This window comes from Schistocerca americana, chromosome 9, assembly GCF_021461395.2.
Source record: "Schistocerca americana isolate TAMUIC-IGC-003095 chromosome 9, iqSchAmer2.1, whole genome shotgun sequence".
In the NCBI taxonomy this organism is placed as follows: Eukaryota; Metazoa; Arthropoda; class Insecta; order Orthoptera; family Acrididae; genus Schistocerca; species Schistocerca americana.
The window spans coordinates 162,784,371-163,072,728 of NC_060127.1; the positions used below are offsets into that span (position 1 = coordinate 162,784,371).

Here is a 288,358-nt window from a genome sequence, read left to right on the forward strand (position 1 = left end):
AGACCGTAGCGAGTTATAGGAGGACCAGAGGACGATCTGTTATTCCTGGATGGACTGCTAGATAACCGTGAACATAAGCAAATTAACCCTATTCCACGTAAATAGATCAAGAGATCTATTAGTGCTTGATTACGCTTTTGGCATGAAATCACTGACAGTGGAAGGGACCTTAAATTACCCCGCAGTAACGGTAAACCTAGGAAAAACGGAGGAGAAATCAGTGGGAGAATCTTAAGGAAATGTGGTTTATCCACGAAATAAGTGCCTTACGGAAACCTTGTAAGACCGATTCTTCAGAACTGATCATCGGCCTGGGATATTTATCAAATTAGATTTCTAAAAGAATTAGAGAAACCCAATGAAAAGCTACGTGCTTCACCACAGGGCTCAGTTCAACGCACCACACAACCAAACCTACTCAGCTCAGTTTGGTGCAGTCAGTGATACGGATGTTGTTGTTGTTGTGGTCTTCAGTCCTGAGACTGGTTTGATGCGGCTCTCCATGCTACTCTATCCTGTGCAAGCTTCTTCATCTCCCAGTACTTACTGCAACCTACATCCTTCTGAATCTGCTTAGTGTATTCATCTCTTGGCCTCCCTCTACGATTTTTATCCTCCACACTGCCCTACAATGCTAAATTTGTGATCCTTTGATGCCTCAGAACATGTCCTAACAACCGATCCCTTCGTCTTGTCAAGTTGTGCCGCAAACACCTCTTATCCTCAATTCTATTCAATACCTCCTCATTAGTTATGTGATCTACCAATCTGATCATCAGCATTCTTCCAAACTAATTATCGTCCATGTTTCACTTCCATATATGGCTACACTCCATACAAATACTTTCAGAAACGACTTCCTGACACTTAAATCTATACTCGACGTTAACAAATTTCTCTTCTTCAGAAACGCTCTCCTTGCCATTGCCAGTCTACATTTTATATCCTCTCTACTTCGACCATCATCAGTTATTTTACTCCTTTACTACTTTAAGTGTGTCATTCCTAATCTAATTCCCTTAGCTTCACCCGAGTTAACACGACTACATTCCATTATCCTCGTTTTGCTTTTGTTGATGTTCATCTTATATCCTCCTTTCAAGACCCTGTCCATTCCGTTCAACTGCTCTTCAAAGTCCTTTGCTGTCTGTGAGAGAATTTCAATCTCATCGGCGAACCTCAAAGTTTTTATTTCTCCTGCACGGATGTTAATTCGTACTCCGAATTTTTCCTTTGTTTCCTTTACTGCTTGCTCAATATACAGATTGAATAACATCGGGGACAGGCTACAACCCTGTCTCAATCCCTTCCCAACCACTGATTCCCTTTCATGCCCCTCGACTCTTACAGCTACCATCTGGTTTCTGTACAAATTGTAAATAGCCTTTCGCTCCCTGCATTTTACCCCTGCACCTTTAGAATTTGAAAGAGAATATTCCAGTTAACATTGTGAAAAGCTTCCTCTAAGTCTACAAATGCTAGAAACGTAGGTTTGCCTTTCCTTAATCTTTCATCTAAGATAAGTCGTAAGGTCAGTATTGCCTCACGTGTTCCAACATTTCTACGGAATCCAAACTGATCTTCCCCGAGGCCAACTTGTACCAGTTTTTCCATTCGTCTGTAAAGAATTCGTGTTAGTACTTTGCAGCAGTGACTTATTAAACTGATAGTTCGGTAATCTTCACATCTGTCAACACCTGCTTTCTTTGGGATTGGTGATACGGATAAGAGACTGAAAATAGCAGTTTGCAGTTGTGTTCAAAATTCGATGCCTGGAATGTTCGGAAATTGTATGAAACTTGAGAATGTTTGTCTCAATATAAATGATTATATTTCTTTTCTAATCCAGATAAAGCAAATGAGTAGAATATGATATCTGTGTACAACATGGCGGGTTTCCAAGAATTTCCTCAGGTGAGGTGTTACTGCACTGGTAGATTACGGGAACTGATAAATATTGAGGACTCAGTCGTCAGTTGAAATCAGTTGGTTCCTAACCGACCACCAGATGACGAGTGCGCAACCTCGACTCTGCGAGTGCCTCGTTTGTTAACTTAGGGGTTTGGTTATGCCTTACTCACTGAGCATTTACTCTTGTTGAAGCATGGAGTAATCATAATGAAATAGTTTAAAAAGCACGTAACCAAATGGAAACATCCATACATGTAATAAAAATGGGTGTACATCGTGTGAGTATCTATATATGCATCTATGTATGTGGAAGTATGTATGTAAGCTCGTCAGCAAGAAATCAGTCACACCTAGAGAAATCATTACAAGCATCATTTAATACCGTGTAGTTCCGCCCCTGGACTTGCTAACTGCCTGGATTCGGTTAGGAATTGAGTCCACAAGGTTGTGCAGGTACATCGAATCCAAATTAGGCCACTCTCCCAAGATCTGACAGCTCAGTTTGATCAATTTAAGTGGATGGCGATGCCTGCCATTACCTTCCGTTCGAAAACGCCGCACAGATTTCCTGTGGGGTTCAAATCACATGATTTTGCAGCCCAGTCGAGAAGTAACTGGTGGAGGAGTGTTCAGAAAATCACTCGCGTACTCTCTATAAGTCCGTGTTTGCACGGGATCGTGAGGGACTTCGGCTGTTCAATATAAAATGTAAAATCTAAAATCAAAAAGAAATTCATCTGTATCTATTTCGACTGCACTTTAATATGCAACCAGTTTCAGTGTTTCACTACTCCATTTCCTGGACAGCTGAGCAACGTGTAGGAAGAGTCCAACTTTATGTGCAATCGAAATAGGTGCCAGCATTCAGTAACTGGTTTCCATAGACTTCGTTTTTTACAACGTTATCCCATCGTCCATCAGTTGCACAGGTGATGTCAAAACGTATTAGTAATTTGTGAGTTCACTAAATAATGTTGTGAAAGTAATATATCAGAGTCTCAACGTGACCATATGAAGACCTAATTTCCACTTCTCGCTGTGTAATGGTTAACACCCAAACAATACACCTATACACCTTTGATTTTTTAAATATTTCCCAATTTTTTAAAACTCTTTCATGTAAAGTAGGCATTAATAAATTTTAATGACTGATTCCTATTCGGTTCTAGGCGCTACAGTCTGGAACCGCGCCACCGTTACGTTCGCAGGTTCGAATCCTGCCTCGGGCATGGATGTATGTGATGTCTTTAGGTTAGTTAGGTTTAAGTAGTTTTAACAAGGGAACTTCCCCATCGCACCCCCCTCAGATTTAGTTATAAGTTGGCACAGTGAATAGGCCTTGAAGAACTGAACACAGATCAATCGAGAAAACAGGAAGAAGTTGTGTGGAACTATGAAAAAAATAAGCAAAATATACAAACTGAGTAGTCCATGCGTAAGACAGGCAACATCAAGGATACTGTGAGCTCAGGAGCGCCGTCGTCCCGTGGTTAGCGTGAGCAGCTGCCAAACGAGAGGTGCTTGGTTCAAGTATTGCCTCGAATGAATAGTTTGATTTTTTATATAATCAACTTCGCTCTCCAGAATTCCAGGACATGTTCAGCTTTGCTTGGACGTATGCAGGATTTGACGGTCTACATTCGGAAAAATTTGAAAACGTTAAAAACATATGTTTGAACAGAGCACAAGGAAAACTGTGCGACTGTGAAACTGTTGCATTCATTTGTTGCAGTTTATGTGACAAACTCTTATGTTTTCATCACTTTTTTGGGTGTGATTATCACGTCCACAAGAAAACCTAAATCGGGCAAGGTAGAAGAATCTTTTTACCCATTCGCCAAGTGTACAAGTTAGATGGGTCGACATCATATTCCTGTCATGTGACGCACATGCCGTCACCAGTGTCGTATAGAATATATCAGATGTGTTTTACTATGGAGGAATCGGTTGACCTATGACCTTGCGATCGAATGTTTCGGTTCCCATTGGAGAGGCACGTCCTTCTGTCTACTAATCGCACGGTTTGGCGGTGCGGTCACAAAGCACAGACACTAAACTTATTACAGTGAACAGAGACGTCAATGAACGAACGGACAGATCATAACTTTGCGAAAATAAAGAAAATAAACTTTTCAGTCGAAGGAAGACTTGAACCAAGGACCTCTCTTTCCGCAGCTGCTCACGCTAACCACGGGACCACGGTGCTCCTGCGCAGACACTGTCCTTGATGTTTCCTATCTTTCGCATAGACTACTCAGTTTGTATATTTTGCTTATTTTTTTTATAGTTCCACACAACTTCTTTCTGTTTTCTCGATTGATCGGTGTTCAGTTTTTCAAGGCCTAACCACTGTTCCAACTTATAACTAAATCTGAGGCGGGTGCGATGGGGAGGTTCCCTTGTAAGTTCTAGGGGACTGATGACCTCAGAAGTTAAGTCCCATAGTGCTCATAGCCATTTGAACCATTTGAACCCTATTTTGTAGTCTTCTTATAGCCTTACAGATTGATAACATTCCTTCCTCACCTGTTCATGTATAGTATTTGATATTCTTTATCTTCCATTTCCTCGTTATATTCATCCCCAGAATAAGGGAAATGCGATATTCGTTTCCGTCCCTTTGACATATTTCATAATTAAGGAACATGGCCCATCTGATGAGCCTGCCATTCAACAGTTTTCATTCTTGGAGGTAGCTTAATGCTTCGGGATCAGTGAAAAACGCTACCTTTCTGCCCTGCAGATATATTCTAGACTTCCGAAAACGAAGTACTACTGCAGTAACTCTTTCTCAGAGATGCTTTACATTAATTAATGTTCGCTCAGCAACCTGCTTGTAGATGTAATATATCGTTGTTCTACATCTGCATTTAGTATTTTCTCCAGAAACAAAACTTCCCTGACTCCGTTATATGAACTATCAGATGCAATACAAAAGCTAGAGACATTCTGGATGGTATAATATGCTGCAGTTGCATAAGCTTTTTTCATGGATTTACACTCCCTCTTATATTAACCAGTCGTGTTCCATGTCACACTCATTCTCAATAACCTACAAAGAATTGACCTAAACTATAACCACTAATACATTTTCTGTAAAAACAACATAATCCAACAAAAACTTTATTGCTCTCTGTTCTTAACTGCCGATACTTCACATTCGGCAATAGCTCTGAACTTCCCTTTACTTAAGAAAATGCCCTCAGCAGTCAGCAGGACCCCTAAGAATGTTAACCCTGATTGTAGAAGTTTACATTTGCTGAACTTGGCAGTCATTGGTTCTTCATGAATTTCTTTGTACACGTCCTCCAACTACTGATATTCTTGATACCATGTCCTTCTTGTGATAAAGAGGTCAAGCCATGACCGATACGCCTGATGAGACTGAAACATCCAGAAGCTCTTCCCTGATCGTAATAGATATCTTCCCTTCTATTGAAAAACTATAACTTTACTGGAGGTAAAGATAAAAGTAGAGGGAGTTACTTATACTGGGAGAAGGTAATGCCGGAAGTCCGGGGGTGGGGCAGTCAGCCGTCTTGCTCAGACCAAGACAATGGTCAGCAGTAAAATGACACATTTTAGTCATAAATTTCCTTTACTTTATGTCTATGGCCACAAATTATTCGTCATGAAACTACCCGTTTCGGTCTATAATGCCGATCTTCAGATCTCCAGCAAGATATGGGAAACATAAATACACTAGCAGATTGTATACAGCTTAAAACAATAAAATAGACCATAATGAAAAGTACACTGACATACATGTACATTTGTGCGCTTTATGTATGAAGAGGCACACCTGTTCTGTAGAAACATGTCCAAATGTACTGCAGCCGTAGTGGCATCGTGTAAAGTTAAACACACAATTAGCACCAGCATCGTCAAAAATACAGGGTAATTATAATTAAAGTCAAACTTTCGAAACGCTGTAGGAATAATATCACCCTCGTCAGAATCACGTCAAATTGCAAAGGAATATTATAGGAGAAGGGGGAAAACGCATGGCAGAAGAAAAAAAATCGTGTGAAAATTCATCAATAGATGGCGCTGTATGTGTCAGAGTATGTCAATGAAAACACTTGTCATGCCCTCGCCCCACTGAAGTTGGTACAACCACGCCGGGGACACGACTTTTCCTCCTTTCCGCGTCTGCGACGTTCGCTGTGACTCCCAATGCAGGAACGCCCTCTGCTTGTAAAGCTGTATTACAAAAATGATGACTGTGCACACGTCGCTCTGCAGAAGTTCCGGAAACTGAAGGGTTTGAAAAAAGGCGTTGGTTCGATGACTGCCGTAGGTCTTGACAAAATGGTTCGGAAATTCGAAAAGACGATCGAATTGATTCGACGTCAGTGGAAGCAGTGGCCACAGCAATGCAGGAGGAGACGAGTGGTGGTGTGCAAACGTGTAGCGCACGGAGAACTGCCCGAACACTGGACATACTCGTGAGCACAGTGCGTAAAATCCTACGAAACATTCTTCTCTGCTACCCGTACGAAATCACCCGTGTGCATGAGTTGCTTCCTGTTGACCTGCCGGCAAGAGAGACCTTTCCTTTAGAATTTCTTGCTCGCATGGAAGTGGAGAATGATTGGCTGTGGAAGATTTTGTGGACAGACGAAGCCCACTTCCATCTGACAGGCTATGTGAATACGCAGAATTGTCGAATATGGGCAACGGAAAACCCACACGCAAATCAACCAGTACCGCTTCATCCTCAAAAAGGCATCATTTGTCATAGGGCCATATTTTTTCGAAGAAACAAGTGCTTCCGGTCCTGTTAGCTGTACCGTCAACGTTAAGCGCTATGAGTGTCTTTTGCGCAACCACACCATTCCAGCTCTCCAGCAGCGTGGGTGTGCGGATGGGATCGTTTCTATGCAAGATTTCGCACCTCCGCACATTGAAAATCAAGTTAAGCAGCTGCTGAAGCGCCATTTTTGAAATGCTAGAATAATCAGCCGCTGTTTCCCTACAGTCTGGCCGTCCCGATCACCCGATCTTAATCCGTGTGACTTCTGGCTATGGGGCTATCTGAAAGATGTTGTGCTCAGTATTCCGATTGCAAACTTAACTGCATTGAAGTCACGCATAGTGCAACACCTTCTGATCGTGACCCCGGAAACACTTCGATCAGTTGTGGAACATGTTGCTTCGCGATTTCAACTTGTTGCAGAAAACGGTGGACAGCATGTTGAACATGTTTTGTGCCAGTAACACGGGCTTACGTAACTAACAGTATCACACCTGTACACCCATGCACACTGAGTAATACAGTTTGTTTAACTTCAGACCTACACTTTAGGCGTTGTTGTATGATTCATTTGTCATTCGTAGTCGACCACTACGAAATTATGATGCTTACAGCGCCATCTATTGCTACATTTTGAAACTATTTATTTTTCTTGTGCCGTACGTTTTCCTCCTTCTCCGATAACACTCCGTTGAAATTTGACAACATTCTGACCAGTGGTGTTATTTCTACAATGGTTTGAAAGTTTAACTTTAATTAGAATCACCGTGTGTTCAAATAACAGCATATGCAATAGTCCTCTTGTGAGCAGTACTACTGTTCAAGATAAACTGCCGTACAAGAGCCAGGAGATGTTTGTGTTGCAAGTACACCAAATGTCGCTACTGCAGGCATGCACATACACTCCTGGAAATGGAAAAAAGAACACATTGACACCGGTGCGTCAGACCCACCATACTTGCTCCGGACACTGCGAGAGGGCTGTACAAGCAATGATCACACGCACGGCACAGCGGACACACCAGGAACCGCGGTGTTGGCCGTCGAATGGCGCTAGCTGCGCAGCATTTGTGCACCGCCGCCGTCAGTGTCAGCCAGTTTGCCGTGGCATACGGAGCTCCATCGCAGTCTTTAACACTGGTAGCATGCCGCGACAGCGTGGACGTGAACCGTATGTGCAGTTGACGAACTTTGAGCGAGGGCGTATAGTGGGCATGCGGGAGGCCGGGTGGACATACCGCCGAATTGCTCAACACGTGGGGCGTGAGGTCTCCACAGTACATCGATGTTGTCCCCAGTGGTCGGCGGAAGGTGCATGTGCCCGTCGACCAGGGACCGGACCGCAGCGACGCACGGATGCACGCCAAGACCGTAGGATCCTACGCAGTGCCGTAGGGGACCGCACCGCCACTTCCCAGCAAATTAGGGACACTGTTGCTCCTGGGGTATCGGCGAGGACCATTCGCAACCGTCTCCATGAAGCTGGGCTACGGTCCCACACACCGTTAGGCCGTCTTCTGCTCACGCCCCAACATCGTGCAGCCCGCCTCCAGTGGTGTCGCGACAGGCGTGAATGGAGGGACGAATGGAGACGTGTCGTCTTCAGCGATGAGAGTCGCTTCTGCCTTGGTGCCAATGATGGTCGTATGCGTGTTTGGCGCCGTGCAGGTGAGCGCCACAATCAGGACTGCATACGACCGAGGCACACAGGGCCAACACCCGGCATGATGGTGTGGGGAGCGATCTCCTACACTGGCCGTACACACACTGAATAGTGCGCGGTACATCCAAACCGTCATCGAACCCATCGTTCTACCATTCCTAGACCGGCAAGGGAACTTGCTGTTCCAACAGGACAATGCACGTCCGCATGTATCCCGTGCCACCCAACGTGCTCTAGAAGGTGTAAGTCAACTACCCTGGCCAGCAAGATCTCCGGATCTGTCCCCCATTGAGCATGTTTGGGACTGGATGAAGCGTCGTCTCACGCGGTCTGCACGTCCAGCACGAACGCTGGTCCAACTGAGGCGCCAGGTGGAAATGGCATGGCAAGCCGTTCCACAGGACTGCATCCAGCATCTCTACGATCGTCTCCATGGGAGAATGGCAGCCTGCATTGCTGCGAAAGGTGGATATACACTGTACTAGTGCCGACATTGTGCATGCTCTGTTGCCTGTGTCTATGTGCCTGTGGTTCTGTCAGTGTGATCATGTGATGTATCTGACCCCAGGAATGTGTCAATAAAGTTTCCCCTTCCTGGGACAATGAATTCACGGTGTTCTTATTTCAATTTCCAGGAGTGTATTTGCAAAAATTAATTGAAAAACTTAAAATAAGGGGGGATACAATCAGTAAAGACTGTAATGAGCTCATAAGTTATAAGAGGCAACACAGTAATAAAAAGCGATGAAATAAAACACAACAAAAGTTAGATAGTTAAAAAGTGGAAGAGTTAAGTGACAGTAAGTGATATATGCTCCAGTAGCAATATTATAGGTAATGACATATGTAATAAACAGCGATTCACAGTGCACAGAATAATATAAAAAATTGTAAAAAGTAGCTAAAGAAGTCACAGCGAAAGAAAAAGACTGCCACACATAATCAGCGCCCTGAGTTAATGCTAATTATTGAAGAACACGTGTATGCCTACAGTAGCGACGTCTGGTGCTCTTGCAACACAAACATCTTGTGGCTACTGTACAGCAGTTTGTTTTGAACTGTAGTGCTGCTCTCAATATGAATATTGTATATGCTGTTATTTATGTACATCTAACGATACTGGTTCTAATTTTGTGTTTAACTTGTGACGATGTCACTACAGCTGAAGTACATTAGGACATGTTTTTATAGAACAGGTATGCCTCTTCATACTTAAAAAGCAAAAATGTACATGAATGTCAAAGTACTTTTCATTATGGTCTATTTTATCGTTTTAAGCTGTAGACAATCTGCTAGTATATGTTTCCCATATTTTGCTGGAGATCTGAAGATGGTCATCATAGGTCGAAACCGGTAGTTTCATGACCAATAATTTGTGACCATAGATGTAACGTGAAGGAATTGTATTCTGTATTCGGGTCACTGCTTTATTCGCAACCATGTAGCAGCTTGTGAAACGTTTTAGTCAGATGCAGGCGTATACGATAATATTGAATGAAAATTACTGACTAAGCTTAGTTGCAATCAAGAGTTACTAGTATGAAAAATATTGACTGAGCTTAGTTGCAATCAAGAGTTACTCAAATGGTTCAAATGGCTCTGAGCACTATGGGACTTAACTTCTGAGATCATCAGTCCCCTTGAACTTGGAACTACTTAAACCTAAGTAACCTAAGGACATCACACACATCCATGCCCGAGGTAGGATTCGAACCTGCGCCCGTAGTGGTCGCGCGGTTCCAGACTGAAGCGCCTAGAACCGCTCGGCCACCCCGGCCGGCAAGAGTTACTACTAAAACCATAAACGTACACTAAACGTCAGGTAAAGCCTAACTTTGTATCACACATTTTGTCCCTTTTGAGATGTGTAGGTCTTTCTACACACAATCAATTTTGTTTCACAGTTTTTCAAAAGCGACAATATCTATATTTCAGTCATGATTTTAACTTACCATTATAATCAGTAATCCACTTATATTCAATTATGATGCCTGTAAATTGTAATTACTTCAAACGGCTTATGCACTTAATTGATCATTTTACATTCAACGAACAAATACTCCAGTACTTTGTGCAATTAAATCTTTATCTCACTTTCACAAACAAAACAGTCTTACAACTTATTTAGCCAGTGTACTTTACCATTAATCTAGTTCAATGTCCTTTAAAGATAATTAGAGTACTGTGTCTGCATTCACTTTTGTTACTGTGGGAGAAACTCTTTCAGCCTTCTCATTGTCTGAGGCATACTAGGCTATAATAAGAACTGATTATCAAGTGATGGTAGGTTCTCATGTAAGCCCCGACGTTCGGAAGTTAAGTATTGTTTAAACAGTTAATTATAACCTCACTATCCATTGTATCTTTGAATTCCGTGGACATACATAATGCATCACTTGCAAAACCAGGTGCCTTACCCTGATACCACATATTGTTCGAGGACGTCGTCGCGACAACTCTTCATTTAGGCTACACTGGATGTACGGTTGCACTCGGTATAGGTTTGATTCAGCAAGGCCTTGGGGGACACTTTGCTGCGTGGTAAGTCTGATTTATTTCGTGTTTTGCGTATTTTCTTCAAATACTGTACAATTTCCTCTTGATATGGCCAACAATGCCATGACGTGGTTTGTTTGGATAGAGGAGAACGCCTTTTGGCGACACTAGAAAACAGATGGGTAACATTAGCATTATTACTTTCTGCAGTAGCTGTTCCAAAACAAACAAAACATTTCATACGTAACAACTAGCACAGGGCAGAGTAATCGTATATACAAACCCATAAAAACAATCACTCAGTTAAAAAGTTTAAATGCAAACTTGTTGCCCAGTCAAAACATTCACTAGCTGGATTATCTCGAACGTAAACATATGAGTAAAATATTCAATGCATAGACAGATGCTCTTACACCACGTGTCAAACGCAAATGAAAACAAGTCTAGCATCAAAGAAATACATATTGTACATCTTGCTTGTGATATCTAGAAGTAAATTTAAGTAAATCGATATCACTGTGAATGATTTTTCTGCTAACATTAGTTTTTATGGAAGTAGCTACAATCGTAAAACTACACAGCGTCCTACTTATACTTAAGACCTATTAAATTATGGAACTGTTAACCGCTAAAATGAGTATATGATCTCAGAACATTAATATTGAAAAAATAAATCATTCATTACTTCTCGATTATATCGTGCACATATATTTAATGCACACCATGAAATTGGGATCTAATATTTAAGCTACATTTTGGAAGTATTTTGCGTAAGTAGCAAAATGGAGCAGCATTTTCCGTAAGATGAACTGTTGGAAGCTACGTTGGGTCGATATCCTCTTCCTGAAAATGCTGGCAACATAAAATGGTCCTGTGTAGACGTTCGCCATTTCTTTCTTCTCATGGTATTCTCCCATAGAGCTTTCTGATATTGTTATTTCGAAAATCTGAAATCGTACAAGCGAAAAATGCGCTACAGAACGCTTAAAGAAGTAGGACAAATTTGTTTGTAATAAAAGTGGAAAAATAACAGGCTACCGAGACAGTTTATGCATGAAATATTCAGCTTTCTTTCCATCAAGAACGGCGTGCTCCATGACTGTATTAATGAAGCCCAAGACAGGAGAAAGAGCAGCATCCGTCATAAATTTCTTATCTGTTTATTGCAGATCGATTTCAGCTACTGTTAGCTGTCTTCAGTGCATTATATCCAAGTCATGATGACACATCGTAAATATATTAGGACATGGTACCATTTCACATTACAAATAAGAAACAAATCGGTAGCGTCTAGTGGTACCATGTGCTACTATTTTTACAATGAGTCATCGCAAGTTGGATGTAATGCAGTGAAAATAGCTAAACGGTAGCTGAAATCGATTTGCAATAAAGAGGTCAAAAATGTATGACAAATGTTGCGATTCCTCTATATTACAAACGAAGTAACATTCCTATACATTTCGGGTCGCAATCTGAGCGATTTGTGCACCCAAGGACCACGCATGTCTACATTGTAGTTCAAAGTACTTCCGAAAGCTAGACAATCCTGTGCATGCAAGCTAAGAACAAAGGTATTTTCGCTTCACAGTTGTGACGTCACGGCTTTAGGTAATGGCACCTGCCAAAACCCAGACGTTAAATCTACACTAGACATAAACTTCACACTATATAAATTCTCTAACAGTTCATTTATATTTTCAGGCTAATGATTCTCCTTAATTATTAACCTCTTCGGCTTTCTTGCACCTAACACTGTCCTCACTGACCCATCCTTCTTTTTATAGAGCTACATTGGAATTACATTTTTCATTTCTGCCTAACTCTATTACATTCCAATCCAACTTCATTTTTACTCTAGCCATCACTACCACTTGATCTGCCATAACAATAAAAAAATGACTTGACCATAATTATTTCATGTGGTATCACTCTCAAAGTGTATTCTAGTTAACAACTCCGTAGGCCGATCTGAAAACAACTGTTTGTATCTACACTATAGGAAGTAAGTTGCATTTTCTCTTCTTCAGATAAATGAACCATCTCAACCATCATATATATTTGTTCTGCAGTGCACATCTCCTCGCTTTCCTCATATTCCTGTAGCAAGTGAGCCATTTATTCGCTCATTTTTAATTCCCTTTCAAATCAGATCCTTTCTGGCACCCTCCAGTATCTAATTCTACCATTATAACCTTTATTATTATGTTACAATCACAGTTAGACAAAAATAATTCGTGATATAATATTCATAGAGATTAAAATATGAATTGTATCAAAAAGATGGTAACTGATTTTGAAATCTAATAAAATTTCCTTCACAGTTGTACTGCTACAGGCCCCAGTTAGCGCTACTACGTCCGTATCCTTACACCTAATTTGTTACCAAAATGATACCTAATAACCAAAATCCAATATTGCCTCATTTTACACCACTATTCCCATAATAATATCAATGTTTGGTAGGACTTTTCCAATAGTTACCCTGTTTATTTCTTTTCCCAATAAATCAGCTTCTATTTCCTCCCTATTCTCTTCCGCCACTGTATAAACACTCTAATGTGTTTCCCCACATACATTTCTATATCATCTTTAAGTAATTCAATGAATATACTTTCAGTTTCTTGTTCCTCACACTCCTCTCGAACTTCAATTGACAAACTGATCTGGTGCCAAACTTTTATTAACTTCAGCATAGGATACTTAGGCACAAAGACTATAATCAGCCTTCTCATCTCCCATCCAGTAACAATTCATACCTTCATCTGAGGTCACATGTTCATTATTGAGGAAAACATGTGTTTCATTATAACATCAGGGCAACCTCCAAGAGCAATATCCATACTACCATACATCCATACTTTAATAATCACTTCATCACCAGTATAATAAAATTATCATTTACATTAATTGACACTTGCATATCAACAAAAAATATATTTTACAGCATCATTACTACAAGTATCATCAACACTAGTATCTACTTCGCTTTGTAGAAGGTCTCCCTCACGATTCATTCCTTTATTTGAAGTCACTTGTTCATCATTGAGGAAAACACGTGTTTCATTATAACATCAGGGCAACGTCGAAGAGCAATATTCTTACTACCATACATCCATACTTTAATAACCACTTCATCACCAGTATAATAAAATTATCATTTACATTAATTGACGCTTGCATATGAACAAAAAATATATTTTACAGCATCGTTACTACAAGCATCATCAATACTAGTCTCTACTTCACTTTGTATAAGTTCTCCCTCACTGTTTACACAATTCCTCTCATTACTTATCAATGCATGTAGACCTACGTCACAATTGCTTTAACTGCTATAAATTATTTTGACCCTTGAGTTCATATGTACTTCTGCTTTTCCATGTGATAAAACAAAAGTGTCTGTTTCAGATGTTTCAGTAATTTTAGCTGAAACAAAACCTGAACAGTTTTCAGTATCCTCTAGCTTAGCCACTCCAATTCTCTCAAATACTGCTCCAATATGAACATTATCTTGGTCACGATTTACTCCATTTATTACAGCGACTTCTCCTCCAAAATGCCTCATGTGAATCTTAATTGAGGTACCAGCTAGTTTCCTGACCACTCTGTTCTATTGCGCCAAGTAAAATTCTTACCATCGTAATTTATCCTGCCCCAATTCATACTTTCTGTTTCTGTTCCATTAACCTTGATCTGTAACATAGAACCTGTTGTAGCTGTGGGTGGATGATGTTACAACACACACTTCACAAATTAGTGTGTGATTACAATATGAACGAGTTTATTTGCATATTTACAAAATGATCAGAAAACTGAGAATACTTCATATATTTGTTATTCTCAAATGCATCTTTCCCAAACACTGTCAGTTCAGTAGTACTGTGCATCAGTGGCTGAAGTACAGTGTTAAATCACAGGCTGAGTGTATTTGGATTAGTTGCATCGTATTATGCTCTTCTATCCTCATTGCAAATCTTGTGCAGTCTGGTAGGCACTAGTCAGAGGACAACCTGAGGCAGAGCTCTGAGTGCAGCGGTTTAAATAGGTCCTTGGACCAGCCACACTTGCAGGCAGTGAGTTGGCACGAATTTGACACCCTCTGGTGTTGTGTGTAGCGCCACATGGCGGTGTACGGCGAGCCTTCTCGCGCTCACGGCAGCCAGTTTTAATGTCTAGTCTGCAGAGATGTGAGTGTGACACAGTGCACTGTGTGTAGTCAATAATGACACCGACGTTACCGCATTCCCCCTCACCCACCCACCACCTCAAAAGTTGAGCACTATTAATTCTTAGCGTGGGGTACCCGACGGCGTGGGAGAGATCTGCGCCGTTTTGCTGCTGATGGCTAAACGCAGCGTGATGGAAAATGGTGTCGGGCAAGCCGCATCCCAACATTTGTTTTGCAGATACCCTAGGAATATCTGGCACAAAACCAGAGGTCTGTCCAGCGCCACCGGCGTGTCCAGCACAGGCACTGCTGAGGATGTCGAAGACTGTATGGGTGATGCTCTACTGATGTCAGTGACTGATGTCACTCAGAATGTTGGCGGGTACTGCAGCTGTGGCATCGATGGTGTGGGCAAGTAAGGGCAGAGTCGTGTCCGCAGCTAGTGGTCGAGTGGCTAGCATTGCTACCTCTGGATCACAGGGTCACGGGTTCGATTCCCAGGCGGGTTGGGGATTTTCTCTGCCTGGGGACTGGGCGTTTGTGTTGTTCTCATCATTCACAAAAGTGGCTGGATTGTACTGTGTACATAATGGGAATGTGTACAGGTGCTGATGACCACGCAGGTGAGCGCCCCACAAACGAAACATCGTCATCATCATCATCATCATCATCATCTGCAGAGTCGTCTGATCACCCATGCCACTCAAACGTCAGGGGCCGGAAGAGGCTGCTTGGGGGGAGTAGTCTGTGTTGGAACTAGCATTTCTGGAACGTGAAAATTTATGACAAGGTCACAACAGTCACACAAACGAAGTAGGTTTTGATGTCGTCGACATGTGTCCAATTTGCCACGAACGGTATAATGAACTTAGACAGTTGCCTGAGTGACAACATCGGCCTCATTTCTGGGGGTTGGTGAGGAACATTGTCCTTCATTGCAAAGTCAACATCTGAAGCAGAGTGTAGATGTTGATATAGTGGCAACAGGGTGCAGGGTCGACGCCCATGTAATAATTACGCCGGCGAAGCGATTAGAAACGGCAAAGTATAACAGGTGCTCAGAAACAGTCACAAAGTATTTTCCCCACGAGTGTAAAACACGGTGTTTGGATATCTACGCCTTGAAAGTGTGAGTGAAACATTCGGCTTCAACCTTTCATTGAGGGTAGAACTGTGGTGTTCAGTTATGTTGAATTCAATTTTGTAGGCAAAACTGTTGAAATTCCAACGTAGAAAATTGTGGACCCCTGTCCAAAACGACAGACTGTGGCGAACTTTCTAAACACTGTGGTTTGGTGTTACTGGCGCTGTACTGTTGCGGAAACGACTTAGATCCATGAGACATACCAATGCTCGCCGTAAGGGGACCTACCGTACGTCACAGTCAGACAAACCAATGCGTCGCAATGGTAACATAGTAAATGCATACCAAGAATCGAAGACAAAAAGACTACAGAAGGACAAAAGTGTGGAATACAGGAAACATAATGGTCAAAGACATAAGAACTTGAGTTAAAAAGGAAGTAAAAAATACAGGTAAACCAAGATAACACCTGCATCACCCTGGATCTCACTTTATAATGCTTATACTATTGGTACGCATCACTTTCGTGTTATTGATCTTGTTTTGGTCTTTTGTAAGCTTATATGCATCTATGATGCGATTTTCCTTATGATAGTGATGTCTTCTTGATACTTAGGACGGTGAGGTTGTTGCTATTCCTTACGGTTTTATTTGTTGAAATTAACTCGTTAGCATACCATTTTTAGCAGGTTTTTAGACTCACTGACATATTCCCATATATACGTATTTTATGAATTTCATTGATTTAGGATTGATGTCAACCTGACGGTAGCAGTGGGTTTTGAGTCTGTTATAAGCTACTGTTGTGTATCACAAGTTTTACTATATGGTTTGGGGACTTCTAGGGTATGTAAGCTTGTGCTAATATATTAATTGTTTTATAGCCTTGGTTTTCCTCGTAATTTGGTGGGTGTCGATTTAGTATTGTTCCATTCCATGACTGGTTTATAGTATGAGGACATTTAACAACTGCTTTTCGCTCGCAGTTGTTTCCCCTTTTTTCGGCAGTGTGTTGCTTAATTAGTGGGCTTATACTTTGGTGTCTGGTTTGTTTTCTCACAGCTCCCTTACTTTTAACTTGCCTATTGCGATACAGTTTGCTTTGTGTCAGTTCCTATTTGTATGGTGGACGTGTCATTTTATAAATAGGTCGATAGTATGACGCCTTATATTCAAAAGAAAATAGTAATTACATAGTCAATTGAAATTTTGGAGGACTCCCCTTAGTGAATATGGATTGAGTCATTGTTCATTTCACTCTAATATTTTCCCACCTCTTAACTGATGTAAGGGACACCAAGTCATCTCTTATTTCTTTTTTTTTTTTGTATTTGATATGTAAGCGTTCGGTTTTATGTCTGGCTACATTTTTGATGTTGTTTAATTAATTTTGTCATCAGTAGACAACACTAGGGCGATTTCTTTGTGCCCTATTGTGTACTTCGTAGTTACATCAAACGTTTTATTTTGAATAAGGATATGTTTTTTGTAGGACCTATTCTCTTTCTCGCCTATAAGAATTATGTAGGTTTTTGTATTTAAAAAATACATAAAATAGTAAATAAATAAATAAATAGTGAAAAAAATGGAGAAGTGTGTATCTTATGTACCAAGGAATGAAAGCTTTATTGCAGTAAAGGCTGTGTTAATAAATCTAATACCGAGAGAGAAGGTTCAGCAGCATTCATCAATGGAACTCTGTTTTCTGACCAACCAATTAATGGGTCATAAAGCTTTTAACCGAGCGTCCGTTTCGTGTCGTAGTACTCTAAGGCTACTGCTGAACAATTGCATCCGTTCATCTTTCATGTTTTTCCTGATGGCGAAGACGTCTTGCAACAAGGCCATAACCGTGCTTCATTGGTTCGAGGAGCATGACAGTGAAGTTATGTTGATGTCTTGGGCACCAGATTCGCCTGCTCTAAGCCCGATGGAACTCCTCTCCGACACTATCAGACCTTCGCGCACACAGACCACTGGGCCATAACTGCGTCACCTACCAGTGGCGTATCGCTCCACCGGAAACCTACCAAAGATATGTCCATGCTACTGACTGAAGGTCGGTGGGACATCCACTGTTCACTTATGTAATGCAATGAAACACCTGTAGCCGTCATTTCGATGTTATTTATTACACAGGTTAAGGCAAAAGTCTGGATGTACCCTACCAAAGTCGAAGGGTGCGGGGTGTCTGCAGCTACGAGCCCAACTCTATAGGAGCGGTGGCGACAGCGGCGGCCATCCTGAAATCCGCCATCTTGAATTTGGAGTACGCGTTTCAGATGGGAAGGAGCTCAAGTAGCACATTATTCTGAAGTGATTCTTTCTCAGAAATACACCTATGAACTTGTCGAGAAGTTGTTGTTGTGGTCTTCAGTCCTAAGACTGCTTTCATGCAGCTCTCCATGCTACTCTAAAAATCGTAGAGAGAGACCAAGAGATGAATACACTGAACGGATTCAGAAGGATGTAGGTTGCAGTAAGTACTGGGAGATGAAGAAGCTTGCACAGGATAGAGTAAAAATCGTAGAGGGAGACCAAGAGATGAATACACTGAACGGATTCAGAAGGATGTAGGTTGCAGTAAGTACTGGGAGATGAAGAAGTTTGCACAGGATACCCTCCACGGTGCCCTCCCATACTAAATAGGTGATCCCTTGATGCCTCAGAATATGCCCTACCAACCGAACCCTTCTTCTAGTCAAGCTGTGCCATAAATTTCTCTTCTCTCCAATTCTATTCAATACCTCCTCATTAGTTATGTTATCTAACCATCTAATCTTCAGCATTCTTCTGCAGCACCACATTTCGAAAGCTTCTATTCTCTTCTTGTCCAAACTATTCATCGTCCACGTTTCACTTCCATACATGGCTACACTCCATGCAAATAGTTTCAAAAACAATTTCCTGACACTTAAATCCATACTCGATGTTAACAAATTTCTCTTAATCAGAAACGCTTTCCTTGCCATTGTCAGTCTACATTTTATGTCCTCTCTACTTCGATCATCGTCAGTTATTTTGCTCCCCAAATAGCAAAACTCATTTACTACTCTAAGCGGCTCATTTCCTAATCTAATTCCCGCAGTATCACCCGATTTAATTCGACTACATTCCATTACCTTCGTTTTGCTTTTGTGGATGTTTATCTTATATCCTCCTCTCAAGACACTGTTCACTCCGTTCAGCTGCTCTTCCAGGTCCTTTGCTGTCTCTGACAGAACTACAATGTCATCGGCGAACCTCGAAGTTTTTATTTCTTCTCTCTGTCTAACTCCCTTCCCAACCACTGCTTCCCTTTCATGCCCCTCGGCCTTTACAACTGCCATCTGGTTTCTGTACAAATTGTAAATAGCCTTTCGCTCCCTGTATTTTACCCCTGCCACCTTCGTAATTTGGAAGAGTGTATTCCAGTCAACATTGTCAAAAGCTTTCTCCAAGACTACAAATGATAGAAGCGTAGGTTTGCCTTTCCATAACCTATCTTCTAAGATAAGTCGTAGGGTCAGTATGGCCTGGCGTGTTCCAACATTCCTACGGAATCCGAAATGATCTTCCCCGAGATCGGCTTCTTCCAGTTTTTCCATTCGTTGGTAAATAATTCGTGTTAGGACCTGTTAAATTTTAGAACACCTGTCAGAATTGACGTTACAGAGTATCCCGATGCGACCTCTAGTGCGCCGGACACAAAATCGGAGCCATTTTTGCCAGTCCTGCCGCACATGCCGCAGTATCTGTGGGTCAACAGAGACGCACGCCTCCTCAATGGATCGCTAAAGATGGCCTACACTATTGATTTTTACTTCATACACAGCTGATTTCAGATGTTGCCGCAAATAAAAGTCAAGAGATGTAAGATCATGGGAGAATTCGACAGAACCCATCCTACCAATTCAGTGACCTTCTGTTCATCCAGAAACAGTCATCATTAGCATAGTGGGGAGGTGTACCATCTTGTTGAAGAGGGCTGGGAACTCACCCTGCCATTAACAACATTGGAAGCACATAATCACGGAGCATGTTACACAACTGGCCATTAAAATTGCTACACCACGAAGCTGACATGCTACAGACGCCAAATTTAACCGATAGGAAGAAGATGCTGTGATATGCAAATGATTAGCTTTTCAGAGCATTTACACAAGGTTGCCGCCGGTGGCGCCACCTACAACGTGCTGAAATGAGGGAAGTTTCCAACCGATTTCTCATACACAAACAGCAGTTGATGGGCGTTGCCTGGTGAAACGTTGTTGTGATACCTCGTGTAAGGAGGACAAATGCGTACCATCACATTTCCGACTTTGATAAAGGTAGCCTATCGTGATTGTGGTTTACCGGATCGCGACATTGCTCCCTTCGTCGGTCGAGATCCAATGACTGCTAGCAGAATATAGGATCGGTGGGTTCAGGAGTGTAATACGGAACGCCGTGCTGGATCCCAACGGCTTCGTATCACTAGCAGTCGAGATGACAGGCGTCTTATCCGCATGGCTGTACGGATCGTTTCGATCGTTTCGATCCCTGAGTCAACAGATGGGGACGTTTGTAAGACAACAACTATTTGCACGGATAGTTTGACGACGTTTGCAGCAGCATGGACTATCAGCTCGGAGACCACGGCTGCGGTTACCCTTGACGCTCCATCACAGAGAGGAGCGCTTGCGATAGTGTACTCAACGACGAACCTAGGTGCACGAATGGCAAAACGTCATTTTTTCGGATGAATCCAGGTTCTGTTTAGAGCATCATGATGGTCGCATCCGTGTTTGGCAACATCGCCGTGAACGCACATTGGAAGCGTGTATTCTTCATCGCCATACTGGCGTATCACCCGGCGTGATGGTATGGGGTGCCATCGGTTACACTTCTCGGTCACCTCTTGTTCGCATTGACGGCACTTTGAACAGTGGACATTTCAGATGTGTTACGACCCGTGGCTCTACCCTTCGTTCGATCCCTGCGAAACCCTACATTTCAGCAGGATAATGCACGACCGCATGTTGTAGGTCCTGTATGGGCCTTTCTGGATAGAGAAAATGCCCTGGCCAGCACATTCTCCAGATCTCTCACCAATTGAAAATGTCTGGTCAGTGCTGGCCGAGCTACTGGCTCGTCACAATACGCCAGTCACTACTCTTGATGAACTGTGGTATCGTGATGAAGCTACATGGGCAGCTGTACCTATACACACCATCCAAGCTTTGTTTGACTCAATGCGCAGGCGTATCAAGACCGTTATTACGGCCAGAGGTGGTTGTTCTGGATATTGATTTCTCAGGATCTGTTGTTGTTGTTGTTGTTGTGGTCTTCAGTCCTGAGACTGGTTTGATGCAGCTCTCCATGCTACTCTATGCTGTGCAAGCTTCTTCATCTCCCAGTACCTACTGCAACCTACATCCTTCTGAATCTGCTTAGTGTATTCATCTCTTGGTCTCCCCCTATGATTTTTACCCTCCACGCTGCCCTCCAATACTAAATTGGTGATCCCTTGATGCCTCAGAACATGTCCTACCAACCGATCCCTTCTTCTGGTCAAGTTGTGCCACAGGATCTATGGATCCAAATTGCTTGAAAATGTAATCACATGTCAGTTCTAGTATAATATATTTGTCCGATGAAGACCCGTTTATGATCTGCATTTCTTCTTCGTGTAGCAATTTTAATAGGCAGTAGTGTAATATTCCTCTCCCAATTCGATGTTGCACCAATAAACACCGGATCCACGAATCTTAGTTCCAAAATCCCACACTAAACCATCACTTTTCACCACCAAAACATTTACAGGGAGCCACTCACAAGTGGCTTGCAGCCAACCAGTAATGATGATTCTGTTGGTTTACTTCTTCTTGCTCATAAAAACTAGCTTCGTCACTGAACGACACCGGTCGTATGAAGTTGGTTTACTTTTACACTGATCCAAAGCCCATTCTGCTAACAGCACGCATCGATCAGAGTCATTTTCCGAGAGACGATGTTGCGCATGTAATTTTATGGGTGCCAGTGGTGTGTGTACAACACACGCAGGATTAAATGGTGACTGACACCAGATATTGCTGACAACCGGTGGGTACTGGGATGTGGACTTTTCACAAATGATGCCAGAATTGCTGTTGCAATCTCCTAGTCAGTGGCTGTTCCTGGGCGTCCATTGCTTAGTTTGTCCACCACAGAACCTGTTGCACGAAATTTGTACAGTAACTTGGATACTGTCATATGAAAAGATGCCGGGCACTGAAGTCAGGGGAAGTCACTCTGGTACTTCGTCCACCACTCATTAACACAATTTCATTGCATCCCTGCTGTGTAAGTGCTACTGTGGATCACCTGCAACAATAAAAACAATTGATCACTTCCTTGCTATTTCAAAGTTTAACAGATCATAACTAAATGGTTCAAATGGCTCTGAGCACTATGGGACTTAACATCTATGGTCATCAGTCCCCTCGAACTTAGAACTACTTAAACCTAACTAACCTAAGGACATCACACAACACCCAGTCATCACGAGGCAGAGAAAATCCCTGACCCCGAGATCGTAACTCCTACACAAGCAAAGATATCCTAAAACAGATTTCACACGTGTGTTCCTGAGAAAGAGGCAGTTTAAAATGGTGTGCCATATGACCCCCTTCCCATTTGAAACACGTAACCCAAATCCAAGATGGCGGAGTTCAAGGTGGTCGCCACTTTCACCATAGCTCCTATAAGTCGCGCCCTGCAGACACCCCATACCAGAGGCCATAATGATTCCTCAACACTCGTGTATCCAGACTTTCGCCTCACCCTGTGTAGCAACCAGGTTTGTTGACACAGTGGATCATCTCCAGGCCTTAACTGACGCTGAGAGGGTGAACCCCAGTCATATACACTATCCCATCAGTGGCCAACATCTATGAACTGGCTTCCATAGGCTACTGTAACAGCGATTTTGTGTCTCAAACACCAGCCACCAGTCACCAAAACTGATTGCTATGTGATAAATAACATCAAAGGGACACCTGCAGGTGTGTCATTACCAGGGTAAACCCAAAAGTAAGGTCTCCTATTTTCTTATGAGTACACAGACCTGTTTATTTCTGCAATGGTTTACATCAGTTGACAGCTTGAACATTTAGCTATTATTCGACATAATCACTATTTCTGTCGATGCATTTTTGTAGACACTGAAGCAGTTTTTGTATGCCCATGTCATACCAGCTTGCCGCCACGCTGTTCAGAAAGTTATGAACCTCTTCTTTCACCTTGTCGTTGGAGCTGAATCACTTTCCAGCCAAATGTTCTTTTAACCTATGGAACAGGTGATAGTCACTGGATGCCAAGTCAGGACTATAGGGTAGGTGGATGGGTGATCATGTTCCACTGAAACTGTTGCAGGAGATTAACGGTTTGCCGAGCGATGTGTGGACGAGCGTTGTCATGGAGTATGTGTACGCCCTTGCTAAACATTCCTCTTCTCCGGTTCTGAACTGCACGATTGAGTTTTTTCAGAGTCCCACAGTACCTGTCAAAGTTAACTGTGGTCCCATCGATTCAGCTCCGACGACGAGGTGGAAGAAAAGGTTCATAACTTTCTAAACAGCATGGCGGTGAGCTGGTATGACATGGGTGTACAAAAACTGACACAGCGTTTACAAAAATGCATCGACAGAAATGGTGATTATGTCGAAAAACAACTAAATGTTCAAGATGTAAACTGATGTAAACCATTGCAGAAATAAACAGGTCTACCCCATGAATCATTGACCTTGCCGTTGGTGGGGAGGCTTGCGTGCCTCAGCGATACAGATGGCCGTACCGTAGGTGCAACCACAACGGAGGGGTATCTGTTGAGAGGGCAACAGTCTGGATGATTGACTGATCTGGCCTTGCAACACTAACCAAAACGGCCTTGCTGTGCTGGTACTGCGAACGGGTGAAAGCAAGGGGAAACTACAGCCGTAATTTTTCCCGAGGGCATGCTGCTTTATTGTATGGTTAAATGATGATGGCGTCCTCTTGGGTAAAATATTTCGGAGGTAAAATAGTCCCCCATTCGGATCTCCGGGCGGGGACTACTCAAGAGGACATCGTTATCAGGAGAAAGAAAACTGGCGTTCTACGGATCGGAGCGTGGAATGTCAGATCCCTTAATCGGGCAGGTAGTTTAGAAAATTCAAAAAGAGAAATGGATGGGTTGAAGTTAGATATAGTGGGAATTAGTGAAGTTCGGTGGCAGGAGGAACAAGACTTTTGGTCAGGTGAATGCAGGGTTATAAATACACTCCTGGAAATTGAAATAAGAACACCGTGAATTCATTGTCCCAGGAAGGGGAAACTTTATTGACACATTCCTGGGGTCAGATACATCACATGATCACACTGACAGAACCACAGGCACATAGACACAGGCAACAGAGCATGCACAATGTCGGCACTAGTACAGTGTATATCCACCTTTCGCAGCAATGCAGACTGCTATTCTCCCATGGAGACGATCGTAGAGATGCTGGATGTAGTCCTGTGGAACGGCTTGCCATGCCATTTCCACCTGGCGCCTCAGTTGGACCAGCGTTCGTGCTGGACGTGCAGACCGCGTGAGACGACGCTTCATCCAGTCCCAAACATGCTCAATGGGGGACAGATCCGGAGATCTTGCTGGCCAGGGTAGTTGACTTACACCTTCTAGAGCACGTTGGGTGGCACGGGATACATGCGGACGTGCATTGTCCTGTTGGAACAGCAAGTTCCCTTGCCGGTCTAGGAATGGTAGAACGATGGGTTCGATGACGGTTTGGATGTACCGTGCACTATTCAGTGTCCCCTCGACGATCACCAGTGGTGTACGGCCAGTGTAGGAGATCGCTCCCCACACCATGATGCCGGGTGTTGTCCCTGTGTGCCTCGGTCGTATGCAGTCCTGATTGTGGCGTTCACCTGCACGGCGCCAAACACGCATACGACCATCATTCGCACCAAGGCAGAAGCGACTCTCATCGCTGAAGACGACACGTCTCCATTCGTCCCTCCATTCACGCCTGTCGCGACACCACTGGAGGCGGGCTGCACGATGTTGGGGCGTGAGCGGAAGACGGCCTAACGGTGTGCAGGACCGTAGCCCAGCTTCATGGAGACGGTTGCGAATGGTCCTCGCCGATACCCCAGGAGCAACAGTGTCCCTAATTTGCTGGGAAGTGGCGGTGCGGTCCCCTACGGCACTGCGTAGGATCCTACAGTCTTGGCGTGCATCTGTGCGTCGCTGCGGTCCGGTCCCAGGTCGACGGGCACGTGCACCTTCCGCCGACCACTGGCGACAACATCGATGTACTGTGGAGACCTCACGCCCCACGTGTTGAGCAATTCGGCGGTACGTCCACCCGGCCTCCCGCATGCCCACTATACGCCCTCGCTCAAAGTCCGTCAACTGCACATACGGTTCACGTCCACGCTGTCGCGGCATGCTACCAGTGTTAAAGACTGCGATGGAGCTCCGTATGCCACGGCAAACTGGCTGACACTGACGGCGGCGGTGCACAAATGCTGCGCAGCTAGCGCCATTTGACGGCCAACGCCGCGGTTCTTGGTGTGTCCGCTGTGCCGTGCGTGTGGTCATTGCTTGTACAGCCCTCTCGCAGTGTCCGGAGCAAGTATGGTGGGTCTGACACACCGGTGTCAATGTGTTCTTTTTTCCATTTCCAGGAGTGTACAAAATCAAATAGGGGTAATGCAGGAGTAGGTTTAATAATGAATAAAAAAATAGGAGCGCAGGTAAGCTATTACCAACAGCATAGTGAACGCATTATTGTGGGCAAAATAGACACGAAGCCCATGCCTACTACAGTAGTACAAGTTTATATGCCAACTAGCTATGCAGATGATGAAGAAATTGATGAAATGTGTGATGAGATAAAAGAAATTATTCAGGGAGTGAAGGGAGACGAAAAGTTAATAGTCATGGGTGACTGGAATTCGAGAGTAGCAAAAGGGAGAGAAGGAAACATAGTGGGTGAATGTGGATTGGGGGAGAGAAATGAAAGAGGAAGCCGTCTGGTAGAATTTTGCACAAAGCATAACTTAATCATAGCTAACACTTGGTTCAAGAATCATAAAAGAAGGTTGTATACATGGAAGAGTCCTGGAGATACTAGAAGGTATCAGATAGATTATATAATGGTAAGACAGAAATTTAGGAACCAGGTTTTAAATTGTAAGACATTTCCAGGGGCAGATGTGGACTCTTACCACAATCTATTGGTTATGAACTGTAGATTAAAACTGAAGAAACTGCAAAAAGGTGGGAATTTAAGGAGATGGGACCTGGATAAACTGATTACACCAGAGGTTGTAGAGAGTTTCGGGGAGAGCATACAGGAACAATTGACATGAATGGGGGAAAGAAATACAGTAGAAGAAGAATGGGTAGCTCTGAGGGAGGCAGCAGAGGATCAAGTAGGTAAAAAGACGAGGGCTAGTAGAAATCCTTGGGTAATAGAAGAAATATTGAATTGATGAAAGGAGAAAATATAAAAATGCAATAAATGAAGCAGGCAAAAATGAATACAAACGTCTCAAAAATGAGATCGACAGGAAGTGTAAAATGGCTAAGCAGGGATGGCTAGAGGACAAATGTAAGGATGTAGAGGCTTATCTCACTAGGGGTAAGATAGGTACTGCCTACAGGAAAATGAAAGTGACCTTTGGAGAAAAGAGAGCCACTTGTATGAATATCAAGAGCTCAGATGGAAACCCAGTTCTAAGCAAAGAAGGGAAAGAAGAAAGGTGGAAGAAGTATATAGAGGGTCTATACAAGGAGGATGTACTTGAGGACAATATTATGGAAATGGAGGAGGATGTAGATGAAGATGAAATTGGAGGTATGATACTGCATGAAGAGTTTCACAGAGCACTGAAAGCTCTGAGTCGAAACAAGGCCCCGGGAGTAGACAACATTCCATTAGAACTACTAACGGCCTTGGGAGAGCCAGTCCTGACAAAACTCTACCATCTGGTGAGCAATATGTGTGAGACAGGGGAAATACGCTCGGGCTTCAAGAAGAATATTATAATTCCAATCCCAAAGAAAGCAGGTGTTGACAGATGTGAAAATTACCGAGCTATCAGTTTAATAAGTCACAGCTGCAAAATATTAACGCGAATTCTTTACAGACGAATGGAAAAACTGGTAGAAGCCGACCTCGGGGAAGATCAGTTTGGATTCCGCAGAAATGTTGGAACACGTGAGGCAATACTGATCCTACGACTTATCTTAGAAAATAGATTAAAGAAAGGCAAAACTACATTTCTGGCATTTGTAGACGTAGAGAAAGCTTTTGACAATGTTGACTGGAATACTCTCTTTCAAATTCTAAAGGTTCAGGGGTAAAATACAGGGAGCGAAAAGCTATTTACATTTTGTACAGAAAACAGATGGCAGTTATAAGGGTCGAGGGGCATGAAAGGGAAGCAGCGATTAGGAGGGGAGTGACACAGGGTTGTAGCCTCTTCCCGATGTTATTCAATCTGTATATTGAGCAAGCAGTAAAGGAAACAAAAGAAAAATTCGGAATAGGTATTAAAATCCATGGGGAAGAAATAAAAACTTTGAGGTTCGCCGATGACATTGTAATTCTGTCAGACACAGCAAAGGACTTGGAAGAGCTGTTGAACGGAATGGACAGTGTCTTGAAAGGAGGATATAAGATGAACATCAACAAAAGCAAAACGAGGATAATGGAATGTAGTCGAATTAAGTCGGGTGATGCTGAGAGAATTAGATTAGGAAATGAGTCACTGAAAGTCGTAAAGGGGTTTTGCTATTTGGGTAGCAAATTAACTGATGATGGTCGAAGTAGAGAGGATATAAAATGTAGACTGGCAATGGCAAGGAAAGCGTTTCTGAAGAAGAGAAATTTGTTAACATCGGGTATAGATTTAAGTGTGAGGAAGTCGTTTCTGAAAGTATTTGTATGGAGTGTAGCCATGTATGGAAGTGAAACATGGACGATAAATAGTTTGGACAAGAAGAGAATAGACGCTTTCGAAATGTGGTGCTACAGAAGAATGCTGAAAATAAGGTGGGTAGATCACATAACTAATGAGGAGTTATTGAATAGAATTGGGGAGAAGAGGAGTTTGTGGCACAACTTGACAAGAAGAAAGGACCGGTTGGTAGAACATGTTCTGAGGCATCAAGGGAATACAAATTTAGCATTGGAGGGCAGCGTGGAGGGTAAAAATTGTAGAGGGAGACCAAGAGATGAATACACTAAGCAGATTCAGAAGGATGTACGTTGCAGTAAGTACAGGGAGATAAAGAAGGTTGCACAGGATGGAGTAGCATGGAGAGCTGCATCAAACCAGTCTCAGTACTGAAGACAACAACAACAACAACAACAGATATGTCGAACCCAGGTCACATAGAACAGCCACTGTACAGCGATCCACAAGTGGACTAGCCCACTATAAATCAGCTGGTCATTATGTTTTCGCCAACAAGTGTGTCGTGTGACCCATACGGCTTTATTCACAAAAATATTTTCCACATCGTGTAATACTTACGAACGCAGCAGCTTCATAACCCCAATATTGTTGCTTGAAACATGTAGTATTTACCATTCTTTCTGAATGTCAAGGGACGAATTTGCTAGTACTAGTCCTGTTAATCCACCAATTGTGAACAAGAAAATGAATCCTAGAGCTACCCTGTGCACAGTATTGACAACTACGAAATGTGTGACCAGCTGTGCTTCTGACTTCAGGTCGATTATCGACAACCGTCGATAGCTGCTGGGCCATGGCGTGGTGGCTGTGGCTGTTGGTGCTCGTGGTGGTGTGGTGCTGCGCCGGCGTGGTGGCGGTGCTGTGGAGGCTGTGGGCCACCAGGCCGCTCATAGACGCTCCGGGGCCACCCACACTGCCCATCATCGGGAACATCCTGCAATTCCGTGAGCTACCACTGACGGTCCGCATGCTACGAGACCTCTACGACCAATACGGAGACTTGACTAGGTGAGCTGGGAGAGTGGTTAGCTGTAACATAACACACACAGAGAAATGATGCTGCCTGGTCTCCGAAAATAAATAGCATAATTGTGGACGATGTCTAGTTTTGCACAAGTTGAAGCGTTAGGGAACTAGGGGCAAATCAGCATGGTTTCAGAATCAGCATGGTTTCAGCATGGTTTCAGAAAACATCGTTCTTCTGTAACGCAGCTAGCACTTTATTCGCACGAAGTAATGGCCGCTATCGACAGGGGATCTCAAGTTGATTCCGTATTTCTAGATTTGCGGAAAGCTTTTGACACCTTTCCTCACAAGCGACTTCTAATCAAGCTGCGGGCCTATGGGGTATCGTCTGAGTTGTGCGACTGAATTCGTGATTTCGTGTCAGGAAGGCCGCAGTTCGTAGTAATAGACGGCAAATAATCGTGTAAAACTGAAGTGATATCAGGTGTTCCCCAGGGAAGCGTCCTGGGACCTCTGCTGTTCCTGATCTATATAAATGACCTGGGTGACAATCTGAGCAATTCTCTTAGGTTGTTCGCAGATGATGCTGTAATTTAGCGTCCAGTAAGGTCATCCGAAGACCAGTATCAATTGGAAAGCGATTTAGAAAAGATTGCTGTATGGTGTGGCAGGTGGCAGTTGACGCTAAATAACGAAAATTGTGAGGCGATCCACATGAGTTCCAAGAGAAATCCGTTGGAATTCGATTACTCGATAAATAGTACAATTCTCAAGGCTGTCAATTCAACTACGTACCTGGGTGTTAAAATTACGAACAACTTCAGTTGGAAAGACCACATAGATAATACTGTGGGGAAGGCGAGCCAAAGGTTGCGTTTCATTGGCAGGACACTTAGAAGATGCAACAAGTCCACTAAAGAGACAGCTTACACTACACTCGTTCGTCCTCTGTTAGAATATTGCTGCTCGGTGTGGGATCCTCACCAGGTGGGATTGACGGAGGACATCGAAAGGGTGCAAAAAAGGGCAGCTCGTTTTGTATTATCACGTAATAGTGGAGAGAGTTGGCAGATATGATACGCGAGTTGGGATGGAAGTCATTAAAGCAAAGACGTTTTTCGTCGCGGCGAGATCTATTTACGAAATTTTAGTCACCAACTTTCTCTTCCGAATGCGAAAATATTTTCTTGAGCCCAACCTACATAGGTAGGAATGATCATCAAAATAAAATAAGAGAAATCAGAGCTCGAACAGAAAGGTTTAGGTGTTCGTTTTTCCCGCGCGCTGTTCGGGAGTGTAATGGTAGAGAGACAGTATGATTGTGGTTCGATGAAGCCTCTGCCAAGCACTTAAATGTGAATTGCAGAGTAATCATGTAGATGTAGATGTAGATGATCAACGATTCTTTTAGTACTAAATACGATGGGTGTCCGTAAAATAAGATTGCCAAGTACCTGCAGTCGCGAGGAACGCTATTACACTGCATCCGGCAACAATGGCGTTTAGCTTCGTTCTCCCTCACCCATTTTCCGCCCCGGTGAGCTGTTTGCGACGATCAGTCTTGGCTTGGCAGCCTTCAGAGACGGGACGCCGATCCGCATCTCACCCCAGAAGAGAATTACGCTCTGTGATTTGTTTCCTGTGTGCAAAGAAGACTATGCCGGTAGACATTCATTCCCAACTGTGTGAGGTCTATGGAGAAAGGCGTATGAGCGGAGAACATGCGTGAAAATGGTGGAGGGAACTCAAAGACTGACGTACAGACGCCCATGACGAACAGTGTTCTGGACGGCCATCGGTTTCGCACGAGACGACTGCGAAAGTGGATGCAGCAGTGGTGAAAGATCGAAGGCTGACAATTCACGAGCTCTGTGAGATGACCCCTGATGTCACCAGGATCAGCACTGAAAAAATTTTGACAACCATTTAAGGTACGCCAAGGTTTGTGCAATGTTGGTCCTGGGAATGCTTACGGAAGACCACAAACGGAAACGCATGGCAATGGACCTCGAATTTCTTCAGGCCTTCGCAACTGATGGTGAGGAGTTCTTAGACTCTATTGAGAATGAGGGCGAGACCTGGGTCCACTAATAACACCTAAAGCGAAAGAACAATCCGGTCGGTGGAAAGACACAGCGCCGAAGTAGCTGCGGGAATTTAAACAAACAATGTCCGCCGGGAAAATTGATGGCGAGCATGGTTTGGAACAGGAAGGGGTTCTTATTGCGCGAATTTTTGCCGGCCGGTACAACAATCGACGGCTACTGTGAGACGCTGAAGAACCTTCACCATGTGATCCAAAACAAGAGCACAATCACACGAAGGGAGTGCTTTTTCATCAGAACAACGCTCGTTCACGTATCACCCGTGTCACAACAAATCTCATGAAAAAAATTTGAATGGGATGCTGTCACACACCGGCCGTGCAACCCATAAATACTTCCAAGTGATTTCCATCTCTTCACGGAATTGAGGAAATACCTGAGTGGGACGCACTTCATAGCCACAGAGTGGCTGAAAGAAGATATTTTAAGCTACCTTTGTGGCACTGTCGGAGAGTTCTACAGTGCGGTCATAAAGAAGATGGTACACCACAAGCAAAAATGCATTGATCTCAACTGTGATTATGTCGACAAGTAGGTTTGAGTCTAAGCTTCCAAATATATTTCATTCAATGCCAATGAACATGCTTTTCGTTGTGGAAAATAATTGGGACGTTGTTTTATGGACAACCCTCTTAAAATTGGAAATTATCGTCCAGGAATTAGTGAGGTAACCGTCACGTGTCTGTTCTGGGTCCACTGCTTTTCTTAACAATCTAAGGACAATCATAAATTTTTATCATCATCTCGAAAAATAAATTTCGTGATTATTTTTTTGCTTGTTTGCAGAAGTATGTACACAGTACTTAAACATTTCGAAATCCCCACATCTCAGTAATCCAGCACGCCATATCGTGGCTACGCTCACCTGTATTTGGACTTGCGTAACATTTCCCCATCCGTCAAATCCACTCTAGTTAGCCGTACCTATCTGTCACTTCAAAATGTGCAGCAGTGGTACTCACTGATGATTAGATCCTGTAGAGCCATCACATTCTGAGAATGTTAATTGTGGCGTTTCAGCCAATGTTGCAAACAGTCTCTTATATTTTGTACCTGGTTAAGATTGAGCCAGTTGAAGAGAGACAGAGTGTCTGGGTGCTCTTGAGGGTTGTGTGTGTGGAGCCCTGTCAACACTGCTGTTCTAATCTTCGAAGACAAGTGTCTCCTCAACATACGCACCACGAAGATGTAGAAGGGAAATGCCAACATTTGGACGCCGAAATGGCTCAAATAATCATCCTAATTCATGTTCACGGTAAGCTGATGTGCGGGACCAGGTCATAGCAGGGAAAAAGCCCCTAAAACATCACAGAACCACTACCGGCCTGAACTACATCGTCCATGGACTGTGGGTTAATCACCTCATTGGAACGTCTGTGCAGTCGTCTCGTTTCATCATCTGGTACGAGGGAAAATTTTCCCTGTGCAAATAAAGAGATGTCGAACGCCAGAACAGAAATTTGATGAGGTGAGCTTATGGCGTCTCCTGGGAGACTGATTACAATATGGGCAGCATTTGACAACAATGGGCCGGCCGCGGTGGTCGAGCGGTTCTAGGCGCTTCACTCATGAACCGCGCGACTGCTATGGTCGCAGGTTCGAATCCTGCCTCGGGCATGGATGTGTGTGATGTCCTTAGGTTTGTTAGGTTTATGTAGTTCTAAGTTCTAGCGGACTGATGACCTCAGCTGTTAAGTCCCATAGTGCTCAGAGCCATTTGAAACATTTTTTTGACAAAGTGCAACAGATCAAATGTCACAAAAAAGGTTAATCAGCATAAAGGGGAGGAGCTTCATGTGTTGAGAAAGTATGTTATGTCATTTCAGTGATTACCCTATGGAGTAAAATTTACAAAGAACTTGGCGGTGTTAGCCCCTTATCAGTGCTTATCAGTATGAAGTCGTTTCCTGTTTTTAGGCAGGCTCGTCCCCCTACATCTGTAATGTGTCCTCGACATCCCGAATATTAGAACTGCTACAGAGCTAATGTCCGAGGTGGTCCCGCAGATTACCTATCAGGAACAGACCTGAGGATTTTGCTGACAATGGGGACACCTCAACATCGTCAGATAGTTGATAGGGACACATGCGATCTGTAAATGAGCATTAGCCTGTTGAAGAAGTCAGCAGAGTGCTGCCACATGGCAGCTAACACACTGTTACGTCACCGTTCCTTGAGTGACTGCCAGCCATGACCTGAAGTTATTATCTATCGCTGCCCACCCCATGACGCTAGAAGTAACTCAGCTGTGGCTGTCCAAGACACTGGAAGAATCGAACCTCTCCCAAGTCGTCGCCATACGGGACGACAATAATCGTTTGCGGTAATGAGTTGCTATGATCCATTGCTGATGTGATGCAGTTTGTCAACAGTTCGTGATTCTACTTCATTTCACCTTTGCAAAACGCAGCCATTTGTGTCGTGGAGTCAATGGCAGCCCACGCGTGGGACAGCAATTCCGTAGTCCACCTGCTGCCAGTCTCCCACCAGTGGCACAAAATGTCGCTGGGAGTCCATCACCTGTTCTCAGCTGGCACGCACGAGCCTGAAGGGTTTGATGCAAGACGATCCTCCCTTTTGTCAACAGGCATGGACGAAAGGTGCGTTAACGGCATGTGTGCCTCCATTCATATTCCCATGCGGTCCAACATCGGGCCACTGTCACATCCAAATGATACAGAAATCTGACTACTGCGCAATTCATCCAGCTGAAACCCCAACGAAAACCCACATTGAGGCCTCTTTCAAGCCACTTCAGGTGCTGTTAATGCTTGAAAGTTGTGTGTGTGTGAGATTAAAAGTGCAGACTAATCCCATAAGCAGTACTGATCAAGCCCTGATATTTTCAACATGTGCAACGTGTACAATTCTAATGCCAAAAAAAAAAAAAAAAAAAAAAAAAAAAGTGTAAACGCGATCTGTCTCGTAAATTGAATGATAAATAGTCTTACACGCACTGTCATAAACTAAGTGTGACATACAGAATGAAATCACAATGAAATGTACACCCTTAGCTGCTTACAGGTGTTGACATACGTCAACGGGGACAGATGAAAATGTGTGCCCCGACCGGGACTCGAACCTGGGATCTCCTGCTTACATGGCAGACGCTCTATCCATTTTATTTTATTTTTTTACTTTTTTTTAAATCTCATTTTGTTCCCTTTCGTTCGTTGTATCTGCTCGGGGCGGACGTCGTAAGACACCTGTTTAAGTTCGTTGTTCGTCGATGAACTCAGTTTTTGGTAGGGAGATAGTATGATTGTGGTTCAATGAACCCTCTGCCAAGCACTTAAATGTGAATTGCAGAGTATTCATGTAGACGTAGACATAGACCTGACCACAGGTGCCTACCTTCCAGAACAGGGGCAGTTCTGTCCTGTTCAAGATGCTGACAAGAGACCCCCTCAGTCCTCTGAAGAAATTAATAGTAAATTCAAGCCATGGGTTTTATCCAATCGCATGTGTGGGAGGGAAAGTCACGTGTATGGGCGCAGGAGTGTCTTGCAGAGCAGAACACAGTTGCTCCTCTCCTGTGATCCACACCTGGAATAGAGCAGTAGTCTTCCTTGGTAGGCTCTGGAACCCATGACCGACCACCACAGTACTTATGGTCAGCCGGCTCCCCCCCCGGTTGTACCATTTATTTAGGTTGTTCGTCCTTCTCTTCGATCATAAATATAATAGACTGGCCCTGACGTCATTTTCGTGGCTCCAACATCTCTGGGCTGAAGTCACCTGAATGTTGGCAAAACATGGTTGTTTCGTGTTGCGCTTATGGCTGTACTCAGCGTTTTGTCGGGGGAAATGGCATTACATTTCACGTGTAAGTGTTTCTATGATAGTGCAGATGCGTTTATTGAAATCTGCTGACGTGACTTTAATGTTTTTTTTTTTTTTTTTTACACTTGAAATAGGGTATCACGCAAATTAAAGTGTTGAAAGTGATGCCTGTAACGTCAGACTCATATTACATTTTGGAAAGTATCTGCGATAATTCGGTTACAGAAGTAAGTATAACTGTTCCTCGTTCCTACTCATAGGTTCCCTAAGGATGAAAACCGAAGGCAGCTTTGGATACAGGCCCTGAAACGGAAAAACTTTAAGCCATCTGCACATACGCGCCTTTTTGTATATACAAGTGAGATTATAATAAGGTAAGAACACCTATAGTCGACACATGAAGAGGATGTTTTTCTACCTTCTAATACTATTAAATAGCTGTAGGCTCCAAAATTATTTTCTGAAACTTCAAAGCCTCACCTTTTATCCAAAAAAAATTTTTTTTTTTAGACTGATAGTTTAAACTTTTGTAAAAATAGTGGGAACTGAACCTTTGAAGTGCACCTAAAATTGATACTCTAAAATGGACCTGCTCCTAAAGTCGACAATTTTGGCACCTATAGTTGACATAATTCCCATATCCCATTTTCTTTTATAAGTGACTAGAGCTGAAAACGCGGCGAATCCAATGTTTAAAGTTTTGACACGAGCCCACTCTTACTGTTTAAAACAATTTTAACGACATTTTACTTTAATTGATAATTTATAGTAATTTCGTCCCGCTGCCCACCAGAGTGGCGTTCGATGTATTTGTTAGATTTTATAAATGGTACTGTGAACAAATCCAGGTCAAATGTAGTTCTGACATAATTTTTCGCACATAAAAAAGTAATTTTTGTTGGAAGCGTTTGGCAGTCAATTGAGAAATGTGGGCAAAGTACGATACAAACATAGGATGGGAACAGCTGATTTGAAATCCCGCCACGTTTTGCCAACAGTCACGTGGTTTATGTTGGAGCCACACCAGCCCTATAGCTTCTGCACAGCAAGGCCAGTCTACTAGTATCTATGGACGAAGGTCCTTCTAGACTGGTCTACACCTGGTAACTTCCTCCCTAACTGTGCCCTTTGTACCACGTACATTGAAATAACTTCTGTTTATTTGACCTAACTTTCTGTTTTATTGTTTAACGCCAGCCCTGGACGTCCACTTGGTGAGTGCCATCCACTCGACCTCCTGTACATTGTTCTCATAAGCGGCATGCAGCAATCACTTTCTGCCCCCGCATTGTTTTCAGGAGCCAGAGGCAACAACCTCGCTCCCTAGCCCCGTTTGTGTACAGGATAACATTGTTGTCCATCTATCTGTCCAGCTGTTAACAAACTCTTTTCTCAAGGACGGGTAGAAACATAAATTTCGAATTTCCACATACTAAGGTCCACGAGTCCCTGGCGGTATACAAAATTTAGGTTTCTAAGTCAGTGCTATCCCAACCTTCCGCCATATGTGTCGTATATACGCACACTCGCCAAGTCACTCATCCAAAGCTATAGGGTATATCCCGTGGACCTAGAATGATCATATTTGGAAAGAAGAAAAATTTCACAGTACGAATAAAGCAAAAATCTTAAAAATTCTTAGTTTGTAATTACATCCCAGGGAAAAATATTTTTTCCTCATTTGTTGTTCGACTGTCTGTCTGTATGTGTATTAAGACCCCTTGTTTTAAGGATGGTTCAAATGGCTCTGAGCACTATCGGACTTAACTTCTGACGTCATCAGTCCCCTAGAACTTAGAACTACTTAAACCTAACTAACCTAAGGACATCACACACATCCATGACCGAGGCAGGATTCGAACCTGCGACCGTAGCGGTCGTGCGGTTCCAGACTGTAGCGCCCAGAACCGCTCGGCCACTCCGGCAGGCTGTTTTAAGGGGCTGGTAGACCTACCAAGATGAAATTTATGTTAAGTACGAAGGTTTGCGATTCCTTGGAGAGGGAAAAAGTTTAAAATTCTACGTCAATGTAATAAAAAGATGCGGCCATTTATGTTACATATTTTGCTACAAGCAAACTCATGCTTCAAAATCTGTTGGGTACTACACGTTCACCTAGATTCATCACATTTTGCAACAAGCAATGTTTCACACTACGGAGCACATGCCTGGATTACGGAAGGATGGAGAAGAAAATTTGCCGTGCCCTTTCAAAGGAACCACCCCGAAAATTGTCTCAAACGACTTAGCGAACTCACGGAAAACATAAATAAGGCTGGCCGGACGCGCATTTGAACCACCGTCCTCCCGAGTGCAAGTTCAGTGTGCTAACCATAGAGTTACCTCGGTCGACTTTATTCAGATAAGGAGCACTGTAAAGGATACAGACAGGAGTGACTACAAGGTCGCTGTAGAGAGGCTAAATAGCGTGACATCCAAATCCACACAAAAAGACACAAAATACATCCACTGAAAAAAAGATAAAAATTGGCTTCATTGCTTCCTAAGACAGGGTCCCAGTCGATCCACTATATGTAAGTGTAGACTAGACGTGGTTTAGATTCAAAGACAAAGTACGGACGGCAGTTGAAACATATGTAGCAAATAAATAATAAGAAATGTTACTGTACCACCGTGGTACACAGACCAAGTCAGAACACTGTTGCAGCAGGAACGGAAAAAGCGCGCCAAATTTAAAAGTACGTAAAATCTCCTAGACAGGCCATGTTTTATTGAAGATCGGAACTTAGCGCTGACTACAGTGCGAGACGGTTCTCGTAGTTCCCATAAAGAACCTCTGTCTCGAAATCTGGCAGAAAATTCGAAGAGGTTCTGGTCGTACGTAAAGCATGCCAGCGGCCAGAGACAATGAATACCTTCACTGAGCGACAGCGATGCTAGTGTTACTGACGAATAACGTGAGAAGCTTCGAAGTAAATATTCTCGGTGTAACTAAGCAGCTTAAATCACTTAACAAAGCAAGGCCTCCGATCCAAGCTGTTTACTAGTTAAGTTCCTTTCAGACTATGCTGGTACAATAGCTCCGTACCGAGAAATCATATAGACCCCGCTAGTTCGAGAAAAGACCCGTACTTAAAGACTGAAATGTCGCAAGATCACACCAGTACTCAAGAGAGAAAATAGCAGTGATCGACTGAATTACAGAGGCGTATCAATAACCTCGATTTGTAGTAGGCTTTCCGAACATGTGCTGTATTACCTGGCAGATAATCATTTGTGACAAATAGCCAACATGGAGGCAGAAAATACCGTTTTTGCTAATCACATCTAGCTCTTTATTGACATGAAGTCATGAGTGCTATCAAAAGGGATCTCAATCTCATTACGTGTTTCTAGATTTCCAGATCGCATTTGACGCGATAGGAAGTTCTGAAATATCTAGTGAGGGTTGGAACATGTATCGGAAAGACAGATTAGACACCGTAGGAGGTGTTGACAAAAATATTGTGTCTACTGAAGTCGAAGTAGAGTGTGATTGTGAAGTTATCTGGACACGTTTAACAGGGCTAGGGGAAAGAAAGTTAATTGTGGGGTGCTATTACCGGCCACCAGGTTCCACCGTGACAGTTCTACAATCATTCAAAGGGAGTCTACATTCTGTAACGCAGAAGTACACGGATCGTGCTATATTAGTCGGAGGCGACTTCAACCTACCTAATACAGACTGGGATGTCTATGGATTCATTACAGGTGGTACAGACAAGCCGTCATGTGAATTACTTTTGAACACATTATCCGAAAACTGTCTTAAGCAGCTAAATCGACAGCCAACGCTTAATGGAAATATTTTAGATCTGGTAGCCACGAACAGACCAGACCTCATCGACGGTGTCACTGTTGAGACAGGAATTAGTGATCATGATGTTGTCATTACGACTATAGTTACGAAAGTTAAAAAGTTGGTCAAGAAGGACAGGAGAGTATTCTTACTAGAAAGAGCAGATAAGCAGTTGTTAGCATCCCATTTAGTAAATGAATCGACTTCATTTACATCCGGTACGATGGACGTGGAAGAATTATGGGCAAATTTTAAACACATTGTAAATCACGCATTGGACAAGTATGTGCCGAAAAAGTGGGTTACGGACAGAAAAGACCCACCGTGGTTTAACAGCGCAATTCGGAGAATGCTCAGGAAGCAAAGGCAGATGCACTCGCGGTACAAGAAAGATCGGCAGAATGAGGACAGGCAAAAGTTAGTAGAGATTCGTGCTGCTGTAAAAAGAGCGATGCGCGAAGCATTCAACCACTACCACCGTCATACCTTAGCAAAAGATCTTGCTGAAAACCCAAGGAAATTCTGGCCTTACGTAAAATCGGTAAGCGGGTCGAAGGCTTCCATCCAGTCACTCACTGATCAGTCTGGCCTGGCAACGGAAGACAGCAAAACGGAAGCTGAAATTTTAAAAATTTAGCATTTGAGAAATTTTTCATGCAGGAGGATCGTACAAACACACCGCCGTGTGAGTCTCGTACAGAGCCGGCCGGTGTGGCCGTGCGGTTAAAGGCGCTTCAGTCTGGAACCGCGTGACCGCTACGGTCGCAGGTTCGAATCCTGCCTCGGGCATGGATGTCTGTGATGTCCTTAGGTTAGTTAGGTTTAATTAGTTCTAAGTTCTAGGCGACTGATGACCTCCGAAGTTAAGTCGCATAGTGCTCAGAGCCAAGTCTCGTACATATTCCCGTATGGAGGACATAGTGATAGACATCCCTGGGGTTGTGAAGCAGCTGAATGGGTTGAAAATAAATAAATCGACAGGTCCTCATGGGATTCCAATTCGGTTTTACAGAGAGTAATCTACTGCATTGGCTCCTTACTTCGCTTGAATTTATCGCGAATCTCATGCCCAACGTAAAGTCCCAAGCAACTGGAAAAAACCGCAGGTCACGCCTGTATATAAGAAGGGTAGAAGGACGGATCCTCAAAATTACAGACCAATATCCTTAACATCGGTTTGTTGCAGGATTCTCGAACATATTCTCAGTTCGAATATGATGAATTTCCTTGAGACAGAGAAGTTGCTGTCCATGCATCAGCACGGCTTTAGAAAGCATCGCTCCTGCGAAACGCAACTCATCCTTTTTTCATATGATATCTTGCGAATCATGGATGAAGGGTATCAGACGGATGCCATATTCCTTGATTTCCAGAAAGCGTTTGACTCGGTGCCCCACTGCAGACTCCTAACTAAGGTACAAGCATATGGGATTGGTTCCCAAGTATGTGAGTGGCTCGAAGACTTCTTAAGTAATAGAACCCAGTACGTTATCCTCGATGGTGAGTGTTCATCTGAGGTTAGGGTATCATCTAGAGTGCCCCAGGGAAGTGTGGTAGGTCCGCTGTTGTTTTCTATCTACATAAATGATCTTTTGGATAGGGTGGATAGCAATGTGCGGCTGTTTGCTGATGATGCTGTGGTGTACGGGAAGGTGTCGTCGTCGAGTGACTGTAGGAGGATACAAGATGACGTGGACAGGATTCGTGACTGGTGTAAAGAATGGCAGCTAACTCTAAATATAGATAAATGTATACTAATGCAAATGAATAGGAAAAAGAATTCTGTAATGTTTGAATACTCCATTAGTAGTGTAGCGCTTGACACAGTCGTCGATTAAATATTTGGGCGTAACATTGCAGAGCGATATGAAGTGGGACAAGCATGTAATGGCAGTTGTGGGGAAGGCGGGTAGTCGTCTTCGGTTCATTGGTAGAATTTTGGGAAGATGTGGTTCATCTGTAAAGGAGACCGCTTATAGAACGCTGGTGCGACCTATTCTTGAGTACTGCTCGAGCGTTTGGGATCCCTATCAGGTCGGATTGAGGGAGGACATAGAAGCAATTCAGAGGCGGGCTGCTAGATTTGTTACTGGTAGGTTTGATCATCACGCGAGTGTTACGGAAATGCTTCAGGACCTCGGGTGGGAGTCTCTGGAGGAAAGGAGGCGTTCTTTTCGTGAATCGCTACTGAGGAAATTTAGAGAACCAGCATTTGAGGCTGACTGCAGGACAATTTTACTGCCGCCAACTTACATTTCGCGGAAAGACAACAAAGATAAGATAAGAGAGATTAGGGCTCGTACAGAGGCATATAGGCAGTCAGTTTTCCCTCGTTCTGTTTGGGAGTGGAACAGGGAGAGAATATGCTAGTTGTGGTACGAGGTACCCTACGGCACGCACCGTATGGTGGATTGCGGAGTATGTATGTAGATGTAGATGTAGATGACGCCGTTCCTCACAAGCCACCTGTAATCAAATTGCATGCCTGCTTAGTATCGTCTCAGTTGGGCGACTGGCTTCGTGATTTCCTTTCATAAAGATTGCAGGTACTAGTAACTGAGTGAAAACCATCTGACGTTCGCCAAGGACGTGTGCATGCCCTCTGTTGTTGCTGACTTACATAAACGATTTAGGGGACAATCTGAGTGGCACACATATTGTTTGCACATGATGCTGTGATTTACTGTCTTATAAAGTCGTCAGATGATAAAAAGAAATTGCAGAATGATTTAGACAAGATACCTGTGAGAATCGCTGCTAAACCCACATGACAATACAGATAGTATAAATTGTGGAAAGGGGCCATAATAAGGGGCTGTCAGCTACACTCGAATATACAACTTTATTATTTGATCAAACATTACAAAAGCCCAAAAAAATTTTTTTTAAACACACAGCTTTAATTTTTGGGACAATTACTGGCTAAAAGCCACTTTTATTTAGAAACGGCTGAAGGCCGATAACCGCCTTGGAATGACCCTCAAGACGCTTGCCGTCGCTCACCATGCCTTTAACATCTACCATCCTAAAAACTAACTTACCTAGAAGAGACTAGGGTACGTTAAAGCTAGAAACTAAGACTAAGACCCCATGTCCAGCCTGCTAAACTATTTACGATACACAATAGAGAGGTAACTGATTTTGTGCTTGGCACAAAGTTGCTAATGAAAGGGTACTTGTGGTAATAGTAATAAGGTAATGACGCTAACGGTTTGTGTTGAGCCTACAAGGCTCCTAGTAGAGTACATCAGGCGCAAGCACCTCCCGGCCCCGCCGACAACACGACCTGAACGGTGGTTTTCCCCGATCTACCATAGGTATCAGTCGGGTTGGGTTCAAAAGAGAGGAACCACAATTAAGATCCTTCCATCCAGGACGTGCGCCGCCTCTTAGCAGGGGGCATAGGTCCCTTGAAGAGGTGCCGAACTTTAAGCTTCAGATCAGAAGCTGTTAGTGTAGTGGAGGTTGAGGTATAGGCTGTGAATGAGACTTACAATGATACGTGGTGTGGCAGTTAGCACCTTCCGGCCCCGCCAGCAACACAGCCTGAACGGTGGTTTTCCCCGATCTACCATAGGTATCCGTCGGGTTGGGCTCAAAAGAGAGGGACCACAATTAAGATCCTTCCATCCAGACTGTGCGCTGCCTCTTAACGGAAGGCGTAGGTCCCTTGAAGAGATATCTAGCTTTAAGCTCTTATTAGACATGGAGATGCTGTTAACTATTTACATATAAGGTGCAATCTGTTTTTAGGATTGTGTGTGACTTGTGAACCACTTGTCGGTTGTTCCACTTTGTTCTTTGAATTTGACTTGGTTGACACTATGGATCATCCGCGCCGGACGCTTCAATATCTGTGTTGGTGCCCTGGTCTGTGTCTGTTTCTTCTTCATCACTCGTGGTGCTAATCATATCTGTGTCCCCCTAGGCATCGTGACGTCTGTTTGGACCGACTTGCCTTCGACAGGGTCTGTTGCGCAAGTATTCTATTTGTTGGATCTTCGAGATTTCATCCGTTAGTTTGTTGAGTCCAGTCCACCTTTCCGGGTCGCGTATTATGGCATGTAGTTCGTTCTGTGTGTTCAGGCGATTTATGTGTACTGTGTGTCTTATGTTCGTGCGTTGTCCGCAGAAGAAGACAGTATGTTGAGGGGCACCTTCTTCCCCGCATGTGCATCTATTAGTCTGCTGCAGACTCACGCGGTACAGGTGCGTGGGATAAGGGCCATGTCCTGTGATGAAATGTACCATACCGCGGCTGGGATCAAAATGTTTTAGTTTTAGTCTTTCCCGGATGTCAGAGAACAAGTTGTATACACGGCGGCCCTTATCGCTGTTGGCCCACTCGCTCTGCCAGGTATCCACTCGCCATGCTCTGAGTTGGCGTGTTGTCTCAATCGGTACATCAGTGATCTGCCGAACCTGGTCTATTCTCCCCATCCTAAGCCAGTACATTGCTGCGCGGTACCTGATGGTGATATCTATGGGTAAGATTCCCATGACGAAACATAGTGCGTCATTTGGTGTTGTGTTGAATGCCCCTGTTAGTCGAAGTAGAACACTTCTTTGGCCTCGACGTACAATGGTTCTGTTGGTTGAGAGATTTAATCTGTGGGCCCACATACTGGCAGCAAAGTATAGTACTGATTCAAAGAGAGCGCAATGGTATGTTCGTGTCACTGACAGGGGTAGTCTGAATTGTTCCGAATTTAGCCTAGCCAGTTTGTGTAGTATCTTTTCTGCTTTGTTTGCGCATATTCGCGTGTGTTCGTGGAAGTTCAATCGTTCATCAATGTATACTCCTACATAGCGTGTGACTGCTAGTTTTTTTTATGTTTTTGTCCCCGATTTTGACTATTGGGTTCCTGCGCAGGATACCCTTTAGCAATGTATAAGTTGTTTTGTTTCCTGCTATCTTTAATTTATTATCTGTGCACCATTGCGTTATTGTCCTAAGTGTTACATTGGCTCTTTCTTCTAGCCGGGCGCGGTTGTTTGCTGAAACTACGACGAGTAGATCATCAGCATAAGCGACAACTCCATCTGTCAAGATGTACTCCTCCAGTAACTGTAGGAGCGGTTCTATAACTATGTCCCAGAAGATGAGGCCGCAGATCGACCCTTGTAGACAGCCTTTTGTAATTCGTTTAATCACTTTCTGGTTGTCCATTTGCCACACGAACGTTCTGTCTCTGCAGTAGTCCATGAAACTATTAGACAGAGACTCCGGTACCTGCAGGTGTCTGAGCCTCTTGAACAAGGCCGGCCACCAGAGGTTGTCGAAGGCACCGGAGATGTCTATCATAATTGCAAGTGTGTATTTGGAGGGTGTGTCGTGTACTATTTGGAGTGCTCTGTTAATTGCGTCGTCTATAGATTTCCCTTCCCTGAAGCCGTATTGGTGTGGTGTCAGTCCCCGCAGTGTTCGGTGTGCTTGTAGTCTATTGCAGAGTAGTTTTTCTTGTACTTTACCGAGTGTATTGATAAGGCAAGTTGGTCTGTATGACTTGGGGTCTGATGGGTCTTTGTCTGGAGCCTTTTTGATGACAACTGCCTTCGAGGTCTTCCACACTGCAGGCACACGGCCCAGCCTTAATGCATCGTTTAACAACGTTGTGAGAAACGGGGTGATCTGCGGTGAAATTTGTTTCAGTACCTCAGAGTGGATACCATCCGGTCCAGGCGCCTTTTTGTTTTTGAGTTCTGAGATCGCTGTCGCCACTTCTTCCTGCGGAAATGGACAGGTGACGGTTGGTGTGGTGTATACTGTGTCTACTTCGCGTCTCAGTGCTGCATGTTGTGGTGTGTCTGTGTCTACGATGTCGTCAGGCAGCAGTTTGCTCAGCAGGAACTCCGCTGTGCGTCTCCAGCCCTTAGTCATCGCACCGTCCTCTTGTCGCAGCGTTCCCAGAACCAGTGGGCTCTTAGTTTTCTCTGTCACGATTTTGTATGGTTCCCCCCAAATGTTTAGCTGTGTTTGTGCTGCTACATGGCTGTTCCAATGGTCTTTCCTCGTCTGATTCAGCTCAGGTTTATATTTGTCCTTGGCAAGCCGGTGGTCGTGTAGTCGTAATTGTCTTTCTCTATCTGAAATTGCTCGTTGGTAAAGCTCACGTTTACGTTTTGAGTCTTGTTTGAGTCGTGTTAATTGTGTAGTCCAGGGAATACTTTGGTGTTTTGTCATTCTTTGTGTGGGTATGCAGGTGTTCTGCGTGTGTGTGATGATATCTGTCAACATGTGTGCTCTGTAATCAACACTGCCGGTGATGTCTTGCGGTATGTGCTCATGTATTTTTTGTCTGACCCTGTCCCAGTCTGTTTTGTCAAATAATAGTCTTTTTGGTAGTGTTTCTGTGTTGACGTTTGGTGTGCCACTTGAGGTTAGTGTGATGATGTTGTGGTCGCTAGCAGTGATCTGGTCATGTACGGTCCAGTCTCGTACGTGGCTGATGGCGGCATTATTAACGAGGGTGATGTCTATGTTTGATGAATGACCGTTGTGTCCGATGTGAGTCGGGTGATGTCCTTCCTTGTTGAGTACGTGTAGTCTGTTTTCTTGGATGATGTCATTTATTATTGTACGTCTGTCGTCAGTTCTGTCTGAATGCCAGAGGGTTGATCTGGCATTTATGTCTGCACAGATGAGAAGTTTTTTGTTGCCAGCGTATTGCGCAACATCTCTGATGAGGTCTGCGTATGGTTTGATGCAGTGACAGAATTGGGCGTAGAGCGATGCGATGATCCAAGTGTCCCCCTTGTGTGTGACTTCAACTGTAACTAGGTGCTCGGAACAGAGTTCTGTAATTTTGACTGGATGTATTTCTTTGTTTAGGATTGTCACAGATGCCATGCAGCCTGTACCCTCCGCAACTGTCATCGCACTTGGAGGAAAGTTGGGTATATGCCCTCGTCTAGTGTAGGGCTCCTGTATGCACAGAATGTCACTTTTTAGTTCACGTAGGACCCGTGGGAGCTCCGAATTTACAAGTATACTCCGCATAGCATTAAGCTGTGCTATTAGCGGTTTGGGTGTTTAACGGTGGCGTAGCACTTGTTGCCAGTTTGACTGTAATCGAAGTATGTTCTCCCATGAGCCCTTACATGATCCTTGTAAAGCTTGTCCATGTCGAATGGTTCCTCCCTCGGGCGCACACCTGCATGAGCAGGTCTAGTAGGCTGTCTGGATCTGTTGGAATATTCTCCGTTTTGAGAATCAGTCTGTCGGTTTGCTCTGATGTAGGGAAACAAACAGATTGGCCGTACGGGTGTAGGGTGCGGATGAGCATCCGCTCTGCCGTCTCTAAGATGTCTCTTTTTTCTAGCCTACTTAATTTTACATTTATATCTAGCTTGTCGTAACTAAAACCATCGGTGTCGATGGCGTGTGTTGGCGTCTCTGCAGCCGTGACGTGTCGTGATGGTGTAGTGGTGTTGCTGTGCGCCTCTGCGGGGGGCGCTGGATTGGCTCCCTCGTCGGTTGTTGCGGGGGTTTCCTTGGGCGTCGGCATTGAGGTTGTTGGTTGGAGGGGCTGCGAAGGTGTTGGTATCATCAGGGGTATGCACTTTCGTATCACTAGGTTTTGAGGCAGCCTGCGACTGCCGCGATTGGTCGTCACACGCTTTCACTTTCTTGACTCTCTTAGGCTGTTTGCGTTTTCTATGCGGTTTTAGTTTCCTAAAGGCTGTGATGATTCGTTTGTTTCTTGTGTGTGTTTCGTTTGTGCAGTCTTGATGTGTATCAGATGTGTTGGTTGTTTGTGCCTCCATTCTGCATTGCTTTGACGTGATTTGGTTCCCACTTGACTGCTCGTCTACGCTATCTGTGACAGACATAACAGCTTTTGTTATGTTATGCGCACTGTCGCCTCCGTTGCCAGACCCTCCGCAGACTTTTGTTGCGGTTGTTGCTGCGGCTTTCTGTGTGGCATTCGTGGTGTCTGGCGGCGCTGTGGCCTGTTCAAGGTCGGTATTACGGTTTCGAATATCATTGTTATGAACACTACAATCTCTGGCGTAAGGGCAGTAATAGACGTCGTCTTCTTCCTCTGTCAGTGAGTCAGAGAGAGTTATTTTGCGTTTGATTTGATTACAGTCTGAGGTGTCTGATTTTTCCGTGTTTTTTGTTTGGGCTCCAGTAGTGCTGGCTTGCGTTACGGTTGTGTTTAGCACCGTTGGGTTCAAGGTCTCACCTTGTATGAATTTGATTGGTTTGATGCGTCCTTCGCATTTTGTAGTGTCGTATGTGCGTCGTTGTGCTGGAGTGGATGGGTGATCTTGAGTGGTTAGCAACGCTGTTTTGTGCAGTTGCTTTGGTTGATCATGTGTGGAATGGTTTTCTGGTCTGTCGGTATCAGGATTTGGGGTTATCGTGTCTACTCTCAGTAGTTCGTCTTCGAGTTCGTCTATCCTGTTCATAAGGGGCGTCTGGAATGTCATCCAGTACATTATTTGTCTTTTGATTAGTTTGGCGGCTTCTGGTGACATTTGTCCTGTGAGTGTTAGGTCGTCTATGTATTCAGTGATTGCATGATGGCTGTCCTGCAGGTTTGTATTGTGTATCAATCCTGGAATGTGACCATTGTTGGGGTAGTCGTCAGGTAATAGTTTTTGCCTCTTACGCCAGAGTATTGCACGTAGATGGTTTCTGTGCCTGGTGGATGGTGACTTGTATGATCTTGTTTTTTCAGGGGTTGATTTATGGAGCATGTTGGTTGACTCAGGGGGGTGTTCAGTTGCCATAGTCAGTACTGTCAATTAGTCTATCAAGCAGGTGTTTGTAGGTCTGGCAGACGCCACCCCTGCTCTTATTGCAAATTCGGTTTCTGTTCCTGCACGGAATGCAATCGATGGGCTCTGATGCTCGACAGTCCGCGCGTTTGTGGCCCTTTTTACCACACCTTGAACAGGTCGTACCTGTGTCCGTGCGGGCTTTGGTTGTACAGCCAAGGTCGCAACAGTTGTAACACTGGCTTTGACAGATAGGGATTGGAAGTCTATGTACACCCTTCCATTTTGGTGAGGTACCAATAAATTCTGGGTGTGACTTCCAACACTTGATGGTTGTATCCCTTTCCTTTGGGCCCTGTGCGGAATCTGATTTTCACGTCTTTGTCGAATTCGTCTTTTGTGAAATCATCACTGAGATTTTGGTCGTATAGACACTCAAGAAATTCTCTATCCGAGATAGTGTCTGTCACTGGATAGACTATCACCAAAGGTCGCCGCTTACTGGGCCCCTCACACGCGATATTCTCAATATCTTTCGTCTTTTCTATTATTTTCTTACAGTCCTCCTGTGTTGCTGCTTGGACAATTACAGCTGTCTTCGTGTTTCTTATTGACTTAATGTGTAGGTTGTGTCGTCTTGGGTTGATGTTTTTTGTCAACGTTTGTTTTATTGTTTTCGTGTCTTGGTTGTTGGTAGACTTTATGAAGAGAGTGGTTGCCTGCTTGGCTTTTGCCACCCTAACCGGGGCACAACAGGGAGTTGAGGGGAACAACGTAAAAGATATTGGCACCCACTACCAACCGTATATGGAATTTCATGGCAGGTTAAAAGTGTGTGCCGGGCCGAGACTCGAACTCGGGACCTCTGCCTTTCGCGGGCAAGTGCTCTGCCGACTGAGCGACCCAAGCACGACTCACGCCCCGTCCCCAAAGCTTTCATTCGGCCAGTACCTCGTCTCCTACCTTCCAAAGGGTCCCGAGTTCGAGTCTCGGCCCGGCACACAGTTTTAATCTGCGAGGAAGTTTCATATCAGCGCACACTCCTCTGTAGAGTCAAAATTTCATTCTAGAAACATCTGCAGGCTGTGGCTAAGCCATGTCTCCGAAATATCTTTTCTTCCAGAAGTGCTAGTTCTGCAAGGTTCGCAGAAGAGCTTCTGTGAAGTTTGGAAGGTGGGAGACGAGGTACTGGCGGAATTAAAGCTGTGAGGACCGGGCGTGAGTCGTGCGTGGGTAGCTCAGTAGGAAGAGCACTTGCCCCCGAAAGACAAAGATCCCGAGTTCGAGTCTCGGCCCGGCACACAGTTTTAATCTGCCAGGAAGTTTCGTATCGGCGCACACTCCGCTGTAAAGTGAAAATTTCATTCTAGAAATCATACATGGAGCTGTCAAACTACACACCATACTGGACAGCAACAACACGATGAGGAAACTACACTGCCTGAAATTACGTCAACAGCCAGGACACGTAACCGGAACGTTAACGGCCACAAGGCAGAAGATTCCACTGGTGCACTTCAGTTCAAATAACCAAATACAGTGAAACTCCACCGGAGGGTGGCCAGAATTTTCCAACTTGAAAACCACGTTGTTGCTCGTGGGAATATCCCAACAGCCGACAACGAACTCCAAACGCCACAATGTGAACAGTCTTGACTTGCTGGTATGTTAAATCAAAACTCCACTTTCGTGTCTAGGGTCAGTGAGCCATGGACCTCGTAGCAATGGCAACAGCGCCACACACTCCGACACTGCGTAGAGACCGCCAGCGGGCCCCGGCCAAACTACGCACTGCCGAGAATTCCTCGCTGCTCCACGCCAACCGACCGACTGAGAGCCAGTATGCCGACAACATTTAAAATTACTTTCAGTCAAAATCACACAAACTATACACAGTTTCACTAACACTTGCCCGAAGAACTAGACAACGCTAACGGCAGTGACTGTACAATAACAAGGACGAATCAAGAGTCAGCACACACAGCCAACCTATACCCCCCAGGGGGTCCACAACTCTTTTGTGGATAAGTGCGGAGCGAACACGGGACCCCGAGCTAGTGTAGCCCTCCTTCCTTTCCAGGCTGCATACCTTCCTTTTCCGCATCCTTCCCCATCCCCCATCTCCCCCCCCCCTCTCCTCCGCCTCTTCCATTCCCTTTCTCCTCCTTTGGGAGTGTGTTTAATGTCTACATCCGGAGACAGACGCTCGAAACTCTAAAACAGTCTCTCTTCTTCGCTTCTCTGCTGACAAGTCTTTGTCCTTCCTTTGTCCTCTTTTCCTTACCTCTTCTCTTTACCGTTATCTCCGCTGTGGAATTTGAGACCTCTCTTCTTTCCTTTCCTTTCCTTTTCTTCGTTCCTCCCTTCTTCTTTTTTCCTCCCTGTGCGTGTCTGAAGGCAAATCCACGCATTCCCCTGCGTAGCCAATGACGGGGTAACGTGTAATTTCCCGCCCCGGGTAGACAGGTAGGACACGTACGTACCCCCTGGTAACGGCCAGGCCCAGGGAGGGGTGATTACCCGATCTGATACCTTCCGAAAGCGCCGATTGGTCCCTCCGTCCGTTTGTCCGGAGGTGTGACCTGAGGAGTGCCCTCTGAGAGGGTCTCCACAAGGAAGGAGCGCGCCATCAGAGACGCTGGTAATCATGGGGGATACTTCCACAATGGTTTCCTCATCATCTACTATGTCTGATCACAAGCGAAAGTTCAATGAGTCTCAGCCACGGACAATTTTTCCATAGTTGCCACAGTTCCTTGTTGTTTCTCGGTTGGACTAAGGTCAAGACTTCTCCACAGTCAACCCTTTCATTATTCAGGAAGGTGTCGACCCTATTGCAGGTCCTGTAAAGTCTTGTTCCTGATTACGAAATGGCACCTTGTTGTTAGAAACAGTCAGTGCCCTCCAGGCACAAAATTTGCTGCATAAGTCACTGCTCCACACCTTCCCTATGCGAGTGGAAGCGCACTGCGCTTTAAATTCATCACGTGGGGTCGTTTATACACGCTCCCTCGACGGATTGTCTGACGAGGAAATTCACAACTATCTGTCTGACCAGGGCGTAACGGCTGTTCATAGACATGAAAAGAGTTGATACGAACATCGTTACAACCCGTACTGTTTTCTTGACATTTGACAGAGTTCATCTTCCATCGACCATAAAAGCAGTCTATGAGATAATTTCCGTTCGCCCTTAGATCCCAAACCCTACGCGTTGCTATCGGTGTCAGCGGTTCAATCATACCAGCCAGTCCTGTTCCAATCCCGCCAAATGCATTACGTTTGGCAAGGATGCCCATGAGGGTGCTTGTTCTCCTCCATCGCCCCATTGCATCAACTGTATGGGTGACCACGCTGCTTCCTCTAGAGATTGCCCCATTTTTAAAGACGAACGGCTCATTCAGGAAATCAGAGTGGAGGAAAAGGTGTCGACCTTTGCTTCTCGAAAGTTATTCGCCAGTCGAAAGCCCACTGTGCCTCACGCAGGTAAATACAGCACTGTCCTTGCCTCTCCTCGGCCAACAAAGGAGGCAGCCACGCAGACTTGTGATCTCACCTTTAGTGCCACGGTCGTCAGATCGGCCAGCGCAGAGATCGCCCGTTCAACCTCCCCACTCTCACCTGCTCACTCTATGGCTCACCCTTCATCGGGTTCTGCTAAATCCCGAGCCCCAAAATCAAACACTCCCAAAAAAGAAGCTACTGGTGAAGAATTTTTAAGTACCCCGACTTCGCAACCATCGATTCCTCCTTCCTCTCAACGTCCTGTTTCCAAGAAGGCTAATAAGAAACCCAATTCCTCTCCTTCTCCGCCACGGCGTGTCTCATCTACAGCACCACCTTTTGGTAGCCGCCCTCGGCTGTCTTCTGTGTCGCCGAGGCGCACTGCTGGCGGCCGATCAACTGGCCGGTCGCTGGTGGCAGGAGCTGTTCCTGAACAACCTATGGATCAGGATCTTCTGCCTTCGGCTGGATGCCGTTCCACGCTGTCGGTCGCCGGCTCTGAGCAGTTATTGAGTTGAGGACAACCTTGGTCACATTCTTCCCTTTTCTGTCCACCCTATGTCCATTATCCATTGGAGTATCCGCGGCATTCGAGCCAATCGGGATGAATTGTCGATCCTCTTACGATCCTACTCGCCGGTCCTCTTCTGTCTTCAGGAAACAAAGCTGCATCCCCACCATCGCTTTGTTTTCCCCCATTTTCAGTCAGTCCGATTTGATCTCCCCTCTGTTGAAGGCACTCCAGCACTCCAGCACATGATTCTTCTCCATAATACTCTCCATTATAACCCACCCCCTTAAACAGTTCCTTCCAAGCTGTCGCTGTCCGTCTTTCCCTTTCTGGATACATCTTTTCTCTTTGTACTGTATAAATTCCATCTTCCACTTGGTCAGCTTCCGCCCCCCTATTTGGGGACTTCAATGACCACCACACGCTTTGGGGATCTCTGTGTCCTTGTCCGCGCGGCTCACTATTGATAGACGTCTTCCACCAAGCGGATCTTGTTTGCCTCAACACAGGGACCCTACATTTTACTCTGCCTCTACGACAAATTTCTCTCATTTGGACCTTTCGGTCGGTACTGTTCCGCTAGATCGGCGCTTCGAATGGTTCGCTCTTGCTGATACACACTCAAGTGACCACTTTCCATGTGTCCTTAGACTGGAGCCACAACTGCCGAATGTGCGCCCGAGACGCTGGAAGTTTGCCGAAGCCGATTGGACACTTTTTTCGTCTCTAGCGACATTCGATGACCGTCACTTTCCTAGCGTCGACGATGAGGTCACTCATATTACAGAAGTTATTCTTAAGGCTGCGGAACGTTCAATACCTCGCACCTCCCCCAGTTCCTTGGTGGAATGAGGCATGCAGTCACGCAATACGTGAGCGGCGGCGTGCTCTTCGCGTTTTCAAACACCATCCTACTTTGGCCAACTGTATCCGCTATAAGCAGTTCCGTGCGCGATGCCGTCGCGTCATTCGCGATAGCAAGAAGGCTCATTTAACACCTTCACTCCCTCCTAGGATGTTTGGAGTCGGATTCGACGGTTATCTGGTAAGCCTAGTTTCTCCCCGGACTCTGGGCTCACTGTCGCGCATGATTCATTAGTGGATCCTGTCGCAATTTCTAACGCATTGGGTCAACACTTTGCTGAGATTTCGAGCTCTTCAAATTACCCGCCAGCTTTTCTCCTTAACAAACGTGCAGCGGAAGTGCGATCTCTTGCTTTCTCCTTTCAAAATCGCGAAAGCTGTAATACTGTTTTCTCCATGCGGGAACTCCAACACGCACTTTCTTCTTCTCGCTCTTCAACCCCAGGACCGGATGGTATCCACATCCAAATGTTGCTGCATTTATCAAAACATCGTCTGTGTTACCTCCTTCGTCTCTATAATTGAATTTGGACCGACGGTACTTTTCCCAGAAGATGGCGGGAAGCTATCGTCGTTCCTGTTCCGAAACCTGGAAACGACAAACATCTCCCCTATAGCAATCGCCCCATTTCTCTCACGAGTAGTGTATGTAACGTTTTGGATCGTATGGTGAATTGCCGTTTAGCCTGGTGGCTGGAGTCCCGAAGTCTTTTAACACCTGCCCAATGCGGTTTCCGAAAGCATCGTTCTGCCGTTGACCATCTTGTTGCTCTCTCCCCTTACATCATGAACAATTTTCTCAGGAAACGCCAAAAAGTAGCAATATTTTTTGATCTGGAGAGAGCACACGATACCTGTTGGAGGACAGGCATCCTCCGCACGCTGTTCTCTTGGAGCTTTCGAGGTCGGCTGCCCCTTTTTCTTCCTGAATTTATGGCAGAGCGCACATTTAAAGTGCGGGTGAACACTACTTTCTCCCGTACTTTCTCCCAAGAAAACGGGGTACCCCATGGCTCCGTGCTGAGTGTTGTACTGTTTGCCATTGCCATAAATCCAATTTTGGATTGTCTCCTTCCTGATGTCTCGGGCTCCCTCTTTGTGGACGATTTTGCCACTCTTGGAGCATCGAAACCGGTTTCCGCATTTCTCCCAGTAAGACCGTTTGTGTCAATTTTTGGCGTCGTACGGAGTTATTTCCGCCTTCCTTACATCTAGGCCCTGTCAGCCTTCCTTTCACGGGCGTCGCTAAATTCTGGGGTCTTATGTTTGACAGAAAACTGTGCTGGTCCTCCTACGTTTCCAATCTTTCGGCTCGCTGCCTGCGATCCCTCAGCACCCTCCGTGTCCTGAATGGTACCTCCTCGGGAGCGGACCGAGTGGTCCTTCTCCGCCTCTGTCGCGCCTCAGTGCGCTCGAAATTGAACTATGGAAGCATAGTTTACTCTTCTGCTCGGCCGTCTATTCTTCGGCGTCTCGACTCTGTCCACCACCGTGGATTACGTTTAGTGTATGGAGCTTTTTACACTAGCCCTGTTTGTTTATGCTGAGACTGCTGAACCTCCGCTGTCCAACCGGCGAGCTGTCCTTCTGAGTCGTTATGCTAGCCATATGTCTTCGATGCCTGCTAATCCGGCCCATAACATTTTTTCGACGCCTGCTTGGATTTAGGTTACGCAGGCCGCCCTTCCTCCCTACTACCACCGGGAGTCATCTTCCGTCAACTGCCACATTCTCTTTCCTTGCACTTTCCTAGGCCGGCCGAAGTGGCCGTGCGGTTCTAGGCGCTGCAGTCTGTAACCGCGAGACCGCTACGGTCGCAGGTCCGAATCCTGCCTCGGGGATGGATGTGTGTGATGTCCTTAGGTTAGTTAGTTTTAAGTAGTTCTAAGTTCTAGGGGACTAATGACCTCAGAAGTTGAGTCCCATAGTGCTCAGAGCCATTTGAACCATTTGAACCACTTTCCTAAGACTTTCTTGACAACTTGGGGTACAGCACCTCCTTGGCTCCGGCCCCAGACCTGCCTGCTCCGTGACCTTCGTCAGTTTCCCAAGGATGGTACCCTTTCTCTTGTTTATCGTTGGGCTTTTGCTGCTCTATGTGCACAAATGAAGGATACCACATTTATTTACACTGATGGCTCAAAAACATCGTTTGGTGTTGGGAGTGCCTATATTGTTGGCGACACCCCCAATCGATTTCGGCTTCCCGATCAGTGTTCGGTTTTTACTGCGGAGCTTTACGCTGTTCTCCAGGCTGTCCAATACATCCATCGCCATCAGCGCATACAGTACGTTACCTGCTCAGACTCTCTCAGCTCTCTCCTTAGTCTCCAAGCTCTCTACCCTGTCCACCCTCTGGTCCACCGGATTCAGGACTGCCTCCACTTCCTCCACTTGGGGGGGGCGTCTCTGTGGCGTTGCTCTGGATCCCAGGACATGTGATATCTTTCGAAATGAGGCGGCCGATATAACGGCCAAGGCTGCAGTCTCTCTTCTTCAGCCTGCTATTCGCATGATTCCCTTCACCGATCTACGGAGCGTTTTATGTCGTCGTGCTGATCTGCTATGGCGCGCACATTGGTCGACACTTCCCAATACAGCTGTCGCCTGATACATCTTCCGTTTTAGCAGATGACACGCGCTCAGCTGATCGCGTTCTCGAGTATATTAGCGCCAGTGTGATGACGTCAGTCATTTGAAGCTCTTTTTGGGGACAAACAATCCCCCTTCCATAGTGGTTTTTTAAAGCTTTCCTTCTGTTTTTAGTTTCCCCACTTGTTTGAGTTTCGCTCCCATTGCTGCTGGTTTCCAGTTTTGTTTTTTTACCTTTTCCTGAGTCATAGACCGGCCGCTAATGACCGTAGCAGTTCTGCGCCCTAAAACCATAACAAAAAACAGTCAACCCATAAGTGATCGCCGGCCAAACACACGTCGACGGACAAGACGACCGACCGACGGCCAACCCGAGTCGTCCCCACTCAAATCATGTTGTGTCGGCAACCGTCGGGCGAGTCATGGCGGTCCTGACCTCACTGCTGCCATACACCGACTGAACGTCTGCCGCGTGCCAACCCAACACTGCCAGGACCGAGCTCCACTGCTGGCGCGTTCCAGCTGAGTGGATGACACACGATGACCGGGAAGTAATAGCAGTCCAGCAAAGATAACACGGCAGGGCCTATATCGACAAGCGCTGCTGCTGCCGCTCACGGGCAGGCAAGGTAGCAACTCAGTGACACCAGTAATTGAAAATTACCATAACGAGGTGGCTATACGGTAAAAAAAAACAAGATTTTAAATAAGAGATGGCACGAACACGAGCCACACACGGCTCAACCTGTATGGTGCAAAAAGTGACAACTGACTCTAAATATTGAAAAGTATGAAGCTATCCACACGAGAACGACAAGGGCTCCACAAAATTTCGGTTACGTGATAAATTATTCAAATATAAAGGCTGTACATTCAGTTAAATCCTTAGGGATTACTATTAAGAATCACTTAAACTGGAATGGTCACATGGGTAATGTTGTGGGATTAGTGAATCAAAGACTGCTCAATATCTCCACTTCCTTCAAACGAACACTGAAGTTAGTGGTTACCCTACGGCACATGTCGTCCGTAATTTCACTGCAAGCTTGAAGAATAAGTCTTCTGAGCTCCATTAAATCACGTGGACGTGTGGGGAAAATTTTTCCTTTAGGTACCCCCAAAGAAAAAAGTCACATGGATTGAGGTCTGGTCTATTGGGGGGCCAATTTTGTCCGTCATTGAAGCGAACTGGGAACCTGAGTTAAATGATCCGCATGTCGAAATGCTCGTCTAAAAACTCCAACACAGTGTTTGCAGTATTTGGCCTTCTTCCATCTTGCACGAACCACTGCGTGTTGAAGGGCACGGCAGTAGCAAGAAGCTGTGGAATGAAGCTATTGCGAAGTATGCTCAAATGACGCTCGCTGTTCACAGTTTCATCAAAGAAAAAGAGTCCAATAAGTCCGTGACTGGAAATTGCTGCCCACACTGTAATCCTCGGAGCATAATGTTGTCGTTCATGAAGCACTTGTGGGTTTTGAGTGGCCCAAAAGCATACATTTTGTTTGTTAACCACACCGTCTAAATGAAAATGCGCCTCATCTGAAAACTAAAAGTTGTTGCGAGTTTCTTCCCTATCCTCCGCCTACTGAGCAAATAGTAGTCTCTGCTGCTTGTGTTCTTCAGTGAGGTTCTGTGCACAGGTCATCTTGTATGGGTAGTTATGGAGGTCACTTTTAAGAATGCGTTGAACGGAGCGTCTGGATATTCCCAGTTGCACTGCTGCCTTTCTAGACAATTTCCCGGGACTTCTCTGTACAGCAATTCGTACCGCTTCAATATTCTCCGGCGAACAAACAGGCTTAGGCCGAGGTAGTTTCGCTTCCAATACTGTTCCTTCCTGTACAAAATTATCGTACAACCTGTGGATGGTCTTCTTGCAAGGGACCCATCGTGTGTCAAACTGTTGTCGAAAACGCCTCTGAGTCACAACATGGCTTTCCGTTTCATGAAAAAGTAACACAATTGCCGATCGTTGCTGTGTCGTCTGTCTTCCATTGTCAGCTTTTGCTGCTTACAAGCCTCCTAGCGGCAGTATCGTGAATTACACGTCATTTCGTAACTCATTTGTTTTTCCAAGCTCTGCTGGTACTGCCTTAGAGACCCCAGCGGGATATCTAATGTGCGTCGTAAATTGTGAAAGAAACAATTGGTAACACATTTCGTGCACCACCCTGTAAATATTTCGTAGCAAACTACCTTGACTCTCAAGAATTGGGCAATCACATCTATGGAAACGACGCCTTTACCATCTACCGGTGATTGGCGGAACTCTTTGGACCCAGAGCTCTCTGGACAGCGCAGTTTTCCATTCATGTACCTACAACTGGCGCATCCTTTCCGATTCAGCGCTCTCAGCGTGTACACACCTTAACATATTCAAATATTATACACGTGGTGTCTATTCTTGCAGACATGTCCGGCAGGAGAGACAGTACGCATATAACGCATGTGATGAAGGCCAGCGATCCCTTCAGTGCAAATGTGTACCAAGCTCGAAGTCTTACGGGACTATAGTGCGCGTCATTTACGACGGCGGCCGAGTTTATGTTCGTTCTGAGCGTCTGACGTCACAAAACACCATCAGCCAATGAACAGAGAATGACGTTGCCAGAGCTCGACTGCAGTGCAGAGCACAGACGAGTGTCTTCAGTTTTAGAAACGTTCAGTCACAAATAAAGTAATTGAACAAAAGCAATGTCTTGATAGCAGACTTTGTTTTATAGAAAGTTTGGAAGAAGCATTCTTTATAGCAATTGCTTCATATTCTATTACTTAATTAAATCAAACAAGCAATAAGCCTCCTAATTCAGGCGATAGCAAGGAAAGGTTTTTGTATCATTCTCATGAACCGCTTTTTTGCAATAAAGAACAGTGGTAATTGTTTATTTCCTATTGTATTTCGACGAAACATGAGTAATTCCTAGTCTCACCAACAGTGTTTGTCGGTTTTTTGCGTTAGTGTTTAGAGTCCTCCAGGAATTCTGTTAAATGACGAGCCACGTTGCCATAACGGTTAAGGTGTGTAGTTGCAAAGTGGAAGGTTCTGAGTCCAAACCTAGTTTAGTGCTTAGTATTTTCTTTATCTAAAAACAATATCGAAGTGTCTTACTTCATGAATTTTCTTCGTTTGAATGTAATTTCTTGAAATTTCTAGTGCTTTGTCTCTTCATTATAATCATAATAAGTTTTCGGTTTTTCTAATTTTGTCCTCCAATATTTCTTTTCACAGCAATTAAAAACAATGAAAAGGCACATGTACAATATTCATGTATATCGCTGTTTTACTATTCATATTGAGATATATTCTTTTGCGACAGTACTAAAAGTATTATTTAGAGCAGAATTTCGGCTCGTATGTTGCAGAGCTATTTGATTGTCTGACGCAATTCTTTGCTTCGCTGCTTTGGCAACATCATCATATTCAATGTTTTCGTCTACTGATCTATGTTTTGGCAAGTATTTGCTGTCCGTTGTGACAAACAGAAATTGTTTGCACACTGCGCCTCACTGACAATATATTTTAGTTTCTATGTTTTATTACGTCCACAATTCAGTTTTGTGTACTTCACCAACTTTGTTTTAATCAGAACATTTTAGAAAAAAGCGAAATGACTCTGGTATAAATAAAACTTTTATTACAGTCGCGAAAGACGGAATATTTCTCAATATTACATACGATACCTATCTGGTACTTAAATGAGATATTTTTATACAGTAAATTTTATATGGAATTTAGGTATCTTGTCCACATTTCATTCTCATCATTGTGGCAACTAAAATCGACCATATGGAAAGTATACGCTATGGACCTTTACCTCTGCCAACTCTTCAAACTTTTGTGCAGTGGTTTACTACATTTAATGCTGCACAATAACTGCGTTGAACATCGAAATAAAATTAAGTCATTTATGGGGGGGGGGGGGGGGGACGGTATCAGTCAAGAAGATGTGTAAAAAAAATTTTTGGGCCAAATAGTTTTTGTGAAATCGAATGATAAGTGTGTCAAAGCAGTCGGAACACCATGTGTCTGCACAGGCGAGCAGTGCAGTGATGACAAAATCGCGTACAGCGCGGAATGCGGGGGTTAATGCGGCCGTGGTGACTTTACTTCATAAACTGCGCGCTCCCCCTTAAACGTAAGTTTGCGAACTACACTCCTGGAAATGGAAAAAAGAACACATTGACACCGGTGTGTCAGACCCACCATACTTGCTCCGGACACTGCGAGAGGGCTGTACAAGCAATGATCACACGCACGGCACAGCGGACACACCAGGAACCGCGGTGTTGGCCGTCGAATGGCGCTAGCTGCGCAGCATTTGTGCACCGCCGCCGTCAGTGTCAGCCAGTTTGCCGTGGCATACGGAGCTCCATCGCAGTCTTTAACACTGGTAGCATTCCGCGACAGTGTGGACGTGAACCGTATGTGCAGTTGACGGACTTTGAGCGAGGGCGTATAGTGGGCATGCGGGAGGCCGGGTGGACGTACCGCCGAATTGCTCAACACGTGAGGCGTGAGGTCTCCACAGTACATCGATGTTGTCGCCAGTGGTCGGCGGAAGGTGCACGTGCCCGTCGACCTGGGACCGGACCGCAGCGACGCACGGATGCACGCCAAGACCGTAGGATCCTACGCAGTGCCGTAGGGGACCGCACCGCCACTTCCCAGCAAATTAGGGACACAGTTGCTCCTGGGTTATCGGCGAGGACCATTCGCAACCGTCTCCATGAAGCTGGGCTACGGTCCCGCACACCGTTAGGCCGTCTTCCGCTCACGCCCCAACATCGTGCAGCCCGCCTCCAGTGGTGTCGCGACAGGCGTGAATGGAGGGACGAATGGAGACGTGTCGTCTTCAGCGATGAGAGTCGCTTCTGCCTTGGTGCCAATGATGGTCGTATGCGTGTTTGGCGCCGTGCAGGTGAGCGCCACAATCAGGACTGCATACGACCGAGGCACACAGGGCCAACACCCGGCATCATGGTGTGGGGAGCGATCTCCTACACTGGCCGTACACCACTGGTGATCGTCGAGGGAACACTGAATAGTGCACGGTACATCCAAACCGTCATCGAACCCATCGTTCTACCATTCCTTGACCGGCAAGGGAACTTGCTGTTCCAACAGGACAATGCACGTCCGCATGTATCCCGTGCCACCCAACGTGCTCTAGAAGGTGTAAGTCAACTACCCTGGCCAGCAAGATCTCCGGATCTGTCCCCCATTGAGCATGTTTGGGACTGGATGAAGCGTCGTCTCACGCGGTCTGCACGTCCAGCACGAACGCTGGTCCAACTGAGGCGCCAGGTGGAAATGGCATGGCAAGCCGTTCCACAGGACTACATCCAGCATCTCTACGATCGTCTCCATGGGAGAATAGCAGCCTGCATTGCTGCGAAAGGTGGATATACACTGTACTAGTGCCGACATTGTGCATGCTCTGTTGCCTGTGTCTATGTGCCTGTGGTTCTGTCAGTGTGATCATGTGATGTATCTGACCCCAGGAATGTGTCAATAAAGTTTCCCCTTCCTGGGACAATGAATTCACGGTGTTCTTATTTCAATTTTCAGGAGTGTATGTTATACTATGGCGCTGCTTCTATTGGCGCGTGCGTCGTTTGCATCTGGCAACGCAGCAATCTCCCGCGTCTGGGCGGGCATTCGCGAGCCGCCAAGATAAAAGAATTGGACTATAATGAGTAATGGGGTAATGAGCGGGCCCACTACACTGAAACGACAAAAGCCGTGGGATAACTCCTATCAGCGGGTCAGACCTCCTTCTGCACGTCGTAATTCAGCACCTCAAAGTGACATGGACTCAACAAGTTGTCGGGAGCGCGTGCAGAATTATTGAGCCATGCTGACTCTAAGGCCGCCAATAATTACGAAAGTGTTGTCAGTGCAGGATTTTGATCTCTCTATTGTGTCCATAAATGGTCGATGGGTGGCCAGATCATTCGTTTGAATTGTCCACACTGCCTCAGACAAATCGCGTACGATTGTGGCCCCGTGACATGGCCACTGTCATCCTTAAAAACTCTTTCATCGATTGGGAACATGATATCCGCGAATGACTGCTAATGGTCTCCAAGTAGCTGAACATCACCATTTCCATAATGAGATTTTCACTCTTCAGCGGAGTGTGCACTGATATGAAACTTCCTGCCAGATTAAAACTGTGTGCCGGACCGGGACTCGAACTCGGGAGCTTTATCTTTCGCGGGCAAGTGCTCTACCGACTGAGCTACCCAAGCTGTGAGGACGGGGCGTGAGTCGTGCTTGGGTGGCTCAGTTGGTAGAGCACTTGCCCGCGAAAGGAAAAGGTCCCGAGTTCGAGTCTCGCTCCGGCACACAGTTTTAATCTTGCAGGAAGTTTCATCACCATTTCCGTTCAATGACTGGTTCAGTTGGACAAGAGGACTGAGTCCATTCTATGTAAACACAGCCTCGCAACATTACGGGGCCACCAACAGCTTGCACAGTGCCTTGTTGACAACTTGCATCAAATGGTTCAAATGGCTCTGAGCACTATGGGACTTAACAGCTGTGGTCATCAGTCCCCTAGAACTTAGAACTACTTAAACCTAACTAACCTAAGGACATCACACACATCCATGCCCGAGGCAGGATTCGAAGCTGCGGCCGTAGCAGTCGCACGGTTCCGGACTGCGCGCCTAGAACCGCGAGACCACCGCGGCCGGCTGACAACTTGCATCCACGGCTTCTTGTGATCTGCGCCACACTCCAACCCTGCCATCCAACGAACACCAAATCGAATCGGGGCTCGACTGAGCAAGTCACGGTTCGCCAGTCGTCTACGATCCAGGATGTGGTCACGATTCCAAGGGAGGCGCTGCAGGTGATGCTGTCCTGTTGGCAAAGGCACTCGCGTTGCTCGTTTGCTGCCGTAGGCCATTAACGCCAAATTTCACCATAGTGTCTGAGAAGCCCTGATAATCCCGCAGGGCAGGACAGATAGTATAAATTGTAGAAAGGGGCCAAAATAATGGGCTGTCAGTTACACTCAAACATAAAACTTCATTGTTTGATCAAACATTACAAGAGCCGAAAAAAATTTTTTTTAAACAAACAGCTTTAGTCTGTGGGACTTAACTACCGGCTAAAAGCCACTTTAATTTAAAACGGCTGAAGGCCAATAACTTAAAACGCAAGCATCATCAGAAATTTTAAAGGCAAGCCTTATCTTAAAACAGTTATTTAGTCAGGCTGAAGTAACAAGTTAAATTCAGATCGGCTGAGGGCCTATCACTTAAAACTCCATAACATTAATTTTTCGTAAATACCAAAGGTCTTACGTGAAACAGTTCTTTAATTTAGGTTGAAGGCCTTAGGAACAACTCGAACTAAAAATCGGCTGAAGGCCCAAGACTTAAAATTCAACAACACTAAATTTTTTTTAAATGCCAAAGGCCTTACTTGACACCGTTCTTTAAACTAGGCTGAAGGCCTTAAGATCACAACAACTCATAATCGGCTGAAGCCCAACACTTAAGATTGAACAACATTAGAAACCTTTAAAAAATTAAGGTCTTACATAAAACAGTTCTTTAAACTAGGCTGAAGGCCCCAAGAGCAAAACAACGCTAATTTAAAAAAAAATAGGCTAGAAGCGCTACAAGTACAAACAACGAGAAAAAGTTTTAAAAAGTGGGGCCAATACACCCAAGGGCGTTCAGATGTTCGAGGGTCGGCCTGGAATTCAAACACTAACGCTCGCTTAGCTGAGACAGGCAGTCGGGCCACCCATTGACTATCTGACGAGAACCCAACCGACCGATTCAGAGCCAGTGCGCCGACAACATTTAAATTGTCAGTCAAACTCACACAAACTGCCCAGAGTTCCACAACCACTTGCACGACGAACTAGACGATTCTAACAGCAGTGACAGTGTAATAACAAGGACGAACCATGAGTCGAAAATGGTTCAAATGGTTCTGAGCAGTATGGGACTCAACATCTAAGGTCATTAGTCCCCTAGAACTTAGAACTACTTAAACCTAACTAACCTAAGGACATCACACCCATCCATTCACGAGGCAGGATTCGAACCTGCGACCGTAGCGGTCGCGCGGAAACAATAAATGGGATAAAAGCGAGCCGTGCACGGTTCATTGTCCTAACAGATACGTTCGACGTACGTCCCACATTGATACCTACATCTACATCTACATCCATACTCCGGAAGCCAACTGACGGTGTGTGGCGGACGGTACCTTGAGTACCTCTATCGGTTCTCCCTTCTATTCCAGTCTCGTATTGTTCGTGGAAAGAAGGATTGTCGGTATGGCTCCGTGTGGGCTCTAATCTCTCTGATTTTATCCTCATTGTCTCTTAGCGAGATATACCTAGGAGGGAGCAATATACTGCTTGACTCCTCGGTCTAGGTATGTTCTCGAAACTTCAACAAAAGCCCGTACCGAGCTACTGAGCGTCTCTCCTGCAGAGTCTTCCACTGGAGTTTATCTATCATCTCCGTAACGCTTTCGCGATTACTAAATGATCCTGTAACGAAGCGCGCTGCTCTCCGTTGGATCTTCTCTACCTCTTCTACCAACCCTACCTGGTACGGATCCCATACTGCTGAGCAGTATTCAAGCAGTGGGCGAACAAGCGTACTGTAACCTACTTCCTTTGTTTTCGGATTGCATTTCCTGAGGATTCTTTCAATGAATCTGTCTGGCATCTGCTTTACCGACGATCAACTTTATATGGTCATTCCATTTTAAATCACTCCTAACGCGTACTCCGAGATAATGTATGGAATTAACTGCTTCCAGTTGCTGACCTGCTACATTGCAACTAAATGATAAGGGATCTTTCTTTCTATGTATTCGCAGCACATTACACTTGTCTACATTGAGATTCAATTGCCGTTCCGTGCACCATGCGTCAATTCGCTGCAGACCCTCCTGCATTTCAGTACAATTTTCCATTGTTACAACCTCTCGATATACCACAGCATCGTCCGCAAAAAGCCTCAGTGAACTTCCGATGTCATCTACAAGGTCATTTATGTATATTGTGAATAGCAACGGTCCTACGACACTCCCCTGCGGCACACCTGAAATCACTCTTACTTCTGAAGACTTCTCTCCATTGAGAATGACATGCTGCGTTCTGTTATCTAGGAACTCTTCAATCCAATCACACAATTGGTCTGATAGTCCATATGCTCTTACTTTGTTCATTAAACGACAGTGGGTAACTCTATCGAACGCCTTGCGGAAGTCAAGAAACACAGCATCTACCTGGGAACCCGTGTCTATGGCCGTCTGAGTGTCGTGGACGAATAGCGCGAGCTGGGTTTCACACGATCGTCTTTTTCGAAACCCATGCTGATTCCTACAGAGTAGATTTCCAGTTTCCAGAAAAGTCATTATAGCTGTGGTTATTTGAAGCAGGTTGCTTGCCTGTTAGCACTGAAATCTGTACACAAGCAAACACTGCTGCTCTCAATCAAATGGCTCTGAGCACTATGGGACTTAACATCTATGGTCATCAGTCCCCTAGAACTTAGAACTACTTAAGCCTAACTAACCTAAGGACATCACACACATCCATGCCCGAGGCAGAATTCGAACCTGCGACCGTAGCAGTCGCGCGGCTCCGGACTGAGCACCTAGAACCGCTAGACCACCGCGGCCGGTTTATCTCAATCGATAAGTAAAGACTGCATTGTCTGTGATAAGAGGTAATACCTGAAATTTGGCATTCTCGGCACACTCCTGACACTGTGGGTCTCGGAATACTGAATTGCTTAAGGATTTCCCAAATGGAATGTTTCAAGCATCTAGCTCTAACTACCATTCTTCTTTAAAAATCTTTTAATTCCCGTTCTGTGACGGTAATCATGTCGGAAAACTGTCCAAATTTTTTCTCTTATTTTACACGTCTAGTTCCATAGGATCAAACTGAGCAGCACATTTCTAAGGCAATGAAACGTGACACTACAAACATCAAAGTAATAACAGATACACTGAAGAGCCAAAGAAACTGGCGCACCAGCCTAATATCGTGTAGGAACCCCCTGAAAATTGAAATGGGCGTTTGGCGTCATTGGCCGGGAGGTCCTTTACGGGGCAGGTTGGTTGGTTGGTTGGTTTGGGGAAGGAGACCAGACAGCGTGGTTATCGGTCTCATCGGATTAGGGAAGGATTGGGAAGGAAGTCGGCCGCGCCCTTTCAGAGGAACCATCCCGGCATTTGCCTGGAGCGATTTAGGGAAATCACGGAAAACCTAAATCAGGATGGCCGGACGCGGGATTGAACCGTCGTCCTCCCGAATGCGAGTCCAGTGTCTAACCACTGCGCCACCCCGCTCGGCTACGGGGCAGGTCTGGGCGCCTTGGTGCAGGTCTTCTTACATTTGACGCCACATTGGGCGCCCTGCGCGCCGGATGGGGATGAAATGATGATGAAGACAACACAACACCCCGTCTCTGAGAGGAGAAAAGCCCCGACCCAGCCGGGAATCGAACCCGGGCCCCTTAGGACGGCAGTCCGTCATGCTGACCATTCAGCTATCGGGGCGAACTAGGAACCCCCTGAGCAAATAGAAGTGCCGGAACACGACTTGGCATGGACTCGGCTAATGTCTGAAGTAGTGCTGGAGGGAACTGAATCCTGTTGGGTTGTCTATAAACCTGTAAGAGTAATAAGGGATGGATTTCTCTTCTGAGCAGAACGTCGCAAGGCATCCCAGATATGCTCAATAATATTCCTGTCTGGGGAGTCTGGTGGCCAGCGGATGTGTTTAAACTCAGAAGAGTGTTCCTGGAGTCACTCTGTAGCAATACTGGACGTGTGAGGCGCCGGATTGTCCTGGATGAATTGCCAAAATTCATTGGACTGCACAATGGACATGAATGGATTCAGGTGATCAAACAGGATACTTGCGTTCATGTCACCTGTCAGAGTCTATCTAGACGCATCAGAGGCCCCATGTCAATCCAATTGCACACTCCCCACACCATTACAGAGCCTCTACCTGCTTCAACAGTCCCCTGCTGACATTCAGGATCCAACGATTCATGAGCTTGTTGGTCCAAATGGCTCTGAGCACTATGGGACTTAACTTCTGAAGTCATCAGTCCATTAGAACTTATAACTACTTAAACCTAACTAACCTAAGGACAATACACACATACATGCCCGAGGCAGGATTCGAACCTGCAGCCGTAGCGGTCGCGCGGTTCCAGACTGAAGCGCCTAGAACCGCTCGGCCACACCGGCCGGCATGAGTTTGTCTCCATACCAATACACGCACATTCGCTCAATACAATTTGAAACGAGACTCGGCCGACGATGCAACATGTTTCCAGTCATCAACAGTCCAATGTCGGTGTTCAAGGGCCTGGGCGAGGCGTAAAGCTTTGTGTCGTGCAGTCATCAAAGATACAGGAGTGAGCCTTCGGCTTCGAATGTCCATATCGATAATGTTTCGCTGAATGGCTGGCACGCTGACACTTGTTGATGGCCCAGCACTGAAACCTGCGGCCATTTGCGGAAGGTTTGCACTTCTGTCACGTTGAAGCATTCTCTTCAGTCGTCGTTTGTTCCGTTCCTGCAGCATCTTTTTCTGGCCGCAGTGACGTCGGAGATTTGATGTTTCACCGCATTCGTGATATTCACGGTACACTCATGAAATGGTCCTATGGGAACATCCCCAGTTTATCGTCTATCTCAGATATGCTGTGTGCAATTGCTCTTGCACCGACTATAACACCACATTCAAACTCACTTAAATCTTGATAATCTGCCATTGTAGGCGCAGATCTAACACCTGCACCAGACACTTGTTGTCTTATATAAGCGCTGCCAACCGCAGCGCCGGTTTCTGCCTGTTTACATATATCTGTATTTGAATACGCTGCCTATACCAGCTTCTCTGGCGGTTCAGTGTAAAATAAAATGTGTATGAATCCAAAAAGAAATAAGCCATAATTTTATGTAAATGCAATAATCAGAATAAAATAGGAATCAGCTTAATTTTTCAAGAAACTCCTCAACACAATAGAAGGAGTGACCCACGCGGAAATTCTTCAATTTGGAAGCGATTGGATTATTGCTAATACTTTTTGGATTCTTGTTGTAGTTTATTGAAAATGTATGCAGCAGTATACGAGTACTACACACCTTTCTGCACAAGAGTCACGGAAGTGCGATCAAAATGTAGACTGGATTTCTGCCTAGTACTCCATATACGCATCCGGTGACACCTGTGGGCTGAGGATGACAATATATATATATATATATATATATATATATATATATATATATATATATATATATATATATATATAATTATTATTATGTGCGATTGGACCCATTCGGATCACGCAAAGCTTTTCCGATTCAATTTTTTAATTCTCCAAATTTCTCTCATTCTTTCCCCATGAATTCTCTTTATTTCCTCTGTCCATTTAGTCCCCTGTCTCTTGCAAACTTCATTCTGGGGTTGTACTTTCCAACTATTGATTTTTTGCCTGTATACATTTCTGTTTATAACTTCTGAAGAATTTATTTGTGCATTTGCTAGATCTGTTTTGGTTTCTTGTATCCAGGGTATGGTTTTCAATTTTTCAACGTATATTAAAATTTTGTGGGAGAGTCTGGGTGTTGGGAGTCTGTGGATATGACCGTAAAATTTTAGTCTTCTTTTCCGGATGTCTGCGGCGAGGTTAGATAATTTTTCTGTAGTTTTCCGAGACTGTAACCTGTATCCATCTTCCGTTCTTTTTGCGCCAAGAATCTTTCTGATAATTTTGCGTTCCTCTTTCAGGATGCCTTCCAGGTCGCCTTTTCTATGGAGTGTGAGTGTTTCGCTGGCATATAGTGCTTCGGGCTTGATTACTGTATTGTAGTGTCGTATTTTTGAGTGAATGGAGAGACACTTTTTATTGTAGATGTTGTGGGTTTTCCAGTATGCCCTTTTAAGTTTTTGCAGTCGAACTTTTTGTGCAGTTTTCTCTCCCCCTGTGGGTTCTAGGACCTCGCCTAAGTATTTAAAGAATGGAACTCTCTCAATTTGTCCATATTTTGTAGTCAGTTTTTGAGTTTCAAATTTTGAGCAGATGAATTTGGTTTTTTGGAAGGAAATTTGTAGCCCAACTTTTTCGGCGCATTCTTTGAGAATGTCTATCTGTTTAATTGCTGTGGTCTCGTTTTCTGCTAGAATGGCCACGTCATCTGCAAATGCCAAGCATGAAATTTTAATACCATCTTTAGATCTTCCTGGTTGTATAGGCTTCCAGTAATTTTGATTCTTCAGTTCTTTTTCCCATTCTCGGATGACTTTGTCTAAGACAAGGTTGAAGAGGAGTGGAGACAAGCCGTCACCTTGTCTGACGCCGGTTTTGATCAGGAAGGGCTCTGATATTTCACCCAGGAATTTTATCTTAGAAGTTGTGTTTGTGAGCGTTTCTTTGATAAGGTTTAGGGTTTTCGGATCGAGTCCTAGCTCCTCAAAGATAATAAAGAGAGATTGCCTATCGATTGAATCATAAGCCTTTGCGAAATCAACAAAGGAACAAATGATCGGACTGTTTCTGACTGCTTTGTATTTTAGTGTTGTCTTCAAATTGAAAATTTGTTCTGCACAGGATCGGTGAGGGCGAAAGCCAGCTTGGTATTCACCAATACTGTGTTCGAGTTGTTCTTGTGTTCGTTGACGAAGACAAGCTGAGAGGATTTTATAAGTGACTTGGAGAAGGGAGATTCCTCGATAGTTGTTTATATCTGCCATGTCTCCCTTTTTATGCAGTGGATGAATTAGGGCGCATTTCCAATCTCTCTCTCTCTCTCCCTCTCTCTCTCTCTCTCTCTCTCTCTCTCTCTCTCTATATATATATATATATATATATATATATATATATATATATATATATATATATATATATTGAAAAGCCAATGTCACAATATCCAGAATAATAAACTCCGGTCGACAAGTAGTTTGCGAACTTACACCATTCATTGCCGACCCGCCCGTTTCTGGACCAAAAATATTCTTTTAGAATAGGAAAGTTACCCCAAAATATGCACTACTGGCCATTAAAATTGCTACACCAAGAAGAAATGCAGATGATAAACGGATATTCATTGGACAAATATATTATACTAGAACTGACAAGTGATTACATTCTCACGCACTTTGGGTGCATAGATCCTGAGAAATCAGTACCCAGAACAACCACCTCTGGCCGTAATAACCACCTTGATACACCTGGACATAGAGTCAAAGAGAGGTTGGATGGCGTGTACAGGTACAGCTGACCATGCAGCTTCAACACGATGCCACAGTTCATCAAGAGTAGTGACTAGCGTATTGTGACGAGCCAGTTGCTCGGCCACCATTGACCAGACGTTTTCAATTGGTGAGAGATTCGCAGAATGTGCTGGCCAGTGCAACAGTCGAACATTTTCTGTATCCAGAAAGGCCCGTACAGGAACTGCAACATTCGGTCATCCGTTACCCTCCGGAAATGTAGGGTATCGCAGGGATCGAACGAAGGGTAGACCCACGGGTCGTAACATATCTGAAATGTAACGACCACTGTTCAAAATGTCGTCAATGCGAACAAGATGTGACAAAGACGTGTAACCAGTGGCACCCCATACCATTACGCCGGGTGATACGTCAGTATGGCGATGACGAATACACGCTTCCAACGTGCGTTCACCGTGATGTCGCCAAACACGGATGCGACCGTCGTGATGCTGTAAACAGAACCTGGATTCATCCGAAAAAATGACGTTTTGCCATTCGTGCACCCAGGTTCGTTGTTGAGTACACCATCGCAGGCTCTCCTGTCTGTGATGCAGCGTCAAGAGTAACCGTAGCCATGGTCTCCGAGCTGATAGTTCATGCTGCTGCAAACGTCGTCGAACTGTTCGTGCAGATGGTTGTTATCTTGCAAATGTCCCCATCTGTTGACTCAGGGATCGAGACGTGGCGGCACGATGCGTTACAGCCATGCAGATAAGATGCCTGTCATCACGACTGCTAGTGATACGAGGACGTTGGGATCCAGCACGGCGTTCCGTATTACTCTCCTAAACCCACCGATTCCATATTCTGCTAACAGTCATTGGATCTCGACCAACGCGAGCAGTAATGTCTTTATACGATAAACCGCAACTGCGATAGGCTACACTCCGACCTTTATCAAGGTCGGAAACGTGATTGTACGCATTTGTCCTCCTTACACGAGACATCACAACAACGTTTCACCAGGCAACGCCGGTCAACTACTGTTTGTGTATGAGAAATCGGTTGGAAAATTTCCTGATGTCAGCACGTTGTAGGTGTCGCCACCGTTGCCAACCTTGTGTGAATGCTCTGAAAAGCTAATCATTTGCATATCACAACATCTTCTGCCTGTCGGTTAAATTTCGCGGCTGTGGCAAGTCATCTTCGTAGTGTAGCAATTTTAATGGCCAGTACTGTAATACTATACGTGATAAATGAATAAAAATAAGCAAAGTACACTACTTTTTGTGTCGGACTATCACTTACTTCAGATACCGCTCGAATAGTAAAAATGGCACTGTTATGTCTTTCAACAACATCCGGGACGTGAACTTTCCGTGACAGTGTACAATCTATCTGAAAACCTAGAAATTTGTACTGCTGAGTTCCACTAATCATATGCTCATTCTGTGAAATTAAAATGTCGGGTTCAGTTGAATTGTGTGTTAGAAACTGTAAAAACTGAGTCTTACTATGATAAAGCGTTAGTTTATTTTCTACAAGCCATGAACGTGTGCCACGAACTGTACAATTTGAAACAGTGCCAATGTTGCACACAGCATCATTTACTACTAAGTTAGTGGCATTGATCCGTGGGGCACCCCCATTTGCCTTTGCCTCACTCATGCCCCACATCGCAGTTATTCTCAACACTGTGCATAATGTCTGTTGTTAAAGTAAGAGGTGAATCAATTGTGAGCTGCTGCCCATATTTCATAATGCTCCCACCTCTGGAGCAATATTTTGTGATAAACACCATCAGACGCACTAGTTAAATCAAAAAAAGATGTCTAGCGTTCGAACCATTTTGTTTAATCCATCCAGTACTTCACAGAGGAAGGAGAGTATAGCATTTGTAGTTTTCAAACCACTCCTAAAACCGAACTGACAGCAAATCATGTGAAATGAAATAATCAATTGTTCTTACATAGACAGTCTTTTCAAGAACTTTAGCAAACACTGATGGCCTAGAAACAGGTCTAAAATTGTCTATATTACCCCTTTCTCCCCTTTTATACGGTGGCTTTACTATTGAGTACTTCAATTGTTGAGCAAACTGGCGATTCTTAAAGGAAAAATTACAAATTGTGCAGCACAATACTTTATAATTCTGCTAAGCACTTCATTATATCCATGAGAGTCCTTAGTCTTCAGAGCTTTAATTATTGACTCAGTGTCCCCCTTGTTAGTATCACAGAGGAGTATTTCAGACATCAACCTCGGAAAGGCATTTTCCAAGAGTGTTATATAATTCCCCATAGGAACTAAGTTTTTATGTAATTTACCAGCAGTGCTCAGAAAGTGATTGTTAAATACTGTAGATATATCTGACTTATCAGTAACAGAAATATTTTTGCTGTGAACTGACATTGTATTGTAGATCTTGTGCTGCTGACCAGCCACTTCCTTCACGGCTGGTCATGCGATTTCAATTTTCTCCTGCGGATTAGCTATACTATTTGCGTATCACGTACTCTTTGCCTTCCTAATAACATTTTAAGCCCCGTACAGTACTGTTTGTAATGGGAACATGTAGTTTCATTGTGACTACTTCTAACATTTTGGTGTGATTGCCACTTTGTTCTACATGATATCCACTAGTCAGCCAGCCAGGCTGCCTTTTACTGCTAGTATCCTGTTTAGAACGTTCGAATGGAAAGCAACTTTCATAGAACATGAGAAATGTGATGAGGAAAGCATATATTTGTCATATCACAAATCACCTGCGTACAAATGACAGCTCTACCGATCCACTGCCCTCTTATACCCTGTGTAGGTAATACTACCGCCATCAGGATATGCGCTTATTGCTTGCCCACGACTTTCAGGAAACATTCCTCACACGCAAATAAAGAAAAGATGGCATGTGGACATGTGTCCGGAAACGCTTACTTTCCATGTTAGAGCTCATTATAGTTTCGTCAGTATGTACTGTACTTCCTCGATTCACCGCCAGTTGGCCCAATTGAACGAAGGTAATGTTGACTTCGGTGCTTGTGTTGACATGCGACTCATTGCTCTACAGTACTAGCATCAAGCACACCAGTACGTAGCATCGACAGGTTAGTGTTCATCACTAACGTGGTTTTGCAGTCAGTGCAACGTTTACAAATGCGGAGTTGGCAGATGCCCACTTGATGTATGGATTAGCACGGGGCAGTAGCCGTGGCGCGGTACGTTTGTATCGAGACAGATTTCCAGAACGAAGGTGTCCCGACAGGAAGACGTTCGAAGCAATTGATCGGCGTCTTAGGGAGCACGGATCATTCCAGCCTATGACTCGCAACTGGGGAAGACCTAGAACGACGAGGACACCTGCAATGGACGAGGCAATTCTTCGTGCAGTTGACGATATCCCTAATGTCAGCGTCAGAGAAGTTGCTGCTGTACAAGGTAACGTTGACCACGTCACTGTATGGAGAGTGCTACGGGAGAACCAGTTGTTTCCGTACCATGTACAGCGTGTGCAGGCACTATCAGCAGCTGATTGGCCTCCACGGGTACACTTCTGCGAGTGGTTCATCCAACAATGTGTCAATCCTCATTTCAGTGCAAATGTTCTCTTTACGGATGAGGCTTCATTCCAACGAGATCAAATTGTAAATTTTCACTATCAACATGTGTGGACTGACGAGAATCCGCACGCAATTGTGCAATCACGTCATCAACACAGATTTTCTGTGAACGTTTGGGCAGGCATTGTTGGTGATGTCTTGATTGGGCCCCATGTTCTTCCACCTACGCTCAGTGGAGCACGTTATCATGATTTCATACGGGATACTCTACCTGTGCTGCTAGAACATGTGACTTTACAAGTACGACACAACATGTGGTTCACGCACGGTGGAGGTCCTGCACATTTCAGTCGAAGAGTTCGTACGCTTCTCAACAACAGATTCGATGACCGATGGATTGGTAGAGGCGGACCAATTCCATGGCCTCCACGCTCTCCTGACCTCAACCCTCTTGACTTTCATTTATGGGGGCATTTGAAAGCTCTTGTCTACGCAACCCCGGTACCAAATGTAGAGACTCTTCGTGCTCGTATTGTGGACGGCTGTGATACAATATGCTATTCTCCAGTGCTGCGTCAGCGCAACAGGGATTCCATGTGGCGGAGGGTGGATGCTTGCATCCTCGCTAACGGAGGACATTTTGAACATTTCCTGTAACAAAGTGTTTGAAGTCACGCTGGTACGTTCTGTTGCTGTGTGTTTCCATTCCATGATTAATGTGATTTGAAGAGAAGTAATAAAATGAGCTCTAACATGGAAAGCAGGCGTTTCCGGACACATGTCCACATAACATATTTTCTTAGTTTGTGTGTGAGGAATGTTTCCTGAAAGTTTGGCCGTACCTTTTTGTAACACCCTGTATATTGAGAATTTGAGAGGAGGCATGCTTGGGTATACTGTGTGGTTGTGCTGATCACTGTGTTTGGATAGGTTAGTGATCAGCGCACCTGAACACTACGCAGGATACGTGGGTTCAAACCCCAGTGTGGCAAAATTTTTTAACTTGTTACTCTGTGCCCACTGGAAGCCAATGTCTTTAATTCCTCTGCGTCTCTATTCAAATACTATTCGTTTGGAAATCTGAGGTTGTAAGTGCTACGGAACCAAACTGCTGAGGTCATCAGTCCCTAATCTTACACACTACTTAATCTAACTGACGCTAAGGACAACACACCTCCGACGAGGGGCAAGGCGCCTGGACGACGCGGCTACCACGCGCGCCTATTTGTTTGGACGAAGTTATACAGAAGACTGGTGTACGGGTCCCCACTAGCGGAACAGCGCAAGTGGGAAGAGAGGCCGTGGCAATAGGGTGTATTGTAAATACAGAAGACAGTGTAAATTAGAGACAGGAGATGGAGGCAGTGGGAAAGAAAGGCAATAGGGGTCACTGAAACAGAGAGAGGAGAATGCATTAGTGAAAGAGAAAGAAACAAATGCGGAGAGTGGCAGCGAAAGACAGGCGAAAGAGATGGAAACAGTGAGAGGGGCAGAGACAGAAAGGATAAAATGCTAATGGGAGGAAGAGGACACATTTAGACAGTGTCTGTGAGAGGGAGATGCCGGGTACAAATGCTGAACTACCAAGAGAGACTGGGTAAACGGATTTAAAATGTTCTGTCTTCAAAGAGCGCTCATAAGTTTGCAATCCAAAAGTTTTGGTGAGGAGTCACAATGAGGACTGAGGCAACTGGCTCCCCACTTTTCCTTCAGTCGTTCAAGAAGCGCATATTCATCTTTTTTGTGCTGCACCTTGTGATATTCGCTATTTTTGGCTTCATTAAAACAGAAAATATTTAATACTTTCAGCCAGAAGGCAAATACTTGTTTATAAAGAATGATTAATATATAATAAGGCGTCGCATAGCGATGGCGGAATTTCCTAAATAATGTAATTCGTCGTCTTTGGGCGGCAGCAGAAACAGAAGAATACGGATAGGTATGCGATCCTTCACTATTTTGTTCGCTGGAGGACAAATGAAGCCTTGAGCGCAAAAGACTTGTACTGTGTTTCTTAAGTAAGACGGACGCAGATTTGTGGCAGTCTCATCTAATTTTTTACTAAATGTATAAAAACGTGTTACGTCTAAGTTTGAGTGAAGTGTAAAAAGAAGAACTGTTATAACTTATCGTGACGACGCACGAGCGACTCAAAAGGACAATGGCTATATGAAAGAACGCTCAATGGACATAAAACGGACATAAAAATCTACCGTCATTGTAGTACTAAGCTTCAGGTACAATACATGTTTTACTTATAAATGTTCTGGAAATATTGAATCAGTTAGCAGTGCTCATTCCTGTCATCTCCTCAGTGTTATTTTCATTTCAATTATGCATTTTGCTAAGATTATATGATGATGATGATGATGTTTGGTTTGTGGGGCGCTCAACTGCGTGGTTATCAGCGCCCGTACAATTACCCAATCTTTGCTCAGTCCAATTTCGCCACTTTCCTGGATGATGATGAAATGATGAGGACAACACAAACACCCAGTCATCTCGAGGCAGGTGAAAATCCCTGACCCCGCCGGGAATCGAACCCGGGACCCCGTGCTCGGGAAGCGAGAACGCTACCGCGAGACCACGAGCGGCGGACTCTAAGATTATAGACACCAAGATCAGCAGTCCAATGTTCATGTTGCATTGACAAAAAGAAAACTGTTTTATCGTCTACTTGCATCAGCTTTAATACTGACTTTCCCTTTTGTGTGATCTCGCTTCCCACGCCCGGGTTCCCGGGTTCGATTCCCGGGGGGCTCAGGGATTTTCTCTACCTCGTGATGGCTGGGTGTTGTGTGCTGTCCTTAGATTAGTTAGGTTTAAGTAGTTCTAAGTTCTAGGGGACTGATGACCACAGCAGTTGAGTCCCATAGTGCTCAGAGCCATTTGAGCCATTTGAGCCCTTTTGTGTGATGTTACAGTTGTTTTTGCGCCCTTAAGAACTCTCCGATCTCTTAGGAAATTGTTTTCTCATAAAAATAACTTCACGATCGGGTATGATCGTATCTACGATCATGACGTAATTAGAAAGACGATAATGCAATTTCTTTATCAATATCACGCTAGCTGTAAGTGCTTCAAGCCACGCGAAACTGCAAGTAAAGACTATTCACATTTCATAATGCAATATTTTATGACAATGGTCAATCCATGATTCTTACGCCAATTGTGATTGATAAAACAGTAAGCGAAATCCCAATTTCCAACTTTTCCATTGAATAACAACATCACTTTTATTTTGTTGCATCACAAACTGGAGGAGTTTCCTGCTATCATCAGTTTCCATTCTGCGAAATACCCTCTTCCTGCAAGCACTCCGTCTTCAGGCTACAAGTGAGCCCAACGGGACCATCCGACCGCCGTGTCATCCTCAGGGGAGGATGCGGAAAGGAGGGGCATGTGGACAGCACACAGCTCTCCTGGTCGTTATGATGGTTTTCTGTGACCGGAGCCGCTACTATTCTGTCGAGTAGCTCCTCAATTGGCATCACGAGGCTGAGTGCACCCCGAAAAATGGCAACAGCGCATGGCGGCCCGGATGGTCACCCATCCAAGTGCCGGCCACGCCCGACAGCGCGCAACTTCGGTGATCTGACGGTGTATCCACTGCTGCAAGGCAGTTGCCCCTGCTTCCTATAAGGTGTTTCAAAAATAATGACCTGATTTCAGAACTTCATATTTATTAATAAAAAAACATACTACTGAACCATGATTTACTTTCAACAAATATTATTAAGAATTTATTTTATTTACTAGCGATTCATCAAGAAGATTAACACATTTAATCACATTATCTAAGCATGAAAGTAGTTGACAAGGAGTAATTGATGAAATCATAACATAATTACTTTTAACGAATGGGAATTTTATTCACTTTAATAGTGCCTAAAACATTTTTTAGAAGAAACAGATTTAAAATTATAATCAGAAAGCACCCTCTAAATATCAATGTTATAATTTATTCAGAGGCAGAAAGAAACAAGTTTCGACTGTATGAGCTTTCGGGCAGAGAACCTTGCCGCTCCCTTTTGACATGGCCGTGGTTACGACCGCTCACAACAGCCTATGAAAGACTAGCCTGGTGCAAATATGCAACACACCAGATTACTTTAAACTAAGAGTTTTAACAATTTACACAAGCACACAAACTATCCACCCCCCGTAGGAGGGATGGAAATGGTACAAAACACTAACAATCAAAATATTAACCTTGCCACCGGAGGTGCAACTTGATTTTAACTTCTAAGAGAAGTCTTACAGTGAAAGGGTGGCAACTTCTATATTAAAATGATCATTAAAATAAAAGCCCATGAAATGCAATCTTATATAAAATTCTACAAGGTTGGCCAAGTAATAGTTAAGATAGTCTTCAGTATGCAGATACCGCCTCTCAAGATCGTAGGCAATAATATCAAACTTTCCAAAGATCAAAAGATATTTCAGGAATTAGGCCGTTACACTCCAAGCAATAAATTCGTTAACACACCAAATCCGACAACATGACAGAGGCAGCTACTAACGTATGGTAGATTGACAGGGAAATTACCGAACAACCCGAACCGCAGGTTACTCTAACCCGCCTCTACTCCACAAGGGTAAAACGGACCACCCAATTTATAAACAACCACCTTCCCGCGGGTGGGCAAACGGAGAAGAATGGTGGGACGACCTCAAAGCAAAACGGCTGGTGGCCTCACCAAGTAGAATTTAACAAGAGTAAATCAAACAACATATCACCAATCACTTAACTTCTAATAAACAGCGATTTCTCGAGAAGATCTGGCGCAGTAACCCCCAAATCGCTGCCAGCCGCTTCAACTGACGCAGGAAGGCGCGCCGATCTCCCGTCTCACGGCGTCGCAGCTCGCACCGGCCAGACTGATGTCGTGGGTTGACTCCTGTTGCTCTCGTGTCAACCGCGAAGTCACTACCCCTCACTATACGCCGCGGCCCACTGGACTCACGTGGCGACCTCACATGAGCCGACGCTCAAGACGGGCAAGTCATCTCGTGTCTCACTGCTCGACCGACCAACCGATCGATCCAATCGCCAATGACCATTGCCTGAGCAAACTCGAGCAGACTGGCGGCCTAACGCGCAGACTCAGATGCAGGAACTAAGCCCCGACCGGACTACCACTCGCTGTTCTATTACTGGCGGAGTCGAAAGATTCTCATTTTGCCGGCTTTAAAGGTTGATCCGAACGACAGACATACTAACACTCCGAACGACAGACAGACTCTGACTGCCTAACAAATGCCGACGAGAGGCAGACTAGCAAGCTGCGGACGAGAGACTGGCCCAGACTGAGCGGCTGGCGAGCTCCTAGCGCCTCTTAAATGCACGTGAACAGGCAACCTTTCCCCTTTCCCACCAGAGGGAGACACCAAAGCTGCGATTGCCACAGCGGCGCCACCGCCAGAAACGGTGGGATAATTCTCTGCTTCACACTACGCGCTGCGGCGCGCTCTTCAAAACAGCAGTTTCTACCACGGCTCAACTACAAATCTGGAATGGATTGCAAAATACTAACAAAATCTTAAACTTTTAGTTATGCTATTACAAATGCTCTGTGTCCACCAGCTGCAGCACGAACACTATCTAGACAAAAGGTAAACTGGTCATAAACTTTGCACAATGCGTCCGCTTTTACAGAAGTTATAGTTGGGAAGGGATTGAGACAGGGTGCTAGCCTATCCCCGATGTTATTCAATCTGTACATTAAACAAGCAGTAAAGGAAACAAAAGAAAAATTCGGAGTAGGTATTAAAATCCATGGGGAAGAAATAATAACTTTGAGGTTCGCCGATGACACTGTAATTCTGTCAGAGACAGCAAAGGACTTGGAAGAGCAGTTGAACGGAATGGATAGTGTCTTGAAAGGAGGATATAAGATGAACATCAACAAAAGCAAAACGAGGATAATGGAATGTAGTCGAGTTAACTCAGGTGAGGCTGAGGGAATTAGATTAGGAAATGAGACACTTAAAGTAGTTAAGGAGTTTTGCTATTTGGGGAGCAAAACAAGTGATGATGGTCGAAGTAGAGAGGATATAAAATGTAGACTAGCAATGGCAAGGAAAGCGTTTCTGAATCGAGTATAGATTTAAGTGTCAGGAAGTCGTTTCTGAAAGTATTTGTATGGAGTGTAGCCATGTATGGAAGTGAAACATGGACGATAAATAGTTTGGACAAGAAGAGAACAGAAGCTTTCGAAATGTGGTGCTACAGAATGCTGAAGATTAGATGGGTAGATCACGTAACTAATGAGGAGGTATTGAATAGAACAGGGGAGAAGAGGAGTTTGTGGCACAACTTGACAAGAAGAAGGGACTGGGTGGTAGGGAATGTTCTGAGGCATCAAGGGATCACAAATTTAGCATTGCAGGGCAGTGTGGAGGGTAAAAATCGTAGAGGGAGATCAAGAGATGAATACACTAAACAGATTCGGAAGGATGTAGGTTGCAGTAAGTATTGGGAGATGAAGAAGCTTGCACAGGATAGAATAGCATGGAGAGCTGCATCAAACCAATCTCAGGACTAAAGACCACAACAACAACAACAACATGGTGGCTATTATTCTTTTCTTCACTTCTTCTACGTGAAGAGGTAAAGGGGAGATGAACACACTTTCCTTCACATATTACCACAAGAAAAAGTCACATGGGCCAAGAATGCAGGGCAGTGTCTCGATGTCCCTTGCGCCCTATCCAGCGTTGATGTAGAGAAACTGACGTCCATTGTTGTGCCAGTGTGGTGGAGCTCCATACGGTTGGAAAATGAAGTCATCGGAGTCCTCATGAAGTTGTGGAAAGAGCTATTTCTGCAGCATTTGAAGACGGCTCATTCCAGCCAGTGTGTTATCCTGAAAAAAAGAAGGGACTCCACACTTTTTCACGAGAAATGGCACAAGAAACGTTCTCTTCAGGTGAGTCTGTTTTGTACTCAGTAATGTCATAAGGGATTCTGAAGTCCCCATATGAGCATTTTACGTTTACTTTACCGCTAAGGCCGGCCGGAGTGGCCGAGCGGTTCTAGGCGGTACAGTCTGGAACCGCGCGACCACTACGGTCGCAGGTTCGAATCCTGCCTCGGGCATGGGTGTGTGTGATGTCCTTAGGTTAGTTAGGTTTAATTAGTTTTAAGTTCTAGATGACTCATGACCTCAGAAGTTAAGTCCCATAGTGCTCAGAGCCATTTGGACCATTTACCGCTAATATGAAATGTTGTACGTAAATGAAAATGAACAGTGGTAAAACTATACCTTCCATGTCCTTTAGCAGAGCACTGCTAAAGTCAACCCATTTACTTTTCTCGCAAATCGAAGAGCATGCACTAATTGTAGCCTGTGTGGTTTATATAGTCTATACGACGCCTTAACACTCGCCAGACAATCGTATGGGGCATTGTCAGTTTTCTGATTGCGCGGCGAGAAGACTTTTGTGGACGCGGTTCAAACGTCTTGCCAAATGCTCTCGACCACGTCATCAGTAGTGCGAGGTCGACCTGGACTATTGCATTTGCACAGGCAACCTGTCTCTTCAGATTGGCGATACCGACGATGAATGTTTTTGAGTGCAAGCGGATCGTTGTCAAAACACCGACGAAAAGCACGTTGGACCGGAATCACTGACTCATTCTTTGCAAACTGCAGCGCGCAAAACGCCGTCTGTTAATCGAGCGCCATCTTACTTGTGACTGACTGAAAACTGAGAATACGCATTTAGTGACAGCTAACGACACTTTTCGGAATATCTAGGTCACGCCCCATTCAAACAACACACATTTCCTTGCTAGCAAGTCCCATGTTGAGTATTTAACACCGTCCAAAATCAGGTTTGGTTTGGGCTATTCTTTCTTTTGGAAACATCCTGTATTTGCTGCGCGTAAGTACAGTGCCCCACGTCTGTTCACAGGACAACTGAAGATAAGAAATGCCAGTCTAACTTCACCTCTCGCAGCGAGTTTCACCACAGTAAACAAGTAGAAATAGTCTTACTCTGTTGTTTATCCTTTGTGGTACACACATAACAACAATGCAGAGCAGACAAAAAAAAAGTCATCCTGTGCAACGCTGGCAGGCGTAATATGCAAAAAATTGATTTGTGTGATTACATTTTCATTCGTGAGTAGCTACCAAGATTTTCCTAAGCTGCAGCAGGCCCTGGGCTGGGTGACACCGGATATTAGCCGAATGCCAGCCACTTCTCCCTCTGTCCACGTGATGGGAATGTGGACTTGTGCTGAGAAGGTAGCTTCACAACTAAGTATCGCTGACGCTGTCAGAGAACGAACTGTACAGGACGAAGCCAACCACAGGAATCAAGTCGGTCACGTGGGGTCCTGGGGGAGCTGAGGAGGGTGGACGTCTGAAATTCGGCCGGTCTCTTCTCAGGCAACTGTCGGACCGCTCAGATCTTCTATCCCCTCCTCTCCGGTCTGGAGGACCCCATCTTGCACGACAGATTTCAGAGTTCATTTCTCTGTTCCGTAAGGATAGACAATAACGCCATGATTCAGGTCCATTAGTAGACTCAGCCTTTTCTAATTTAATACCCGGCAGCCATCTCCTAGACGCTGGATACCTACCTACTCCTGACGTACATCCTATCGGCAAAACCTTTACGCACTTGCATGCATACTTTCTACAGCAGGAAACAAGCCGTAATAGTCGACCTTAGAACACAGAACAGACTGGAATTAGTGTCTAGAGTAGAGTGGCGAAATCTCTCACAAATGAGGCGAGCCACACGGTTCGACACCTACGAATTAATACTATTGCTCGGAAAACAAGCTGATCCGACAAATACACTAGTGTCCAAAATCAAAGCACCAAACAGCGATATCCACTTCCTAAGTCACGGTATAATCATACAAACTGTCAACAGATGCCCGTATGATCGCGATCAGTACGGAAGACGTCATTCCGGACAGCGGACAACCACACCAACGATGACGTCACGGCACCTATCAGACGGGCTAGCGTTTGCCGTGTAGTCCCACATCCACAGTCACTGTGTACAGTCACAGACGCTGCAATATGGCACAAAGAAGATGCTTACCAGACCCCCTGCAATGGATTGCCATAGGAAGAATAGAAGCAGGACAGTCGCAAATTGTTGTGGCCTTATAGCTTAATGTGAATGGTTCTGTTGTACCTCTGATGTGGAGACCGAAACTTTATCCCGAAGATAATGGCAGGACCGACCACGTGTGACACCAGAAAAAGCGCCGGCCGCTGTGACCGAGCGGTTCATGGCGCTACAGTCTGGAACCGCGCTGCTGCTACGGTCGCAGGTTCGATTCCTGCCTCGGGCATGGATGTGTGTTGTGTCATTCGGTTAGTTAGGTTTAAGTCGCTCTAAGATCTAGGGGACTGATGACCTCAGATGTTAAGTCCCATAGTGCTCAGAGCCATTTGAACCATAGTGATAATATTTCTGTTACTGATGAGTCAGATATAGCTACAGTATTTAACAACCACTTTCTAAGCAATGCTGGTGAATTATATAAAAATTTAGTTTCTATGGGGAATTATGTAACACTCTTGGAAAATGCCTTTCCAAGGTTGATGTCTGAAATACTCCTCTGTGATACTAACAAGGGGGACACAGAATCAATAATTAAATCACTGAAGACTAAGGACTCTCATGGATATAATGAAGTGCTTAGCAGAATTATAAAGTATTGTGCTGCACATGAAGCCCTGTACTTAGCCATGTTTGTAATTTTTCCTTTAAGAATCGCCGGTTTGCTCAACAATTAAAGTACTCAATAGTAAAGCCGCTGTATAAAAAGGGAGAAAGGGGTAATATAGACAATTTTTAGACCTGTTTCTAGGCCGTCAGTGTTTGCTAAAATTCTTGAAAAGACTGTCTATGTAAGAACAATTGATTATTTCATTTCACATGATTTGCTATCAGTTCGGTTTTAGGAGTGGTTTGGAAACTACAAATGCTATACTCTCCTTACTCTGTGAAGTACTGGATTGATTAAAGAAAAGGGTTCGAACGCCAGACATCTTTTTTTGATGTAACTAGTGCGTTTGATTGTGTTTATCACAAAATATTGCTCCAGAGGTGGGAGCATTATGAAATATGGGCAGCAGCTCACAATTGATTCACCTCTTAGTGTAACAACAGGCAGCAAAAGGTCATTATACACAGTGTTGAGAATGGCTGTGTTGTAGGGTCTGAGTGAGGCAAAACCAAATGGGGGTGCCCCAGGGATCAGTGCTGCGGCCACTCCTGTTCCTTATTTATATAAATGGTATACCCTCTAGTATTAATGTGATTCTAAAATATTTCTGTTTGCTGATGACATTAGCTTAGTAGTAAATGATGCTGTGTGCAACATTGGCACTGTTTCAAATTGTGCAGTTTATGACATAAGTTCACGGCTTGTAGAAAATAAACTAACGCTAAACCATAGTAAGACTCAGTTTTTACAGTTTCTAACACAGCCGGCCGAGGTGGCCGAGTGGTTCTAGGCGCTACACTCTGGAACTGCGAGACTGCTACCGTCGCAGGTTCGAATCTTGCCTCGAGCATGGATGTGTGTGACGTGATTAGGTTAGATAGGTTTAAGTCGTTCTAAGTCCAGGGGACTGATGAACTCAGATGTTAACTCCCATAGTGCTCAGAGCCATTTGAACCATTTTTGAACCAGAAAAAGACGAGTGTTATTTGGCTGTGAGGGCAGGACGATACCGCGTTACTACTGCACGGAAGCCGGCACCTGGCCTCCCACCATCCACTGTATCGAGGTGAACGGTGTACAGAAGGCTTCGGCACAATGGCCTTTATTCTCGGAGACGTGCTGTGTGTGTACAAAGAAGGGAACGTCTGGAGTCCAGTCGTTCACATCCCACCTGGACGGTCGAACACGGGCCTACGTTCTTTTCACAGATGAGTCACGATTTGGTCTGGAGAGTGACTCCCGACGGATTCACATCTGGAAGGAACAGGGAACACGGTTTCGGGACCCAAATATTGTCGAAAGATACCGATATCGAGGAAAATCGCCAATGGTGTCAGCAGGGATTATGTCGAACACTGGAACACATCGTCATGAAATTGTACAGGCGAATCGGCAAGGTGTAATTGCTCTCAGGGGACTGATGGCCACAGATGTTAAGCCCTCTCAGGTATCGAGACGAGATCTTGAGACTTCATGTGCGGTTGTTGCCAGGTCCTGCGGGCCAGACTTCGTTTTAACGGACGATAATGCTCGACCTCATAGGGCACAGTGAAACGCCCGCTAAATCACGCAGGGCTAAAAGGTAATTAGGATTGTAGAAACTGCCAAGGGAGTTGCGGTCCGGATTCATTTCACAATTGTAATTTATCATCATTTAGTTCACAAATACACTTTTGAGAGAATTAAATTTGATTCGCGGCTGAAGGCCTCCAAACAGATGCTTTAGAATAAGTTCAGTTTTTAAAAGACATGACACATAGTTAAATTTACAAATAAGGTAAATCGTATACATATATGCGAAGGCCGCCGGATTAAATCTTCAAAATTCCAAATATACTATGATGATTACTGAAGGTAGAAGGCCACAATGGTTTCAGATGCTAACAGGGATGATAGTCCAAATATCTCTCCAAATAGTTCATGATTCGACTGTACAAAACCCCGATCCAGCCTGTTGTTCTATATGGCTGTGAGACATGGAGTATCCGGAAACAGGACTTCCATAAGCTCTTTGTTTTTGAGAGAATCGGAAGATCTTCGGTCCAGTTCTGGTTGTAGATGCAGGGGAATGGAGGATCAGATACAACCAAGAGCTTGAGGAACTGCAGCCCAACATAGCAGGAACTGTCAAAGCCCAACGAATGCAGTGGGCCGGCCATGTGGCCCGGATGGATGATCACAGATGGCCTCGGAAGCTCCTGGATTTCACACCTGCAGGAAAGAAACCGCCAGGGAGACCCAAGAAGTGTTGGAGGGATGGACTCCATGAAGATTTAAACCAAGTGTCAATAGATGTGAACAGATGGCGGATAGCAGCAATGGACAGAATACAGTGGAGGAGGAAACTTGTATGTGCGTGCTGTCCTCTGGGCCTGATCACGTAGTAGTAGCAGTAGTAGTAGTAACAGGGTTGATGGACCACAAGGTGCACAGAAAGAGACAAACAAACACAATAAGATGGCTGAAGGCCACACTGTTAAATTCTGCAAATTAAGGTAATATATACTGCAAAAATCGGTAAAACAATACATTAAGTTTAAAAATTTCCTTTTAACAACACCAACGGTGCAAGGTGCACAATAACTTGTAAAATCTTTCAGAGGAAATTACAACAACCTTTCAAGAGCAGAAGGCGGTAATGTTTGGACTTAAAGGAAACTCTGAGGACATGTTTCCAGGGCTGAAGTCCCATAACTACCCTTGCCAATTTAAAAATATAAAAAACAATTAAATTACAACAACATTAACACTAACAAAAGAATAATTAAGAGAACGACATTCAGGAGTCTCTAGTGGATTGGTCTGCCCTCGTTCACTTAGGCGAGACAGGTGGTGAGTCCAACTACGCTTAATTCGTGCGAACCCTACCAAGGGACAGTCACGGACCGACCAACCTACCCCTTGCTTGCCACGACGAAGTACATGACAATTCAAGGCCCCTCCCAAAAAATTACAAGTATAACTATCCCCAAACAAACGCGTGTGTAAATTGAGCTGCCAAAACTACACACCATGTTGGGCAACAACAACAGGTGAGGAAAAGACACTGCCTAAAAACTACGTTAGCAGCTAGGACAGGTAACCAGAACACTAACGGCCACAAGGCAGAAAATTCCACTGGTTCACTTAACTATGAAACAAGACAATACGGTTAACTTCACCCAAAAGGAACACTGCCTGAATTTACGTTAGCGGTCAGGGCAGGTAACCAGACCACTGATGGCCACAAGGCAGAAAATTGCGCTGGTGCACTTGCCTATGGATAAATTAATTTGATCAATTCCACATGACGGCGGCTATCTCGAACACGTCACTCGTTGTTGCTCACAGGAAAACCTCCACAACAGCAACGCCGGAACCAAGAAGGTAATGCTCAACAAAACCACTCAACCTTCACGTCCTGAGTCGGCGAGTGACGATGCTCGTACCGATCGGACAGCTCCAGACAGACTCCGACACTGCGCAGAGACCGCCAGGTTGGTCCGAGGACATTTCCGCGCGGCGTAGGGGACTGGGCCAGTCCACTACGCCGCGCGGAGATGTCCTCAGACCAACCAACAGACCAAGAATCCACCAATAGTCAGTCCCAGCTTAAGTGATGCGTGGCGGCAACGGTCGGGCGGGCGATGTCCACACAGGGCTCGCTCTTGCTCCAAACTGGCGACTGGCTGGCCCGGCCTGCGCTCCAGACGCGATGCAACTGACTGCCAGGGCCCGACTCAGGGACCGAACTGCCGCCGTGAACTCTCCTCCTCGCACGTTCCGACTGACTGGCAGACCCGAACTCGCCACCCGAACTGCCAAACGACAGACAACGACCAGGAAGTACGAGGTGCATTCAAGTTCTAAGGCCTCAGATTTTTTTTCTCCGGACTGGAAAGAGATAGAAACATGCGCATTGTTTTAAAATGAGGCCGCGTTCGTTGTCAATACGTCCCAGAGATGGCAGCACAGTACGGCAGATGGAATTTTACCGCAAGCGGTGAGAATGAGAACTGTTTTAAATACTTAAAATGGCGACGTTTTCCTTACTTGAACAGCGTGCAATCATTCGTTTTCTGAATTTGCGTGGTGTGAAACCAATTGAAATTCATCGACAGATGAAGGAGACATGTGGTGATGGAATTATGGATGTGTCGAAAGTGCGTTCGTGGGTGCGACAGTTTAATGAAGGCAGACCATCGTGTGACAACAAACCGAAACAACCTCGGGCTCGCACAAGCCGGTTTGACGACATGATCGAGAAAGTGGAGAGAATTGTTTTGGGGGATCGCTGAAAGACTGTTGAACAGGTCGCCTCCAGAGTTGGCATTTCTGTGGGTTCTGTGCACACAATCCTGCATGACGACCTGAAAATGCGAAAAGTGTCATCCAGGTGGGTGCCACGAATGCTGACGGACGACCACATGGCTGCCCGTGTGGCATGTTGCCAAGCAATGTTGACGCACAACGACAGCATGAATGGGACTTTCTTTTCGTCGGTTGCGACAATGGATGCCATTTTCCAATCCAGAAACAAAGCACCTGTCAGCTCAATGGAAGCACACAGATTCACTGCCACCAAAAAAATTTCGGGTAACCGCCAGTGCTGAAAAAATGATGGTGTCTATGTTCTGGGACAGCGAGGGCGTAATCCTTACCCATTGCGTTCCAAATGGCACTACGGTAACAGGTGCATCCTACGAAAATGTTTCGAAGAACAAATTCCTTCCTGCACTGCAACAAAAACGTCCGGGAAGGGCTGCGCGTGTGCTGTTTCACCAAGACAATGCACCCCCACATCGAGCTAACGTTACGCAACAGTTTCTTAGTGATAACAACTTTGAAGTGATTCCTCATGCTCCTTACTCACCTGACCTGGCTCCTAGTGACTTTTGGCTTTTTCCAACGATGAAAGACACTCTCCGTGGCCGCACATTCACCAGCCGTGCTGCTACTGCCTAAGCGATTTTCCAGTGGTCAAAACAGACTCCTAAAGAAGCCTTTGCCGCTACCATGGAATCATGGCGTCAGCGTTGTGAAAAATGTGTACGTCTGCAGGGCGATTACGTCGAGAAGTAACGCCAATTTCATAGATTTCGAGTGAGTAGTTAATTAGAAAAAAAATCGGAGGCCTTAGAACATGAATGCACCTCGTAATAGCAGCAGAGCAAAGATACTACGAGAGGGGATATATCTTCGACCATAGATACTAGTAGACTGGCCTTGCTGTGCAGAAGCTATAGGCCTGGTGTGGCTCCAACATAAACCACGTGACTGTTGGCAAAACGTGGCGGGATTTCAAATCAGCGGTTGCCATCCTATGTTTGTATCGTATTTTCCCCACATTTCTCAATTTACTGCCAAACGCTTCCAACAAAAATTACTTTCTTATGTGCGAAAAATTATGCCAGAACTACATTTGACCTGGATTTGTTCACAGTACAATTTATAAAATCTAGCAAATACATCGAACGCCGCCCTGGTGGGCAGCGGGACGAAATTACTATAAACTATCAATTAAAGTAAAATGTCGTTAAAATTCTTTTAAACAGTAAGAGTGTGCTCGTGTCAAAACTTTAAACATTGGATTCGCCGCGTTTTGAGCTCTAGTCACTTATAAGAGAAAATGGGATATGGGAATTATGTTAACTATAGGTGCCAAAATTGTCGACTTCAGGAGCAGGTCCATTTTAGAGTATCAATTTTAGGTGCACTTCAAAGGTTCAGTTCCCACTATTTTTACAAGAGTTTAAACTATCAGTTTTAAAAACAATGATATTTTAGATGAAAGGTGAGACTTTTAAGTTTCAGAAAATAATTTTGGAGCCTACATTTATTTAATAGTATTAGAAGGTAGAAAAAAATGCTCTTCATGTGTCGACTGTAGGTGCTCTTACCTTATTATAATCTCACTTGTATATACAAAAAGGCGCGTATATGCAGATGGCTTAAAGCTTTTTCCGTTTCAGGGCCTGTATCCAAAGCTGCCTTCGGTTTTCATCCTTAGGGAACCTATGAGTAGGAACAAGAAACAATTATATTTACTTCTGTAACCGAATTATCACAGACACTTTCCAAAATGTAATATGAGTCTGACTTTACAGGCATCACTTTCAACACTTTAATTTACGTGATACTCTATTTCAAGTGTAAAAAACATATGAAACTCACTTCAGCAGATTTAAATAAACGCATGTGCAAATGTAATGCCATTTCCCCCGACAAAACGCTGAGTACAGCCGTAAGCGCAACACGAAACAACCGTTTTGCCAACATTCACGTGACTTCAGCCCAGAGATGTTGGAGCCACGAAAATGACTTCAGGGCCAGTCTATTGTATTTATGGTCGAAGGGATATATCGAAACGCGCTGCTAACACCGCTCGCGGTCAGGCAAAGCAGCAACTTAGTGGCAGTAGTAATTTAAATTAACGTAGTGAGGTGGAAGTACGTTAAAAAAAGGGAGTAAAACACATGATGGCGGGAAGACGAACCACGCACGGCTCACACGAGTGCCTGACATTTTCTTGGCAACGAAGATATTGCACGCATAGCGTGGCCGGCTCACTCTCCCAGGTTGAATGCCATAGAGCACGTCTGGGGTGCATCATGTCACCATCCAGCAACTATCTAAGACCTGCGAGCAGCTCTGAGGGAATAATTGGCGTTATGGCCTCAACATGGGATTGATGACATCATTCGCAGCATGCCCTATCGTGGTCGGGCCTATATTACTCTCAGAGGTGGTCAAACCCCAAACTGAGCACATTAACCCTTTCGTGGGCAAAATATTTTTAAATGAATGGAGAGCAGATAGTAGTTAACAGGTAGGTATATTTATCATACAGAATATCAAATTTGCTCCAACTGTGAAAGTGAGGTCACACAATTAAGTATTCTTCCCACTGCCCTTCCTTGGAGTTAAATGACAAAAATAACTTTTTCAATATATGTCATATTTATTTGATAAATTTACCTCTCTTGTTACAATGATTGTTCACAACTGCTTGCCATGAAATTTTCTGAAACATGGGTCTATGCAAAGTGGTATTTGACAATATGTACAAACACAGCGAGTGCTCTTTTCCGCAGCTTTCGTACTACAATGACGGCACGTCCAGTAGGTTTCTCCTAAAATGGGTTGATGCTCCCCTACAGCCACATGACGAAAATCTTCGGGTACTTTACCCCTTTTTGCCAGAAAGACAGGTTTTGTCCACGCCTTTTTTGGGATGAGAAGCCAGCGATCAATTGTCTGGCTAGATGGATCCTGTATGTGAGCTGATGATGCTGTCCACTTTCTCTTTTACTTATTTTCCACAGGATAAAACTGTTCACTGCAGCAACGTGCAGCAGGAAATAAAATATTCTGTGCCACCATTTTACAGAACGTCTGCCAATAGCATACCTTTCTCGTAATTGATCAAACTTATCGACACCGCCCATTATTTTGTTGTATTCTGCCACAACGTCAGGACAAGAAACATCTGTACTAGTACCATCCTTGTTTTTCCTTTTCACCGTGGCTGTTTCTCATGGGTCATGAATTGAGGACAGGAAAGTGACTGGACGGTTATCCATCCATTTTACTGCAGAAATGGCTCCTTTTGTTTCAAACTGGAATTCTCCTCGTTCCAATTTTTCGTTTTCCTTCATAAATTTGGGCAAATCAAAAGTATTTACCTTATACTATAGCTTTGACGAAAAAATCACAAAATGTCACGCAAACAGCACTGAAAGGCTCACCGAGCGAGGTGGCGCAGCGGTTAGTACACTGGACTCGCATTCGGGAGGACGACGGTTCAATCCCGCGTCCGGCCATCCTGATTTAGGTTTTCCGTGATTTCCCCAAATCTCTCCAGGCAAATGCCGGGATGGTTCCTCTGAAAGGGCACGGCCGACTTCCTTCTCCGTCCTTCCCTAATCCGATGAGACCGATGACCTCGCTGTCAGGTTTCCTTCCCCAAACAACCCAACCCAACTGAAAGGCTCCTCTACAGAGCAACACTCAGCTATACAATGCCTCTGCGCGAAGGTGCAGCAAAAAACGGCGGGAACTTCCGATTGGAAGTAGTACCCTATACTGTTCACTAGGTGGTAGCACCGTACAGAGGTGGGAAGTGTGAATCCCACGGGACTAGGAGCGAATTCATTGTAGTGGGAAGCATGTTTCCCATGGCTCACGAAAGGGTTAACCAGCTGTGTGCAAATCCGCTATGTTGGAAAAAAAGGAATACAATTGCTGTCTTTCATTACGCAAGTTGCAGGTGTCTATGTTTTCTATTCTTTACATCGATTTTAGTTTACTATCAAATGGTTCAAATGGCTCTGAGCACTATGGGACTTAACGTCTGTGGTCATCAGTCCCCTAGAACTTAGAACTACTTAAACCTAACTAACCTAAGGACATCACACACATCCATGCCCGAGGCAGGATTCGAACCTGCGACCGTAGCAGTCGCACGGTTCCGGACTGAGCGCCTAGAACCGCGAGACCACCGCGGCCGGCTTAGTTTACTATCACCTATTTATGCTGTTCTGTGGCAAAACAAACGCAACCTTACCAAATTTCCGTTTGTTACATTAGTTTTCAGACAAGTGTACGTAGAATCACTGAAGTGACGATAGAAAGAGGCAGCCACAGTGCTCATATCGATTAATCGAAAATGATTATAACAGGCTCACACAAAATAGAGAAAAAGTATTCTCTTTGTCATAAAATTTCCAGGAAAGTTTTTCTTTTTAAATCGAAAATTGTACGTATTTACCAAGCAATGACGCTAGCCGCTGTCAAAATAACTGCCTTGGCTATCTATACAAAGTTGCCAACGTTTCGGGAGGTCTTGGAAGCAAGCAGGGAAATTATCAGCTGTGGTGCTTGCAAGCTCTTTGGTCACAGCCTGTTGCACGTCTGCGATATCTTAATAAAGCTTGCAGAAACAAGAAAGAATAGCAAGGGTACAGGTTAGGACAATATGGCGGATACAGAAGGCAATAACAGAATGTCTGGCCAGTTAATCGGTAGCAAATAAAGCGCATGGGGTATTGCAATGGCGTCCAGTAAGAATCAGTCCTGAGAATGCCATAATCATAACGGCGACGTCTAATCGGTTGTCTCAAACGCTTCAAGACTGCGATGTAATGAGTTTGGTTCACTGTTTCACTCGCCGATTACTCATTTCGTAATTTCACAGGGATCCCACAAGCGAAGGTTACTCGAACTTTGGTTTGGAGTGGACCTATTAGGCACAAAAGGCAATAAATTTAATAATGCAATGTACGAGTAAGAGAATATAGAGTGAAAGCGTTTATTAGTATACAGACTTGAGAAATATTTTTACTTATCGAATCTCAATGTATGTAGACTCATAGAAATATGTAAAACAGATATGTGCCTCACACAGCAAATTGATATAACTAAATAAAATACCTACAGACTCCCACAGTATCAACATGCACAGTATTAACATGTAATAGCAGTACACAGTTTTTATTTTAATTTAGTTATGAACAGTCAGTTTCCATGTTATCTCACACGAGTACTTGCTTCCCTGGGTCGTTCACAGTGACAACATCTGACACTGTTGACAGTAGGCTGGTTTTGGGCATAAGAACCCAGACTGCATTACTGGCAGATATCTTGTCCTTCCCTCACACCCTACCATACCTAATCCCTACCCCTTCCCTTTTACCAGGCTTATTCTAATGGTGGAACCAGAGATGGGCAGTTTATTCTATTTGTTGACATTCCTTGCCCAGCTGGCATAGTTTCCATATTCCCGCCACCTTCCTTTTCGTAAGGCGCCATTTACATTCTACAATTCTTGTTTACATCCATGCGTTTGGAAATTGGTGAGGTACCTTCCAATAGCCTGAAGCAATTGTTAAAATGATGGTCTAATACCTTAAGTATTTACTAAATATGACATGTCAGTGACAAGAGCATAGGACCATGCAGCATAACAGAACAGTGTTTACAAATATAATGGATGACTTAAAACTACAAAAGTCAGAGGTTACAACAAGCAAAGGATGTTTTTAATTGGGCACCATCAGCAAAAAAACTAATTTACATTATCAACTTGTCCATTCAAACATATAGTTATTACGAAAAGGTACCTATATATTTTGTATACTTCAAATGTTTCATAATTGCCCATAGAGCCCATAGTGTTTAAATTGTGATTTTGATTAGCTTGTAGAATACAGATTAACATATATCAGAATCAGAAAAAATCTAAACGACAGAACAGGTGTCACTTACTCACAATAATTGAGAGTGTAAATTCCACAAAACGTGTGGGTGCATGCATACCTGGAAGCCGATTGCATACAACTAAACTCTCGAAGCTTATTCATGACTTGCTTTCGGTGAATACTTCATCAGTGTTGCAATAAAACATTCAAATTAATGTGAAACTATTTTACCATTTAAGTAGAAAACTTGTATTGTAAACTTTTTATTTTTATTTTATTCTATTTTAATTTTTAGTCTTCTGACTGCTTGATGCAGCCTGCAATGAAATTCTATGCTGTGGCAACCTCTTCATCTCAGAGTAACTTTGGCGCACTATATCCTCAAATAATTGCAGAATGTAATCTTGTCTCTGTCTTCATCTACAGCTTTTACCCTCTACAGCTCTCTCTAGTACCGTGGAAGTCGTTCACTGGTGCCTTAAGCGATGTCCTATCATTCTGGCCCTATATCTTGTCAGTGTTTTGTATATGTTCCTCTCTTCACCGATTCTTGAAGAGCCTTGTCATTCCTTACCGTATCGGCCCATCTTATTTCCAGCTTTCTTCTGTAGCTCCGCATGTCAAATGCTTCGCTTCGCCGGCCGCGGTGGCCGAGCGGTTCTAGGCGCTACAGTCTCGAACCGCGCGACCGCTACGGTCGCAGATTCGAATCCTGCCTCGGGCATGGATGTGTGTGATGTCCTTAGGTGAGTTAGGTTTAAGTAGTTCTAAGTTCTAGGGGACTGATGACCTCAGAAGTTAAGTGCCATAGTGCTCAGAGCCATTTGAACCATATTTTTGCTTCGCTTCTCTTCTGTTTCGACATTCTCACAGTCCATGATTCCCAACAAAAAATTCTGTACTCCACATGTACATTCCCAGAAATTTCTCCCTCAGCTTGAGTCCTATGTTTGGTACTAGTAGACTTCTCTTGACCAGGAATGCTCTCTTTGCCAGTGATAGTATGCATTTTATGTCCTTCTTGATTCGTCCATCGTGGGTTACTTTCCTTCCAAGGTAGGCGAATTACTTTACTTCGTCTACTATATGATAACCAGTTTTGATGTTTAGTTTCTCAGTATTCTCATTCTGCTACTTCTTATTAGTTCTGTATTGTTGCAGTTTATCCTCAATCTATATTCTTCACTTATGGGAATACAGAATGGCATTAACAAAGAAGGTCATGCTTCAATAGAAAAGATAATGGTAGACAGAATAGACCAGGGCGCGAAAACGAAACCGAGAAAATGCAACAATATGTAGTCGCTAACCCACGACTCCTAAGTTACTAGGCCTTGGAGGAACTGTCAAATCTCTAAAAACATCGAAATCCTGCCATGTCCCATTTCAGTTTTTCAAATGTTCAAATGTGTCTAGGGACCAAATGCTTAGGTCATCGGTCCCTAGATTTACACACTACTTAAATTAATTTAAACTAACTTATGTTAATAACAACACACACACACACACACACCCCTGCCCGAGGGAGGACTCGAACCTCCAGAGGGAAGGGCTGCGCAGCCACTCTGCGAGGCGTCAGTTTTTCCCATGGGTGGCGGCAAGTGGTACTTCAGTGGCCAATTTCTTACAGTAAGGGCAGAAAGGAGCCCACGACCCATCAGTGATGTGAAACGCTAATTCACATCGCCTACGAATTGTTACCACATGAAGACATCTCAACAAAAGTGCAGCCACCTCTGTCCACAGAGTAAGATGAGCCACTTCATGAAAAGACAAGGACCACTCACACTTTACTTTGTACCCAACACGTGGAGTTATTCACCATTGGATAAATCTGTTGCTCTCGTCTCTGACATACCATTTCTCACTTGGCCCAACTGCATTCCTATGGCACAAAACTGTGCATATTCTATCAGAAAAAATTTCCAAATGCTCTCCTACCCACTGATTACGAAAGACATCTTGTCTTTGTGGTAACTCAAACGTCTTTTGCCTCAGCACTTGTCTATTAACTCTTCAACTATTACCTGAAACCTGTTGGCTTTATTTTAAGTTTCTACTGATTTCACATATGTTCAGGCATTTATGACAGTTACAAATGTCAAATGGCTATGAAGACATTCGGCTGGCACCATTCTCAGAGGGTTTTCCCAACAAAGAGCATATAAAAATGAACAGAGGGAAATTGCCTGCCACGTCAGTTTTTCACACAAGAGTGGCCTGATTTTACGTAGCTTGTATACTTCGGTTAACTTTTTAAGCAGAAGGCGACTCTTGTCTTGTTGTAACTACTCTTCTAATACCAGATTTCATAACGTAAGTGTAGCTATCTCATCTTGCAGGTCTCAGCCAGTCAACTCTGCTCGAGCTTGCGGTAGGCACAATGTGTACTCGAAACCAATAGACAAAATACACTCCTGGAAATGGAAAAAAGAACACATTGACACCGGTGTGTCAGACCCACCATACTTGCTCCGGACACTGCGAGAGGGCTGTACAAGCAATGGTCACACGCACGGCACAGCGGACACACCAAGAACCGCGGTGTTGGCCGTCGAATGGCGCTAGCTGCGCAGCATTTGTGCACCGCCGCCGTCAGTGTCAGCCAGTTTGCCGTGGCATACGGAGCTCCATCGCAGTCTTTAACACTGGTAGCATGCCGCGACAGCGTGGACGTGAACCGTATGTGCAGTTGACGGACTTTGAGCGAGGGCGTATAGTGGGCATGCGGGAGGCCGGGTGGACGTACCGCCGAATTGCTCAACACGTGGGGCGTGAGGTCTCCACAGTACGTCGATGTTGTCGCCAGTGGTCGGCGGAAGGTGCACGTGCCCGTCGACCTGGGACCGGACCGCAGCGACGCACGGATGCACGTTTGACCGTAGGATCCCACGCAGTACCGTAGGGGACCGCACCGCCACTTCCCAGCAAATTAGGGACACTGTAGCTCCTGGGGTATCGGCGAGGACCATTCGCAACCGTCTCCATGAAGCTGGGCTACGGTCCCGCACACCGTTAGGCCGTCTTCCGCTCACGCCCCAACATCGTGCAGCCCGCCTCCAGTGGTGTCGCGACAGGCGTGAATGGAGGGACGAATGGAGACGTGTCGTCTTCAGCGATGAGAGTCGCTTCTGCCTTGGTGCCAATGATGGTCGTATGCGTGTTTGGCGCCGTGCAGGTGAGCGCCACAATCAGGACTGCATACGACCGAGGCACACAGGGCCAACACCCGGCATCATGGTGTGGGGAGCGATCTCCTACACTTGCCATACACCACTGGTGATCGTCGAGGGGACACTGAATAGTGCACGGTACATCCAAACCGTCATCGAACCCATCGTTCTACCATTCCTAGACCGGCAAGGGAACTTGCTGTTCCAACAGGACAATGCACGTCCGCATGTATCCCGTGCCACCCAACGTGCTCTACAAGGTGTAAGTCAACTACCCCGGCCAGCAAGATCTCCGGATCTGTCCCCCATTGAGCATGTTTGGGACTGGATGAAGCGTCGTCTCACGCGGTCTGCACGTCCAGTACGAACGCTGGTCCAACTGAGTCGCCAGGTGGAAATGGCATGGCAAGCCGTTCCACAGGACTACATCCAGCATCTCTACGATCGTCTCCATGGGAGAATAGCAGCCTGCATTGCTGCGAAAGGTGGATATACACTGTACTAGTGCCGACATTGTGCATGCTCTGTTGCCTGTGTCTATGTGCCTGTGGTTCTGTCAGTGTGATCATGTGATGTATCTGACCCCAGGAATGTGTCAATAAAGTTTCCCCTTCCTGGGACAATGAATTCACGGTGTTCTTATTTCAATTTCCAGGAGTGTAGTTTAACTGCACTTATACGAACAGGTTGGACGATCAACTCAGGATTGTGTGTCTGAAAACAGGAGTGTGGCGCCTCGCTCTTTCGAAGACTCGCATTCGCATTAACAGCTGGATGGCTGTAAACAGTCTTTCATGTGACGAGCCGTCAATGATGCAGTGTGAGGCATGGAGGGTGGCTTCAGCAGGGGCGCATGTTAGTGGCTGGAGCCTCAGGCACGTGGAACCAGTGTGGAGGTGCTGGGACGATGGTGGCGCATATATCCAACACGTGGCTGCTACGCTGCTCTCCTGATATTTATCCAGAGATGAATGCGGGACACTCCGTCAGGGCAGCTACAGAGGGATGTACAGTGGCGGGCTAAAGGTACTGATGTGATAGCACTGCCCTGGTAAGGGCTGTGGAAACACACCCATGCAGGACCATCTGGCTGGTCACAACCTACAGCATGCCGGAATCTGCCTGTGTTGCAGTGGTGGAATACGCTAATTGAGCGCTTGAGAGGCTACTGCAGCCAGACTCATGGCACGGCAAAAGCGGTGACGTTTACTCATCTGACAAGAGGCGTTACACATGAACCGAAATATTAATGGCCTCATTTAGGACTTAAGGGTGGGGAATCCCACTTCTGACAGCAATTTGTACTGTCATAGAAGCGGCACCTGCGTAAGACGGATGAGGATCTGGACGTTTGATGGGTGTTTTGAAATGACAGATGATACATGACAAGTAAAAAATCAATACATTCAGACAATTCAGTTACACTACTGGCCATTAAAATTGCTACACCAAGAAGAAATGCAGATGATAAACGGGTATTCATTTTACAAATATATTATACTAGAACTGACATGTGATTACATTTTCACGCAATTTGGGTGCATAGATTCTGAGAAATCAGTACCCAGAACAACCACCTCTCGCCGTAATAACGGCCTTGATACGCCTGGGCATTGAGTCAAACAGAACTTGGATGGCGTGTACAGGTACAGCTCCCCATGCAGCTTCAACACGACACCTCAGTTCGTCAAGAGCAGTCACTGGCGTATTGTGACGAGCCAGTTGCTCGGCCACCATTGACCAGACGTTTTCAGATGGTGAGAGATCTGCAGAAAATGCTGGCCAGGGCAGCAGTCGAACATTTTCTGTATCCAGGAAGGCACGTACAGGACCTGCAACATGCGGTCGTGAATTATCCTGCTGAAATGCAGGGTTTCGCAGGGATCGAATGAAGGGTAGAGCCACGGATCGTAACACATCTGAAATATAACGTCCACTGTTCAATGTGCCGTCAATGCGAACAAGATGTGACCGAGACGTGTAACAAATGGCACCCCATACCATCACGCCGGGTGATGCGCCACTATAGCGATGACGAATACACCCTTCCAATGTGCGTTCACCGCGATCTCGCCAAACATGGATGCGACCATCATGATGCTGTAAACAGAACCTGGATTCATCCGAAAAAGTTACGTTTTGCCATTAATTCATCCAGGTTCGTCATTCAGTACACCATCGCAGGCGCTCCTGTCTGTGATACAGTGTCAAGGGTAACCGCAGCCATGGTCTCCGAGCTGATAGTCCATGCTGCTACAAACGTCGTCGAACTGTTTGTGCAGATGGTTGTTGTCTTGCAAACGTCCCCATCTATTGACTCAGGGATCGCGACGTGGCTGCACGATCCGTTACAGCCATGCGGATGTCTGTCATCTCGACTGTTAGAGGTACGAGGCCGTTGGGATCCAGCACGGCGTTCCGTATTACCCTCCTGAACCCACCGTTTCCATATTCTGCTGTCATTGGATTCCGACCAACGCGTGAAGCAATGTCGCGATACGATAAACCGCAATCGCGATAGGCTACAATCCGACCTTCATCAAAGTCGGAGACGTGATGGTACGCATTTCTCCTACTTACACGGTGCATCACAGCAACGTTTCACTAGGCAACGCCGGTCAACTGCTGTTTGTGTATGAGAAATTGGTTTGAAACTTTCCTCATGTCAGCATGTTGTAGATGTCGCCACCGGCGCCAACCTTGTGTGAAAACTCCGCTGCAGAGTGAAAATCTCATTCTTGTGTGAATGCTTTGAAAAGCTAATCATTTGCATATAACAGCATCTTCTCCCTGTCGGTTAAATTTCGCGTCTGTAGCAAGTCATCTTCGAGGTGCGGCAATTTTAATGGCCAGTAGTGCATATGAGACTCACCTCAACTAGACTCTGAAGGGAGACACCCGTCCAAGTGAACATAGTGGGTCGAGAAGTAGCAAGAGAGGGACAATGTTCATATCTGAATCAGCTAATGGCTGATCAAGAAGACACAGAGCCACAGACGGATCATTGTTGCTATACTTTCTGTGCCTGCAACACAAGCTGGGCTCTTCAATACGATATTGCAGGGCCTGTATTATTTCGATTACGATGCAAAGTTCCTTGGGTCATGCATGCATGTCCATGGGAACAGGCACTGCGGCGACTACAGATGCATGGTTGACGACATGTGAAAGTTTGCGTCTGATAGTGAGTCGTGTGTGGATAGGCAAATGGTAAGGCGACCGCTCGTGGTAAGCGGGAAATCTGGGTTCGATTCCCGGTCCGGCACAAATTTTCGTTGTCGTCATTCCATTCTACAGCTGAAGGATATCCTTATTCTCGACTGCAAATTCATTTCGTGTAAAGTGGACTCCAGTCCTAGAATCAGCCATCAACCACCACATGACTCTTCACCCACGCTTCCAATTGGCTCACCGTGGTAGCACCTGTGGTTGTTTCTGTCAGCAAAAATACCGAAAACAACGCTGTCTCCAGTCGCCATGGTTTTACCCAGCAAATAGGTTCTGAGAAGACTCGTACAAGACACATAACCTAAAAAAATGATGAAAAATTTAGAATTACATTTTATATCAAAACCCTATAATATTTCCAGACTGGCTACTTGTCCTGCACATACTATGGTACAAATGCTGTTGATAATCAGTTATCAACACATATACTGGAATGTGAGTGCAAGCATTAAAAAATTTGTTCCCCAAATTGTGCAAAGTTTATGGATCTTCACCCCCCACGCAGTAAAAAAAAAATGCCTCCACATATAGAAATCTAACGAACATAAATCCAGGGATGTGGCAGCCACTCTTCAAGACCCACTATACAATACACAAAAATGGTTCAAATGGCTCTGAGCACTATGGGACTTAACATCTGAGGTCATCAGTCCCCTAGAACTTATAACTACTTAAACCTAACTAACCTAAGGACATCACACACATCCATGCCCGAGGCAGGATTCGAAACTGCGACTGTAGTGGTCGCGCGGCTCCAGACTGAAGCGCCTAGAACCGCTCGGCCACACTGGCCGGCCATATACATCTCTGGGAAAATTGGATAGCAATAATGCATAGACAGTTACCTCATAATCATGTTGGCACGACTGTGCTGAGATATTGGTTGAGTGATGCACATTCTACATGCATTACGTAAACATGCGATTTACATCCAACCAAAATTCTCATTATTGATGTAAGGCTGACCCCAGATCCAAATATATAGAGTTACAATATTTCACTATTTCTGACTGTTATGAGGCGACATCAGAACTGGTATCTTGTTACCAGAGTGACACACTGACCAGTCATTTAATACCCATCTTGGTCGCTTGAAATCTTGATATAACAGCAACATTCATGTTACTTATGCATGTCTCTCTGGGGCTGCTGTTTGAGGACATGCATTGGTGTCACCTGTACTGTTGGGTCAACTACTGTTATCAACAAGTCACAAAGCCTTACTGATCAAGAGGGATATAAATATAATTTACTTCATGCTGAGTGTTTTCTCACAATTACCACTTCAGAATGTCCTAAAGTGATGGGTACTTTTGTGTTAGATACTACCACAGCGTGGCAGCATGCGTTTTGAGTGGCTTGGCGTAGAAACTTCGCTTGAGATAGCATATGGTCTGAACTAATAGAGGCAGCATTCTAGGATTTAGATCCTGATGTACTGTTTGTTCCTTCTTGAGGTAATGGTTGTACCACTGCTTTGAGGACTTGCATGTTTCAAGATTTGTGCATCGAATCTGCCTGAGATACAGTTTGCCAACCCTTTTCCATAACTGTCCTCCATTGGCACAGTTGGATCTTTGTGGACACAGATATAAGAAGTGTTTAGAGCGATCTCCAGATTGCAGATGCAGGGCATCTTCGAATTTTTGCCAAGATCTTCCAGCACATGAGTATACGTGTCACACTGATATTACTTTATCATACGGTTGTTTTTCTGCCAATCCATGAACATGTAGGTACCCTTATTATTACGGTGGCAGGTTCTACATCGGTCCAGTGCTGGTGCTGATGGTGGTCCACCCAGACGATGTTCAACACATCATGCTGACATCCAAGATGGTGGACCGCGACCCCTTCTTGTGTTACGCTATACGGACCTTTCTCGGCGATGGCTTACTCTCCGTCAATGGACGCCAGTGGAAGACGCACCGCAAGCTCATCAACCCAACATTCCATTCTGAGGTGAGTTGGCTAGCCCAGGTAAAACTTACTAAAATGTTCTGGACTACTGTCCCGTGATCGGATGAATTTCTTGTTGAAACACAACGATTCATCTCTGTTTTCAGAGGATATCTTCAAGGGTGCTGGTGGCTTTTGCACAACCTGTCTCGCTCCAACCATCCTTCACATGTAATTCGTAGGCACGAACTTAAAATTTGATTTCAAACATAAGCTAATCTGACCACGTCCTAAATAGCAGAATAAAACTACTCAGTCTCACATTGTCGGCCATGAAAATTTATATTTTACGATATGCCTACGCATAACGCATACTTTAATGGCAGCTGCACTGGTTATTCACACAAGGTACTCTAAGCTGATTAACGTGTTTGTTAAAGACTTAACAGGAATGTGTAAGATACACAATATATATATATAGCGTGGTCCACTGATCGTGACCGGGCCAAATATCTCACGAAATAAGCGTCAAATGGAAAAACTACAAAGAACGAAACCTCTATCTTGAAGGGGGAAATCAGTAAACGCTATGCTTAACCCGCTAGACGGCGCTGCCATAAGTCAAACGGATATCAACTGCTTTTAAAAAAAATAGGAACCATCATTTTTATTACATATTCGTGTAGTTCGTAAAGAAATATGAATGTTTTAGTTGGACCACTTTTTTCGCTTTGTGATAGATAGCGCTGTAATAGTCACACACATATGGCTCACAATTTTAGATGAACAGTTGGTAACAGGTAGGTTTTTTTAAATTAAAATACGGAACGTAGGTACGTTTGAACACTTTATTTCGGTTGGTCCAATGTCATACATGTACCTTTGTGAACTTATCATTTCTGAGAACGCATGATGTTACAGCGTGATTACCTGTAAATACCACATTAATGCAATAAATGGTCAAAATGATGCCCGTCAACCTCAATGCATTTGGCAATACGTGTAACGACATTCCTCTCAACAGTGAGTAGTTCGCCTTCCGTAATGTTGGCACATGCATTGACAATGCGATGACGCATGTTGTCAGCCGTTGTCGGTGGATCACGATAGCAAATATCCTTCAACTTTCCCCACAGAAAGAAATCCGTGATGTCAGATCCGGTGAACGTGCGGGCCATGGTATGGTGCTTCGACGATCAATCCACCTGTCATGAAATATGTTATTCAATACCGCTTCAACCGCACACGAGCTATGTGCCGGACATCCATCATGTTGGGAGTACATCGCCATTCTGTCATGCAGTGGAACATCTTGTAGTAACATCGGTAGAACATTACGCAGGAAATCAGCATACATTGCACCTTTTAGATTGCCATCGATAAAATGGGGGCCAATTATCCTTCCTGCCATAATGCCGCACCATACATGAACCCGCAAAGATCGCTGATGTTCCACTTGTCGCAGCCATCGCGGATTTTCCGTTGTTGGTGAATGACGCTTCGTCGCAAAATAGAACGCGTGCAAAAAATCTGTCATCGTCCCGTAATTTATCTTGTACCCAGTGTCAGAACTGTACACGACGTTCAAAGTCGTCGCCATGCTTTTCCTGGTGCATAGAAATATGGTACGGGTGTAGCATTCTCAACAACGACGTTTTTGAGATTCCCGATCCTCACGCAATTTGTCTGCTAGCGGTGTGCGGATTAGCACGACAGGAGCTAAAACACCTACTTCGGCATCATCATTTGTTGCAGGTCGTGATTGACGTTTCACATGTGGCTGGACACTTCCTCTTTCCTTAAATATGGTAACTATCCGGCGAACGGTCCGGACACTTGGATGATGTCGTCTAGGATACCGAGCAGCATACATAGCACACGCCCGTTGGGCATTTTGATCACAATAGCCATACATCAACACGATGTCGACCTTTTCAGCAATTGGTAAACGGTACATTTTTTTTCCTTTATTGATTTTCAATTCCCCCCGAAGGGGACGGGCTGGCAGCAGCTTAGTACGCTGCTCTACAGCCTACTGACTTTTATTTTAAAAAACGGAAGAAGAAAAGAAACAAGAAAAACAGGCGATAAAACGGTGACGTCAAGTGTAAAATGGCGGAAAAATGCGGAAACTTAAAACAGAAAGCAAAAGGAGTTGGCAACGTTAATAAAAGACACAGGAATCAGACAAGTAACATAGTACACACACAAGTAAAAAAACACGGTGACAGTCTGGTTTCTGTTCGCAAGAGATAAAAGGCACACCCAGCGACAGTATGATGGCCGTTCGCAACACTTCCCAAAAAACACAAGACGGAACACTCACTGTAAAACACTCACTGTAGAACACTCACTGTAGAACACTCAATGTAGAACACTGCACGAAAGTGGCGGCACAAAGATGACACTCCCGAGCGAAAGGCAGATGGGTGGGGGGGGGGGGGGGGGGGGGGGGATCTGGAGACGGTACATTTTAACGGGGGTAACGTATCATGAAGCAAATACCGTCCGCACTGGCGGGATGTTCAATCACAAAGTGAAAGAAGTGGTCCAACTAAAACATTCATATTTTCTTACGTACTACACGAATATGTATTAAGAAATGGAGGTTCCTATTTAAATAAAACGCATTTGATATCCGTTTGACCTATGGCTGGCACCGCCATCTAGCAGGCCAACCATAGCGCCATCTGGTTTCCCCCTTCAAGCTAGACGAGTTTCGTTCTTTGTAGTTATATATATAAGTTTTTTGCTGTGTTTGCATATAAAGGAACATTTTATTCACATCATAGACAGGCGGTAAGCTGTTTATTATCACTATTTCAATATCATGCATCTGGGGACTGGTACCCTTCAACAGTTGTGTTACTGTCTAACACACGATGTTAACACGGGATTTCAAAAGAAAACAAATGAAATTTTTCACTCCAAAATATAATCATCTTCATCTGGATGAAAAGTATTATAAGCTACAAACCACAGTGGACCGAAGATACACTGATGGAGAAAAACGTATGACTACCTGCTTAATAGCTCGTTTTCCCGTCCTTGGAATAAGAATTACTTCGCTGATTTTACATATCAGGAATGTAACAGTTTGTTGGCGAATTTGTGAAAGTATGTGGCATTAGATGTCTGCGCACAGCTCTCGTAATTCGGGTCCGCTGATTTGCGAACGCGATGATGGCTCCCGATAGAGACCTGGAAGTGTTCCGCAGGATTTACATCAGGCGAATTTTAGTCGCCGAGGCATCAACGGGCGTTCACTAAATTGCTCATCAGAAAACTGTAGCACGGTTCTGGCTCTGACACACGGAAATTATACAGCTGGAAGATGATATCGCCGTTGGGAATGACGTCAAGCATCCACGCCCAGTGGAGTCGCAACTGAAAACGTCGTTAGGTCAACATGTGAACACATAGGGGTGGTCTGCTATGGAGCTCCATGCTCAACAATATACGATGAACGGTGTGCTTTGAAACGCTTGGGCATGTACCAGCATTGTGCTCTTTGGGCAGAGATGCCATTGACCAACATCTATCCTAATTTACAGAACAGACAGTCCTCCGAGCTCCACGCTCTGTGAAGAGTCGTGGACGTCCTACCATTTAAAGGTTAGTAGTAGTTTCATTGTCTTTCTACACTACTGGCCATTAAAACTGCTACACCACAAAGGTGCCGTGCTACAGACGCGAAATTTAACCGACAGGAAGAAGATGCTGTGATATGCAAATGATTATCTTTTCAGAGCATTCGCACAAGGTTGGCGCCGGTGGCGACGCCTACAACGTGCTGACCTGAGGAAAGTTCCCAGTCGATTTCTCATACACAAACAGCCTGGTGAAACGTTGTCGTGTAAGGAGGAGAAATGCGTGCCATCACGTTTCCGACTTCGATAAAGGTCGGATTATAGCCTATCGCGATTGCGGTTTATCGTATCCCGACATTGCTTCTCCCGTTGGTCGAGATCCAATAACTGTAGCGGAATATGGAATCGGTGGGTTCAAGAGGGTAAAAGGGAACGCCGTGCTGGATACCAACGGTCTCGTATCACTAGCAGTCGAGATGACAGGCATCTTATCCGCATGGCTGTAACCGATCGTGCAGCCACGTCTCGATCCCTGAGTCAACAGATGGGGACGTTTGCAAGACAACGACCATCTGCACGAGCAGTTCGATGACGTTTGCAGCAGCATGGACTATCAGCTCGGAGACCATGGCTGCGGTTACCCTTGACGCTGCATCACAGAAAGGAGCGCCTGCGATGGTGTACTCAACGACGAACCTGGGTGCACGAATGGCAAAACGTCATTTTGTCGGATGAATCCAGGTTCTGTTTACAGCATCATGATCGTCGCTTACACGTCTCGGTTACATCTTGTTCGCATTGACGGCACTTTTAACAGTGGACGTTACATTTCGTATGTGTTACGACCCCTGGCTCTACCCTTCATTCGATCCCTGCGAAACCCTACATTTCAGCAGGATAATGCACGACCGCATGTTGTAGGTCCTGTACGGGCCTTTGTGGATACAGAAAATGATCGACTTCTACCCTGGCCAGCAAATTCTCCAGATCTTTCACCAATTGAAAACGTCTGGTCACTGGTGGCCGAGCAACTGGCTCGTCACAATACGCCAGTCACTACTCTTGACGAACTGTGGTATCGTGTTGAAACTGCATCGGCATCTGTACCTGTACACGCTGTACAAGCTATGTTTGACTCAATGCCCAGGCGTATCAAGGCCGCTATTACGTCCAGAGGTGGTTGTTCTGGGTACTGATTTCTCAGGATCTATGCACTCAAATTGCGTGAAAATGTAATCACATGTCAGTTCTAGTATAATACAGGGTGATTCAAAAAGAATACCACAACTTTAAAAATGTGTATTTAATGAAAGAAACATAATATAACCTTCTGTTATACATCATTACAAAGAGTATTTAAAAAGGTTTTTTTTTCACTCAAAAACAAGTTCAGAGATGTTCAATATGGCCCCCTCCAGACACTCGAGCAATATCAACCCGATACTCCAACTCGTTCCACACTCTCTGTAGCATATCAGGCGTAACAGTTTGGATAGCTGCTGTTATTTCTCGTTTCAAATCATCAATGATGGCTGGGAGAGGTGGCCGAAACACCATATCCTTAACATACCCCCATAAGAAAAAATCGCAGGGGGTAAGATCAGGGCTTCTTGGAGGCCAGTGATGAAGTGCTCTGTCACGGGCTGCCTGGCGGCCGATCCATCGCCTCGGGTAGTTGACGTTCAGGTAGTTACGGACAGATAAGTGCCAATGTGGTGGCGCTCCATCCTGCTGAAATATGAATTGTTGTGCTTCTTGTTCGAGCTGAGGGAACAGCCAATTCTCTAATATCTCCAGAGAATGTGGAACGAGTTGGAGTATCGGGTTGATATTGCTCGAGTGTCTGGAGGGGGCCGTATTGAACATCTCTGAACTTGTTTTTGAGTGAAAGAAAACCTTTTTAAATACTCTTTGTAATGATGTATAACAGAAGGTTATATTATGTTTCTTTCATTAAATACACATTTTAAAAATTGTGGTATTCTTTTTGAATCACCCTGTATATTTGTCCAATGGATATCCGTTTATCATCCGCATTTCTTCTTGGTGTAGCAATTTTAATGGCCAGTAGTGTACCTTTCTCAAAAGACGCTCACGACAGTAGCATATGAATATTCGCCCAGCTTGGCAGTCTTCAAGATACTCGTCCACAGGTCACCTATCTCAATGGATTTCCCCATTGGCAGCGCATATCTTCGCTAAAGTGATCCCCATCCCTCTCTGTTCAAATGGTTCAAATGGCTGTAAGCACTATCGGACTTAGCATCTGAGGTCATCAGTTTCCTAGAACGTAGAACTACTTAACCTGACTAACCCTTAGGACATCACACACATCCATGCCGGAGGCAGGATTCGAACCTGCGACCCGGCCTGTGTGACCGAGCGGTTCTAGGCGCTTCAGTCCGGAACCGCGCTGCTGCTATGGTCGCAGGTTCGAATCCTGCCTCGGGGAGGGATGTGTGTGATGTCCTTAGGTTAGTTAGGTTTTAGTAGTTCTACGCCTAGGGGACTAATGACCATAGTGCTTAGAGCCATTAGAACCATTTGAATTCGAACCTGCGACCGTAGGAGCAGCACGGTTCCGGACTGCAGCGCCTACAACCCCTTGGCCACAGCGACCGGCTCCGTCTCTACTCCGCTTACATATTCGTAGCGCGTCAGGTGCCTGGAACGTCACCAGGCTGCGTTCACACTCACGGTTGGGTAGTGGTCACAATGTTTTCGCTTATCTTTGCGGACGAACAAAACCCTGTGGCACGCAGTTCCAGATCGTTCCAATTTAGCGTGCGTCTTGCTATGTGCTGAACAAAGAAGCTGCACTCTCTGGTTTCTATCGTGTATATGATCTCCACCTTCTGCCAGTTGGAGTTGGAGAGGAAGCTCATTGAGAGTGTGTGTCGAATTCCAGCTGCTGGAGGGATTCCTGGAGGCCTTCCACGAGGGTGGTCTCTACCTGAGCGAGCGTCTTGCCAGGACTGGAGGCGCCACTGTCGAAGTCCACCCACCTGCGGCTGTGGCAGCCCTCCGCGCCATCTCCAGCACTCTCATTCGCGTCAACCCTGACGTCATATTGCCGGGCCCCATGCCAGAGGAGGAGGTCTCTACCGCCTTGTGTAACGCCATGAGTTCCATCCAGGTAAGGCAGATTAAAACAGCGAGTTTACCGACTCTCCTTCCAACTACGGCATTTTATGCTGCTAAGTCTACATCTGTACCCTTAGGCCAACTTATGATCCGAATCGTAGAAAACATTCTACACTGTCCTGGACGGCGAGTGTTTATTAGAGACGTTGGTGTCTTCAGGAACCATCTATGCAGTGAGATATGATTGCCCACTTTCCTTATACAGGGTGTTACAAAAAGGTACGGCCAAACTTTCAGGAAACATTCCTCACACACAAAGAAAGAAAATACGTTACGTGGACATGTGTCCGGAAACGCTTACTTTCCATGTTAGAGCTCATTTTATTACTTCTCTTCAAATAACATAATCATGGAATGGAAACACACAGCAACAGAACGTACCAGCGTGACTTCAAACACTTTGTTACAGGAAACGTTCAAAATGTCCCCCGTTAGCGAGGATACATGCATCCACCCTCCGTCGCATGGAATCTCTGATGCGCTGATGCAGCCCTGGAGAATGGCGTATTGTATCACAGCCGTCCACAATACGAGCACGAAGAGTCTCCACATTTGGTACCAGGGTTGCGTAGACAAGAGCTTTCAAGAGGGTTGAGGTCAGGAGAGCGTGGAGGCCACGGAATTGGTCCGCCTCTACCAATCCATCGGTCACCGAATCTGTTGTTGAGAAGCGTACGAAGACTTCGACTGAAATGCGCATGAGCTCCATCGTGCATGAACCACATGTTGTGTCGTACTTGTAAAGGCACATGTTCTAGCAGCACAGGTAGAGTATCCCATATGAAATCATGATAACGTGCTCCATTGAGCGTAGGTGGAAGAACACGTGGCCCAACCAAGACATCACCAACAATGTCTGCAGACCACAGAAAATCTGTGTTGATGAAGTGACTGCACAATTGCGTGCGGATTGTCGTCAGCCCACACATGCTGATTGCGAAAATTTACCATTTGATCACGTTGGAATGAAGCCTCATCCGTAAAGAGAACATTTGCGCTGAAATGAGAATTGACACATTGTTGGATGAACCATTTGCAGAAGTGTACCCGTGGAGGCCAATCAGCTACTGATAGGGCCTCCACACGCTGTACATGGTACGGAAACAACTGGTTCTCCCGTAGCACTCTCCATACAGTGACGTGGTCAACGTTACCTTGTACAGCAGCAACTCTGACGCTGACATTAGGGTTATCGTCAACTGCACGAAGAATTTCCTCGTCGATTGCAGGTGTCCTCGTCGTTCTAGGCCTTTCTCAGTCGCGAGTCATAGGCTGGAATGCTACGTGCTCCATAAGGCGCTGATCAATTGCTTCGAACGTCGTCCTGTCGGTACACCTTCGTTCTGGAAATCTGTCTCGATACAAACGTACCGCGCCATGGCTATTGCCCCGTGCTAATCCATGCATCAAATGGGCATCTGCCAACTCCGCATTTGTAAACATTGCACTGACTGCAAAACCACGTTCGTGATGAACACTAACCTGTTGATGCTACGTACTGATGTACTTGATGCTAGTACTGTAGAGCAATGAGTAGCATGTCAACACAAGCACCGAAGTCAAAATTACCTTCCTTCAATAGGGCCAACTGGCGGTGAATCGAGGAAGTACAGTACATACTGACGAAACTAAAATGAGCTCTAATATGGAAATTCCACAGAAGATCTTTTCTTTAGTTGTGTGTGAGGAATGTTTCCTGAAAGTTTGGCCGTACCTTTTTGTAACACCCTGTATATGATGTGATAGACAAGTGAGTAGCCACCATCGAATGTCTGCTGATGACACTGTAGTATGCGGAAATCGGTCGTCGTTGAATAACACTAGAGGATACAGGATTACTTAGATGCAGTAACAATTTGGTGTTAGGAATGGAACCTTCGTCTAAATTTGGGAAAAATGTTAGTTAATTTGGGTGAGAAGAAAATTGGTATTGCGCTTGTTGACAAGTCGTCACTGTTAAATTTCTAGGTATCCGCCCCCGGTAGCTGAATGGTCAACGTGACGGACTGACAGTCCTCTGGATTTGGGTTCGATTCCTGGCTGGGTCGGGGAAATTTCTCCAGATTAGATTAGTTTTTCGTTCCATAGATCCGTGCTGAGGAGATCCTCGTCGATGTGGAATATGTCAATTTTTTAAAGCTGAAATAACAATACTAATAGTATGAATATAAACAATACATCATTTGTTTCTATTGAAAAATTCGTCAGTGGAATACAAGGGGTTGGCCACTAGTAAGTCTTTCAGGCTCCTTTTCAACTGATCTTTATTTGGAAATAATTTTTTTTGTGTTTGCTGGCAAATTATTGAAGATGAGTGTTCCTGAGTGGTGGACCCAGTTTTGAAGTAAAGTAATTGCTTTTAAGTTGTTGTGCAGATCATTTTTGTTCCTGGTATTGTATGTATGAACTGAGCTGTTCGTTGGAAAAAGAGATATATTATTTAGGACAAATTCCATTAAGGAGTAAATATACTGAGAGGCAGTAGTTATTCTTTGAAGAGGTTTCTACAGGTCGTCCTTGAATTTACTCCACAAATAATACGTATTACACGCTTTTGGACTCTGAAAACTTTTGTTTGACTTGATGAGTTACCCCAAAATATTATACCATATGACATTATGGAATGAAAGTAGGCAAAGTATGCAAGCTTTTTCATTTTTATGTCACCCATGTCTGCTATCACTCGAGTTGCAAATACAGATTTGTTAAGACGTTTCTGCAGTTCTGTGGAGCGCACCTCCCAACTGGATTTATTATCGAGTTGCAATCCCAGGAATTTAAGACTGTCAACCTCTTCTATCCGCTCTTCTTCATACTTTATGCATATGCTTGGTGGAAACCTCTTACAATCTTTTCGAAGTTTAATGTCAATGAGTTGGCTTTAAACCATTTATTAATATCCATGAAAACATCATTAGCAGATCTTTCTAGAACTACACTCGACATACTATTTATTGCAATACTTGTATCATCTGGAAACAAAACGAACTCTGTTTCTGGCAGTGTAACTGATGAGAGATCATTAATGTGCACTAGAAAAAGCAATGGTCCTAAGATGGATCCTTGTGGGACACCACGTAATTTCTTCCCATTCTAATGATGACTGATGACTTAATTCTCTAGTTCCTTGCACTGACACCCTTTGTTTCCCGTTAGTGAGGTATGACTTGAACCATTTTGCAGCACTGCCCGTGACACCATAGAATTCTAATTAATTTAAAAGGATGTTGTGGTTCACACAATCGAATGCCTTTGACAAATCACAGAAAACACCTGCAGCTTGTAACTTATTATTTGATGAATTAGCCTTCTCGATATCAGAACCCTTCAGAAATCCAAACTGTGTTCTAGATAATATGTTATTTGTTGTCAGATGGTTGAGAAGCTCCGACCAGGGACTGGGTGTTGTGCTGTCCTCATTATCATCCTATCATCCTCATCGACTGCAGGTCGTCAAAGTGGTGTCAAATTGAAAGATTGGCACCCAGCTAACGGTCTGCCCGATGGGGGGCACTAGTCATACGATCAGATAAAGGGATAAATGCAAAGTTGCAAAGTGAAATGAAATGTAATGAGAAAGTGAGGTCGGTTCTAGGGATGTGACTGCCAAATCGGTTTGTTGGGAGAATTATTGGAAAGTGTAGTTCATCCAAACAGGGGACTGCATACAGAAATCTCGTGTGGCCCATTCTCCAGAACTGCTCGAGCGTTTCAGGTACCCACCAGGTCGGATAAAGGAACACATGAAGCAGTGCAGAGGCCTGCTGCTCGTTTTATTGCGGTAGTTTTGATCAAAACTGGAGTATTATGGAAACGCTCCATGAACTCAAATGGAGATCTCTGGGGGGGAAGAGGACTCTTTTTGTAACTAACAACTTAGAACATTTAGAGAACTGGCACTGGCTACAAACTTCACAACAGTCGATGACGGAGTCTGAAATATTGGCGTTTGGTTTGGGCGGCCAAAATAGAGTCCTCATGTATATAGGTAAATATCCGAGCAGTGGGTTGATCTGTGTGGTGGTATCAAAAGTATTTTAGAAGTTGGGGTCCTGTATGGCACTAAAACGAGCTCCTCATCAGGCTTCAAGCTGTGAAGGCCCAAATGGTGCCTAATGGCCGCTGTGTCTTCCTCTGCCTTATGACGTCAGGTGGATGCAGTATGGAGGGGTATGTGGTCAGCACACTGCTCTCCTGTGGTCTTAGAAATCAAGGTATGAAGGAGCCTAGACCAAGCAGCGCTAATACGTGTAAAATTCTGTCATCTTCGGAATCCAACAGACCATGTTCAGCTTTATATTTCCCTTGAGACTCCATACCCAACCCAGACAACCCTAGTTGTCACCTTCACAGTTTAGATATTGTAGGTGCACAACATCAGCAGGAGTTGTTGCCGAAACACCAAGATAGTCAATGTATAAACACACGGAAGTCTTGTTAGTTAGATTTTTATTTGCTAGGAATATGCTCTATTCACAGTTGCCTTAGGAAGTACATGTAAAGTCCTATCGTCACACAACTGCATAGTTTAAGCACCGAGATAGCCTCTTAACGTAGCTAAAGTACTGAATGGCTTTCAAGAACCGTAAACCCCATCCCATTCTAGTTCCTTCCTTCAAAAATTGACTATGCCGCGGACTGATAATTGAGGGTAAGACGTAATGGCGACCAAGTAAACAGTTGAATGCGATTTACCTCTCCAGTGAAGCTCTTCACGCAAATCTTGCATTACCTCTCAGCACGTTTGGTCCTCTCGAGGCTCCAGTAACTACTGTGCATGTCGACGTCTGAGCAACAAGTAAAGTGTAATGTGCCAGACAGTAGGTGTGTCGACTGGAGAGTGAATTCACGTCTCTCTCTTTTACTCAGCACTCAAGTAGATACATCCTTCCGTGCGACCTTAAGGCTCGTCTCATCAGCCATCCAGGAACTTGCCTTTGCTCCACCCTCTCCCAGCAGCGTCTGGCATCATCCTTCCAAATCCTAGCAGCGTCTTTTCTCTTCAAACTGTCAGCATGAGGTGTTCTCTTTCTGGGCGCTCTGCAAATTTTCTGTTACTGTCAGAGAATGGATCTCGTCCGTCAGTGGTGGCAGACATTGAGAGTTCTGTCCAGTGGAACTCAAGTAAAGTTTGAAACAATCTCCTACACTTGCAGTTTCCAACCAATAGTGCTCCAGGGTCTGGAGGCAGGCAGATAATCTATACCACTCCATCGAACAATTTCCAAACAGATATGGCCGACACACAGGCGTGGCTCTACAAAAATAACAGTAGGATCCAAACCGAACTCTAGGTTCTAAAATTTAAACCTAATGTTATTCCGTAGTGTCCCTCCTGAGGTACCGAAGATGCTGGCCTGTGGAAGGCGACACATCGCTAGAAATTCCTTATTTTTTTAAAAGGCTTCTTCGAACAATGCTAATGTCTCCTCGACAGAAAAAATCTGTCTCGTGTCGAAGTCAGAGAAGGTGGGATGAGGGATATGAATGGACTTGGGTGTCAGTCTGGCTACATGAAGCTGAAACCAAGCCTCTGACTCTGAACATTCTTATGATAGCCTGCTTCCTCAGTCTGGCTACATGAAGCTGAAACCAAGCCTCTGACTCTGAACATTCTTATGGTAGCCTGCTTCCTCTAAGGTTCATATCTTATGCTAACCAGCTGATAGATTCCCAACTGTGCACTCCCCTTGCCGTACCCACAAGAGACAAATACCTCTTGAAAGGACCTTGAAGGCCCAAAGGTACCGACCGGCGGCCATGTCGTCCTCAGCCCTTTGGCATCACCAGATGTGAATACAGAGGGGCATGTGGTCAGCACACAGATTTCCAGGCCGTTATTCAGTTTTCATTACCAGTGCCGCTCCTCCTCAATCAAGTAGCTCCTCAATTGGTCACACAAAGGTTGAGTGCACCTTGGTTACCATTGCCAGACCCAGACAGTGACCCATAATCAAAAGAGAGGTGAACAGAGATTAACAAAGTGACTTCACTGGAGGTACGGAATCTTGTTTCCAGTTACTATGCAGTGTCAGTGATAGACTAGTTGAGCAAGGGAAATGAACATAAAAATTCTGAAATATTTCTTGCCAGTTTCAGAGGAAATGGGTCGCGTGATACATTCCTACCAACTACCTAATCACATTCACATTTCACCTCATAAGGACTCCACTTTTCCTTCCCTCCCACATTGCTGTATCGCTTTCCCCTTCTCCTCTTCATTCACTCCTTGCCTTTTCCCCTCGAAATAATGGCGCCGCCGATATCGCTGGATACTAGTCCCTTCTTGTCTGCCAACATCCACTCCCACTCCTTTGATACTACACATTAATCGATGATATTCATTAGTAAATTCTCATTTAACTGCAAGTACGTAGTATTTTATACTGAATAAAATCATGACATGTATAAAACAGATGTGCAGTAAATCACGTAGAATAATAAAAGAACGACATGCGTTCAAAACAACTAGAAGTTGCAAAACAATTTCAAAAAAATGGTTCAAATGGCTCTGAGCAATATGGGACTTAACTTCTGAGGTCATCAGTCCCCTAAAACGTAGAGCTACTTAAACCTAACTAACCTAAGGGCATCACACACATCCATGCCCGAGGCAGGATTCGAACCTGCGACCGTAGCGGTCGCGCGGTTCCAGGCGGTAGCGCCTAGAACCGCTCGCCCACTCCGGCCGGCCAAAACAATTAATACACAGGTGTCCAAAATTAAAGCAACAAACGGAAATTTTGCAGGGTTGCGTTTATTTTGCCTCAAAACAGTGTAAACAGGTGATACTAAAATAAAAACAATGTGAAGAATACAGAACGTAGACACCTGCAACATGCGTAATGAAAGCCAACAGTTTTCCTCGATTTTTTCCAACTTAGCGGATTTGCACAGAGCTGGTTAGTGTGCTCAGTGAGGCGTTTGACCACCTCTGGGAGTAACAAAGGCCCGACTACGATAGGGCATGCTGTGGGTGATGTCATCAATCCCATGTTGAGGCAATAAGGCCAGTTTTTCCCTCAGAGCAGCTCGTAGTTCTTGGAGAGTTGTTCGTGGATAATGACGTGATACAACCCGTCTCCCAAGTGCACCGAGACGTGCTCTATGGGATTCAAATTGGGGGAGCGAGCAGGTCACGCCCTGTGTGTATATCTTCCGTCTACAAGAAAACAACAACCACTCGTGTTCTGTAAGGTCGAACATTATGATCCACCAGTACGGCGTCTGGGCCCACAGCACTTCACAACAACCGGATATGTCGTACCAAGATCTCGTCACGATACCTGATAGTAGTGAAACCTTGCAGATTTAACTGTACAGTTTCAGAACAGGTGTTCGAGCGGTCAACATATTCCCTGCCCACACCATTAGTTGTCCTCTTCGGTATTAGTCTCTTTCCACGATGTTTGGGTCTCGAAATAGTGTTCCACTTTCCCTTCTGATGCGAATCCATCGAGACTCACTCTCCAGACTAAATCGGGACTCATCTCTGAAAACAACATAGGCCCACTGTTCGACCACCGAGGTGGCGTGTTGATGACTCCAGTCTAGACCTTCCCTTCTGTGAAGATAAGTCAGAGGTACACATACAGCAGGCCTCCGACAATAAAGGCCACTCTGCCGGAACCTTCTGCATCGTTTGCCCCGATACAACACGTCCATGGATACAGTGAACTCACATGCCAGTTGTCGTGCAGTATTAAAGCGTTACTGTCGTGTCCTTACAGGCAAATAACGGGTCTCTCCTTTGAAGTCACACTTGGTTGGCCTGCTCCAGTGTTTGGGATACAGTTTCAGTCTCTATACACTTTTGCCACATCCGTGAAACAAGAAACGAGTCACACTAACAAGGGAACCTCCCCATCGCAACCCCCTCAGATTTAGTTATAAGTTGGCACAGTGAATAGGCCTTGTAGAACTGAACACAGATCAATCGAGTAAAGAGAAAGAAGTTGTATGGAACTATGAAAAAAATAAGCAAAATATACAAACTGAGTAGTCCATGCGCAGGATAGGCAACATCAAGGATACTCTTAGCTCAGGAGCGCTGTGGTCCCGTGGTTAGCGTGAGGAACTGCGGAATGAGAGGTTCTTGGTTCAAGTCTTCCCTCGAGTGATAAGTTTAATTTTTTTTATTTTTAGACAATTATTATCTGTCCGTCCGTCCGTCCGATGCGAGGTAACTGCGCCGTAGTATGGGGACGCTACACCTAAACAAACGTCGAACGCTACACCTAAACAAACGTCGAAACACACGACGTCAGTCGACTACAGCGCACGGAAGAGAGAGTATTGCTGCTAATGAGGCTCGCTGGCTGGCAGCTGACTGTTCGCTACTTTGGACGAGAGTGCATTAAATACGTGAGATGTATTCCGTGGACAATATGAAACCAGCAAATATAGCTCGCACGGTTTTGCGGTGCGGTCGCAAAATACAGAAACTAAACTTATTACAGTGAACAGAGACGTGAATGAAGGAACGGACAGATCATAGCTTTGCGAAAATAAACAGAGTAAACGTTTCACTCGAGGTAAGACATGAACCAAGGACCTCTCGTTCCGCAGCTGCTCACGCTAACCACGGGACCACGGCGCTCCTGAGCTCACAGTGTCCTTGATGTTGCCTATCTTACGCATGGACTACTCAGTTTGTATATTTTGCTTATTTTTTTCATAGTTCCACACAACTTCTTCCTGTTTTCTCGATTGATCTGTGTTCAGTTTTTCTAGGCCTATCCGCTGTACCAACTTATAACTAAATGTGAGGGGGGTGCGATGGGGAGGTTTCCTTGTAAGCCATCGGGTCACATCCGTTTGCGACTGTCCTGCTTCCTTTCTCTGGCCCTCCTTTGCAGAGAGTCTTGTAGAATGTTCTCTGTGCCATACTGCTCCGTCTGTGACTGTGTACACAACGATTATGGATATGGGGCTACCTGGAACACATTAATTCGTTTCATAGCTACCGTGACATCATCGTTGGCGTGGTTGTCCGTTGACCAGAATGCCATCTTCGTTGCAGAACCCGATCGTACGGACATCCGGTTGACAATTTGTATGATTATATCGTGAATTAGACACAGGACGTGGAAACAGTGGTTTGTTGCTTTAATTTTGGACGCCAGTGTATTAGGTTTGTGTTATTGTATGGGGGTGTGCAATTACAAATTTTTTAATTCTAAAAATTAAAAATGCAGCAAATGGAAATCCCAAAAGTGACTACTAATGCTCTCGATGACTGCTCATATACAAACACTGATGTCAGCCAGGCCAACACCGACCTTAAGAGATGCAAATATAATATTTTGCTCTCAAAATTGAGTTCTGAAGTGCTCAAAAATTGCGACACTGTTGATAGCACGTGTTAGAATTACTTAATAATGGGTGTCTTTATAATCGTCCCTGAAAAGTACACAAAGAAAATTTCAAAATACAACAATCAGATCACTGTTAGGTAATACATAGTTCGTCATATGGATTGTATCTAGGGAAGGCTCGATACGCAAGAAAATATGGAAACTGAATCGTTAGTGCTTACAGTCTCAGTTGATCTTCTCACAGAAAAGTGACAAGATTCACAGGTCCGAATTAAAAATTAGTCCTTTTCCACATTACTAAGTGTGTTCAGCTTTATAAATTTCGGCAATTCCGTGTTATACGAAAAATTTATTTGAGGCTTCGTGACTGTCATTAAAAATGTTCGTTCTCTAATAAACACATAATGAAAGAAGATAATGTCGTTCGTAGAAGTATTATTTTTGTCTATGAATAGCATGATACGGAATTGAAGTGCATAACAGGAGTTCATGTTCGTCCCCAAATGTGTAACTTGAAACATGTGTAGCACACAATGTTTCTGGAAAGTTCCTTCTGTAGACTTTTCACTCATATTTGTTGATGACGCCGGTGGTGTGAAAGCCCGGCTGAAAGTTCACATTGCCAGCGTGGTTCAATGATCTTCACCACATCGCCTCATGCGATGCAGAACAGGTAGGTTAGTGACTACCATGAGAAGGTGAAGCGCCCATTAATCACCTGTAGAAGTGTCTCGGCTCTGTTGGAATGGGCAGGCAGACAGAAAACCCGGCCACCGGGAGGATACTTGTCTACCTGAGGGCGAAGCTGGCATATGCGGAGAGGAACTGGCCGCAACTGGAGTGGAAAGTGGCAGGCTCATCCTTGAATTACCATACTCTGTTTACAATCTACATTTCGTAGGACAGCTCTGAAACACAAGGATCATGAACTTAACATGAGTTGACAAAGCATTAAGGTTTCTAATTGGATCATCGTAACTGCAAAGTTCGTAATATATTCTATTTACCATACCTGTACTGTAATCTGTATTACGTATACTTTGTACTCTTACAAATTCCTACCATTCATGTGTGATATTATTGCTGTAAAATCTCTTAATTGTTTTAACATAGTTTGCAAACTCCTGTTGCCAGTTTTGTAAAGGCCTCGTCGCTACTGCTGTGGAGGCCGAGTTGCCACTGTTGTTACGGCAGGCCGGGTTTGTGAGTCCATGGAACGCCTTCTGGTGCAGTACACAGCTAAGGCAATTTCTCCCTGCCACTATTACACAGCTATAGGCAACGGCCTTGCTGCAGTGGGTACACCGGTTCCCGTCAGATCACCGAAGTTAAGCGCTGTCGGGCGAGGCCGGCATTTGGATGGGTGACCATACGGGCCGCCATGCGCTGTTGCCATTTTTCGGGGTGCACTCAGCCTCGTGATGCTAATTGAGGACTACTCGACCGAATAGTAGCGGCTCTGGTCAAAGAAAACCATCATAACGACCGGGAGATTGGTGTGCTGACCACACGCCCCTCCTATCCCCATCCTCCGCTGAGGATGACACGGCGGTCGGATGGTCCTGATGGGCCACTTGTGGCCAGAAGACGGAGCGCTTACACAGCTATGCACAAGGGTCAGGTAACAGGGTAATAGAATGAAGGTTCTACAACACTGCAACAAATTAGAAACAAAGTCAAAACAATGCATTAAAACGGTTTACTTATCTTTGTGACTAGTTGAATTATGAAATCCGCAACACTGCTAGTAATGTAACACAAGAAAGCCCTCAATGGCTAAGTGTAAATAATGGTTGGTGGACTTCACAGTAATAGTAAATCCAAATGCAACAATAGTCTGTTCACTTGTAAGACTTCACTAAACGACTTTCCCTGTAAGTCAGCCCTAGACGATGATCTGTAAACAAGTAGGCGAGACCTGCTCTTCTGTCTTCCGAATAGGCTTCTGCCCGTTGTCGTCCGGTCACTGGATCACTGGTGGATTGTACACGGCTGGCAGCTGACCGAGGCGAAGTGATATCTTCATCCTCAGGACAGCCCGTAATACACAGACGAGTCACACGCTGTTGGTTGTTTGTGCACACATACCTTTACATGACATAGGTTACAAAAGTAATAAGGCACACAGTGGCTCATGTAACTGGCATAGACACAACTACAACAACGTGAGCTTGTTGTAGTTAGCTTTGTTGCTAAACACTGTTACCTCGACTCCCTTAGGCAGCCAATAGTAATAACACTGTGCATCTTGCTACATCAGCATTATCATCCAAGACCTCCTTATTGCGCAACTAAATCCTATATCTCATCCAATGCACTCACTACTGTAATTGTTTAAATACTGCTTCAGCAGCTTAAACCTCGCTGAAAAATCGTTCACACACTACTCATCACTACCCCTCTCTTCTTCTCATCACGCTGATAGCTAGGAACTCGTTTATTTAATACTCAAAAAGTTTCTCAAGGTAGGGAATGTGTCGTTTACCATTCAACCTTTGACTCCTCATGGTCTCAGTTTCCACAATATTATCATTAGTTCCCTTCTTGGCTTTGAATGGCACTGTTTTTTCTAAAACTGCTCCATAACTCATGTTGTTATTGTGGTCTTCAGTCCAGAGACTGGTTTGATACAGCTCTCCATGCTACTCTATCCTGTGCAAGCTTCTTCATCTCCCAGTACCTACTGCAACCTACATCCTTCTGAATCTGCTTAGTGTATTCATCTCTTGGTCTCCCTCTACGATTTTTACCCTCCACGCTGCCTTCCAGTATTAAATTTGTGATCCCTTGAAACCTCAGAACATGTCCTACCAACCGCTCTCTTCTTACAGTCAAGTTGTGCCACAGCCTCCTCTTCTCGCCAGTTCTAATTAGTACCTCTTCATTAGTTACATGATCTACCCATCTAATCTTCAGCATTCTTCTGTAACACCAAATTTCGAAAGTTTCTATTCTCTTCTTGTCCAAACTACACTCCTGGAAATGGAAAAAAGAACACATTGACACCGGTGTGTCAGACCCACCATACTTGCTCCGGACACTGCGAGAGGGCTGTACAAGCAATGATCACCCGCACGGCACAGCGGACACACCAGGAACCGCGGTGTTGACCGTCGAATGGCGCTAGCTGTGCAGCATTTGTGCACCGCCGCCGTCAGTGTCAGCCAGTTTGCCGTGGCATACGGAGCTCCATCGCAGTCTTTAACACTGGTAGCATGCCGCGACAGCGTGGACGTGAACCGTATGTGCAGTTGACGGACTTTGAGCGAGGGCGTATAGTGGGCATGTGGGAGGCCGGGTGGACGTACCGCCGAATTGCTCAACACGTGGGGCGTGAGGTCTCCACAGTACATCGATGTTGTCGCCAGTGGTCGGCGGAAGGTGCACGTGCCCGTCGACCTGGGACCGGACCGCAGCGACGCACGGATGCACGCCAAGACCGTAGGATCCCACGCAGTGCCGTAGGGGACCGTACCGCCACTTCCCAGCAAATTAGGGACACTGTTGCTCCTGGGGTATCAGCGAGGACCATTCGCAACCGTCTCCATGAAGCTGGGCTACGGTCCCGCACACCGTTAGGCCGTCTTCCGCTCACGCCCCAACATCGTGCAGCCCGCCTCCAGTGGTGTCGCGACAGGCGTGAATGGAGGGACGAATGGAGACGTGTCGTCTTCAGCGATGAGAGTCGCTTCTGCCTTGGTGCCAATGATGTTCGTATGCGTGTTTGGCGCCGTGCAGGTGAGCGCCACAATCAGGACTGCATACGACCGAGGCACACAGGGCCAACACCCGGCATCATGGTGTGGGGAGCGATCTCCTACACTGGCCGTACACCACTGGTGATCGTCGAGGGGACACTGAATAGTGCACGGTACATCCAAACTGTCATCGAACCCATCGTTCTACCATTCCTAGACCGGCAAGGGAACTTGCTGTTCCAACAGGACAATGCACGTCCGCATGTATCCCGTGCCACCCAACGTGCTCTAGAAGGTGTAAGTCAACTACTCTGGCCAGCAAGATCTCCGGATCTGTCCCCCATTGAGCATGTTTGGCACTGGATGAAGCATCGTCTCACGCGGTCTGCACGTCCAGCACGAACGCTGGTCCAACTGAGGCGCCAGGTGGAAATGGCATGGCAAGCCGTTCCACAGGACTACATCCAGCATCTCTACGACCGTCTCCATGGGAGAATAGCAGCCTGCATTGCTGCGAAAGGTGGATATACACTGTACTAGTGCCGACATTGTGCATGCTCTGTTGCCTGTGTCTATGTGCCTGTGGTTCTGTCAGTGTGATCATGTGATGTATCTGACCCCAGGAATGTGTCAATAAAGTTTCCCCTTCCTGGGACAATGAATTCACGGTGTTCTTATTTCAATTTCCAGGAGTGTATTTATTACGCCGGGAAAGCCTACGTAATCATATTTATCATCCACGTTTCACTTTCGTACATGGCTACACTTCATACAAATACTATCAGAAACGACTTCCTGACACTTAGATCTATACTCGATGTTAACAAATTTCTCTTCTTCTGGAACGCTTTCTTTGGCATTGCCAATCTGCATTTTATAACCTCTCTAATTCGACCATCATCAGTTATTTTGCTCCACAAATAGCAAAACTCATCTACTACTTTAAGTGTCTCATTTCCTAATCTAATTCCCGCAGCATCACCTGACTTAATTCGACTACATTCCATTACCCTCGTCTTGCTTTCGTTGATGTTCATCTTATATCCTCCTTTCAAGACACTGTCCATTCCGTTCAACTGCTCTTCCAAGTCCTTTGCTGTCTCTGACAGAATTACAATGTCATCGCCGAACCTCATAGTTTATATTTCTTCTCCATGGATTTTAATACCTACTCCGAACTTTAATTTTGTTTCCTTTACTGCTTGGTTAATATACAGATTGAATAGCAACGGGGATAGGCTACAACCCTGTCTCACTCTCTTTGCAACCACTGCTTCCCTTTCATGTCCTTCGACTCTTATAACTGCCATGTGCTTTCTGTACAAATTGTAAATAGCCTTTCGCTCCCAGTATTTTACCCCTGCTACCTTTAGAGTTTGAAAGAGAGTATTCCAGTCAACTTTGTCAAAAGCTTTCTATAAGTCTAGAAATGCTATAAATGTAGGTTTATCTTTCCTTAATCTATCTTGTAAGATATGTGGTAGGTTCAGTATTGCCTCACGTGTTCCAACATTTCTATGGAATCCAAACTGATCTTCCTCGAGGTGAGCTTCTATCAGTTTTTCCATTCGTCTGTAAAGAATTTTGCAGCCGTGACTTATTAAACTGATAGATCGGTAGTTTTCACATCTGTCAACACCTGATTTCTTTGGGATTGGAATTACTATATTCTTCTTGAAGTCTTAGGGTATGTCGCCTGTCTCATACATCTTGCTCACCACATGGTAGAGTTTTGTCCAGGGCTGGCTCTCCCAAGGCTGTCAGTATTTCTAATGGAATGTTGTGTACTCCCGGGGTCTTTTTTCGGCTTAGGTCTTTCAGTGCTCTGTCAAACATTTCACGCAATATCACATCTCCGATTTCGTCTTCATCTACATCCTCTTCCATTTCTATAATATTGTCCTTAAGTACATCGCAAGGACCCATCAGAACAGAATAGTTAAGCAACACCAAGCAATGAAATTTGTAATAGTACCAGTGGTTTTTGGTAGTTAATTACCTTAATTTACATTTTTATTCCGATTTTAGTAATGTATACAGAGCGATTGTTCCCGCCGTGTACAAACTCTAGGGATTGAGTGATGAGAGGATATGCAACAAAAAAGGCCTGGTAAACTTACGTCCGGAAATGTAACGTTTCCGTGCTAGAGACCATTTATTCAGTCAAACTTTGCTACAGAGTTTGCTGTCTAATACGCGCTTCATCATGCAGATGTAGTTGCAGTATGTGTTGAAAATGGTTTCCATGGGCCTCAAGGCATGTGTGTACGTGCAGTAGGATGTTATATTTCACGCGTTCACATCGGCCAGGCTGCATCCGAAGCGCCAAAGGCAGCATGAACACGCTGCTGCAGTGTCTCCACATCTGGAATGGGCTCTGCATACACGATGCTTTCGAGGTGGCCCCGTAACCAGGAATCCCACGGGTTGAGATCCGGCAAACGAGCAGGCCATGCAACTCGATCCCTTCGTCTGATTCATCGACCAGGGAAGACACAACTGAGATGCGTGTTCAGGTTAACGGCGAAGTGGGCTGGAGCTCCATGTAGCAACCATATAACCCCTCGAATCATCAATGGCACTTCTTGCAGCAGGGATGGCAAAGTCAACAGCAAGTAACGCCCATAGTTCCGGCCTGTTAGTCGACGTGGAAGGAAGACTGCTCCCAAAATACGCTCGGGAATTATCCTGGCCCACACATTCCAGCTGCACCGATGCTGATGATTCACTGTCACCATACCATGGGGGTTCTGCATACTATTCCACAGATGACTGTTATGAAAGCTGAAGATACTGATCCCAGCACGGGACTCACAACCCGAACCACATTCCACTGTTAAGCACTAATGAAGGACCGGGTCCCTTACGTCGATTGCACATAATTCATTAAGGTCAATCCAACACTTTTATTTCAAATACATAAATGAAGTTACATTTGAATCTGTCTGACATTAAACAGGAATAAAAAAACAATTTCAATATCAACTGATTTAGTGCGTGAAGCACGACTTAAGCCAATAACCAGGTAAACTAAATTTGAATCTGTCTGACATTAAACAGGAATAAAAAAAACAATTTCAATATCAGCTAATTTAGTGCGTGAAGCGCGAGTTAAGCCAATAACCAGGTAAGCTAAATTTGAATTTTTATATGTTTAAATTACAGCATTAAGGAATCCCAAATCTTTCCCTTTTCTAGGCGGACGCTGAGCCAGAAACACAGAATGACACAAAAACACAGTTTTGCTGTGAAATCTTACAGGACACCCGGAAGCAGTAACAGACAACGGGTCGGCACCCACAAATAACACAGGCTAAGAGTCAGGCTGGGAGCACATCCTACGAGAACTTGTTCACACTATGCTCACCACAAACTGTAGACAGTCCGGCCGAACATCCGCTTGCGGTGGCTGCCAGAAGGACGAAGCAACCGTCAGCCCCACGGCGTGCTTCTCACACAGGCACCTCAATTTGTACAAACATCTCGGCCAACACTAACTCCGGACTCCGCTCTCACTGCGAGGCTTGGCACAGAGTACATGAAATGCCTTCCAGGCAACCAGTAACCGCCGCAGGAGTTTCACGATTCGCAAAGAGCCCCAGCGTAACAGACATCACACATGTGCTTACGCCCGAGCCACAACTCCGCCAATCTTACCGGCCGCCCCAAACCGACTGCCTCTCCCCGTCCCGCGCGCTCCAGCCGAAAACGCAAAGATGCTCATTCCCGGGGACGCGCCAAAGATAACAAGCCGATCGCTGATGATCGACCAGCGATCTAGCTCACATACCACTCCGTGTAAATGTGGCCTCATCTCTGAATCGGATAGATGACGCAAATCCCGGAACTGTGGTTGCCTGGTGAAGAAACCAGTGACAAAACTGCATCCGATGTGAAAAGTTTGTCGCTAGTAAACCCTGCACACGATCTAAGTGATGCCATGGAGAATGGCTTACCATATACTGGAGGGTCAACTACATGGTACTGACATGGCTGTCGCCTTCCACAGTGTTAATCACATTTTCCTCCAAGCCTGGTGTCCGAACATTTCGGGTACGTCCTTCACGGTTTCCTGCTTTCTGAAACGACCCTGTCTCAGACAATTGGCAAATAACTGGTGCAAACATTGAATGCCGTGGTTGCTGACGGCAGGGACAGGTCTCCTGATACAACCTCGCTGCCCCGTTGCCTCGTGCCTTTCCTTCAGTAAACACAACGTCGCAAAGCTCGAATACGGAACCACTGTGTACAACGCTGTATCACATCCACTACACAGTGAGTCAGCAAGAGAAGTGAACCGGACACAACATTATCAATTACTATGGCAGGAGAAGTCTCTGGGGCATGACATGTGAGGAACACTACCACCTTCTGGGAGGAAACCATGCATACCATAACTGAGGCTGCTTGGTACAGCTTGTACTGGACCACCTCTGTAACAAAGTATGACTGAATAAACGGTCTCTAGCACTGACACCATGCATTTCCATAATAACGTAATTAGACATCTTTGTTCCGTATTCTCTAATCGAGCAAAGAATGAAATTACAATGAAATCCAGACCAGTAGCAGCTTACAGGAGCTGATAAAGATCAAAGGGGACGGTTGAAAAGGTATGCCCCGCCCAGGACTCGAACCCAGGATCATCTTCTGCTTTCATAGGAGACGTTCTATGCGATTTTTTTTTAGCTGCTAACAGGTGTTGATAAATATCAATTGGACCGTGGAAACGGGCAAGTGCTCTACTAATTTTTTTTTTTGTTTTTGCTGAGGCTATATCCATCTTTTTGTTTCTTTTTTTGTTTTTTTTATTTTTTATTTTTTTTATTTTATTTTTTCAGGCTGCTGTTGCGCAATATAGGAAATGAAATAACTTCTTGAGGGTTGTTTTTTTGTTTTTATTTGTTTTATTTAATTTGATTTAATTTATTTTATTTTTTTATGAGGAAGAGAAAATAAACATTTGTTCCAATTTGTAATGAGAACAGAATGAACAAAGTATATATCATTTCCAGGCTGCCGTTGCTCAATATAAGAAATGAAATGTCTTCTTGAGATTCTTTTTGTCTCTTTTTGCCAAGTAGTAAACGGAAAATTTTATGGTGCACAAAGGGCTATCACTTCATTCTTGAATGAAAGTTGCTACGCTGGTCTGCGAGAGAAGGAAAATTTTAAAACGAAAATGGGAAATAAAAAAATGCCTTCTGCATTGGTGAGCGTCTGGATATTATCTCAAAATTCCGACATGAACTAAAGTCCCAGGAAGCAATTAGGATTGATACATACAGGTCACTGCCAACCTCTGCTATCCGAAATATTGTATTTGAAGCATTTATCCGTCAATTATGATTTTCAGCATATTTCCAAATATCCTCCTGTGGTCACAATGTTGGCTCATTTTAAAGTGTTCATTTTCTGTGTTAGATTAATAGTCTAGGAAAGTAGCATGCCTATTCCGCGTAATAAGCGATGCTGTGTGGCCCGTGATCCAAGTTGCAGCGTTGTTTATTGCTCGTGGATGTCTCAGTTTTTGTGGCTGAATGATCTCTAAAAGGTCTACACCACTCAGTGTCGTACGGTGTATCACCGACAATCGTTGACGAAGAAATGTTGTAATTTCCTCTGCATGTCCACGCGTGAGCCTATGAATAAGCGTATCGACTCTTCCGCATGCGTCACAGTTGGGCGTTGGGTGAAGGCCTACCTTATGTAGCTTTTCATCCGTTGCTACTTTATCGTTGACTGGTACATACCAGTCGTCTACGACGCGTGATGGTAACATGCCGCTGTGCACACTCCGCTACACTATACTCCAATGTGTATGTGGACGGTTTTCTTCGAGACGATTTCTGTGGTTTGTTGTCATGAGAAGGGCATAAATTTTCATGTTCGTCAGGCTTCCGTTATCGACGATGTTATGTCGAATGTAGCACATTTCCATGTAGTACAGTCGCACATGTCGGTAAGAAAGTGGAATGCCGGTGATATTAACGGGTGGGTCAAGGCTATAAGGCTTCCACCGCTGAATGAGGTTTGTGATGATGCTGGTCCTTGTTTGTGTACATTAATGAGGTTAAGGCCATCTTTGGACGAAGGTAAAGCTAAGGTACCGAACTGAACTTTTAAAGAGCCATCGAGGACACAGACAATAATATGACTGCAAGGACTTATCTCTGGCACAGTCTCTGTGAGACCCACATTCCCAACTTACCGTCCACATACTACGTTTGTAGTGCCTATACCCATTACTCGCGGCAGACAGTCTACCGATTCCCTTAAGAGTTCGGGCAATGCGAGTGCATCAGCAGTGAAGATCATTGGCCGGTAAACCTTATCTACAGGGTGAAAAGTATTTAAACCGACAAACTCTGGGAGGTTGAAGGGGCATTAAAACAAACATTTTCCCCTAATGTCATTTTTTTATGAGGAGTATTTAAACCGGTAGAGGAAGATTTCTCTGGTGGCAAATTAAACCAACAAACACTCTGCCTCTGCCAATCCACGTTTTTGGGAACCGTCGGTCCAGGAATCGACGCACACGACGACTGAAACGTGCCGGCGCCCCGTCATGTCGGAACCACATGCGTTGTCTTGTAGGGAGCGGGACGTTTTCCAGCAATTCTGGCAATGCTCTGGCGAGAAAATTCCAATAGTGCCTGGCATTTAATGGCCTATGTAGCACATACGGACCAATTAAACAGTCCCCAACAACACCAGCCTACACATTAACGAAGAACCACACTTGATGAGCGCTAGTAAGTGTGGCATATGGGTTATCGTCACTCCAAACATGCTAATGTGCATGTTAAAGACTCCATCTCACCCGAACGTTGCTTCATCGGTAAACAACACAGAGGATGTAAATGTAGGATGCATTTCAGATTATTCCAGGTACCACTGCGAAAACTGTGCTCTAGGTGGATAATCAACTGGCTACAGGTTGGGACACGCTGTAAGTGAAATGGACGTAACAATTGCTCTCGAAGGACATTCGTCTGATTCGTCCCCATGTTACGTGCAATTGCACGAGTGCTGAATGAAGGATCCCGCTCCACATGCTGCAAGACAGCTTCCTCAGATTGCAGCGTTCTTACCGTGCGACGGCGTCCCTGTCCAGGTAATCTGCTAAATGACCCGGTCTCACGCAGACGTTGGTACACAGCAGCAAAGGTCGTATGATGCGGGGTACGGTGATTAGGATATTGTTGTTGATAAACCCGCTGTGCAGCTCGTCCGTTGTGGTGCGCTACGTAGTACGCACCAACCATATCAGTGTACTCACTCCAGGTGTATCGCTCCATTAGTCAACAGAAACAATGCACTACTATACTGATGGGCAGCAGTTACGTACAACTGAAGAGTGTAATACGCCCTCTAACAACTGAAGATCATAATACGACCTCTAACAACTCCACCGGTTCAAATAAGCCTCCTAGGAAAAAAAGAGATTAGGGAAAAATATTTGTTTTGATGTCCCCTACAACCTCCCAGAGTTTGTCGGTTTAAATACTTTTCTCCATGTATACGAAGATGGTATCTGTTCTTTCAGACACACATTTTCAACTGTCCCCGCTGATCTTTATCAACACTTGAAAGCAGCTAATGGCCTGGATTTCATTGTAATTTCATTCTTCGAGAGCTGAAGATGTCCGAAAGAACAGATACCATCTTCATATTCATATCTCATCTGTCAGTCCCTAGAGCTTGCAAACGGTGGAAAAATCATTAGGCGTGTAGGCATTTGCAGACAAAGGGCCGCAGCGCGCTGTTACTCGCTTGACCAGACTTTCTTTCCGAGTTGCTGCAGCGGGATACTAGGCACACTACAACCAGTGTAGGTAGTGTAGATATGATCTCCCAAATTTTAAGAGGTGTCCAACAGTGACTATTTTTACGGGCTAGAAAGTGGGAATATGAGCAATACTGATTTTAGCACAGTCCAGAAAACGCACTACCGTGAACAAAACGCAGAAAACGATATTTCCTTAGAGTGGTGGTGGTGGTGGTGTGTTGGGGCTTATGGGCGCTCAACATTGAGGTCATTAGCGCCCTGACACACTAGAGCACACCAGACATAACATCTACAGGGTGTTACAAAAAGGTACGGCCAAACTTTCAGGAAACATTCCTCATACACAAATAAAGAAAACATGTAATGTGGACATGTGTCCGGAAACGCTTAATTTCCATGTTAGAGCTCATTTTAGTTTCGTCAGTATGTACTGTACTTCCTCGATTCACCGCCAGTTGGCCCAATTGAACGAAGGTAATGTTGACTTCGGTGCTTGTGTTGACATGCGACTCATTGCTCTACAGTACTAGCATCAAGCACATCAGTACGTAGCATCAACAGGTTAGTGTTCGTCACGAACGTGGTTTTGCAGTCAGTGCAATGTTTACAATTGCGAAGTTGGCAGATGCCCATTAGATGTATGGATTAGCACAGGGCAATCGCCTTGGCGCGGTACCTTTGTATCGAGACAGATTTCCAGAACGAAGGTGTCCCGACAGGAAGACGTTCGAAGCAATTGATCGGCGTCTTAGGGAGCACGGAACATTCCAGCCTACGACTCGCGACTGGGGAAGACCTAGAACGACGAGGACACTTCCAATGGACGAGGCAATTCTTCGTGCAGTTAACCATAACGCTAATATCAGCGTCAGAGAAGTTGCTGTTGTACAAGGTAACGTTGACCATGTCACTGAGTGCTACGGGAGAACCTGTTGTTTCCGTACCATGTACAGCGTACGCAGGCAGTATCAGCAGCTGATTGGCCTCCACGGGTACACTTCTGCGAATGGTTCATCCAACAATGTGTCAATCCTCATTTCAGTGCAAATGTTCTCTTTACGGTTGAGGCTTCATTCAAACGTGATCAAATTGTAAATTTTCACAATCAACATGTGTGGGCTGACGAGAATCCGCACGCAATTGTGCAGTCACGTCATCAACACAGATTTTCTGTGAACGTTTAGGCAGGCATTGTTGGTGATGTCTCGATTAGGCCCCATGTTCTTCCACCTACGCTCAATGGAGCACGCTATCATGATTTCACTTTACAAGTACGACACAACATGTGGTTCATGCACGATGGAGCTCCTGCACATTTCAGTCGAACTGTTCGTACGCTTCTCAACAACAGATTCGGTGACCGATGGATTGGTAGAGGCGGACCAATTCCATGGCCTCCACGCTCTCCTGACTTCAACCCTCTTGACTTTCATTTATGGGGGCATTTGAAAGCTCTTGACTACGCAACCCCGGTACCAAATGTAAAGACTCTTCGTGCTCGTGTTGTGGACGGCTGTGATACAATACGCCATTCTCCAGGGCTGCATCAGCACATCTGGGATTCCATGCGACGGTGGGTGGTATCCTCGCTAACGGAGGACATTTTGAACATTACCTGTAACAAAGTGTTTGAAGTCACTCTGGTACGTTCTGTTGCTGTGTGTTTCCATTCCATGATTAATGTGATTTGAAGAGAAGTAATAAAATGAGCTCTAACATGGAAAGTAAGCGTTTCCGGACACATGTCCACATTACATATTTTCTTTCTTTGTGTGTGAGGAATGTTTCCTGAAAGTTTGGCCGTACCTTTTTCTAACACCCTGTAGAAAATAGAGTGAAAAACAGCGGCAACGTTTCTACAGTAACACCTTAGCACATCTGACTAAAGTGACTGGCATAAGATTCTAATAACACATGCAAAACTAGAACAATGGCAATAACGAAGCTGTACAATGATGGTCACGATCTCAGTGTAAAAGACGGGTAGTACCAGAGAAGGAAATACCATCCACCTGGGGAGGCTAATTGGTCATTTGAATCTGAATGAAAGTCTTCAGAGTGAATCTCGAGTTTACTGAAATTCTATAAAAATGACTCTACTCTAGCAACGCGCCATCTCACTGTTGTGGCTTCATCTCTCCGTATCTGTGTCTGTGCGGAGGCTGAAGCGGCTGCAGAATCAGGCCTTGGTGGCAGCTAAGTTTCAATTTGTCCAAAATCTTTCTTAGTCTCTCAACTCATCTGTCCAGAGATGTACCCTGAACGGCGGCGTAATCCATCGGAGGAGATGGCTCCTAATGGTGAGACGAAGAAGTAGTTAAAAGGATAAGAGATTTTGTACCGACTGGCTCTTAAAAGGACATCTCATATTTCTCAATTTTACCATACTAATTTTGCTCGGATTGGCTGGACTATAAATATTCTGAGTGCCAACCATTAAAACTATGTTATTGTGGTTCAACCTAACGTCTACAAATCATGTTTAATGTGAATTTCAGACCACAATGCCATTATACCTTCTTCACTTGGTGTATCCAGAAGAGAATAGAATGTGTCTCTCCCTATCAAAAATCATTGGCAGAAGTTGGAATCGAACCCAGACCATATCCATCCAACAGATCACCAAATCCTCTTCTCTGTGACTCAATTTCTATCGTAAAGCCGTTGCGCCACACTGAATGAATATTTTGTTACACAGGCTCCCTGTAGTGGTTTGCAGCATGTTCAGTACATTCATTTACTTGGTTGACCGAATCGCCATGAGATAGCTGCCTCGGCCACCCAGTGCATACATTCGACTCTATTTTGTAATCACCGAAATAAAGTCACGTAACTGCCACCTACACAGAGCTGCCAACAGTTTAGGATACAGAAATTTAAACAGGAAGCGTTCATTTCCTCTTGAGCTACTCTATTGCGCTATGTGTTTGTTGAAAACGTCGTGCAGTGCGAAAGAAAAGCTGTAACTGTGTGTCTCTCAGAAGTCTAGATCCGGCCATATGCATTATCTCACAGCACTGTGGACTACGAAAGTTCTGGAGGAATTGTTGTCCACTTCTGGAGCTGCTATAGTTACGTGTTAGCTGGTAGCGCAACTGTAAGTGTTGTGCACAGTAGATAAGACGTCGCGAGTACATTTACGGCTACATTTTTTAAAACACAATTCTGGTGTCTGCTGAAGTTATCATTCTAATGGAACTTTGAACATAATTCCCTTTACTTCTCTACCAAAAATAGTCGCATGTGGAGAAAGGGCTAACTTCTGTGACATTTTGTTCTTTTCAGGTTTAAAGGACGGCTAGGCAGCAGATGCATTTCGAAACTTTTCTGTTATGTTTGAGGAGAGCGCATCGTGCCAAAATACGTCAGAAAAGTATTTTCTACATTAGCTGTCGTGTGGTAGTGGCATTTTATTCTCCTTCAAACCTTGTTTGACAGCTTTAACTCAGAACAAGTTTTCTACATGTATGTAATTAATAAACTGCATGTTTATTGTCAGACTGTTATAGATAACATCAGAGAATTCTCATATATCGTTGATGATTAATTTCTCTCTCATGTTTACTATTGTTTTAACAACACTAAAAGAACTCTTACGAAAATTGTGCACTGTATAGAAGAAATGAAGTAAAACTACCCGCGATGACCTTACGACGAAACTCTGTTTTAATGAAACTAAGTATCTGTACACAAGGGTGCCTCTGTCGGCAGAAATTAGTAAAATACTACTCGCTTGGATTTCGATCGGGTCTGTGTGTAATTGGTATGCTGTGTCATACTCAAGAGGTATGCAAATGTGGCATTTCATAAATAAAGTTATGTATTCCTAGAAACCCAAACTTTGCTTGTCAGCAGCGGAAAGAGGCGTTACCTGTTGTGCAGCATAGTAAGTTTTTCACCATCAAATAGCGGTTCACGAGTTCTAGGCACTAATGGCCTCGTAAGAGGAAGCCAAGACACATACATCTAAACCAGCTCTATGGTAATGTGCTGACCTGTGAAAAAGCGTCTGATACGGTTCGCGATTTCAGTCTCGCTGACTGTAACGTTTTTATCCCTTCTGTGAAAGAGCTACAAGCAGTCAGATCAAACATTAATATGGAAATCGCAGGACAATACTTTCGGCTCATAACGCAATGGTGGAAAACCACATAGCATATATCACATAGCAATGCATGGATAATTGAGAGAAGGTCTGAGGTCCCAACCAAAAGAATTTTGTACTCTACTTTAAAAACTTCCTATGAGATCATGAATTTTCGTTAGAAATGAAAAGCTGGAAACTGCTGGAGGTCAGGATTTAGTAATGATGCATTTTAAGTTCGTAAACGTCAAGTATTAAAGGGATAAGAGGTAATAAGTAATTACAGTTTTAAAAATGCACTTTAAATTAATAAATTAATTAATTAATTGAGACTAAAACTGATATCTTGATGTAAGGTAATGGTAAAAAGCTTTTGCAAAAGGATTGTACAAACAGACTGTATTTGTATTAATGTGAACTGTATTGTTAATGAAAGTCTGTAAACTCCTTTCAAGTCACAAAAATCAAATGTGGACGGATTTGTGACAGAAACAGAGATGGGATGTGGAAACACAGAATGGTTAGACGCTGAACCACAGTGAAACTGCCATTACCCACACATACGGAGTATGTAAAACTGGGCCAGCAAGCTGGACAGCTGACGAATGTACCTCTGGTCACTGCCTGCGATCTGAAACCACTTCCTGCGGCGTCCCTGCGCCGTGACTTACCTGTCGATAAGAGAAGGGGAGCCCTGCGGCCTAAGCCAACACTCTGAGGAACTGACAGGGCGCCACTGACTCGCCACCTGCACCAGAGGGTGTCCCACAGCCACACCACTACCTGGACGAGTTGTAACACCATAGCTTACAAAATACATACATTTTGTTCAACATCCCATCGTTGAACGTCTGTAATTAGTGTATGATTAATTCGATACTGTAATAAAGTGTAATCTCTGTAATATTCACAATATGAGCAAATGATATGTTTGGTCTTTCTCACATAATCTCTTTGGTTATCTTTGAGGTTGAATAATTTTGTTTAAATGATTTTTGTAGAAATGTCAATATGTGCCCCTGTTCTGTTTTATTTAATATGTTTGGTTGCTGTTATGTAAACTGCTGATCTTCACATAGGGTTCTTAGTTATTTTGTAAGTAAAAGGTGGTGTGGAACTGCGTAGCGCGCGCAAAATGTGGTGGGCATGGAAAGAAAGGTGCAATCAGGAGTCAGTCGGGGACGAGCTACCAAACTGCCAGCTTCTCATGTAAAAGTTGTGTGTTGTGCTGGTGCCGAGAGAGGCTTTTCGTGCCACTTTCCAATGCCTTGGATGGACGGATAAAGAGCTGGAACTATTCTGGAATTGGTACCTGTCATCGCCACCTGTCATCGCCTGAAAATCCATCCACCGACATGCACGCGCCACCACGTTGTGCAATCACTGAAAAGGAACCAAGGAACTGTAAATATGTAAAGTGAAGTAACAGCTCATTGGATGTTTTAGTGTGCTAAAAATGAGGTAACTTATAACTGAATTTGTGTACCTACCTTCATTTTTTCCTTATCACAACACCTCTCAGGTTCCTCTCCGTTTGAACTATGCTTACCGAGTGTCCTTGTTGCGGAAAAAATGAAAGCCTCAAAGCGAAACAGTTAATTAAATGATGTTATTTGATATTAAGAAGGGAGTAGTCACATTTACTTTGAATGTGGTAAAATTGTAGGAGGTACTAAATGTAGCTTTGTGAAAGCCTCCGAGTGATTGAAACAGTTCACTTTAAAGTTTTGTGGACTTTCAAAGTTACCTATTTAATCATTGACTTGAAAGTAGAAGACAGTGGTAATAAAGACAATTTGCTGTTATTTTTAAAATTTAAAAGTTCTTAAAACTGCGACTTATAAAGTTTTGCTTAGTTAATGATCATAGTGCTGCCTGTTGTAAATTTTAAAAGGTGAGTAAGTTTCTTACAGATTTCTCAATATTGTGTCTCACTGCATTAAAAGTCGTGAACTGCACTTGTGGAGAGTTATATACTCATGTTTGCTACATGCTTGTCTCTCTTCGGTATTGCAAGTGCATATTAATAGTGTAACAGGATCCAAAGTTTGTCTATTGTGCTTATACTAGGTAACAAGTAACAAAAAGACCACTACCTATGAAAACAATAACTTCTTTTATTCAGAGGACAGTGAGAAATAGTTTGCTACTGAAATACTTTTTTTCCATGTCAGATAGAAAAGTAATTGGTAAAAGAAAGATTAAACCTATGATCAATTTATAATTTTGCAGTGAACTTTATTCACATCTCATGTCAGATAGGAAAATGTTTGAAAAGTGAGACTCAATCTATGCTAGACTGTATATTCCTAAAGTGCACTTTAATAGTGATATTATTGAAACCATTCAGTTTGATCAAGCCTTGGAGGCAAAAGTGTATGTCATTTTCTGTTGTCCTTATGCAAATAGCCTTATATAGGCTGTGTGTTTCCATTAACTTTACTCATATCTATTATCTTGAACAAGAATGTTACTTGTTCGCATGCCTAATTAGGCTGGCGACCTTTTTATCATCATTTGGACATTGTGGATAGGTAAATTATTGTTTTTCAGTGTTTAAATATTTACGTAATTGTGACTATCACTTCCAATAAGCCACCTCCGTTAGGTACATCATGGTCAACACAACAAAATTCCTTTCAGAGGGTAACACTGCTCTGTTTCTTTATACAGGAATTGTTTTAATAAAAATAATTTCATTACACGAACTGCTTCCAGCTTAGAGGTCATGGTATAGCAGTATCAGGCAGTAGTGTTACAGAGTGAGTACCTGCAACACTATTTGCATACACAGACTGTTTATGACGTCAACGGGGCAATTCACTCAGCCTGTCAACAAACTGTTGCGTATTACCCAAAAAATATGAGAAAGTGTTTTCATGCTTATGGAACCATGAGACTGTGATTTCGTATCAAATAAACGGGTAGACTGTTACTGAGAAAGAGCAGAAGTCTGATCACCTCCTTACGGAGACACAGTTCACAATCCATAACTCTGAAGGTAGAAGGACTATAATCCCTCATTGGCAAGGACACAGTTTCAACCTCAACCCGACTCATACATTTAAAAATTTGATGTGTGCAGCTATGATTTAATCATAGAATTGCATAGGCAAGTTACCCAACGCTCTGAACGACTGAACTGAAATTCAATGCGTGTGGGTGTATGTGACAAAAATCATAAGGAAAAACATTACACAGTGTATGATCTTGCATTGCTGTCAGTTTGCCTGTTGTCAGACTAGGGCCAATCTGCTACTATGAAATAAACGTGCTTCCATGAACAGTGTCATCGATCTTAATGGCATTCTTCTCGTACCAGGTCTGTGATACTGCGATTCTGTTGCGAAAAACTCATTGTGTCTCTAACGTATTTTGTGTGTATTATATTCTTTCTGGAACTGTAGTTCTTATGAATGAACATTATGAGTCATGATTGTGAAATTTTGTTATTTTTGTCTTACGTAATAATGATCTTTTGTGGAGAACCAACTTCTGAAAATGTTAAACATATAACTATAATTTAAAAATGAACATACCAATTTAAATATTGTTTACAGACTTGTACTGCATTTCACATATAGTGATAAAGGTGTAAATTGTATGTGGAAATTTGAATTTGGTAATTGTTCTCGAATTGGTAATATTTGATGTGAGGATGTTATTCTACGTACTGTCATGTAAGTAAATCTTATGTCATGTATCTGAATTTCGAATTACATTTGCTGCTATATATACTTTTATATTTGTGTATCTTATACTGTCTTTCTTACTATGTGATGATGTAAAATTTTATAGTTTTGTTATGGTGCTCTACCTTCCATGTTTTACAAGAGTGTGAATGAGGTTAATATAAAAATTTTCTGGAATATGAATAAGAATGAATTAATGTTTAAAGAGTACAATGGATGATTGTGTTCGAGCCATTGATCAGTGTTTGAGAAATTTCATGCTGTTTATAAAGTCTTTTAGTGCAAATATGTACAGACAGAATATAACCTTTAATGTCAGCTTAAAAAAGAGTGGATGAGTATAACCTGGGAAAGTAACAAACCTGTCACGTTTGATAAAGAACAAGTTAAGTTTACGCCCGCAAAGTAGAAGAATGGATGTGCGATGGCTTGGTAGATCAATTAAGAATTTAACAATAAAATGTAATATGTGTTATCTTGGCAATATTAAAAACCTACAATGTCTCAACTGAGCATGTTACCTCAATACCACATAGGTCCTAAAGTTCTTTGACGCAGTTATGTTTTAAGAAGTTTTGAGCACAGTTGCATTGATGTAAATTTAAAAAAGTTGGAAGGGGTGATGTTACACAACCGTTTTTTTTTCAAAACGTAAATACGAGGACCCATTAGATCAGAACAGTTCATCAAAACTGAGAAATGAAATGCATCCTAGCACCAATTATTATTCGTATATAATTGTCTTAATTTACAGTTTCACTTGAATTTGCTTGGTGTATGTAGGTATGAAGGTATTTGAAAGCACACTAGGATGAACTGACAACACTTGAGTGGAAAGCGAGGCTCTGTACCCAAGGTAGGAGGACCTCCTCTGGCGGAATTTTCAGACGGGTACACCAGACAGGGCACAGGTCAATGCCACACACTTTACCAGGCATCCCTTTGACTTGCCACAACTTTATGCAGGGCATCCCCCTCTCCCCCTCTCCAGGCAACATAGATACTATCCCCATTGGAGTAAGGCCTCAAGTAGTGACAGTTTTCACGACTTCAGGGTGGAGAGAGGAGAGATGCTGTTTGTAACATTGTACAGGGAACGCACAATCATGAACAAAATTTAGAAAGCTGTTTCCTTTGGAAGGCACCAGATGGCACAAATGAAGTGAGAGCCCACTGTTGGGACCTCTTTGTATGTGTGGGACACCACCGAACGTCAGGACCACAAAAACTGTTTCAACAATATAAGAACTGCTAGGACTAGCTAATGTAAATAAAGTGGAAGTCTGAGAAAGAACCTCACATGTGATGCCATATTCCCATTTCACTGGACGCAGAAAGAGGCAGAGTGAGATGTCTTTTTTCAGCACTAAATGTAAGAAGTTTGTTACAGGTGAACTACCTGGAGGAAAACTCAGGGAAGGTGACCAGTAGCGTTTGAGAAATAATTTTACTGGTTAGTGCTCAGAATACTTCCAAGCCAGACAGTCAAAGAAAAATGAAGAATGCCATACATCGGAATAAGGATTTTCCTTTTAACAGTTGGTCGGTAGATAAAACATCTTTTCTTCTTTGAAGTTCTTCTTTGATTCACCCCCAGGAGACTTCTCCTACACTAGCCTCCTCCGCTGCCAGGGCCAATCTCTGAGCAGACGAGCTGAGGACTGAGAAAGATTTCACTCTGGATGGAACTCTGCCACAGGTGTGCGTTGCTGGTGCACCACCAATGACTGATTCTCCTGCCACTTGAGTCTCCATCTGCAGAGAGACTGATCTGTGACGGTGAGACGATCCTTAGGGACAGTAAAGTCATTTTTAGAGAACTTCAATAACCTCAAGCCTCCCTCTGAAGATTCGAATGATCAGTTTGCTTATAATATACAATTTAATTAAAATTCGTAAACTGCACAATAGAAATTTAAGTTTATAAGCAAAAAGCTGATGTATGTTGTTATCAGGGTCCTAGTTTCTTTTGGTACCTCAAAGTAGGATACAGTTTGGTATCTCAGAACCTCCAAAACTTTCGTGACCAACCCACAACATCCTTCAAGCCTCCGCTATACTTAGCAGGGTGCATGATCCCCATGCTACCTTTGTGAGATTCCCCGACATTGCAAACTACGAGCGCTGCTCAAAAAACTTATTTCATATCAGGACATTTCGGCGAATCTGCCTCTGAAGCAAAATGTAGGTACTTCAATTGGCCCCTTGCCGCTAGTGCTTGTAGCACTTGCTGCCAACCCCCCAAACGGTGCTAGGAAATACTGGCCATGCTATGGGAAACACTTGCCTTTGAAAATCAGCAGGGCCTGGGCAGACCAGCAAAATTTGGCTGAATTAACGGAAAGCGAGCCGTTAACTCCAGGCCGAAGAATAGTTCTCGTCTCCCAGAGACTGGAGAACTGGCTCTGGTGTTTAAAATGTAGCACGCAGTTGTGGCCAGCAACTCATATGTTACAGTTTAGCTACCTCATCAGTGTTTTAATTCTGGACATGGATTACGCAATAGTTCTTATACAAACAAACACCTGACCACTAATTTTCTAAAGAATATAACTCTCACTTTTACCACAGCTTCACACTATGACTTCATTGTAAATGATTTGTGTATTAAATATTTGACGTTAAGCATGCAAGTGACAAAAACTCCAGAAAATATTTGAAATTATGATTAAAGATTATTGCATATCTCTAAGTCCTGTCATTATCTAACTATGGATGAAAACAGTGTAGCTAATTTGCGCTTCGTTTAGGCGAAACCTATTTTCTCCTTCATTTAGATATGCGTGGTGTCGTATCTTCTGAACTACGTTCCGTGAAGTGACATAACTTTGCAGGTACGTTAAGTGGTATGTGTGGACATTGTCTTCATAATGTATTGTAAATAGAATCAGTAATAATGAAATAATCAATTTAAATGTGCTGCCTCATGCTAAAGTTTTAGCGCATAAACAGCGAAAATTCAGAAGACAACAAAAATTTTTCCTTTTACCAACGTTTTGGAGGCTGTCAGCGAGAAGAAGTTTCGCCAAGGTTTGAAATATTGTGTAACGGTTGTTGGAACTCTCTCAGAGCTCTCAGTCGCAATTGCTGGATGAATATTGTATGGGTAATTTGTGCACTTTCGGTTTTGCTTTATCATGACGTATACACAGTTTCTATGTATAGTACTTCTCTTACTGTGTCAAACTTATATCATAAGATTGTACTTCCTAATGAGTAGAATATTACAGCATATAAAATTTTTATATAATAGTTCTATGAGATACTGAAGGAAATAAATTTCGTTGAAGCTGTTACACAGGCAGCCCACAACTGAGACCGCCTGTCATGAACAGTGTTAGCAGTTTACAGACAACATTCCCAATTTTTCACAGAGAGTTTGGACTGTATTCGTAATTGTTTGGAGTTTCTCTGATTAATGGAGAACAGCGTTGCTTGGTCTACTGTGTTCCCTCCGAGCGAAGACTACCATTGACGAGTGACACATGGTGTTTGCTGTTTTCAGACGATTATGATGAGACCATGGCTGCAGAGTAAGCTACTGATGCGGCTGACCTCCACAGGGCGTGGTGTGTTCGACTATGTGCAAATACTGCAGGACCAGATCATGCAGTGCATCGCCATGAGGTCAGCAGCCATCAAGGAACGATCTCCAAAGAAACATCTGAATCTACTGGAAGCTCTGGTCAAGCCAGGCGGACAGACCATGTTGCCAGTCAGCGAGGTTCGAGACGAAGTGAGTCACAGGCACACCCAGGGTGGTTTCGTTCTTTTCATTATTCTCCTCTTTCTGCCCATTGTGTACTGCTTTGTCCTTCACTTCATCCATTTCTTCGTCTTTTCCTCCTCCTCCTCCTTCTCTTGCTCCTCTGCCGCCTCATGAATCTCTTAGTTTTCTAACTTCTTCTCTACTGTTTTCTGTAATTCCATATTGTAGAAATGGACGAATGGGACTGCAGCTGGTTGACAACTTGCAGAATACACATGTCTGTCAACCATAAATTTATGGTCTACGGGCACCTACACATGAAATGACTTAAACTGCCCACTCTTTTATGCTTACCAAAGCAACCACTATATCAAACTGGTTTCCATAGATATCTTTACAGTAGACATGGAGGCTTCACAAATCTAATGATAGTTTTTACAGAAAATTTATTTCTATATTCACTAATACTGCAAGATGTCTCACATAATTATTGAAAAAAGGAGCAATGTTTCAGTGGTCGCCACATTGTGTAATGGCATTCGTGAATCTGAAATATCTGCATGCAACTACTGCAGTTCCCAATTTTGCAGTTTGTATTGATATGCAATACTGACAGGTTTGCCTCAAGGTGCATTTTAAGCCACGAGGTAGATGAATAAGAACATGCAATAGTATATAGATTAAGATGCATTAGTAAAGGAGGAAATTTATTTGATTACTGAGAAAGTAATGCTAACACTATTATATGGAGTAAATTGCTTCAGCTTCCATTTGTATGGACGATGTTTCAAAGCAGCAAATGATCATGCTGCCCTGAAATGGTTACTGCGCCTTAAATATCTAGCTAGATGTTTAATTAGATAAGTATTACAAATGGCTGATTTTTGTTTTCAGTTAGTACATCAACTGGACAAATTACACAGGAAAGCCTTACCATCTCTGTCGCAAAATATACACTATAGAATGTGTCAGAGTAGACACAGATGAATGGACAGAAGGACAAAGTGCTGATCCAGACTGTCAGCAATTGCTAACAGACACAATTCAGTGTGGAAGATGGAGTGCTGTGTAGAAAGATTAGATGTGGGTAATGCGGAGCGGTACCAGTGATATTACAAAATGATGTGTTGAGTCAGGCTCATGATTCACCTCTAGCCAGAAGCAGTGGCCAAGAAGCACCAAAGCACCAGGAAGCAGAGCTGCACAGAAGTACTCACAGATGACAAACAAAGGAGACATCAACCATTACAGCTAAATTTGTGTGAGATGCATGCAGAGAGTGGAATACAGTCATTAAAATATTACACTGCAGAGTTTAATAAAGGCAGATAAACCATTTCAGATGATTGGCATGGGCATACTCAGACCATTTTCTCAAACATGAGGAGGTAATGGTTACGTGCTGAGAATACTAGATCTTTTTCACATTTTATTTCCATGATATAAATGCCTAGCCAACAAACAGAAACAGTGATCCAGGTGATGGTGAACCAGTCGATACTAAAATTTGGAACACTTGAGACAGGAATACAGACCAAGGAGGGAATTTCATGTCCAATGTAATAAAGCAATTGTCCTTTCAATTACACATTAAGGAACGCAGGGTCAGAAATCAGTGGCCACAAGTAAATGGCCGAACTGAAATAGTCAACTAGATGACAAGAAAAATATTGAATTACTACAGTAACTATAAACAGACTGTCTGGGATGCCCTACTCCCATATGGACTATTGACAAATAATTCAAAAATCCAGGGGCGTACACGCTTGTCCAGGGTTATTTTCGCTCAAATGACAACCTCTCCTTTCCGGCTCTGTACGATCTACCTAGCAAAAGATATATGATCAGCAAAAACTTCCTCAAAAATGCGAAAAAATTATTTGGCGCCAGGTTAGAAGAATTAACGCTAAAGCCTTGGAACAACAGGAATATAATAGAAAATAAGGATTAAAAAGTAACATGTCAGACAAGGAATTACATTAACCAACCCATACATACCAAATGATCGGACTGAAAATTTTTTTAGGCCTTAGGAGGTACTCTATCAAGTGGTGGAAATGGTATCACCAATTAACGTTAAATTACAACCTCAGACATGTGCCACAGTGGTACATGTAAGGTATTGTTCCCACTTTCAAAGGAGCACCATTTCTGGCAGCACATTGAGGAGGACATGGGGGGGGGGGGGGGGCAGGGAGTTCCCAGGACAAATAAACAGCAGGCTAAAATTAGGGAAACAAAGCAGGAGACGTTTACAGTTATCCCAAACCACACCGTACCCTTGAAGGTCACAAGGAAGATTACAAGATAGGTGAGGATGTGATGTGACATGAATTTTATATCTTGTCTTATTAATTGCCAGGGCTATGTGTGTATGCACTAATCAGCCAGAACATTACCACCTACCTTAAAGCTGGTATGTCCACCTTTGGCACGAATAACAGGAGCGACGCATTGTGGCATGGAAGCAATGAGGCTGGAGGGAGTTGGCACCACACCTGCACACACAGGTCACCTAACTCCCGTAAATTCCCAAATGTGTTCGATCGGTTTCAGACCTGGCGAGTGAGGGGGCCAGCACATCAACTGTTTTCCTTGAACCACTCCAACAAACTCCTAGCTTTATGACATGGGGCATTGTCTTGCTGATGTATGCCACCGCCATTCAGAAACATTATCTTCATGAAGGGAGGTACGTAATCTGTAACCAGAGCATGATACTCTCTGGCCATCGTGGTGCCTAGCACAAGCTCCACTGAACCCATGGATGCCCACATTAATGTTACCCAGAGCATAATGGAACCGCTGCAGGTTGTCTCTGTCCTGCAGTATAGATGTAAAGGAGATTTTTCCCTGCAAGGCGACGCGTCCACACCCTCCCATAGGCAACGATGAAGAAGGTATCAGGATTCATCAGACCATGTAACACTCTGCCACTGCACCAAAGTCTGGTGCCGATGTTCACGTGCCTTTTTAGCCGTAGTTGCTGATGTCATGGCGCTAACTTTGGCACATGCATGGGTTGTCAGATGCAGAGGCCCATTGTTAGTAGTGTTCGGTGCACTGTATGTTCAGACACACCTTGTACTCTGTGCAGCATTAAAATCTGATGTTAGTTTCACCACAGTTCGCTGCCTGTAATGGTTTACCAGTTTGTCCAGCCTACAACACCTGACATCTGCAATGAAGGGTGGCCACTCAACACCACGACTTCTGGATGTGCTTTCACCTTGGTCGGATTTATATCGATAATAGGTAGGTGGTGATAATGTTCTAGCCTATCAGTGTATAGTTGTGTCTATGTTTTAAGACATGACAAGGTACAGGGGTATTATTTTCATGAAAGGGGATCACCAATGAACATAAATGAAATATTTTATTTGGGTATTAGACTGAAGGAATTGTGGGTGTATATTTAAAATATTGTTAATGATAGTAAAACATTAGTATCTTTATTATTCTGTGGAAAGAGCTCGCTTATTTGATATGGAAGTAGTAGTTAACTCTCAACAGGATAGAAGAACAAGAAGGTAGTGTTTGGGTGGTCGTGTGTATATGGCTGGTTCAAATGGCTCTGAGCACTATGGGACTCAACTGCTGAGGTCATTAGTCCCCTAGAACTTAGAACTAGTTAAACCTAACTAACCTAAGGACATCACAAACAGCCATGCCCGAGGCAGGATTCGAACCTGCGACCGTAGCGGTCTTGCGGTTCCAGACTGCAGCGCCTTTAACCGCACGGCCACTTCGGCCGGCCGTGTGTATATGGGTACATGTAATAATAAATATTTCTTGCTAAGACATTTTGTATCGGCAAGATGAATGATAGTATTGGACATAAAGTACCACACACTACTCTCGGCGGAAGAATTACTGCACAGCAGGCAAGGCAGATCATCTGCCCTACACATTGGAACACACTATCCCCGGGTTGTGTGAGTTCAACTGATTCTGCTCCCAAAAAGCTGCAAGACAATGTTCTTAGGAAAATAATCACAAAGAATCCAGAATATTTCCAAAGAGTTTTATAACATTGCTTACAGCACATGGCGAACTCACTGGTTAGTATTTTTACTTTTTGCAACCATGGACTTTACAGTGGCATACAGTGTGTAGGGTCACAAGGTTAAAGGTTTTGGATCAGTAGGAGACGATGCAGTGTTTCCAGACAAACTTTTGAACTACACGCAACCATCACTGGAACTTCCACCCTAAATATCACCCACATTTTAATGTACTTCCCAACCTACTCTTTGAAAACCTGACTTACTTGAATACCACTTTAGAACCATCTCTACTCGCCTCTCTAAAGCTGATGTTAGCTGTGGAAAATAGCCTCGTATCAAAGGAGCATCCATTAGAACACACGAAAAGGTACTGCACAGAATATCAGCACTAAGTCGCAATTATACTAACCTCAGCTTCAGCAACCTCTATGATAGTTATTAATACCAGTTCAAACAGAAAGCTACCCAAATGTCATCCCTGCCGACCTTCAGCCAATGGGTTAAATCCAGTAAAAGTGGCAGCAACGAGAAATAGCCTGAGACAGAAGAGAATCACTCATAAAGAGAAACGTAGTACATATGCCACATGCTAATAAGGTCAAAAAGTAATTGTAAATGGTATGAAGAACCAAGTGACCCTGTGGGTGAAGTAGGGGACAGAAACTGTAAATACTTGTACAGGGTGTTACAAAAAAGTACGGCCAAACTTTCAGGAAACATTCCTCACATACAAATAAAGAAAAGATGTTATGTGGACATGTGTCCGGAAACGCTTAATGTTAGAGCTCATTTTATTACTTCTCTTCAAATCACATTGATCATGGAATGGAAACACACAGCAACAGAACGTACCAGCGTGACTTCAAACACTTTGTTACAGGAAATGTTCAAAATGTCCTCTGTTAGCGAGGATACATGCATCCACCTTCCGTCGCATGGAATCCCTGATGCGCTGATGCAGCCCTGGAGAATGGCGTATTGTATCACAGCCGTGCACAATACGAGCACCAAGAGTCTCTACGTTTGGTACCGGGGTTGCGTAGACAAGAGCTTTCAAGAGGGTTGACGTCAGGAGAGCGTGGAGGCCATGGAATTGGTCCGCCTCTACCAATCCATCGGTCACCGAATCTGTTGTTGAGAAGCGTACGAACATTTCGACTGAAATGTGCAGGAGCTCCATCGTGCATGAACCACATGTTGTGTCGTACTTGTAAAGGCACATGTTCTAGCAGCACAGGTAGAGTACCCGCATGAAATCATGATAACGTGCTCCATTGAGCGTAGGTGGAAGAACATGGGGCCCAATCAAGACATCACCAACAATGCCTTCCCAAACGTTCACAGAAATTCTATGTTGATGTGATTGCACAATTGCGTGCAGATTCCCGTCAGCCCATACATGTTGATTGTGAAAATTTACAATTTGATCACGTTGGAATGAAGCCTCATCCGTAAAGAGAACATTTGCACTGAAATGAGGATTGTCACATTGTTGGATGAACCATTCGCAGAAGTGTACCCGTGGAGGCCAATCAGCTGCTGATAGTGCCTGCACACGCTGTACATGGTACGGAAACAACTGGTTCTCCCGTAGCACTCTCCATACAGTGATGTGGTCAACGTTACCTTGTACAGCAGCAACTTCTCTGACGCTGACATTAGGGTTATCGTCAACTGTACGAGGAATTTGCTCGTCCATTGCAGGTGTCCTCGTCTTCCGCAGTCGCGAGTCATAGGCTGGAATGTTCCGTGCTCCCTAAGACGCCGATCAATTGCTTCGAACGTCTTCCTGTCGGGACACCTTCGTTCTGGAAATCTGTCTCGAAACAAACGTACCGCGCCACGGCTATTGCCCCGTGCTAATCCATACATCAAATGGGCATCTGCAACTCCGCATTTGTAAACATTGCACTGACTGCAAAACCACGTTCGTGATGAACACTAACCTGTTGATGCTACGTACTGATGTGCTTGATGCTAGTACTGTAGAGCAATAAGTCGCATGTCAACACAAGCACCGAAGTCAACATTACCTTCCTTCAATTGGGCCAACTGGCGGTGAATCGAGAAAGTACAGTACATACTGACGAAACTAAAATGAGCTCTAACATGGAAATTAAGCGTTTCCAGACACATGTCCACATAACATCTTTTCTTTGTTTGTGTGTGAGGAATGTTTCCTGAAAGTTTGGCCGTACCATTTTGTAGCACCCTGTATAAAAAAAACCTGTGCTTACATTACAGCCAGTTTTTAGACAAGTCTGTGAGCTTGATTTTTCCTAGCGGAAAGGAATCGTAACGGTATCAAATTTAGCAGCTCAGGATGGACCTTCAGGAGCGGGCCATCTACCTCTGATGGTCGTTGATCTTCCTGCTCAGTACGCTCAGCAGCAACAAGACGTTTCACTGACATTGTTACATGTGTCAATGTCATGGGCCAGCCTTCTCAGATGTACTCTGGTTGATCAATTCCTATCGCCAACAGCTGGTTCGACCATTGGTTCTCTTTCAAAAAATTCCTAAACAAGACACAAACATGGTCACTTCCTCAAGTTGGCAATGAGCAGCTGCATTCAAACCCCTTCTGGACCAATCATCACTGGCAAAGAGATGGGCAGCAATCTGACATCCAGACCATCACCAGGTCTCGAATCAGTCTGCCGCTTGAGCATGCAAACATTCTGGCAGCTCAGCACTTTGCTGTCTACTCATAACAACGACACAGGGCTTCCAGTCGTTCCTGCCTCAGTCGAGGTACCAGTGAGGATGGCTGGTTGGTTGAGTTAAGGGGAAGCGACCAAACAGTGAGGTCATTGGTCCCATCAGGTTAGGGAAGGATGGGGAACAAAGTCGGCTGTGACCTTTCAAACGAACCATCCTGGCATTTGCCTGAAGCGATTTACAGAAATCACAGAAAACCTACATCAGGATGGAAGGACACGGGTTTGAACCGTCGTCCTCCCGAATGCGAGTCAGGTGCGCTAACCTCTGCGCCACTTCGCTTGGTTACCAATGCGCACTTCCTCGCTCTGTATCATGGAGGGGTATTCACAGCAAAGCAGTCACATAGGACCATCCACATTATGGCAGGGTACCACGAGACTTCCTTGATGCAGCAGCGGCTATAACGGGTGCAAACTCAATGGTTTCAGCAGCTAGGCCAGGGTAGAGGCCAAGGTTCTAAGAGATGCCACTGTGGAGTGGTGTATTGGTTCTGTCTCTTCGTTTTTATGACTACTACGTCACAAGGGCACGCAAATTCCTTTGATGAGCATACAGAAGTAGTTTAAAACTTGATACTCATCATGTGCATTCCGCTTGTTCACATCTCAGTTCATCTGCACTGAAAAGTTATGCCATACACTCTACTTTAAAAAAGAGTAAGGAAATGACAAATGGTTCAAATGGCTCTGAGCACTATGGGACTTAACATCTGAGGTCATCAGTCTCCTAGAACTTAGAACTACTTAAACCTAACTAACCTAAGGACACCACACACATCAATGCCCGAGGCAGGATTCGAACCTGCGACCGTAGCAGTCGCGCCGCTTCGGACTGAAGCGCCTAGAACCGCTCGGCCACCGCGGCCAGCTAACGAAATGACAGCGATAAATGAAATGTTTGCTGTCTTCAGTGGAAACGTATTTTCGAAAAACAGTTGACTGACAGACACAAAATCATTTTCAAAGCATATCAGTTATTACTGCACCAATCATCATTGCGACATTTCAGAGCCTAGATTTCTCATAACTCCATTTCGTGTTGGCTACAGTTCTGAAACAAATACACTCCTGGAAATTGAAATAAGAACACCGTGAATTCATTGTCCCAGGAAGGGGAAACTTTATTGACACATTCCTGGGGTCAGATACATCACATGATCACACTGACAGAACCACAGGCACATAGACACAGGCAACAGAGCATGCACAATGTCGGCACTAGTACAGTGTATATCCACCTTTCGCAGCAATGCAGGCTGCTATTCTCCCATGGAGACGATCGTAGAGATGCTGGATGTAGTCCTGTGGAACGGCTTGCCATGCCATTTCCACCTGGCGCCTCAGTTGGACCAGCGTTCGTGCTGGACGTGCAGACCGCGTGAGACGACGCTTCATCCAGTCCCAAACATGCTCAATGGGGGACAGATCCGGAGATCTTGCTGGCCAGGGTAGTTGACATACACCTTCTAGAGCACGTTGGGTGGCACGGGATACATGCGGACGTGCATTGTCCTGTTGGAACAGCAAGTTCCCTTGCCGGTCTAGGAATGGTAGAACGATGGGTTCGATGACGGTTTGGATGTACCATGCACTATTCAGTGTTCCCTCGACGATCACCAGTGGTGTACGGCCAGTGTAGGAGATCGCTCCCCACACCATGATGCCGGGTGTTGGCCCTGTGTGCCTCGGTCGTATGCAGTCCTGATTGTGGCGCTCACCTGCACGGCGCCAAACACGCATACGAACATCATTGGCACCAAGGCAGAAGCGACTCTCATCGCTGAAGACGACACGTCTCCATTCGTCCCTCCATTCACGCCTGTCGCGACACCACTGGAGGCGGGCTGCACGATGTTGGGGCGTGAGCGGAAGACGGCCTAACGGTGTGCGGGACCGTAGCCCAGCTTCATGGAGACGGTTGCGAATGGTCCTCGCCGATACCCCAGGAGCAACAGTGTCCCTAATTTGCTGGGAAGTGGCGGTGCGGTCCCCTACGGCACTGCGTAGGATCCTACGGTCTTGGCGTGCATCCGTGCGTCGCTGCGGTCCGGTCCCAGGTCGACGGGCACGTGCACCTTCCGCTGACCACTGGCGACAACATCGATGTACTGTGGAGACCTCACGCCCCACGTGTTGAGCAATTCGGCGGTACGTCCACCTGGCCTCCCGCATGCCCACTATACGCCCTCGCTCAAAGTCCGTCAACTGCACATACGGTTCACGTCCACGCTGTCGCGGCATGCTACCAGTGTTAAAGACTGCGATGGATCTCCGTATGCCACGGCAAACTGGCTGACACTGACGGCGGCGGCGCACAAATGCTGCGCAGCTAGCGCCATTCGACGGCCAACACCGCGGTTCCTGGTGTGTCCGCTGTGATCATTGCTTGTACAGCCCTCTCGCAGTGTCCGGAGCAAGTATGGTGGGTCTGACACACCGGTGTCAATGTGTTCTTTTTTCCATTTCCAGGAGTGTAGTTGTATTAACTCAAGGTCCTGTTTGTTACACGCCTGAAAGTGGTAAATTTCTACTCCATTTGCGATTCGAAGCTTGGAATACGATGGGCAGCACACAAACCATATTATACCAAAACAAAGGAGGCATCTCATGTACTTGCAGTTCACGGAATGTTCAATTCTACCTGTTCTATCCCATGCGATGTTAAGGTTTCGCGTTATCACTCAAGGCTTTCCATACACAGCTATTCGATGACTCGCATTTCCAGTTGCAGATTACATCACGAGTCGTCTTATCTTGGAACGCAATACTGACAGCGACACACGCTCTTGACGATTGTGAGAGAGAGAGCTATGAGTCGGCTTCGCCATTTCTTGTATAACCTCGGTCCAGTTCGGAGGGGACTGTGGAGTGAAATGGTGGCTGCTGAACTGCTAGTCCCATTCCTCTGCGTACTAAACTACTAAAGGCTTTTTCACTGGAGATCGTTTAGCTTCTGTAACTCATCAGATTGTAAATCTCTACTTAATTAACATTTCGCTGTAATTTTGCTTTCATATTTTATTCATCATGACTTTCACGATGTTTTCAGTAGAATCGTGAGTGGGTACAACCATCAGAACTTCCTCTTTTGTTATCGCTATATGCCTTTCTAAAATCAGTTAAACGCAATGTATTTTGTGTAATCTCAGTCATATTTTTCTATAGAATAACCTACTAAGCTCTCTTATCTTAGTTCAAAATTCGCATTCCTTTAAAAATCGCAAAAAGTGTTGAACATAACGATCCCAAACATTCTGCATAAAATTTTTAAGTGAAGATACGTAATTGTCAAAATTTAAGATTTGTATCTCTGTACCAGATTAAAATTACAAAAAATTGCGATTTTGTTGTGGAAGCTACTTATTGGATTTTGCTCAAACTTAGTATATCTTATGCGTAAACATTTCTACACTATTCTATGAAAAATTACAAATTATTAATAGCACTTTATTTTTGCGTTTCGCGGGAGTGCAACTTTTGTCTGCGACCATTACAAGCAGAAGGTGCGCTCGGTTTGATCTTGAGGCTGAGTGTGCAGTTGGGGGAGGTGTTTTTCCCCCATCTCTGTCTCCTCACTCTTACTACACAGCAATGACATTTGCTTCCCGCGCACTATGATAATGTCTTCGCCTTGCTCGTCTTTGACGTGCAGTGACTGTAAACAAATGGCAATAAATAAGTTCTTGTATTCACGAACGACCTTCCTCTGCTGCACCTGCATACAACTTTGCCAGAGAACCAGTGCACCCCCCCGGCCATCACAGAAACTCGACTGTAAGTGTCGACGGAAATGTGTCTTCTTCACCCGCCCGTTATAAATAGTACGTATTTACTGGAGGAATACCCTCTCGGCCCATGCCCATAGCCATATTTTCCCTGCGGGAATCACTGTCTCACTGTCTTCAAAGTGTATCGCATTTAGCGAATCCTTATGTGGTCCAAATATATGGAAGCCCAAGGGCCCAAGGTATGGACTGCAGGGTGGATGAAGCAATGATATCCAACATTATATGGCGATGTATTCCCAGGTTCTGAGAGTTGTGTGGTTGCATGCATGGCCAGGTCAAGATTTCTTTCGGGTTGTTGTCAAAGCGCCGACCGGAGTGGCCTAGCGGTTCTAGGCGCTACAGTCTCGAACCGCGCGACCGCTACGGTCGCAGGTTCGAATCCTGCCTCGGGCATGGATGTGTGTGATGTCCTCAGGTTAGTTACGTTTAAGTAGTTCTAAGTTCTAGGGGACTGACGACCTCAGAAGTTAAGTCCCATAGTGCTCAGAGCCATTTGAACCATTTTTTTTTTTTTTTTTTTTTTTTTTTGTCAGAGCGGGAACGTCGGAAATGGTTCTTGAGTTTGTTCAAAGTCCTCACTTTGCCTTGAAGAACTGGTTAACGCTTTTTGCAACACACCAACGTTAATCCAAAAGACTGCAATCATAACTTTCCCAGCAGAAGGAACTGCCTCAAATTTCTCCTTTGTTGGTAGCTGCTGGTGGTACCAATCTAGTGACTGCTTTTTTGTTTCCGGTTCAAAGTTATGCATCCTGCTATCGTTCGTGACAAAGAGGTCTCCCATTGGAATCAATATGCTCCAATATTTCAGAGAAAATGAATTTTTTTCCCTTTAATCTTATAGTTTGTTAAAGGTATTCACAGATTCCATCTTGAGCAAACCATTGAATATCCATGAGTCTCTGTCACTGAACACACACTGCCAGTTTTGACATATTAGTATCTGCACTATTCACCACGTCGTTTGCAGTGGTTCTGACTATACGTCTAAACATGGCTGCTGAATGTGCGTACTTCCTGCTCTCCGTTACCCATGGTCCAACACTTCTCCGATGACCTACATCATTATTACCTTTGGATTACTCTCTCACTGGTTGGTAGGATATGTTCTGAGGCATCAAGAGATCACCAATTTAGTATTGGTGGGCAGAGTGGAGGGTAAAAATCGTAGAGGGGGACCAAGAGACGAATAAACTAAGCAGATTCAAAAGGACTTAGGTTGCAGTAGGTACTGGGAGATGAAGAAGCTTGAACAGGATAGAGTAGGATGGAGAGCTGCATCAAACCAGTCTCAGGACTGAAGACCACAACAACAAAAACTCTCCCGCAATCAAAAAACCGTTTGTGAAAGTTCATTACAGTTCCTTTTTCTACAACCAGGAATTCAATTACAGAACATTTCTCATAATGAGTGTCTGGGAATTACATCAGTTCGATGGGTCGCTTCGTGACTTCCATTTGTCGGAATTGTTCGAAACTTCGTACACAAATTTGAAGCTTGTAAAAAAATCTTTTCTCTGTTTACATACGCTTGAAAAATATTGGGGCTTATTTATTATACAAATCTCGCACCACAGCAACCGACGACGTAGAGTGTCAAAGTAAATCTTCATTCATTTTACAACTCTCCTCTGTCCTTGTGCTTGTGTAGATTTTGGCTCCTAGTGCGTTTTTTATTTGTTATACAAAGCTATTCATTGCTGTGCATTTAGAGAATGAACAGCGTGTGTAAGCTAGTGCCGGCCGGGGTGGCCGAGCGGTTCTAGGCGCTACGGTCTGGAACCGCGCAACCGCCTCGGGCGTGGATGTGTGTGCTGTCCTTAGGTTAGTTAGGTTTAAGTAGTTCTAATTTCTAGGGAACTGATGACCTCAGATGTTAAGTCCCAAAGTGCTCTGAACCATTTGTAAGCTAGTCTAACTGAGACACTTTGCAGCTCGTGAACGTGGTGATGGCCGGCACCGAGACAGCGGCTGTATCGATCTGCTTCGTGCTGGCCTTGCTGGCCCTCCACCCCGAGTGGCAGGACGCAGCCCACAAGGAGCTGAGGGACGTCTTCGGCGAGGGGGATGACTACTTGCGGGCTGCCAGCCTCGCAGACCTGCACAGCCTCAGGGTGCTAGAGAGCATCATCAAGGTGAGCTGCTGCCAACTGCATACTGGGTGTGGTCACAAAGTGTGCTATGGAGAACGTCCCCAGTGCTCCACATATGCATCAATATACGTAGAGGCGATTGTTTATACACTCCTGGAAATGGAAAAAAGAACACATTGACACCGGTGTGTCAGACCCACCATACTTGCTCCGGACACTGCGAGAGGGCTGTACAAGCAATGATCACACGCACGGCACAGCGGACACATCAGGAACCGCGGTGTTGGCCGTCGAATGGCGCTAGCTGCGCAGCATTTGTGCACCGCCGCCGTCAGTGTCAGCCAGTTTGCCGTGGCATACGGAGCTCCATCGCAGTCTTTAACACTGGTAGCATGCCGCGACAGCGTGGACGTGAACCGTATGTGCAGTTGACGGACTTTGAGCGAGGGTGTATAGTGGGCATGCGGGAGGCCGGGTGCACGTACCGCCGAATTGCTCAACACGTGGGGTGTGAGGTCTCCACAGTACATCGATGTTGTCGCCAGTGGTCGGCGGATGGTCCACGTGCCCGTCGACCTGGGACCGGACCGCAGCGACGCACGGATGCACGCCAAGACCGTAGGATCCTACGCAGTGCCGTAGGGGACCGCACCGCCACTTCCCAGCAAATTAGGGACACTGTTGCTCCTGGGGTATCGGCGAGGACCATTTGCAACCGTCTCCATGAAGCTGGGCTACGGTCCCGCACACCGTTAGGCCGTCTTCCGCTCACGCCCCAACATCGTGCAGCCCGCCTCCAGTGGTGTCGCGACAGGCGTGAATGGAGGGACGAATGGAGACGTGTCGTCTTCAGCGATGAGAGTCGCTTCTGCCTTGGTGCCAATGATGGTGGTATGCGTGTTTGGCGCCGTGCAGGTGAGCGCCACAATCAGGACTGCATACGACCGAGGCACACAGGGCCAACACCCGGCATCATGGTGTGGGGAGCGATCTCCTACACTGGCCGTACACCACTGGTGATCGTCGAGGGGACACTGAATAGTGCACGGTACATCCAAACCGTCATCGAACCCATCGTTCTACCATTCCTAGACCGGCAAGGAAACTTGCTGTTCCAACAGGACAATGCACGTCCGCATGTATCCCGTGCCACCCAACGTGCTCTAGAAGTTGGAAGTCAACTACCCTGGCCAGCAAGATCTCCGGATCTGTCCCCCATTGAGCGTGTTTGGGACTGGATGAAGCGTCGTTTCACGCGGTCTGCACGTCCAGCACGAACGCTGGTCCAACTGAGGCGCCAGGTGGAAATGGCATGGCAAGCCGTTCCACAGGACTACATCCAGCATCTCTACGATCGTCTCCATGGGAGAATAGCAGCCTGCATTGCTGCGAAAGGTGGATATACACTGTACTAGTGCCGACATTGTGCATGCTCTGTTGCCTGTGTCTATGTGCCTGTGGTTCTGTCAGTGTGATCATGTGATGTATCTGACCCCAGGAATGTGTCAATAAAGTTTCCCCTTCCTGGGACAATGAATTCACGGTGTTCTTATTTCAATTTCCAGGAGTGTATTTTGATTGTGGTGACGATATTATACGGTATTGCAATACCAAGGTAACTATGACTTAGTATCTGCTGTGACTCACATCTGCAAGCATCAGGGGTACTGAGAGGATGCCTCCAGTTATCCACATACAGATGACAGACTAAAGTTTAGGTTGTTCTTGTAGTGTTGGTGTTGGAAGTATTTATGATAGTGGTACTAGTTACGACTATGGTACTTGTGGTATTAAATACGAACACCTAGGTGAATTTTGGCTAGAAAGCTGCTGTGCCCCAAGGCAGTAGTCATGATGCATGCAACAAGACAACAACCCCAAATTTTAGGTTGATCACTGCAGATGGTTCCCAAAGGCCTGGCCACAATGGTAACATTGGTTCCCGCCAGATCACTGAAGTTCAGCTCTGTTGCGCTTCACCAGCACTTAATGGGTCACCAACCAGTCTGCCAAGTGATGCAGGCAACAGGGATGCCCTCAACCCTTGTGAAGCTAACTGAGGAGATACCTGATTGACAAGTAGTGGCTCCATTCTCATTTGCTGACATATATTCGGGATAGTGCGGTGCTGACCACGTGCCCCTCCATCCACATCCAATGATGCCTATGGGCTGAGGTTGACACGGTGGCTGGTCAGTACCATTGAGCCTTCATGGCCTGTTGGGGCGGAATTTAGTACAGAGTTGCTGTTGGTGGTTGTGCCAGAGTGTTGGGGCCAGATGTGTTTTTATTTTTTTAATTTTGCTTCGACATTCTACAGCATCAGACAGGGCTAGAGTACTAGTCTAGATTACTAGTCTAGCCACATGAAACAGCATGTGTAATAGAGTTAAGGTAATCCAGTGAACAAGGTGGGAGCCATATGTGCACTACTGCCCGTTAATATTGCTACACTATGAAGAGATGATAAATTGGTATTCATTGGACAAATGCCCGCATCTCGTGGTCGTGCGGTAGCGTTCTCGCTTCCCACGCCCGGGTTCCCGGGTTCGATTCCCGGCGGGGTCAGGGATTTTCTCTGCCTCGTGATGGCTGGGTGTTGTGTGCTGTCCTTAGGTTAGTTAGGTTTAAGTAGTTCTAAGTTCTAGGGGACTGATGACCTCAGATGTTAAGTCCCATAGTGCTCAGAGCCATTTTGAACCATTGGACAAATATATTATACTAGAACTAACATGTGATTACATTTTCACCCAATTTGGGTGCATAGATCCTGAGAAATCAGTACCCAGAACAACCACCTCTGGCCATAATAACGGCCTTGATACGACTGGGCATTGAGTCAAACAGAGCTTGGATTGTGTGTACAGATACAGCTACCCATGCAGCTTCAACAGGATACCACAGTTCATCAAGAGTAATGACTGGCTTATTGTGACGAGCCAGTTGCTTGGCCACCATTGACCAGACGTTTTCAATTGGTAAGAGATCTGGAGACTTTGCTGGCCAGGGCAGAAGTCGATCATTTTCTGTATCCAGAAAGACCCTTGCAGGACCTACAACATGCGGTCGTGCATTATCCTGCTGAAATGTAGGGTTTCGCAGGCATCGAATGAAGGGTAGAGCCACAGGTCGTAACACATATGAAATGTAACGTCCACTGTTCAAAGTGCCGTCAATGCGAACAAGATGTGACCGAGACGTGTAACCAATGGCACCTCATACCATCACGCCGGGTGATAGGCCAGTATGGCGATGACGAATACACGCTTCTAATGTGCGTTCACCGCGATGCGCCAAACACGGATGCGACGATCATGATGCTGCGAACAGAACCTGGATTCATCCAACAAAATGACGTATTGCCATTCGTGCACCCAGGTTCGTCGTTGAGTACACCATCGCTGGCGATCCTGTCTGTGATGCAGCGTCAGGGATAACCGCAGCCGTGGTCTCCGAGCTGATAGTCCATACTGCTGAAAACGTCGTCGAACTGTTGGTGCAGATGGTTGTTGTCGTGCAAACGTCCCCATCTGTTGACTCAGGGATCGAGACGTGGCTGCACGATCCGTTACAGCCATGCAGATAAGATGCCTGTCATGTCGACATACAAGGCAGTTAGGATCCAGCACGGCGATCCTTATTACCCTCCAGAACCCACAGATTCCATATTCTGCTAACAGTCATTGGATCTCGACCAACGCGAGCAGCAATGTCGCGATACGATAAACCGCCATCGCGATAGGCTACATTCCGACCTTTATCAACGTCGGAAACATGATGGTACGCATTTCTCCTCTTTACAGGAGGCATCACAACAACGTTTCACCAGGCAACGCCGGTCAACCGCTGTTTGTGTATGAGAAATCGGTTGGAGGGTTTCCTCATGTCTGCACGTTGTAGGTGTCCCCACTGGCGCCAAACTTGTGTGAATGCTCTGAAAAGCTAATCATTTGCATATCACTTCATCTTCTTCCTGTCGGTTAAATTTCGCGTCTGTAGCACGTCATCTTCGTGGTGTAGCAATTTTAATGGCCAGTAGTGTATATGTGCTGCATACTGTTAATGACAAGCAGATGACAGTGACTCTGTGGTTGAGCTATGATGGAAGTCCTCAAGGCAATTTCGAGATGGCATATTTGTTTTGTTAGTGCAGCAACATCTCTGTTTCTGCAAACTCAGAAATGTGTATGTCAGTATTGTGATCAGAAAGGAAAGCAGAGCAGGTAACTGATAAGTGACTTCCTTACTTCAGGAACAAAATTCTGCAGTGAGCTAGCTTGTGCACACGACGAGTGCTGAGTCGTGCAACACTCAGTTTTTCTGTTGTTAATGTTAATGAGGCTTGGAGCGGCAGAATGGTTGGTGGGCTTGGATAGTATTCTGGAAGTGTGTGCTGTATCTCAAGACCTTACTGATAGAGTGTGGTGGAAGACAATATCCCTTAGCTTTGATATGTGTACAACGACTTTGCGACTTATCGTTATTTGTGATGGCAATGGTGGTGATGGTGATGATAGTGGTGGTGGTTGTGGTGATGGTGGCAGTATTGGTGGTGGTCGTGCCAGTGAATAGCAACATCTACATGAGCTATCACCCACATAAGATACTGTTATGCTAGACTGCTGTGAGAATGCATGTCATGGGAGAATAACCTCAAGGTTCAGTATGTGTTTCATATTATAAAGAGTTCATTTTCTTGTTGTTGGCGTTGCTGCCAGTGTGTCTGGGTCCAGGTAAACAACAGCCTAAGGTATTGCCTAGCATGTATGGACAGCACTTCGTGCTGCTATTATTGTTGTTCTTGTTTTTATTCTTATTTGTGATGATAATGACAGTGATGGTGTTGGTGATAGTGGTGATGGTGTTGGTGGTGCTGGTGCCAGTAAATAGTAATATTTAGATGAGCTATCATGCACATAAAACTGCTGTGCAAGACTAGTGTGAGAAGGCATCCTAAAGAAGAGATTGCCCCTAAGGTTCCCCATAAGGATCACATTTTAGAGAGTTCACTTTAGTTTTATGTTGATGGCGATGCTGTCAAAGCACTAGGGCCTAGCCAAGTAACAGCCTATCACCTTCGTTTGTGGACTTCACTTCCTGCAGATTCTTTCAATGAAACTCAGTTTGGAATCTACCTTCCCTGAAATTAATTGTATGTGGAACCCTGTAATGTATTTCGTTCAATGAATCTGTTGTGACTTGATTTTTACCAGAAAAGTTACATTGTGTCAAAGTGAAGCAAATTTCTGATTTCACCCAAAGAATTTAGTTGTGGATAATCTTTCTTTGCACCCAAAGTAAGTTCCAAATAGCATTACAATGGACTGACGATTGCAAACTTAGGCGAAACCTCTTCCTCTACTTTGAGCTACAGTTACATGGGCTGCTATGACTGGAACACAGCAAATCTACGTGTGGTTGTGGCAAGTATCTCGCTCTTGAGGTAACTGTTTGGATGAGCAACTATAATTGGTTTCCCAGTTTGGTATCCATGGGTAGGTATCATAATTAAATTTCCCAAAATGCTGTTAACAATTCCACAATGCTGTTGTCAATCTTCAATAATTTATGTTATCTGCATGATAATACCAATCAGACCCTCGTGCATTTCTGCACATCTTCCTTTTTCTTAAACTCTCTCTCATGACGTAAGGGTGACAGCATGGCAGCAGACGGAATCTGTCTACTGAATGACTGGCAGATCCTTCCAGTGCAGAATATTTTGTTAGATTAGTTATAACTTTCTAGACTTGTCACATAATTCGCATCGTTCACTGTTATCACCTTAACACCTAGATTTCACCAAAATTATCGCACACACACACACACATACACACACACACACGCACGCGCACACGCACACGCACACAGGAACACACACCACAGTTCGCGTTACTCCTTTTTGTCCCAGCCAGCTACTTCATAGCTGGAAGATGATGTGACGTTGGCTAGTTGTAAGATGTGTGTAAACAATCATTGACTTTTAACTACCATTTTATACCCATTTATCCATTATATAAAGTTGGTTATTATTGCTTGTTACAGGCAGTCTATACATAAAATTATATGCTGGAAAAATTATACATTTATAGTCGGTGGCAAGCATAAAACGTCATTCGAAATTGTACTGAATGCTTTCTCAGAAAATTATTTTGAACAATTAGTTCATGAGCTTACTCGAAGCGTAAATGGTTGCGAAAGCATACTTGACCTCTTAGCAACAAATAACCATGGACAAATAGCGAGTATCGTGACGAATACAGGGATTAGCGACCACAGGGCAGTAGCTGTTAGGCTGAATACCGTAACTACTACAACCATCAAAAAGAAACACAAGCTATTTAAAAAAAGCTGATCAAAATACTTCTAACACCGTTTTAAGAGACAGTCTGCACTCCTTCCGATCTGATCATGTAAGCGTAGAAAAGTTGAGGAATGATTTCAAAGAGATAGCATCGACAGCAATTGAGAGTTATGTACCACATAAATTAGTAAGTGATGGTACTGATCCCCCATGGTACATAAAACAGGTCACATCTCTGTGGCAGAAGCAGCGAAAAAAGCGTGCCAAATTTATAAGAATGCTAAATTCCCAAGACTGGCAAAGTTTTGCAGAAGTTCGAAATATAGAACGTACTTCAATGTGAGATGCTTTAAATAATTTCCACAACGAAATTGTCTCGAAATGTGGCAGAAAACCCAAAGAGATTCTGGCCATACATAAAGCACACAAAAGGCAAGATGCAACCAGTTCCTCCACTGCATGATAACAACTGTGAAGTCACTGATGACAGTGCCACTAAAGCAGAGTTATTAAACACGATTTCCTTCACCAAAGAAGATGAAGTAAATATTCCTGAATTCCAGTCAAGAACAACTGCCAAGATGAGAAACATAGAAATAGATATCCTCGACGTTGCAAAGCAGCTTAAATCACTTAATAAAGGCAAGGGTTCCAGTCCAGATTGTATATAAGTCACATTCCTCTCAGAGTATGCTGATACAATAGCTCCATATTTAGCAATTATATACAACCGCTCACTCACACAAAGATCCGCACTGGAAAATTGCTGAAGTCACATTAATACCCAAAAAGGGAAGTAGGAGTAATCTGTTGAATTAAAGGCCCATATCACTAACGTCTATTTGTAGTAGGGTTTTGGAACATATACTATATTCGAACATTATGAAGTACTAAGAAGAAAACGATTTATTGACACATAGTCAGCACCGATTCAGAACATATCGTTCTTGCGAAACACAACTAGCTCTTTATACTCGTGAAGAAATGAGTGCTATCGATATGGGATGGCAAATTGATTCCATATTTTTGGACTTCCAAGAGACTTTCGACACCATTCCTCACAAGCGTCTTATAACCAAACTGCATGCCTATGGAATATCGCCTCAGCTGTGCGACTGGATTCGTGATTTCCTGTCAAAAAAAAAAAAAAAAAAAAAAAAAAAAAAAAAAAAAAAAAAAAAATGGTTCAAATGGCTCTGAGCACTATGGGACTCAATTGCTGTGGTCATAAGTCCCCTAGAACTTAGAACTACTTAAACCTAACTAACCTAAGGACATCACACACATCCATGCCCGAGGCAGGATTCGAACCTGCGACCGTAGCGGTCGTGCGGTTCCAGACTGTAGCGCCTTTAACCGCTCGGCCACTACGGCCGGCCTCCTGTCAAAAAACAGAAATAATATCCGGTGTTCCCGAAGGAAGTGTTATAGGCCATCTATTGTTCCTAATGTACATTAACGATATAGGAGACAATCTCCGTAGCCGTCTTAAATTGTTTGCAGATGATGCTGTCATTTACCGTCTTATAAAGTTATCAGTTGACCAAAACGAATTGCAAAATGATTTAGATAAGATATCTCTATGGGTCGAAAAGTGGCAGTTGACCCTGAATAAAGAAAAGTGTAAAGTTATTCACATTAATACTAAAAGAAATTCGCTAAATTTCAATTACATGATAAGTCACACAAATATGAAGGCTGTAAATTCAACTAAATACCTAGGGATTACAATTACAAATACCCTAAATTGGAACGATCACATAGATAATGTTGAGGGTATAGCCCACCAAAGACTGCCATTCATTGGCAGAACACTTAGAATGTGCAACAGGTACACTAAAGAGACTGTTTACATCATGTTTGTCCGCCCTACTCCGGAGTGTGGGATCTGCATCAGATGGGACTGGCGGATGACATCGAAAAAGTACAAAGAAGGGCAGCTCGTTTTGTATTATTGCGAAGTAGGGGAGATAGTGACACAGTCATGATATGTGAATTGGAGTGGCAATCATTAAAACAAAGGCGTTTTTCGTTGAGATGGGATCTCATGAAATTTCAATCACGAGTTTTCTCCTCTATTGCAAAAATATTCTGTTGGCACCCACCTGCATAGGGAGGAAAGATCAACATGATAAAAAAAGAGAAACCAGGGCTCGCACAGAAAAATGTAAGTGTTCGTTTTTTCCAGCGCGCCGTTCGAGAGTGGAACGGTAGAGAGACCGCTTGAAGGTGGTTCACTGAACCCTCTGTCAGGCCCTTTCTTGTGAATAGCAGAGTAAGCACGTAGATGTAGATTAATAAATTTATTTTTATGTGTGAATTTCCAAAAGATATAAGAAGATAACTTATTCTGCTTTTACACTTATCAAAAAATAACAGCCACATGTACCTGACCCACATTTAGGGTCTTTAATAGCCCATTAACAATTAGTATAGTGTTGATCAATTTCGTAATTTCTCATATTTTATTATGTAGGGAAGTGCTTCTTTAAATTCATGTATGTTTTGAAGTAAAATATCATCATATGGTCTAAGAAACATGCAATACCATCTTTTAAACTGCTCATTTAATAATGAGGTTAGGACTATTTTGTACAATATCTGCATTTCACTTCATTAAGTTTCCTATTCATATCTACTGCAAAAAAGATCCAAACTGATCAATCCAGCATTTACTTCAAATTTCTTTAAAATCATCAAATTTTGAATCACCACCAACAAACTGATGATTAATGTGATTTAAATTTGTTTTCATTTGGTCTAAAATCATTTAAAAAATTAGATTATTACTTAACAATTGTTTTGGAATTTTTGGATACATATGAACAAAATAAAAACAATTTATTCCTTCATGTTTTACTCTAGTAAAATATTGTGTAACTACATTATGAATTTCAAGAATGACATCATTGAATATTACAGGTGAATTACCTTGGCAATTATATAGTGGTACAATTTCATCACTGGTGTCAATAAAGGTAGTAATCTTAATACTTTTATCTTCAACTTTTTCACACACTTTTGAAAATTCTTAATATTTCGGCTAATCTAAACCTTTCGAATAAACATACATGTCATTCATCTTATTCCAGTTCAACCATCCTGGAGCTAGATTATAATTGTCAATCATTAGTGTTGTTTTCCCACAACCCCTTTGACCTATTATAGTGCCTCAAATAGATTTAGGTAAAAGCTTACCAATGTATAATTTTTGATTTCTTCTCTGGAGTTCTTGTTTTTGATTCCCACATATTTTCGTTTAATTATATAAAATGTTGTTAATATGAGATTAGTCATATATTTCAATTGAGTGGTAAGTCATCTTTCCTCAAAAATGTTGACTATACCTGCATGGGAATGTTCTAATAATGTAGCACTATTTGGAATGTAAACAAAATTTCTAACTCCAAATATTTCACAAGAAAATGATGAATTATATTGTGATGGAGAAATTATAGAAATTCCTGTCCGCCAATGTAGTTTGAAAATCTAGGAAGGGTTTCTGAATACAAAAAAGTGTAATATCCGCATGAACACAGATGAATTTTAAATTTAATTATTATTAAGAGTGATGTTAAATTATACAGGGATACAAAAGATAGTAATGGATGTGTGCTTATATTTAGTAACCAAACTATTCAAGCCATAAAAAACTGTTCCTAATGATGTTCCTAAAATTATTCCATTCGAATTAATCAATATAAATTTTAATCTAGCTGATGGAGTTTTTGTAAAAAAAAATTGTTCATCTGCATCAAGAGACTAATATTATGCTTCATTGAAGCCTAATGCTGAATTTTGTGGACCAATAATTCATGAACCACATTATACTGTACATGTTCCTAGTTTTGATACTGCACAGGAATTACAAATAACTATAACTGATGAAAAGGCTAATTTAATGGACCTCAGTGGAGCTTGCATGACTGTTGTTTAAGAAAAGTCCCATTAAAAGTATATTCTTTAACCAGTAATTAACAAAATGGAGAGCTATCATTTCCTCTCACTCCCTTTGAATGAGAAAAGTAATAACACAAATACTCCTGACAAGGATGCTGGGATTAACGTAAATATTGGTGGTACATGGCTACATACTTTCCATACGCAGTTGTACATGAGCTTTAGGACTGTTGAAGCTGATTGATCAGATTACACAACATATGATGGTAATTCCAATAAAAAACTAATTGATAATTATGTGGCAAAGTTATTTGATTTTATAACCATAAAGAAAGGAAATAATATTCTGTCTAGCACAGACCCTCTTCTATTTCCTAATCAGTTTTGTTACATTTAATTTCATTTCTTGGTGATGATATGGAAGGACATATACTTACCATCAGAAAAATGAAGAGTAAGAAAAATGTGGTGCTTTATCTAGTTGGTGTGTTTGGTGGTTTCTTTAGGGATTACAAACAAATATAATGGGAAGCAGTACATACTGTAATTTTCACTTGGTATTCAAGTATTGTAGATGCTATTCTTAGGTGGCCTGATTATAATGAAACTAACTGAAATAAAAGATACATTACCAAATGAAGGGAAAATCATAGCAGAATCTATTCAACTTCGTATACCTATAGCAAAATATGAATCAAATTATCAGCTTGAACAATGAGAAAATATATTGGAAAACCCTAAAAGACCTCTTTTTTTATGAATTTCGAACAGGTGAGGTAGGAAGATTAAGAGGCAAGCAAAATTTCGAGCTAGCTAACACAAGTTTCTCTAATTCAGTGAGTTTGATATGCAATATTTAATTTTTGTCGTGTTTCAGACTGATCGACAAAATAATCAGTTGACTGATTCTTCATTATATGATCACGTTTAACTTTGGAGTATTTATATTAAAATGGAACGAACAAAATATTTCCTCAAGAAATGTGAAATTTGGATCCACCAAAGAATTATCTGAAGGCATATGATGCATTCCCTTTATTTTAACCGAGTTATCCAGTTGAAACGTGATGTAGATGTAAGTCCATTTAATTTCATAACAAACTAATCTATCTATGTAATAAACATGACTATCAGAAAGAATATTGCTCTCACTCAGAAGACTACTATGAAATTATGTGCAATACTCAGCAGTAAATTACCGAACGACACAAACGCCTTCATAACTATCTATGGAAAGAAGTTTCTCACGTTTGATGCAAAACACAGAATATTAACAGTAATTTTTGAAACTGAAGAATTGTGTATTTAAATATATCCAAGTTTATTCATTATTATTTTTCTGAATAGTTCTTCTTATGTACATTAGGATAGCATTTTGAATTTTTAAGATCAGTTAATAATTAGCAGAGAAATAAACAAAAATCGATCTGTTGAACTGCCAGCAATCATGTACAGTGGCTGCGTTCCTGCAAGTCTTCCTGGAATATCACAGAAGGAACATCCAGTTTCTTATAGCCCTATTACATTACCTCGTTCAAACTCAGTGAGGTGTTGATAATGGCGTCTTTGTAGCATTAAGGCATTCTTTACTAACATCAACTCACCACATTAAGCATTGAAGACACTTTCATGTGCCATTCTTATGAGAGTGGTGGGAAATTCTAACATACCACATCTTTCACATGTAGAAACAGCCCAACAACTTTCGTTTGCGACGCACAACTCCCTCCTGTTGTTGCGATTTCTTTTGTCGTCAGTGTATTTGTCCCGTATTGTTCTGTGTTCTTGTCTACAGTCTCGTCTAGCTCTTTTTTGACGATATTCCTTTCTTTAATTCTGGAGTCTTTTAGGTATGCTTTCCTTTGCTTTTACTAATTCTTCGTTCCCTATTCTTAATCCCTCCTGATTATATCTCTTTAATCTTGTTTGCAATACTTCAAAAGCTGCCTTGTGAACATTACCATTTATATTCTTCCATTGTTCTTTAATATCTTCTGTCCTGTGTTGCATTAGCATTTGGCATAGTAGTTGTGTGCTTTTGTATTGTAATAAATGTACTCTGAATGTTGTTTCCTTATTTGTTTAGGTGTTGTTATTCCCTGTTCATCACATTAAAATATAAATTTCAGAATTTACTGAAAAATGATTCAAACAGATCTCATTTCCTTGTGTTAGATACTACAGATGCTTCTTTTCCGTGAAATATTCTGTAGTGAGTGAATGATGATCTTGAGGTGAGCAGGTATAGCTGTGAACATCCTTTTTTAATTCTCAGGTTATCATAAGTGACAAACTATTTTAATTCTTCTCCATTTTTATTAAAATTACTCAAGCTCAATGGTATTCTGCAAGTCTTTCAACTGGACACCTCTCCAGCTGCTTGCATGTCCCGAAACTATTCAAATTACAAAAGTGGTGAAAAGAGACCTACAGTTTAATGTGAAATCTGAATCATACGTCACTCCCAGCGAATACTCACATCGTTGGTAGATGAAGGCTTGGTTAAAACGCAGACTGAAATATTTGTTGTGCCAGTTACATTAGTTAGAGTTTCCCTGCTCTCGCTTTAAAATCTTGAGGTAATATCATTAACTCATTTCTGTGTGCATGTCTGCTTCATTTTGCACAAAAGAATAAAACTCTAACGTTTTCTCTTCCTCTCCTTTTTGTGGTAAGTATTCTAGCACAGAATAGTAAACTTTATTCCCATGTAGGCACTTAGATCTACGTTGTATTTGTGACTGTGTTGATAAGGTTCGACTGGCAAGTTATCGTGGTCTTCAGTTCGGCGGCTGGTTTGATGCATCTCTCCATGCTACTCTACGCTGTGCGATCCTCTTCATCTCTGAATAAGTACTACAGCCTACATCTTTCTAATTCTGATTTCTGTATTCATCACTTGGTCTCCCTCTACGGTTTGTACTCCACACACTTCCCTCCAATACAAAATTGGTCCCTTGATTTGGTCGAGTTGTGCCACAATCTTCACGTCTCTCCAGTTCTGTTCAGGACCTCCTCATATGTTACGTGATTGATCCATCTAATCTTCAACATTCTTCTGTATCACCAGATTTCTAGAGCTTCTGTTCTGTTTTTTGTGTAAACAGTTTATCGCCCATGTTTCACTTCCATACTTCCATGGCTACAGTACTGAGAAATATCTTCAGAAAATATTCCTAAACTTAAGTCGACGTTAATAAACTTTTCTTCTTCAGAAACTTTTTTCTTGTCATCGTTAGTCTACATTTTATATCCTCTATACCTTCGCCTTCACCAGTAATTTTGCTACAAAAATAGCATAACCTACCTACTATTTTAACTGTGTCATTTCATAAATTGATTCCCTCAGCAACTACATTTCATTATCCTTCTTTTGCATTTTTTCATGTTCATCTTATAGCCTCCTTCCAAGTCGTCCATTCCGTTCAACTGCTCTTCCAAATCCTTTGATGTCTCGGACAGAATTATAATGTCATCGATATACTCAGAGCTTTTATTTCTTGATTCCTACTGCAATTTCTTCTTTGCTTTTCTTCACTGCTTGCTCAATGTAGAACTGAATAAGATTGACGATCATCATACGTATTCAGCATGTTACCTATAGAGGAGAAGTACCAGTCTCATTCTACGTTTTTGTGACCATGGTTCCAGTAGATGCCTTATGAATGATGCACTAATATGACTATTTTATGACGAATGACTTTAATGTGCTGTTTTGTAACGATACACGTTTTCCTTTTTGTAGTTAAAATATCGTCAGTAGCAGGGTTTCACTGACTGTTTCATGCTCATTAACGGGAAGTGATATCTGATTTCATGTTTCCCAAGAATATTCCCCTTTGGAACTAGAGCCGTAAATCAAATCTACATCTACATGGGTACTCTGCAAAAGACACACTTAGCGCATGGCAGAGCGTTCATCGAACCACGTTCAAAATAATTCTCTGTTATTCCACTCTCAAACAGCGCACGGAAAAAACGAACACCTATATCTTTCCGTGCGATTTATGATTTCCTTTATTTTATTATGATCTACAAAGTATCATTGCAATCGTAGGAGAAAGTTGGTGACTGAAATTTCGTGAAACGAATCCACCGCAACGAAAAACGTCTTTGTTTTAATCTAACCATCCCAAATCTTGCACCATGTCTCACCCTTATTTCGCGATAATACAAAACGTGGTGCTCTTCGCTGAACTTTCTCGATGCACTCTGTTAATATCTGGTAAGGATCCCACGCCACGCAGCAGTACTCCTACAGTGGTCAGACAAGAGCAGTAGATCTGTTGCGTCTTCCAAGTGTTCTGTCAATAAATCCCAGTCGTTGGTTTGCCTTCCCCACATGTTCTTTCCAATTTAAATTGTTTTCAATTGTAATTCCAAGATATTTAGTCGAATTTACGGCTATTAGCATAGACTAATTTATTGTGTGACAGACGTTTAACGAATTCCTTTTAGCATTAATGTCGATGACCTCACACTTTTCATTATTTAGGGTCAATTTCCAATTTTCGCACCATTCAGATATCTTTTCTAAATCGTGTTGCAATCTGTTTTGGTCTTCTGATGACTTTACTAGACGATAACAAACAGCAGCATCTGCAAACATTCTAAGATGGCTGCTCAGATCGTCTCCAAAATCGTTCATATGGATAAGAAGGTGCTATAACAGTAGCTTGGGGAACACCAGAAATCACTTGTTTTACTCGATGACTTTCCGTCAGTCACTACGAACTGTGACCTCTCTGACAGAAAATCACGAATCCAGTCACATAACTCACATGATATTCCATAAGCACGCAATTTCACTACAAGCTGCTTGTGTGGTACAGTGTCGAAAGCCTTCTGGAAATCTAGAAACGAAACCAATTTGAAATCCCTTGTCAATGGCATTCAACGCTTTGGGTGAATAAAGAGCTAGTTATGTTTGATAAGAACTATGTTTTCCAAATTCCTCTTGACTGTGTGCCAATAGACCGTTGTCTTCACAATATGTGTTCCAAAATCCTGTAACATATCGATGTTAATGATATGGGCCAGTAATTTAGTGGATTACTGCTATTACCTTTCTTGTTGTGATCTGTGCAACTGCCAGTCTTTTGGTACGGATCTTTTGTCGAGGGAGCGGTTGTACACTGAAGCGCCAAAGAAACTGGTATAGGCATGCGCATTCAAATACAGAGATATGTAAACAGTCAGAATACGGTTCTGAGGTCGGCAACGCCTATATAAGACAACGAGTCTCTGGCGCAGTTGTCAGATTGGTTACTACTGCGATAATGGCAGGTTGTCAAGATTTAAGTGAGTCTGAATGTGGTGTTGTAGTCGGTACGCGAGCGGTAAGACACAGCATTTCCAAGGTAGAGAGGAAGCGCGAATTTTCCCGTACGCCCATTCCACGATTGTACCGTGAATATCAGGAATCCGATAAAACATGGAATCTCCGCGATCGCTGCGGCCGGAAAAGGAGCCTGCAAGAACGGGCCCAACGACAACTGAAGAGAATCTTTCAATGTTGGTTGGTTGTTTTGGGGAAGGAGACCAGACAGCGACGTCATCGGTCACATCGGATTAGGGAAGGACAGGGAAGGAAGTCGACCGTGCCCTTTGAAAGGAACCGTCCCGGCATTTGCCTGTAGCGATTTAGGGAAATCACGGAAAACCTAAATCAGGATGGCCGGACGCGGGATTGAACCGTCGTCCTCCCGAATGCGAGTCCAGTGTCTAACCACTGCGCCACCTCGCTCGGTTCTTTCAACGTGTCAGAAGCGCAACCTTGCTGCAAATTGGTGCAGATTTCAGTGCTGGGCCATCAACAAATGTCAGCGTGGGAACCATTCAACGAAACATCATTGATATGGGCCTGCCGAGTCGAAGGCCCACTCCTGTACCATTGATGACTTCACTTCACAAAGCTTTATGCCTTGCTTGGGATCGTCAACATCGATAACGGACTGTTGATGAGTGGAAACATGTCGCCTGGTCGGACGAGTCTCGTTTCAAATTGTACCGAGCGGATGGACGTGTACGGGTATGGAGAAAACCTCATGAATCCATGGAACGTGTATGTCGGCAGGAGGCAGTTCAAGCTGGCGGAGGCTCTGTAATGGTGTGGGGCGTGTGCAGTTGGAGTGATACGGAACCCCTGATGCGTCTAGATACAGACGATACGTCTGTAAGAATCCGATCTGATCACCTGCATCCATTGCGCATTGCGACGGGCAATTCCAGCAGGACAAAAATCGACACCTTACACGTCCATAATTGCTATCGAGTGGCTCCAGGAACACTCGTTCGGAGTTTAAACGCTTCCGCTGGTCACCAAACTCCCCAGACATGAACATTATTGAGCATATCTGGGATGCCTTGCAAGGTGCTGTTCAGAAGAGATCTTCACCACCTCGTACTATCATGGATCTATGGACAGCCCTGCAGGATTCATGGTGTCAATTCTCTCCAGCACCACTTCAGAGATTAGTCCAGTCCATGCCATGTCGTGTTGCGGTACTTCTGCGTGCACGCGGGGGCCCTACACGATATTCGGCGGATGTACCAGTTGCTTTGGCTCTTCAGATTATATGATTGCTGAGTATGGAGCTATTGCATGAACAAGTACAGAAAATGAGAAACCAAATACAGTGACACGTCGAAAATGGCGTACATGAAGGGCAGCTGTGGGGAAGAAGACCGTGACGGGAAGGACTGTTGCCCCTACCCCCAGCCGGCCGCGGTGGCCGAGCGGTTCTAGGCACTTCAGTCCGGAACCGCGTGATTGCTACGGTCGCAGGTTCGAATCCTGCCTCGGGAATGGATGTGTGTGATGTCTTTAGGTTAGTTAGGTCTAAGTAGTTCTAAGTTCTAGGGGACTGATGACCTCAGATGTTAAGTCTCATAGTGCTCAGAGCCATTTGAACCATTTGAACCCTACCCCCATCTCACCCCCACAGGCAGTCTTCTGAATGCTTGCTATAATTTCTTCTGCCGAGCAATCGACCAGAGACTGCCTGCAGGTATTGCGTAGTCGTACCTTTAAAAAAAATCAAAGGAATTTGACGACGTAATCTAGCGACTGACTGTACACTGAGGCGACAGAAGTCGTGGGATACTTCCTAATATCGTGTCGGACCCCATTTTGCCTGGCGTAGTGCATTAAGTCGTGCAATTGATACAAGTCGTGGAAATCCCCTCTAGTAATGTTGAGCAATGATGTTTCAGTTCCTGACCATAACTGCGAAAGCAGAGCATGTGCAAGATTTTGTGCACTGACTGTTAGCAAAGGCGCTCAGACCAGTCCTCTGCTGGCACAGCCCATTAACGCCAGATTTCGCCCCACCGTCCTAACGGATACCTTAGTCGTACGTTCTGCACTGATTTCTGCGGTTATTTCACGCTGCGTTGTTTGTCTGTTAGCACTAATAACTGGACGCAAACGCCGCTGCTCTGGGTCGTTAAGTGAAGCCGGTATTCCTGCCACACTCTTGACGCTGTGGATCTCAGAATATTGGATCCCCTATCCATTTCCGAAATGGTATGTCCCATGCGTCTAGCTCCAACTACCTCTTCCTAGTTCAAAGTCTTTTAATCCTCTTTGTGAGGCCATAACATTTAGAAATGAATCACCTGAGTACAAACAACAACTCCTCCAATTCGCTACCGTTTTATATCTTATGTATAAGATACTACCAGCACTGAAAGACCTGAGTCGAAACAAGGACCCGGGAGGAAACAACATTCCATTAGAACTACTGACAGCCTTGGGAGAGCCAGTCCTGACAAAAATACCCTCAGACTTCAAGAAGAATATAATAATTCCAGTCCCAAAAAAGCAGGTGTTGACAGATGTGAAAATTACCGAACTATCAGTTTAATAAGGCACGGATGCAAAATACTAACGCGAATTCTTTACAGACGAATGGAAAAACTGGTAGAAACTGACCTCGGGGAAAATCAGTTTGGATTCCGTAGAAATGTTGGAACACGTGAGGCAATACTGACCCTACGGCTTATCTTAGAAGCTAGATTAAGAAAAGGTAAACCTACGCTTCTAGCATTTGTAGACTTAGACAAAGCTTTTGACAATGTTGACTGGAATACTCTCTCTCAAATTCTGAAGGTGGCAGGGGTGAAATACAGGAAGCGAAAGGCTATTTACAATTTGTACAGAAACCAGATGGCAGTTATAAGAGTTGAGGGATATGAAAAGGAAGCAGTGGTTGGGAAAGGAATGAGACAGGGTTGTAGCCTCTCCCTGATGTTATTCAATCTGTATATTGAGCAAGCAGTAAAGGAAACAAAAGAAAAATTTGGAGTAGAAAGTATAATCCATGGAGCAGAAATAAAAACTTTGAGGCTCGCCGATGACATTGTAATTCTCTCACAGACAGCAAAAGACTTGAAAGAGCAGTTGAACGGAATGGACAGTGTCTTGAAAGGAGGGTATAAAATGAACATCAACAAAAGCAAAACGAGGATAATGGAATATAGACGAGTTCAAATGGTTCAAATGGCTCTGAGCACTATGGGACTCAACTGCTGAGGTCATTAGTCCCCTAGAACTTAGTAGTAAAATAACTGATGATGGTCAAAGTAGAGAAGATATAAAATGTAGACTGGCAGTGGCAAGGAAAGCCTTTCTGAAGGAGAGAAATTTGTTAACATCGAGTATTGATTTAAGTCTCAGGAAGTTGTTTCTGAAAGTGTTTGTATGGAGTGTAGCCATGTATTGAAGTGAAACATGGACTATAAGTAGTTTGGAGAAGAAGAGAACAGAAGCTTTAGAAATGTGGTGCTACAGAAGAATGCTGAAGATTAGAGGGGTAGATCACATAACTAATGAGGAAGTATTGAATAGGACTGGGGAGAAGTTTGTGGCACAACTTGACTAGAAGAAGGGATCGGTTTGTAGGACGTGATCTGAGGCATCAAGGGATCACCAATTTAGTATTGGAGGGCAGTGTGGAGGGTAAAAATCGTAGAGGGAGACCAAGAGATGAATACACTAAGCACATTCAGAAGGATGTAGGCTGCAATACGTACTGGGAGATGAAGCAGCTTGCACCGGATAGAGTAGCATGGAGACCTGCATCAAACCAGTCTCAGGAATGAAGACCACAACAACAGCAACAAGATACTACCAGCATCTGACATATGTGCTGATCGCTATCCCATGATATTTGTCACCTCAGTCTATGTTTACCATACCTATTGTTAAACATCTGTTTCACTACCAACCCAAAGAATTTTTTCCGCTCAAGTACCGTAGTGATAGGAACAGAACGTAAACCTCACTTCCACAGGAGACGCTGCGCATATTCCCAACGGTCCCGGTGATCTCCCGGGTGGCCTCGGAGGACCTCCGGCTGCCCAGAGGGCGGGTGCTGGTCCCTAAGGGCACCGTGCTGCTGTTGGTGCCCAACCTCACACAACGCCTGCCACAGTTTCACCCAGACCCTCTGAGGTTCGACCCTTCACGCTTCTTGGACGGCCGCAGAGGGGAGGAGCACGCGTGCAGCTACCTGCCGTTCGGGCTGGGCGCACGCAGTTGCGAGGGCACCCAGTACGCCCGCCTCCAGCTCAAGGTCTTCCTGGCGGAAATCCTGCGGCGCTTCCGCTTCCTGCCGCACAGCCGCTGGGAGGACCTGGAAGACACCTCAGTATCCATCAGCCTTCACACCATGGAGCCGATAAGAGTCTCTTGCGTGCCTCTGAACCCATCTGGTACATAAGAACATCTTTACACCATCTGTGACATAATCGCGTGTACAAACAGTGATTTAATACTGTAAAATTCTTTCTTAATCCAGTCTCTGATCACAAATGAATTCTTTAGACAATGACCGGTTTCAGCCGGTAGCGTCCACCTTCAGATCTAAAATATACAGGGTCTTACAAAAAGGTACGGCCAAACTTTCAGGAAACAGTCCTCAGACACAAAGAAAGAATATATGTTATGTGGACATGTGTCCGGAAACGTTTACTTTCCATGTTAGAGCTCATTTTATTACTTCTCTTCAAATCACATTAATCATGGAATGGAAACACACAGCAACAGAACGTACCAGCGTGACTTCAAACACTTTGTTACAGGAAATGTTCAAAATGTCCTCCGTTAGCGAGGATACATGCATCCACACTCCGTCGCATGGAATCCCTGATGTGCTGATGCAGCCCTGGACAATGGCGTATTGTATCACAGCCGTCCACAATACGAGCACGAAGAGTCTCTACATTTGGTACCGAGGTTGCGAAGACAAGAGCTTTCAAGAGGGTTGAGGTCAGGAGAGCGTGGAGGCCATGGAATTGGTCCGCCGGTAACAATCCATCGGTCACCGAATCTGTTGTTGAGAAGCGTACGAACACTTCGACTGAAATGTGCAGGAGCTCCATCATGTATGAACCGCATGTTGTGTTGTACTTGTAAAGGCACATGTTCTAGCAGCACAGGTAGAGTATCCCGTATGAAATCATGATAACGTGCTCCATTGAGCGTAGGTGGAAGAACATGGGGCCCAATCAAGACATCACCAACAATGCCTGCCCAAACGTTCACAGAAAATCTGTGTTGATGACGTGATTGCACAATTGCGTGCAGATCCTCGTCAGCCCACCCATGTTGATTTTGAAAATTTACAATTTGATCACGTTAGAATGAAGTTTCATCCGTAAAGAGAACATTTGCACTGAAATGAGGATTGACACATTGTTGGATGAACCATTCGCAAAAGTGTACCCGTGGAGGCCAATCAGCTGCTGATAGTGCCTGCACACGCTGTACATGGTACGGAAACAATTGGTTCTCCCGTAGCACTCTGCATACAGTGACGTGGTCAACGTTACCTTGTACAGCAGCAACTTCTCTGACGCTGACATTAGGGTTATCGTCAACTGCACGAAGAATTGCCTCGTCCATTGCTGGTGTCCTCGTCGATCTAGGTCTTCCCCAGTTGCGAGTCATAGGCTGGAATGTTCCGTGCTCCCTTAGACGCCGATCAATTGCTTCGAACGTCTTCCTGTCGGGAGACCTTCGTTCTGGAAATCTGTCTCGATACAAACGCACTGCGCCACGGCTATTGCCCCGTGCTAATGCATACATCAAATGGGCATCTGCCAATTCCGCATTTGTAAGCATTGCACTGACTGCAAAACCACGTTCGTGATGAACACTAACCTGTTGATGCTACGTACTGATGTGCTTGATGCTAGTACTGTAGAGCAATGAGTCGCATGTCAATACAAGCACCGAAGTCAAAATTACCTTCCTTCAATTGAGCCAACTGGCGGTGAATCGAGGAAGTACAGTACATACTGACGAACCTAAAATGAGCTCTAACATGGAAATTAAGCGTTTCCGGACACATGTCCACATAACATCTTTTCTTTATTTGTGTGTGAGGAATGTTTCCTGAGTGTTTGGCCGTACCTTTTTGTAACACCCTGTATAAATATAAACATCTATTGATCAATGTGTCTTAACATAAAACAGCAATATGTATCACAATATACTGTCATACACCAGGGAAATGTACAGATAAAATATGGTGTAACATACCTTTTTTTTTTTTTTTTTTTTTTTTGTTTTCCACCATGTCCTAAAGTGATACGGCCATAATGGCATCGTCAAAACAAATATAATCAGCATAGCATCTCAAATAGATTTCAAATATGGTGTAGTATAGGCCACATCGTCCACATAGTGATTTTTGCCAACTAGCTACTGAAGTACAGTAGCATACAGAAACCTGTTTGCCTACACCCTCCCTAGATGTAGTTACTGTGAGCTTGCTTATATGTAGTCATTTACACAAGAACATGATCTGATAAAAGCACATGAGATAAAATGCATGTAGCAAACTTATTAGAACTGATGACCTTACGATCGGTGCGCGCCTACATAAGATCCTAGCGGCCGACCCAACAGAGGGCGCTGTTCATTGACCTGTCTCTTTTTCACTTCATATATTTTCTTTTAATAATTTTACATAGGGAACTGCATTGATCTTTTAATGTATCACAATTGGTTTCTACGATAGTCATCAATTTTAATAAGTGTGCTACATGCATTTTATCTAATGTGCTTTTATCAGATCATGTTCTTGTGTAAATGATGACTACATATAAGCAAGCTCACAGTAACTACATCTAGGGAGGGTGTAGGCAAACAGGTTTCTGTATGCTACTGTACTTCAGTAGCTAGTTGGCAATAATCACTATGTGCACGATGTGGCCTATTCTACACCATATTTTAAATCTACGTGACGATGCTATGCTGATTTTTATATATATATATATATATATATATATATATATATATATATATATATATATATAATGTTTTGACGATGTTATTATGGCCGTTTCACTTTAGGACTTCGCGTAAAAAAGAGGTACGTCACATCATATTTTATCTGTACATTTCCTTGTTGTATGACAGTACATTGTGATACATATTGCTGTTTTATGTTAAAAGACTCACTGCTCACTAGGTGTATATATTTATGTATTTTAGATCTGAAGATGGTCATTACAAACTGAAACCGGTCACTGTCTAAAGAATTCATTTGCGATCAGAGACTGGAATAAAAAAGCAGAATATTCTTTACTGTTCTGGAGTTGGAGGTAAATAACGAAATTATGTTATTGTTTTGAGTCCGCAAACGTTCAGAATATTTTATGAATAAAACCGTGCAGATCACTTAATCAAATTTCCTTATTTATTAAGCAATTTTGGCGATTTCCACCATGAAATATCAGCAATTGAGATGGAATCTAAGTATTCAAGATTTAGAATTCGACTGTGCTTCAGCAAATGTGCACGCAAGAGCTTCAATGAATTAGAAATAACAGCCCACCAGTTGCAAAATATGTCTGCGTAAGCAAAAGAAACTAACGATCAAAGTCCGAAAACAATTTGTTGGCCTGTTCACATAACCAAAACAAATTCTCCAAGTATAACACCAACGCAAAACAGTGATCCGTCTTCGAATCACAGCTACATACAAGAATAAGCTAGAAAACAACTGAAATAATTTCCAACTATTCTCCGCCAGGGACTTCTCCGATATACGAAGCCTAATGCAGAGATCAGCGAGAAGATCCAGGCCGGGCTGCAGAGGTGGCAGCTATCCAAGTCTGCTGGCGGTCGATGAACTGGCAATGTGCGGCCGAGCGCCGGCCTTTATAGCGCTTCCGCGGATGAGTACCTTGGAACTATTTTCCATCACGTGGTTTGATGTGTGAATATAGTTCCGGGATCTGCAGCGACCTCTTCCTTATGTTTATGTGGACCGGTAGTGGCCCCTGGTGGCTGCTGGTGTCTTTGCTGGGGTGTCGTTGTTGTGGTGGTTGCTGTGGCCGCTCATCAATATTGCCTGTCGGTTGTGTAGTGCTTCGGTGTGCCTGCGAGGTGGGCAACCCGCTGCTGCAGGCTGTCAGTTTGGTTGCTGATACTGTAGGTGCCTTGATGGCTGGTGGAGGAGGCCACAGGATACAGGTTTTTTAAACCTTGTATGTGAATTGAGGATGGAGGGAAAGGGGGGAGGGAGAAAGCAAAGGAAAGGGAAGGGATTACTGATCTTCATCGCACCATCAAGCGGAATTAACGATGACGAGTGAAAATATGTTCGACCGGGATTCGAAGTCGGGATCTTCTGCTGACTAGGCAGTTGCGCCATCCGGGACACAGAGCGGACTGTCTCGGTACACCTTACAGCCGACCCACATTCCTAACGAGCGCCACCTGTCGTGCGGTAGACACTTGTTCTGGGTGGTGCAGTATTAAGGCGACTGCCTAGTCAGCAGAAGATCCCAGGCTGAAATCCCAGTCCGGCACAGCTTTCAATCATCGTCGCTGATTCGGCATAGTCTCTAGATGCTGCTGACATCGTTGATTCCCTCCCCTCCACCTTCAATTTACTTGTAATGATCACAACTGCGGAGTCCGCTTGATGTCTATTGTTTCGGATATGTCCGAAGGAACAGACAGCATGCATGCATGTAACATATTAAAACTGGACCTTGTTTTCAACAGTTTAAAACCGTCTTCTGGAGAAGATCTAATTCCTATTAACGAGATTACGACATCGTGTATGGAACAAAGATAGTAACATTAAAATACACAAAATGTTACAAAAATTACTTTACAGAAGCATACTCACGTAAAATCACATTGTCTTAGTCAATGTGGGATTCGTTGACTCTATCTGGTCCCAGTCATTCACTTAATCACCATTTCAAATGTATTATATAAAAGTAGACCTCTGCTGTAGCCGGCCAGGGTGGCCGAGCGGTTCTAGGCGCTGCAGTCTGGAACCGCGCGACCGCTACATTCGCAGGTTCGAATCCTGCCTCGGGCATGGATGTGTGTGATGTCCTTAGGTTAGTTAGGTTTAAGTACTTCTAATTTCTAGGGGACTGAGGAAGTTAGAAGTTAAGTCCCATAGTGCTCAGAGCCATTTGAACCTCTGCTGTAGGGCATTGTCGTAAAACGACGAAATTTTTTTAAACGTATATTTGATGAGGGATACAACAACATATAGTGTGACACTTGAAAGATTAGTACAAAACCGACATTCAAATACGAAACGTGGCATCACACCCTACAGAGCCTCAATATGTCACGGTCAGAGCTAGTGACATGCGCTGACTGGTTTGAAGAGCAAAGGCGCTATCTTTAAGTTACATCTGGTAGGTGGCGATTCTGCGTGTCCAATATGCGTGTATCCGCAATGAGTCGCATGTGTGATTTCACTAGTGAATTTTGGTTGGTTGGTTGGCTTGGGGAAGGAGACCAGACAGCGAGGTCATCGGTCTCATCGGATTAGGGAAGGAAGTCGGCCGTGCCCTTTGATAGGAACCATCCCGGCATTTGCCTGGAGCGATTTAGGGAAATCACGGAAAACCTAAATCAGGATGGCCGGACGCGGGATTGAAACGTCGTCCTCCCGAATGCTAGTGAATTTTATTAACAGAATTAACATAGTAACTAAATAGCTGAAAAGAGGGAGAGATGAGGGGAAGGGTTAAGCAGAGTTTCATTAAAACCATGTGGCTTATAAAGAGCCAGCAGGCTCAGGTAAACAGAGCAGAATCTTTAAAAAATGTGCAGACAACACGAGAAGCACTTTTGCGTGATTACTCAACCGTAATAAGCGTGAGCATCAAAGTAAAACTGCTTCAAGGAACACTATCACTGCATAAGGACCCCAACACTAGATGTATCCAACTGACATCTACCATGAAACTTCCTGGCAGATTAAAACTGTGTGCCCGACCGAGACTCGAACTCGGGAACTTTGCCTTCAAGGGCAAGTGCTCTACCATCTGAGCTACCGAAGCACGACACACGCCCGCTACTCACAGCTTTACTTCTGCCAGTACCACGTCTCCTACCTTCCAAACTTTACAGAAGCTCTCCTGCGAACCTTGCAGAACTAGCACTCCTGAAAGAAAGGATATTGCGGAGACATGGCTTAGCCACAGCCTGGGGTATGTTTCCAGAATGAGATTTTCACCCTGCAGCGGAGTGTGCGCTGATATGAAACTTCCTGGCAGATTAAAACTGTGTGCCCGACCGAGACTCGAACTCGGGACCTTTGCCTTCGCGGGCAAGTGCTCTACCATCTGAGCTACCGAAGCACGACTCACGCCCGCTACTCACAGCTTTACTTCTGCCAGTACCACGTTTCCTACCTTCCAAACTTTACAGAAGCTCTCCTGCGAACCTTGCAGAACTAGCGCTCCTGAAAGAAAAGATATTGCAGAGACATGGCTTAGCCACAGCCTGGGGGATGTTTCCAGAATGAGATTTTCACCCTGCAGCGGAGTGTGCGCTGATATGAAACTTCCTGGCGGATTAAAACTGTGTACCCGACCGAGACTCGAACTCGGGACCTTTTCCGAGTTCGAGTCTCGGTCGGGCACACAGTTTTAATCTGCCAGGAAGTTTCATATCAGCGCACACTCCGCTGCAGGGTGAAAATCTCATTCTTGACATCTACCATGCTGGTCTACTGTAAAAGGACACACTGCGACAGAGAAACTGCAGACAGCGAAAGAAAAATGCAAATTGGTAAAAGAATGTTGGGGGGGGGGGGGAATGTTGGGGGGGGGGGGGGGTCGTGGAATTTGGAGGGTAAATCTATACTTGTAAGGAATCATGCTACGGGGAGTGGTTGTACTGATAAAGCATGCTATATGAACTAACAAACTAGGAGGGGATATTATAAAATAAACAATGGAATAGTAAACGAAGCCTCACTGACCAGCGTATATGCCTAGATTTCACGATGTTATAGGTAGGATAAAAACACACTATAGTTCAATTCTTTTGTCTTGGCGGCTCGCGCATGCCCGCCCAGACGCCCAGACGCGGGAGATTGCTGCGTTTCCAGTTGCGAACGACGCACGCGCCAAGAGAAGCAGCGCCATAGTATAGTATAGTTCGCAAACTTCCGTTTAGGGGGGAGCGTGCAGTTTATGAAGTAAAGCCAACACGGCCGCATTAACCCTTTCACTGCTACAGAGACGTGCTCCCCGCATTCCGCGCTGTGCGTGATTTTGTCATCACTTCACTGCTCGCCTGTGCAGAAACATAGTGTTCCGACTGCTTTCACAAAAACTATTTGGCCCAAAAATTTGATTTTACACATCTTATTGACTGATACCTTCCTCCCATAAATGACTTAATTTTGTTTCGATTTTCTACGCAGTTATTGTGCAACATTAAATGTGGTAAACCATTGCACGAAATTTTGAAAAGTTTGCAGAGGTGAAAGTCCATAGCGTATACTTTCCGTATGGTCGAATTTAGTTGCCACAACGCTAAGAATGAAATGTGGACAAGATACCTAAATTTCTTTTAAAATTTACTGTATAACAATATCTCATTTAATTTAAGTACCTGATAGGTATCGTATGTAATATTGAGAAATATTCCGTCTTTCGTGACTGCAGTAAAAGTTTTACTTACACCAGGCACGTTTGGCTTTATTTTAAAGCACTTCAATCAATCAAAAGGAAGTAGACAAAATACATTAAACAAAACTGTGGACTTACAAAAACATTAGGACTTGAATATACTGTGTATCAGTAAAGTGCTCTGAGCTATGTCAAATGTAATTTTTGTGTGTGGCACACACAAACAGCATTTATTTGCTAAAACACTGATCAGCCAACACAAACGTTGAATATTTTGTTACCGCAGCAGAAAACTACGAAAGGCTACTTGGTAATGGAGGAGACAAAATACTGTCCACTGAAGATGCTTCAAAAGAGAAAAACGCATCTGGTCTAAATAAGAAGCTTATTGCAGTTTTAGAAGAGGAATATATTTCAAATTCTGCTCTAAATAATACTTTTAATACTGTCACAAAAGAATATATCTCAATATGAATAGTAAAACAGCGACTGCGGAAGAGAAGATATACAAACAAAAGAGATAACATGAATATTGTATGTGTGCCTTTTCTCGTTGTTTTTAATTGCTGTGAAAAGAAATATTGGAGGACAAAATTAGAAAAACCGAAAACCTATTATGGTTATAATGAAGAGAGAAAGCATTAGAAATTTCAAAAAAATTCATTCAAACAAATAAAATTCATGATGTAAGACACTTCGATATTGTTTTTAAATAAAGAAAACATTATACTCCAAACAAGGTATGAGCTCAGAACTTCACGCTTGGCAGCCAAACACCTTAACCATTACGCTAACGTAGCTCGTCATTCGACAGGACTCCTGGATGACTCTAAAATATCACGCAATATACCGACAACACTGATGGTATGATTATGAATTACTCACGTTTCGTCGAAGTACGATAGAAAATAAACAATTACCGCCGTTCTTTATTGCGAAAAAGCGGTTCGTGACAATGATACAAACACCTTTCCTTGCTATCGCCTGAATTAGGAGGCTTATTGTTTTTTTTTGGTTTAATTAATTAATAGAATATGAAGCAATTGGTATAAAGTATGCTTTTTCCAAACTTTCTATAAAAGAAAGTCTGCTATCAAGACATTGCTTTTCTTCTATTACTTTATATATAACCGAACGTTTCTAAAACTGAAGACACTCGTCCGTGCTCTGCACTGCAGTCGAGCTTTGCCAACGTCGTTCTCTGTTCATTGGCTCACTGTGTTTTGTGACGTCAGATACGCAGAACGATCCTAAACTTGGCCGCCGTCGTAAATGACGCGCACTTTAAAACACAGAAAGGAGTGGAGGGAATAGGTCTAGGATGGTATATTAGTAAAATTTTGAATAACAACCAACTGTGGATGACAAAGTGCATTGTAATATAACGAGAGACGTTTTCTTACTGAACATAGAGTTTTGAGGAAAATAAACACTCTGTAGAAGTCAGTAGCGAGCTGTCAACTGACCGTCCAAACGATGGTCAAGGTTTAATAGTCGTTTTTTCCATCTGGTTGGCTGTTATTTATAACCCAATGAAGCTAAAAATTATTTTCTTAAAGTTCACTTGGCAAAAAGCTAATAACTTGCTGAACAAAGTTCAGTGTCAGCATTAAACTTCTTTGCCTAACCAGGGCATCAACTAACATCTTGGCTCAAAAAAAATTGTGCAGGGGCATATGTTCTAGCTGAAAGATAATGCTAGTATGGGGAACAATGCTTGAGAGTTTGTTCCCTCTTCATACGAATAAAATTACTGAGAGACTAACTTACAAAGATTCAAAGTCGAGATACAATTATATGAGTTAAAAATTACAAAACTGGCTACTCAGCTTCAATTAATTCATATTAAACCTCGCCATAAGTAATCATTAAATTAGCTGAACACCAACATTGCCAGGCAGTACATTGCAATGTGCAGACCTGCGAATCAAATTACAAACAATAAAACAATCCAAGAACTGAATTAAAATTTCTGAATGTCTTCCTGACCAGTTAAGAGAGGTGTTACTGCTCCCTGATACACAGCCAAATTGATGATCTGCATTCTTCCTGTCAGCCTAAACACAGTGAAGACCATTAGGATTCCTTACATGTCTCTGCAGGGCTCTAGCACGTAGGACCGCGATCAACAGTACTGAAAGTCGTCCCAACGTCCCAGAGGGGTTTCTTTCATACCACTTATCTCCTGAAAGAAGCTAGAGGTAAACACTATCTACATCGGCCAGTACACTGCGAAGATGTTCTTGGTGCCACACTTACCAGAAGAATTCCCATATATACAAAGAACAATCCATGCGGCACCAACATGATCAATGTACCACATGTTCGAAACAGAAATTTTTAGACATTCTCTTCAGAACATCAGAAGATCGTTGGGTCGTTCGCTGGGGAAACAGAAAATGGCCTGCACGCTCACTATACTTAACACGTCTGCACTTTTATCTGTGGGAAAAATTAAAATAAGACTACAAGAACACACTGGCGACTTTCGAAGACACGAAATGTCGTATAAAACATTCCTCTGCTGCTGCAAATCCAGAGGACCTTCAGCGTCCAATACTGCATGTCTTTTAGTGTATACTATAACCTTTAGCTAATGAGGGCCCAAAACACTCTAGCACTACTGTGGAATGGCTGGCACAAGTGTTCTACTACGAGTTACGTTTACAGATGAGCTACCTTACGCTTTCTTAGAATTCTTCCAGTAAACCAATGTGGACAGTTCACCTTCCCTACTACGGACTTCACGAGGTCGTTCCACATTGTGCACTGTGCAGTGTTACGTTTAGATATTTAGTCGACATAGCTGTGTCAAGCAATTAGTACTGTATTCGAGCTTTACACGACACCTTTTTTCTGCTAACTGCGTCAACTTACCTTTATATACATTTTCGGCAAGCTGCCATTTAGTACACCAAATGTAAATCTGGTGTAAATCATCCTCTGCAAACAGTTGTAGACTGCTGCTCACTCTGATACGCCACACCAGGTATGTACAGTCATCCTCATAAGTATCCGAACGACATGATTTGCATTTCGCCTGATTCGCATGCAACCTACATAACGCAGCTGTCTAGCAGGTCCTCTAATGGCTCCTCGATACAGTCGATTGACTATTGAAATTGGTTGCAAGTCACCACTAGAAAACACTGCTCTGTATCGCAATAACTCAAGATGTATAGATATTCCACAATACTACAAATATCAGGGAACACCTTATCACAGATAAGACTGTCCTTAAGGCTTGTAAGCTCACATTTATTACAATGAATGACATACATGAAATGTTGCCACTCTCATTATTACGTCAGATAGGTAATGAACGTAGCAAGTTCGTCGTATTCATGATTTCCCCTTCAAAGTAACATACCGTACTTATTATTTAACACACAATGACATTAAAAATTTAATTATTCACGACCAGCTAGTTCAGAATATGTATGAACTTCAAATAACACAACGAACCGCCTCGTTCTGCATATGGATTCAAACCCAGGTCATGCAGACTAAGCAAAGATTTCGTGACTGACGGAAACTAACAGTCATTCCTGACTATGCATACAGAGAGTGATATACCACGATTTCAGACAGTAACAATTAGCAAATATCAACTTTAAATTACATAACGTAAACATTTTTAATGGACAGGAATTCCTACCCAGCACATATTGTACCTGTTAACGAACTACGAGAGATGTTAAATATTGCTTCTTCACAAGTAACGTACTTGAAATGCCTTGAGGTAAAGTTTTGTGTTGGACAGGGATTCGAATCCAGAATCTAATCAGATTGTTATCGAAGCACAATCAACTGCGCATATCGGATTTTCTCTATCGCTGTTAAATTCTACAGAAAGCAAACGTTAAGTACGGGTTTGTTACACCAGCAGCGACATGTAAGCCTGTTTGAAGTAGAAATAATATGACGAAGAGTTTAGTGCTGACTGGGAATCGAACCCCACACACATCGTTGTTGACTACACACAAAGAGACGTCAGCTACCGAATTTTTCTCCACCAGCATCCTTGAACTTACAGTTATCTCGCAAATATTTATGTGTCTCTCTGGGAGTCAAAAAGTCATATATCGTTAGTGTTGACAACGATTGAAAATACATTAAAAATCAAAATTATTATCCACCAGCAGATAGGTGTTCTCATGCTAGAGCTGTGATAATACATAATGAAAACTTTAGTGCTGGGCCAGGATTCGAACCCATTCACGCGCAATACGTGGAGATGTTGAATAATCTGCAGTTTTGAACGAACGACAAATTGTAGTCGAGCTGTATTGTCACGAAGGGAACAAATTCCGCGTTAAGGTCGGTCTGAGTTGCATTCCCAGTTCAGAAACAATTTTATCGACATACAGAAGCTCAAATAGAAGATGGAATAAGCGTCCTCTGACCCTACATAGCGTCTGTTTCCTCACTAGAAATAAATAACTAGTATAATAAAGGTTACTGGTGATAGAGTTTCTACATATCGCCAGTCCTGACTTAATTGTGGTTCAACCTAGCGTCTACTTGGTAGAGAAGGAATATCATGATTAATGTGAATTTCAGACCACAATGCCATTACTCCTTCTTTTGGGGTAGCCAGAAGATAATAGAATCTGTCTCTCCCTATCAATAATCATGTGTGGCAGGACCTGCTAGACAGCTGCGTTATGTGGGTTGCATGCGAATCAGGCGAAATGCAATTCAGGTCGTTCGGATACTTTTGAGCGCGATTGTACATGCAGAACGTGAGCAGTCCTGCCACACATCCCTGAGGCACTTCTGGCGGCGAACACTCGTCGTCCAGGACAACGCGCTGGACTCTGTTACTTAATAAGTCTTTGAGCCACTGCCGTATCTGAGAATCTAATTTCTATGCTCGGACTTTTTCTGGCAGTCTGCATAGGGGGCGCCGTTTCAAATGCTTCCCAGAAATCTAGGAATACGGAATCTGCCTGTTGCCCTTCATCCATGATTCGCAAGATGAGTTTCCCACGAGCGATGTTTTCTAAATATGTGCTGATCTGAGGTAGTAGGTTTTCTGTCTCAATGAAACTTATCATATTCTGAGTTAGTACAAGCTCAAGAATTCTCCACCAAACCGACCTTAAGGATATTCGCTTGTAATTCTGCTGGTCCGTTCTTTCGCCCTTCTTGTACGCAGGAGTCACCAGCGCTTTTTTCCAGTAGCTTTGAACGTTGTACTTGGCGAGAGTTTCGTGATAATTGTAAACTAAGTAATGTTCCAATGTGGAAGAGCACTTTCTGTAAAACCGAATGGGATTCAATCTGGAACTGGTGACTTAAGTGTTTCCAACTCGTTTAGTTCGTTCTCGGCACCACAATTATCTATTTCTATGTCTTCAAAATAGTAGCCTGGATAACATGAAACGGTGGTATCGCTTCGCGATCCTCTTCCGTGAACGGTGTTGTAAGACTGGAATTTAAAGTTTCCTTTCGCTGTCTTCAGTTAGCACACCAGACTGTTAGAAGAGTGACTGAACGGCAGCCTTCGACCCACTAAGCGATTTTATGTAGGATCAGAATTTTCTGGGGATCTCGGCAACATCTTTAATTAATGTATGACGGTGGAAATTGTTGTACTCTTCACGCATCGCTATTTCATAGACACACGAATTAAGCAACTGAAAGAAAACAACCCTCGGTCACTATTTTTTAACGAATTAACCGGGTTTCAACACAGCTAGGAGTGTCTTCCTCAGAATTTAAATCAAAGAATGGTCTAAATTTAACGAATTAACCCGGTTTCAACACTCCTAGGAGTGTCTTCCTCAGAATTTAGAACATTCTTTGATTTAAATTCTGAGGAAGACACTCCTAGCTGTGTTGAATCCCGGTTAATTCGTTAAAAAATAGTAACCGAGGGCTGTTTTCTTTCAGTTGTAACTATTCACGGTCTCTGAACGTGCAGGCATGTACAAAATTTACACGAATTAAGTTTTACCTGCCGAAATTTCGGTGATCGCTTTTTTTGCCGGGAATGGAACAGTTTCAGTTTCACCAGTACTTCTCGCATTTATTATTATACCACGAAGGGTCTTTTCCATAGTTAATCCACTTATTCTGCAACGTACGGGGCTATAATGTTTATAAAAACGTCCTTTCTTATTTAGTGCGACCCGACTTTGGCTCTGTGTACTTGCGCGAATAATACCTCCAATACCGTTGGCATCAAATTTGAATAATAATTTTCATCAATAAAAACTCGTATTCTCAATAAGTGGTTCACTACTTATGGAAATGACAATAAATTTAATTATGGTATGTAATCAAATCACAAATTTACTTGTTAAAACAGGATGAGCAATGTTACTAGCCTAAGACATTACAACACCAATCAGATTTAACTTCTTGAACTAACTACCATCCCATAGGAACAATGGAAACTGTATTTCTTACCGCACCTCATTTCCTAACTTACTTTGGTTGACACTTTCACGCAAGTCGTCGTTCTACTGACCTCTAACTAGACGGACAGAATTAGAGAGCTCAAGCAAACAGCTAGTGGAACACGTACTTATTTACAGTTACAGCTCCCTACTTTGCCAGCTGTTTGCGCAAATATTACGGTAATTCAGTGTGAAGATCACGACAGTCGCCCCAGGCACCGGCGTCATTCGTCTTTCCCCTCTGAAATCTCGACTTCATCTCAAAGCGTGGACGTGATTTCCGTCTGAAAAATCCTGACCGTAAGTTGCTGAGTTGCGGAATCCGTCACCAGTCGATACACAATCTACTTGCACAAATGACAGGAGTAGTTGTAGATTCAAGTGCACGGCAGCAAAGGAACACTTAATGTTGCATTGGAACGCCACAAGTGAGCACAATTCTGTTCTCTCTTCTCAGAGCAACAGACGATTCTGCTTTTGTGGAGAAAACTAACTCTGAAAAATTGGAGTGGGATCACTGGTCGCAATGTCACCAATATACACTACTGGCCATTAAAATTGCTACACCGCGAAGATGACGTGCTACAGACGCGAAATTTAACCGACAGGAAGAAGATGCTGTGATATGCAAATGATTAGCTTTTCAGAGCATTCACACAAGGTTGGCGCCGGTGGCGACACCCACAACGTGCTGACATGAGGAAAGTTTCCAACCGATTTCTCATACAAAAACATCAGTTGACCGGCGTTGTCTGGTGAAACGTTATTGTGACGCCTCGTGTAAGGAGGAGAAATGCGTACCACCACGTTTCCGATTTTGTTAAAGGTCGGATTGTAGCCTATCACGATTGCGGTTTATCGTATCACGACATTGCTGCTCGCGTTGGTAAGAACCAATGACTATTAGCAGAATATGGAATCGGAGTGTTCCGGAGGGTAATACGGAACGCCGTCTGCACGAACAGTTCGACGACGTTTGCAGCAGCATGAACTATCAGCTCGGAGTCCATGGCTGCGGTTACCCTATCACCATTGCGGTTTATTGTATCGCGACATTGCTGCTCGCATTGGTCGAGATCCAATGACTGGTAGCAGAATATGGAATCGGTGGGTTCAGGAGGGTAATAGGGAACGCCGTGCTGGATCCCAACGGCAGACTAGCATAATATATAGGGCTACTCCTCTTTATGGGAAAACTAGATGAAACACAATATGTTAGAATATCTGACACAGAGACCAAATCACAAACGTTGATTTACTACAACTTGCTCATGGATTATGCAAAGGACCGTGGTAGGTTCCAAAAATTCTCAAAAATGCATTTTTAATCAATAGAAAATAGAACGTGAGAAAGCAAAATTAATTTTTCTGCCACATTTAGAGATTGTCTGAAATCAGTCTACCAAAACAACATTTCAACTACGTTTGAAAAAACAGAAGCAAGAACTGTTTGTTCTAGGAAGTCCAAGATGATTTAGGAGGGTTAAATGTAACACTGCAATACATAGAAAAGTGAGAAGCGAAGAGGATTTGGAGCAGAGATACGAGACTTTAATTTTTAAAAAAATTGAATAGAAAGAATATAGTAGGGTTCTCCATTCCTTATGAAGATATTTTGAAAGAAAAGTCTGATTTTTTGTTGTTGCTCTTTCTACCTTCAGTGCATGTTGTTGTTGTTGTTGTGGTCTTCAGGCCTGAGACTGGTTTGATGCAGCTCTCCATGCTATTTTTATTGTAAATACAGCTATTGAAAAAGAATTTTAATATCTCAGAAATTTTTGATTAGATTCAAATGGTTCAAATGGCTGTAAGTACTATGGGACTTAACATGTGAGGTCATCAGTCCCCTAGACTTAGAACTACTTAAACCTTACTAACCTAAGGACATCACACACATCCATGCCCGAGGAAGGATTCGAACCTGCGACCGCGAGATGACAGGCATATTATCCTCATGGCTATAACGGATCGTGCAGCGACGATCCCTGAGTCAACAGATGGGGACGTTTGCAAGACAACAACCATCTGCACGAACAGTTCGACGACGTTCGCAACAGCATGAACTATCAGCTCGCAGACCGTGGCTGCGGTTACTCTTGACACTGCATCACAGACAGGAGCGCCTGCGATGGTGTACTCAACGACGAACCTGGGTGCACGAATGGCAAAACGTCATTTTTTCGGATGAATCCAGGTTCTGTTTACAGCATGATGATGGTCGGATCTGTGTTCGGCGATGTCGCGGCGAACGCGCATTGGAAGCGTGTATTCGTCATTGCCATACTGTCGTACCACCCGGCGTGATGGTATGGGATGCCATTGGTTACACGTCTTGGTCACCCCTTGTTCGCATTGACGGCACTTTGAACAGTGGACGTTACATTTCAGATGTGTTACGACCCGTGGCTCTACCCTTCATTCGATCCCTACGAAACCCTACATTTCAGCAGGATAATGCACGACCGCATGTTGCAGGTCCTGTACAGGTCTTTATGGATACAGAAAATGTTCGACTTCTGCCCTGGCAAGCACATTCTCCAGATCTCTCACCAACTGAAAACGTCTGGTCAATGGTGGCCGAGCAACTGGCTCGACACAATACGCCAGTCACTACTCTTGATGAACTGTGGTATTGTGTTGAAGCTGCATGGGCAGCTGTGCCTGTACACGCCATCCAAGCTCTGTTTGACACAATGCCCAGGCATACCAAGGCCGTTATTACGGCCAGAGGTGTTGTTCTGGGTACTGATTTCTCAGGATCTATGCACGCAAATTGCGTGAAAATGTAATCACATGTCAGTTCTAGCGTATGTCTAGGCCTCCACTCGCAGACGAGACACTCCGTGTCTGCCCAGCACCAGACCAGAAACCAGTGTCTTCTACCTCTTGTTGCCGCCAAGCTTCCCAGTTCCTCTCACATGTAACCCTACGCGTTTTCGGCCAATCAGAACTCTGAAATTTCTCGCGGTTCTCCCACCTTTCATGGTCGCACCGTATTTATGTCCCGTTCCGACCGTTGTATAACCGCAGCGGCGAGAAGCAGTCTCTCTGTGTCTCGCATGCGCTCTCTCTCTCTCTATCTCTCTCTCTCTCTCCCTCCTTACTCCTGTGTGGTCTCGGGATCGCCCAGTGGCAACTTCGGCCACTGGTGACACTCAGCCAACAAAGAAGCCTCCTTGTGAAGCTCTGACCACCCGCCGCCTTCCTCGCTTGTTCCACAGCTCAAAACAGCTCTCCCCTGTGTCCGTTCAAACCACGTGCCGAATGATCAGTCTGGCCTGGCAACGGAAGACAGCAAAACGAAAGCAGAAATTTTAAATTTAGTATTTGAGAAATCTTTCAACCACGAGGATCGTACACACATACCGCCGTTTGAGTCTCGTACAGAATCCCATATGGAGGACATAGTGATAGACATCCCTGGGGTTGTGAAGCAGCTGAATGGGTTGAAAATAAATAAATCGCCATGTCCTGATGGGATTGCAATTCCGTTTTACAGAGAGTACTCTACTGCATTGCCTCCCTACTTAGCCTGTATTTATCGCGAATCTCTTGCCCAACGTAAAGTCCCGATCGACTGGAAAAAAGCGCAGGTTACGTCTGTATATAAGAAGGGTAGAAGGACGGATCCTCAAAATTACAGACCAATATCCTTAACATCGGTTTGTTGCAGGATTCTCGAACATATTCTCAGTTCGAATATAATGAATATCCTTGAGACAGAGAAGTTGCTGTCGACGCATCAGCACGGCTTTAGAAAGCATCACTCCTGCGAAACGCAACTCGCCCTTTTTTCATATGATATCTTGTGAACCATGGATGAAGTGTATCAGACAGATGCCATATTCCTTGACTTCCGGAAAGCGTTTGACTCGGTGCCCCGCTGCAGACTCCTAACTAAGGTACGAGCATATGGGATTGGTTCCCAAATATGTGAGTGGCTCGAAGACTTCTTAAGTAATACAACCCAGTACGTTGTCCTCGATGGTGAGTGTTCATCGCAGGTGAGGGTATCATCTGGAGTGCCCCAGGGAAGTGTGGTAGGTTCGCTGTTGTTTTCTATCTACATAAATGATCTTTTGGATAAGGTGGATAGCAATGTGCGGCTGTTTGCTGATGATGCTGTGGTGTACGGAAAGGTGTCGCCGTTGAGTGACTGTAGGAGGATACAAGATGACTTGAGAAGAATTTGTGATTGGTGTTAAGAATGGGAGCTAACTCGAAATATAGATAAACGTCAATTAATGAAGATGAATAGGAAAAAGAATACTGCAATGTTTGAATACTCCATTAGTAGTGTAGCGCTTGACACAGTCACGTCGATTAAATATTTGGGCGTAACATTGCAGAGCGATATGAAGTGGGACAAGCATGTAATGGCAGTTGTGGGGAAGGCGGATAGTCGTCTTCTTTTCGTTGGTAGAATTTTGGGAAGATGTGGTTCATCTGTGAAAGAGACCGCTTATAAAACACTATTACGATCTATTCTTGAGTACTGCTCGAGCGTCTGGGATCCCTATCAGGTCGAATTGAGGGAGGACCTACAAGCGATTCAGCGGCGGGCTTCTGGATTTGTTACTGGTAGGTTTGATCATCACGCGAGTGTTACGGAAATGCTTCAGGAACTCGGGTGGGAGTCTCTGGAGGAAAGGAGGCGTTCTTTTCGTGAACCACTACTGAGGAAATTTAGAGAACCAGCATTTGAGGCTGACTGCCGTACAATTTTACTGCCGCCAGCTTACATTTCGCGGAAAGACCTCAAAGATAAGATAAGAGAGATTATGGCTCGTACAGAGGCATATAGGCAGTCATTTTTCCCTCGTTCTGTTTGGGAGTGGAACAGGGAGAGAAGGTGCTAGTTGTGGTATGGGGTACCCTCCGCCACGCACCGTATGCTGGATTGCGGAGTATGTATGTAGATATAGATGTAGATAAATGCAAAGCTCTCAAAATCATACATACCAGAATGAATCTTGGTTTTGCTATCAATTTTATACTGCCTAACGGCTATTCCTGTCTGCGTGGTATTTGTCATTTACTTTCTGAATCAGTCTCATGGAAGGTGCTAAAATTTACCAGCTTACAGCTCTGCACATACTGCTCCAGAGCGCGGTATACACTGCCAGAAAAATATCCAACACCCTCGAGGACTGTAATCGGTTTCAAAAATGGCTCTAAGCACTATGAGACTTAACATCTGAGGTCATCAGTCCCCTAGACTTGTTGTTATTATGGTCTTCAGTCCTGAGACTGGTTTGATGCAGCTCTCCATGCTATTCTAACCTGTGCAAGCTTCTTCATCTCCCAGTACCTACTTCCCCCTACATCCTTCTGAATCTGCTTAGTGTATTCATCTCTTGGTCTCCCTCTATGATTTTTACCCTCCACGCTGCCCTCCAATACTAAATTGCTGATCCCTCGATGTCTCAGAACATGTCCTACCAACCGATCCCTTCCTCTAGTCAAGTTGTGCCACAAGCTCCTCTTCTCCTCAATTCTATTCAATACCTCCTCATTCGTTATGTGATCAACCCATCTAATCTCCAGCATTCTTCTGTAGCACCACATTTCGAAAGCTTCTATTCTCTTCTTGTCTAAGCTATTTATCGTCCACGTTTCACTTCCATACATGGCTACACTCCATACAAATACTTTCAGAAACGACTTCCCGACATTTACATCTATACTCGGTGTTAACAAATTTCTCTTCTTCAGAGACGCTTTCCTTGCCATTGCCAGTCTGCATCTTATATCCTCTCTACTTCGACCATCATCAGTTATTTTGCTCCCCAAATAGCAAAACTCCTTTACTACTTTAAGTGTCTCATTTCCTAATCTAATTCCCTCGGCATCACCCGATTTAATTCGACTACATTCCATTATCCTCGTTTTGCTTTTGTTGATGTTCATCTTATACCCTCCTTTTAAGACACTGTCAATTCCGTTCAACTTGGAAAAGTCCTTTGCAGTGTCTGACAGAATTACAATGTCATCGGCGAACCTCAAAGTTTTTATTTCTTCTCCATGGATTTTAATACCTACTCCGAACTTTTCTTTTGTTTGCTTTATTGCTTGTTCAATATACAGATTGAATAACATCGGGGAGAGGCTACAACCCTGTCTCACTCCCTTCCCAACCACTGCTTCCCTTTCGTACCCCTCGACTTTTATAACTGCCATCTGCTTTCTGTACAAATTATAAATAGCCTTTCGCTTTCTGTATTTTACCCCTGCCACCTTTAGAATTTGAAAGAGAGTATTCCAATCAACATTGTCAAAAGCTTTCTGTAAGTCTACAAATGCTAGAAACGTAGGATTGCCATTCCTTAATCTTTCTTCTAAGATAAATCGTAGGGTCAGTATTGCCTCACGTGTTCCAACATTTCTACGGAATCCAAACTGATCTTCCCCGAGGTCGACTTCTATCAGTTTTTCCATTCGTCTGTAAAGAATTCGCGTTAGTATTTTGCAGCTGTGACTTATTAAACTGATAGTTCGGTAATTTTCACATCTGTCAACACCTGATTTCTTTGGGATTGGAATTATTATATTCTTCTTGAAGTCTGAGGGTATTTCGCCTGTCTCATGCATCTTGCTCACCAGATGGAAGAGTTGTGTCAGGACTGGCTCTCCCAAGGTTGTCAGTTGTTCTAATGGAATGTTGTCTACTCCGGGGGCCTTGTTTCGACCCAGGTCTTTCAGTGCTCTGTCAAACTCTTCACGCAATATCGTATCTCCCATTTCATCTTCATCTACATCCTATTCCATTTCCACAATATTGTCCTCAAGTACATCGCCCTTATATAGGCCCTCTATATACTTCTTCCACTTTTCTGCTTTCCCTTCTTTGCTTAGAACTGGGTTTCCATCAAAGCTCTTGATATTCATGCAAGTGGTTCTCCTTTCCCCAAAGGTCTCTTTAATTTTCCTGTAGGCAGTATCTACCTTATCCCTAGTGTGATAAGCCTCTACATCGTTACATTTGTTCTCTAGCCATCCCTGCTTAGCCCTTTTGCATTTTCTGTCGATCTCATTTTTGACACGTTTGTATTCCTTTTTGCCTGCTTCATTTACTGCATTTTTATATTTTCTCCTGTCATCAATTAAATTCAATATTTCTTCTGTTACCCAAGGGTTTTTCTACTAGCCCTCGTCTTTTTACTTATTTGATCCTCTGCTGCCTTCACTATTTCATCCCACAAAGCTACCCATTCTTCTTCTACTGTATTTCTTTCGCCCATTCCTGTCAATTGTTCCCTTATGCTCTCCCTGAAACTCTGTACAATATCTGGTTCTTTCAGTTTATCCAGGTCCCATCTCCTTAAATTTCCACCTTTTTTGCAGTTTTTTCAGTTTTAATCTACAGTTCATAACCAATAGATTGTGGTCAGAGTCCACATATGCCCCGAGACTTAGAACTACTTAAACCTAACTAACCTAAGGACATCACACACTTCCATGCGCGAGGCAGGATTCGAACCTGCGACTACAGCAGCCGCATGCTTCCAGACTGAGGCGCCTAGAATCGCTCGGCCACAGAAATTGGTTTCATCACATGAATATCCTCATGATTTTAGTGTTAGTGTTACGTTTGTCACGATCATCGGTGATTGCACGGTGTTCAGGAGGTCTCCCCGTGCACCCTCTGTGTTGGTACTACAGGTTGTCACTGTGCTGAATTTAGAGGTGAGCAGTGTATGCAACAATCATTTTAGGGTAAAACCATGTCCCGCCATCGAGTGCATTCTCCTGTTGAACAGCTACAGCCGTTTGAATTTGGCTGGAAGCTGAGTTAACGTATCGACGGATTACAGCATGAGTTGGGCATATTGTGGCGGTGGTGTGTCGCTGATTTTAACCGTGGTCTGAGAAACATTCTCACATATTTGGGCCATATTCTGGACGTCCGCTGACACATTGAGCATACAGCAGTGGCCTACCAAACGACATCCAGGGAAGAAATCCAGGCATACGCAGCACCTACTGTATCACCAAGGAAAATTGGGGACAACCTGCTTGTAGCAGGACTATGAACACGTGTGCCAGGCCAGGATAACGATGGGACCATGACACCACTGAGCACAGCTGCTCGGGTGTCGTGAAAGAGTTGGCCGGACAGTGGAATGGCACTCACTGACGAAAGCAGATTCTGTCTCTATGCTAGTGATGCATGTACACGTGTGTGGCACACACCAGGCGAGCGACCTGTTCCGAAATGCACTCGCCCACAAAACACAGGTCCGACACCATGCTTCATTATGTGGGGCCCATTAGCTACAACTCGCATTCAAATCTGGTGTTCTTGCAGTGTGCAGTAGCCATCGCCTGCTAGACTGCGCAGTTGTAAACATGCTACTGTCGTTTCATAGACAACAAGGTAATGTGTTTTTTCAGCAGGATAATGCACATCCGCATACGACTGTTGCGTTGCGACATTATCTTCAAGGTGTACAACAACTCCCCTGCCCAGCAAGATAACATCTCTCGCCAACTGAACACGTGTGAGGGATGCCGAAATGGGAACGCACTCGTTCACCAGAGCCTGCAAGAACCAAATCCGGATTGCAACGAAAGGTGCAAGATGCTTGGCACAATCTTTTGATTGTTGTCATTCGCCACTTTTTATGGTCGTCTGCATGCGAGAATGCAGACCTTCACTGCCACCAGAGGTGGGTACACTGTTCGAGGGGCGTTTCAAAAGTCCGTGCAAAGTCCGATAGATGGCACCACCAGCGAGTATCGAGGTCATGTTTAGTTGGTAGCGTCTTTGGAAAGAACGCACACCATGTTTCAGCCATATTGGTCTATTTTTTGTGTTTGGCATTCGTGTGAATCAAGTGATTGCCAAAAAATGTACGAGAAAGAATTTCATGTGGTGATTAAACATTACTTTAGGAAAGGAAAAACACCTCAGCAGACTAAAGAGAATCTTGATAAACATTACAGTGACTCTGCACCTTCGACTAGAACAGCTTATAAGTAGTTTCAAAATTTCGAAGTGGCCATATGGGTAGAAGTGATGCTGAACGTTCTGGACGCCCTGTGGAGGTTATGACTCCAGATATCATTGATAAAATATATGATATGGTGGTGGTCGACAGAAGAGTTAAGGTACGTGAGATTGCTAGCGCTGTGGGCATCTCGAATGAACGGGTGCATAATATTTTGCATAAACATTTGGACATGAGAAAGCTATCCGCAACATGGGTTCCGCTATTGCTCACGCTTGACCAAAAACGGAATCGTGTGAAGGGTTGCGTGGATGGTTTGCAGCTGTTCAGGAAGAATCCGCAGGGCTTTAAGCGTCATTTCGTCACTGTGGATGAAACATGGATACATTACTGTACTCCTGAGACCAAACAACAATCTAAACAATGGGTTACTAAGGGAGAATCTGCACCAAAAAAGGCGAAGACCATTCCTTCGGTCGGAAACGCTATGTCGACTGTCTTTTGGAAGTCGCTAGGGGTAATCCTCATCGACTGTCTGGAAAAGAGTAACACTATTACAGCTGCATATTATTCATCGTTATTGGACCATTTGGAAACCGAGCTGCAAGAAAAACGCCGGCGATCGGCCCGCAAAAATGTCCTTTTCCATCACAACAATCCACCAGAACATACCTCAACAGTTTTGCTCGCAAAATTAATGTAAATAGGATTGCAAATCGTTTCACATCCCCCCCCCCCCCCCATTCTCAAGATTTGGCTCTCTTGGACTACTGTTTGTTCCCCGAAGAAATGGCTGGCGGAACAAAGATTTTATTCAAACGAGGAAGTGATTGCACCAACTAATAGCTATTTTGCAGACTAGGACAATTCCTATTATTCGGAAGCGGTCAATAAATTAGAACAGCTTTGGACGACGTGTGAAAGTCTAGAGGAGACTATGTCGAAAAATAAAAAAAAAAGGTTTACTCCAAACACGTAAGTTCAATTTTTGCATGGACTTTCCAAACGCCCCATGTATATGTCACAGTCTACCATGACATAATACAGATGGTGAATAAAAATCATTCACTTCTGTATAATTGTCAGGAATTTATCATTTAAACATTTTATCTAAAAATTTAGATTGGGTTCATCATCATTCGGGGTTACTCTTCCTCATTGCACGTGACAGTCATAAAGAATGGTTTTGGTATTTGAAACCTCTTCTTGCCGTGACTTACTTATAAATTTTTTTTTAAAACATCTCAGCCTTTAAATGAGAGAGAGAGAGCGAGAGAGAGAGAGAGAGAGAAAGAAACAGAGAGCGACAAACGCTTTAAATCGCCCCCAACGTTGACTCACCCGATAACTGAAACTTCGGTGTAAATGACTATAAAAGATTTTTTCTGTTGTTGCGTGTGACAGGGTTAACAAATGTGGATGGAAGCAAGAAAATTGATCTAAAGCCAAAATGTGAGATAATTCATAAGACAAAAACATAAGAAAAGGATAAAAATCTTTATACTTGATGTGCAACCAGCCTTACTGCATAAAAAGTTGCAAAACGTTGCAGTAAGGTACGTTTGATGCTTGCATTTTGTGTTGCCACTAATTTTAAAACAGTGCCTTAAAGAACTACAACCTACTTGTACATTTATATATGCTTCAGATGTTAAATGATAAATGTAAGTATTTACAGGGCTATTACAAATGATTGAAGCGATTTCATAAATTCACTGCAGATCCATTCATTGACATATGGTCACGACACACTACAGATATGTAGAAAAACTCATAAAGTTTTGTTCGGCTGAAGCCGCACTTCAGGTTTCTGCCACCAGAGCGCTCGAGAGCGCAGTGAGACAAAATGGCGACAGGAGCCGAGAAAGCGTATGTCGTGCTTGAAATGCACTCACATCAGTCAGTCATAACAGTCCAACGACACTTTAGGACGAAGTTCAACAAAGATCCACCAACTGCTAACTCCATTCGCGATGGTATGCGCAGTTTAAAGCTTCTGAATGCCTCTGTAAGGGGAAATCAACGGGTCGGCCTGCAGTGAGCGAAGAAACGGTTGAACGCGTGCGGGCAAGTTTCACGCGTAGCCCGCGGAAGTCGACGAATAAAGCAAGCAGGGAGCTAAACGTACCACTGCCGACGGTTTGGAAAATCTTACGGAAAAGGCTAACGTAGAAGCCTAACCGTTTACAATTGCTACAAGCCCGGACACCCGATGACAAAGTCAAACGCTTTGAATTTTCGGCGCGGTTGCAACAGCTCATGGAAGAGGATGCGTTCAGTGCGAAACTTGTTTTCAGTGATGAAGCAACATTTTTTCTTAATGGTGAAGTGAACAGACACAATGTGCGAATCTGGGCGGTAGAGAATCCTCACGCATTCGTGCAGCAAATTCGCAATTCACCAAAAGTTAACGTGTTTTGTGCAATCTCACGGTTTAAAGTTTACGGCCCCTTTTTCTTCTGCGAAAAAAACGTTACAGGACACGTGTATCTGGACATGCTGGAAAATTGGCTCATGCCACTACTGGAGACCGACAGCGCCGACTTCATCTTTCAACAGGATGGTACTCCACCGCACTTCCATCATGATGTTCGGCATTTCTTAAACAGGAGATTGGAAAACCGATGGATCGGTCGTGGTGGAGATCATGATCAGCAATTCATGTCATGGCCTCCACGCTCTCCCGACTTAACCCCATGCGATTTCTTTCTGTGGGGTTATGTGAAAGATTCAGTGTTTAAACCTCCTCTACCAAGAAACGTGCCAGAACTGCGAGCTCACATCAACGATGCTTTCGAACTCATTGATGGGGACATGCTGCACCGAGTGTGGGAGGAACTTGATTATCGGCTTGATGTCTGCCGAATCACTAAAGGGGCACATATCGAACATTTGTGAATGCCTAAAAAAACTTTTTGAGTTTTTGTATGTGTGTGCAAAGCATTGTGAAAATATCTCAAATAAAGTTATTGTAGAGCCGTGAAATCGCTTCAATCATTTGTAATAACCCTGTATCAAGCGCATAATTTAAGATATTCGTAGACAACATGGCCACTATTAAACACTCCGCGAACAAGATGGATGGACAATGCCATGTTTTAAGTACAGGCATCCATCTTGTTATTTTGTGTTAAGTTAGTTTTGCTGTATGGCATTTCACTGAGTTATTCTTGGTGATATATATGACTGGATTTTAATAACATCTGTTACTTTATAGTGTGACCAAATTTGGCAAAATACAAATTGGGGATGGATAATACAGAGAACGTAGGTACAGGTGCGAGTATGGCTGGGGACACTGTCGTCGATCCACCAATATAAAATGTGGCTTCTGATAATACAGAGACTGAATCACAAATGCAGTCTGAGTCTGCAGAGAAGATTCCTGAAACTACTGAAGTTCGTGACCCATTTAAGGAACTCTTCAAATTTTCCATGTTTGGCAAAGAAACAAACCGATCAAGTGAATGCCAATTGCGACCGCCTAGCGGATGGCCAGGCAGCTCAGATCAACAGAATTCTTGAGCGAGTTTCAAAAGAGTGCCCCGAGCAGATAAGTAAGAGTCTTGATCGAATCTCTAAAGAAAAGACATCAACGGTTGATGAAAATTTAGGTTTTCAATTAGCTGTTAAGTAGCATTATCTTACTTAGTCTATTACATAACAATCTTAGTTGGTTTTGGTCAGTTCAACGTCAGGATGCATTTGAGAGGATAAAAGACGCTTTCGTTTCCTCTGAGATTTTGCAGCATCCAGGTATGGAGAAACAATTTTTCATCGCCTTAGATGCAGCATCCTCTGATTTGAGAACTTTCTTATTTCGAATTACTCAGAGTAAGACTGAGAAAACTACGTAAACATTGTCAGCTTCGCTAGTAGGATGTGAAAGGCCTTACTCAACGATGAAGTTAGGAGCACTTGCAGCTGTATGGTCCTTCACAAAGTTTCATCAACTGTGGCAAGAAAAAACGATCTTTTGTGATCATCAGCCCTTGAACTTCATTTTACCATGTAAACCCTCATACTGAAGATTGGGTAGATGGTTTCCATTTATACAGGACTACGATTTTTCAATTTCATCTGTTAAAGGTAAGGAAAATGTCGCTGGCGCTCTTTGTAGGTTACCTCAAGGTCCACAATGTGTGGAGCCAACTGGACAGATGTCAAATTATGTGTTGCTGATGATATTATCAGCCAGATAGGCGTTATTATTTAGAGCAAGGACACGAAAAGGCTACAGGATGCAGATCCAAGGTGGAGAATATTAAGACAACTGTTGTTACAACAGTCATAACACAAATTGGCACCATGCTACAAGTTTTAAAATAACGTATTGTTTTACCAATAAGGTACAGATTCAAATGCATGGCGTGTATGCATTCCCTCTGTCTGCCAAGATAATCTTATTTGGTTTGCACACTTATCTTGAGGGTATTTTGGAGAGGAGTAACGCGAAAGAAAGTTTGTCCTACGCTGTTATGTTCCTAACGTACATAGACATTCCACAAATTATGATGTACCTACACTACCTGTCACAGGCTACACCTTTAAACGTTTGTAACACAACACAAGTACATCCCATTCTAACGTTTACACATGGAGAGAATTTGGCCATTGCTGTAACTAGATCCCGTCCACAGGCAAGAGCAGGCGCCAGACACCTCGTTAATCTGTACAGTTTCTTTACCAAGTATGTCAGATTACGTGCATCCAAATCTACAAATGCTGTTAAAGTAATCAAGAGACTGATGATTATATTTCAAGACTTGCCAGTCCTCAAGCAGTACTCTCTGATAATGCTTCCAGTTTTGCCTCAAAAGCACGAAGATCATTTTTGCATGATCAGAAAGTTAAACAGACACCCATCTCGAAATTTCATCCAGAGTCCAACCTGACAGTAAGGGTATTTAGGAATAAGACTTACAAACCACACCAACAAACAACAAACGAAATGGATTCAATATGTCATTTTATTTGAGCCAATTGTAAATAACTTGTCGCATGCTTCTAACAACAAATTCCAGTTGAAGTTATACTAGGTGCCCGTGAAGAAAAAAACGAATAGGTAGACTCTCTTCCATGTAAGCTTGGTACTGACGTGAATAAAGAAGATTCTTGAACATTGATTCCAGTTACAGCCACAGCAAATTTATAATTCTGCAATCAACAAAGTATTGGGAGGTACACAAAATTTCAAGTTAAGTGAAAAAAATATTCTCCTGAGAACACACACTAAACCGTGACTGTTACACAAGAGAAATAAGGACAGTTACTTACTGGCCCCTATACGAATATCCGAATCCCACACGAAAGTCGCACCTGGTAGCTTATACATATCCTAGTAGGATAAAATGACTTAATCTCCAAGAGGCTATTCAGAAGAATCTGCAGTAAAGACTTCCATTTGTACTAACTTCTGTTACACCATGTCATAACTAATATATTATAATATAAATTTATGTATTTGTGTATAAATGTGTAACGATAATTTTGTACCTAGGCTCGGGAGTACAGACATTTGCGTATGGAAGTTATGTGAAATATGAATAGCATGTAGTTATTTGTACAATTCACCATTTATACATAATATAGATTCTGAAGTCAAGATTTCGTAGTATATAAGTGAGAAAAGTACTTGAGCTAAATTACAAAAACTTATATACTTGTGTAGTAGCTACATACACCTTACACAGGACTAACCAGTAAAAGAAATGTAAGCAGTTGGTTTTAACCAAACTGACATATATTTATACACTTTTGTACATAGTGGGTGAGACTGAACATGATTTCAGAATGTAGTAAGAAGTGGTTTCAACTCGTGAAGTGTTTAGAAAGTGACATGTGAACATATGAACCGCCACGTATGTCATGTAATTCAAATATTGTAATGTACGACAGGCATATACATATAGTGTATCTATGAGTAATAAAATGTCGATGGTAAAATAACAACTTCGCTGTAAAGGCAGTCAGTTATGTTTGCAATGCACGACAAAAGGCACGTAAATATAAAACGCTCGCTAAGTATGTAAAATTCAGTATACGAGTATTTCTTAAATATGACTTATAATTTAGATTTATTATTTTAAATGAATAATTAAAGTTTCTTAATTTAGTAAATAAGTTAAGCTTGGTTCTTTGTCGTATTCGAAGGAAATAAAGTCAAGGTATTAACTATAATTACTGCAACATTTAGTCGATCTTAAGGCTAAACAAATTTTACTAGGTGTATGTTTTGATACACGTTTTAGTTTGCATACACGATGGACGACTTCTCTTTCCATAATTTTTGTTTTTCGATTCGTGCGAATACGTTTTAGATTTCCGTGCATAGGTGTTTTCTACGGAGAAACACACAATTTTACTGTTTGAGCAAACAATTCCTATGTAAACATAAGGGTACTCAGCTAAGTAATTACAAACACGGCCAAATAAATAGCGGATGAAAAGTATTGTATATAGCTACACCTCTAAAAAAAGAAGAGAAAAACATAAAATAAGTAACTAGGTTTAATATTCTGACAAATTTCATGATCCGTGGGAACTGAATAGATAAACGATTTATATTCGCTATCGAGGATATATCGAAATGTATAGAAATGTAGACTAAGCGAGTCTGTGTAGAACGCAGTCTAATTGAGTGTGAAGTCAGGACACTTACTCTCGATGTTGTCTCAGGAAATGCAAGTGGAACATTTGAAGACGCACAATAGAATGTGAACCGACACTGGCCTCTGCTGGAACTGGTTATGGAAGTAATCGTTTGATGTATCCATCAACGCTTTTAATTCTGTGTATTTCTAACAGGTGATGTTGCACGAAAACACGTGACGAACGCGGTTCTGCTACAATGGACTGACTCCTGCTATAATGGTAGCCTCCAACAGTGTTTAATGTAGCCATTGTTGTTATCGCATATATTAGTAGGTTCGTGCATACGTTCGCAGCGTTCTTCCATAAGTGTAAACACAAGTACACATAAAAGATACTTCAGTCCTCTATATTATCCTCCACTGATTATAACAGTCTGTCAGTGCAGGAATAACTTTTCGATTCTGGACTGTACAAATCACTAGGTTTTGAGGCGAAGAATTCGCCGAGCGATGTTCAGAGCGCATTTTCATCCGTAAAGGAAGTTTCTGGAGATTTTTCAACACACAGCGGAAAAAGTGAAAATATGAGGGCACAGGACCAGGTGAATAAGGTGGTAGTGGCATGACTTACCAAAAGAATTCCTGTATAGTGTTTTTTTTTTTCAGTCTAGCAGAATGCGGACGGGCCTTATACTGGAGTAGCATCACTTCATGCTGTCTTCCAGGTCGTTGTTCTTGGATTGCGTCTGCAAGACGTCCCACTTGTTCACGACAAATGGCAGTAGTGATGGCTACATCTGGGGGAAGCATTTCGTAGTACACCACACCGTCGTTCTTCCACCAGATTATGTTTTGTGAATACACATTGGTCTTCTGCTCTATAAAGCCATGATCGGAATTTATTGCAGTTGCACCAATGAGTTCAGAAAATATTTCGTTATTAACTAACAAAGAGTTTTCCGCCTTCCTTTAAAGGTGCGAAAGAAAGGTTTCTTAATCAGGCTTAAAAGAAGACTATTTAAGCTGAGAGAGACAATTGTCGTTGTTTTTTCAGTGATACTTCAACACGACTTGATAGGGTGCACGTGCGTCAACATGGAAACTCAAAATGGTAATACAGAGATGCAGAAAATCTGCAGTCCTTTTGAAAATACAACATTTGTGGACATTAGCCATCTGGGGAATAGCTTGCACACTACACACGGTTTTCACTTAAATAGACTAGGGAAAAACGTTATAAAAACGGAGGTGTTAGATATAGTAAATAAAATCTCAAATGTGCCAGCTGATGCTACATAGGTCGTATCTCGCATGGAGCGAAAGTGTATGTTACCTGAGAATCGAACGTAATTTCTACCGCCAGTGGATCTACATCAGTCCAAGCCAGCGGTGAGATGTTAACGGAAGAAAAGTTCCAACATGACACCAGTTTACGGAGAAGAATTAGAAGAACATGATCATATAGCGAGGCATTTTGCTCTGATTGTTGCCAGCATCATATTTAAAGTACCAGGGAAGCAGGTTGCTAGCCTTACTTGCCCCGAGTCCCATTGGGTTTTACCCCTAACGGCTGAGGGACTAACAGGTGGATTTGGTAGTCTTTGCCGTATGAGCACAAAGGTGACCACGACTCAGAATATGTCCGATATGCCCATTGAGTGCCAAATAGGACGAACAAAGTTAGAACAGGTGCACGGTTTCAAGTACTTAGGATGCATATTCTCACAGGATGGCAACATAGTGAAAGAACTGGAAGCGAGGTGTACCAAAGCTAATGCAGTGAGCGCTCAGCTACGATCTACTCTCTTCTGCAAAAAGGAAGTCAGTACCAAGACTAAGTTATCTGTGCACCGTTAAATCTTTCGACCAACTTTGTTGTACGGGAGCGAAAGCTGGGTGGATTCAGGTTACCATATCAACAAGGTTGAGGTTACGGATATGAAAGTATCTAGGATGATTGCAGGTACTAGTAGATGGGAACAATTGCAGGAGGGTGTCCACAATGAGGAAATCAAAGAAAAACTGGGGATGAACTCTATAGATGTAGCAGTCAGGGTGAACAGGCTTAGATGGTGGGGTCATGTTACACGCATGGGAGAAGCAAGGTTACCCAAGAGACTCATGGGTTCAGCAGTAGAGGGTAGGAGGAGTCGGGGCAGACCGAGGAGAAGGTACCTGGATTCTGTTAAGAATGATTTTGAAGTAATAGGTTTAACATCAGAAGAGGCACCTATGTTAGCACTGAATAGGGGATCATGGAGGAACTGTATAAGGGGGGCTATGCTCCAGACTGAACGCTGAAAGACATAATCAGTCTTAAATGATGATGATGATGATGATGATGATGATGATCATATAGCGTGCCTGATACATCATCTGACTGGCTACTGTCAGCCTCCAGAAACATCTCAAAGAAACACTAGAAATTCACAGGAGAGCATAGTAGTAGTGACAAATCAAGCACCTGAAGGATCAGTAACAGCAGCAGCATCATCAGCGGAAACATTCACTGATCAGCAGGCACTATGAACATGTACCCAACAGCCTCGTGAAATGGAAGCAATGAAGCCTTAGTAGGTCGCTGGAGGGACTTAGCACCACATCTGCACACACAAGTCACCCAATTCCCGTAAATTCCGGAGAAGGGGCGATGAGCTCTGACAACACATCCAGTCAATACCCAAATGTGTTCGATCGTGCTCAGATCTGGCGACTGGGTGGGGTGGGAAAGGGGAAGGGCAGCAGTATATCAGTTTTGATTCCCCACTTTGTTCCTCGAACCACTCCATCACAATCCTGACCTTGAGACATGCCGCACTATCTGGCTGAAAAGTGCCACTACAGTTGGGAAACATGATCATCATGAAGGGGTCTATATGGACTGCAACCAGCGTAAGATACTCCTTGGCCGTCACGGTGCCTTCCAGGAGCTCCGCTGGTCCCTGGGATGCCCATGTTAATATTCCCCAGAGCACAATGGAAACGCAGCCAGCTTGTCTCTGTCCTGTTGTACAGGTGCTGTATTGTATGTTAACTGGGGACCTAGAAACGACGGAGAGGCTCCATCCTCGCCGCAGCCGCCGGCTGATGTCCTCAGGTTAGGTAGGTTAAAGTAGTTCTGTTGGTCTCAGATGTTAAGTCCCATAGTGCTCAGAGCCATTTGAACCCGCCGCAGTTGCAGTGGTCCACAACCCCATGACGACCACCGCAGTCCACTTCACCCCTCCGCCGAACCCAGGGTTATTGTGCTGTCTGGCCCCTAGTGGATCCCTCCCCCCTCCCGCCAGGGGAACACACCCGACAAGTGTAACCCTATGTTTGCGTGGTAGAGTAATGGTAGTGTACGCGTGCGTGGAGAACTTGTTTGCGCAGCAATCGCCTCCATGGTGTAGCTGAGGTAGAATAAGGGGAACCAGCCTACATTCGCCGAGGCAGATGGAAAACCGCCTAAAAACCATCCACAGACTGGCCGGCTCACCTGACCTCGACATAAGTCCAGTGTGTGGGTTCATGCCAGGGACCAGGGGCTCCTTCCCCCTCCGGAAAGCTGTGCGTTAGACCAATCAACTAACCAGGCGGGCTTGTATAGATGTTAAGGAGATGTTCCCCTGGAAGACGACGGATTCGCGCCCTCCCATATGCATGATGAAGAAGGTATCAGGATTTAGGAGACCGTGCAACGCTCTGCAACTGCGCCAACGTCCACTGCCCATGGTCACGTGCCCATTTCAGTCGTAGTTGCCGATGTAGTGGTGTTAACATTGCCACAGGCATGGGTCATTGGGTGCGGAGACCCATTGTCAGGAGTGTTAGGTCCACTGTGTGTTCAGACACACTTGTCCTCTGCCCAGCATTAAACTATGATATTAGTTCCGCCACAGTTCGATGCCTGTACTGTTTTACTAGTCTGCCCAGCTTACGACGTCCTGCGTCTGTAATGAGGGATGGCCAACCAGTCCAATGACATCTTAACGTGGTTTCACTTTGATTTCGGCACATGTTAAAGACACTCACCACAGCACTCCTCGATCTTCCGACAAATCGTATACCTTCCGGAATGCTCACACCGAGCCACTGGGCCATGACAACCTGCCTTCGTTCAAACTCTAATGGATCGCAAGCCTCTCCCATTCTACACACGGACAGCATGCTCACAGATTCTACATGCTCTGTGTGTGAGTGTGTGCGTGAGTCTGTATGTGTGTGTGTGTGTGTGTGTGTGTGTGTGTGTGTGTGTGTGTGTGTGTGTGTGTGTCTGACTAGCAATAGTTCCTTGCCACGTGACGCTGCCTGTACAGGTTTACATCTATAGTTGTTGTTGTTGTTGTGGTCTTTAGTCCTGAGACTGGTTTGATGCAGCTCTCCATGCTACTCTACCGTGTGAAAGCTTCTTCATCTCCCAGTACCTACTGCAGCCTACATCCTTCTGAATCTGCTTGGTGTATTCGTCTCTTGGCCTCCCTCTACGATTTTTACCCTCCACGCTGCCCTCTAGTACTAAATTGGTGATCCCTCGATGCCTCAGAACATGTCCTACCAACCGATCCCTTCTTCAAGTTGTGCCACAAACTCCTCTTCTCCCCAATTCTATTGAATATCTCATCATTAGTTATGTGATCTACCCATCTAATCTTCAACATTCTTCTGTAGCGCCACATTTCGAAAGCTTCTATTCTCTTCTTGTCTAAACTATTTATCGCCCATGTTTCACTTCCATACATGGCTACACTCCATACAAATACTTTCAAAAACGACTTCCTTACACTTAAATCAATACTCGATGTTAACAAATTTCTCTTCTTCAGAAACGCTTTCCTTGCCATTGCCAGTCTACATTTTATATCCTCTCTACTTCGACTATCATCAGTTATTTTGCTCCCCAAATAAGAAAACTGCTTTACTACTTTAAGTGTCTCATTTCCTAATCTGATTCCCTCAGCATCACTCGACTTAATTTGAAAGAGAGTATTCCAGTCAACATTGTCGAAAGCTTTCTCTAGGTCTACAAATGCTAGAACCGTAGGTTTGCCTTTCTTTAATCTATCTTCTAAGATAAGTCGTAGGGTCAGTATTGCCTCACGTATTCCAACATTTCTACGGAATCCAAACTGATCTTCCTCGAGGTCGGCTTCTACCAGTTTTTCCATTCGTCTGTAAAGAATTCGCGTTAGTATTTTGCAGCTGTGACTTATTAAACCGGTAATTTTCACATCTGTCAACACCTGCTTTCTTTGGGATTGGAATTATTACATTCTTCTTGAAGTCTGAGGGAATTTCGCCTGTCTCATACATCTTGCTCACCAGATGGTAGGTTGTGGTTATGGTGTTCTGGCTGATCTGAGTATATGGAGAAAACAGCAGCGGCACCAAACTATTCACTGCAGCCCAGATGTTGGTTGATTTGGGGGAAGGGACCAAACAGTGATGTCATCGATTCCGTCGGATTAGGGAAGAATGGGGAAGGAAGTCGACCGTCCCGTTTCAAAGGAACCGTCTTGGCATTTGCCTGAGGCGATTTAGGAAAATTACGGATGACCTAAATGAGGATGGGTGGACGCGGGTTTGAACCGTCGTCCTCCCGAATGCGAGACCACTGTCCTAACCACTTCGCCACCTCGCTCAGTCCGCAGCCGAGAGCGCGACCCGTGAGGTGCAGGAAACAGGTGCTTCTCAAGGATTTTTGAATTTTCGCCAGGACGCAGGACAGATCGTGAGACTGAATACTGTCGTATGACTCGAGAACATCCTCATATTAATAAACGGAAGTGAATCTGTTTTGCATTCGCAATACATTGTTGGAACTGGTGCATCTCTGCGGATGTTACATGTGTATCAGATCACTACTGAGGAGTAATGAAGTAGATTTCTCTATTCCTCAGGGATACGTTTCTGCAGATCCAATGTGCCGGAAAGTGGAAATAAATGGCGGGGCCAGCTGATTTGTTAAAGAGGTACAAGATTCATAAAAATTAATATTGACACGTATTGTTTCGAAAGATTAGATTAGATTAGATTAGATTAATACTTGTTCCATAGATCATGAATACGACACTTTGTAATGATGTTGAACGTGTCAGGGAATTTAACTGTGTAAAACTTGTGCATAATAACGTAACCATTATAGCTCTCCACAGATCTCCAAGCGGTCACGTGGGTACTTTCATTAAGAATTTTGAATTACAAGGGTGAGTCAAATGAAAACCTTAAATATTTTTTAAAATATTATTTATTGTGCAGAAGAGGTACAAAACTGTATCACTTTTCAACATAATCTCCCCCACGGTCAATGCAAGTCCTCCAGCGCTTACAAAGTGCATAAATTCCTTTAGAAAAAAAATTCTTTTGGTAGTCCGCGCAACCACTCGTGCACCGTGTGGCGTACCTCTTCTTCAGAAAGGAACTTCTTTCCTCCCAGTGCGTCTTTGATTGGTCCAAACATATGGAAATCACTTGCGGCAAGGTCTGGTGAGTATGGTGGATGAGGAAGACAATCAAAATGCAGGTCTGTGATTGTTGCAACTGTCGTAGGGGCAGTGTGGGGCCTTGCATTGTCATGTTGCAAAAAGACACCTGCTGTCAGCAATCGACGTCGCTTTGATTTGATTGCAGGCCGCAGATGATATTTTAGGAGATCTGTGTATGATGCACTGGTGACAGTGGTCCCTCTAGGCATGTAATGCTCTAAAATGCCGCCTGTTTTCATCCCAAAAGAGTCAGCATAACGTTCCCTGCTGGTGGTTCTGTTCGAAACTTCTTTGGTTTTGGTGATGAGAAATTGCGCTATTCCTTGCTCGCTCTCTTCGTTTTCGGTTGGTAGAAGTGAACCCAGGTTTCGTCCCCAGTACCGATTCTTGCAAAGAAGCCATCATTTTGGAGATCATGTTTGTCCCCTTTTTTGTATACTGAAATAACTTTCAATATTTTTAGTATTGCAGGAAATACTCCATACTCTGACCAACTATTAAAAAGGAAGGCCAATGTTTCACTAATTATATGCACTGTTTTTCTAATTATATGACCAGAGTAGTCCATGCTCTCGGAATTTGAGAACTTTGCAACTACTTTTGTAATCTCAGTGGGTTTATTGTCCTCCATTTGAAGCTATAGTTTCCTAGTTTCCACGTTGGTGTTGCTCAAGCTGATCACCTGCATTAATAGTAGTAGTTTTAATTTTGTTCCTAGTATCGCTTACAGAATCCATGAAGAAAAGATTAACTTTGACTGTGTCAAGAGCTATATGATATTCGTGATACGTGTGATGCGCATGTGCAACAACATTTCATGCAGCTTTGCACTTATTAGGAGCACTTTCAAAGTACCTTTTGAACGATGTTCTTTCTGGCATTCTAAGCTTAGTTCTGTAGGTTCTCTTACAGTCAAGACAAGCTTTGTACAATTCATCTTGCTGCTCAGGTCCTTATTTGAGGGTGTGGTACAAACATACTATATTTTGCCTAATATTGTTAAGTTCAGCTGTGTGCCACTTAATGTTCTTTCAAACGACAGAGCGCAGCAGTCAGTTGTCCTTTTTTTATGGTTTTATTCGGGAAATATCTATCTCGGCTTGTGCCTAGCCATTATCAATGCCAAACAATACAAGAAATACATAGTCAGGCGATAAGCTACTTCTTACCCCGGGGGTCAAACCCTTCACTGCTTCCCAGCAATAAGTTTTCAAAAAATTCAGGAGGACGACGGTTCAAATCCGCATCGTGACATCTTGATTTAGGTTTTCCGTGATTTCCCTAAATCACTTCAGGCAAATGCCGGGATGGCTCCTTTGAAAGGGCATGGCCGTTTCCTTATCCAGGCTTCCCTAATCTGGCGGGACCGATGACTTCACTGTTTGGTCCCTTCCCCGAATCAACCAACCAATCAATCATGAGAAATGCTTAAGGTCCATACGTGAAATTATGAAAATACCCAAGGCAAAAATCTATATATATATATCCAACGGTGTAATTACTGTCATGTTACGTAAGTTCTAATCTGCTTTATCTATAAAATAATTCATTTTGTCAACTCAAAGTAAAATTTTACGGCCAAAGACTCTTATCATTAGGTCAAGTTTCTAGGAGAGGAAAAACCTGCAAAAGTTTTCTGTTTTAGCAGAGGAAGATTTGTGCTTCATTTTTTCTTTCTGCACTTTCGCTCCTTTTCTCGACCTGTTCTTGTACCGCAAGCGTGTACGTTTCGATACACTGGTTGTAGATAGAAGTCTGTTGTATTAATGTTGCAGTATTTGACCTGTTCCATTCCTATGTCGATAAAAATAATTTTTTATGTATTTCTGCAGTTTTCAGGGGCCTTAGAGAAAAGATTGAGAGCGGACTTCCTGGTGGTACAACTGCCACACACATTACGCGTTCTTTCGTTATTTGCTCATGATCGCTGAGCAGTAACACCCTGAGAGCCTTTTGCCTATCATTTCTTTCAGCTTTTACGTACACTTCTTTTATTTTGTTACATTGATAACTGATTTACTACTGAACAACGACGTCGCAATCGCTTCATTCTTTTGATGTCCCTGGCTGCGTGAGACAAGTCAGACGGTGAACGGTTGTACGGTGATATACGCTCATGCTCATAAATTAAGGATAATTGCAGAATGTGGTGGCACACAACGTGGCACTACACAATGCGAGATGCCTTTAATAGGTTCCACAACGAAACACTGTCTCGAAATTTGGTAGAAAACCCGAAGAAATTCTGTTCGTATGTAAAGTACACAAGCGGCAAGACGCAGTCAATACCTTCACTGCGCAGTGCCGATGGTACTGTTACCGACGACTATGCCGCTAAACCGGAGTTACTGAACGCAGTTTTCCGAAATTCCTTCACCAGGGAAGACGAATGGAATATTCCAGAATTTGAAACACGAACAGCTGCTAGCATGAGTTTCTTAGAAGTAGATACCTTAGGGGTTGCGAAGCAACTCAAATCGCTTGATACGGGCAAGTCTTCAGGTCCAGATTGTATACCGATTAGGTTCCTTTCAGATTACGCTGATACAATAGCTCCCTACTTAGCAATCACATACAACCGCTCGCTCACCGATAGATCTGTACCTGCAGATTGGAAAATTGCGCAGGTCGCACCAGTGTTTAAGAAGGGTAGTAGGAGTAATCCATCGAACTACAAACCTATATCATTGACGTCGGTTTGCAGTAGGGTTTTGGAGCATATACTGTATTTAAACATTATGAATCACCTCGAAGGTTCAAAAAAATGGTTCAAATGGCTCTGAGCACTATCGGACTTAACAGCTATGGTCATCAGTCCCCTAGAACTTAGAACAACTTAAACCTAACTATCCTAAGGACATCACACAACACCCAGTCATCATGAGGCAGAGAAATCCCTGACCCCGCCGGGAATCGAACCCGGGAACCCGGGCGTGGGAAGCGAGAACGCTACCGCACGACCACGAGCTGCGGACTCACCTCGAAGGGAACGATCTATTGATAAGTAATCAGCATGGTCTCAGAAAACATCGTTCTTGTGCAACGCAGCTAGCTCTTTAATCGCACGAAGTAATGGCCGCTATCGACAGGGGATCTCAAGTTGATTCCGTATTTCTAGATTCCCGGAAAGCTTTTGACACCGTTCCTCACAAGCAACTTCTAATCAAGCTGCGGGCCTATGGGGTATCGTCTCAGTTGTGCGACTGGATTCGTGATTTCCTGTCAGGAAGGTCGCAGTTCATAGTAATAGAAGGCAAATCATCGAGTAAAACTGAAGTGATATCAGGTGTTCCCCAGGGAAGTGTCCTGGGACCTCTGCTGTTGGTGATCTATATAAATTACCTGGGTGACAATCTGAACAGTTGTCTTAGGTTGTCTAGTAAGTTCATCCGAAGACCAGTATCAGTTGAAAAGCGATTTAGAAGAGATTGCTGTATGGTGTGGCAGGTGGCAATTGACGCTAAATAATGAAAAGTGTGAGGTGATCCACATGAGTTCCAAAAGAAATCCGTTGGAATTCGATTTCTCGATAAATAGTACAATTCTCAAGGCTGTCAATTCAACTAAGTACGTGGGTGTTAAAATTACGAACAACTTTAGTTGGAAAGACCACATAGATAATATTGTGGGGAAGGTGAGATAAAGGTTGCGTTTCATTGGCAGGACACTTAGAAGATGCAACAGGTCCACTAAAGAGACAGCTTACACTACACTCGTTCGTCCTCTGTTAGAATATTGCTGCGCGTTGTGGGATCCTTACCAGGTGGGATTGACGGAGGACATCGAAAGGGTGCAAAAAAGGGCAGCTCGTTTTATATTATCACGTAATAGGGGAGAGAGTGTGGCAGATATGATACGCGAGTTGGGATGGAAGTCATTAAAGCAAAGACGTTTTTCGTTCCGGCAAGATCTATTTACGTATTTCAGTTATCTACATAGGTAGGAATGATCATCAAAATAAAATAAGAGAAATCAGAGCTCGAACAGAAAGATTTAGGTGTTCGTTTTTCCTGCGGGCTGTTCGGGAGTGGAATGGCAGGGAGATAGTATGATTGTGGTTCGATGAACCCTCTGCCAAGCACTTAAATGTGAACTGCAGAGTAATCATGTAGATGTAGATGTAGATGTAGAAAACTGGCGCTGGTTGCATAGGCACATAGGAGACACACATGACACAGATCTTTAAGTCCACGGTATTGGTGATAAGTTGAGAAAACCGTCCCGAAACACATGTGGTACTAAACGCCACTGTTTCCGGCGAATGTACTCCGACATAAATATATGATATGATCACCATGCACACTTACACATGCCTCACAACTGGTTGGCATATTCTGGATCAGGTGGTCGAGAAGCTGCTGGGGTACAGCCTCCCATTCTTGCACCAGTGCCTGTCGGAGCTCCTGAAGTGTCCTAGGGGTTTGAAGACGTTCAGCGATAAGTCGACCGAGAGCATCCCAGACGTGCTCGATGGGGTTTAGGCCTGAGAACAGGGAAGCCACTCCATTCTCTTGATATCTTCTGTTTCAAGGTACTCCTTCACGATGACAGCTCGGTGGGGCTGTGCGTTATCATCCATCAGGAAGAAGGGACCCACTGCACCCCTGTTATAGTTCCTCTGTCAAAGACATGGAGGGGTGTATGTGTACCAATCATAATCCCATTCCACACCATCAAACCACGACCTCCATAGAGGTCCCTTTCAAGAACATTAAGGTCTTGGTATGTGATTCCTGGTTCACGTCAGATGAAAACCCGGCGAGAATCGCTGTTCAGACTATACCTGGACTCGTCCGTGAATATAACCTGGGACCGCTGTTCCAATGACCTTGTACTCTGTTCTTGACACCAGGCTTTACGGGCTCTCCTGTGACCAGGGGTCAGTGGAAGGCACGTTGCAGGTCTCCGGGCGAATAAACCATGTCTGTTCAGTCGTCTGTAGACTGTGTGTCTGGAGACAAGTGTTCCAGTGGTTGCGGTAACGTCGCGAGCAAGGCTACCTGCAGTACTCCGTGGCCGTCTGCGGTCACTGATGGTGAGATATCGGTCTTCTTGTGGTCTTGTACACTATGGACGTCCCGTACTGTAGCGCCCTGAAACGTTTCCCGTCTGCTGGAATCGTTTCCATAATCTTGAAATCACATTTTGTGTCACACGGAAGGTCAGTGCTACGACCTGCTGTGTTTGACCAGCCTCCAGTCACCCTGGTATTCTACCCCTCATAACGTCATCAGTACGTGTTCTCTGAGCTATTTTCAACTCACAGTTACCATTAGCACGTCTTAAAACGTCTGCACACTTACTCGCTGCACCGTACTCTGACATGCAGCAACACACGTCTGCGTATGTAGACTGCTGCCAGCGGCACCGTGCTACGACCGCAGGTTAAATGCACCGCATGGTCATACCCCGAGGTGATTTAAACCCGCAAACCGCCCACCAGAGCGTTGTTTCACCGTTTATCAGCATGATCCTAAATTTATGAGCGTGAGTGTATAATAATTACATATTTCATCAGCATTTAATCGTTTATGTCTAAAGATGTGGATTAGGTTCATCGTCATTGGAGGCTACTCATTCTCGCCGCGGTGGTATGGTTATCAATACGGTTTGCTGTGACTGACTGACAAAACATTTATTTAAAACGTTTCAGCCTTTAAACAAGAGAGAGAGAGAGATAGAGAGAAACGCTTCAATGGTCTACACGATCTGAACGCCCACTCCCTAGTAGCACACTCTGCAGCTATGCCACAACATGTATTCCAAATCGAAAAATAGAGATATGCTGTATCCACTGTTATGTGTCATTTTTCTGCGTGTCTTCGTACTGTCGTCTTCTGAAATCCTGGAGGGACAGGTCGTGCAGGGCCGGCAGTCTGCGTCCAAAGCGCTGGGCGTGTTCTTTCGTTTGTTCAGAAGGGGAGGCTGACAAGCGTTTGACACCTTTAGCACGGTCGGCGATGTGATAATCGAGGCGCACGCCCTGCAATCTTTCTCAAACGACTTTAAGGAAATTATTCGGTAAAAAAATGCATTTTTTCTTTACTTGTAGCTTTATATGCCAGGTTCATTATGACGTGCCCATCATTTCGTTAATGGCCATAGTTATTGCTATATTTATTTGGAAGTAGGACACCATGCGAAATTACGAGAAAGTTTGCTTTTAAACTGGGGGTCTTCGTCGTGGTGGAATTGTTTAGAGATAGTGTATACGTCCGAGCTGCAGCTGCTTCCCTTGCAGTGCACCGTGGCTGGCTGCAAGGGCAGCGCGAGGAGTCTGCAACTCAAAGAAACAGGGTTGTTGTATACACTACTGGCCATTAAAATTGCTACACCAAGAAGAAATGCAGATGATAAACGGGTTTTCAGTCTAGAAATATATTATACGAGAACTACATGTGATTACATTTTCACGCAATTTGGGTGCATAGATCCTGAGAAATCAGAACCCAGAACAACCACCTCTGGCCGTAATAACGGCCTTGATACGCCTGGGCATTGAGTCAGAGCTTGGATGGCGTGCACAGGTACAACTGCCCGTGCAGCTTCAACACGATACAACACTTCATCAAGAGTAGTGAGTAGTGTATTGTGACGACACAGTTGATCGGTCACCATTGATCAGACGTTTTCAGTAGGTGAGAGATCTGGAAAATGTTCTGGCCAGGGCAGCAGTCGAACATTTTCTGTATCCAGAAAGGCCCGTACAGGACCTGCAACATGCGGTCTTGCATTATCTTGCTGAAATGTAGAGTTTCGCAGGGATCGTACGAAGGGTAGAGCCACGGGTCGTAACACATCTGAAGTGTAACATTCACTGTTGAAAGTGCGTTCAATGCGAACAAGAGAACTACCTAGATTTTCGACGACTGTCCGATGAGTTCACAACGAGACCAGCGTGGGAAACACGAAAAGATGAGTGCCTAGTTTGTCCATTATTTCAAGAAATGACTTTATTAACTGTGCTCCAATGACACCTGCCACATGATATAACTTTGTTGTTGCCCGAAAATGCAATATTTAGCAGCGTGAGCAACACTGCGATCATAGTTAATTTTTTACCTTTGTTGTGGTTGGGTTGTTAGAGGGGGAGAGAATAGATCTTACCATTCTTGTTGATTTGTCGTTGCTGGTGGAGCCGGTAAAAGAGATAAACACACTCTGATGTGGAGTTAGTAAAACTTGATCCCTCAGCAGGTCAGGCCAACACGTGGTTGGCCTGTGCTGAGAGGTTGTTGGCCCAGTCCTCGGATGATCCAGTTGCGGGAGTGGCCCGCTTCCTCGTAGAACTTCTTGGCGAATCCTGTCTCGGAGAGGCATGATCCTGGAGTCCTCGTGGAGTTGGCTTGTCGAGTAGCGCTTCGGAAGATGCATGGCAGTCTTCAGTGCGCGGTTCTGTATCCGCTGCAGGGTCACAATGTGAGCAAAAAAATGGTTCAAATGGCTCTGAGCACTATGGGACTCAACTGCTGAGGTCATTAGTCCCCTAGAACTTAGAACTAGTTAAACCTAACTAACCTAAGGACATCACAAACATCCATACCCGAGGCAGGATTCGAACCTGCGACCGTAGCGGTCTTGCGGTTCCAGACTGCAGCGCCTTTAACCGCACGGCCACTTCGGCCGGCCACAATGTGAGCATCTGCGGCTTTCCCCCTGACCATGGCTGCATACATTAACAGTGGGCGGACCAATATTAGGTATAGCGTGATGCCGTGTTGTGGTGGCAATGATGACTGCGGGTTTAGCAACGGATACAGGGCACGAAGGCGTCCTATTGCTCTCCCTTTGACTTCACAGATGTGATGCTTCCTGGTGAGCCTGCGGCCAAGGGTGACCCCTAGGTTTACTATTAAAAACAGTCTTGATCACGATTTATTTATCAAGGTGGCCGGTTTCGACCATCATCATCATCTTCAGACCATTGTGTAGAAACTTCTCTCTGTTGGAGAAGTAGTGATTCTCCAATAGAAAGAATTTCCTACTCAATGGTCTGAAGATGACCACAGTAGTGTTTTTAATAGTAAATATTTGTAAGACATTGGTCACTGCCACTCCCATAATGACCCCTAGGTACTTCGCCATCCCAACTAGTCTCTGCCGCTTCTATGCTGGCTTGTAACACGGAAGTAAACAGTCGCGCGGTTTGTGTGCATAGTCATTCTTGTGTGATTTTAGTGCCTATTTTCGGTGTGTCGGCAACATGAGTGAGCCAGCAACTGAACACCTGATAAAATTTTTATCAAAACCGCCTCTTTCTACACTAACATACGAAAAAACGTGCGAATTGAAGGACAAACGACCTATTCCTATACTCAGTGTAGTTTTAAGTGAAGCCCAACAAAATTGAGTTTTTCAGACAGCCTTGTACGAAAAGTATACTTGGTTGACTGCGAATGCGGTTAATAACGGATTATATTGTTATATATGTCTTCTGTTTGGTGGTGAAAAGGAATGGTGCATTTGTACAATAAAGAACGTTGACAGGAAAGCACAAAAAGCATCAGATGTCAAAACGTCACCTGCAGAACAAAGAACCATTTCCAGCTATTGGGCAAAAGTAGAATTGAGCACGCCCTTTCTGAAGCCGTGCGTCTGACAGCAATAAAATACAACAAACAAGTTGCATCCAGCAGGAGAGTATTGGCTCGTCTTATTCAGGCAATTGTATTTCTTTGTAAACAAGAACTAGCCTTTTGCTGCCATCGAGAAGACGAGTCTTCCAGCAACAAAGGTAACTATCGGGAATTGTTCGATTTACTATCTCAAGGAGAGCAGTTAATCCGAGACCATCTGTCATCATCTTCAACCTTTAAGGGAATCTCTCCAGATATACAGAATCATGTAACGGAAATTATAACTCTGGCAGTTAATGAGAAAATAAAATCTGAAATTCACAACTGCAATTTCATTACGATTCAGGCTGCTGAAACATTAGACGTCCCATGCAAGAGTCAAATGAGTATAACATTCAGGTACTGTATGGCAGAAAAAATTGAGGAAAGATTCGTTGGATTTTACGATGTTTCTAGAGGTAAAACTACTGAAGGTTTGTCAAACATTATTCATGCAGTATTGAAAGAATGGAATGTGGAAGGAAAAGTACTTAGCCAAACATTTGATGCCGCTTTAGTAATGGCGGACAGAGAAAGAGGACTACAACAATTGGTGAAGCTATTCTGTTCCTATGCGCTGTTTATTCATTGTTACGCACACCAACTGAATTTAGTACTGTTACATGCTTCCAAAACCATACGACAAGTCTGCATGTTGATCTTAGGGCATTCCATTCGTTTTTCATCAAATCGTCAAAACGAACTGTATTGCTAACTGAGAAAGGATTTAAATTGCCACATCCAAGCAACACTCTCTGGAACTTTCGTTCCAGGGCAGTTTCAACAATATCTAGCCATTTCTCAGAGCTATATAGTGTTTTTAATTATATAATTGATGATACAGACTCTCAGAGGACCCAGAATCTTTGAGCTGTGCTGTGGGAATGAAATACGAATGGATGATTCTATGTTTGGCTACTTGCTTTGCTTATACCGAGGATGCTTTGTTTATGTTGAGCATCTCTTTAATGTTCTTCAGTTAAAATCTTTCAGTATAACTGCTTGTCACGACCAAATAAGAACTGTTTTGAGACTCTTACGACAATTAAGAATGGAAACATTTGTTGATGAATGTATTAAATGCAGCTTGTGTTTGAATGGCAAAATATCATTCTGTGACAGTCAAAAGACATCTCTCAGGGCATTAAGTTATGAAATACTGGATTTGCAAATTGTTCAGATGTAAACAAGATTTCAAGACTTTCCCCAAATTCAGTTTGTTGAACTTTTGAGCGAAAAGTGTTTCCCGAACTATCAAAAAGAATTCCTGAACTTGAAACAAGTTCAGTTATTAGAACAGTACCCTTTTTTCAAACGAGGACAACTTGAAAGTGAACTGTGTAACATATACACTGATGAGAAAAGACACTTATCTCCGAGAATCCTCTTAAAGTACATTGTCAGCAATGATTTAGATTGTCTTAATGAAGAAACAACGAAGTTCCTGCGTTTGGTTTTGACCATACCCGCAACTACAGCAAGCAGTCAACGAAGCATGAGTACTCTGAAACGAGTGAAGAATTGTGTTGCTTGAGGCTTTCGCGACGGACATGTTGTATATATGGTTCTCGGGCGAGACGTCGGATGTCATAGTGCAAACTCCACAATATTTCGTCAGCGCAACTGGCCGACATCTTCAGGTGCGACGAACACACTGCTAAGGCAGGTTTTTTTTTTTTTTTTCCTTTATTGTAATTTTCAGCACCTCATACAAGGCGGGCTGGCAGCAGCTTAATACGCCGCTCTTCAGCCGTATGGGGTACAATAATATGAGATAGGTGACACAGAAAATACAAAAAATGGCGGGCAAAGAAAGTAGTTACAAAAAACAAAAAAACAAGAAGCCGTTCACGTTGGACGAAAAAACACTAACACTTGTTGACACGGGGCACAAAACACGGAGAGCTGCGACGGCACATGTGAACAGTGGAGTTGTAACTGCACGAAACACAAAACGAAGCACACACACTAGACACTGACGGCGATGATCTCCGGCGCGCGAATGTTCACCATGCGTGTGCGAGTCCGGGGACCCGCCAAGAGAGGAGGAGGAGGAAGGGGAGTGGGAGAGGGAGAGGAGAGAGCGGAGATGCCACGGGCGGGGAGAAAGGGGGGAGGGAGGAAGGGGGAGGGGAAGCCCGGGGGGGAAGAGTGGTGGAGGGAGGGGACGGGGGAAAAGGAAAGAGAAGGGAAGGGAAGGGAAGAGAAGGGAGGGAGGGAGGGTGCCTAAAGGAAAGGACACCGGAAGTGGGTGGTGGGGCAGGGTCAAAGTTGATAGGAGGGGTAGATGGAGGGGAGGAGGACATCATCAGGGAGGGGGAGCTGGCGGAAGCCACCTTGGGAGAGAGTAAGGAGGGTGGAGAGATGGAGACCGGGCGGGACGTGGGAATACAGGCGCGGCAGCGGGCGGGGATGGGAGAGGATTGGGGAGACGAGCGGGTGAGGAGGATCGAGTTTACGGGAGGTGTACAGGATCCGTATCCTTTCAAGGAAAAGGAGGAGGTGGGGGAAGGGGATGAGATCATACAGGATACGCGTGGGGGAGGGGAGACGGATGTGATAGGCGAGGCGGAGAGCATGGCGTTCAAGGATTTGGAAGGATTTATAAAAGGTAGGGGGGGCGGAGATCCAGGCTGGATGGGCATAACAAACGATAGGGCGGATGAGGGATTTATAGGTGTGGAGGATTGTGGAAGGGTCCAGACCCCACGTACGGCTGGAAAGGAGCTTGAGGAGACGGAGTCGGGAACGTGCCTTGGCTTGGATTGTATGGAGATGGGGAGTCCAGGAGAGGCGACGGTCGAGGGTGACGCCAAGGTACGTAAGGGTGGGAGTGAGGGCGATGGGACGGCCATAGACGGTGAGATAGAAATCAAGGAGGCGGAAGGAAGGGGTGGTTTTGCCTACAATGATCGCCTGGTTTTTCGAAGGATTGACCTTGAGCAACCACTGGTTACACCAAGCGGTGAATCGGTCAAGATGGGATTGGAGAAGGCGTTGGGAGCGTTGCAGGGTGGGGGCAAGGGCGAGGAAGGCGGTGTCATCGGCAAACTGGAGGAGGTGGACAGGGGGCGATGCTAAGGCAGGACCAGGGCCCCCTATTTATGCCAGTTTTAGACAGGAAGTGCGCATGCGTGGAGGCGCCAAATTCGATGGCCAATAGCGACGATATCAGCTAGTAGCTGGAAGGACAGTAACGCCACCAACAGGATGAAGAACCAAATACTTCGGCGCACGCGCGGAGGCTGCCGCCGCTGCTCTGCGCTGCCATCGGCCGCCCCAGCGACCTCTGTCGGAGGCCGCAAGCGCGGAGGCTGCCGCTGTTACTCTGCGCTGCCATCGGCCGCCCCAGCGACCTCTGACGGAAGCCGCAAGCAAAACTGCGCGTCCACGTAGGCGCCTTGATTATTCTCCCGTTGTCAACAGAATATTTATGTTGCTGGCGAATCGTCGTCAGTCTCATGACCAATAGTATTCCTCTCAGCTCGAAGCGACTTCAATATGGCCAGTGCTGGATCCCAAGCTGTACTAAGCTGAAAGCCCGTGTCTCTGTTTACAAGATTCGTCGAGTTACGTATTTCCACTGCTTCCTTAATAACACTGTCCCAGTACGAACTCGTCGATGCGAGGATTTTTGTATGTTGATAATTCATAGAATGGCCTGTACTGAGACAATGCTCAGCCACTGCAGACTTTTCTGGTTGCTCCAGACGAGTGTAGCGTCGGTGTTCAGTGCATCTCTCTTCTACAGTGCGACAAGTTTGTCCGATGTACGACATGCCGCAGCTACAAGCAATCTCGTAAACACTGGGTTTTCTTAGGCCAAGGCTGTCCTTAGATGAGCCCAAGAGAGCTCTGAGTTTTGCCGGCGGACGAAAAACACAATTAACTTTATGCCTCTTCAATAATCTTCCTATTTTTGAAGAGACACCGCCGATGTATGGCAAGATGACCATTCCCCTTTGTTCTTCGCCTTCTTCCACTTCCTCACGTTGGGTAACCCGCTTCGGTTGTAAGGCACGGCGAATCTCCCGTTCGGAATATCCATTTTGTTGGAAAACGGTGCGCAGATGGAGTAGCTCATTGGATAAGCTGTCTGAGTCTGATATGGCTCGTGCTCTGTGGACCAACGTCCTCAGTACGCCACTTCGTTGCGAAGGATGGTGACAGCTGGTGGCCTGTAAGTATAAGTCCGTGTGTGTTGGTTTACGGTACACTGAGTGACCTAACGTGCCATCTTCTTTTCTCCGTACCAACACGTCCAGGAATGGAAGTTCGCCGTTTTTCTCCATCTCCATCGTGAACTTGATGTTGGGATGAAGCGAGTTAAGATGCTCAAGAAAAACATTCAGTGACGCAATGCTGAGAGGCCAGATAACAAAGGTGTCGTCTACATATCGCCAAAAACGCGTAGGTTTCAAATCCGACGTCTGGAGTGCTCTCTCCTCGAAGTCTTCCATAAAAAGATTAGCCACAATGGGTGACAGGGGACTACCCATTGCGACGCCGTCAGTCTGTTCAAAGTATTGTCCATTAAATAAAAAGTATGTCGAGGTGAGCAAATATTGTGGAGTTTGCACTATGACATCCGACGTCTCGCCCGAGAACCATATATACAACATGTCCGTCGGGAAAGCCTCAAGCAACACATCCGATACCTGTACGGGGAGGAGATGGTAAAAGAAGTTAACAGTTTTGATAAACTACGGAATAAGAGGAGCAGACTGCTATGTGCCCTTACGTTTTTATTAAGATGCCGAGATCATCGAGTTATTCCGATGTTCGCTAAGGTGACGCATTTCATAACCTCTGCAGCCGCTAAAAGGATAAAAAATCGAGCAAGCCATGCACTGGTAAGAGAAAGGATTCACCATACTCGGCGAGAACTGGACTTCGTATCCAGAGAGCTCTTGGCACTTCATTTGAAAATTTCGTCAAGACTGTCCGCTGACTCTTGGACGTGGGTTGACAGCGCTACTTGGGCGTTCTCAGACTGGAAACGACAACAAGACGCAGCACGTCAAATTGATAAGTTTCATCGCTTCAGAGACCGTTTACCACAAGAAGAGAACAACGAAATTCGTAGACGAACTGTTTACAATCTAGCGGACAAACCTTTGCCTGACGCGGCTGTATTGGTCCTGGAGAAAGGATTAAACTTCGCACCCACTCCGAGGACACCACCTGTTCTGGACATCATTAGCGCCGTCGAACAAGGTATCCTGAAACTTCCCAGGGAATCTGCCGAGGAGATCCGGCGGGAGACTTGCCGTGCTCTGACACGGGCTCGAGTGCCTAAGAACAATCTAACAGCTGCAGAGAGGTCAGTGGTTCGATCCCTACGAGAAGATCCTGATATTGTGATTTTACCGCCGGATAAGGGAAATGCGACTGTTATCCTTTCCACGTCGATGTATCTGAGCAAGATGCACCAGCTTCTGGACGACTCTGCATATCGCACCCTAACTAAGGACCCAACAGCAAAAATTCAGCGAAAAACTTTGGAGCTCCTCAAAAACAGCACGATCTCCGATGTGGTTGCTAAGAGACTGCGTACACAGGCGCCCGTACCTCCCAGGCTATACGGATTGCCCAAAATTCACAAGGATAATGTGCCACTGCGGCCTATTGTGAGTAATATCGGGGCACCAACGTATAATCTCGCGAAACATCTGGCAGCGCAATTGAGCCCTTTAGTAGGAAAGTGTGAGCATCATATCCGTAACTCACAAGACTTTATTCGTCGGCTCAAGAACTTACGACTCGCACCATCAGATATACTCGTCAGTTTTGACGTAGTCTCACTTTTTACTCGAGTACCATTGCAGGAATCGTTGTTGCTCATTAGCGAGAAGCTGGATGGGGAACTTTTAGACTTATTCCAACATGTGCTCACCTCGACATACTTTTTATTTAATGGACAATACTTTGAACAGACTGACGGCGTCGCAATGGGTAGTCCCCTGTCACCCATTGTGGCTAATCTTTTTATGGAAGACTTCGAGGAGAGAGCACTCCAGACGTCGGATTTGAAACCTACGTGTTTTTGGCGATATGTAGACGACACCTTTGTTATCTGGCCTCACGGCATTGCGTCACTGAATGTTTTTCTTGAGCATCCTAACTCGCTTCATCCCAACATCAAGTTCACGATGGAGATGGAGAAAAACGGCGAACTTCCATTCCTGGACGTGTTGGTACGGAGAAAAGAAGATGGCACGTTAGGTCACTCAGTGTACCGTAAACCAACACACACGGACTTATACTTACAGGCCACCAGCTGTCACCATCCTTCGCAACGAAGTGGCGTACTGAGGACGTTGGTCCACAGAGCACGAGCCATATCAGACTCAGACAGCTTATCCAATGAGCTACTCCATCTGCGCACCGTTTTCCAACAAAATGGATATTCCGAACGGGAGATTCGCCGTGCCTTACAACCGAAGCGGGTTACCCAACGTGAGGAAGTGGAAGAAGGCGAAGAACAAAGGGGAATGGTCATCTTGCCATACATCGGCGGTGTCTCTTCAAAAATAGGAAGATTATTGAAGAGGCATAAAGTTAAATGTGTTTTTCGTCCGCCGGCAAAACTCAGAGCTCTCTTGGGCTCATCTAAGGACAGCCTTGGCCTAAGAAAACCCGGTGTTTACGAGATTGCTTGTAGCTGCGGCATGTCGTACATCGGACAAACTTGTCGCACTGTAGAAGAGAGATGCACTGAACACCGACGCTACACTCGTCTGGAGCAACCAGAAAAGTCTGCAGTGGCCGAGCATTGTCTCAGTACAGGCCATTCTATGAATTATCAACATACAAAAATCCTCGCATCGACGAGTTCGTACTGGGACAGTGTTATTAAGGAAGCAGTGGAAATACGTAACTCGACGAATCTTGTAAACAGAGACACGGGCTTTCAGCTTAGTACAGCTTGGGATCCAGCACTGGCCATATTGAAGTCGCTTCGAGCTGAGAGGAATACTATTGGTCATGAGACTGACGACGATTCGCCAGCAACATAAATATTCTGTTGACAACGGGAGAATAATCAAGGCGCCTACGTGGACGCGCAGTTTTGCTTGCGGCTTCCGTCAGAGGTCGCTGGGGCGGCCGATGGCAGCGCAGAGTAACAGCGGCAGCCTCCGCGCTTGCGGCCTCCGACAGAGGTCGCTGGGGCGGCCGATGGCAGCGCAGAGCAGCGGCGGCAGCCTCCGCGCGTGCGCCGAAGTATTTGGTTCTTCATCCTGTTGGTGGCGTTACTGTCCTTCCAGCTACTAGCTGATATCGTCGCTATTGGCCATCGAATTTGGCGCCTCCACGCATGCGCACTTCCTGTCTAAAACTGGCATAAATAGGGGGCCCTGGTCCTGCCTTAGCATCGCCCCCCGTCCACCTCCTCCAGTTTGCCGATGACACCGCCTTCCTCGCCCTGGCCCCCACCCTGCAACGCTCCCAACGCCTTCTCCAATCCCATCTTGACCGATTCACCGCTTGGTGTAACCAGTGGTTGCTCAAGGTCAATCCTTCGAAAAACCAGGCGATCATTGTAGGCAAAACCACCCCTTCCTTCCGCCTCCTTGATTTCTATCTCACCGTCTATGGCCGTCCCATCGCCCTCACTCCCACCCTTAAGTACCTTGGCGTCACCCTCGACCGTCGCCTCTCCTGGACTCCCCATCTCCATACAATCCAAGCCAAGGCACGTTCCCGACTCCGTCTCCTCAAGCTCCTTTCCGGCCTTACACAATCCTCCACACCTACAAATCCCTCATCCGCCCTATCCTTTGTTATGCCCATCCAGCCTGGATCTCCGCCCCCCCTACCTTTTATAAATCCCTCCAAATCTTTGAACGCCATGCTCTCCGCCTCGCCTATCGCATCTGTCTCCCCTCCCCCACGCGGATCCTGTATGATCTCATCCCCTTCCCCCACCTCCTCCTTTTGCTTGAAAGGATACGGATCCTGTACACCTCCCGTAAACTCGATCCTCCTCACCCGCTCGTCTCCCCAATCCTCTCCCATCCCCGCCCGCTGCCGCGCCTGTATTCCCACGTCCCGCCCGGTCTCCATCTCTCCACCCTCCTTACTCTCTCCCAAGGTGGCTTCCGCCAGCTCCCCCTCCCTGATGATGTCCTCCTCCCCTCCATCTACCCCTCCTATCAACTTTGACCCTGCCCCACCACCCACTTCCGGTGTCCTTTCCTTTAGGCACCCTCCCTCCCTCCCTTCTCTTCCCCTCCTCCCCTTCTCTTTCCTTTTGCCCCATCCCCTCCCTCCGCCACTCTTCCCCCCGGGCTTCCCCTCCCCCTTCCTCCCTTCCCCTTTCTCCCCTGCCCGTGGCATCTCTGCTCTCCCCTCTCCTTCTCCCACTCCCCTTCCTCCTCCTCCTCTCTTGGCAGGTCCCCGGACTCGCACACGCATGGTGAACATTCGCGCGCCGGAGATCATCGCCATCAGTGTCTAGTGTGTGCCGTCGTGTTTAGTGTTCAGCGTTCCCCGTCACACTCCCTCGTTCACCAGTGCCATCGTCATCTTCAGAGTTTGTGCGTCGTCTCATCAGTTAGCAGTGTGGATTATCGACGAGTGTGAACGGCTCCGTGTTTGTCTCTATGTGTCTCCTGTTTTATTGCCCACATTCTGTAACTTATGTGTCTTCTCCTGTTTTCTCTGCTTGTATATTCTATGGCTGAAGAGCAGCGTAGTGTGCTGCTGACAGCCTGCCTGTTGTACAGGCTTTAAAATAACAATAAAGTAAAAAAAAAAAAAAAATCCTGCCTTAGCAGTGTGTTCGTCGCACCTGAAGATGTCGGCCAGTTGCGCTGACGAAATATTGTGGAGTTTGCACTATGACATCCGACGTCTCGCCCGAGAACCATATATACGAGTGAAGAATTATTTAAGGAATTCAATGTCCAACACCTGGCTGTCGTGTTTTAGCACATTAGAAATAGAAAAGACACTACTTGGAGACCTATCCAGTGATCAGATATTTGTAGACCGAGTTATAGAGTCATTCCTGGAAAGAAAAGACAGGCACATTGCACTTGTGTACAAGAAAATATAAGTGCTTCTTCTCTTGCTACTGGAGTTCTACAAATTTGTCATCGTTCCTTGAACAAGTTAGTTATTATTATTATTACTATTATTATTATTATTAGTGACGGTGGCAGTGGTAGCAGTAGTTGTTGTTGTTGTCTTATTTGATGCATTTTCTTCACTTGTTTAAATGATTGTTTATCGTACTATTTTGTCTCCCAGTAATAACTGCAGAGTCACCCCAACCCTTACAACCACGCCACGTCACTGGCTGTTACTATCACATTACGTGGTTGACCTTTCCTCCCTCCTTCTTCGTCCTGGTGTAGCAGAGAGAACCAATCTAGGAATTGTGTAGCGTTTTAAAAAAGGAAATATAGTTATCAGACATGTAGTGCTCAGAAATTCCATAACCGACACGGTATAAAATCGTGTTTAAATTTAAAGTTCCAACTATCATTTCATACATCACCGCTTCGAATTGTGACATCGAATAATAATAATAATAATAAGGTTGCATTATTTACTGAAATTTATCGTCATGAACAAAACACTATTGTTTTTGCACGCAAAATACTGTGCAGTGACGATCTTTTTTTTTCTTCTGAGTACATTTAAACTGTGTGAAGCAAATTGTTTGAACGCCTGTATTAATGATTTAATTAATATTTCCTGTGGCACATCTTTTGAAGCAACATTTCTGACATATTCAAGATGTGATATTCCACAATAGATTTAATAACTTCTGAAGCAGTTCGTGAAGTGTACCACAAGGAAGTGCACCAGCAAGGCTGAGGCAGTTTTAGAGTCCACGGCGGAATAAAATATCCCATGCTAATCCCTGCGTCATCTGCAAAGCAGACTACAAATCTCCCTCTTTCTTTGTATGCAGCGATTTTTTTGAAGTGTATTACGTGACAGCCTGCTACTAGTTTTGAGATATCGTAAATTTGTGTGTGTGTGTGAAGTAGCTACTTCGTCGGCCTTGTATTCCCTACATCACGATCATGTGGCCGGGAATTAGTCACTTACTACTTTCAGCAGTGTTTCAGGATCGATTACCACTCAGGTACTTGTTGACTGCGGACAGCCCACACGGGTGGCGAGACGCGATAAAATTTTTCAGATATGTTTAAATGATCTGTGACGGTTTAATTACATGTTTCTCTCTGTGATCGGAAGGAAACAGCTTGGCAATAGTTTGAATATTCCATACACCACCTTGCATCCCGGAAATTGTATAAAAATATAATACTCCATACATTGTGTAAATTGTTTACACTATAATCCATAGCACGGCAGTCGATATCCCACCAAATTCTGCAAATAAATGAATAAACTATATTCCATACACTAATTCATGTCCCATAATTTGTTTAAATAAACCATATTTCACACATCGTCTAAATTGTTTAAAAAATATTCCATACACTGCAATCGATTTCACGCTAATATCCTTACATAAATAAATAAACTATATTCCATACACTGCCTTGTATCCCATAAATTGTTTAAATAAACAATATTTCACAAAAATGTTTCAAATGGCTCTGAGCACTATGGGACTTAACAACATCTGAGGGCATCAGTCCCCTAGAACTTAGAACTACTTAAACCTAACCTACCTAAAGACATCGCACACATCCATGCCCGAGGCAGGGTTCGAACCTGCGACTGTAGCAGTCGCTCGGTTCCAGACTGAAGCGCCCAGAACCGCTCGGCCCCAGCGGCCAGCCAGTATTTCGCACATTGTCTAAATTGTTTAAACGCTATTCCATAGACTGCAATCGGTTTCCCTCCAAATCCACTAAACAAATGAGTAAATAAACTATATACTCCATACACTACCTCATGTCTCATAAATTGTTTAAATAAACAACATTCCACAGTTTGTCTAAATTGTTTTAACAATATTCCACACATTGCAATAGATTTCCCATCAAATAGCTAATCACTTCAGTGTTTTTCCCGCCAATTTCAAGGTGGAGGAGGGAGCTGTTGGGTTCCCCAGGGGGGAGGAGTTAATTACTCTACCAATTTAATTAATTACTCCATTAAATTGATATGAAATGTGTGATTGTATCAGTGACGAGAAATCCCAGATGGATGGAGGTGGGAAAGGGAGGGGGAGGAGGAGGGGGAGAGGTAGGTGGAGAGGAAGGGGGATGTGTACGGATCTCTTGGAAAACCACTTAACTGGTTAATGACCTTTCAATCAAAATGGTAGATTATCTCCAGGGAGCTATAATCCTCTTGGCAGAATAATAGGTTAAGGACCTGTCAGTCAAAAGAGAACAATGGGCTTGCCCCATAATGTATATTTACCTCTGATGTAGACAACCCACAATGTGTGCTGATGTCCACTTTGTCACCTTACTGCTGAGACTGTGCTGTCAGTAAAGACTCAGACACTGTTACACTGACGTATTTGCAGCGTGAAAGTCACAGGAACATGATACGGAGGTTGGGAGATGTATAGGTGGATAACTGTAGACTGTCATTCGTATCGATGAATCATAGATGTTATGCTTCTGAATTTCTTTGTGCAGTCCCATACTCTACACGGTTGTGAATTTCCCCCTCTAAGTCTGTGCCATTTTTCTCGTTGTGTCAGTGCTCTACCTAGTCAGTGACGGATGGAACGCCCGACAGCCTTCTAACCGCGGAAAAGTGCTGTCTGAACGTGAAGGGAATCCGAAAGAATTAGCTATGGCTATCAGTTCCTGCACTTGCAAACGCCAATTATCGTGCAACAATGTATATAACATAAATAAGAGATGTAAGGGCGTTTTACGCCCTTTATTCCTCGATGAACATGTGAAAACGATGATGAAGCGGGAGTGTTTTGATACTGGGAAGCTATGGCAGGCTGTGAAAAACGATACACAGCTTGTGTGCCTCTCAGATGCCTTAATTTTCCTGACGCTATACACCTATAATTGGGAATCATTCTACTTGTCGGTAATGTTATGCCATTGGAAAGTAATACTAAAGTTAGTCGTCAGGCGTGTATGGTAAATATTCTAAGGAGGATTCATCTGACGTGGGGAACTGTGATTTCGACCAGTTGGAAGTACAGCCGGCTGTAAGGGGTGGCAGATTCATTTTGTAAACATCTGCACGACATAGTAGTGCAAGAGTTCAACTGTATCTGCTATAGTGTACAAACAGGGAAGGCAATAGGGCTGTAACGTCATGGACATGAAGGACGTCCTCTCATCGGCTTAGCAGATCCTCACATTTCCTTTGTCGCACTTTTGGCTGCGATGTTTATTGCAGTACACCAGCCCATATCGACGATGTCTTTCCAACCCATTCGTCCACAGAAATGATGTTGATCATCACACAGTGCTAGACGCCTGTGCTGTACAACACTTGTTTTAGAGTGTCTTGGTGGGATGTGGCACCTTCTGGAAGTGCTGACTGAAAATACTTACAGTCTGTTCTCGGTTCTGATTGGCTAGAAGAACTAAATCAAATAATATCCTAGAGCTGAGGAGAATCGAGACACCTAGCTGGTGTGAGTGTGGACATGCCATAATTTTATCAGACGCTATACGCCTATAAATAATAGAAATGATATGCTGCTTGAACATGAAGTTATTGTGTCTTATGATACAATATATGCAAAGAAAATGACTGTGACTGGCCATAAGGAACTTATAGATTTGAGGTCGAAAAACGCGAATTCGACCCATCGATAACTGTAACGAGTATGGGAGATTTTACATCAGAAGAATGGTATATCGATATTTCAATGTGAGATACGTCACGAGCACGTATTTCCGATACTTCGCTCATTGTCGAATGTCACCAGACTGGTGATGTAGTCGTAATATTTGTAATCAAACTGATCAATACGTGGCTGGATTCAAAGGGGCGAATCCAGTTGCATGGAGGGGGTAATCGGCCTGAAGGAGTCGACACTTCCGGTTTACGGCGCGAACCACCACTGAGGCTCCCTGACCCATGTGACGAGGTACAAGGTTGTAGTTGACGTAACTGTGTCGCCTAGAGTTCCTATAAACCAGGTTGAATCGTCTCCCATGTTTTCCCCAACTCTGACGTTTCAGCATTGTTTACCTTGAGGGTGGTTAACCTATTCACGTGACTTTTTACGATATTTGTTATAAAGGATTTGGTATTGCATATAGGAAGTTCACCGAACGGCAATTCATGTTTAGAGAGATCTTTGGAATGCCATTTTTACATAACACGAGAACTGAAATGTAATATTACTGGGATATTACAAATGATTGAAGCGATTTCAAAGCTCTACAATAACTTTATTATTTGAGATATTTTCACAACGCTTTGCACACACATACAAAAGCTCAAAAAGTTTTTTTAGGCATTCACAAATGTTCGATATGTGCTCCTTTAGTGATTCGGCAGACATCAAGCCGATAATCAAGTTCCTCCCACACTCGGCGCAGCATGTCCCCATCAATGAGTTCGAAAGCATCGTTGATGCGAGTTCACACTTCTGGCACGTTTCTTGGTAGAGGAGGTTTAAACACTGAATTTTTCACATAACCCCACAGAAAGAAATCGCATGGGGTTAAGTCGGGAGAGCGTGGAGGCCATGACATGAATGGCTGATGATCATGATCTCCACCACGACCAATCCATCGGTTTTCCAATCTCCTGTTTAAGAAATGCCGAACATCATGATGGAAGTGCGGTGGAGCACCATCCTGTTGAAAGATGAAGTCGGCGCTGTCGGTCTCCAGTAGTGGCATGAGCCAATTTTCCAGCATGTCCAGATACGCGTGTCCTGTAACGTTATTTTCGCAGTAGAAAAAGGGGCCGTAAACTTTAAACCGTGAGATTGCACAAAACACGTTAACTTTTGGTGAATTGCGAATTTGCTGCACGAATGCGTGAGGATTCTCTACCGCCCAGATTAGCACATTGTGTCTGTTCACTTCACCATTAAGAAAAAATGTTGCTTCATCACGGAAAACAAGTTTCACACTGAACGCATCCTCTTCCATGAGCTGTTGCAACCGCGCCGAAAATTCAAAGCGTTTGACTTTGCCATCGGGTGTCAGGGCTGGTAGCAATTGTAAACGGTAAGGCTTCTGCTTTAGCCGTTTCCGCAAGATTTTCCAAACCGTCGGCTGTGGTACGTTTAGCCCCCTGCTTGCTTTATTCGTCGACTTCCGCGGGCTACGCGTGAAACTTGCCCGCACGCGTTCAACCGTTTCTTCGCTCACTGCAGGCCGACCCGTTGATTTCCCCTTAGAGGCATCCAGAAGCTTTAAACTGCGCATACCATCGCCTAATAGTGTTAGCAGTTGGTGGATCTTTGTTGAACTTCGTCCTGAAGTGTCGTTGCACTGTTATGACTGACTGATGTGAGTGCATTTCAAGCACGACATACGCTTTCTCGGCTCCTGTCGCCATTTTGTCTCACTGCGCTCTTGAGCGCTCTGGTGGCAGAAACCTGAAGTGCGGCTTCAGCCGAACAAAACTTTATGAGTTTTTCTACGTATCTGTAGTGTGTCGTGACCATATGTCAATGAATGGAGCTACAGTGAATTTATGAAATCGCTTCAATCATTTGTAATAGCCCTGTACATGGGTATGAAATGTGGACCTGGAACTTGAGCAGTATTTCGTAAATATTGAATGTGATGAATAATGAACTCGGTCCCAATATTCTTCAAAATCAAATATGGGCATTATGCAGTAACAAACTCAAGGCATTTATTAATTTTTGTCCGTATATAAGCACTTGCAAAAACGGTATTTTTTTTAAATTATGAGTACGTACTTTAAGAAATGCGGCATTTTTATTGTACACGGGGGGGGGGGGGGGGGGGGGAGAATGGAAATAACATTGTATCATGTTCCAATGAAACGAATTTTTATTAATAATTTCCTCTATCATTTAATCAGTAGGTCTGTACAACTGAGTGACAGTGTTGAAAAAATATCAGAACATAGCTTTGTAGCTCAATGTAGATATAACACATGACCATAAAGCACGGAAGCGACTATCATGAACACCTAGATTGTTAGCTCGTGTTACATAATCTAAGTTTCTGTTTCCACAGAATTAACGCCTATAATTTTGATTAGTTAGGCCTTCTAAATGCAATTCCATTGTTTCTATTAAGTGGATGGCCTGTAGAGTCAGTGCCTTTACACAAGTCTTTCCTGGAACACTGTGATACAGAAAACTTTTTTTGTATTTCTCTGTTAGCTGTAGAGTTTGTGTATACAAACTGTGCTCTGAGTGGGTTCCCAGTGTATATACACTCCTGGAAATTGAAATAAGAACACCGTGAATTCATTGTCCCAGGAAGGGGAAACTTTATTGACACATTCCTGGGGTCAGATACATCACATGATCACACTGACAGAACCACAGGCACATAGACACAGGCAACAGAGCATGCACAATGTCGGCACTAGTACAGTGTATATCCACCTTTCGCAGCAATGCAGGCTGCTATTCTCCCATGGAGACGATCGTAGAGATGCTGGATGTAATCCTGTGGAACAGCTTGCCATGCCATTTCCACCTGGTGCCTCAGTTAGACCAGCGTTCGTGCTGGACGTGCAGACCGCGTGAGACGACGCTTCATCCAGTCCCAAACATGCTCAATGGGGGACAGATCCGGAGATCTTGCTGGCTAGGGTAGTTGACTTACACCTTGACTTACACTTTGGGTGGCACGGGATACATGCGGACGTGCATTGTCCTGTTGGAACAGCAAGTTCCCTTTCCGGTCTAGGAATGGTAGAACGATGGGTTCGATGACGGTTTGGATGTACCGTGCACTATTCAGTGTCCCCTCGACGATCACCAGTGGTGTACGGCCAGTGTAGGAGATCGCTCCCCACACCATGATGCCGGGTGTTGCCCCTGTGTGCCTCGGTCGTATGCAGTCCTGATTGTGGCGCTCACCTGCACGGCGCCAAACACGCATACGACCATCATTGGCACCAAGGCAGAAGCGACTCTCATCGCTGAAGACGACACGTCTCCATTCGTCCCTCCATTCACGCCTGTCGCGACACCACTGGAGGCGGGCTGCACGATGTTGGGGCGTGAGTGGAAGACGGCCTAACGGTGTGCGGGACCGTAGCCCAGCTTCATGGAGACGGTTGCGAATGGTCCTCGCCGATACCCCAGGAGCAACAGTGTCCCTAATTTGCTGGGAAGTGGCGGTGCGGTTCCCTACGGCACTGCGTAGGATCCTACGGCCTTGGCGTGCATCCGTGCGTCGCTGCGGTCCGGTCCCAGGTCGACGGGCACGTGCAACTTCCGCCGACCACTGGCGACAACATCGATGTACTGTGGAGACCTCACGCCCCACGTGTTGAGCAATTCGGCGGTACGTCCACCCGGCCTCCCACATGCCCACTATACGCCCTCGCTCAAAGTCCGTCAACTGCACATACGGTTCACGTCCACGCTGTCGCGGCATGCTACCAGTGTTAAAGACTGCGATGGAGCTTCGTATGCCACGGCAAACTGGCTGACACTGACGGCGGCGGTGCACAAATGCTGCGCAGCTAGCGCCATTCGACGGCCAACACCGCGGTTCCTGGTGTGTCCGCTGTGCCGTGCGTGTGATCATTGCGTGTACAGCCCTCTCGCAGTGTCCGGAGCAAGTATGGTGGGTCTGACACACCGGTGTCAATGTGTTCTTTTTTCCATTTCTAGGAGTGTATTTAATAAAAGTTTGTTTGGCTAAGCTGGGGTTTATTATGACATAGCCAAATTTCTACCAACAAAACTGTAAACACTGTAGCAGATGGGAACAATATTTACAATTTCTATTCCATTTGTATTCCAAAGTTTTCATGCATTCATTTCACAACTTATCTTACACATTTTACTATACACTTTTCTAATCAGAAAATGTCATAGTTTATGCAGATTCACAACACTGAAATACACCAGTAAAATTGGTGGTTTTATTGCTACACATTGGCAAGATGGTGCACAGTGACAGTTTTCGGGAGTGGGGAAGAGGTCCACTTTGTTTAGCTGTTTTATTCAGTAAGAAACATCAGCACAATAAAAAAAACTATTCTATTAACAATTAGCACAAAGAAATTACATACAGTAGGTTGCAGTACAAAGTTTTACAGTTGTAAAATACACAAAGGGACTCCCAGGAAGGAGAACAATACACCATATATACAAATTAAAGCCTATAAACAAAAATACCAAATAAATGTATGGTTTTAGTAAGAGAACATATTCATATTGTCCTTTATTTATTGTAAAGATTAAAATAGAATGTTTTACTTACACTTTGGAAGTGGTTCGCAAACATTTATATTATAAAAAATGTAGCATTCTGAATTGAATTATCCACTGAAATTTACACAGTTTTTCAACATTTGAAAATAAATTGTAAGGACACATTCAGATGTAAACATCTCTACTTGACATGATTACAAGTGGAGAACATTACCACGATTTACTTATTTTTTTACTTTATTTTAACTCCACCATTGCTCAACCAAAGTCTAAGGCCTCCTCTAGCAAGTAATAAGAGCGGAGAACCAATCACTTTAAAAAAACCTGGGTGGTTCTGGCTCCAGAAGTCAACACCTGCTGAGGGTCCCTGCCTAGCATTTCAGGTAAAGCCCCAAAATCCAAACACATCTGTGTGACAACCACCGGTAAAACCTCATCACATGCCAATAATCATGACAGAACAGGAGGATAGAATCCACTTCTATGAGCACCAGTCAGTAAAATTGTGTAGTGGATCTGATCATCAGATTCCAGGGGACCAGGCATGTCACGAAGAGAAGAAATGGTGCTCGTCAAAACCTTCAATATATATTACACAGGAATACTGAATATGAACACACTACTAAAACTAGGTAAATTGAAACAACTGTAAAACGCCATAGATTAATTCAAGTATTAAAGTTATGGTAATACAGGAAACAGGATACTCAGGATAGACTACTGTGACTCTGAAAAATACAGAATACACAAGGGGAAACTAGCCATAACATTCTGGGAAGAAATCTCACTCTCTTTGGAACAGGATTTGTAGTACACAAACTAATACAGAACTCTGTAACAGTTTTCACCTTAAAATCAGAAAAATAACAACTCATCACAATACAATCTGGACAGAAAGCCTATACGTTAATCAATGCACATACCTCCCACAAATAATTACAACAATACAGCCCCCTCATGACAGAAAAATTTTGAGATGATCTGGAAGAAACCACTAACAAAATCCTTACAAGGCATGTAGAAGTGTTACTATGACATTTTAATGCCCAATATGATTTTTGACCTCAAAATCACCTCCACTCATTTCCTGAAACTGCAAAAGAAACTATGAAATTCGAAATCATCCAACAACACACCAGTCTCCAGGGAAATTGTGGATGTCAGAACAATCCGATCATCACCTCCTCCACATCAAACAAAAATCTATACACAGAGCACAAACAACAACACAAGAAACAAATAACCAAAAGATTAAAAAACTCTAAAGTAATGACTGAACAGAACTATCACAAAAATGAAAGATCTGCAAAAATTAAGGCAACAACCGAGAGAAGGGAAAATAGGTGGTAGAACATGATGTGTGACAGAGCCTTAGAAGACAGTGCTCAATTTACTCTTTCCTTTGCTTCTGGTGGAATGAAGCAGAGCCAAATGAATTTAACTGAGACTTTTTATCACTTAAATGCTTTGTGATACCTCTGCACAGAACTGTTACATAGTGTGATATTATTTGATCCTTCAGGTTGTGGCATGTTGGTAGAATTATGTCACTACACTTTTTCCTGATTTCACATGCTAGGAGGGGCGTATGAAAATTTGTAGCATTTTCTCAGATTCATTGCAGATTCTGTAGATTCCTGATGATGGCCTTTTTAACCCTCCCCTCCCTCCCCCCCCCCCCCCCCCCCCCGCCACAACATTGTGTCAAGTGTGTATGATACTCTGGAATAATGGGCTGACTAAGATCTTTTACAGTCTGTAAGGCAGCTAAAGATTTACTGCACAACTTTCTCTTTGCCAGGGCATTTACAGTTGCACCTGCAATATAATATAGGTTATTATCTTCGGCATCTGTAAGATTTATGAGGATGTTCACATTTTCTAAATCATTGTCATCTGACAGGCCTGGTGTTGTAACATCAGAAGTCTTATTTACACTGGTGAAATGAAACAATGTGTGGCAGTATCAGCAGTATAATTAGCATTCAATACATCTGATCAACTGTGAAACAACCACATGCTCCATGGCTCTCCGAGCTTATAATGCAGTAGGTTCAGCACCTGCTTTTCTTCACACTTGAGAAAATACATTTTCCAAACCATCCTGCATCAACCTTCCTGGAATCAAAAATTGAATCCCTGTTAAAAGAGATCTCTTGCAATGTTCATTTCACTAATACTAGACATTATAACTGACATTATAAATGTTTGAAGAGGTTTTAATCCTTCTCCAAATTCCGTGTCTTGGAAAATTTCAACAACACATGTGAGGAACTGAAATTTCTTTTCACTGTTCTTCACTGTTATAGACTTCTTCAAGTGTCTAGCAGACATGATAGTAAACCACTCGTGCACTAACCTCATCTACCAAGCAGTAGATACAGCATCTTTACTTATTTGTTTTAAACTAACAGCCTTCTCTGAAGCTGCAGCAGTTTTAATGGAAAACAGTTGCACAGCTGGTGCAACATTCATGGTGTCAAAATAGTTGAAAAAAATGCAGCCTGGTTAAATAACATCTCAAATGTTCTTCAAACACTGTTACCAAGGCCCAAAGCGCTTTAATGTGTCCTAAAGATACAACTTTAGTTTGTAGACTTTCTGCTTCGCATATTCCCCGAGGTAAAATAATAATACGAGAAAGAAAAGCAGATCGTATGTTTTTAATAAATGTGGTACATCTGCAAAAGTGTGCATATTTTGAGAACCATGTATTTGAAATATAGTATTTGTAGTGATCCCGTTAACACAAACTCCCAGAGAAATCCACAGTGCCTTGTTATTTCTCCCTATGTCCAACATTAAAGCTCTAACACTGAGACCAACAGCTCTAACAGCAGTAACTGCATTTGTAATGAGCTGTTTCATCTCTATGCCAGTGGCAGGTGGACCTGCACTTTCATGGAAATTAACTTGTTTCCATGAATTTTTAAGTCCTCTTAACAAAAGAACTGTATAATGGTTTCCAATCCTTTCTTTGGATCACAGCGTAACATGTCCAGTAAATGAACTACTTATAGTATCATATGCCGTATCTGCACACAGTTCCATTTCAGCCGCCGACCTGCAGCATTCCCTGTCATTGAGGTCCATGACCTATACTTTTGTTTTGAGTGGTGCTACTATGGATTCGATAATCCCATAATTTAAATCTATGCCATTTATTGTCCTACTGAGTGTGATGTAGTGATGTGTGGGAAATCCAGTTGATCTTAGGAAGCTATACTCATGCTTACCTAAAGCTAAATTTAGGTTCAGGCCTTTAATAATTCCTTCACTTGGCCATTCTACTCTGCAGATAAAAATTTCAGCATGCTTTTATTTTATACTTCCAACTCAGTTTTTAAAGAAGCATTTTCTCTTTTCAAAGCTGTAATTTCCTCATTTAATGCAGCCACACGAGTGTCATCAGGATGACCCTGAAAGCAAAGGAGCATTTATTATTATGTGAGAATGAACATCACATACTAAAATGTAATGAATAAGTGGAAATCAGGGATGAAATTCATTCATTCCATGCATTAACTGTTTAATGCATGTCATTTTAACGGGTATTTCAGAATACTTGCACATAACATATAATTATTCCAAGAATGAGTTCAAATAATGGGAGAATCATAATAAAGCAATATTGAAATCATCTAATATTAAAATTACAAAGTATTGCAATACGAAAATCCTAACCAGCGTACTGAAGAATTATTATAGCTATGTAACGCAGTGATAAAATATATGATGAAACTGTTCCAAACAATATAGACACTGGTGTAAGTTTTGAACACTTTCAGCAGGCTATACACATGCAGCACGGCCAGACTGGAAATAACCACAGAAGATGGGATCCTAAAATATAATAAATACATATCACGTTTAGCATACCTATCATTATAGCTCAATTTTTTCTGTCCTTAGTGTCTCCAAACTGACAATTACAGAAGACAAAAAAACATTATGAAAGACAACCACTTTTAAAGACACTTTTAGCGCTTTCCTTAGAATTCTTCTTCAGTAATTTTTCAGGTGTCCTTTCTCCAAAAGTTTCGCAAGTATTTGAGACAATTTTCTTAGCAAATTTTCTGTTAACACCATATTACTTACAGAAGAATCAGTACTCAGACATGTTCATGCTGAAAGCAAGTAAGGTCGTTTTTGAGTATCAAGGTGCAATATTAATACTGTGGTGAAACTCTACAAAGGGCCGACCGCGCTTTTATCTTTGAGTTCGCAGGTATAGAAAAATATTTGACACGAGTCGTCAAAATATGGGACAATCTTGGTCATAAATGATCAATAATTTTTTATTAAAGCCATGATATAGAACTCATACTAGTATTAAGTGTCTTTGTAATAAACACAAAATAATTGTTGCTTGTTGATTTATGGCCAAAACTATTTTTGGAAGATTATGTTACGTTTGCAAAACGACCAATTCACTATAAAAATATCTTAATTATCACTCGTCGTTCTGTACCTATATAAGACATGACTTTAAGTATTATTCAGTTTGTGTATGCATGCATATTTATGATAATGACGTACAAATACAAAACAATAAATATTTTTTGAAGGATATCATTTTCGACAATTACTGCAGTTTAGGCTGTGTAGCCATTTTCAAGTGTTGCTGAAAAATACGAAAAATTACCGTAATGAATTCCTCTCCATCTTGCCACTTCCGAAAATTGTCAGGCCTCGAAAAGTTTTGTACTAACAGCTACAGTATAGTCTTCGACTGGAGGGAAAAACGTTGTTTTATAGAATAGTTTTCATGTTTATAACTACTTTCATTAACGTAAAATTACCATACACAGTTGAGCGCAAGGTCCCGGTTCCCAGTTCTCTCTGTGGCAATTTATGGGCCATCTTTTTCTTCGTTCAGGGTCCCTCGGAAACCTGAACACGCGAAAATCATTTTTGCATTGGTTACTGCAGTTCACAACTGAGCAGCTACCCGTTTTTCAACACGAATTCGTCTTTAGATTCAATTAAAATACTCCACCGGTATCGAGACTCATACGTAAAAATGCAGCATTAGGCAATACTTTGGGGCTAAACTGGCGGACAGTTCAGCCAAGTTTATAGGAGCCTTAGTGTCGCCCTCAAGGCGGGAGAATAGCGAACTAATACTCAGTATGTGTTGGGCAACTTTCATGACCTTGTGTGTTGCGAGTATTTACCTTAAAATTTGAGAAGATTCAAAATGAAGAATGTTTGCAGTGGACAATTATTGCCTCCGATGTAAACTGATCGGTTAACTGCTCGGGGGACGCGGCGGTAGTCCCTCTGACTGATGAGCGTCCAGGCGCGTCACTGATCTGAGGGCAGAGTGGCGCCACAATGTCTCTTTACATCTTACGAGGTGCATTCAAGTTCTAAGGTCTCTGATTTTTTTTCTCTGGACTGAAAAGAGATAGAAACATGCGCATTCTTTTAAAATGAGGCTGTGTTCATTGTCAATACGTCCCAGAGATGGCAGCACCGTACGGCAGATGGTATTTTACAGCCAGCGGTGAGAATGAGAACTGTTTTAAATACTTAAAATGGCGACGTTTTCCTTGCTTGAACAGCGTGCAATCATTGGTTTTCTGAATTTGCGTGGTGTGAAACCAATTGAAATTCATCGACAGTTGAAGGAGACATGTGGTGATGGAGTTATGGATGTGTCGAAAGTGCGTTTGTGGGTGCAACAGTTTAATGAAGGCAAAACATCGTGTGACAACAAACCGAAACAACCTCGGGCTCGCACAAGCCGGTCTGAGGACATGATCGAGAAAGTGGAGAGAATTGTTTTGGGGGATCGCCGAATGACTGTTGAACAGATCGCCTCCAGAGTTGGCATTTCTGTGGGTTCTGTGCACACAATCCTGCATGACGACCTGAAAATGCGAAAAGTGTCATCCAGGTGGGTGCCACGAACGCTGACGGACGACCACATGGCTGCCCGTGTGGCATGTTGCCGAGCAATGTTGACGCGCAATGACAGCATGAATGGGACTTTCTTTTCGTCGGTTGTGACAATGGATGAGACGTGGATGCCATTTTTCGATCCTGAAACAAAGCGCCAGTCAGCTCAATGGAAGCACACAGATTCACCGCCACCAAAAAAATTTCGGGTAACCGCCAGTGCTGAAAAAATGATGGTGTCCATGTTCTGGGACAGCGAGGGCGTAATCCTTACCCATTGTGTTCCAAAGGGAACTGCGGTAACAGGTGCATCCTACGAAAATGTTTTGAAGAACAAATTCCTTCCTGCACTGCAACAAAAACGTCCGGGAAGGGCTGCGCGTGTGCTGTTTCACCAAAACAATGCACCCGCACATCGAGCTAACGTTACGCAACAGTTCCTTCGTGATAACAACTTTGAAGTGATTCCTCATGCTCCCTACTAACCTGACCTGGCTCCTAGTGACTTTTGGCTTTTTCCAACAATCAAAGACACTCTCCGTGGCCGCACATTCACCAGCCGCGCTGCTATTGCCTCAGCGATTTTCCAGTGGTCAAAACAGACTCCTAAAGAAGCCTTCGCCGCTGCCATGGAATCATGGCGTCAGCGTTGTGAAAAATGTGTACGTCTGCAGGGCGATTACGTCGAGAAGTAACGCCAGTTTCATCGATTTCGGGTGAGTAGTTAATTAGAAAAAAAATCGTACACGTCAGCAAGACGTGTTTTCCGCTGAAAACGGTGGAACTCACTTTGCCTTGTGTCTGTGGAAAAAGTTCTGACTTTCTATAGCACAGACGATGGAGGGAGTGCATGTGTTGGTGAAAGATGATTCAATTGGTGCCTAAAAAGCACGGAGAACAGCCGATAGCAGCCGCGGTGCGCTAAAGGGTGAAGGAATGTATAGTAATACTGTACACAGACAGGTGCCGTTTGTCGAGTACAAAAGACAAAGCCGCTGGCAGTGTGAATACAGGTAAGTATCAGGTGCTGGCCACAGTACCATTTCTGCCAGAAGGATGTGTCTCTCAGTAACAATCATTTGCGCAGTTTTGCGGTTAGGGAGAGTTGAGGATTATTTCACTGTCTGTGGAGAGTTTATTTGCACTAATTTTTAACTAAGCGGTCAGTAACTACAGTCTTGGAAATTGAAATAAGAACACCGTGAATTCATTGTCCCAGGAAGGGGAAACTTTATTGACACATTCCTGTGGTCAGATACATCACATGATCACACTGACAGAACCACAGGCACATAGACACAGGCAACAGAGCATGCACAATGTCGGCACTAGTACAGTGTATATCCACCTTTCGCAGCAATGCAGGCTGCTATTCTCCCATGGAGACGATCGTAGAGATGCTGGATGTAGTCCTGTGGAACGGCTTGCCATGCCATTTCCACCTGGCGCCTCAGTTGGACCAGCGTTCGTGCTGGACGTGCAGACCGCGTGAGACGACGCTTAATCCAGTCCCAAACATGCTCAATGGGGGACAGATCCGGAGATCTTGCTGGCCAGGGTAGTTGACTTACACCTTCTAGAGCACGTTGGGTGGCACGGGATACATGCGGACGTGCATTGTCCTGTTGGAACAGCAAGTTCCCTTGCCGGTCTAGGAATGGTAGAACGATGGGTTCGATGACGGTTTGGATGTACCGTGCACTATTCAGTGTCCCCTCGACGATCACCAGTGGTGTACGGCCAGTGTAGGAGATCGCTCCCCACACCATGATGCCGGGTGTTGGCCCTGTGTGCCTCGGTCGTATGCAGTCCTGATTGTGGCGCTCAGCTGCACGGCGCCAAACACGCATACGACCATCATTGGCACCAAGGCAGAAGCGACTCTCATCGCTGAAGACGACACGTCTCCATTCGTCCCTCCATTCACGCCTGTCGCGACACCACTGGAGGCGGGCTGCACGATGTTGGGGCGTGAGCGGAAGACGGCCTAACGGTGTGCGGGACCGTAGCCCAGCTTCATGGAGACGGTTGCGAATGGTCCTCGCCGATACCCCGGGAGCAACAGTGTCCCTAATTTGCTGGGAATTGGCGGTGCGGTCCCCTACGGCACTGCGTAGGATCCTACGGTCTTGGCGTGCATCCATGCGACGCTGCGGTCCGGTCCCAGGTCGACGGGCACGTGCACCTTCCGCCGACCACTGGCGACAACATCGATGTACTGTGGAGACCTCACGCCCCACGTGTTGAGCAATTCGGCGGTACGTCCACCCGGCCTCCCGCATGCCCACTATACGCCCTCGCTCAAAGTCCGTCAACTGCACATACGGTTCACGTCCACGCTGTCGCGGCATGCTACCAGTGTTGAAGACTGCGATGGAGCTCCGTATGCCACGGCAAACTGGCTGACACTGACGGCGGCGGTGCACAAATGCTGCGCAGCTAGCGCCATTCGACGGCCAACACCGCGGTTCCTGGTGTGTCCGCTGTGCCGTGCGTGTGATCATTGCTTGTACAGCCCTCTCGCAGTGTCCGGAGCAAGTATGGTGGGTCTGACACACCGGTGTCAATGTGTTCTTTTTTCCATTTCCAGGAGTGTATTAGCGTTTAGGAGTAGACTACGATTGTGAACCGACAAAATTCGCTATTTACTGTCGGACTACGTTACCCAAAATTTCTAAGGCAAGCAAGGCGATTCATTTCCATCTCTATCATACCATTTGCCAACGATAGTTAATGACGTACAGAGGTTATTCTTATCTGTTGTATTTTTGATTAGTTATTTGTGTTGTGCATTCTGATCTTTCGAATAAAAAAGACTTTTCTTTCCTAGTAGCTATTGATTTCAGTTATGTAAAACCTTTGATTCACTATTTTGGATAGGTTTATTATTTATTCACATTAACACCACTGGTGCGAATATACAGTTATTTACTAGGAGGCGCCATCTCCAGATATCGTAATTTTTGCATGTAGATCTCAGTAGGTTTCTCAATGGTGTTATTCTGTGCCAAAGAAAATCCTGGGACAGGAAGTAGTAGTAGGAGTAGTAGTAGTAGTAGATACGTCCAGGCTACCATCTCAACACCACCCTCCGCTCAAGGAGTAGCAGTTGACAAGGCTGTGCGTTGCTGTGTACGTAAAGAAAAGGTAGCACGCTTGAGCCAGCTAGTTCACTTTCATTTTCCCTTCCCACCAGGGGTTTGAAAAGCTAGTAGTTGATACATACTTGCAGCACAAGACGTTTTCGCTGATCACTTTTCGCTTATGCAGATTCTGCAAAAACGTTTTTCTTGTCGAATGAAGCAGTCACAGTGATTGTTACAGGGATCGCGTTTCTTTTCTTTGCTGTGGTAATATTAACCTAGTGCGTGCTGTTAACTGACCTCTTTGGGCGATCTTTCAAGCACTGACCGTAGGATACAGGACGACTGGACACACCGGTGGTGTGCCCAGAGCCGGTCTCAGCCTGGAACTATAAAAGTCGAGGAGGAAAAATTTAGTAAAAATTGTAGGGTTCTGTTGGCGAACGGTACGCTTAACACCATTTGTTCTGTTAAAGAAAGGTGCACTGAAAGCTTTAGATCTGCAGCAAGGAATTTCGACAAAGTGGCAGGTGGAAATCGGGACTTTGGTTTCTCTGGCCATTTGAAAAAAAAAAAAAAAAAAAAATTAGGAACTAACAGCTAAAAGGAAATCATTAGTGGCTGCAGTGTTGCATCAGTGTGATTTGGCATTTGAAATTACTTTTTTGAGAACAGTGGGCCGGAAAAATAACTGGAAGAATCTGACATATTACTGTCGTGTAGCAGGAGATTTTTAACAACACATCAATTATGCTATTAGTGGAAAAAATGCAACTTTTAAGGACTGGTGGGAAATGCAGAGATGTTCATTCTAACTCCAAAAAAGGGAACGTATATTTTGGCTGTTGACACTTAACTATGACTCTCCGCTTCTTGCCCTTGGTAACTCAATGTACTAGGTGGAAGCAAATCAGGTAATATTTAGGGCACTAGTTCCTACATGAGATTTTCGCTCTCTAGCTGTGTGTGCGCTGATATGAAACTTCCTGGCAGATTAAAATTGTGTGCCGGACCGAGACTCGAACTCTGGTCCAGAGTTCGAGTCTCGGTCCGGCACACAGCTATAACCCGTCAGGAAGTTTTTGTTCTAACATATTTTATTTCAAAGGCCCCAGTCAAGCATTTATAGATTTTCTTCCAGAGTAACTTCAGTTGTGCCTCTGTGAGACTAGCTGTCTGCCTTTCAGAAATGAAGCAGTTGCACCTAGTTGCAGCTGCTGACAAGAGATGCCTTCAACCCTCTGTTGAAGTGACTAGCGAGTAGTATGTACTGTAGTGTCGCGGAATAGTAAAGAGTTGGAAACGTGGAATATTGTCAAAGTTTCGTTGCCTATGCCGAGAGCCAGAGGCAGTAGGTTAGCCAAGAGGTAAGAGGATTGCACATGTATGGAATTTGTCGTCACGCAGGGGAATTGTCCTGGTTACACACAACAGGCGAGAGAGAATTGCTTAGCATGCGGGTTTGTGTTAGACGGAGACTTTTGTAGAGTGCAAGACAGAGGTATAGCGTCAGCTGTACTGCATTTCAAATTTGTAATGAAATACCTTTCTTTAGGCAACCAAGCGTAGTACCTACCTTAACATTTCAATATTAATTGGAGGAATGAGATGTTTTAATGTGTATTCTTTTGAGATGTTATAGTATCTAGAGACCGAGAGGAAAGGCTGACGAAAACCAGGACCCAGACAGAGATGCTCCGTCGCCAGAGATAGTGGGTAGCAATGCGGGTCGGCGACGCTGCAACCACTGCAGCTGGCCACCAGGAACTTTCCCGAAGGCCACGAAGAATGAACGTAACGTGTACAAGGGATAATCACCGTTCTAAGATTGTTAGAAAAATGGTTCTCAGTTCGATCCTCGAGGAAAGAAGCGTTAGTAGTCGCTGTTATGACTCAGACAGGTAATGGTCGGTCGTAGTGGTGTATCAACAGGACACTGACGTGTCATAGTTTGGTTCTGAATTCTCGTTCGTCGCCAGTATATGTTAACTGAAATTAATTTGCCGGCTGTTGTGACCGAGTGGTTCTAGGCGCTTCAGTCTGGAACCGCGCGACCGCTACGGTCGCAGGTCCGAATCATGCCTCTGGCATGGATGTGTGTGATGTCATTAGGTTAATTACGTTTAAGTAGTTCTAAGTTCAAGGAGACTGATGACCTCAGATGATAAGTCCCATAGTGCTCAGAGCCATTTTTGAAATTAATTTGTTCAAGATTCGGCAGCCAGTCTTGAACTCGGGGGTTTAATCGATTGGTACGTAGAAGTGTTGGTGTCTGCGTGGCAGCGCAACGTGATTGCTATATGAGCGCACGATAATTTATATTCGGAAGATAGCTAGGTGGGCGTCCGTGTAACGCTACGCAATGTGGACTATAAGTACGGAAATATCGTACGCGATTATATGGTAGAACTGTTAATGATTTTTTAAGAATAATTGGTCGTACCGCCTATTAGAAGTTTTGGAGGTTTCCTTCCTTTGGTTAGGGATTTATGTGAATGTTGGAGAATTCATCCGTTAACCATCCAATATTTTGGACCATAGAAGGTGACATAGTTGATATAATAGTGGATGTAACGGAATATGGAGTCAGTATCGCCCAATTAGGATTATTATTATTGCATGTTCTGAGATATTTGCACAACGCTTGAGAACCCCACGTCCACCTGCTGAGATGAGACTCCTACTTTTGAGGTCTGGACGGCGAAACTTTACGTCATTGTACGTTAATACACTGTACCACATATAGCGATTGTCTTTGGAAACAGACTAGCTTCTTGTGTTTTGATAGACTCAAGGTAGAAAAGGATACAACAAAGAACCACTTATAGGAGGGACGAAAGGTGATTATCTTTTACTACTCAATTGTTATCATTCGTATAATAATTTCAAGGTGTAGTGGGTACGCGAATGTCAACGCCCGAAGAGGTCTGAATTTTGCTAAATTCCTTCTGCGGCAATTGCGACATTTGCTACCGACCCAAACTCGCTTTTTAAACACATATGCCACAGCAAATGATACTTCCTAACACATTATTCGCAGTTGTTTCGTGTGGGTTCCAAATTTGGCTGCCTTTCAAAGGATCTTGTAGATTCCAACAGTTGTCGCAATGTCTGACTGATACATGCAGGTCGTCGTAGTACTATTTATCTTTCAGAAATATTTAACAAGTGGTATATGCAACTCAGACCCATCGTGAGCCACCAAATGTCTTGTCGGCTGTGACATTAGAATGTAATAGCTCTGTTTAGCCTTCAAAGTATAGAACCTAGGTTAACATTTCACCACTAGTCGGACAAATGTGGGCCTCCTCCTCCCCTTACAGCCCTCCTTCCCTCTCCGAATGAGCCTTCTGCGGCAATTGCGACATTTCCTACCGACCTAAACTCGCTTTTTAAACACATATGCCACTGCAAATTATACTTCCTCACACATTATTCGCAGTTGTTCCTTGTGGGTTCCAAATTTTGCTGTCATTTCAAACGATTTTGAAGATTCCAACAGTTGTCGCAATGTGTGAGTGATACATGGAGGTCGTCGTAGTACTATTTATGTTTCAGAAATATTTAACAAGTGGTATATGCAACGCAGAGCCATCGGGAGCCACAAAATGTCTCGTCGGCTGTGACATTAGAACGTAATATGTCTCTTTAGCCTTCTAAGTATAGAACCTAGGTTAACATTTCACCACTAGTTGGAGAAATATCGGCCTCCTCCTCCTCTTACAGCCCTCCTTCCCTCAACGAATGATACTTCTGCTGCAATTGCGACCTTTGCTACCGACGTAAACTCCCTTTTTAAACGCATATGCCACAGCAAATGATACTGCCTAACACATTATTTGCAGTTGTTCCTTGTGGGTTCCAAATTTGGCTGTCATTACTAAGGATCTTGATGATTCCAACAGTTGTTGCAATGTGTGAGTGATACATGGAGGTCGTCGTAGTACTATTTATGTTTCAGAAATATTTAACAAGTGATATATGCAACGCAGAGCAATCGTGAGCCACAAAATCTCTCTTCTCCTGTGATATTAGAATGTAATAGCTGTCTTTAGCCTTCCAAGTATAGAAACTAGGTTAACATTTCTCCACTAGTTGGAGAAATGTGGGCCACCTCCTCCTCTTACAGCCCTCCTTCCCTCACCGAATGAGCCATCTGCGGCAATTGCGACCTTTGCTAACGACCTAAATTCGCTTTTTAAAGACATATGCCACAGCAAATGATACTTCCTAACACATTATTTGCAGTTGTTCCTTGTGGGTTCCAAATTTGGCTGTCATTTCCAAGGATCTTGATGATTCCAACAGTTGTCGGAATGTGTGACTGACACAAGAAGGTCGAAGTAGTACTATTTATGTTTCGGAAATATTTAACAAGTGGTGTATGCAACGCAGAGCCATCGGGAGCCACAAAATGTCTCGTCGTCTGTGACATTAGAACGTAATATGTCTCTTTAGCCATGTAAGTATAGAACCTAGGTTAACATTTCTCCACTAGTTGGAGAAATGTCGGCCTCCTCCTCCTCTTACAGCCCTCCTTCCCTCACCGAATGAGCCTTCTGCGGCAACTGCGACATTTGCTACCGACCTAAACTCGCTTTTTAAAGACATATGCCACTGCAAATGAAACTTCCTAACTCATTATTTGCAGTTGTTCCTTGTGGGTTCCAAATTTGGCTATCATTTCCACGGATCTTGATGATTCCAACAGTTGTCGCAATGTGTGACTGATACAAGTATTTCGTCGTAGTTACTATTTATGTTTCAGAAATAATTAACAAGTGGTATATGCAACGCAGAGCCTTCCTGAGCCACAAAATGTCTCGTCGGCTGTGACTTTAGAATGTAATAGCTCTCTTTAGCGTTCTAAGTATAGAACCTAGGATAACATTTCTCCACTAGTTGGAGAAATGTGGGCCTCCTCCTCGCGTTACAGCCCTCCTTCCCTCACCGAAAGAGCATTCTGCGTCAATTGCGACCTTTGCTACCGACCTAATGTCACTTTTGAAAGACGTATGCCACAGCAAATGATACTTCCTAACACATTATTCGCAGTTGTTCCTTGTGGGTTCCTAATTTGGCTGTCATTTCCAAGGATCTTGATGATTCCAACAGTTGTAGCAATGTGTGAGTGGTACAAGGAGGTCGTGGTAGTACGAGGGCAGTTCAATAAGTAATGCAACACATGTTTCTTCTCGGCCAATTTTGGTTGAAAAACCCGGAAATTTCTTGTGGAATATTTTCAAACATTTCCGCTTCGTCTCGTATAGTTTCATTGACTTCCGACAGGTGGCAGCGCTGTACGGAGCTGTTAAAATGGCGTCTGTAACGGATGTGCGTTGCAAACAACGATCAGTGATCGAGTTTCTTTTGGCGGAAAACCAGGGCATCTCAGATATTCATAGGCGCTTGCAGAATGTCGACGGTGATCTGGCAGTGGACAAAAGCACGGTGAGTCGTTGGGCAAAGCGTGTGTCATCATCGCCCCAAGGTCAAGCAAGACTGTCTGATCTCCCGCGTGCGGGCCGGCCGTGCACAGCTGTGACTCCTGCAATGGCGGAGCGTGCGAACACACTCGTTCAAGATGATCGACGGATCACCATCAAACAACTCAGTGCTCAACTTGACATCTCTGTTGGTAGTGCTGTCACAGTTGTTCACCAGTTGGGATATTCAAAGGTTTGTTCCCGCTGGGTCCCTCGTCTAACCGAACACCATAAAGAGCAAAGGAGAACCATCTGTGCGGAATTGCTTGCTCGTCATGTGGCTGAGGGTGACAATTTCTTGTCAAAGATTGTTACAGGCGATGAAACATGGGTTCATCACTTCGAACCTGAAACAAAATGGCAATCAATGGAGTGGCGCCACACCCACTCCCCTACCAAGAAAAAGTTTAAAGCCATACTCTCAGCCGGTAAAGTCATGGTTACAGTCTTCTGGGACGCTGAAGGGGTTATTCTGTTCGATGTCCTTCCCCATGGTCAAACGATCAACTCTGAAGTGTACTGTGCTACTCTTCAGAAATTGAAGAAACGACTTCAGCTTGTTCGTAGGCACAAAAATCTGAACGAATTTCTCCTTCTTCATGACAACGCAAAACCTCACACAAGTCTTCGCACCCGAGAGGAGCTCACAATACTCCAGTGGACCGTTCTTCCTCATGCACCCTACAGCCCCGATCTCGTACCGTCGTATTTCCATATGTTTGGCCCAATGAAGGACGCAATCCGTGGGAGGCACTACGCGGATGATGAAGAAGTTATTGATGCAGTACGACGTTGGCTCCTACATCGACCAGTGGAATGGTACCGTGCAGGCATACAGGCCCTCATTTCAAGGTGGCGTAAGGCCGTAGCATTGAATGGAGATTGCGTTGAAAAATAGTGTTGTGTAGCTAAAAGATTGTGGAATAACCTGGTGTATTTCAATGCTGAATAAAACAACCCCTGTTTCAGAAAAAAAATGTGTTGCATTACTTATTGAACTGCCCTCGTACTATTTATTTTTCAGAAATATTTCACAAGTGGTTTATGCAACGCAGAGCCATCGTGGGCCACAAAATTTCTCGTCGGCTGTGACATTAGAATGTTATAGCTCTCCTTAGCCTTCTAAGTATAGAACCTATCTTTACATTTCTCCACTAGTTGGAGAAATGTGGGAATCCTGCTCCGATTACAGCTTTCGCTCCCTCACCGAATGAGCCTTCTGCGGCAATTGCGACCTTTGCTATCGACCTAACCTCGCTTTTTAAACACATATCCCACAGCAAATGATACTTCCTGAAACATTATTTGCAGTTGTTAAATATCTGTTCCAAATTTGGATGTCATTTCCAAGGATCTTGATGATTACAACAGTTGTCGCAATGTGTGAGTGTTACAAGGATGTCGTCGTAGTACTATTTACGTTTTAGTAATATTCAACAAGTGATATATGCAACGCAGAGCCATCGTGAGCCACAAAATGTCTCGCCGGCTATGACATCACAATGTAATAGCTCTCCTTAGCCTTCTAAGTATAGGACCTAGGTTAACATTTCTCCACTAGTTGGAGAAATGTGGGCCTCCTCCTTCCTTTACAGCCCTCCTTCCCTCACCGAAGGAGCCTTCTGCGGCAATTGCGACCTTAGCTACCGACCAAAACTCCCTTTATAAAGACATATGCCACAGTAAATGATACTTCCTAACACATTATTCGCAGTTGTTCCTTGTGTGTTTCAAATTTGGCTGTCATTTCCAAGGATCTTGATGATTCCAACAGTTGTCGCAATGTGAGAGTGATACAACGATGTCGTCGTAGTACTATTTATGTTTTAGAAATATTCAACAAGTGATATATGCAACGCAGACCCATCGTGAGTCACAAAATGTCTCGTCGGGTGTGACATGAAAATGTAATAGCTCTCTTTATTCTTCTAAGTACAGAACCTATCTTTACATTTCTCCACTAGTTGGAGAAACGTGGGAATCCTCCTCACCTTACAGCCCTCCTTCCCTCACCGAATGAGCCTTCTGCGGCAATTGCGACCTTTGCTACCGACCTAACCTCGCTTTTTAAAGACATATGCCACAGCAAATGATACTTCCTAACACAATTTTCCCAGTTGTTACTTGTGCGTTCCAAATTTGGCTGTCATTTCCACGGATCTTGATGATTACAACAATTGTCGCAATGTGTGGCTGATACATGCAGGTCGTCAAAGTACTATTTATATTTCAGAAATATTTAACAAGTGATATATGCAACGCAGAGCCATCGTGAGCCACAAAATGTCTCGTCGGCTGTGACATTAGAATGTAATAGCTCTGTTTAGCCTTCCAAGTATAGAACCTATCTATACATTTCTCCACTAGAGGAGAAATGTGGGAATCCTCCTCTGCTTGCAGCCTTCGTTCTCTCACCGAATGATCCTTCCGCGGATATTGCGACCTTTGCTACCGACCTAAACTCGCTTTTTAAACACATATGCCACAGCAAATGATACTTCCTGACACATTATTTGCAGTTGTTAATTATCTGTTTTAATTTTGGATGTCATTTCCAAGGATCGTGATGATTACAACAGTTGTCGCAATGTGTGACTGATACAAGGGGGTCGTCGTAATACTATATATATTTCAGAAATATTTAACAAGTGGTATATGCAACGCAGACCCATCGTGAGCCACAAAAAGTCTCGTCGGCTGTGACATGAGAATGTAATAGCTCTGTTTAGCCTTCTAAGTATAGAACCTATCTTTATATTTCTCCACTAGTTGGAGAAATGTGGGAATTTTCCTCCCCTTACAGCCCTCCTTCCCTCACCGAATCAGCCTTCTGTGGCAATTTCGACCTTTGCTACCGACGTAAACTCGCTTTTTAAAGGCATATGCCACAGCAAATGATATTCCTAACACATTATTCGCATTTGTTCCTTGTGGGTTCCAAATTTGGCTGTCATTTTCAAAGATCTTGATGATTCCAACAGTTGTCGCAGTGTGTGACTGACACAAGGAGGTCGTCGTAGTACTATTTATATTTCAGAAATATTTAACAAGTGGTATATGCATCACAGAGCCATCGTGAGCCACAAGATATCTCGTCGGCTGTGACACGAAAATGTTATAGATCTGTTTAGCCTTCTCAGTATAGAACCTATCTTTACATTTCTCCACTCGTTGGAGAAATGTGGGCCTCCTCCTCCTCTTACAGCCCTCCTTCCCTCACCGAAGGAGCCATCTGCGGCGATTGCGACCTTTGCTACCGACCTAAACTCGCTTTTTAAAGACATATGCCACAGCAAATGATACTTCCTAACACATTATTCGCAGTTGTTCCTTGTGGATTCCAAATTTGGCTGTCACTTCCAAGGATCTTGTTGATTCCAACAGTTGTCGCAATGTGTGACTAATACCAGGAGGTCGTTGTAGTACTATTTATATTTCAGAAATATTTAACGAGTGGTATATGCAAGGCAGAGAAATCGTGAGCCACAAAATGTCTCGTCGGCTGTGACAATAGAATGTAATAGCTCTGTTTAGCCTTCTAAGTATAGAACCTATCTATACATTTCTCCACTAGTGGAGAAATGTGGGAATCCTCCTCTGCTTGCAGCCTTCGTTTACTCACCGAATGATCCTTCCGCGGATATTGCGACCTTTGCTACCGACCTAAACTCGCTTTTTAAAGACATATGCCAGAGCAAATGATTCAGCCTAACACATTATTCGCAGTTGTTCCTTGTGGGTTCCAAATTTGGCTGTCATTTCCAAGGATCTTGATGATTCCAACAGTTGTTGCAATGTATTAGTGATACAAGGATGTCGTCGTAGTACTATTTATGTTTTAGAAATATTCAGCAAGTGATATATGCAACGCAGACCCATCGTGAGCCACAAAATGTCTCGTCGGCAGTGACATGAAAATGTAATAGCTCTCTTTAGCCTTCTAAGTACAGAACCTATCTTTACATTTCTCCACTAATTGGAGGAACGTGGGAATCCTCCTCCCCTTACAGCCGTCCTTCCCTCACCGAATGAGCCTTCTGCGGCAATTGTGACCTTTTCTAACGACCTAAACTCGCTTTTTAAAGACTTATGCTACAGCAAATGATACTCCCTAACACATTATTCGCAGTTGTTCCTTGTGGGTTCCAAATTTTGCTGTCATTTCCAAGGATCTTGTTGATTCCAACAGTTGTCGCAATGTGTGACTAATACCAGGAGGTCGTCGTAGTACTATTTATATTTCAGAAATATTTAACGTGTGGTATATGCAACGCAGAGCCATCGTGAGCCACAAAATGTCTCGTCGGCTGTGACATTAGAATGTAATAGCTCTGTTTAGCCTTCTAAGTATAGAACCTAGGTTAACATTTCTCCACTAGTTGGAGAAATGTGGGCCTCCTCCTCCCCTTACAGCCCTCCTTCCCTCACCGAAGGAGAATTCTGCGGCGATTGCGACCTTTGCTACCGACCTAAACTCGCTTTTTAAAGACATATGCCACAGCAAATGATACTTCCTGACACATTATTTGCAGTTGTTAATTATCTGTTCCAATTTTGGATGTCATTTCCAAGGATCGTGATGATTACAACAGTTGTCGCAATGTGTGAGTGATACAAGGATGTCGTCGTAGTACTATTTATGTTTTAGAAATATTCAACAAGTGATATATGGAACGCAGGGCCGTCGTGAGCCACAAATGTCTCGTCGGCTATGACATCACAATGCAATACCTCTCCTTAGTCTTCTATGTATAGAACCTAGGTTAACATTTCTCCACTAGTTGGAGAAATGTGGGGCTCCTCCTCCCCTTACAGCCTTCGTTCGCTCACCGAATGAGCCTTCTGCGGCAATTGCGACCTTTGCTACCGACCTAAACACGCTTTTTAAATACATATGCCACAACAAATGATACTTCCTGACACATTATTCGCAGTTGTTAATTGTCTGTTCCAAATTTGGCTGTCATTTCTAAGGATCTTGATGATTACAACAGTTGTCGCAATGTGTGGCTGATACAAGGAGGTCGTCCGAGTACCATTTACATTTCAGATATATTTAACAAGTGGTATATGCAACGCAGAGCCATCGTGAGCCACAAAATGTCTCGACGGCAGTGACATTAGAATGTAATAGCTCTCTTTAGCCTTCTAAGTATAGAACCTAGGTTAACATTTCTCCACTAGTTTGAGAAATGTGGGCCTCCTCCTCCAATTACAGCCCTCCTTCCCTCACCGAATGAGCATTCTGCGGCAATTGCGACCTTTGCTACCGACCTAAACTCGCTTTTTAAAGACATATGCCACAGCAAATGATACTTCGTAACACATTATTCGCAGTTGTTCCTTGTGGGTTCCAAATTTGCCTGTCATTTCCAAGGATCTTGATGATTCCATCAGTGTCGCAATGTGTGTCTGATACAAGGATGTCGTCGTAGTACTATTTATGTTTCAGAAATATTTAACAAGTCGTATATGCAACGCAGAGCCTTCTTGAGCCACAAAATATCACGTCGGCTGTGACATGAGAATGTAATAGCTCTGTTTAGCCTTCTAAGTATAGAACCTAACTTTACATTTCTCCACTTGTTGGTTAAATGTGGGCCTCCTCCTTCCCTTACAGCCCTCCTTCTCTCTCCGAATGAGCCTTAGGCGACAATTGCGACCTTTGATACCGACCTAAACTCGCTTTTTAAAGACATATGCCACAGCAAATGATACTTCCTAACTCATTATTCGCAGTTGTTCCTTGTCTGTTCCAAATTTGGCTTCATTACCAAGGATCTTGATGATTCCAACAGTTGTCGCAATGTGTGGCTGATACAAGGCGGTCGTCGTAGTACTATTTATGTTTCAGATATATTTAAATAGTGGTTTATGCAACGCAGAGCCCTCCAGAGCGCCAAAATTTCTCTTCGGCTGTGACATTATAATGTAATTGCGCTCTTTAGCCTTCTAAGTATAGAACCTAGGTTAACATTTCTCCACTTGTTTGAAAAATTTGGGCCTCCTACTCCCCTTACAGCCCACCTCACCGAATGTGCCTTCTGCGGCAATTGCGACCTTTGCTACCGACCTAAACTCGCTTTTTAAAGACATATGCCACAGTAAATGATACTTCCTGACATATTATTCGCAGTTAATCCTTGTGGGATCCAAATTTGGCTGTCATTTCCAAGGATCTTGATGATTCCAACATTTGTCGCAGTGTGTGAGTGATACAAGGATGTCGTCGTAGTACTGTTTATGTTTTAGAAATATTCACCATGTGATATATGCAACGCAGAGTCATCGTGAGCCACAAAGAGTCTCGACGGCAGTGACATTAGAATGTAATAGTTCTCTTTAGCCTTCTAAGTATAGAACCTAGGTTAACATTTCTCCACTAGTTGGAGGAATGTGGGCCTCCTCTTCCCCTTACAGCCCTTATTCCCTCACCGACTGAGCCTTCTGCGGCAATTGCGACCTTTGCTACCGACCTAAACTCGCTTTTTAGACACATATGCCACAGCAATTGATACTTCCTATCACATTATTCACAGATGTTCCAAGTGGGTTTCAAATTTCCTGTCATTTCCAAGGTTCTAGATGATTCCAACAGTTGTCGCAATGTGTGACTGATACAAGGAGGTCGTCGTAGTACTATTTATGTTTCAGAAATATTTAATATGTGGTATATGCAACGCAGAGCCATCGTGTGCCACAAAATGTCTCGTCGGCTGTGACATGAGCATGTAATAGCTTTGTTTAGCCTTCTAAGTATTGAACCTAGGTTAATATTTCTCAACTAGTTGGAGAAATGTAGGCCTCCTCCTCCCGTTACAGCCCTCCTTCACTCACCGCATGAGCCTTCGGTGGCAATTGCGACTTTTGCTACCGACCTAAACTCGCTTTTTAAAGACATATGCCACAGCAAATGATACATCCTAACACATTATTGGCAGTTGTTCCTTGTGGGTTCCATATTTGGTTGTTATTTCCAAGTATCTTGATGATTACAACAGTTGACGCAAAGTGTGACTGATACAAGGAGGACGTCGTAGTACTATTTATGTTTCAGAAATATTTAACAAGTGGTATATGCAACGCAGAGCCATCGTGATCCACAAAATATCTCGTTGGGTGTGACTTTAGAATGTAATAGGTCTCTTTAGCCTTCTAAGTATAGAACCTAGGTTAACATTTCTCCACTAGTTGGAGATATGTGGTCTTCCTCCTCCCCTTACAGCCGTCCATCCCTCACCGAATGAGCCTTCTGCGGCAATTGCAATCTTTGCTACCGACCTAAACTCGCTTTTTAATGACATATGCCACAGCAAATGATACTTCGTAACACATTATTCGCTGTTGTTCCTTGTGGGTTCCAAATTTGGCTGTCATTTCCAAGGATCTTGATGATTCAAACAGTTGTCGCAATGTGTGACTGATACAAGGAGGTCGTCGTAGTACTATTTATGTTTCAGAAATATTTAACAAGTGGTATATGCAACGCAGAGCCATCGTGAGCCACAAAATGTCATTTCGGCTGTGACATTAGAGTGTTATAGCTCTCATTAGCGTTGTAAATATAGAACCTAGGTTAACATTATTCGACTAGTTGAAGAAATGTGGGACACATCCTCCTCTTACAGCCCTCCTTCCCTCACCGAATGAGCCCTCTGCGGCAATTGCGACCTTTGCTACCAACCTAAACTCGCTTTTTAAAGACGTATGCCACAGCAAATAATGCTTACTAACACATTATTCGCAGTTGTTCCTTGTGGGTTCCTAATTTGGATGTCATTTCCAAGGATCTTGATGATCCCAACAGTTGTCGCAATGTGTGACTGATACAAGGAGGTCGTCGTAGTACTATTTATGTTTCAGAAATATTTAACAAGTGGTATATGCAACGCAGAGCCATCGTGTGCCACAAAATGTCTCGTCGGCTGTGACATGAGCATGTAATGGCTTTGTTTAGCCTTTTAAGTATTGAACCTAGGTTAACATATCTCCACTAGTTGGAGAAATGTGGGCCTCCTCCTCCCCTTACAGCCCTCCTTCCCTCACCGAATGAGCCTTCTGCGACAATTGTAGCCTTCGCTACCGACCTATACTCGCTTTTTAAAGACACATGCCACAGCATATGATACTTCCTAACACATTATTCGCAGTTGTTCCTTGTGGGTTTCAAAGTTCGCTGCCATTTCCAAGGATCTTGATGATTCCATCAGTTGTCGCAATGTGTGACTGATACAAAGACGATGTCGTAAAACTATTTATGTTTCAGAAATACACTCCTGGAAATGGAAAAAAGAACACATTGACACCGGTATGTCAGACCCACCATACTTGCTCCGGGCCCGCATCTCGTGGTCGTGCGGTAGCGTTCTCGCTTCCCACGCCCGGGTTCCCGGGTTCGATTCCCGGCGGGGTCAGATGTTTTCTCTGCCTCGTGATGGCTGGGTGTTGTGTGGTGTCCTTAGGTTAGTTAGGTTTAAGTAGTTCTAAGTTCTAGGGGACTTATGACCACAGCAGTTGAGTCACATAGTGCTCAGAGCCATTTGAACCATTTGCACTTGCTCCGGACACTGCGAGAGGGCTGTACAAGCAATGATCACACGCACGGCACAGCGGACACACCAGGAACCGCGGTGATGGCCGTCGAATGGCGCTAGCTGCGCAGCATTTGTGCACCGCCGCCGTCAGTGTCAGCCAGTTTGCCGTGGCATACGGAGCTCCATCGCAGTCGTTAACACTGGTAGCATGCCGCGACAGCGTGGACGTGAACCGTATGTGCAGTTGACGGACTTTGAGCGAGGGCGTATAGTGGGCATGCGGGAGGCCGGGTGGACGTACCGCCGAATTGCTCAACACGTGGGGCGTGAGGTCTCCACAGTACATCGATGTTGTCGCTAGTGGTCGGCGGAAGGTGCACGTGCCCGTCGACCTGGGACCGGACCGCAGCGACGCACGGATGCACGACAAAGACCGTAGGATCCGACGCAGTGCCGTAGGGGACCGCACCGCCACTTCCCAGCAAATTAGGGACACTGTTGCTCCTGGGGTATCGGCGAGGGCTATTCGCAACCGTATCCATGAAGCTGGGCTACGGTCCCGCACACCGTTAGGCCGTCTTCCGCTCACGCCCCAACATCGTGCAGCCCGCCTCCAGTGGTGTCGCGACAGGCGTGAATGGAGGGACGAATGGAGACGTGTCGTCTTCAGCGATGAGAGTCGCTTCTGCCTTGGTGCCAATGATGCCCGTATGCATGTTTGGCGCCGTGCAGGTGAGCGCCACAATAAGGACTGCATACGACCGAGGCACACAGGGCCAACACCCGGCATCATGGTGTGGGGAGCGATCTCCTACACTGGCCGTACACCACTGGTGATCGTCGAGGGGACACTGAATAGTGCACGGTACATCCAAACCGTTATCAAACCCATCGTCCTACCATTCCTAGACCGGCAAGGGAACATGTTGTTCCAACAGGACAATGCACGTCCGCATGTATCCCGTGCCACCCAACGTGCTCTAGAAGGTGTAAGTCAACTACCCTGGTCAGCAAGATCTACGGATCTGTCCCCTATTGAGCATGTTTGGGACTGGATGAAGCGTCGTCTCACGCGGTCTGCACGTCCAGCACGAACGCTGGTCCAACTGAGGCGCCAGGTGGAAATGGCATGGAAAGCCGTTCCACAGGACTACATCCAGCATCTCTACGATCGTCTCCATGGGAGAATAGCAGCCTGCATTGCTGCGAAAGGTGGATATACACTGTACTAGTGCCGACACTGTGCATGTTCTGTTGCCTGTGTCTATGTGCCTGTGGTTCTGTCAGTGTGATCATGTGATGTATCTGACCCCAGGAATGTGTCAATAAAGTTTCCCCTTCCTGGGACAATGAATTCACGGTGTTCTTATTTCAATTTCCAGGAGTGTATTTTGCAAGTGGTATATGCAACGCAGAGCCATCGTGAGCCACAAAATGTCTCGTCGGCTGAGACATTATAATGTAATAGCTCTGTTTAGCCTTCTAAGTTTAGAACCTAGGTTAACATTTCTCCACTCGTTGGAGAAATGAGTGCCTCCTCCTCCCCTTACAGCCCTCCATCTTTCACGGAATGAGGTTTCTGTGGCAATTGCGACCTTTGCTACCGACCTAAACTCGATTTTTAAAGACATATACCACAGCAAATGATACTTCCAAAAACATTATTCGCAGTTGTTCCTTGTGGGTTCCAAATTTTGCTGTTATTTCCAAGGATCTTGATGATTCCAACAGTTGTCGCAATGTGTGACTGATATTGGAGGTCGTCGTAGTACTATTTATGTTTCAGAAATATTTTACAAGTGGTATATGAAACGCAGAGCCCTGGTGAGCCACAAAATGTCTTGTCGACAGTGATATTAGAATTTAATATCTCTCTTTAGCCTCCTAAGTATAGAACCAATCTTTACATTTCCCCACTTGTTGGAGAAATGTGGGCCTCCTCTTCTCCTAACAGCCCTCCTTCCCTCATTCCCTCACCGAATAGGCCTTCGGCGGCATTTGCGACCTTTGCTACCGACCTAAACTCGATTTTTAAAGACATTTACCACAGCAAATGATACTTCCTAACACATTATTCGCAGTTGTTTCTTGTGGGTTCCAAATTTGACTGTCATTTCCAAGGATCTTGATGATTCCAACAGTTGTCGCAATGGGTGACTGATACAAGGAGGTCGTCGTTATACTATTTATGTTTCAGAAATTTTTAACAAGTGGTATATGCAACGCAGTGCCTTCGTGAGCCACAAAAAGTCACGTCGGCTGTGACATTACAATGTAATAGCTCCCTTTAGCCTTCTATGTACAGAACCTAGGTTAAGATTTCTCCACTAGTTGGAGAAATGTGGGTCTCCTCCTCCCCTTACAGGCCTCCTTCCCTCACCGAATGAGCCTTCTGCGGCAATTGCGACCTTTGCTACCGACCTAAACTCGCTTTTTAAAGACATATGCCACAGCAAATGATACTTCCTAAGAGATTATTCGCAGTTGTTTGTTGTGGGTTCTAAATTTGACTGTCATTTCCAAGGATCCTATGATTCCAACGGTTGTCGCACGGTATGTCTGATACAAGGTGGTCGTCGTAGTACTATTTATGTTTCAGAAATTTTTAACAAGTGGTATATGCAACGCAGAACCTTCGTGAGCCACAAAATGTCTCGTCGGCAGTGATGGTAGACTGTAATAGCTCTCTTTAGCGTTCTATGAATAGAACCTATCTTTACATTTCCCCACTAGTTGGAGAAATGTGGGCATCCTTTTCTCCTTACAGCCCTCCTTCCCTCATTCCCTCATCGAACGGCGGCATTTGCGACTCTTGCTACCCAACTAAACTCGCTATTTAGAGACATATGCCACAGCAAATGATACTTCCTAACACATTATTCGCAGTTGTATCTTGTGGGTTCCAAGTGTGACTGTCATTCCCAAGGATCTTGATGACTCCAACAGTTGTCGCAGTGTGTGACTGAAACAAGGAGGGCGTCGTAGTACTATTTATGTTTCAGAAATATTTTACAAGTGGTATATGCCACGCAGAGCCATCGTGAGCCACAAAATGTCTCGTCATCTGTGACATTAGAATGTAATAACTATCTTTACCCTTATAAGTATAGAACCTAGGTTAAAATTTCTCCACTTGTTGGAGGAATGTGTGCCTCCTCCTCCCCTTACAGCCCTCCTTCCCTCACCGAATGAGCCTTCTGCGGCAATTGCGACCTTTGCTACCGACCTAAACTCGCTTTTTAAAGACATATGCCACAGCAAATGATACTTCCTAACACATTATTCGCAGTTGTTCCTTGTCGGTTCCAAATTTAGCTGTCATTTCTACGGATCTTGATGATTCCAACAGATGTCGCAATGTGTGACTCATACAAGGTCGTCGTAGTACTATTAATATTTCAGAAATATTTAACAAGTGGTATATGCAACGCAGAACAATCGTGACCCAAAAAATGTCTCGCTGGCTGTGACATTAGAATGTAATACATCTCTTTAGCCTTCTAAGTATGGAACCTAAATTAACATTTCTCCACTAGTTGGTGAAATGTGGGCCTCCTCTTCCAATTACAGCCCTCCTTCCCTCACCGAATGGGCCTTCTGCGACAATTGCGGACTTTGCTACCGACCTAATCTCGCTTTTTAAAGACATATGCCACAGCAAAAGATACTTCGTAACACATTATTCGCAGTTGTTCCTTGTGGGTTCCAATTTTGGCTGTCGAATCCAATTATCTTGGAGATTCCAAGAGTTGTCGCAATGTGTGACTGATACAAGGAGGTCGTCGTAGTACTATTAATGTTTCAGAAATATTTAACAAGTGGTATAAGCAACGCAGAGCCATCGTGAGCCACAAAATATCTCGTCGGCTGTGACATTAGAATGTAGTAGCTCTCTTTAGCCTTCTAAGTATAGAACCTAGGTTGACATTTCGACATTGGCTGGAGAAATGTGGGCCTCCTCCTGCCCTTACAGCCTTCCTTCCCTCACCGAATGAGCCTTCTGCGGCAATTGCGACCTTTGCTACCGACCTAAACTCGCTTTTTAAAGACAAATACCGCATCAAATGATACTTCCTAACACATTATTCGCAGTTGTTTCTTGTGGGTTCCAAATTTGGCTGTCATTTCTAAGGATCTTGATGATTCCAACAGTTGTCGCAATATCTGACTGATACAAGGGGGTCGTCGTAGTCCTACTTATGTTTCAGAAATATTTAACAAGTGGTATATGCAACGCAGAGTTCTCGTGAGCCACAAAATGTCTCGTCGGCTGTGAAACTAGATTGTAGAAGCTATGTTAGGCCTTCTAAGTATAGAACCCATCTATACATTTATCCACTAGTTGCAGAAATGTGGGCCTCTTCCTCCCCTTACAGCCCTCCTTCCCCCACCGAATGAGCCTTCTGCGGCAACTGCGAACTTTGCATCCGTCCTAAACTCGCTTTTTAAAGCCATATGACACAGCATTTTATATTCCTAACACATTATTCGCAGTTGTGCCTTGTGGGTTCCAAAATACGCTGTCATTTCCAAGGATTTTGATGATTCCAACAGTTGTCGCAATGTGTGATTGATACAAGGAGGTCTTCGTAGTACTATTTATCTTTCAGAAATATTTAACAAGTGGTATGAGCAACGCAGAGTCCTCGTGAGTCACAAAATGTATCGTCGGCTGTGACATTAGAATGTAATACATCTCTTTAGTCTTCTAAGTATGGAACATAGATTAACATATCTCCACTAGTTGGTGAAATGTGGGCCTCCTCCACCCATTACAGCCCTCCTTCCCTCACCGAATGGGCCTTCTCCGGCAATTGCGGACTTTGCTACCGACCTAATCTCGCTTTTTAAAGACATATGCCACAGCAAATAATACTTCGCAACACATTATTCGCAGCTGTTCCTTGTAAGTTCCAATTTTGGCTGTCTTTTCCAATTATCTTGGAGATTCCAACAGTTGTCGCAATGTGTGACTGATACAAGGAGGTCGTCGTAGTACTATTAATGTTTCAGGAATATTTAACAAGTGGTATAAGCAACGCAGAGCCATCGTCAGCCACAAAATATCTCGTCGGCTGTGACATTAGAATGTAGTAGCTCTCTTTAGCCTTCTAAGTATAGAACCTAGGTTGACATTTCGCCACTAGCTGGAGAAATGTGGGCCTCCTCCTGCCGTTACAGCCTTCCTTCCCCCACCGAATGAGCCTTCTGCGGCAATTGCGACCTTTGCTACCGACCTAAACTCGCTTTTTAAAGACAAATACCACATCAAATGATACTTCCTAACACATTATTCGCGGTTGTTTCTTCTGGGTTCCAAATTTGGCTGTCATTTCCAAGGATCTTGATGATTCCAACAGTTGTCGCAATATCTGACTGATACAAGGGGGTCGTCGTAGTACTATTTATGTTTCAGAAATATTAAACAAGTGGTATATGCAACGCAGAGCATTCGCGAGCCACAAAATGTATCGTCGGCTGTGACATTGGAATGTAATACATCTTTTTAGCCCTATAAGTATGGAACCTAGATTACCATTTCTCCACTAGTTGGAGAAAAGTGGGCCTCCTCCTCCCCTTACAGCCCTCCTTCCCCCACCGAATTAGCCTTCTGCGGCAACTGCGAACTTTGCTACCGCCCTAATCTCGCTTTTTAAAGACATATGACACAGCATTTTATATTCCTAACACATTATTCGCAGATGTTCCTTGTGGGTTCCTAAATTCGCTGTCATTTTCAAGGATTTTGATGATTCCAACAGTTGTCGCAATGTTTGACTGATACAAGGAGGTCGTCGTAGTACTATTAATGTTTCAGAAATATTTAACAAGTGGTATATGCAACGCAGAGCCATCGTGAGCCACAAAATATCTCGTCGGCTGTGACATTAGAATGTAGCAGCTCTCTTTAGCTTTCTAAGTATAGAACCTAGGTTAACATTTCTCCACTAACTGGAGAAATGTCGGCCTCCTCCTCCCCTTACAGCCCTCCTTCCCTCACCGAATGAGCATTCTGCGGCAGTAGCGACCTTTGCTACCGACCTAAACTAGCTTCTTAAAAACATATGCCAGAGCAAATGATACTTCCAAAAATATTATTCGCAGTTGTTCCTTGTGGGTTTCAATTTTGGCAGTCGTTTCCAATTATCTTGGAGATTCCAACAGTTGTCGAATGTGTGACTGATACAAGGAGGTCGTCGTAGTACTATTAATGTTTCAGAAATATTTAACAAGTGGTAAAAGGAACGCAGAGCCATCGTTAGCCACAAAATATCTCGCCGGCTGTGACATTAGAATGTAGTAGCTCTCTTTAGCCTTCTAAGTATAGAACCTAGATTAACATTTCGCCACTAGCTGGAGAAATGTGGGCCTCTTCCTCCCCTTACAGCCCTCCTTCCCTCACCGAATGAGCATTCTGCGGCAATAGCGACCTTTGCTACCGACCTAAACTAGCTTCTTAAAAACATATGCCAGAGCAAATGATACTTCCAAAAATATTATTCGCAGTTGTTCCTTGTGGGTTCCAAGTTTGGCTGTCATTTCCAAGGATCTTGATGATTCCAACAGCCGTCGCAATGTGTGACTAATACAAGGAGGTCGGCGTAGTACTATTTATGTTTCACAAATATTTAACAAGTGGTATATGCAACGCAGAGTCCTCGTGAGCCACAAAATGTCTCGTCGGCTGTGACATTATAATGTAATAGCTCTGTTAATATTCGAAGTACAGAACCTAGGTTAACATTTCTCCACTAGTCGGAGATATGTGGGCCTCCTCCTCCCCCTACAGCCCTCCTTCACTCACCGAATGAGCGTTCTGCGGCAATTGCAACCTTTGCTACCGACCTAAACTCGCTTTTTAAAGACATATGCCACAGCAAATGATACTTCCTAACACATTATTCGCAGCTGTTTCTTGTGGGTTCCAAATTTGGCTGTCATTTCCAAGGATCTTGATGATTCCAACAGTTGTCGCAATGTGCGACTGATACAAGGAGGTCGTCGTTATTCTATTTATGTTTCAGAAATATTTAACAACTGGTATATGCAACGCAGAGTCCTCGTGAGCCACAAAATGTCTCGTCGGCTGTGACATTATAATGTAATAGCTCTGTTAGTATTCGAAGTATAGAACCTAGGTTAACATTTCTCCACTAGTTAGAGAAATGTGGGCCTCCTCCTCACCTTACAGCCCTCCTTCCCTCACCGAATGAGCCTTTTGCGGCAATTGTGACATTTGCTACCGAACTAAACTCGCTTTTTAAAGACATATGCCACAACAAATGATACTTCCCAATACATCAATCCCAGTTGTTCCTTGTGGGTTCCCAATTTCGCTGTCATATCCAAGGATCTTGATGATTCCAACAGTTGTCGCAATGTGTGACTGATACAAGGAGGTCGTCGTATTATTATTTGTGTTTCAGATATATTTAACAAGTGGTATATGCAACACAGAGTCCTCGTGAGCCACAAAATGTCTCGTCGGCTGTGACATTATAATGTAATAGCTCTGTTAATATTCGAAGTATAGAACCTAGGTTAACATTTCTCCACTAGTTGGAGAAATGTGGGCCTCCTCCTCCCCTTACAGCCATCCTTCCCTCACCGAATGAGCCTTTTGCGCCATTTGCGACATTTGCTACCGAACTAAACTCGCTTTTTAAAGACATATGCCACAGCAAATGATACTTCCTAATACTTCATTCGCAGTTGTTCCTTGTGGGTTCCCAATTTCGCTGTCATTTCCAAGGATCTTGATGATTCCAACAGTTGTCGCAATGTGTGACTGATACAAGGATGTCGTCGTAGTACTAATTATGTCTCAGAAATATTTAACTAGTGGTATATGCAACGCAGAGTCCTCGTGAGCCACAAAATGTCTCGTCGGCTGTGACATTATAATGTAATAGCTCTGTTAATATTCGAAGTATAGAACCTAGGTTAACATTTCTCCACTAGTTGGAGAAATGTGGGCCTCCTCCTCCCCTTACAGCCCTCCTTCCCTCTCCGATTGAGCCTTCTGCGGCAATTGCGACCTTTGCTAAGGACCTAAACTCGCTTTTTAAAGACAAGTGCCACAGCAAATGGTACTTCCTAACACATTTTTCGCAGTTGTTCCTTGTGGGTCCAAATTTGGCTGTCATTTCCAAGGAACTTGATGATTCCAACAGTTGTCGCAATGTGTGACTGATACAAGGAGGTCGTCGTTATACTATTTATGTTTCAGAAATATTTAACAAGTGGTATATGCAACGCAGAGTCCTCGTGAGCCACAAAATGTCTCGTCGGCTGTGACATTATAATGTAATAGCTCTGTTAATGTTCGAAGTATAGAACCTAGGTTAACATTTCTCCACTAGTTGTAGTAATGTGGGCCTCCTCCTCCCCTTACAGCCCTCCTTCCCGCACCGAATGAGCCTTATGCGGCAATTTCGACCTTTGCTACCGATCTAAACTCGCTTTTTAAAGACATATGCCACAGCACATGATACTTCCTAAGACATTTTTCGCAGTTGTTCCTTGTGGGTTCCAAATTTGGCGGTCATTTTCAAGGATCTTGTGGATTCCAACAGTTGTCGCAATGTGTGACTGATACAAGGAGGTCGTCGTAATATTATTTATGTTTCAGAAATATTTAACAAGTGGTATATGCAACGCAGAGTCCTCGTGAGCCACAAAATGTCTCGTCGGCTGTGACATTATAATGTAATAGCTCTGTTAATATTCGAAGTATAGAACCTAGGTTAACATTTCTCCACTAGTTGGAGAAATGTGGGCCTCCTCCTCCCCTTACAGCCCTCCTTCCCTCACCGAATGAGACTTTTGCGGCAGTTGCGACATTTGCTACCGAACTAAACTCGCTTTTTAAAGACATATGCCACAGCAAATGATACTTCCTAACACATTATTCGCAGTAGTTCCTTTTGGGATCCAAATTTGGTTGTCATTTCCAAGCATCTTGATGATTCCAACGGTTGTCGCAATGTGTGAGTGATACAAAGATGTCGTCGTAGTACTATTTACGTTTCAGAAATATTTAACAAGTTGTATATGCAACGCAGAGAAATCGTGAGCCACAAAATGTCTCGTCAGCTGTGACATTAGAGTGTAATAGCTCTGTTAACATTCGGTGTATAGAACCTAGGTTAATATTTCTCCAGTAGTTGGAGAAATGTGGGCCTGCTCCTCCCCTAACAGCCCTACTTCCCTCACCGAATGAGCCTTCTAAGGCAATTGTGATCTTTGCTGCCGACGTAAACTCGCTCTTTAAAGACATATGCCACAGAAAATGATGGTTCCTAACACTTTATTCGCAGTTGTTCCTTGTGGGTTCCCAATTTCGCTGTCATTTCCAAGGATCTTGATGATTCCAACAGTTGTCGCGATGTGTGACTGATACAAGGAGATCGTCGTAATATTATTTATGTTTCAGTAATATTTAACAAGTGGTATATGCAACGTAGAGTCCTCGTGAGCCACAAAATGTCTCGTCGGCCGTGATATTAGAATGTAATAGCTCTGTTTAGCCTTCCAAGTATGGAACCCATCTTTACATTTCTCCACTAGTTGGAGAAATGTGGGCCTCCTCCGCCCGTTACAGCCCTCCTTTCCTCACCGAATGAGCCTTTTGCGGCAATTGCGACATTTGCTACCGAACTAAACTCGCTTTTTAAAGACATATGCCACAGCAAAAGATATTTCTTAAGACATCATTCGCAGTTGTTCCTTGTGGGTTCCCAATTTCGCTGTCATTTCCAAGGATCTTGATGATTCCAACAGTTGTCGCAATGTGTGACTGATACAAGGAGGTCATCGTAGTACTATTTATGTTTCAGAAATTATTAGCAAGTGGTATAAGCAACGCAGAGTCCTCGTGAGCCACAAAATGTCCCGTCGGCTGTGACATTAGAATGTAGTAGCTCTCTTTAGCCTTCTAAGTATAGAACATAGGTTGACATTTCGCCACTAGTTGGAGAATAGTGGGCCATCTCCTGCCCTTACTGCCTTCCTACCATCACCGAATGAGCCTTCTGCGGCAATTGCGACCTTTGCTACCGACCTAAACCCGCTTTTTAAAGAGAAATACCACAGCAAATGATACTTCCTAACACATTATTCGCAGTTGTTCCTTGTGGGTTACAAATTTGGCTGTCATTTCCAAGGATCTTGATGATTCCAACAGTTGTCGCAATGTGTGACTGATACAAGTAGGTCGTCGTTATACTATTTATGTTTCATAAATATTTAACAAGTGGTATATGCAACGCAGAGTTCTGATGAGCCACAAAATGTCTCGTCGGCTGTGACATTATAATGTAATAGCTCTGTTAATATTCGAAGTATAGAACCTAGGTTAACCTTTCTCCACTAGTTGGAGAAATGTCGGCCTCCTCCTCCCCTTACAGCCCTCCTTCCCTCACCGAATGAGCCTTCTGCGGCAATTGCGACCTTTGCTACCGACCTAAACTCGCTGTATAAAGACATATGCCACAGCAAATGATACTTCCTAACACATTATTCGCAGTAGTTCCTTGTGGGTTCCAAATTTTGCTGTCATTTCCAAGGATCTTGATGATTCTAACAGTTGTCGCAATGTGTGACTGATACAAGGAGGTCGTCGTTATACTATTTATGTTTCAGAAATATTTAATAAGTTGTATATGCAACGCAGAGTCCTCGAGAGCCATAAAATGTCTCGTCGGCTGTGACATTATAATGTAATAGCTCTGTTAACATACGAAGTGTAGAACCTATGTTAACATTTCTCCACTAGTTGGAGAAATGTGGGCCTCCTCCTCCCCTTACAGCCCTCCTTCCCTCTCCGAATGAGCCTTCTGCGGCAATTGCGACCTTTGCTACCGACCTAAACTCGCTTTTTAATGACATGTGCCACAGCAAATGATACTTCCTAACACATTTTTCGCAGTTGTTCCTTGTGGGTCCAAATTTGGCTGTCATTTCCAAGGATCTTGATGATTCCAACAGTTGTCGCAATGTGTGACTGATACAAGGAGGTCGTCGTTATACTATTTATGTTTCAGAAATATTTAACAAGTGGTATATGCAACGCAGAGTCCTCGTGATCCACAAAATGTCTCGTCGGCTGCGACGTTATAATGTAATAGCTCTGTTAATGTTCGAAGTATAGAACCTAGGTTAACATTTCTCCACTAGTTGGAGTAATGTGGGCTTCTCCTCCCCTTACAGCCCTGCTTCCCTCACCGAATGAGCCTTATGCGGCAATTGCGACCTTTGCTACTGACCTAAACTCGCTTTTTAAAGACATATGCCACAGCAAATGATACTTCCTAACACATTTTTCGCAGTTGTTCCTTGTGGGTTCCAAATTTGGGGGTAATTTCCAAGGATCTTGATGATTCCAACAGTTGCCGCAATGTGTGACTGATACAAGGAGGTCGTCGTTATACTATTTATGTTTCAGAAATATTTAAGATTAGATTAGATTAGATTTACTTTCATTCCAATTGATCCGTAGTGAGGAGGTCCTCCAGGATGTGGAACATGTCAGAAAAACAACAATACATGACAAATATTTAAACTAAAACAAATAAGCTAATGTACCATTCCACAGGTCCCAAGTGGAATGATCGTCATTTTTTAATGAACACTAAGAGTCATTTTGCAAATACTATTGCACTGAATTTAAAATAAAAAAGTTTTATATTTATTTATAAGGTAAGAAACATGTAATACAACTACTGTAATACTTATTTACAATGAACACATTACTGCACTGAAATTGTGTAGAAGTTATGTTGTACTTATATACAAATCAGTTGGTTTTCCTCAGAAATTCATCAATGGAGTAGAAGGAGTTGGCCACCAATAAATCCTTTAGGCTTCTCTTAAACTGAATTTCATTGGTTGTTAAGCTTTTTATGGCTGCTGGCAAGTTATTGAAAATGTGTGTTCCTGAATAATGCACACCTTTTTGTACAAGACTAAGTGACTTTAAATCCTTGTGAAGATTATTCTTATTTCTAGTATTGATTCCATGAATTGAGCTGTTGGTTTGAAAAAGTGATATATTTTTAATGACAAATTTCATTAAGGAATAAATATATTGGGAAGCTGTAGTTAGTATCCCTAGTTCCCTAAACAGGCTTCTGCAGGATGTTCTTGAGTTCACACCACATATAATTCTTACTGCACGTTTTTGTGCCCGGAAAACTTTAGCTTGGCTTGATGAATTACCCCAGAAAATAATCCCATATGACATTACGGAATGAAAGTAAGCATAGTATGCTAGCTTTTTCATTTTTATATCCCCTATGTCTGACAAAATTCGCATTGCAAACAGAGATTTGTTAAGACGCTTCAGCAGTCCTGTGGTGTGCTCCTCCCAGTTGAATTTATCATCAAGCTGTAATCCCAAGAATTTAACACCGTCCACTTCTTCTATCTTCTTGTCATCATATGTTAGACATATACTCTTGGGACACCCCTTACAAGTTCTGAACTGCATGTAGTGTGTTTTTTCAAAGTTTAGTGACAAAGAATTGGCTAGGAACCAGTGATTAATGTCTACAAATATTTTATTGGCTGATCTTTCTAAGACTACACTTGATTTGCTATTTATTGCAATGTTTGTATCATCAGCAAACAAAACAAACTTGGCATCTGGTAATGTTACTGATGAAAGGTCATTGATATACACAAGAAAAAGTAAGGGCCCCAAAATGGAACCTTGTGGGACCCCACATGTAATTAGTTCCCAGTTGGATGATGCCTGATAGCTTGATACATGTCTCTTTCCTAATAACACCCTTTGTTTCCTGCCAGAGATATAAGATTTGAACCATTTTGCAGCATTTCCTGTTACACTATAATATTCTAGTTTACTTAAAAGGATATTGTGATTTACACAGTCAAATGCCTTTGACAGATCACAAAATATACCAGTTGCCTGCAATTTTTTGTCTAATGAATTAAGTACATTTTCACTGTAAGTGTAGATAGCCTTCTCAATATCAGAACCTTTTAGAAATCCAAACTGTGACTTTGACAGTATGTTATTTGAGATAAGATGGTTATAAAGACGACTGTACATTACTTTTTCGAAAATTTTTGAGAATGCTTCAACAGTGAAATTGGACGGAAATTTGATGCTATTTCTTTATCTCCCTTCTTAAACAGTGGCTTAACTTCAGCATATTTCAGCCATTCGGGAAATATTCCACTGATAAACGACTGGTTACACAGATAGCTTAATATGTTACTTAGCTCAGAATCACATTCTTTAATTAACTTTGTTGATATTTCATCATACCCACTAGATGTTTTTGATTTTAAAGATTTTATGATGGACATTATTTCTGTTGGGGTAGTGAGGGTCAAATTCATATTATGGAAGTTACTTGAAATGTCTGGTCTAAGGTAATCCATAGCAGCATCTACCGAACCTGACAACCCCATCTTTTCAGTAACAGTTATAAAATGTTTGTTAAAAAGTTCTGCAACACTATACACATCTGTCACCAATGCATCATTTACTCTTAATGCTATTTGTTCCTCTTCATGTCTGGTTCTACCGGTCTCCTCCTTCACTATATCCCATATTGTCTTTATTTTGTTATCTGATATGACTATCTTTTCCTTGTAATATATTTGCTTTGACATCCCTATTACAGTCTTTAATATTTTGCAGTATTTCTTATAATGTGCTATAGCATCAACATTGGAAATGTTTCGGATTGACAGATACAGTTTTCTTTTTGTTTTACAAGATACCCCTATTCCTCGAGTAATCCATGGCTTCTTTGTAGACTTTGCTCTAACCTTCGTAAGTTTTGGGGGAAAGCAGTGTTCAAATAAGGTAAGCACTTTATTAGCAAAAATGTTATATTTTTCATTCATGCCATGAGCACTGTAAACATCAGTCCAGTGAATGTCTCTGAGGAGTGTCCTAAAATAATCAATTTTTGGCTTACTGATTACCCTCTTGAGCTCAGATTTAACAGATTTTATATCCTGTTCAGTATTAACATTTAACAGAAGGAACTGCATGTCATGGTCTGAGAGGCCATTGACTATTGGTTTTGTAATATAATTTTGTTCATTTGACTTTTCTATAAAGATATTATCAATGGCTGTTTGTGAGCAAGTGGTTATCCTAGTGGGGAACTTTACTGTGGGAATTAAGTTGAATGATAGTGTTACTAACTCAAATAGGTTCTTATTGGGAGAGTCTTTAAGGAAATCTACATTGAAATCACCAGCAACCACTATTTCTTTGTTTTTGGTTGTTAAATGGGCCAGTACAGCTTCAAGGTGGTTTACAAACAGATTAAAGTTACCTGCAGGTGCTCGATATACACTTAATATTATGAAAGATTTTTTGTGAAAATTTAATTCTGTTGCACATGCTTCCGTATGCTGTTCTAGGCAAAATTTATGAATGTCTATGTTCTTAAATTTATGACAGTTCCTGATGAATGTGGCAACTCCTCCTTTCTCCATTTCTGATCTACAATAGTGAGATGCTAACCTAAACCCTGTAACACTTAAAAGTTCTATACCAGTGGTCACATGATGTTCAGAGAGGCAGATTATGTCAGCTGGGTTTGAAGACTCTAATTCATCTATGCAGATAGTTAATTCATTAATTTTATTTCTCAGTCCTCGAATATTTTGATGCAATACAGATAGCTGACATTTCACATTGACTGACTTAAAATTGGATGGAGTTAAAATATCTGCTGACAGTTGAAAATTCTTAACCAATGGCTGTTTATGTTGATGTAATAAGCTGGAATTATGTTTTTTGATTTCTTTCTCAAACTGAAGGTTTGTCTCAGTTCTAACCTCTCTTAAAATTTGTTTTCTTTCTGTCCTCCCTACCCTAAAAAAGGGTCTTTTCTGAATCCTATAACCACTGGTATTTTACCACTCATGACAGTGCCTCCCCCCTTTAACTTTCCTGCTATTTCCCCAGCCAATTTACCCTTCCCCTTCCTGTTGAGGTGAAGGCCATGCCTAGTATAATCCCACCTACTGACAGAATCAACATGAACCACACCAATGTGTGACCCCGCACCCGACATGAGCAGCCGTTCCAGCTCCAAATTAACTCTCTTGACAGAAGAGTTCAAATGAGGTCGGTCATGGCGCCCAAGAACAGATACAAACTCAACACTGGTATGCCTCGATGCTGATGCAATCTTCGCCAGGTCACACTCTATGCTGTACCCAGGATCTCTGTCAATACTGTTACCTGCCCCACCCACTATAACCACGGTGTCTTCCTTAGTGAAATCTTTGCAAAGTGATCCTAAATCCTCTGTCACCTGCTCCAGACCAGCACTAGGTTTAAAAAAATTGATGACCTGGTATTCTGATCCTAGTTCATCCTGCAAGAGTTGGCCAACACCTCTTCCATGGGAACTACCTAACAACAACACTTTCTTTCTCTTTACTGATTTCCCTACATTCTTACTTTTCAATTTGCTGCTGAAAGTTTGTTGTGCCCTGTCTACACCTGTAACTGCTTGAGGCTCACCAGCTTCTAACTGAAGCAACAGGTCAAATCTATTTTCCACATTCACCATAAAGCTGTCAGACAAAGTTCTAGGCCTGTTCCTCCTGTTGCCTGTTGCCACTTCCCACCTCTCTTTACCCTTCTCCCTCCTTAACCTGTCAAGATCTCCCCTGGCCTTGTCTAACTCAGCCTGAAGGGCAGCAATTTTCCCCTCCTGTTCCAGTATCTTCCTATCTCTACTACAAATCCTACAAAACCACTGATGAGTCTCATTTACTTCCCCTATTCCCACGCCACTACAGTCACCCACATGGAAAAAACTACAGCACCCATCACACCAAAGCCCCGACCTAACAATTCTACGGCAAGTCAAGCACTTTTCACACATGATAAACGTAATAATTTATTAAGAATAAGTCAGTTAAATTACAGATAAACACGAAAATATGGTTACACAAATTTGGCCTATACGCAACTGTGTGTAAACAAAAACAAAAGTGCAAAGTTTCTGAAACAACAAGTTAAACTTTACGCTACTTTCCGGAAATGCTAGTTAAATAATGAAGAGGTACGCTAACTTAAATTGCTGGAGAGAGCAAGGAACAACTAAACGAAATTCTATAGATTTGCTGCAGCAGAACGTAAACAGAAAATACGACTGTACGGTCTTTTCGCGTTTTCTGCTATATTACGTAATGAGATATGAAACCTTTAATGGTACACTTAAACGGCACACTAATACACTTATTTACCACGTAATCAGTACTAATCTATGTGTTTTATAATCTAAAATAACTTATCTTTACGAGAACACCAAACCTCGCGCTAGTCGCTTGGCTGCAGGGCTGCCAACTCGTCATCATTTCCAAGAATCTTGATGATTCCAACAGTTGTCGCAATGTGTGACTGATACAAGGTGGTCGTCGTTATACTATTTATGTTTCAGAAATATTTAACAAGTGGTATATGCAACGCAGAGTCCTCGTGAGCCACAAAATGTCTCGTCGGCTGTGACATTAGAATGTAATAGCTCTGTTAACATACGAAGTAAAGAACCTAGGTTAACATTTCTCCACTAGTTGGAGAAATGTGGGCCTCCTCCTCCCCTTACAGCACTCCTTCCCTCACCGAATGAGCCTTCTGCGGCAATTGCGACCCTTGCTACCGACCTAAACTCGCTTTTTAAAGACATATGCCACAGCAAATGATACTTCCTAAGACATTATTAGCAGGTGTTCCTTGTGGGTTCCAAATTTGGCTGTCACTTCCAAGCATCTTGTTGATTCCAACAGTTGTCGCAATGTGTGACTGATACAAGGAGGTCGTCGTTATACTATTTATGTCTCAGAAATATTTATCAAGTGGTATATGCAACGCAGAGTCCTCGTGAGCCACAAAATGTCTCGTCGGCTGTGACATTAGAATGTAATAGGTCTGTTAACATACGAAGTAAAGAACCTAGGTTAACATTTCTCCACTAGTTGGAGATATGTGGGCCTCCTCCTCCCCTTACAGCCCTCCTTCCCTCACCGAATGAGCCTTCTGCGGCAATTGCGACCTTTGCTAACGACCTAAATACGCTTTTTAAAGACATATGCCACGGCAAATAATACTTCCTAACACATTATTCGCAGTTGTTGCTTGTGGGTGCCAAATTTGGCTGTCATTTCCCAAGATCTTGATGATTCCAACAGTTGTCGCAATGTGTGACTGATACAAGGAGGTCGTCGTTATACTATTTATGTTTCAGAAATACTTAACAAGTGGTATATGCAACGCAGAGTCCTCGTGAGCCACAAAATGTCTCGTCGGCTGTGACATTAGAATGTAATAGCTCTGTTAACATACGAAGTATAGAACCCATCTTTACATTTCTCCACTAGTTGGAGAAATGTGGGCCTCCTCCTCCCCTTACAGCCCTCAATCCCCCACAGAATCAGCCTTCTGCGCCAATTGCGTCCTTTGCTACCGACCTAAACTCGCTTTTGAAGACATATGCCACAGCAAATGATTCTTCCTAAGACATTATTCGCAGTTGTTGCTTGTGGGTGCCAAATTTGGTTGTCATTTCCAAGGATCTTGATGATTCCAATAGTTGTCACAATGTGTGACTGATACAAGGAGGTCGTCGTAATACTATTTATGTTTCAGAAATATTTAACTAGTGGTATATGCAACGCAGAGTCCTCGTGAGCCGCAAAATGTCTCGTCGGCTGTGACATTATATGTTATAGCGCCGTTAACATTCGAAGAATAGAACCTAGGTTAACATTTCTCCACTAGTTGGAGAAATGTGGGCCTCCTCCTCCCCTTGCAGCCCTCCTTCCCTCACCGAATGAGCCTTCTGCGGCAATTGCGACCTTTGCTAACGACCTAAACAGGCTTTTTAAAGACATATGCCACGGCAAATAATACTTCCTAACACATTATTCGCAGTTGTTGCTTGTGGGTGCCAAATTTGGCTGTCATTTCCAAGGATCTTGATGATTCCAACAGTTGTCGCAATGTGTGACTGATACAAGGAGGTCGTCGTTATACTATTTATGTTTCAGAAATATTTAACAAGTGGAATATGCAACGCAGAGTCCTCGTGAGCCACAAAATGTCTCGTCGGCTGTGACATTAGAATGTAATAGCTCTGTTAACATACGAAGTAAAGAACCTAGGTTAACATTTCTCCACTAGTTGGAGAAATGTGGGCCTCCTCCTCCCCTTGCAGCCCTCCTTCCCTCACCGAATGAGCCTTCTGCGGCAATTGCGACCCTTGCTACCGACCTAAACTCGCTTTTTAAAGACATATGCCACAGCAAATGATACTTCCTTAAACATTATTAACAGGTGTTCCCTGTGGGTTCCAAATTTGGCTGTCATTTCCAAGCATCTTGTTGATTCCAACAGTTGTCGCAATGTGTGACTGGTACAAGGATGTCGTCGTTATACTATTTATGTTTCAGAAATATTTAACAAGTGGTATATGCAACGCAGAGTACTCGTGAGCCACAAAATGTCTCGTCGGCTGTGACATTATATGTAATAGCTCTGTTAACATACGAAGTAAAGAACCTAGGTTAACATTTCTCCACTAGTTGGAGAAATGTGGGCCTCGTCCTCCCCTTGCAGCCCTCCTTCCCTCACCGAATGAGCCTTCTGCGGCAATTGCGACCTTTGCTACCGACCCAAACTTGCTTTTTAAAGACATATGCCACGGCAAATGATACTTCCTAACACATTATTCGCAGTTGTTGCTTGTGGGTGCCAAATTTGGCTGTCATTGCCAAGGATCTTGATGATTCCAACAGTTGTCGCAATGTGTGACTGATACAAGGAGGTCGTCGTTATACTATTTATGCTTCAGAAATATTTAACAAGTGGTATATGCAACGCAGAGTCCTCGTGAGCCACAAAATGTCTCGTCGGCTGTGACATTAGAATGTAATAGCTCTGTTAACATACGAAGTATAGAACCCATCTTTACATCTCTCCACTAGTTGGAGAAATGTGGGCCTCCTCCTCCCCTTACAGCCCTCAATCCCCCACAGAATCAGCCTTCTGCGCCAATTGCGTCCTTTGCTACCGACCTAAACTCGCTTTTGAAGACATATGCCACAGCAAATGATACTTCCTAAGACATTATTCGCAGTTGTTCCCTGTGGGTTCCAAATTTGGTTGTCATTTCCAAGGATCTTGTTGATTCCAACAGTTGTCGCAATGTGTGACTGATACAAGGAGGTCGCCGTTATACTATTTATGTTTCAGAAATACTTAACTAGTGGTATATGCAACGCAGAGTCCTCGTGAGCCACAAAATGTCTCGTCGGCTGTGACATTATATGTTATAGCGCTGTTAACATTCGAAGAATAGAACCTAGGTTAACATTTCTCCACTAGTTGGAGAAATGTGGGCCTCCTCCACCCCTTACAGCACTCCTTCCCTCACCGAATGAGACTTCTGCGGCAATTGCGACCTTTGCTACCGACCTAAACTCGCTTTTTTAAGACATATGCCACAGCAAATGATACTTTCAAACACTTTATTCGTAGTTGTTCCATGTGGGTTCCAAATTTGGCTGTCATTGCCAACGATCTTGATGATTCCAACAGTTGTCGCAATGTGTGACTGATACAAGGAGGTCGTCGTTATACTATTTATGTTTCAGAAATATTTAACAAGTGGTATATGCAACGCAGAGTCCTCGTGAGCCACAAAATGTCTCGTCGGCTGTGACATTAGAATGTAATAGCTCTGTTAACATACGAAGTATAGAACCCATCTTTACATTTCTCCACTAGTTGGAGAAATGTGGGCCTCCTCCTCCCCTTACAGCCCTCAATCCCCCACAGAATCAGCCTTCTGCGGCAATTGCGTCCTTTGCTACCGACCTAAACTCGCTTTTGAAGACATATGCCACAGCAAATGATACTTCCTAAGACATTATTCGCAGTTGTTCCCTGTGGGTTCCAAATTTGGCTGTCATTTCCAAGGATCTTGTTGATTCCAGCAGTTGTCGCAATGTGTGACTAATACAAGGAGGTCGCCGTTATACTATTTATGTTTCAGAAATATTTAACAAGTGGTATATGCAACGCAGAGTCCTCGTGAGCCACAAAATGTCTCGTCGGCTGTGACATTATAATGTAATAGCTCTGTTAACATACGAAGTAAAGAACCTAGGTTAACATTTCTCCACGAGTTGGAGATATGTGGGCCTCCTCCTCCCCTTACAGCCCTCCTTCCCTCACCGAATGAGCATTCTGCGGCAATTGCGACCTTTGCTAACGACCTAAATACGCTTTTTAAAGACATATGCCACGGCAAATAATACTTCCTAACACATTTTTCGCAGTTGTTGCTTGTGGGTGCCAAATTTGGCTGTCATTTCCAAAGATCTTGATGATTCCAACAGTTGTCGCAATGTGTGACTGATACAAGGAGGTCGTCGTTATACTATTTATGTTTCAGAAATACTTAACAAGTGGTATATGCAACGCAGAGTCCTCGTGAGCCACAAAATGTCTCGTCGGCTGTGACATTAGAATGTAATAGCTCTGTTAACATACGAAGTAAAGAACCTAGGTTAACATTTCTCCACTAGTTGGAGAAATGTGGGCCTTCTCCTCCCCTTACAGCACTCCTTCCCTCACCGAATGAGCCTTCTGCGGCAATTGCGACCCTTGCTACCGACCTAAACTCGCTTTTTAAAGACATATGCCACAGCAAATGATACTTCCTAACACATTATTAGCAGGTGTTCCCTGTGGGTTCCAAAATTGGCTGTCACTTCCAAGCATCTTGTTGATTCCAACAGTTGCCGCAATGTGTGACTGATACAAGGAGGTCGTCGTTATACTATTTATGTCTCAGAAATATTTATCAAGTGGTATATGCAACGCAGAGTCCTCGTGAGCCACAAAATGTCTCGTCGGCTGTGACATTAGAATGTAATAGGTCTGTTAACATACGAAGTAAAGAACCTAGGTTAACATTTCTCCACTAGTTGGAGATATGTGGGCCTCCTCCTCCCCTTACAGCCCTCCTTCCCTCACCGAATGAGCCTTCTGCGGCAATTGCGACCTTTGCTAACGACCTAAATACGCTTTTTAAAGACATATGCCACGGCAAATAATACTTCCTAACACATTATTCGCAGTTGTTGCTTGTGGGTGCCAAATTTGGCTGTCATTTCCCAAGATCTTGATGATTCCAACAGTTGTCGCAATGTGTGACTGATACAAGGAGGTCGTCGTTATACTATTTATGTTTCAGAAATACTTAACAAGTGGTATATGCAACGCAGAGTCCTCGTGAGCCACAAAATGTCTCGTCGGCTGTGACATTAGAATGTAATAGCTCTGTTAACATACGAAGTATAGAACCCATCTTTACATTTCTCCACTAGTTGGAGAAATGTGGGCCTCCTCCTCCCCTTACAGCCCTCAATCCCCCACAGAATCAGCCTTCTGCGCCAATTGCGTCCTTTGCTACCGACCTAAACTCGCTTTTGAAGACATATGCCACAGCAAATGATTCTTCCTAAGACATTATTCGCAGTTGTTGCTTGTGGGTGCCAAATTTGGTTGTCATTTCCAAGGATCTTGATGATTCCAATAGTTGTCACAATGTGTGACTGATACAAGGAGGTCGTCGTAATACTATTTATGTTTCAGAAATATTTAACTAGTGGTATATGCAACGCAGAGTCCTCGTGAGCCGCAAAATGTCTCGTCGGCTGTGACATTATATGTTATAGCGCTGTTAACATTCGAAGAATAGAACCTAGGTTAACATTTCTCCACTAGTTGGAGAAATGTGGGCCTCCTCCTCCCCTTGCAGCCCTCCTTCCCTCACCGAATGAGCCTTCTGCGGCAATTGCGACCAATGCTAACGACCTAAACACGCTTTTTAAAGACATATGCCACGGCAAAAAATACTTCCTAACACATTATTCGCAGCTGTTGCTTGTGGGTGCCAAATTTGGCTGTCATTTTCAAGGATCTTGATGATTCCAACAGTTGTCGCAATGTGTGACTGATACAAGGAGGTCGTCGTTATACTATTTATGTTTCAGAAATATTTAACAAGTGGAATATGCAACGCAGAGTCCTCGTGAGCCACAAAATGTCTCGTCGGCTGTGACATTAGAATGTAATAGCTCTGTTAACATACTAAGTATAGAACCCATCTTTACATTTCTCCACTAGTTGGAGAAATGTGGGCCTCCTCCTCCCCTTACAGCACTCGTTCCCTCACCGAATGAGCCTTCTGCGGCAATTGCGACCTTTGCTACCGACATAAACTCGCTTTTTAAAGACATATGCCACGGCAAATGATACTTCCTAACACATTATTCGCAGTTGTTGCTTGTGGGTGCCAAATTTGGCTGTCATTGCCAAGGATCTTGATGATTCCAACAGTTGTCGCAATGTGTGACTGATACAAGGAGGTCGTCGTTATACTATTTATGCTTCAGAAATATTTAACAAGTGGTATATGCAACGCAGAGTCCTCGTGAGCCACAAAATGTCTCGTCGGCTGTGACATTAGAATGTAATAGCTCTGTTAACATACGAAGTATAGAACCCATCTTTACATCTCTCCACTAGTTGGAGAAATGTGGGCCTCCTCCTCCCCTTACAGCCCTCAATCCCCCACAGAATTAGCCTTCTGCGCCAATTGCGTCCTTTGCTACCGACCTAAACTCGCTTTTGAAGACATATGCCACAGCAAATGATACTTCCTAAGACATTATTCGCAGTTGTTCCCTGTGGGTTCCAAATTTGGTTGTCATTTCCAAGGATCTTGTTGATTCCAACAGTTGTCGCAATGTGTGACTGATACAAGGAGGTCGCCGTTATACTATTTATGTTTCAGAAATACTTAACTAGTGGTATATGCAACGCAGAGTCCTCGTGAGCCACAAAATGTCTCGTCGGCTGTGACATTATATGTTATAGCGCTGTTAACATTCGAAGAATAGAACCTAGGTTAACATTTCTCCACTAGTTGGAGAAATGTGGGCCTCCTCCACCCCTTACAGCACTCCTTCCCTCACCGAATGAGACTTCTGCGGCAATTGCGACCTTTGCTAACGACCTAAACTCGCTTTTTTAAGACATATGCCACAGCAAATGATACTTTCAAACACTTTATTCGTAGTTGTTCCATGTGGGTTCCAAATTTGGCTGTCATTGCCAACGATCTTGATGATTCCAACAGTTGTCGCAATGTGTGACTGATACAAGGAGGTCGTCGTTATACTATTTATGTTTCAGAAATATTTAACAAGTGGTATATGCAACGCAGAGTCCTCGTGAGCCACAAAATGTCTCGTCGGCTGTGACATTAGAATGTAATAGCTCTGTTAACATACGAAGTATAGAACCCATCTTTACATTTCTCCACTAGTTGGAGAAATGTGGGCCTCCTCCTCCCCTTACAGCCCTCAATCCCCCACAGAATCAGCCTTCTGCGGCAATTGCGTCCTTTGCTACCGACCTAAACTCGCTTTTGAAGACATATGCCACAGCAAATGATACTTCCTAAGACATTATTCGCAGTTGTTCCCTGTGGGTTCCAAATTTGGCTGTCATTTCCAAGGATCTTGTTGATTCCAGCAGTTGTCGCAATGTGTGACTGATACAAGGAGGTCGCCGTTATACTATTTATGTTTCAGAAATATTTAACAAGTGGTATATGCAACGCAGAGTCCTCGTGAGCCACAAAATGTCTCGTCGGCTGTGACATTGTAATGTAATAGCTCTGTTAACATACGAAGTAAAGAACCTAGGTCAACATTTCTCCACGAGTTGGAGATATGTGGGCCTCCTCCTCCCCTTACAGCCCTCCTTCCCTCACCGAATGAGCATTCTGCGGCAATTGCGACCTTTGCTAACGACCTAAATACGCCTTTTAAAGACATATGCCACGGCAAATAATACTTCCTAACACATTATTCGCAGTTGTTGCTTGTGGGTGCCAAATTTGGCTGTCATTTCCAAAGATCTTGATGATTCCAACAGTTGTCGCAATGTGTGACTGATACAAGGAGGTCGTCGTTATACTATTTATGTTTCAGAAATACTTAACAAGTGGTATATGCAACGCAGAGTCCTCGTGAGCCACAAAATGTCTCGTCGGCAGTGACCTTATATGTTATAGCGCTGTTAACATTCGCAGAATAGAACCTAGGTTAACATTTCTCCACTAGTTGGAGAAATGTGGGCCTCCTCCTCCCCTTACAGCACTCCTTCCCTCACCGAATGAGCCTTCTGCGGCAATTGCGACCTTTGCTACCGACCTAAACTCGCTTTTTAAAGACATATGCCACAGCAAATGATACTTCCAAACACTTTATTCGTAGTTGTTCCATGTGGGTTCCAAATTTGGCTGTCATTGCCAAGGATCTTGATGATTCCAACAGCTGTCGCAATGTGTGACTGATACAAGGAGGTCGTCGTTATACTATTTATGTTTCAGAAATATTTAACAAGTGGTATATGCAACGCAGAGTCCTCGTGAGCCACAAAATGTCTCGTCGGCTGTGACATTATATGTTATAGCGCTGTTAACATTCGAAGAATAGAACCTAGGTTAACATTTCTCCACTAGTTGGAGAAATGTGGGCCTCCTCCTCCCCTTACAGCACTCCTTCCCTCACCGAATGAGCCTTCTGCGGCAATTGCGACCTTTGCTACCGACCTAAACTCGCTTTTTAAAGACATATGCCACAGCAAATGATACTTCCAAACACTTTATTCGTAGTTGTTCCATGTGGGTTCCAAATTTGGCTGTCATTGCCAAGGATCTTGATGATTCCAACAGCTGTCGCAATGTGTGACTGATACAAGGAGGTCGTCGTTATACTATTTATGTTTCAGAAATATTTAACAAGTGGTATATGCAACGCAGAGTCCTCGTGAGCCACAAAATGTCTCGTCGGCTGTGACATTATATGTTATAGCGCTGTTAACATTCGAAGAATAGAACCTAGGTTAACATTTCTCCACTAGTTGGAGAAATGTGGGCCTCCTCCTCCCCTTACAGCACTCCTTCCCTCACCGAATGAGCCTTCTGCGGCAATTGCGACCTTTGCTACCGACCTAAACTCGCTTTTTAAAGACATATGCCACAGCAAATGATACCTCCAAACACTTTATTCGTAGTTGTTCCATGTGGGTTCCAAATTTGGCTGTCATTGCCAAGGATCTTGATGATTCCAACAGCCGTCGCAATGTGTGACTGATACAAGGAGGTCGTCGTTATACTATTTATGTTTCAGAAATATTTAACAAGTGGTATATGCAACGCAGAGTCCTCGTGAGCCACAAAATGTCTCGTCGGCTGTGACATTATATGTTATAGCGCTGTTAACATTCGAAGAATAGAACCTAGGTTAACATTTCTCCACTAGTTGGAGAAATGTGGGCCTCCTCCTCCCCTTACAGCACTCCTTCCCTCACCGAATGAGCCTTCTGCGGCAATTGCGACCTTTGCTACCGACCTAAACTCGCTTTTTAAAGACATATGCCACAGCAAATGATACTTCCAAACACTTTATTCGTAGTTGTTCCATGTGGGTTCCAAATTTGGCTGTCATTGCCAAGGATCTTGATGATTCCAACAGCTGTCGCAATGTGTGACTGATACAAGGAGGTCGTCGTTATACTATTTATGTTTCAGAAATATTTAACAAGTGGTATATGCAACGCAGAGTCCTCGTGAGCCACAAAATGTCTCGTCGGCTGTGACATTATATGTTATAGCGCTGTTAACATTCGAAGAATAGAACCTAGGTTAACATTTCTCCACTAGTTGGAGAAATGTGGGCCTCCTCCTCCCCTTACAGCACTCCTTCCCTCACCGAATGAGCCTTCTGCGGCAATTGCGACCTTTGCTACCGACCTAAACTCGCTTTTTAAAGACATATGCCACAGCAAATGATACTTCCAAACACTTTATTCGTAGTTGTTCCATGTGGGTTCCAAATTTGGCTGTCATTGCCAAGGATCTTGATGATTCCAACAGCTGTCGCAATGTGTGACTGATACAAGGAGGTCGTCGTTATACTATTTATGTTTCAGAAATATTTAACAAGTGGTATATGCAACGCAGAGTCCTCGTGAGCCACAAAATGTCTCGTCGGCTGTGACATTATATGTTATAGCGCTGTTAACATTCGAAGAATAGAACCTAGGTTAACATTTCTCCACTAGTTGGAGAAATGTGGGCCTCCTCCTCGCCTTACAGCACTCCTTCCCTCACCGAATGAGCCTTCTGCGGCAATTGCGACCTTTGCTACCGACCTAAACTCGCTTTTTAAAGACATATGCCACAGCAAATGATACTTCCAAACACTTTATTCGTAGTTGTTCCATGTGGGTTCCAAATTTGGCTGTCATTGCCAAGGATCTTGATGATTCCAACAGCTGTCGCAATGTGTGACTGATACAAGGAGGTCGTCGTTATACTATTTATGTTTCAGAAGTATTTAACAAGTGGTATATGCAACGCAGAGTCCTCGTGAGCCACAAAATGTCTCGTCGGCTGTGACATTATAAAGTAATAGCTCTGTTAACATACGAAGTAAAGAACCTAGGTTAACATTTCTCCACTAGTTGGAGAAATGTGGGCCTCCTCCTCCCCTTACAGCCCTCCTTCCCTCACCGAATGAGCCTTCTGCGGCAATTGCGACCTTTGCTACCGACCTAAACTCGCTTTTTAAAGACATATGCCACAGCAAATGATACTTCCAAACACTTTATTCGTAGTTGTTCCATGTGGGTTCCAAATTTGGCTGTCATTGCCAAGGATCTTGATGATTCCAACAGTTGTCGCAATGTGTGACTGATACAAGGAGGTCGTCGTTATACTATTTATGTTTCAGAAATATTTAACAAGTGGTATATGCAACGCAGAGTCCTCGTGAGCCACAAAATGTCTCGTCGGCTGTGACATTATAATGTAATAGCTCTGTTAACATACGAAGTAAAGAACCTAGGTTAACATTTCTCCACTAGTTGGAGAAATGTGGGCCTCCTCCTCCCCTTACAGCCCTCCTTCCCTCACCGAATGAGCCTTCTGCGGCAATTGCGACCTTTGCTACCGACCTAAACTCGCTTTTTAAAGACATATGCCACAGCAAATGATACTTCCAAACACTTTATTCGTAGTTGTTCCATGTGGGTTCCAAATTTGGCTGTCATTGCCAAGGATCTTGATGATTCCAACAGTTGTCGCAATGTGTGACTGATACAAGGAGGTCGTCGTTATACTATTTATGTTTCAGAAATATTTAACAAGTGGTATATGCAACGCAGAGTCCTCGTGAGCCACAAAATGTCTCGTCGGCTGTGACATTATAATGTAATAGCTCTGTTAACATACGAAGTAAAGAACCTAGGTTAACATTTCTCCACTAGTTGGAGAAATGTTGGCCTCCTCCTCCCATTACAGCCCTCCTTCCCTCACCGAATGAGCCTTCTGCGGCAATTGCGACCTTTGCTACCGACCTAAACTCGCTTTTTAAAGACATATGCCACAGCAAATGATACTTCCTAACACTTTATTCGTAGTTGTTCCATGTGGGTTCCAAATTTGGCTGTCATTGCCAAGGATCTTGATGATTCCAACAGTTGTCGCAATGTGTGACTGATACAAGGAGGTCGTCGTTATACTATTTATGTTTCAGAAATATTTAACAAGTGGTATATGCAACGCAGAGTCCTCGTGAGCCACAAAATGTCTCGTCGGCTGTGACATTATAAAGTAATAGCTCTGTTAACATACGAAGTAAAGAACCTAGGTTAACATTTCTCCACTAGTTGGAGAAATGTGGGCCTCCTCCTCCCCTTACAGCCCTCCTTCCCTCACCGAATGAGCCTTCTGCGGCAATTGCGACCTTTGCTACCGACCTAAACTCGCTTTTTAAGGACATATGCCACAGCAAATGATACTTCCTAACACTTTATTCGTAGTTGTTCCATGTGGGTTCCAAATTTGGGTGTCATTGCCAAGGATCTTGATGATTCCAACAGTTGTCGCAATGTGTGACTGGTACAAGGATGTCGTCGTTATACTATTTATGTTTCAGAAATATTTAACAAGTGGTATATGCAACGCAGAGTCCTCGTGAGCCACAAAATGTCTCGTCGGCTGTGACATTATAAAGTAATAGCTCTGTTAACATACGAAGTAAAGAACCTAGGTTAACATTTCTCCACTAGTTGGAGAAATGTGGGCCTCCTCCTCCCCTTCAGCCCTCCTTCCCTCACCGAATGAGCCTTCTGCGGCAATTGCGACCTTTTCTACCGACCTAAACTCGCTTTTTAAAGACATATGGCACAGCAAATGATACTTCCAAACACTTTATTCGTAGTTGTTCCATGTGGGTTCCAAATTTGGCTGTCATTGCCAAGGATCTTGATGATTCCAACAGTTGTCGCAATGTGTGACTGATACAAGGAGGTCGTCGTTATACTATTTATGTTTCAGAAATATTTAACAAGTGGTATATGCAACGCAGAGTCCTCGTGAGCCACAAAATGTCTCGTCGGCTGTGACATTATAATGTAATAGCTCTGTTAACATACGAAGTAAAGAACCTAGGTTAACATTTCTCCACTAGTTGGAGAAATGTGGGCCTCCTCCTCCCCTTACAGCCCTCCTTCCCTCACCGAATGAGCCTTCTGCGGCAATTGCGACCTTTGCCACCGACCTAAACTTGCTTTTTAAAGACATATGCCACAGCAAATGATACTTCCAAACACTTTATTCGTAGTTGTTCCATGTGGGTTCCAAATTTGGCTGTCATTGCCAAGGATCTTGATGATTCCAACAGTTGTCGCAATGTGTGACTGATACAAGGAGGTCGTCGTTATACTATTTATGTTTCAGAAATATTTAACAAAAGGTATATGCAACGCAGAGTCCTCGTGAGCCACAAAATGTCTTGTCGGCTGTGACATTATAAAGTAATAGCTCTGTTAACATACGAAGTAAAGAACCTAGGTTAACATTTCTCCACTAGTTGGAGAAATGTGGGCCTCCTCCTCCCCTTACAGCCCTCCTTCCCTCACCGAATGAGCCTTCTGCGGCAATTGCGACCTTTGCTACCGACCTAAACTCGCTTTTTAAAGACATATGCCACAGCAAATGATACTTCCAAACACTTTATTCGTAGTTGTTCCATGTGGGTTCCAAATTTGGCTGTCATTGCCAAGGATCTTGATGATTCCAACAGTTGTCGCAATGTGTGACTGATACAAGGAGGTCGTCGTTATACTATTTATGTTTCAGAAATATTTAACAAGTGGTATATGCAACGCAGAGTCCTCGTGAGCCACAAAATGTCTCGTCGGCTGTGACATTATAATGTAATAGCTCTGTTAACATACGAAGTAAAGAACCTAGGTTAACATTTCTCCACTAGTTGGAGAAATGTGGGCCTCCTCCTCCCCTTACAGCCCTCCTTCCCTCACCGAATGAGCCTTCTGCGGCAATTGCGACCTTTGCTACCGACCTAAACTCGCTTTTTAAAGACATATGCCACAGCAAATGATACTTCCAAACACTTTATTCGTAGTTGTTCCATGTGGGTTCCAAATTTGGCTGTCATTGCCAAGGATCTTGATGATTCCAACAGTTGTCGCAATGTGTGACTGATACAAGGAGGTCGTCGTTATACTATTTATGTTTCAGAAATATTTAACAAGTGGTATATGCAACGCAGAGTCCTCGTGAGCCACAAAATGTCTCGTCGGCTGTGACATTATAATGTAATAGCTCTGTTAACATACGAAGTAAAGAACCTAGGTTAACATTTCTCCACTAGTTGGAGAAATGTTGGCCTCCTCCTCCCATTACAGCCCTCCTTCCCTCACCGAATGAGCCTTCTGCGGCAATTGCGACCTTTGCTACCGACCTAAACTCGCTTTTTAAAGACATATGCCACAGCAAATGATACTTCCTAACACTTTATTCGTAGTTGTTCCATGTGGGTTCCAAATTTGGCTGTCATTGCCAAGGATCTTGATGATTCCAACAGTTGTCGCAATGTGTGACTGATACAAGGAGGTCGTCGTTATACTATTTATGTTTCAGAAATATTTAACAAGTGGTATATGCAACGCAGAGTCCTCGTGAGCCACAAAATGTCTCGTCGGCTGTGACATTATAAAGTAATAGCTCTGTTAACATACGAAGTAAAGAACCTAGGTTAACATTTCTCCACTAGTTGGAGAAATGTGGGCCTCCTCCTCCCCTTACAGCCCTCCTTCCCTCACCGAATGAGCCTTCTGCGGCAATTGCGACCTTTGCTACCGACCTAAACTCGCTTTTTAAGGACATATGCCACAGCAAATGATACTTCCTAACACTTTATTCGTAGTTGTTCCATGTGGGTTCCAAATTTGGGTGTCATTGCCAAGGATCTTGATGATTCCAACAGTTGTCGCAATGTGTGACTGGTACAAGGATGTCGTCGTTATACTATTTATGTTTCAGAAATATTTAACAAGTGGTATATGCAACGCAGAGTCCTCGTGAGCCACAAAATGTCTCGTCGGCTGTGACATTATAAAGTAATAGCTCTGTTAACATACGAAGTAAAGAACCTAGGTTAACATTTCTCCACTAGTTGGAGAAATGTGGGCCTCCTCCTCCCCTTACAGCCCTCCTTCCCTCACCGAATGAGCCTTCTGCGGCAATTGCGACCTTTTCTACCGACCTAAAATCGCTTTTTAAAGACATATGGCACAGCAAATGATACTTCCAAACACTTTATTCGTAGTTGTTCCATGTGGGTTCCAAATTTGGCTGTCATTGCCAAGGATCTTGATGATTCCAACAGTTGTCGCAATGTGTGACTGATACAAGGAGGTCGTCGTTATACTATTTATGTTTCAGAAATATTTAACAAGTGGTATATGCAACGCAGAGTCCTCGTGAGCCACAAAATGTCTCGTCGGCTGTGACATTATAATGTAATAGCTCTGTTAACATACGAAGTAAAGAACCTAGGTTAACATTTCTCCACTAGTTGGAGAAATGTGGGCCTCCTCCTCCCCTTACAGCCCTCCTTCCCTCACCGAATGAGCCTTCTGCGGCAATTGCGACCTTTGCCACCGACCTAAACTTGCTTTTTAAAGACATATGCCACAGCAAATGATACTTCCAAACACTTTATTCGTAGTTGTTCCATGTGGGTTCCAAATTTGGCTGTCATTGCCAAGGATCTTGATGATTCCAACAGTTGTCGCAATGTGTGACTGATACAAGGAGGTCGTCGTTATACTATTTATGTTTCAGAAATATTTAACAAAAGGTATATGCAACGCAGAGTCCTCGTGAGCCACAAAATGTCTTGTCGGCTGTGACATTATAAAGTAATAGCTCTGTTAACATACGAAGTAAAGAACCTAGGTTAACATTTCTCCACT

General features: G+C 43.9%; 1 protein-coding gene and 1 pseudogene across 1 annotated transcript; both read left to right on the forward strand.

The window, feature by feature from the left end:
- The first annotated feature begins 10,768 nt into the window (after positions 1 to 10,768).
- LOC124551266 (cytochrome P450 4C1-like) lies at positions 10,769 to 172,622 on the forward strand. Its single transcript, XM_047126265.1, has 7 exons — positions 10,769 to 10,871; positions 28,813 to 29,062; positions 100,733 to 100,934; positions 107,370 to 107,597; positions 139,694 to 139,924; positions 152,350 to 152,550; positions 172,009 to 172,622. The coding sequence occupies exons 2-7, from the start codon at positions 28,848 to 28,850 to the stop codon at positions 172,435 to 172,437; spliced, it is 1,506 nt and encodes a 501-aa protein (XP_046982221.1). The 5' UTR covers positions 10,769 to 10,871; positions 28,813 to 28,847; the 3' UTR covers positions 172,438 to 172,622.
- LOC124551425 lies at positions 118,200 to 118,317 on the forward strand (annotated as a pseudogene).
- Positions 172,623 to 288,358: the final 115,736 nt, after the last annotated feature.

Coding starts and splice junctions, on each gene's coding strand:
- LOC124551266 (XM_047126265.1), top strand. CDS start 28,848: ATGGCGTGGTGGCTGTGGCTGTTGGTGCTCGTGGTGGTGTGGTGCTGC. Junction 139,925..152,349: donor TCAGCGAGGTTCGAGACGAA/GTGAGTCACAGG, acceptor GACACTTTGCAG/CTCGTGAACGTGGTGATGGC. Junction 152,551..172,008: donor TGCTAGAGAGCATCATCAAG/GTGAGCTGCTGC, acceptor TCACTTCCACAG/GAGACGCTGCGCATATTCCC.